Raw genomic sequence first — 288,358 nt, forward strand, 5'->3', positions numbered from 1 at the left:
AAAGATAGGAGATTAATAGAGAAGAGCTTCCAAAATGGTCCTATTTGTGTTTCAGACAGAAATCAGAGTATCTACCTTGGAGTAACTCAGCTCTTCTGTTTGTGATTTAAACAAACCCTTTTCACAAAGCTACACCTAAGGTGGCATAAACAGACCAGACCTACAGGATGTGGCAAAATTAGTGTGTGTATCTGCATAAGAGGAATGCATTAAACAGCCACAATTCAGGATACCACAGGAAAACACAGACCATTTAATAGTTAGGAATAATTTGCAGCAAGGGTCACTGATACTTATTTGCCTCTGTAGGGTCATGATCCAAAATTTTACTGCCAGTGCAAACCAGAACATTACACAAAATGATCTCTCCCTGCTGTGTTCCTGCACAGCATAACCTTTGTCACAGACAATTATTTTAATTATCTTACCAGAGACTTGGAAGAGCCTGCAGGTGTTCTTGCCCTAAAGAAATCTCCCTCCTAGGAAGAGAGAGCCATCACCTCTGGGTAGTTTGATTATTTTTCCCTACCAAATTTCTATAGCAATATAGAGCAGATTTCTCCAATATTTGTAACAAAAAAAATATTTTGCAATTGAAAAATTTTATTTTTAAACTTGCCTAAAGCTCTAATGGCAGATGCAAATCTTCCATTCATGTTTGAGACTCTACTCAACATACTCTCTTTTCTGGAGTATTTTCAGTAAAGCAAAATACAGAGTGTGGACCATAGCTTTTGGGTTTTTTTCAATCCATGCCAAACATGAAGCCATAAGTCTTAAACTGGCTGCTACAGTGGTGAAATGTCAGAAATTTTCTTCTTGAGAAGCCATGTGACAGAATGCAGCTGGTGTGTGCGACCACCAGGAAGCCTAACTTCATACAAGTGCCCTTATCAGAACACAAAAGAAACAGCTTTTACCTGAAGCAAATTTTTTTCTTGGAAAAAGATTATTGATTCTGAAGACACAGTATCAAATGCAGTATTATTTTCTCTTGAATTCTTCTTTAAAAATTTCCTTGCTCACAAACTCTATGATTAAATATCTCCCCAAAAGATTGTTCATCTCTATTTTAAGTGCTATTACTGTTCCTGAGAGTCATACTTGTCTTTCAGTGAGCTAGTTTGGAGAAGCATATTGTCCCAAAGTTGCATTTCAGTTTGAATTGGAAGTAGTGAAGCTGCCCTTCTGGGGGAGAAGTGAGTCATTTGTGTGCAGGAAGAAACAGGAGGCTTAGTTGGTCTGCAGCCCTAGGCACTGTGTTACCCAGGACACAGATTGCCACAGCAGCCCAATCAGGTCCTGGAAGCCGAATATGGCACCAGTATCACCAGGGGAAAGCACTGTGTCACCCTCCCCACTGCAGTAGTTAGATACTGCTGCAAGGTGGGATGGCTTGGTGTTTTCTGCATCTTACACATTCTGGGCAGAAAAAGTTTAACGGAAGAGTGCAAGAAGCCATATTTCAGAGGTCTTCCAGGGTCTGGGAATAAGTCCAGGTACATAAGCCTTGAAATCTTTCTAGACTTTCATTCAGTAATCCAGAAGTTTTCAACTGTGTGTATCTGTGCTGTAAATAATTGCTCATCTATGAAACAAAAGATGAACTCAGTGCTTTGCTTTTGTTACAAGGTGTCTCCATGTAACTTCCTTTCATCTACACTTGCATCAGAAGGGGACAAAGGCTTTTGCAGACCTCTATTTAGTTCTACCTTTGCAAACAGTGTACTGGAGATGAAATCGTACGGTTTGGCTAGGCCATTGGAAGCAGATACAGTATTTTTCTGTCTCAGTTACCCTGGAACACTTGTGTCAGTGACAGGCATTGACAGCCAGCAGTGTGGAGGAAGTTCATACTAAATTGGAGTTTATGCCATTTCTCTGACATGCAACACTCCTCTCTTTTGTACGTGCATATTCATTGCTACCCGTTTCTCCTGTTCTTTTCTAATCCTAGACCTTAAGAATAAAGCCCTCCCAAGTTTGAAAATGTCAGACTGCATCAGTTCCTTTTTATGTCTGAAGGTGGAAACCATGTTGTTGCTGCAAGAAGGTGTCCTGCCCTAGACCACACAACCCTGTTGACTCCTTTCTGTTAAAATTAATGATGCTGCTGCCGTGCAGTGAACTGGACCGCATCACTGATCTGGTTAAAAAAGACCTGGAGAGGAAAGCAACACTAAGACACCCAGTAATCCAAATGTGACATGGGGTTAGAAGTAAGGTCACAATTTTATCACCAAGATTATCAAGTTATTGCTGAATACCTGGGTGCAACTACGCTCCTTAATCATGTGTATGCTCCCGATACTCATTTGCCTTCAGGACTTGTAGCAAACCATGGTCTTTTTCAAAAGCACCTTGTTTAAATAAGGATGGCAATACCAGCTTCTCTGAAAGTGTTGAGGTGAGACCTTGAATCTGTTCAGCATAATAACATGTATTGAATTGCTACAAAAAGCCACTTTCAGAATTTAATGCTTTTCCTTTAATCTAAATTCACTTTTTTTTTAAAGGTAGAATTTTATAAATATAGGCATGGCAAAGATTTCATTTGAAAATGAACTAAACTGTAAAATAAATGCTTTGCAGAACTTTATGTCTCACTTATATTAATGTCTTGCCAAGGTGCCAAGTTTGTATTTTGGTTTCAGCCTACATTTATTTCAAGATATGTGTCATATTACACCAGATATGTGACTTTGGAGTAATTATTCATACTTTACATACACAATAGTGTCCAAGCTATTTATTGTTTTAGAGGTATTGTCAAAATTAGTTACTTTTTGATTATTGATGTTTCTAGTGGAATTATTCAGTCACCACATTAAATTGACAAGAATGTTCATTATTTGACAGAAAATAGGTGAGATCCCATATCACTGCTGTAGTTGTCCAGCACTGCCATAACCTTTCATGTAACCCATTCTATTTTTGGTCAAAACCTACTAGGAGAGAAGGATGCTAGTTGCAAGTTTTCCCAGTTTTTTATAATCAATTTTCCATATGTTTAAATTCCTTTTTCTGTCAAAGCACATGCCATTTTTTTTTACTTATTGCTTCCTTCAAAAGAAGGCTATAATTTATGCAACATCATCCTGTGTTCCTCAGATTTATTGGATGCAGAGGAATAGGGAAAGGCGTATTTCCTTTATGACCATGGGATTTGCAGACTGAAACAGGCCTCAGCATGACTCATTGTTTCTCTCCTAATGCCATATTCAAGTGCAATGTAAAGCCAGTTTGATCCCTGGTTAAACCCAGCTTTGAAAGGTTTGTTCCTCTGAATCAAGACTTGTTTCATTCGTTGTTACCTTCCACTTGATGTTTTTTGTTTTGGAAATGTGAGAGCACTTTAGATTGGGATCTGAGGCTGGGTTTAGGCTTTTGTGACGGAAGTGACCTGTTCCATCTGACTTGTATAACTAACAATTGCTCTTGAGATGCTGCCCTACCTTATGCTACCAATATCCACCCTTAGGTGTTTTTTCCTCACTAGTCCATAAGTATAATTAATATTTTTTCATGGGTTTCAAGGCATGTTCTCATCCATTTGCAAAGCCATAATATCTAGACGTGTTAAATCAGCTTGCAAACCTTGGATTATAGCAAAATAGCACATTAAACGCATAAGATCAGAGGCAGAGATATTTAGGTACCTAAATTGAACTCATGGGAATTCAGGTGTATAAAGCCTAAATATGTTAGATAATTAGGTTAAAAAAATTCTAAATTGATCATGGTACACTGAAATATGACCCTTTTTCTAGGCTATATAAGAAGCAACACTCTCCCAGTTCTCTTTCCACAAGAGATTTTTCTCCCAGTCTTCTTGTATGTCCTCTTTCTTCTATTCCCTTGTTCCTTCTTCAACAGTGCCTGCCTCAGATGCAACTCAAATTTCAAATGTCTATTATCTTTGAGATCCGATTTTGTCTTTAAATCTCTGAAAAGATATCTCCTGATTTCTCCTATGTCTTATTTCTTCTTTTATCTCTTCCAAAATAATTCCTCATCTGGCCTCATCGCACTCCTTCACCTTTCTTTCTTCCCTTCTACCTCCACCTTACCCTTCATTTGAATATCTCTTTCCATCAGAGGGGTAGAATTTGGGGTTGTCTACAAAGTTGAGCAGAGACAGAAGCCTGTTCTGCCCACGCTCTCAGCTGACTGAATAAAATGCAGCTCCTGAAAGCTGTACATCATGTTCGTTCATCACTGAGCCTGCACTAGTAATCTCAGCAGCTCTATGAGGTTCACTGGCTGAGAACAGCTGAGGCCATCTCAAAGCTTCCAGTAGGAGTGGGAAAATCAAATTTTGCTTCCTCAAGTATAAAAGGCTGGGGCCACCAATGGAAAGGAAGAATTATGGAAAAGAGGAAAGAGGACTCTCAGAAAGATGCAAGATAGACTAGAGAAAGTTAAGTTTTCTGCTTCTTGGAAGGGTAAAAATTGTAACAGCAGTAGCTGAGAGATACCATTTCTCACTGAACAGTGTCTGTTGCACATGTACCAAGTCACTTCTGTAACAAGCTATAGCTACACTCTAAGCAGCATCCAGCCCCAATCCCCAGAGCTCTGACAATTCAGATTAGCCTGTAAAGATGGCAAAAGCATTACAATCCATTGTCTCAAATGGCTTGCTTACCATGCTTTGCTTGGATACTTCACAAACACAAGGCAAACTGCAGTTTATGTGCTACAGTGACAGGAGAGCAATTAGACCATGCTCAAGCTGTGTTTTTGCCATAATCTGGTACAAGCCCTGTGCTGAGACATGATCCTGCAGCAGAGCAGAGGTAGCTACAGCAGACAAATAAATCAATGCTGGCAGCAGCATATTCCCTCTTTTGGCATTGCTGCTTCTTTAACAAACCTAACATACTGCCCTGCCTGACTAGAGGAAAGGTGCCCAGTTATTGCTGGTCTAAGTTGGCCCAACTCTTTTAGTTCCAGGGTTATTTCTGACCCTTCAACAACACAGAAATTAGGTCATGAAAGTCTCATAGATTTTTGTCACATTATCATCTCTCCCACTAAATCCTAAAGGAAGTTGGTAGAGGTAGTGAAGGCGTTTTTAAAGTAAAGAGATATGAAATAAATCAATTTAAAGACCGACACCTTTTGCAGCAGTTTCACTGAAGGAAGGTATACATTTCATGGTATCCCTGATTTAAAAAATCAGAAAAAAATAGAAACAATACATTTCAGCTAATGACATTGCTGTGAGATAAAATATAATAACTTTTTTTCATGAGTTAATGTTTTTTTGAAGTAATATGTTAACTGCCTCTGTTACCTGTTAGATTTTTTAGTCTCAAATTCATTTGGCTGAATAAAAGTATACTATCTTTTATCTCTAGATTTTAAATCCCTAAAACTTTGTTGGTGAAAAGCAATGAAAAACTCATACTAATACTAACAAATTACATTTCTGTTATCCCAGTCTGATCTCTCTTCAGCCACATTCGGCCAAGAATTCAGCCTCCTGGAAGTACTCCCACAGCATGCCTGGGGAAATCAAAGGAACTGAGAGCCACTAAGTGAAACATTTGGCAATTTGATGTGTGACTGGTGACTCCCACAACACCACAACTTCTTTCATACTTTGTTATTAAGCAGGTGTTTCTGAAGAAGGACTTCAGACCAACAGTTTATCTTTCTTACAGTTCATTCCGCTTCTGTGTCCGATGCTCACGAATGCCAGAAAATATTTTCTCAGGCACCTTTCTGCAATGTCACAGGATTCAAAAGCAGAAAAAGCCTCACAGGAAAACAACATTTCCTATTAGTCTGCACACTTCCGTATGATATATGTAACACTAAATGCTTTGCACATTTCATTTTGTGCAAAGAAGTGCACTCTGTGTGTCTGGTTTTTAGGAAAATCTTTCCAGACGTCACTTCTCTGGTCACCCAGTTCTTCTATTTTTTTCTAAAAGACTATTTGGATCTGAGTAGCCTTTTATACTCACTCTGCAGGGATGGCTTCACAAGGTGAAAAACCCACTAGAATTATACCTTTAAGGATATATATTTTCCAAAAAGCATGTGGCATTGCTTTGTTCCTTTTGAACTAGTTAGAAAGTGATGCATTTAGGGATGTCATGGAGGGATGGATAAGCAATTAGTTTAAATTGGGGTAATTACTTGGTTATAAAGTTGGAACCAAAGTTATGGTTAAAAGTTTTCTTTTCAAATAGGGAAATGTTTTTACAGCTTTCACTTCAACTTTATAATCCTCAAATAATGGTTATATGCATGCCTTGCAAACAAAATTTTAATATTAGCAAATAATTTCAATGTTTTTAGGCCACATTCCACTGCTGGTGTGGCAAGATTGCAAAAGCTCAATGCACCCTTCCTTTCCTTCAACCGTAAGCATCTTCACTTACCTTCTCTGTCCAAAAGACTGACATGGAGGCTTATCTGGCCCCCAAAGGGGAAGTTAAAAAATCTGTGGTAGAGACACTGTTCTGCAACCAAACCAGATTTTCAGCCTCTGTCTGTATTAATGAAACTGCTCCAGCTGTGGAAATTCTCCAGCTGGAATTTACTCTTGGTGGGTTTCACTTGTGTCCCAAGAACATGATTGAATAGTGGATATGGCTAGTGAAATAATGAGCCATCTTTCTCCTACCTACCAAGCCTATTTCTGACCTGCTTTTCTTTCCTCATTCGTGTCTTGACCCCAGAACTAGTTTTTTATACACTCTCCCTGTAGGTAGAGAGGCTCATATGGGCATTCATGGCCACTCACAACGAATTCCTTCCAGCTCAGTGTGTTCAGACATTAAGTTCCCAGACAAGAATTTCCTGAGACGCTGCTGTCTGGATTTTCATCTCTTGTTTCTCATGAGGGTATCGGCATCATCGTTCGTAACCTCAGTCATCTAACAATAGCACATACATAATGTATTATACTGCAAGATGGCTCTGTGGGGCTGTTTTTTGACCCATGTTTTTAGGAAAAAAAGCAGGCTGTAATACAGAAAGGTCAGCGTAAGCCCTAGACAGCTCTCAAAGCCCTCTCCTCTCAAGGGTTAGGCTGTGGTGTACAAAAAAAGGGAAACTCAGTTTGACAGTTCTGGAAGAAGTATGCAGAAACAAACACAAGGAGGCCTATGTTACCCAAAGCTTCTTTGTAACATAAGAGGTACTCTTAACATGACATGACTCAACATAAGGACGGGCAATTTAAACACATTTATGTATTTCCCTGAGAGTTTTGGAAAGTTACAAAGTGCTTTTTTTGCTGAAGCTGAAATATCTCCTTAGCTGCAGAGAGTGAATCAAATTAACTACAGCTTACCAACATTTAACTTTTAGAAAGCCATAGGGTAAAAGCAACTTACACATCATCTGCAGCAGTAGTATTTTATAACTCTTTCATTCTTCTGTCTAGTCCTGCATTCTAATGAATACTACAAACCAAGTGGTATTTTTAGGACTCAGCACATGGCTTCTCCAGTGGCACTTTTTCTCCCCCATTTAGACGGTATTTCAGGACATTTTCTTAACCTTCCTGTCATTTCAGGTCAGATTGCTCAGTCAGTCAGCTTGAGGTTCTGGACACATCTGCCATTCACACTCACGTCAGCTCCATTAGGCTTGTGCAGTAGGAGCTAAACTTTCTGGAAGCAACACAGGAATGCTCTGCCCACAGTGAGAATCAGTTGAGATAAACCCAAGGGTGTTATGAAGATCCTTCAACCAATAGCCTGGCAAATGTAACTTAACACATCCCAACAACATCAACATTGCAGGTGCTGCTTGTACAGGCCATAGGAGAGCACAGTGACATTTGGGAGATGGGGGATATTGGATAGAAATATGTGAATATCAGTAATGAAGGAAGGGAATAAAACCCTCCTATAGGCCTGGAGTAAAAAAGCAGAGTTCCCCATACTACTTTATAGTAATATTTCTTGGCAGTGAAGCTGTGGATGTGTTCTTACATTTTCTGTGACTGCCTCTCTCCATACTTGTGACTGGTGAGCTGTATCTGGGCACAGCTTCTAAAATGAAGGTAATAGAGGAAATGAATGCCCTTAATTTTCATTTCTCAGCTATGAATGCTAATTTCTATATGGAAACAGAACAGTATAAAATGTCTAATCTAATTCTCATGGTATTAGGAAGGAAGCTGTCTACCTTCACATGGAAGTCTCTATACAAAGAGACTAAGGCACAGCTCAGTGAAAGCACCACGGCCAAAGCAGAGGAAGACAAACATCTGATGGGTCTTAGGACTATGGCTTTATTCTGAATCTACACACATACATTCTCCTACCACATACAGGGAAACTTAAAGTGCAAAAAATTACACTAACCTGTAGCCACAATGTTACACAGAACCCTAACATAGAATGTGACATGCATTCTCCATTAAAAAACAAACAAACAAACAAGTCTTTGTATAGTTTAAGGGCCCAAAGTAAAGCAATCTTTATTTTTAAAGTAACATCAGTCCTTAAATGAAAAATTCAATAATTGTCAGTATAAGTCCGATATCCTCTTCCTCTATCCATATGAAATCTAGGTGCCTATTGAAGGTTTGCTATACAGGCTTTTGCACTATATTGTTGACATAAACAGGTGGGATATGTTGTTCTCTAGACATATATTTTAGGATGAAGTAAACTGCCCTTTGGAGATCCTTAGTTCAGCCACAAAGAACTAAAGAAGAGGTATTCAACTTTGACCAGATACCTAACTTCAAGATGTTTGGGGTTAGATGAGATATGCTCCTTTCTAAGTGTACACAAACTCTAACAAAGTACAAGAATTTTAAAACTCTTATCTACCTTTGTTTATAGTTCTGTGCTTTGTACTGTGTTCCTTGAATCCCACACTCTTATCTCTAAGAAATCACTTCTTTTCGTTCATACTTATTGAGACATGGAGAATTCATTTGCTGTGCATAAGAGGTAATCCCCTAAAACCAGAAAAAATTAAACCATTTTTAACATAATATACTGCAGCATTAAAGCACTGAAGACTCCACATCACTTCTAAAAATTGAAAATATTAGTTGCATTTCTTGGAGAAGGCCCAGGTGGACAAGAGGAGCAACTTTGTAACCTGAATGGTGAATTCTATAGCAACTCTTGTCCAGACTGTGTAAGCGCTCTAGTGAGTAGCTGGCAGAAGAGTAATAATCAACAGCAATGCACCATTGGGTGAATCAAGCTTGGGCTGTCTGGGGACCTGAATCATGACTGTACTAAGTTTTCTCTTCAGTAGAAAAACAGGTTAGCAACTGATAGATTTGGCATAATTCCACATCCACATGGAGCAGGGCAGGAAGTGGCACTCTGCTTCCAGTCCTCCAGATGCACAGCATAAGGTAGAGCATCAGGATCAGGAGTCCAGTGTTCAGGTGCTTTGGGTATGTACTGCTGCTCAGATCAGAGCCTTCATACAACAGGTAGAGGCGATTGCTTCTGGCAGTTACATTTGATTAAATACAATGTTTTTAGCTTATCTCCTTAAATATTGTCTTCAAAATAAATTCCATATTAAGAAAATCTTCTTTACATACAGACATGCAAAAATAGCATCATTATTTGCTTCTAGTACATGTAAATGCTTGTCTGGAAGAACAACCACAGATTTTTGTCACACAGGTGCATTTCAGAGCTTAGTTATTAAGGTTTAAACTCTTCATATATTCTGTTTTGAGTTGACAGATAAGATTTTAAGTAATGGATTTTTTCTCTCTGGTTGTCTGTGTTTGCTTTGTGAAAAGGACACTATCTATCCTGGGGACAAGGGATGATTAAAGCAAAACCTACTGCTGCATTATATGTATGACAAACACGGAGATTTGATAAGATCTGGTAAGATGTCGACCTGACAGCTACAGTAGCTGGCTCAGCTGTTGTGGAGCTATACATATTTACTAAAACCAGAAGGTGGCAACAAAGGCCTGAAAACACATGATAGAAAACCTTTATTTTTGCTAACAGTTATTAAAATAATGTAAGCATGGGGAGTCACTTTCCCTTAATTAGTCTTAGGAACTTGGGGTAGGCAGATTTCTGGTAATCTCTGCAGATAGCATCTTAAGTATTATTACTCCCTCAGCCCAGATAAATGATTTTTTAAGAATCATTATGAATAAATCAATTTGTCTGCGATTAGTAAATATATAATACTGTCCTAATATCAATAAATGTATTTATTATCCATAAGAGTTTAGTTAGTCATCTTGACAAATACAACAACATATACATTATCTATGTGCATGGTTTAGCTGGTGCTGTCCCATCTTGGCTATCAGTCACCTAATCTAGGTTTTATCCCTCCTCACTTGGACTTTCTTCTCACTCTGACTCCTGAACAGACCAGAAAGGAAAAGTGCCTTCTCTGTAGCAGTACCTAGTCAAACTAAGCCTAATCATGACAGGCTTCACTAGAAGTAAACTGAAAGGGTTGACAACCTAATTCATCTATGATAATCCTGAAGCACCATTCATCACATTATACCTTCTCTGAAAATCAAATCTTTGATTCTGCCCTACATTCAGTCTCATATCTCCATGCTATGTTCATCTGCTGCCTCATTTGCTATCTCTAATTTTTCAAATTTTACTTACATCACTTCATAAACTTAGAAAGCTGTGTGGGGTATAAGGTGTATGATAAATATTTTTTTACAATTTCCAAATTAATTTTATTTTTCTTTTTAGGAAATTTTAGTAACTAAAAAATTTATAAACTAAATAATATTTCTAAATGGTGCTTTTCCCTCTATTTTTGTGGCTTTTGAAGACTGAGGAAAGCCTGATCAAAACTTATTGACAAGAGTTCTGAAGCTGGCTGCCCACATGCTTCTTTACATAAATTCATCCTTTTACTTTCCGTTATCCTCTATTAACACTATACTAATCCTTCTACCTATAATATTAGTAACATTTAGATATTTTGAGTCACTTCACTTATCATGTCTTACTCCTAGTGATTCCTTAGCCAAACTATTCAAATTTCTCCTGGTGTTCCACCATAAACTGATTCTCTCTTTTCATAATTTTTATATTACTCTTCTGACCCACGTTCCGCTGCTCAATATCTTTCCAGCAATGTGGTGTTTAGAAACTGAGCCTCCCAATTCTAGGATTTTATGGTATTAACTGCATAGTTACTTAGGGCAGTGTACTTTGCCTGCTCTGTCTTGTGTGAATCCATGTAAAGAGCTGAAATGTAAGGATTAGAGAGCTGCAGACTGTCGAGGAGGAAGCAAAGAACCATCTACATTCCATTCTTCAGCAAGCACACAGAGAAATCTCATTCGGGCAAGTACCTGCTTACTCTGCATTAGGCACCGCACTTGCATGTCAGTTATTAAGTATATCATCAGATAATCTATATGGTAAAGTGTGCTTTTTGCAATTATTTCAGAACAAGCATGAAATGATGAGGTAGTGAAACATAATATTGGTTATGAAGTAATTACCTGGAAACTTTTCAAGAAAAAGTGAAGGAGTGGTATTGTCAATTTTAGTCCTAAAAGTCTGAGTTTGGTGACACGATCTAAACAAACATTCAGTTCAGCCAGTTCAGCTCTTGTATAACAGGTCTTCTTTGGGTTAACAACTTTCTCCAACTGTACTGTAGTTTTCTGAAATGACTTGACAGCAAAAATGCAACCCACTGACCTTACTGGACACTTTTTGAATTCTCCTTAGATTTCACTAAGAAGTAAGAGATGGCCCACTAAAAGCACAGGAGCAGCATCAGCAAAATAAAATAATTTCCCTCATCTTCAGAACTAAACTAGAATATCTGAAAGAATATTTATTCTCTGCATACATCTGTGAGAGCAGATACCAGTGTGTGTGACTACCAGAGATTAATGCTGGCTTAAATGCTGGTTCACTTATGATGGCCACTATCAGAGGAAAAATATCAACTGAGTTAATGTGGAGTGTTGACCTTGGCTGGCTGCCAGGCGCCCACCAAGGTGCTCTATCAGTTCCTCTCCATCAATAGAATGGAATAGAAAATAAGATTAAAAACTTGTAGGCTGAGATAAGTACAGGAAGATTAGAGAGCAATTACTGTCACAGGCAAAACAGACTCAATTCAGGGAAAATAACTCAGTTTAATGACAATTAATGACAAGTTGATAGTGAGAAATATGAACAAACTTAAAACACACCTTTCCCCACCCCTCCCTTCTTCCAGGCTCAGTTTCACTCCCAACTTGTCTACCTCTCCATCACAGCAGTACAGAGGGACAGGGAATGGGAGCTGCAGTCAGTTCATCACTCGTCTCTGGTGCTCCTTCCTCCTCACACTCTTCCCTGTTCCAGCAGGCAGTCCCACAGACTGGAAATAGTCCTTCATGAACTCCAGTGTGTGTCCCTCCCATGGGCTACAGTTCTTCCCAATCTGTTCCAGTATGGGTCCCTTACACAGAGTGGAAGAGTCCTTCGGGAACAGGCTGTTCCAGCATGGGTTCTCCATGGGGTCACAAGTCCTGCCAGCAAATGTGCTCCAGCACAGGCTCCACTCTCCACAGGGCTACAGGTTCTGCCAGGATCCTGCTCCAGCACAGCCTTCCCACTTCCTTTGGGGCATCCACCTGCTCAGAGTGGGGTCCTCCATGGGCTGCAGGTGGATCTCTGCTCCACCATGGACTCCCTTGGGCTGCAGGGGCACAGCTGCCTCACCATGGTCTGTACCACAGGCTGCTCCAGCACTGGGCACACCTCCTTCTCCTCTTTCTCACTGACCTTGGTGTCTGCAGGGCTGTTCCTCTCCCATTTTCTCACTCCTCTCTACTGCTGCTGTTTTGCAGCAGTTCTTTTCCCTTCACAGAAGCACTGCCCCTGTCACTGATGGGCTGGGCCTTGGCCAGTGGTGGGTCTGTCCTGGAGCTGGTTGGAGCTGGATCTGTCTGACGTGGGGGAGCTTCTGGTATCTTCTTACTGCAGCCATGCCTTCAGCACCCCTTCCCACTGCCAAAACCTTGCCATGTAAACCCAATACAGTCTCTAGAACTTTTTCTCTGAAAATGCCATAATGGATTTGAGTAAAGCCATCAAGTGTGCGAGAGGCAGGAGACAAAGAGACACAGAGGTAGATATTCTGTTATTTCTCTGAACTTCATCAACTGAAATAGCCATCTAGTCTAAACTGCTTGGTAAGTTAACCTCTGCAGTTAGAAGAGACTTAAATATCTATAGAGCCGTTTATCCTCTCTCAAGGTAAACATCGTAGATCAGTAGGACAACTCTTTCCAGCTGGTCTGTCTCTCTGTTGGCTTTTGGAAAATCATTTTAGACTAAGAACTTGACCTCTAGACAAACAAACTTAAGTCATTTGAATACCACCTGTACATATTTGAATATTTTTATTTTTAACAGAATACAGGTAGAAATGTCCTTATTTCTAGCATAAAGAACAGAAAGAGAGCAAAGACAGTGGTTCTCAAATTATTGACAAGGGAATAGTAGGACCACTTACATAATTTTTCAGACAGGTAGAATTACCTTTTTGGGTTTGATTAACCCATTTAAGTAGATTAACTTCATTAGTATTATTAAAACAAGTAGGAAGTACGGTTGTGTACTAGCAATTTGTACTGCTGGGACCTGTGCAACAAAAATCTGAGATCAATGCAAACAAACAGAGAGCTATAGGAAATAAGGAAAGGAAGGGAAAATCATCAGGGCAAGAAAGAAAGAAAGACAAGAAGATGACTAAAAAATGAATGTCGTCTTCTGAGTATGACATGTTATAAACCATCGTATATCAGACGCAGAAATATACCCACCTTTTGTTTTCAGTGGTTATGCTTTGAAACAACCACTTCAGACAATACAGGAACCTTTTAGATGGTTCATTTCTGTCTGTTGTTTGTTGATGTGATCATTACCTCTACAAAGTAAAGTGATGGCACCCCATTACAAGAAGAACTGAGACAAGAGCCATGGACTGATGAGAAAGTTTGAAACATGGATCATACAGCACATTAATTACTAGGGGTGAAAGAATCTGATTTGCCTGACGTGCAAATAATTGATTATAACAAAGCTATTAACACACATCCACTTGTTTTTTTCCCCAAGGCCTTGGAATTCCTCTCCCTCAAATTTGAGCAGTCTGAGGGAAAAGAATATTCTTATGTTTTCAGAGATTTCAGGGATGCTGAGATGAACCTTCTTTGCATCTGCAAAGCATGTTGGTATTTTCCTGGGTTGTATATAAATGTTGTTGTCTAATTCTGTCTGACTGAGCAGTGATGAATGGCTGATACCATCTGGCAGTTTTAGGGCTGTTATGTCAGCAACTTTCCCTGCTGAGATGTACAAAATAATCCCTTATTTTTGGAAAGTCCTTTAAATGAAGTCCCAAAATCTAGAGTAACATCCAATTAACCTTTGCACTGGGTTGACAAATTCACTGGAATTTGGTGTGATTATGGCCATTATCCTGAACAATTTAATACTACAACAAATATTACAATTCTGCCTTCATCTGCCTTTCATGAAAGCAGGATTGATCAGAGTCATCCATGTGCCAGTCACCTGGCAAACATGCAGGACATTGCTACAGAGTACAGAGCCCAGACAAATTATAGCACTGACAATTTTAGGAAAGATGCTTTTAAACAGGACTTTATAGTTGTTAAAAAGATTTAAGTTGGTATGATTTTTTCCCCTCTGGCAATCTACCACGACAAGCATTCTTTTGGTTAAATAATGTCGTTCGCATATCACCTTAGTGACTCAATACTTTGGTTAGCAAACATTCAGTAATTCCTTTAAGTTCACGTTACGGGAAACTGCACATACTTGCACACTCTGAGATTGCTTATCTGGAGTTCAGGTAAGGTCAAAATGTAAGCAGGTTCCATGGGATATTTTCCCCTGACCAAAAGAAAGGAGGTATCCCATTTGACACCTCTTGGCTCCAGAGATTAACTTTGTGATTGAAACCCATCATTTTTTTGAGTTAAGTAAGCAAAAAACCAACAAACATTTCTAAGCGTTTGTAAAAGATTTTACAGCCTTATCAGAGGCTACATAAGTCTCCTATTTTTTCATATACAAGGTTGAAGAAAATGATTCTTTGGAAGCTGTGGCATCCTTTTGCCTGATCGCATGCCAGGGGTGTTTTGGGATTTGAAAGAAGCATGGCAAACCTTTGTGGTGTCTTCATTTGTGTGTGAGCTGAAGAGAGTTCAGCTGTGCATTATCACAGTCCTGGTCTAGATCAGAGACCTGGACAAAACACATTGTCATTGACCCAGTTTTGTTAGGATTTCTTCTGGGTTTTGTGTTTATGCATAGATTTACTCATATCTTTATTTGACCGAGTTACACGGTCAAATAAATAAATAAAAACAAAAGCCTTACAGAATTTACATAGTCAATTCTAGTATTTAAAAATAATTTCTTCTGTAGTGTTTACAAAATGGAGAAAAATTGTAAACAATCTGGAAAAATCCTAAACCACCAAGAGTTAAATCTAGTTTCCCCTAAAAAGTTGCCAAGGTATAAAAAAAATTACAAAATTATGATAACATTACATTCCAGAAATTATTATTAAAGTGTAAATTGAACAATTTTTGACTGGAAAATAAAATCAATTATATGAAGTTTTGAACTGGTACATTGGTGTAATAAATGCACATTTTGTTGCACACTAATAATTTTAATTCCTTCTCAGCAGCTTCCTTCTTCAGACATCCCAGAAAATGTTAGCTGATGCTGTGTTTTATTTACACATATTATTTACATATTATTTACAGGTATTATTTACATTTATGCTATGGCATAAAAATCTCTGCCTACGAAGCTCATCTGTCACCCATCTTTTTAGTGGCCACAGGCTTTGCCACAGGGCAATGGAGTTCTCTATTGCTTGGCTGTTTGAGACACTGAGACAGAGGAGACACAGTTCCTTCCTAACTGTATGCATGGCAAAAAGGGAGAGCAATATGGATACACTTGGGCCTATGCTTTCTTACAAGACTGAACTTTTGGTACCTGATGAAAGAGACCATGTGAATTTTATTCTGTTACCTTATTCTGTTGCTCTACCAGAATTAAAAACTGCAGATTGAGTGTAGACAAAATGGAGTATATCAGGAAGGAAATTCTATATAATTCTGGTTTTCTCCTTTCCACTGTGTGTTAACTGTAATTGGCTCAGAACATGGTTCTTAGTTTGAAAGAATAATCCTGTTGTACCTTCATGTTCCATTAATTTTTGCTTTAGCTTCCACTATTACAAGGTGGTAGTTGTCACTGAGTGGCACCAGAAGGCTTGGATGAGTCTTTAAGCCAAAGGTGGCAGAACCTTTCATGTCACATGAAATGTCCTCTTCTGGCATGTAAACCAGATCTGACAAATGTGCCACCAGTTTGCCTTCCCTTTGCTCTCCGTGCTCTAAAACTGTGACAGGTTTAAATTAACTAGAAGAACAGAAAAAGGAAAGCTGAATTAGCTGATGAATGGAGGCAAGGCTTGTGTGTCAACTAGGAATATTTTACATGTATTCATACAGATTGGTTCCTGCTTCTCTGAATTTCTCCAATTATATAACACAAGCCAATGATTTTATTGTTCTAGAACCTTTCATTTTACAATCCAACAGCCAAGTAAAAAAAAAAAAAAAGGTGATAAATTTCAACAGTGTGAGAGAGAATACCCTAAAGGCCTCATAAACAGTAAAAAGATAATACAAATTTAAAATATTTTAATAAAAAGCTATTGAGTATTACCTTTATTTTTCATTTGAGGGTCTCCTTGAAGCCTTTTTTACTGCTCAGAGTTGCCAGTACAGTACAGGGTAGGTTTATGCTCAGCCTGCTAATTAATTGCACAGCCACTACAAAATGGTGGAGGTCAGAATCTAATTTGGTGTTGCAAAAGTGTCTGGATTGGCACAAGTTCCACTATCATCATATCCAAGTATCCACGTATCATCAACCTTATGAATTTGTCTCTCTGATTCATAGATAATTTAGGCAACCTAAGGCATTTTTTCGCTTTGGTTTCTAGAACTTCCATGTACATAGGAGGCTGGGCCCTGGGTTCTATGCTCTGCTGAAAACCATGGCATTAGGGAACAGACCTTGGGGAGTATCAGCACATGGAAACTGATAATATTTTTAGCCTTAAAGCATGGACACTCTTGGTCATGTCTCGAATGGAAAGGTGAAAGGGAAGAAAAGGGAAGGGAGAACAAATGTTGAATAGCTAAAGAATACAGCCACACTGACCCAATTGTCAGCTTCGAGAGAAAGCAGTGCCTTTGTCCTACCCTCAAATCCTGCCTAGGGAAGTCTGGCATACAAATGAAATGTTCTCTCTCTCTTCACACCTCATCATCAATGAGGCTTTAAGCCAAGGTCCATAAACCTACAATTGCCTTAAGCCAACAGGTTTTCCATAAATTCCCAGGAATCTGTATTTTTCTCTCTGTCTCAATTTCTGTTTTCTACTGTGTCTGCTTGAGGGAGGTAGAAGAGGATGCGGGCAGGACCTGTGTGAAAATGCAGTGGTTTTCTGGGAGTTTTTTACCTTTATGTAAATATATTACATTTAGTTTCCTCAAGTTCCACCAGTAATGACCAGCCAGTATGTAAGACACATAGTTAACACCTTATACATACAGTTCCTTACTGCTGTCCCTACAAGCATGGTCCCATATGCCATTCCACATCCCATAGCTCAGTGCACATCCTATGTAGTTAGGAGCTTCTTTTCTTTTTTTTTCAAATAGTAAGTATTTAACACAGTTCAGAGAGCTCTGTTCAAAACATATCCTAATAAATAGAAGTTTGGGGAGCAGAAAACCCATTTCTCTAAAATTTAATCTTTACATGAAGTGTCTGAAATAGACCTAATCAAGAGTGATTGTCACCTTCCTCACCTCTGTTTCTGTGTGAAGTCATAAACAAATATAAAATTTTACCAAAAGTAGCACTTGGATGGACAAAGGAAAAATTGTGCAAATGGATTTCTGGAGACAGGGAGATTTTTCTTGCTTTCTCTGTGGGTGCTGGAAAAGTAACATTTCTTAACTGTCCTTTTTTCCCTGAAACACTTCCTTTTATGAAACACTTCCTGAAATATTTTATTTGAGGAAAAATCATGAAAAAAAAGTAGCAATAAAGAAATTAATGAGAGAGCCTGCTTCAACACGTCTTCTCATTTATTCTCTCCACTTTAAACATGCTCTTTCCTTGCAGAAGAATTTTTTCAGGAGATTTATCTGTAAAGCCCAGCTACATGAATTATGTGATTAAAACTACTGATAGGTTTTGTTTGTGACTTGTCTGTGATTCTGTGGAATGTAGGTATTTTACTGAATAAAGATAATTATTACATTTACGTGCCAGCTCTCTGTAATGAATGCAATGCAAAGCTTTTCAATGGCAAACTGTAACTGAGTTGTCAGATGATAATAAAAACATTAAAGTATATTGAAAAACGGGGAGGAAAAGTCTCCTCTTTCTCACTTGACAAGTTCTGAAGTGCAGTTGTGGAAGTCATTCAGGTCTGAGCATTCATGCATGCACACTGAGCTCGAGATTCACAATTAATTCCTGTTTCCACCTCCCCCACAGCCTGGCCATCCCTTCTGTTTGTGCATTAGCTGAAAGCCCCCACACTGCCTGGTGCCCCAGGCTGCAGCAGCAGCTCTGTGGCGAGTCACCTGGCTGACCCACAGCCCTGCCTGGCAGGGTGCGTACGGAGAAGGGGAACGGCTGTTCCATGCTGTCCTGGAGCCAGCAGCTCTGAGGCATTGCTTAGCCCCGTGTCCAAAGGATCCCACCAGTTAAGGGCCTCCTGCTTTTCAAAACAGCACCCAGCCACAGCCCCCAAGGGCGACCACGTGTGCAGAATGAATCTGACTGGAAGGCCTTTGTGAGAGATCTGTGCCTTCCTCTGGTCACATCTTGTTTCACAGCAACTCTCTAACTGACCTATTTTATCTTTATTTGCTGCTATATCTATTCAAATGAAGAAATGTGCCCTGTGTTTTCTGACCCACAACCGTGCTTGCCTACTCCTCAGAAAGAAGGAGCTCTGTGTCTCATTCACATGATCTGACTGCTCAGATCTTCGGGAACCAATAAATGTATGGAAACACATTAATACAATCTATACAATGCTAAAGAAAATCCAATTTTGCCAAACATCCTAAACCAGTTTAGAGACATAAAATACACATTTATTTTAGCTCTTAGCAATTTTAGGAAGTTTACATTGACTTCAAATGATAACTTTTTTCCCAGTAAGAACATATCTTCTCCTGCGCTAGTAGAGTTTTTCTTGGGAAACAAACCAGGAAGCAGAGAAGTGTGTGATTTGCAAAGAAGACATAACACAATTTTATTTCCACTCTGAGCTGAGGAAAGTGTTGGGAATTATGCTACACAGGCTGAGAGTCAAATGCCCAAAGACAGAGCCGAAAATAATGTAGTTACAGCCATACCCTACACTGCTGAGTTTTTCCTTCAAACTATTCACAAAAATGCCCGCACAGATAAACCCTGAGCTTTGTGGAAGATTGGAAACTGGCTAATCATGATAATTACAGACCACACACCTTGTCTTAGCTCCCATTCAAAGGAGAGATTTATTAACAAAGCCATCACGTTTCAATAAAGACAGAAAGAAATCCATTTCATGTTTAATGTCCTTCTTGTTGTTTTATGGCCAAAGGTCCTGTGGGTCAGGAATTTTTCATCCGGAAAAGTAAAGCTGATGCAAGATAATTTGTCCTTCAAACAGACATACTCCTTTGGCCCTCTCTTAGAAACTTATCTGAGTTGCTGAGGCAACAAACACTTTGGTTTGCCATAGGTCACACACACAAACTGGGAATCTCATCCACAGTTGTTTGAAGCTAATAGGATTTCTTTTCTTCTGGATGTTTACTTAGGCCGTGTTATAGAAGACACTGAGTCGCCATGAGGGAAATTTATTAGAGGCTGGGAGAACTTGACTGGCCTTGCCATTTCTCATTCTGAGAAGTAAGGACACCATCCGGTGACCAGACAAGCGTCCCTCACTCCCAAACACACAGTGACAGCACAACTTAATAATTCATGGGTTCCACTCGAGTGAATCAGAGTAGCCTCACCCAAGTCAATGAACTCGCATGAGGAGATAGAGACTTGGTGCTTTTCTTCGTATGTTTTTATTAGTGCCATACAAGTGTCTGAGATGGGATTCACGTGGATGACTTTGGCCATCTGAAAGTGACAGCCTCTGTCACAGGATATGGAGGAGGAATCTGGAATAGGATATGTTAAGTGTCTGCAGAGGTTAATGTTTCCACACTCCTCTTATAGGTACAGGAGACATAGTGGTTATCATCAGTACAGCCTGGACAGAGATTCAGCTGAGCAGTCACTACTCCAGGGTGAATTTATATGTTCTCCTTGGCTTTTCATCTAGTAAATAGGTAAGTTCCTCTTGAGATTAATTCATTTTTTTCTTAATAGCAGGTCATTTAAAAACCAAACTAAACCAAACCAAACCAGGCGTACTCTATATACTGTACTTATAATCAGTAAAACTAGTGATTTAAAAGGAAACACAAGCGTGCTTTAGCCTAGACAACTGATTTCTTAAAAGCAACAGTTGGTTGAACTGACTCCTAACCCCAAATATTTGTGGAACTACTTTAACTACATGCTGAGAAGCATGTAGAACTAAGAAAATGATGTCTTAATGACAACAGCCCAGTAACTCAATGGGGCTGTTCTGTTACCAGCATAATTTCCACTGTCAGCTGTCACCTTGTCAGCTCATGTGAAGCCAAGTTTACTATGGCTCTGTCCCCTACAGTCAGTGAAGGCACAGGGCCATACAAAATGCTCTGGCATGAACCCAGCTGTTATGCAGGACAGCTGCTGAATTGACCCACCCAAAGCCCAGCATGGCACTTCTAATATTTTCTCACTTCGAAAGAGCCTGGTGTCCACTGCCTCCCTCTTGTACCCTGCCAGGCTTCTTCTTCCACACAGCTTTCAGAAGCAGCTGAGATTAGTGCTGTCAGCCAAGTACAGCACACACAAGCAGGGATCACCCAGGAAAAGCTGGCAGCCCTTGGGCATCCAGAAAACCAGTTACTGGCACACATTTTTTGTCACTGATTTATCTCTGGTATTTATCTGGACTCTTTATCATGTAAAACAGAAAAAAAAAAATCTATTTTCTATAATAGTGGAGCTTTCTTCTCCTCTGCTGCATACTGTAAAATAATACAACTGATTCACTACATTGTTATGCTATGATATTTCTGCCACTTCATACCAGTTTTGGAGATGTGATCTACAAGAAACAAAGGCAAGAAATATCTTTTGGGTTATATTTGACTTCATCAATAAATAATGTAACAAAGAGTTTATGGGACATATAAACCACATGGTAATATTTCTGATAGCAAAGAATTGCCTGGATGTAACTCACTGCCAGCAGTACAGAAATATCCAGCAGGTGAATCTTAGGCATGAGTGTTATGCTTGCTCTCAAGGTCTTCTTGAGGATTTTTAAAAACAGCAAGTGACTTTTAAAGCAAGTACAAAAGCCAGTCCTTATATTCATCTGCTCGATATCCCTCTCATGCCAACACTGCTAAAAACATGGTGCTCTAACTCTCTCCATCAGAGTGGTGAAGCTAATGTTGCAAAAGCAAACAGGACTTTGGCTTGCTAAATTTTACGCATATTGGAGAGGTTCTCAGTCTCTCTTATGTTAATACAAAAATCTATTGATTTCCTTTTATGACTAATATAAAATATGATATAATATATATATGATTTCTGACAAAAAAACTCAAAGAAATATACTTTCATAGCATAATGGGACCTTAGTAAACTTTCTTTTCATAGCTGCCTGTGAAAAGGCTGACGTTACACAAGTGACAATGAAAAATAAGGGCAAAGGAATTAAGACATTCGAATGTCTTAAAATTACTTGAGGAAGGGTTCATCTTTTTAAGTCAGTCCTTTTCATGAAATGTACAAATATTTCTTTTTGTCTTCTGAGCCATCCACAGGATTTAAGTTATCCATAGTTCTTTTGTATGGATCTTGTTAGAGACAGCTTCGCTAAACATTAATAATAGGACAACTTAAACCAAGAAGCCAAAATCATCACATTCCTATTCTATACAGCCAGGTTTCACTTGGATACCTCTGTCTGTTTTGCACTTTTGCTTTCATGCCTTTCCCACCACAGCTGATAATAATAGTAGGAGAACAACCATAGGCTTGGCACAAGGGGGTCCTGCTGCTTTATATGTGGAAATTATTTTACAGTTGCTGCCACCTATGGAGTATGAGATGTTCTCTTGGGGCATCAGTCCCTATACCAAAACACAGAGTTAGCTGAACATGGAAGACTGGGTGGTTGGCAGGAGTGAGGATGGTTACCACACATTGCAGTGAATGTTGCCCTCCAACACACCAATACATACCAAGGCACACAGAAGAACAGACAGATTATACACTGAACTGCTTTAGAAATGGTGGTTTGCAGGAGTCCAGCTGTCTAGTAAACTGAGTTTGTCCCTTTCCCCAGAACAGGCTTAGTGTTACACTTCCACACTCTCTGCCTCCCTGGGCAGAGGATGGGTGTCCAGATTTACCACTATTTCTTCTGCCCTTCCTGTGATTTCCCATTTCTGCTTCTGTCTCAGTAATAGGAATAAAAAGTCCCATGACATCTTTCACGATGTATGGCCAGTTCTGTGGGTGAGCCCAAGGGCCCCCACCCTTCCTAGCCTGAATATACCCTTTCTCTCCTGCTACTTCCAAGAACACAAGTATGATCTAGCCCATTCTACCCTGAGTATAGAAAAGCCTGTGAAATACTACTTGGTGTTGTATTCCGGTCGGATACACTTCAGATGTGAATGAATGCCATCTCTCTGTGGTGTGAAAAGTATTCTTCACGGGCTTGACAGGAATTGGCCTTTTACTGCCAAGTTTTCATTTACACTTTTCAGGGGCAATGTGCATAAATGCTACTACCCTTCACTAGGCAACTTGCAGCTGTAAGAAGGAAGAAAACTTCAGCAAAAGCTTGTATTTTTATTCAGCTGTTTTAAGGGGCATGAAGTCCTTGGAGCACAGGGAAAAGCAGTTTCCTATTGCAGATGGTAATGATAAGCCATTATTGCTGATGAGCTCAGTATGGAGCTGGAGCAAAAGGGTCTGGCTGCTCATCAGACTGAAGGTGCAAGGCATTAAAGGGGATTAAACCAGCACAGCTTCTGCCAGCCTAATCCACTTGGTACCAATGAACTGAAGGGAGGCCTGGAAGCTTTGTGCTTATGGCATGTAGAAGGAGGCTTAAAAAGAAAAGACATAGTAAGTTTAGTTGCCATGGAGGCTTTTTCTGGTAATTGACTTTTCTGATCCTTCCTTTTCTCCCTTCCCTTTTTTGTAATTGTTGATTAGAAACTATGCAGCACTCCGCTTTAATGCCCATGAAATAAAGGAAGTTGTTATTTCACAGTAAAAAATCAGAACTTAAGGGTAGTCCAAGGGCTTGTGAATATGTCACCTATGGTTAGAGCACTGCTGCAGCACTACCTTTGCTCTGACTCTGCTAAGGCAGGTCCAACTTCTTTTGAGGCAATAGAAACACTCTATGAAGTAATCAGAGAATGAGATTGGATCTCTGTACCCTTTTTAAGTGTCCAGAACACAGTATACCATAAACCCAGGAAGGAAGCTTTCAGTGGCGGTACGTGTCCTGTAAGGAGGTGGGAGCAGCAAGGGAAAATCAAATCTTCTATAGTGAATTTGATACTTATGGAGGCAATTTCTGTTCTGAAAGTGACTGATCCCCTTCAGATGGCTTCTGTTCCCAGAAACACATTGGTGACAATAATAAAAGGCTGTTTATGTCTGCAAAGAAAAAGAAAACATTATCCTTTATATTCTCGGGACAGAGATAATCTCATCTCAGAAAAGGTCAGAGGAGGAGCATAATGCCAGGTATTTGCACTTACCCAGGAAAGAACTATCCCTGTCCTTTGACTCTGAAACGAGTGTGGAGAGTTTATGTTTCAGCCACCAGTAAAGATTAATCTAGCAGCATCTCCAAAGAGAAATCAAAAAGCAGACTTTTTCATCTGCAGTCAGCAGTGAGGAATACATAATGTTGTAGCTATCTGCAAAGAAAATGATTTTTTCTTTTTTGAGCACTAGATGTTTGGTTGTCATTTTGTTCTCTCTTTATTACTTCAATGCATAAATTCAAAGGGTAACATAGTTCAGAGTGACTCCAGCAGGTACAACATGTGTGTTATTCCTTTAATTAAGCTGTTGGAAAGAACTGAAATTGCAGTGTAGGGACAGGTCTGGAGTAGTGCAGTATTTGCTAAAAGGTAATTTTTAGGGATTAATGTAACAATGGTTCTGAAGATCTTTCCTCTTTTCACTTTTACTTCTGACCTTTTCTGTCTAACAGAGTTTTCTGATTAAGTTTTTGAAGGATGTAATATAAAACCAGTGAATTACTCCTTTGGAACAAGAAACCTGTTAAAATAAAGCGCTGGGTATATTTATTTGTAAGATGAAGAGAAAGACAACACAAAAAAATCCACTAAACACACAAAAAAACCAGAGGCAGAAGTTTTTAGAGGAAAAGCTATTTGAAAGGCTTTCATTTTCTTTGCTTTTGGAGTAACCACCATGGATGTGAAGATAAGAGATCATTAGACCTACATCAGTATGTGGCATAAGGGCTGTTCTTCTGTAGCCCATCAAGCATGCAATAACCCAACTGAAATTCCCACAGAGGTTAAACAATAGCCTCCTGTTTGTAGCTGCCTCTGGTTCATTTAGTAGAAAATGTATAACCCAAGTTTTATCAGATTCAGCTATAAAGACAAGGTGCTCAATATTTCCTGTGCTAAGTAGAGTTCTTTGATCCATTGTCCTGCTAATTACCAACGGGGTTGACCTCTTCCTGGATTTAACTGCTCTTGCCCATTTTTTTCCGCTCCCTGTATTTGCTTAATTAGACACAGCCATGAATGCTCCCACAGTTCAAGCCATCTTGAAGCACTTTGACTTGTCTGTGTGGATCCGGCATGTTATGAGTTAAAGTCAGTCTTGCTCAAGGACTTGATGCAAAGTCCAGGGAAGTCAAGGGGAGACTCTGAGTCAAACAGCCAGATCCTGGTACAGTAAATGAAACCCAGTATGAGTCCATGAATGTAACTGGAACCAGGCCAATTTGTACAAGCAGAGGATTTGGTCCACAAGTTTACTTTCTAATTTTAAATTCACAGTAACATTGTTTACACGTTGGACATAAGACTGAATTAGGTGCTGTGGGAACTCTCTATGCACACCTCACTAAGAAAAATTTTTCACTGTCTTTAAAAATGTTCCATTGTCTTTGCGTGATTCAGGTGTGAAATGTGGTAAGGGAGCTTATTTTCCAGACTATTTATTGCTTATTTTTAGTTATTTGTAGACTTGTAGAAAGCTGATCTGGAAGACATGCTGAAATGTGTTACAGTCCCAGCCCCAAGGAACATGCCTGTGTCATTTCTGACATAAATTTATCTACTGTACTTTTAAAGCCATGATAGGAACTCCCTCCTTTAGTAATCTATTTTTGTGCTTCCAATATTGTGATAGCAATTTGATTTTTTCCCCTTTATATCTATTTCTCCACAGCTGCAATATAGGCCCATTTGCTGTTCTCCCATTGGATAGGAAACATTATTTACTCCTTTATTTTTGGTGATAGCCTGTTATATATTTGAAAATGGTTCCTATAGTCTTCTCTTCACAGACTAAACAAACTTCTCTAAGTCATCTTTGTTTCTATCTATCCTCGCAGTGTGGAGGACAAATTTGTAGGATCTTAGTTGAGCAGAGCTTGGGTTAGACCTTAATTTAATGTGAAGGCCCCATCATCTGTGGGAAGCACGCTCCTCTTCCTAAGGGTTGAATGTCGGCTAAAACCTATAGCCAGCCTCAAGAGAATGCCTGGACAGATGATTAGTTTGTGGAGGAGCCATATGTCTTTCTCCCACTATTTTCATTAGGAGCCTGGGAATCCTGAGGGGTGTAGGAATGCAGAATCCCTTGTAAAAATGTTATCAGTTTGCACACTCTATCACAAGATGCATTAATGGGGATAAGCCATATAGACAGTGACTATTTCAGTAATAATCCATGCTAATGGAGCAGACAGAGTTAGAATCAGGGTCTTTCTTCCATGAGGGATGAACCCACGCAGGTCACTCCTGTGAACAGGAATTGGATGCATTGGGTCATGTTTCACTTTCAAGATAGATCATGAGAAATTATTCTCAAATTACATTCTGGAAACAAAGATCTGATATAGACCTGGTTTGGCTGAATCTAAATTTTACAGGTATAGAGGAGGGAAGCAGAAGGGAGTGGAAAAGGGGAGTAGAAAAAGTTTTATTTTCTGTGTAGTTGTGTGCTAGATATATTTAAATAAGTTCGAATATTTTCCTTTGAGAATGAGGCACAGATTACGTATTATAGAATAGGTGGTCTTCCTTTAATTAAAGATGTTATTTTTTTCATTATCAGATTTTTTGGTGCCTGCAAAATTAGGTGTGAACATTCAGTTCATCTATAGTTTTGTGTGTGAGTTTATGCTAGAGAAGGACTTTTCTCAAAACTTAGGATATATCAAAGGCATTGCTTGAGATAGCCACATTGATGAAGGCTAAAAATGAAGTGTTTTAACAGCTTCAAAGTACTCCACTGGTTAATGCTGTCTCAACAATATCGCAAACCAGAAGCACAGAAAGTTAATAGCTGGTCTCAGTCAGGATCTGGGGTTTTTTTCTCTGACTACAGTGCACAGATGATTTCAAATATGTGTTATTCAATTTGTTTACATTTTAGGGAATCCATGTGGTTTCTCATATAGAGAAAACTGCATGTCCTTTTGTAAGCCTTCCAAAATCTGTAAAGAATTCTTGGAAAACAAAAAGCATGTGTATGATTTCTTGGTGTGACAATCAAATGCCCCAAAAGTCTTGTTAAGATGTGGGATTCAGAGGATGACTCACTTCTACAAGCAGTTCCTACACATATCATACAGGTTTCCTACACATATACATATAGGTTTCATCCCTAGATCCCAGTGCTTAAGACATTCCTTATAGTTCTTCCTGTTCATTTTTTTCCTTGATTTCCACTTCAGAAATGGAGTGTGTGTCATCATCCATGTGATACCAACAGACAGTCAAATACTAGGCAAATTCCAAAGCTACACAGCACAAAGGTAGGCATGACCTCTGTGTTCTCCTGTCTCCAGAAATATTCCGGTTCTAGGGAATTGTGAATCTCAGACACTGACAACCTTCAGAAGATTTCAGAGAGTGTAGCATATGCTTATCATCAAACTCCTAATTAAAGTGTGCTATGGCTCACAGAACAGCTACAGACATCCTCTGCGGGTCACAGGCACCCCATGAAAACACTGAGCCAGATAACATTTTCCTCTGCTACTCATGAGTTGTTGAAAACTGTTGCCTTTACTTCTTTTTCTTTTTTTTTTTTTTTTCTTCCTTTAAAAAAGAAGCTATTTTGCACTTTCAAAGCACAGTTCAACTGAGTGTATCATTAATGCTACAGCCAGCTTGGGGAAGAGGTGAGTTTCTTACATTTTCATGGTTAAGGAAATCAGTATGGAGAATTGAAAGGGATGATAACTGGATTGTTTACTATTACTGTGGACAATCTATACATAAAACATGCTGCAATTAAATTGTGCTCCTCCTAGGAGCATTATGAAGGTGTTAAAGCACACCAAATTCTAGAGCAACAGTTTCCAGTGAGAGAAAAACATCTTTTGACTGTAAAATTTATTTTCCATGTCTTCTGTCTGTCACACTTGTTTAAATGATGTCTAAATGTTTCAATGTTTACCTGCTGAGCCTTTCTTTGGCAGAGCACCTGTACAGTCAGCACATTAAGTGCTCACACTCTCAGCAGCAGAATGGCAGGAGGAACAGCATAACCCTTCCCTTCCCGATCCTGTGTGCTTTGCAGAGAGCCATACTGTTCCTAATCAGGGAAAATCAAAAATTTCAACTGACCATTCTTGAAGTGTTCATCCTCACAGATTAAGCTTTGCATTAGTTTCGGCTGAAGGATCTTAACATCTCTAAAACAAAATTAATGTTAGCAACTGGCAAACATCTGAATGGGATTTTTTCCCAGTTGGTAGAAATTTCTTTTGAAAATGGTAAATTATAGTTTTACTGCTACTGAGCTTCACAGAGATTGATAACAATACTAACAGACCTTAGGGACACATCTCATCAGGACTGACATTCCTGGCAGCACTGTCACACTTCTTGTATTTATCTTTTCATTTACTCTAGATTGTAATTCTCAAAATAGCATATGACAAAAACCACTCACCAGCTTCTCTATTTAGCTGAGACCATTTGGGCAGCTGGCTCACTATTCCTTTCCCAGACAGAATCTTCACTCTTCTGCAGAGTTCAGTGGGGGCATAACATGAAAACATATCCAAGGTAAGAGTTGGCATGCAGAGGGAGAATTTAAATTTAGGCCTAACTATTCCTGCCCTAAGCAAGCAAATGCCTAGAAACTAGCTATATTCAGATGCTAGAGAGCGCTGTACTTACACAGAGAACCCCATTGCTTCAATAAAGGTATACAAGCAAAAAGGTGGTTAAGTGTTCTGACAGGTCTCACTGGGGAAGGGGTGGCATAGGCAGATGTCATTGTGCTGTTGTGACAGCAGAGCCCACAGAACCTTGCCAAAATTCAGAAGGCAACTATTTTTTTTCCTCAGAAGATATACTGATAGTTTCTAATACTGGAAGAATTATTAAGATAAAACAACAATAAATTTAAAAAGTAATAATTAAAAAAAAAAGGATTCCCGTTTCCTGCTTGCTGGGGAATCTTGATGATGAAAAAGCAAAATTGAAGCAGCCAAGTTTTTTTTTTAAAAATAATCTTTTTAGTAATACTAGAACATGATGAGCCTTTCTGTTAAATAGAAGGTTACATTCAGTGTCCAAGATCTGTTTAGGAAAAGATCCAGTGATTAAAATGTGGGAACAGAGGTAGCACATCCTGAAAAAAAGTAGAACCGCCTTTCCTGAGGTAAAGATAACTGAGAACAAAGATATACCACATCTTTACAGACCACAGTTCTAACAAATGTGCAAATGTCTGTAGTCCCATCATGTGCATGCAAGTCAGACAGAACAATCCAACCAAATTTTTTGTTGTTTGTTTCTTGTGTGTTGGGGTTTTTTGCTTGCTTATTTTGTTTGGTGGTTTTAGCATCTATCTATCATGGCACTGTGAGGGACCTCAAACAGCAAGGAAACACTTGAAGGTCCTTATGCTGCTAATATTAAATCAGCCTTGGAATTTTCAAACTGTTGAGACAACACTCTCCTAATTCTAAAGTCCTATACCTGAGAAGGGCAAACACTGAATGAGAGCTCTTCACAAATGATCAGAGGTCACTGAGTTAACAGTCAGACAGTGAGAGTGAGCACTGCTGGGTTATTTTCAGCTCTGAAAACAAGAAAGCCACAATCACTACTCACAAAGCTAAGAATGATTGTGAAGTGAATGAATGAGGGGCGCATGCATGGGAAAAAATACTACTTGGAAAAAAAAGGCTTACCTTTTACTATTTATTTGGTATTCTTAAAATAAGATTTGGAAAAACAAGAAAAACACAATCCTGTTCTAAAGATTAAAAAGCCCTCACACAACAAACAGCCCCCTGCACAACTGCCATCCTCATGAAGAAAATGGAACACAGCTAAGAAAACAAAATGTAAATATAAAAGGAGGGGGAAAGAAAGTTGATAGGCATGACCATAAATTAGAATCTAGTCATTGTGGGACTGTGCCAATAGAAGCATAAACAGGTGAGTATAGAGAGTTAGTCAGTGTACTTATAAATAACAAGAAGGCTTGGAATTATTTCTAATTTTTTCTGGAATAAAAGGAACCCCAGTAGTAGGGAGGGGAGGTTCCTGCATTGAAAAGGGTGAATTTATCAGTAAGAAAGAAACAGCAGTTGTGCTCGGAATGCATGTTTATGTCATCTAAATAGATGTATTCCTGGACAGGATTTCTTAGATCTTTCCTTGGCCCTGAGATGAAAGAGTATTAATACTGATAGACTCTAATTCATCTAGCTAGTATGAATTGCATTAGTTTTTAAATTTTTAAATCAGAAAAGTGGTGTTTAGGACAGATAAATTACAAGACAAGCCAGCTTATCTACGTTTGCATTGTCAAACTATTTAAGGATGTCAACATTATTCCCAGATCAAATAGAGGTCTACAGTTAATACAAAAATAGTTTAAACAAAATAAAGCCTGAAAATGAGGTAAGGGGTTTTTTTTATTTCTTTACCAAAATTAGAGTTTTCCATTTCATTCTAAGACTTGCATAAAGCAGTGTCATTTTTCTTGATTTGTACAATCAATTGAAAAGACCTTTCTATCTTTGAAGACTAATAACTGAGCATTTAGGAGGGAGGAAATAAAATCAGTAATGTAATTATACAAGTTTACATCAAAAAAATTGAAGGAAAATATTTGTGCTCTAAATTCCTTCTGCAGGACTGCAGAACTACTTTATTCATTCTATTACACAAAAATAAGAAGAGAAAGCCCTGGGATCCCACTGCTTTTGCAGACAATGATTTAAGGGCAATCGATTTAATCGATTATTGGTACCTCTATGTGACATATTTAAGTTCCTAACACAATCAGTGAAGCTCTAACCATTGAAATGAGGTTCATTTCACCAAATGTAGGCTTCTGCTTTAAGACAAGATAAACCTCATGCTCAGCTTCACAAACTGGTTTAATGTGTGGCCACCAAAGGAACTTGCATAACTGGTTTGGATGTGCCTATTTGAGTTGCGGAAATCCACATTTGAACAGGACAAATCAAACCCTTCATGTGTTAATGCATTCTCTTTTGCTACTTATAAGAATGTATGCAATTGAGAACAGCATTTACTATATCATAAAAACATGTCATTTCTAACTACTGATTAGCTTTTTTTCAGATTTCCAGGTAATTTAATAATTTGTTGGTGAGAACGAGGAAAAAACGTCTGGGAGCAGATGGTCTCATTTTGGGATTAAAATAAGGAAATCCACAAAAGTAGTCAGTAAAAATAATTTATATCTTTATAGAAAAATAAAGAAAAAATCCCTCAAAATGTTAATTCCCACTTCTAAGGAGCTCATCACTTCCCACTCTGTTCAGTGAGGACTGCACGTGCTGAATGTTTCCCAGAAGACATTTAGCTTAAAAGCTTGTAGTCTGGACTGAAAGCATGAAGCTGCCCACACAGCAGTTATACCAAACTGCTAAATCAAATATGCTTCTATGATTTGGAAACTTTAGATAGGAGCAATGTCCTTCTGCCCAGGTAACAGGGCCCCACAATTTATGTCTTTGTGACTAAATATTTAGGCATGAATTAACAACACATAGTGCTACACTAAAACATTCCATTTGAGATCAGAGACCAGAAAGTTTATTTGAGCCTGCAGTCCTGCTTGACAAGATTTGTAGCATACACTTATAAAGCCAGTTGGTATATTCACAAAGGTACAAAAATGTTCCCCCTCACACATAGCTATGGATGCCATCCATCTTATGATGCATTTTAATTCTGATCTTTTCAGAAATACATAACCAGATGCCAAAACATGCTTAACATAATCTACTAGAAATCAGACATAAAGAAATTACAAGAGAAGGGGTTTTGTTTGCCATCACTTTCAGAAAGTGACTTGGGAGGGTTTGACCAGTATATTTTAAGTATTGAAACACATCTCTCAAAGAGCATAGCAGTACCCTTTGGAGTTATCATCCACGGATAATTCTGAGGTAAATGGAAAGAAAGAAGAAAAAGAGCTGAAGCTGAGAGATCACTGGAGCTGTAAATATTTTATTTATTTGCCCTTGTTTTCTTGAATGAATTCATGGATTACACAAGGATGTCGTCTGGGAGTAAGGGCAGATGTTCGACAAGGATCACACAGGGCTGGCCACAACTCTTTTGCAATGATTAGGGGTAAAAACAACCTAGCTGCCTTTGAGTACATGGGCAGGTGGCAACACCAGCAGAGGTTTCTTCTCCTGAAAAAGTAACATTCATCTTGGCATTTACATATTTGTGAATGTTTGACTTTGCAGATTTATTCATCTATTAATCTAGCAGGAGAAGGAGTAAAGGGAGGAGAGAGAGAATGTTAATGGAAAATCTTGGGATTTTTAAAAAAAGAAACTCACCCCCTCAGAAAATCCATTATGTAGCATTACAGTGACCCATGAGGTTCATCATCAGAATTTTGCTCTTTGGATCCTTTTTATTTAATAGTTGCACATTTGTCAACTTCTGCATAAATCAAGGAGAAGAGACACATTTTGCCAGCAGTGTTTAAAGCTGACAATAAAGGAGGCTCAGGAATCCTGAATCACTTCCAGGCTCCATTTACTAGAGATGCTTCTGACCACATCCAAATTTTGCTGCATTTCCTCCCTCGTTCAAACAGGAGTAATTCTCTTCTCTTTCCACAGTACCATTTTATTTTATCACCTTCAGGCAATACTCACTCACCTCTCAGTCCCTGCTGCTTTCTGCTTTAGTCACTTCAATGCTTCCTTTTCAGCTAAGAACAAAACAGAAACAATCTCTTCATGTGTCTGGTGCCACAGGGGCCATTAGCAGCCAGATGATGATTTGTAGAGCAAGCCTGGCTCACCTGATGGCCTTCCAGACAAATTCCTCCACCTCTTACCATCATGCCTCACATTGGACAATACAAGTTAAATGCTTTTTCAGGCAAACTTTAGAAAAGTTCTCTGTCAGCTTCTGTCAGGGGCTTGAGGGCACCAAAAGGTCTGACTCTCTGTCCAGCCTCATGTGGGACCTGCATCCCTGAACCTGCTGCTGTAGGAGCTCCACAGCAGTGCTGTTGGTGTGCCTGTCTCATGCCTTCTCTCATGGATGTACCTTGTGCTTGTCTTCTGAATGGACCCATCACAAGTATGTCTCATGTTAAATGAATGCGTGTAAATCACACTGCTCCAGGGTTAATACTTCTGAGTCTTATAATATAACTGACATACAAAGAAGTTACAAACACGTTACCAACATGAAAAGATGTGGAAGTTACAAAAGATTAATATATTTATCTAAAATAACAAGCTTCTCAAGTACTGAAGCTGTATTTCCTGAGATTATTAACTGAAGTATTTTAGAGTTTATAAAAAGGCTTGTAATGTCTACCAGGATCACAATTAGATGGCTTTCTGAAGGTCATCCCCTCTCCACATGGAAAAACTCTGAAAGTCTATCTGGGTTCACTGCTGTTACCGTCACTGGATACTTATGTGCATGCACATGAAAACATCAATATATTTAGGGCTGGCTGATGGGTGTGTGCATATGAGAAAGAACAGAGCTCCACTCTACTGTAAGGGCACTGCCAAGGTTATCAGGCCTTCCACTTGTTCTTGTACCTATAAATAGATCATAAATTTTAGTTACTGTAGATTCCTGACAATTTAAGAATTTCTGAGAAGAGAAGTCAGGAATAGCTGTGGGCAGGAACAGCCAAACCCTTTTGCTGAATTGGTATAAAGCACTAAACCATGCTACTAATGCTCACTCTGTCAAATTGCCTGTCAAAGTTAAGCTCTGTTATCTTTGCTTGGCCTGCACATAATAAAAGCAAGCACAAGCTTTCAGTTTTAATGACAAACTGTTTAATGACAACTGTAGTCATCCTTGCATTTAAAACCACAAACAAAAGATCCCACTCAAAACAGGCACAATGTAATTTTTCATTGCAACTGCTACTTTTGAGACCTCTGCTAGCAAAATAGACGTTTTTAATTTAACACCAGAAAGTATGGTAGAAACAACAAGAGTATACAAATGGTCAATAATGATTCAAATTGTTATCTCATGCTACCTTATCTTCTATAAGCTTACTTGCTCATTCTTAGCCACTTTTGGGGGTTTTTTCCCCACCTCTCTCTCCTTTCCAGCCCAATTCAAAGAACTTCCAATATTTCACAAACAAGAATAAAAGTACTGTGAGTTGTAAACATCTGCAGTGCCCAGCCCTGACCTTCCTTCATCCACCTGTCCTGCTGTTTATCCCTCGCCCTCCTTCCATCAGCTCTGCTCATGCAGACCTGAGGCCCTTGTTCCTTGAGAGCAGCAGCAGGAGGCAGGACATGCTCATCCCTACTGTGTAGCTTCTCCTCACTTCATGCTTGCCTTGGTGCAGCTCTGAAGAGATTACTTTGTTCAGACAATGCTCAGATCCATGTTTTACAGTCCTTGTTTGGCAGCCTACATAATCCCCATACATCTCCACTGATTATGCAACTGTGTGATTTATCAAGAGATCATGATCCAGTCAAATCTAAACAAGTTTTTTCAACTCTCTCCAGCTGCTTCTAATAAAGTGTCAGGCATATTTAGTCTTTCCTGGTATTACCAAATCATAGATTCTACTGAAAATACCTACAATGCTTTTGTACTATTTCTCTGATTTTCATCAGGCTCAAGCTGTCTTGTCCTGAAAATGCAGAATGAACTCCACATGATACCCTCAGGACTGCTTCCCATGAGGGGAGGACTCCTTTGTGTCCTCCTGGCATGATCTCTAATCCCAAGGAACATGTTCAGCTGGACCAAGGGTGGGAATGCTGTGCTGCTCCCTTCTCTGCTTCTCTCAGCTGACAATGCCTGCAGCTCTCATTTCGCACAGCAGAGTAGCTGCAGCCCATCATGGTGTTAGAGTGAAGGACAGGTTAAGACTGTGTGAGCAGCAAGTACTTGTCACAAGTCAGGGAAAGAAGAAGGAGCTGCAGGGTGAGGTGACAACTGAGCTGTGTTTTTGCTTTAACAGCGAAGAGGGGAGTCCATAGAGTGTTTCTTGGGTGTTTTTTAACAAACTGAGGCAGGAGGGATCAGGTAAACAGCAGGTGATGTTGCTGACTCCTGAATCTGACAGTAGCGAAGAAGCAGAGTTGAGTCCCTGGCCTGAGCTTTGCTAATGACTGTTCCCCACCTGAGAATTCTGACCTGTGTGTGTTTAGGAGGGAGCTGCTAACAGGTAACTTGACACAGGAAATGAGGATCTGAGACATATGAAGGGTGGGATTTAGGTCCCTAATCACACCCAGCAGCATTTTTTTTAGATGCCTTTGTGGTTTTTTTCTTTCCTCTGTACTTCATAAGACTGTAGCTGCTCTTCCATAGGTCCTATAACATATTTACTAGCCCAGTTTGATGTCTCAGGTACCATGTGGCACCTAAGAGAGCACTAGACACCTATGCTTAGGCATTTGAATACCTCTCAAGGCATCTAACCAAAAAATCTGGAGGAGAGTGGACATGGAGTGAAGACATGAAGACCTAAGAAGTCAAATTTCCCAGCATTATTACTTTATTGTTATTATTTTTTAAAGTAAACTAGATTTTATATCAACATTTACAGAGAGATCACATACTATCAGCATGGCTACACAAGTACTGCAAACATCTAACAGATAGACCACTCCCTGAGAGATTTCTGAGGGTGGACTGATCAGCCCTGGGTATCAGCAATTTTGTCTGTCTGACTGCTTGTTAGGGCAGTTTTCATTGTTTTAATCAAATTGACGGAGCAGGGGATGTTTCTATGTGGGTGCTTTTAGGTGGAAGGGAGTTTAATCCATTCTCTCCTGAGCCCTGTAGTCTATTGATCATGCTGGCTCTGGCTTATGAGAATCTTCTAGGAACATATATGGCATTTTGGACACATATTGGGCACATTTCAGATGCTTTAAAGGAAACTCAAGCATTACAGCCCTGGAAGGACTACAGGACAAGTCTATGACTCCTCCAGCCAGAAAATGGGATGACATTGTTTAGGTGGCCTTTAGTTTAGCATGAGTGCTAAGATATGCATCTAAGAGCCTTAGACAGCACTTCTGGAACACACCTTGAACCACATACTTGCACTGAATCTTAGCAAGATTAGGAAATCTTTGTTTACTCTTCCATCTCTAGGGTTGTTTTTTTAGTGGGAGACACTGATGCAGATAAATGTATTTAAAATCTGAAGGAAAAAATACAAAAACTCTGCTTGCCAATAAATCTAACTCCATGTGTGTAGTGGGTCCTGTACCTCTACTGCTTAAAAAAGTAATGTTTCATCTAAAGCAGGCTTCATTTCTTGTGCATTATATTCCTTTTTCATTTTAGATTCGATATTTTACTACTGGTTTGGGTTTTTTTCCTGTGAAAAAGCCCTTTTCTAATACAAAAGACCTGCTCAGAACCATGCAAGGAGTACACTTCTCAACAGAAACACAGATTCCTGTTAGTCCTGTTTGGAAAGCAGTGGGAGTAGGTATGAAATGTAGCAACTGGGAAACTACCAATAACTAGAAGCAGCAATTAAATAAAGACAGCAAAAAAGTTCAGCTACTGGTGACACAGAGGTATTCTCATTATTCCAATTAGAGTCCCTTGAGCACTGGTGCCAAAATACTTAAAAGAGAGGCCAAGTAAGACACCTTCGAGCAGAGTGTCGTCATTTCTGCAAAATACAGTAATAAAATTGCATTCTGTTTAAACAAGTCATAACAGAGCTACTAACACAAAGTGTTAGAGAGCAACATTGATCCCTCATGGATGCATACAAAGCCAGAACATTACAGAAGAAGCCACTCCCAAAGCAGCACATGTTCCATTAACACTCTTATTTTCAGATGGATTGACTATTTTAAAAGTGAGTGATGGAAAAGCACATTATTTTTGGTCTTTGTTTTGTTTCTTTTATGTAAATACATGTTCTTTAAGACTATGTCTTAAATGTTCTTTAGGACATGTATTAACTATTAATACATGTTTTGGCACAGGCAATCTTCTGAATTGCTGCAGCCTCTCCTATGCCATGGCAGGTGGATCTGTTCCCATCAAAGAGTTTAACTGACATCTCAGCCTTTAGACTGTATCATTAAAGATCTTCTGGGATTTAGCTTGTCCTTCCTTGAGTGCACCATGTGTGCATGGTTGCTCCAAGGCAAAGCAAGAGGTTTTGATCTGCACTGTCTCTATTTATGATTGACTAGCAGAGATTGCATGGCCTCCCCAGGCAATCTGCTTTGTTGGGTTAGACAAATAGGTATTTGGTCTAGGTTGAGTTAATCCCACCCTAGGGGAGGAAGGTGGACTACTTGACCACCTGACATCCTTTTTAGTCCTACTTTTTCCTACAATTTTCTGATTCTTTCCTGATAAGTAGGCTGCTGAGCTCTTCACAAGGTCAGACACTGGAAAAATATGGGGACAAAAGGCTGAATCCATGAATGTATATACAAGCTTAAACTTCCTTTATTTCTATGGGAACTGAGATCCTAAAGACTGCTCTAGATCACAGACCAAAACTATCACTGCATCCTGAATAAAAAAATAATAAATTATAAAAAAAGAGATGTCATAACTTGCAAATGGATGCAGAAAACTCAATTATCTGAGGTAAGGCTGGACCATAAATTGTGCAGAGACAGACAAGCTTTCCTAAACAGAACCTGCAGGCTTTGACCTCTGAATACTACAGCTTCATTTTCAGGTGTACATGATAATCTACCCAGCAGAGTTATGTCTGACAGCAAGCTCCCTGTATGATGATCTTCTTACAGAATACTATCAAAGGAGTTACAACCCACTGGGTTTCCTTAGCTGTTGATTAATAAATAGGGAAAGTTCCCTGAAGGACTGATGTCAGATTGAACACCATTATAACAATGAACTAAGCATACTTTGGACTGCTGCCAGACCTTGAACTGGGTGTTCCCAAGGTCACCTCACATCCACAGTCACCTTGCATGGGAAGAGACATACATCATAGGTTCTAAGCTTCAATGCTTTGTAAATAAAATCCTTACCAAAGAAACTATAATATTTAAAAAAAAAGGGGGTTTTTTTAATACAAAGATTTGACCCTTTAGAGAGATTCATGTAAATGTTCTACATAATATTTAAACTATTTAATTTCTCTAAGTTAGAAACTGTATTTCAAGTATTCAGAAAAGGTACAGTGCAATTTTATTGCATATTTACAAATAAATAAAACATTTTAAATGTCCATAACTGTACAATGTTGACAACTTTGAGCATTTTATCCAGTGAAATATTCATGCAGAATATAACAAGGCTTCCACTTAATTAAAAGTGTATATACACACAATATCCATATGTATAAATGTCTTGGGAAAGTATTTATTACAAGATCTGTGTTGGTGCAGTAGACTACCCCATTCCATACTGAACATAGTTTATAGGTGGCTGTGCTGTTGTGGTGCGTAATGGGCAAAAATTCAGATATGGTGGAGCACCTAATCATGAGTGCTGCAAGATACCCCAAAATTAGGAACAACATGAAATGCATTTTCACTGTATTTCATCAGTTACTGAAAAAAAAAAATTTGCTTCTCTTTAGAAATATACACTGCTGTAATTTCAGGGCATTTCAGAATTTCTAACATATTGTCCTCTTCAAATATTAAGTGCTATTATTGCCACTTTGTAGCATATAGGAGAAAATATTAATAACCACAGACATGTAAACATTAAGCCTCTGATATAAGCGATGTTTTCAGGTTCCCTGTTGTATATTGCTCAGTACTGACAAAGGGCAATTCAGCCTCATGTCTCCAATGTTCCCGTTTTCAGGATAGAAAGGATGCTCTTTTAGAAGTGTCTATTTTCATCCCTGTACTGCACCCGACCTACTCACCCAGGCTTTTCTTGTAGCAAATGGAGACAGAGATGCTTTCAGAGCATTATTCATCTTATTCTAAAGTAGAAACCCAAGGTAGGTCAGATGAATTGCAAATTAAAGCAGCTTTTCTTTCCACTGATAACAAAAGGAGCCTGGAGTGATGAGTACAGAAGTACCTTCACTGTAGGCATCTGCAGTCAGGTATAATGAGATGTTTCCATTCATCTGAATTCCCAGCTATCCTGGGGGAGTGCACTCACTTCAAGGGGATTGATGGTTTTTGTGAAGTACACAGTAAGAAAAGTTCCAAAGAATATTTCTTCTTTCTTTCCTGTGTCTTGTCTAATTTTCAGGGCTGAGCTGAAGGGAGTGGAGTCTTCAGTCATTAGATTGTACAGTAACCGGCCCTTCCTTTCTTTCCTCTGCTAGTCTAGCTTTACTGGGAAGGACAGAAGGCATCTCAAAACTGTTCTGTAGCTGGCAGTTCGGGTAAGTAGGAAGAACATTTTAAGTTCTCTTTGATAGTCAAAACTCTAAAATTGGCCTCCAGTACTTCCTGAGAAGGTGCTCTAATCACTAGTTTATTTCTACATACCAACTGGTTTACCTCTTCCTTAAAACAAACAGACCATAAAAACTCAAAATCTTCATGGCAAATCACTCACTATCTTATTCAGACATTTTACCTAAATCCAGTAACAACAATGAAATCATCGTGGATGATCTATCATCACTACCACTTTATTTTGTAGAGAGATCTGTAGGGATTCAGTTTTTTGTGTATACGTTTCGGATGATTTTTTTTTAGTAGCTATCATACACATATGCTTTTTCTTTATTTGCTTTCAGACCATTTATTAGAGTTATTGCTTTACAATATTCTCGGCTGCCTGGTTTCAGATCAAAGAAAGAAACATTTGCTTCTCACCAAAGTTTCTGAAAACTTCATCACTGAGAAGTCCTGTTGTAGTTACAGAAAAACAGATATATAAGAAAATTCTCAGTTACAGACTTGAGAAACTTAAGTGAAAGTGACAGAAGAAATTTAACTTCCACAAGTCCAAATTATTTTATTAAACAAAACAATGTAAACTTTCTGGGGCATTTAAATGGGTTCTCAACTAGGAATGATTTCTCAGGGCAACATTGTATTGTATTCATTACCGACCTCTTACCAGTCTACAGTAAGTGGAAGAAAAGCAAATCTAAATCTAGACATACTATGAAGGGTGTAACATTACAGTTATAAAGTTTTTTATATAAATGAATAGCCTGGACTATTGCACAGAGAAACAGGGACTTGCTCTGTGAGAATTTTGGTTAATTCAAATGCTTTCATAGATGAGAAATCCCAGGGAGGGAGAATTCTCCTATGGACACATATGATGTGCTTAGTGCTGATTTGGACCTTCAGTGTGGGATTTAATCCATAATGGGCACAGAACAGACGGGGAAAAAAAGTAGTTTCTTAAAGCCTATGTGCACAACACTAAAGACCTGGGCATTAAACAGTAACAGGGAAAACTTCCATGTCTGGAAATGGTGCAAAGATCCAAAGGTGCTTGTTTGGGTGCAGGACAATCACAGGCTGTATGTCAAGCACAACTCTCCCATAAAGTCCCAGCACTGTTTATAGAGATACAGTGAGCATAGAAGGCCTGATGGTGATGCAGCTCAATAAGTTCTGTGAACACCGGATCTAGAATGTACACCAACCACATACATCTCATCTTCTGGCTGAGAATTTTTCAAATAAAGTTGCCAATTTTACTTCCCTGAAAATAGTTGGAAATAGTCCAAACACTGCAAATACTAAGGTTATCTGACTGAAAATACTTATTTAGCTAGCTAAGGCAATTGGCAATGCTGTGGCGTAGCCCCCGATGGAGATCTTTGTTCACCTGCTTAGCTGCAGGTTTACATGCTACAGCAAGAGTAAAGTTTATGGTGGGTCAGATACTGGTGGCCTCTGACCCTCATTATTTGGTGAGTGTATATTTGGTAATGGAGCTTTTTTTAAAGAAAAGAAGTTTTATAACTAACTGCTTTTAAAACTAGTGAAGGTAGCTGCACATGTTGTGTGCTCAGTCATTAAGCACATCCAGAAACTCTAACTGCAAAATACTACTTGTTCTCCCTATTTTGTGCCATTTGGCTAAATATGTTCCCATTGAACTTGTCAGGGATTAATTTGGTTTACCAAGTTCTGCTATACAGAGACATCAGAATGGTGGACAATGTTTTGAAACTGTTAACTATTTTTGCTTTCTTGTAAACAAACCACTAAGAAATCTCAAAGGTCAGAGCATTAGCCTTTGAACATGCTAAAACACCTGGGCTTTGGATTCCGTTCCATATCAGAGCACTAAAGAGAGCTGTATCACAGGCAAGCCTGTGGATACTTCAGATTTGGCTTGTCCAGGAATATGAGTACATGTGAAGCGGCAGAACTTCTGGAAGTGCATCCAAAAAAATTTTTTTTAAAAATAATTTAAAAATAGAAGTCCTGGAGGCAACAGGCTTTGAGCTTTTGAATCTCTCATAATGTGGAGTGGCATTTATCACATTTAATTTTGCAAGTTTAGGACTTAAGCACCTAGTCTAAGCCAGAAATATAAGCTTTTCCACAGAAGGGATGGAAAGATATGAGCGCTTTTCAAGCGTCTTTCACAGGATGAGATGCCTCTAACCCTGACCTCCCTTCACTTATGATAGGAGGAGCAGTGTCTGTCTGACAGCTGTCAAAATTTCTTGATTTCTAATATCAAGGCAGCAACATGTGATTCAAATCTCTTCCTATCAGGGCTGATAGATCCTGGTTTAACACACTATCAGTGGAGGAAGTAAGGTGCAAGGTCTAAGTCAGACACCAAAAATGGCCTGAAAGTGGTCATTCTATGTCCAAAGGGGTGAGGAATGGCACATCTCATATACGCTTATTGAATGTATATTTGAAAGACTGTCTTACTAAAACGCTATACACTCATTTAACTATAAAATTTAACTTTAAAAAGGGGAATTGACCAAAGGATCATTCAGTTTAGGCAGCCATATTCTGCCTCTCACACTCAACACATACATAATTGAGATGGGAAATTTGAAACTGCCATGCCCAAGTTTTTGGGTTTTTAGGGTTCTGTTTAAGGGCAGCCAGCTGCATGTTCCCAGCTCTGTGGTGTGCACTTTCACTGAGAGATCTGTACTTTAGTGCTGCTGCAAATATCTTTCTCCAAACACAAATCCCAGCTGTTCTTTGGCTTCCAGTTAATGTCTATGTTGCTTGAAAGATGAAGTTAGGCACTAAGTACTTATCGATGCCTACAAAAATCTTTCATCTAAAATGCAATGTAAGCTAAAATTAGGATTCTCACTTGCTAACCACAGTCTTTTGTCTGTGATGAACACCTGCAATCCTAGCAAGGCAAAATCAGTTTGATCTAATGGTTCAATAGCTGTTGCTCCAGAATAGTTCATATTCTATAGTATATATTGACACTAATTGATGGTTCATTTGAAAGTTCTGGAGAACTGGTTTGAAACTATTTTACAGAAAAGTCTGGAAATCGACTTGCAACATTACAAAAATGCCTAATTTTAATAGGTATCCAGGCGAACAGACACCTACATCCATATGACTTGCACATTAATAAAATTATCATCTATCATATTTTAAACTGACTGTGATTCTTACCTTGGAAAAACTCACTGAAGACAATATGAGGTTTATCTGAATGGAAGTCACCGTATCAGACCCAAAAGGTTAAGATGTCTTTGTGTTTATTCCAGTTGTGTGTAAAATGGGAGTAAAGTTAACATCGGCTAACTTAGGGGAATCTCTATGGAGAAAGGAAGCATAGTAAGGGGTTGATATCACTACCTGGATATGAAGAGGGAGGGGGGAATGCTGGTTCTTGTCCTCTTCACAATCTTAAGGCTTAGTTGTCATTTACTTTCCAGCCTGTGGCTGTCTAACATAAAGGGCAGTAGTTTATAGTCACAGGAAAATGTAGGTATGGCAGTAATACTGTTTGAATTTTAATACAACGAAACTGCCTGTGTGGGGTGGTTTTGTTATGACAACCAAAGCTACAAAGATTAGGTAAAATTTCTGTTATAAAGCAGGACAGAAAAAATTACAGTGAAGGGAATCTTAAGTGATTAAACTGCAATTTCTTCAGCCTTTGATATGCAATTTTAATAGTTATCCAAGGTCAATGCAGAGATGGCAGGATCATTCTTCAAAAGAGAGTTTTGTTACATTTTATAACAAATACCACAGCATCCTGAATTATTAAAAGCATTCAGTTTGGGGATACCTGACAGTTTGTTTGACTGAAGTTCTGGTCCTAGTTTAACAGTCTTTGTGGTGGAACATGACTGCATACTATATAAAATATGCAGTATGTCATGTTTATAGTATAGGTGTGTATAAAAAATATTTAGTTGATTGAAAAGAGTTCTATTAATAGGCAAAAATCAACATCTTGGCTTAGATAAATTAAAATAATTCTAAATATTTTTACTAAATATAATCCTCTGTCAGCTGCAGAATTACTGCACTATTTTCATCAATTAACTCGCTCACAGACAAATATACCTCCCTCCATAAAAACAGCAGACATCCAAAATATATGTGAAAGATAGTAACATTCATCTAGATATTGCTGCAATTGTTTTGATAACATATCATGCTTATGTTATAAAAGCCTCACAACCACTGAGATCACTCCTCTAAAGAAAAACAGACTGACTCTTCGAATGAACCACCTTAACATGATGTGAGTACTTAGTACAATATGGTCTCTCCTCACCACTGATCTTTCAGCTAAACATGAAACACACAGAAAATTAACCACAGTAACCCATGACGGAGGAAGATCATCTCCTGAGTTAAATTTCAGAATGCACAGCTTCATTCTACAGGAACTGCCAAACTTCTCTCTCAAGCTACTTCATAGACTCATTGCAAGAAAGTTAATTTGGGGCAAATATTCTTAATGCTCTAAGGCAGGCCAGAAGATAAGTCAGGCTTGTGTGGACAAAGGCTTTTCTATTTCTTGCACAGCAACTTCTACTAAATCTATTAAAAGGTATTACTTTTTGTACAAGTCCTCCATTGCTTATTATAAGGGGGTAACCCTAAAATAATAAACTGAACACTAAACTGAATACTGCTATTAGATAGATATTGCCACAACAAAGACATTAAACTGTAGTCAGTTTATACTCTAAATTCACCTCAACTTCCTTTAACACCTGTGCTAGAATGTTTTACCAATAATTCCTTGTTGATACACAATTTCAGCTATAATTATAATTTATATAAATATATGTAACACCATACATAACCACGAAAAAGTACCTATTCTGGATTGTACATTGAGACTAAATTATCATTGTCACTCGTGACAGTACTTGGCCACTTCCTGTCAACAAAATTTCCAATCCCCCACCAATTTTATCCAAGAGCAACTTGAGAAAGACTCTAGGTCTTAAGGTCTTTAAATATTTTTTGGAAACAGCTATGCTGCTTATAGTGTTTTTTTTGTTGCCTTCATTACACATCGAAAAATGTGCATATGTGTGTCAGTATACATTTAAAAATAATGTTATAAATTCCATAATCACAGTAAAGAAACTTCAGAGTCCAAACAGAAGACATAAACCACAGGTAAAAAAGCTCGATGGAACAACTTGTTTAGTCTAGTAAATTACCAAGTCTTTTCCCTGTGTTAATAGATCAAGAAGCTGTATTTTGGCTTTGAAACAAAAAGAGTGAGAGCGATCAAAAGGCAGAGGAAAAAAAAAACATAAAGGAAATCACATTGCTTCTGATGAGATCTAAAGTTGGAAAGAGCTTGAAGAAAGTTGATTTGAAAAGGAGGTTTTCAAAGAGGCAAGGTTGAAGTAAAAATAGGAATATGGAGGGTGGGGAGAGTACCAGTGCCAGACAGGTGAAAACAATTACTGGGACAGCAGCAGAATAAACCTCATAAGCTAATACGACAAAAATCTCAGAAGAACTTTAGAAAGATGGAGGGTGACTTTGGATTGAGTTTTGGAGTGAATGTTGGTTAGGACATGTGGTCACATTTACTGTAGGTACATGCAATGTACAAACCAGCACTATATTCATCCCAGCAGCAACCCAAAACAGTTTTGAGAACAGACTGTGTAAGTTTCACCAATCAAGGAATGCAACTTTATTCTAACAGAAACCAGTTACATTTCTTCACACTACAAAGCAATGGGAAATAAACTATGGATGCCAGATTTAATGGTGTTGGACTTTTCACGAACATCTCTGCCTGCATGGCAACAGATATTTGGACTGAAACAGAAGTCATGAAAGAAATGGAGGACAGGTTCCAGACAATGACCCATTTACAGAGTGTGATGGTAAAGAAGACATTTCAGGGACAGCTTGTGAGGCAGCTATCTGCCTCTAGAGACACCTGGCAGAAAAGGATGACTGAAAGTTACAGCTCAGCAATATTCTTGCATATACCCAGGCAAAAACCTATGCCTAAGTTAATAAACCTATGATAATTTATAAATAGCCACTTGTGTAATAATTCATTAATGAAATAATGAACAAAAAGAGCATGGAAGCAACAGAAAGGTTGTTGGTTAAGTACAGCAACACACAGGCAACTGAAACACTCTCAGCTGGCTGACTTAAAATTTTCAAATTCTAACTTTGTTTCAGCAGACTATTTATACAGGATTGTTCTTTGGTTTTTGAACACCAAATGACTTGACATACTGTGAATGATAGACATTCACTCTGAGGCACAGTAGATACTGTACAGCTTGCTTCTACATGGCCTTCAAAGTTGAACTGTAATAGCAAAATTATCTACACAACCAATTAAGTATCCAAGTACTCCCATGAATCCCACTAGCCATTTCCATCCTCTTCCCCTGCTCTCCTAATTTCCTGGGCAAGATAGTAAATACACATTGGGAAGAGATGGGAAATCTTTTTGCCCTTGCAAGTTATGAAATACACTGTTGGAAAAGGTTAAAAACCCTTGACATTTGTATGTCATATTTAGCCTCCTTTACCAGCTTTTAACAACCAAAATTATTTCATTTTTACTAACTTGTTTGAAGAGCATATCTGGAATTATTTACATAATTTAGTACAAAACAGCTACGAAATGTAATAGCAAAAATCAGACATTGCTACTATTTAGAAGTTAAGATTATGCCATATCAACAGAGGGCAGTCTTTGATAACTATACATTTGAATGAAGACGGAGAGCAGTAAACTTCTGTTTGTTTTATACAGGACTGTAAGTTGTGTAGGTTTCAATAAGGAAAATACATCTGTGATTCATCATCAAAAGCAGAAGCCAAATGCCCTCAGGAAGAGTTGCATTTAAAACAAGAATATATTTGCATTCTTTTTTAAGTAAACCAATGCCTTAAAATACAGATTTACCCTGCTGAACCTCACAGGTAATTTATTTCAGAGGAAATATTCATCACTAGATTTCCAGACACATTTATTTATTAATGTTCTGTTAAATGAGGAGGTCTTCTGTGTCTTAAACCTTTCTGTTTCTATTTAGACTTGGAAATAAAGTTTAGTAGTACAGCAAAACTGCAAGCTTTCATGCAAAGATATGTTTTTTTCCCTCGTCAAATATTAGTTCCTTTATTCACTAAAAAACTTATTTTAAAAGATCAATGGACTTGTTATTGGGCCTAGATCTGATCTGTCACACTAACTCCAAGGACAATTGGTAGAAAAACAGTTTCGATTTACATCTATGTCATTAGATCAGAACTTAGCCAAGACGAATTTTCTTCAAGTGCAATTTGAACACAAGTGTTGGCACAAGCCAAGGAAAGTACTTTCAAAATCCTCATCAATTCTATAATCTGGAGCATTTTTGTTTATGTTGTCCTGTGAAAAGAAGAAGAAATAAAGCAAGTCATGCACTTTGTACTTGGACTGTGGCACAAGAGCTGACTGACTTGTTTGACAAGACAGCAACTCTTAAAAATAAAGAGGACTTCTGCTGTTTGTACATTGAGATTTACTACTTGGTGAGGGAGATAACAGAGGTCAAAGAACCAGACCCTGTATCCACTGAAAATAAGAAATTTCCATATGAGACATAGGGCAACTCTATCCCTTTACTATTTTTTTATTTCTTTTTTCTCCAAAGCAGTGTAATATCTCAAAAAATTTAATAGTTTGAATGCCTTGGTCATTGATGCCTGGGACTCAACAGAAGTATCTTCCTTTGAATCTTACCAATAAGACATTCACTGCTGAAATCCCAGGTGAATGTCTCATAAGGCTAGACAAATGGTATCAGTGTTGCTTAACTTGCTAGATATCTAACTACTAGAATTACTACCCCCTGCAGCAGCATCCAAGTCCATAAGACTATTGCATAGGCTTATTTAATTAAATAGCTTTCAGCAGTATTCCACAGGTATGTCAGTAAGAGAATATAAAAATATCTCACAAATTACAATAATCCAGTGTCGTAGAACTGGATGTAGATGTCTACTGACGTCCCCCTCACCCCAAACCAAGCTGAATTATTCATTAGAAAGAATACTTAAATGTGAGTGTAGCTGACTGTGCCCACACTTGCAAAATTCAAATTCCAAACTCGAGTTTTGCCATACAGAAACAAGATCACGTGCCATAATGCTGCTCCACCACGGAAGGATAGGGTAAAAGATCATTTAAAAAAAAAAAAAAGGAATAAAAAAATTACACAAATGTCGAAACAGCCTTCCGCTGTCTTGGAATCTGTCGCTTTGTCGTATTTTTCGCTTTCGCTAAGAAAGCTTTCTTAAACCAGAGTGTGGATCACATTTCATAAACAACAAAGAATGTTAGCAACGGTGAGACACGCTGACTCAAAACTCAAGAGCCTGCTATCAGGAGCTTGAAAAGGCAAGGAACCCCAAGTTCGGGCTCTCATTGATGTGCTTTTAACTGCAGGCACAAGGTGGCAGAAACACCGTGAGGCTTTCATCCACCCGCTGCTGTGACTCGCCGCCTCCGTGGAGCGACACGGGACACTAACTGGTACCGACCGATGTGTTTTGCGCCAGAGATATTTATATTTCTTTGTGGCTCACAGAACGGCGGTGCCGGCAGGCAGCTCCGCCGCAGCCCCGGGCCGCTTCCCATCGTGTGACCCATCCCGTTCCTCCTTGGGCACTTTTGTCGCCGCCCCCTTCCCAGACTCGGCTCTCGGGCAGCTCCGCGCCTGCCGCCGCCCCTCGCTCACCTGGCGCCCCGCACCCCGAGGGGGGCGGAAACCCCGAGCTCTGCCCGGCGGCGAGCCGGGAACAGCCCAGTTTTAGTTCTGCTCCCGGGCCAGGCGGGAGCGGGGAAGCTCAGTGCAGGGGCGGAGGTGCGCTCCCGTTGCTCCCGCAGCTGGCAGAGGTGCGCTCTTGCGCTGCGGGAAAGCAGCGCCGCCCTCCCCCCGATACAAGGGCTCCCTTCCCGCGGCGGCTGTCGCCAGCAGAGCGATCCGTGCCCACCAGCCCTCCGCTCCCGCACCGCTAAGGCTCATCCCACCGCTCTCCCAACACCTTCTCCATCGCAACCTGTTGGGCAACCGCGGGAAGGAGACACGGACGGAGGGAGAGAGGCGGAGCTCCGCCCCTCCCCGTACTTGCAGGATTGGCATGCAGTTCTGCCCAATCGCGTGTGGCGGCTTCTCCCCCCGCGGGTGCCCATTGGCCGCTCGGAGGCGCGGGGCGGGGCTTGCCGGGCTGCGGGGCTCCCCTCCGGAGCGGAGCGCGGCGCGCTCAGAGCGCAGCGTGGGCGCGGGGTGAGCGGCGCCGCGCCGGCGGCACAAGTGGGGCCGCGATTCGGCCGCTGCCGGGGGCTCTTAGCGCTTTGCTCCGCCAGCAAGGACGATGCAGCCTCTCCCCGCCAGACCGCGACGGCTGCTGGTCGGCTTGCTGCTGCTGCTGGTTGGCTGCGCCTGGGTTGGGGCGGCAGAGCCGCCGCCAGGCAGCAGCGCCGCGGTCTCCTCGCCGTGGTCGCCGGAGGCGGCCCCCGTGGTGGTGGCCAACCGTGGGCTGCGGGTGCCCCTGGGCCGCTCCGCCTGGCTGGACCCCGCGCGGGACCTGGTGCTGCAGGTGCAGCCGGGTGACCGGTGCCACCTCACCGTGCTGGACGAGGACCCGCTGTGGCAGCGCCCGGGCCGCCTGAGCCCCCGGCGCTTCCCCTGTGACTTTGGAGCCCGCGAAGTGCAGTACTCGCACCTGGGCGGCCGCAGCCCCGCCCGGGACCGCGTCCGCTTGCAGCTGCGCTACGACTCGCCGAGCCGTGCCCTGGTGCTGCCCCTGGTGCTGGAGGTGGAGGTGCTCTTCACCCAGCTGGAGATCGTCACCCGCAACCTGCCCCTCACCGTGGAGCGCCTGCGGGGCACCAGCAACCCGCTGGACGCTCGCAGCCTGGAGTTCGCCTTCGAGCCGGGCCGGCAGCGCTGCCGGGTGGGGCTGCTGCCGCTGCTGGCCGGGCTGCCCCGCTACGGAGAGATCCTCAACTACCCGCCGGCGGCGGCGGGCGGGGGCGGGGAAGCGGCGGGGGGCGGCCCCATGCCTTCCTCGATGTGGGACTGCGAGGAGTTCCTGCGCCTGGGGCTGCGCTACCGGCACACGGCCGCCGGCGGCTCCCCGAACCGCGACCTGGTGCCGCTGGTGGCCGAGCTGCGGGAGGCGGCGGGCGGCGGGGCACTGCTGAAGCGCGAGTACTTCCAGGTGCTGGTGCGGATCCGCGCCGGGACTGAGAACGTGGCCCCCAAACCCAGCTTCTTGGCCATGCTGATGATGGAGGTGGACCAGTTTGTGCTCACCGCTCTCACGCCTGACATGCTGTCAGCTGAGGATGCAGAGTCACCGCCCGATCTGCTGCTCTTCAACATCACCTCTCCCTTTGGCCCTGGCCAAGGCCACATGGTCAGCACAGACGACCGGAGCTTGCCTGTCACCTCTTTCAGCCAGCGGGATGTGCGGGAGCTGCGCATTGCCTATCAGCCACCCATGGAGGACTCTGATCGGGAGCGGCTCTTTGAGCTTGAACTGGAGGTGTTGGACCCAGAAGGTGCTGCCTCAGAGCCCTTCGCCTTCGTGATTGTGGTGAAGCCCATGAACACCCTTGCACCTGTGGTGACCCGCAACACTGGTCTCGTGCTCTATGAGGGGCAGTCAAGGCCTCTCTCGGGCCCAGGTCCCAGCCCCAACCTGGTGGTCAGTGATGAGGATGACCTTGAGCAGGTGCGGGTGAGTGTGGTGGCAGGGCTGAAACATGGCCACCTCACTCTCCTGGAGGACACCCCAGGATCTGGTGCCCCTCGTAAACACTTCACAGTGGCTGAGCTGGCAGCAGGCCGCATCATTTACCAGCACGATGGCAGCGAGTCTCCACTCAGTGACAACCTGGTGCTGCGGCTGGAAGATGGTGGCTCTCGCCACCGCGTTGAGTTCCTTTTCCCCATTACCCTGGTGCCCACTGATGACCAGCCACCCCTACTTAATGCTAACACAGGGCTTGCCATGGCTGAGGGTGAAACAGTGCCCATCACCACCCGTGCTCTTAGTGCCACTGACATTGACTCGCAGGATGCCATCCTACTTTTCACAGTGGAGTCTGGCCCCACAGCTGGGCAGCTGCTGCTCCGTCAAGCACAACCACCTCCTGGCTGGGAAGAGGAGGAAGAAGAGGAGGGCTTTTCTTGGAGGAGGGTGCCAGGTGTAGCAGGGAGCTCCATCATCTATGAAAAGCCAGTGAGAGAGTGGCTGCAACAGGACATTGTGGAAGGGCGTCTCTTTTACCACCACTTTGGGGCTCATAGCCCTGGCCCTGGGGTTGTGTTGGACCAGTTCATCTTTAGAGTCCAGGATGACAATGACCCACCCAACCGCTCTGGACCACAGACTTTTGTGATCAGGGTACATCCTGTAGACAGATTAGCCCCAAAGCTCCATAGTAGCAGCAGCCTGCACTTAATAGTTGCAGAGCAACAGGTGACCCCCCTGCGGAGGAAGCACTTGTGTTACACAGATCAGGACTCAGGAGACCGTGAACTTCGCTACACGGTAATTCAGCCCCCCATTGACACCGACTCCAACCACCCTCCCGAGGCATATGGAGCGCGCCTTGGATCCCTTGTGCTGACTGAGGATCACTCTGTGGAAGTTACGCATTTCACCCAAGCCCAGATCAATCATCACAAGATCTCGTACCGCCCCCCACAGGAAGAGCTGGGGGTGGCTCCTCATTTGATTCAGTTTCAGTATCAAGTGCAAGATGCGGCTGGCAATGCAGCCAAAGGGACTTTCACCATCTACCTGCAGCCTGTGGATAACCAGCCTCCTGAAATCACTAATACTGGCTTCACTTTGCCTGAGGGAGGCAGCCATGTCCTTAGTCCAACTGAGCTGGATGCCAGTGACACGGACACTGAACTTGCCCATCTCAGATTTATCCTGACCCAGGCTCCTCGGTATGGCCAGTTGCAGCTTTCTGGGTACAGTCTGGTTCCAGGAGGTATCTTTGGCCTAGAGGATATCAGGCAAGGGAGGGTGGTGTATGTGCACAGTGGAGCTGAGAGCAGCAGTGATACCTGCAGGCTTGATGTAAGTGATGGGGTTCATTTTGTGCCCATCACACTGAAAATGAGTGTGCACCCAGTTGATGATGAGGTTCCTACACTACGATTGCCCCCAGGCACTCTTGGTTCCTACCTAGATGTGCTGGAGAATGGTGCTGCTGAAATCACTGCTAATGTCATTCAGGGCACAGATGAGGATACAGATGACTTAATGCTGACCTTCATTGTAGAGGATCCTCCTCAGCATGGGAGCATCCTGGTTCAAGGGGTGCCTGCAGAGAGATTTTCCCAGAGAGATCTGCTGGATGGTGCTGTGGTATATGCTCACACTGGTGGTGAAATAGGCCTTCTGCCCAAGGAGGATGCCTTCAACCTTACCTTGTCTGACCTCTCTGAGAAGTGGCGTGTCAGGGGCAATGTTATTCAAGGAGTTTCAGTTTTGGTGACCATTCTTCCTGTTGACAGTCAAGCTCCAGAGATTTTTGTGGGGGAGCAGTTCGTGGTGACAGAAGGTGACAAACGAGTCATTACTCTTGCTCACCTCAGGGCTGAAGATGTGGATACTCCTAGTGATGATATACTATGCACAATTGTTGCTCAGCCCACATCTGGGTATGTAGAGAACATCTCTCCTGCCCCAGGATCTGAAAAATCCAGGGCAGGTGTAGCTATAAGTGCTTTTACCTTGAAGGACCTCCGTCAAGGGCATATTTTTTATGTCCAAAGTATACATAAGGGTGTAGAGCCTGTTGAAGACAGGTTTGCTTTGCGCTGTTCTGATGGCATTAACTTTTCCCAGAGGCACTTCTTCCCCATTGTTATTGTGCCGATCAATGACGAAGAGCCTGAAATCTTCATGCGAGAGTTTGTTGTGATGGAAGGCATGAGCCTGGTTATTGATACCCCTATCCTCAATGCAGTTGATGCAGATGTCCCTGCTGATGACTTAGTGTTCACAATCACCAGGCTTCCCAGGCATGGCCACATTGTAAACCAGCTGGTCAATGGAACTGTCCTAGTGGAGAGCTTCACCTTGGATCAGATAACAGAGAGCTCCAGCATTCTCTATGAACATGATGACTCTGAGACAAGGGCAGACAGTTTTGAGGTGCAACTCACAGATGGTAAACACACCATTAGGAAAATGGTACCCATCATGGTTATTCCTGTAGATGATGAGACACCCAGAATGGCCATCAATGATGGTTTGGAGATTGAAATAGGGGAAACTAGAACTATTAATAACAGGGTATTAAAGGCTACTGATCTCGACTCTGAAGACAAAACCTTGACATACATTATAAATTACGGGCCAGGACAAGGCCTCTTGCAGAGAATAAAGGCTTCAGGTGGAGTTGAAAATATCACCCTGGGAATGAACTTCACCCAAGATGAAGTGGATAGAAATTTGATTCGATATGTGCATTTTGGCCAACAAGGAGTTCGTGATCTTATCAAGTTTGATGTGACAGATGGAATAAATCCTTTAATTGACCGCTACTTTTATGTGACGATAGGCAGCATTGATATTGTCTTCCCAGATGTCATCAGCAAAGGAGTTTCTCTGAAGGAAGGAGGGAAGGTAACCCTTACTACTGATTTGCTTAGTACCAGTGACCTGAATAGTCCAGATGAGAACTTAGTTTTCACTATTACCAGACCACCCGTTCGTGGTCATCTTGAATGCACAGATCAGCCTGGGGTACCCATCTCCACTTTCACTCAACTCCTGTTAGCAGGCAATAAAGTCTATTATATTCATACTTCAGAAGATGAGGTGAAAATGGACAGCTTTGAGTTTGAGGTGACTGATGGCTATAACCCTGTGTTTCGTACTTTCAGAATTTCCATCAGTGATGTGGACAATAAGAAACCTGTTGTCACAATCCATAACCTCGTGGTGAGTGAAAATGAATACAAACTGATAACCCCATTTGAACTGACTGCAGAAGACAGAGATACACCTGATGCACTGCTAAAATTTATCATCACTCAAATACCAGTTCATGGCCAGATCATGTTCAATAACTCCAAACCAGTCACTACCTTCACTAAACAAGATCTGAATGAAAATCTAATCAGCTACAAACATGATGGCACAGAATCAGTTGAGGATAGTTTCTCTTTCACTGTTACAGATGGCACTCATACTGATTTCTATGTCTTCCCCAACACTGTGTTTGAAACAAGGAAACCTCAGACTATGAAGATTCGAATAATGGCTGTGGACAACAGTGTACCTCAAGTGGTAATAAATAAGGGTGCTCAGACTCTCCGTGTTCTGGCCACAGGTCACATAGGGTTCCTGATTACCAACAAAGTCCTCAAAGTGGAAGACAGGGACAGTTTACATGTTACTCTTAAGATCAGAATCACAGAGGGTCCACGCCATGGCTTCCTGATTCACCTGGGGAAAGGCAACCATAGCATCAGCCAGTTCACCCAAGGTACTGCAATACTTCATATGCTTTCTTTAGATCACTGGAGACATTATTTTTCATGCTAAACTCTATAATAATTGATGGGAGAAACTTTCCAACTATGAGCTTATTTATAATGGCTTCATAATTTTTTACATCTGTGTATTTTTTATTGCATCCATGACAGCTTTAAACAGGAAATGTGGTCTGCTGGATAAACAGCGAATAAAGGAGCTTTTTTTCTTTGGAGAGCTTAGTCCAAATAAGTGATGTGATTTGCACTATCAGTCATAGTGATAAAAGTTTGGGTAACAGAATTGGGCTGTACATCTTAAGAGACAGTGCTTTCTTTAACCAGTTTTATTTAGAAAATGGTATGGGAGTGGTCAAGCTATTATTAGCTACTGGTCATACCATGGCTAGGGTATCAGTTGCTGTACAGTCTGAGCACACCTAACTGTAAAAGCAAAATCATTTCCCCACCAGTGGGAAATAATATGAGTGCATTTGTTGCCTTAATTACACAAATCTTTACCACAAAGCGTTTGTGGTAAATTAAAAGGTAATGTAAACGTTTTAAAATTATGTCAGTGGTACTTACTTTTTACATGGAACTAAAATATTTGGTTGTATAAATAGGGCAAAAACCACATGTGTCATATATTCTGAAAGAAAGCCTCAACCCAAGGCTGTGAAGTAACTTCAATCGAAATGGGAGCATTAGCTATCTGAAGAATTTTCCATGTTACTTTGCAATTACTTAATGGCTAGTTAATTAACAATGAAATCAGGGGTTTTTTTTGCAGCCTTCTGCAGCTGTGGAATGAGCAGACATCACCAACAGTATGGAGACTCAAAGGGGACCAGCCAGGCTGGGTTGTGTAGGTGGAAAGGCTTGAGGTGAACACTTGCAGTTGGCTGTGTTTATTTCACAAAGCCCACACTGGTACATACTTATGTTACAATATCTTGGCTGTAGCAATGTTCTTGTTAGATATACCAAATCTTTCAAACAGGCCTGATGAACTTTCCAATGGTTGGAGTGTCTTAAGTTTTGCAGCACTAGTGCAAAAAAGAGGATGAGAAGAGACCAAACTGTGTCCAAGCTTTGGGAACCACCACAGCTCCTTAAAAGTTTCAGTAGTGAACTGTGAGTAATATTGAGAGTGTTGTCAGAATAAGTGAGAAACAAAAGAGAAAGGGAGTGAGCAAATAAACAGATTATCACTTATTTTAGTGGGTTTTCTCTTACACTGAAGAATGTAGAATTATTGAACAGGTGTTCCTTGAAAGCCGACCACTGCATAGCACAGTGATACCTCATTTGTTCTGAGGATGGGGAGCCCTTGGGAGAGGGATGTATTTCATTCTCTCTTGTGCTGTGTGGCCAGGCATACATTTGTCTGATGACCAAAATAAAGTTGTTGCTTAGCTTTGAATTGGCAGTCCAACCATGCGGCATGAAGGCTATCTTAATATCCTGGGGTTGCCCAATCTGGGTAAGAAGCATGCAACGCTTAGGAAAGATTGGTTTTAAAGCTAGTGAGGATCCCCAGAAAGTGGTGTAACTTCACAAGTTCTCTGGCAGTACTAGCACAAGCACTCTTAATTTGTGTTGGATTGAAGAGTGTTTTTAAGAAAAACACATTTCTTCAATAGTATTGGCCTTTGAGAAGGTGATGCTTATGCTATACTGAGACAAATAATTTTCTAATGTTCAGGGCAGTAATAAACAAGGCCCTTTTTTGTCATACTCATTATGACCCCAGTGTAAGTGCAGATTTTGCAATGGACTTTGGGAAGCCTCTGTATTGACTATGGGACCTGCTGTTACACACTTTCTTTTTATGTTTTGATCTTCCCCTCCTTTTAGGCCTCTTATCCTGCCATGTGCCACCTCTTTCAAAATGCTGAATAGTTCCAGTTTCATCAACATGTCTGGATTCTTACAGAGCTTGTAAAACTTGGTTAGAGTCTTCCAGTTTATGTTGGAAAGGACCCCTTGAGGTCATTTGGTCCTATCCGTACTCAAAACTGGGACAACTTTGAAGTCAAATGAGACTCTTCAGGGTGGCATGCAAAAATGTTTTGAAAGCTGCTTTCTAGTTAGTGAAGTCCATCCTCAAACTCCCATTTCTTGGATTTGTGCCTGTGGTTGTAGAACAGGGAGCCGGACCACTTTGAGTAGGGTTACAGGATTTATTGTGTGCAAGCAGCGTGAGCAGTCTGGTTTTTCAGATTGCCTGTAACTGAAAGAGAGGGTGGAGCAATTGTTTAGAACACAGCTTTCTGCCTTATGCTAGTGGAGATAATTATATTTTTTTAAGTAGAAAATTATATTGGATGTATTTCAAAATTATGTTGGAGAATTCCAACATAAAATTAATTTTAGCAGGCACTGTAGTTACATGGTTATGAATTGTGCTTACAACTAGGCAAGTTTTGATATAACTAGCACAACCTAATCAGCTGTGTAAGGAAAGCATAAACTTGCTCAAGTGACTCTGAACATGTTCTTAAGGAGCAGAAAAGAGGTCATTCTTTGCAGTTATTTTTACAAAATTAAGGTCTTTGGATGACAAGTGCCCTTTTTTCTTATAAGGTGGTCCTGGTCCTGCAAATACTGGTTCAAGTATGCTTATCTCTGTGTATGCTGGAACCATGGATTTTGATAAGGCTACCCACATGAGAAGAGCTGGGTACTTGTGTGTTTGCAGGATGAAAGATTTATTTGCTGCACTGGGATGAAAAAGCATTTGTTTGCATCCTCTTTACAGCCCCATGAATTTTTGATCTTTAACTTTCAAACATTTATGGAAGTGATTCTGCACTAGTTATTTGCTAATAATGCTCTTATCTTGTTTGCGCTCAAAGATATCTGGTTACTTTTGGAACTGAAGATTTTGTGAAGCTCTAACAGAAGTGCTTTTGACTTCTTTTTACTCATGCATCCACCCTAACATCAGAGGAGAACCTGAGTGATACTTGAGCCCCACTTTAATGCTATTAATGTCTAACACTTTTTTGGAAAAAGGTATCAGACCTGGTCCTTCAAAGAAAGTGACAAAAATTAGTTTTTATGTATTACATGTTTCTCATCGCTACTCAAGGAAACCAGAAAAAAAATATTAAATTTTTTTTTAATCTTTTACATACTTTATGGCAACTGATGGTTCAAAATTTTACATCAGGGTTTTTTTTTTCTACTGAAGTCTTGTCTGTTTACTTTGGTTGCATCTATTTGGGTTCTTAAAATAGTCAATCACTGTAACTGTCCTGTACAGTACTTTGCAGGTTAAAGAATGACAGAATCAATATCACAATCCTTGTGGAGATACTCCTCTGTTTAAGAAAATGGACCACTAAAAATATTAAATAGTTCTGACTGTCAAGCCCATGTTTTTAAATTTCATTTCAGTTCTTTTTGTAAATACAGCTTAAAAGAAAAAGAGCTCTGGGGAGGGGGAAGTAAAGGGAGGGAGAATGAATGATATCTGTAAAACTTCAACACTGTTAATACTGAAATTCCTCAGTTCTGCTGTAGAACCTTGACCTCTCTCTTGTTGAAGTTAAGCTATTTAATGTATGCCAAGTTTTTCTATAAAAATAGTTTCCTACCTTCATCATTTAAAATAAAATCTGTTTTTCCTGAACTCTTTCCAGCTGATATTGATGATATGAAGATATGCTATGTTTTACGAGGGGGTGACAATGCCACCAGTGACATTTTTCATTTTTTGGTTGAAGACGGTGGTGAGTACTCCTAAAATCTCAGTTTTTCTTGTTATTTAAAGACAAAGAATTTAAGTATGCTTTGGGAGTTGAAGAACATTGAATTTAATTGAGGGAAGGAAGTCTGTGTGATCTCCTGGAATGTGATTTTTTATGGCTTTCCTATATTGTGAGATATTTCTGATGATTACAAAGAGAGGTGTCAATGAAATGGTAATAGCACCTAATGAAAAAACCTCAACCTAATCTAGCAAGAAAGTGAAATTCTGTAAACCTACTCAGATACCTGGACTTTCTGTAGTTTTACCTTTGTATTCCCTGTGCAGGCTCTTTACACATAAATTCTCTTAAGTCTTTCTCTTGAGAAAATTTTCATTTATGGTTATTCTTGTCTACCTTTTTAAAGCTTCCAGTTCTAAGACTGTTCATATCAAAACATTATCTCTGATGTACCTGTTATGTAGAGTTTAAGTTTTGATTCTACCTACTTAACAGAATCCTCAATGTCTTGTCAAAGATCTTTGTCAAGTGACTGGTGTGAATTCTCCTGGCTAATATTATTTTCTGGGATTGTGGTGGACGCAGAAGAAAATTATAAAAACAGATTGAGAATACTGGCATGTACTCATTTGAGGAAAAAATATGTAGGGGTTTTCTCTTTGTTTTAAAAGCACAAAGAAAGAACAGTTGAAAGGGTAAACAAAGTGCATCAACAGGCTTTTTTTTTCCATCCAAAGTCTGACTTGATATGGATATTCCTAAATCTGGATATTCCTCTGTGTGGTAACAGGTGGCTAGATTATGTTACTTTAATGCCTTTTTAAATATGTGATACATAGTTTCATGAGTAATTTGCAATGAATTTTATTAGTTGATTTAATAATATACTTCTTAGAAAGAATGCTTCAAGTTAGCTGATTGTCAGCTCATGTACTCAGCTTGTGTTACAAGAAGCATAGCCAATTAAGGGTATTAAGATCAGTGGACAGGGATTTGTCCTGTCTGTCACAGACTGGACAGTTTTGTCATCATCTACCATTGCTGGAGTGGGATATTAAAGCATGTTGTACTGTTTATTGTGCTGGAAAAGCACAGAGGAAACACTGCCTTTCGAGACTTTTGGAAATGTCTTTGCGAATCTTCGTGACATTAGAAACCAGGTAGTGAGATAAGAGATGGCAACACTTGACCTACTTTCCATAAATGTGTTTTTTCACTGAGCTATAGGTTAGAGATGCTTAAAGGTATCTAGAATGGAACATGGGATGCTGTCTTTTCATAGTAATACTTTTTTATGACAGGTGTCACCATAAGGTGACATCGTTATGATTTTTGAGTTATTCTTTTAGTAGGTGAACAAATATCGAGTCTTGAGATAGTTTAAAGGTTTTGTGTGATGGGAGTAATTAAAGCTGATGAAAGTTTCCTCTCAGTGAGCTGTTTTAACATCAGTTCTTAAAACTGAGTTGCCCCTTGAGAGCCCAACATTTGTGGGACTTGTCTCCATGCCATTTAACATTTCATAGTGGCAAATATGTAGTTAAAGCGATTGCACTTAATATATTCCAACTCTATACCAAGAATTTTTCTTTCATTGGAAAGCTTACCTGCCACATCTGCTTCTATTTGGCAGAGTTGTAACAGCCTGTCAATTGTAACAGCATGCAATTTTCATAATACAAAGAATCATGATGATAACAAGGTGCTTGTTGATTTTTAGAGCCTTTGGAAGTTGTGGCATTATTGTCTTAGAGATTATGTAGCTAGATGGTAAGATGGTCTTTGCTTTCCTGAGGCTATTTGTTGACAGAAAAATGAGCTGTGTTGCATTTCTGAGTATTTCTGATTTTGAAGATGATAAAGATGCATTTAAAATTGATGAAGTTGTGATCAAAAAATTAGTAGTCATCTGTCTCAAATATCTCAAATTTATTGGCAGTGTCTTTAGAATCTGTAATGGATGAAAAATCCAGAAATTTAACTTACTTTTGTTTACACCCTCCTCAGAAAGACTTCAAAGCCAGTGTTTTGCAACTCAGATGTATTTTGGCAGACTTTCAGTGGTGGCAAGGCTATTGTTTAGGTTTTTTTGATTTTAAGCCAAATCATATTAAGAGACTCCACACAAGAGCTGAGTGAAAGATGGAGCACAGGTGATCAGCATCCTCTGTAGAAAGGCACACTTCAGAGTTCCATCTTCTGTATCAGGATTTTTGCAGTAGTAACAGGTTTGTGCTACCCTACAGTACCCAATGCTATAAATTAAATAAGTGGGACTTCATTTAAACTGAATTGTGTGGTAGTCCATAAGTGATCTGGTTCAAATCAAGAAGCATTTCAAAACATGATTCAATGAATGAATATGCATTCGTATAATTCAGCTAATGTTATTTCAAATAACTTAAAAACCCTAAAATAAGTCACATCTTGCAACCCAAGTATTTTATGTCTTCTAGGCTTTCATGCCTCAGCAATGGGAACATGCAACAGCAGTTCCTGCTCTTTTCATGTGATGTGAATTAGAAAGTTATTTTTGCCCCAGACCTGTAAAATACTTTTCTGCATGTCCTGTGATATTTGTTCATAGTCTCTGAACTGCAAATAGGAGAAGAGCATGACTTCCTCTAGGTCTGTTTTTTGGTGGCTGATCTGCCATACTCATTATACCATGTCTTAGGAGAATAAATGCAGAAGCTCTTTTGTTGGCCTCTTAAATGACAGTAGTCTGACTGGGGCCTGAGGCTGTTATTTCATGCAATTGCCTGGAGGCCGAGTACAACGAGTCATCAAACTGCTCTGGTGTGAACTTTTTTGTGAATTAGGAATTTTGTTTATCTTCTCACATGTAGTAGTATTTATGGTAAGCAAGTTAGGGCAACAGCAAACTAGGTGGGTAGGTGAGGGGAAGAGAGCCAAGTCAGCCCTCTGCCAGCTCTTGGCCCCTTGCCTGCTCCGTTTCTCACAGTGGGAGTAAGGTGAGTGCCATGCTGCATACCAAATCATGACCTGGGATCTGAAAGCATGAAATATGGTACTGGAACAAGGTTGTTTGCCTTGTGGCCAGGGGAGAAAACTGGAGTACAGAGAAATGAAGAGTAGCTTGGGGATTATGGCTATCTCATAATAAACTTTGCGATTATAACTAAAGAGAACAGAAATGAGCTCAATATGAAGAGAAAGGAGGGCCATTTAAAAGGAAAGCAAGCCCTTAGGACTATAATTAACAAGCAAGAGCATAGGCCTGCTTTATTCAAACCAAAATTAGAGGTTACATCAGGAAGAACTGGTTTAAAGCTCTGAAAGAGTCTTATTGTCAGCACCAATTACCTACAAATGTATGGCTCTAGAGATCTTCTGGCTTTAAATGGAATTTTTAATATGAGTAATTAAAAAGTAAAATATATTGAACACAATTCACCTATTTATCAACACTAGTGTTTTTAAAGGTAGAAAGTGGTTTTATTCTTCCTATATAGGGATTTAGCCTCAAGATGATCTGTTACTAGGTGGGTGAGCCCATGCATTTCTGTTGTACTTACACTACAGAGTCTTCTTTTCTATCAGATGCTGCTGAGTTAGCATTTGAAAGAGTTGACATTTTGAAAGAAACTACAGTGGTTCATATTAAGAATTTACTTTCCATTTTGTTTTGAATTCTAATCTTAAAATAATCATGTGGAGATCTTTTGAAACTGAAAAAGTGTTATGAGTCCATTTTCGCAAAACCTTGAAGAAAGTGTGGAATTTTCTTTTTCGTAAAGGTTGCAAAATAGTCTCAGTTGAATCACATTCCTCTAGAGTGGCCTCTACATTCCATTAATAAGGTGGAGACAAAACTCTTCTTATCAAGTGCAAGCATGTGACAGTGGTGAATCCTGATGTTTACATTATTAAGTTCTTAATTCAGTGATTAATAAAGGAATGAATGCTACCAGAAGGCAGGGAAAGCAGGATTTTTTTCTCGTGGGGAGGTAAAATGCAAATATAGACTGATAGTTGAACTCTTGGAAGTTTGAACACTATTGAAAGACTCACTAGATGAAAAAAAAAGATCCAGTTGAAAAAGATCCAGTTTGAGCCTTTTAATAAGTGAAAAACACACTTGCAGGCTAACTTGTATCTGATAATTTTAATGAGAAGCAGCAATTTCTGCAGCAAGTTCATATTACTGCAAGCTTGAGAAAATTATGTATGTACGGCACTGCATAGAGTCGGTGCTTCAGCTGTGCCAAATGGCACTATCTGCATGGAATGAAAGTTGACAGAGAAATTAGCTCCAGTGTGTTGAGCTCTTGTGCCTGTTTCGGAAAACTGCACACTAAATTTTACGCTGCATCCCTTATGAGTTGTCGGAGGCATTTTTGCTCCTTACGTGAACTGGGCATGGAAAATGCAGTTAAAACTGAAGTCTGTTGTTTACCTTCTCTTTATTCTTTGCTTGTCTGAGATTCCTTAATGTCACTGCAGTAAATCATAATAATTGACTAAGAATATGGATTTAATGCCCAGCTATCCATTCTGTAGAATAGAAGATATTTTCTCCTGAAATGTGCTGTTTCAAATAATCTGAAACTGGTTGAACTGGTTTAAGGCAATTTTTTCACCAGATTCTGCTGATTGTGTAGAGTAAAACAAACATACCCCAAAACTGGAACTAAACTCAAACCCCAGCACAACCTCCATGCCTCCAGAGGCAGTATCAAAGTGAAATACGTTCTCCTGCCCAGCAATGGGTGTCTGGGCTAGCAGTACTACTGCAGCAGTGTGCAGGTGCCTGTTAGAGAGCAGTTATTGTATTTTTGATTCACATAAGAAAAATTCTTTATTCTCTTTAGGTTTTGTAGATAAATCCGAAATGTTCAGGATCAGGTCATGTAAAGTCAATGAAGGAATGTTCATCTCTTTTAAACAGTAGTCTGCTCCCAGATATTTTTAAAAGAAGACTTTGTTCTTGGTCTGCTTGTTACTTGACTAGTGCTCTCATCACAGTAGTTTGCCATGTTTGTTCTCCCTCCTCCCCTGTCTGTTTTCTGGAGCTTGGGAAACTGTCAACCAGGATTGCAGCACCCATGGAAGAAATTCCTGTGTTGAGCCTCTAGCATTTTTTGTTGCAAGAGGCTAGAGCCACACTAATAATATTTTGCATTACAGTCAGTCCCGTTACATTTTCCTGTTTTGAGTAACAAAATGAGATAACCCTGATTTGGGCCTTTTAGGTCTGGAGCATTCTGAAGAAAAACCCCAGATCGTGTGAGGGGAAAACCCATTTCCTATTCAGCTTTAATCTGAACCATAATCTGCTTGTCCCTTACCTAACTTCTTTCTCTGCTCAATGCTTAAGTGGAGTCCTCCGAAGTGCTTCTTTATCACTGCTGTGATATCTTGCAACGCCTTGCCTCAAGGGTAGAATGGTTTCAAAGGGGAAGTAATGACAGATTCTCATAGCTGTTTTAGGAATGTGAGGATCACTAGGGAAACAAGAATTGTTTTATTTCAGGCTCTTTGGGCAGCTATTCTGACTTAAAGCCAAAGCATTGCAAAGCCAAGGCTCACTAAAACTGGTGATTTACATCATTAGCTAAATCTTACTTAAACTTTTCGTTACAGATCCCTAAATGCCTTAACACAGCACTGCATTTTGCTGTACTAACATTTGGCTAAATCCCCACTGAAGCAAGAATCTTTCAAAAACAATTCCCTGAAGTTAGCCTTTAAGCCCAGTTTATGGGAAAACTTCATAGACTTTTCCCAAATATGTTTATGCAAGAAATTCAGCTGAAGAATCACTGTTCCACTGCCTAGAGAAAGCTCTCCATTAAGGTTGTGAAATACAATTATTTCATCTGTCATCCTTTGTATTGATAAACAAACAGTATTTTTTTAGGAACTTCACCATCCTGGTATGCTTTATTAATTTGTGAGAGAATAATACTACACCCTTGACTTTAATTATTAAGCTGTAACAGTTGTCAGTGCTGTTCTCCAAAGCCAAAATGCTGATGTGTTTTGCTGGGCGAGCTGTAATAATAATGTTGGATCAGACCTTTTGGATTGAATATCTGATAGTTCTTAAAGCGGCAAACTGGTAAAATATGATTGGGAATTATTTGCAGCATCCTTGCTTGACCTTACTTGTAACATTTGGGCACACCAGTCTTGGCAAGACACATCAACTACATTTATCTTTGGCTTAAAAATGAGGGCATCACATGTTGGTGGTTTGCTTGCCATCATTTGTCAAGTACTGTATTGGATTCTGGTCCATTGCCAGGTTTGTTGCTGCTGTTTTAATATACTCTAGGATGGTGCCCAAACAATTTTCCACGTCACACTTCTTACTGTAAGTATTACCAGGGTATTTAAATAGTTAGTTTGACACTACAGTTTATATTAAAAAAATATGATCAAAATAAACTTTACTGTAAATAAAAAATGAGTTCATGGGGTCGTTATTGTGAATGTGGCAGCAAGGTCTCAGCAAAATGAAGTATCTGTGAAAATATACAGGAGTAAGAGATGCTTATATGGGGCACATAGAAAAACTGGCACAAACCTTACTAACCTCAGTGGAAAGACTTTCATTGTCTTCTATACTAGTTGTTATATTGGTCTTCTTGTCCTGGCATTTTAGATGGAATCATGGAACTTATTAAATTTTCCATTTCTGACTTGAATATCACCTTATCCTCCAAATAGATACATAGAAAAGGTCAGCTTTGTCTAGTTGAAACAAGATTTTTTTGAGAGGAATAAAGGTAGCTCTGTGATTTGGCAAGAGAATTTTTGTTTGTCTTTAATTATTTGGGTTCAATGGTGATTTTGTCCAAAAACAAAGCTTTCCCTCTGCTCCCCATCCTGGAGTTTTAATCATTTTTTTTTTAAAAAGCAAAGCAGTGTAATTGAAGGAGTGGGTTTAGATATTGCCTTGGATTAGTAAAGGAGAGTCAATTGTGGTTTTAATTGTCTTTTATACAGAACTTAGGGCACTTTGTCCAAACATGGAAGTCTCAGATGCAATTCCTTCCTTCATTTGAGCAGCTTTTTAACCCATACTCCCACTAATGTGCCTTCACTTACATTCTGAGCTATTTTGTATTAATTTTCTGTTTGCTGCCCAAGTATGTGATTTCTGAATTACTCTTTGGAACATTGCCTGCACTTGGATGTTCCACTTTCAACTAAGTATTGTTACTATGGGGCCAAAAAATTCTGTCTCATTTTTTTGCATTTGTTCCTCCTCTCTTTCCCCCCTGTATTTCTGCTTCGCTGCTAGTACCTGCTGTGTTCCACAGAATAAAATGGCTTAAACAGGCCAGTTAGGAGTAGTGTGTCTCTGAATAACCCTAAGTCTGGTTGTTTAGATCAGGGTTTAGAGCAGACAGATACTGAATCCATTCCAGTTCTCCTTGAATCAGGGCCAATGGTCTTGTCTTCCATATAGAATGAGCACCTGGACTGTTGGGCTGGTTGAATATAAAGGAAATGTCTCAAACACCAATACCTGTTGACAGTATTTTTCTAGTTTCCAGCTGAGATCACTTGCTGAGTAGTCACACTTTCAAAGAAGATATAGTTGCAACAAAGTTTACCAGTTTAGCACTTGGAGCTCAATCACACTTGTTTTGCTGAGCTGAATAGCACCATTGATTTCATTTGACCTGGTCAGATGAGAGACAAAGAAGGTATAAGGTAGCTGTATAAGTACCTAACAGGCTTTTTACTTAAAAATAATCCACAATTTAGCTTTTATATTCTTGTGATATAGAATAAGGCCTAGATAGCAGCAAAAGAAGCATGACAATGAGCAGTAAAATTAGGTCAAAATGCAAGAATTAAAGGGATTAAGGAGACACACTCGGCTTAAGTAGAAGAATTGAGAACTCTCAGCAGTAACACTGATTGCCAGTGACATGAGAACCTGCAGAAAGACGCTAATTCCTAAAGTGAACTATAATAAGCTTGTAAAATTATCTTGGTAGTCAGTTGGAAATATTTTTGATTTGGATGTTCTGAAGAGCTCTAGAGAAGGGACACTGGGTGCTGTCAAGAAACCCTGCTCACAGCAGCACAGCTTGTTTAATTTCCCAACTTGTTTTAATCAAGGGACTCTAAACAGCCCTCAGGATAAGTTAGCTTTTATCACTTCACTGGCCACTTAACTGTGTAGAGTCCCCTAGAGTTCCTGTAAAGGTTCATTTGAGTAGTAAAAAAAATGTATGCAGGAAGTTTCTGGATTTCTTTAAAAATTAGATTGATATTTATACAGAGAGTGATAAATATCTCTGAAACAAGCAACAGATGCATGAAAAACAGTATTCCAACAAGAAAAGTTAGTATTAATCTATGGAAATATGCTAAGACTCAAGTTAAATTAAAAATTGAGAAAATATAATGATGGCATACGTTGTTATCAAAGTTTTGCAATTTGTGCATCTTAATTTACAGCGTTCTCACTGTTGCAAGTCTCTGTTTGCCTTGCTAGATATTTAGGAACAATTCTTGCCTCGTCAACCTCTGTGCTTTTTCTGGAAAAATGAAGACAATTATTTTTGTTTCATAAGCCCAAATTTTGCTTGGATACGGTTCAAATTTTCCCTGAAATTACATTACCTGTTCCTTATAATTGGCATTGAAGTATGTTAGGGAGCGTTTTGGTTGACTAGAGCTTAATGGTGGTGGCAGTAAGGTGGAGTGTTTAGGGGTGAGAATCAAGGCCGACAAGATAGATATGCTGGTGAGAGTCTGTTACAGAGCACCCAACCAGGATGAAAAGGCAGATGAAATATTCTATAAGCAGCTGCGAGAAGTCTCACCCTCACCAGCACTTGTTCTCCTGGGGGACTTCAGCTTGCAGCATGTCTGCTGTAGATCCAGTACAGCACAGAGGAGGAAGTCAAAGGAGATTCCTGGAAGGTATGGAAGACAACTTCCTGACACAGCTGGTCAGTGAGTCAGCCAGGGGAGGTGCCCAGCTGGACCTCCTGTTTGTGAACAGGGAAGAACTGATGGGAGATGTGGTGGTTGGAGATTGTTTTGGGCACAGCTATCACAAAATTAATGAGTTTTAGATTCTCAGAGGGACAAGAAACAGGATCAGCAGAACTGCCACCTTGGATTTCTGAAGGGCCAGCCTTGGCCTGTTTAGGAGCCTGGTTGACAGAGTCTCTTGGGAGACAGTCCACAGAGGCAGAGGGGGCCAGTAAAGCCTCACATTCTACAAGAAGGAAATCTTAAAAGTGCAGAATCAGGATGTCCCCATGTGCCAAAAGATGAGTTGGTAGGGAAGAAGACCAGCCTGCCTGAACAGAGAGCTTTGGCTAGAACTTGGGGAACAAAAGAGTTTATCAGCTTTGGAAGAAGGGGCAGGCAACTCAGGAGGACTACAAGGATAGCATGAAGTTATGCAGGGAGAAAATTAGAAGGGCCAAAGCCCAAGTAGAGCTTAATCTAACTACTGCCGTGAAAGACAATAAAAAAAGTTTCTATAAATACATTAGCAAGAAAAAAAGGACTAAGGAGAATCTCTATCCTGCATTGGATGTGAGGAGAAGAATAATGACAAAGGATGAGGGAGCAAGTTCACCCTCAGTAAATTTGCTTATGACATCAAGTTGGGTGGGAGTATTGATCTTCTTGAGTGCAGGTAGGCTCTGTGGACGGATCTGGACAGGCTGGATCGATGGGCCAATGCTAACTGGAAGAAGTTGAACAAGGCAAAGTGTTGGCTCCCATCTTGGGTCAAAACAATCCCATGCAGCACTACCGGCTAACAGAAAAGGACCTGGGGGTTGACAGCAGCTGGACATGAGCCAGCAGTGTGCCCAGGTGGCCAAGAAGGCCAATGGCATCCTAGCCTGTATCAGCAATAGTGTGGCCAACAGGACCAGGGCAGTGACTGTCCCTCTGTACTTGGCACTGGTGAGGCCACGCCTCGAATCCTGTGGTCAGTTTTTGGGCCCCTCATTACAAGAAAGACATGGAGGTGTTGGAACGTGTCCAGAGAAGGGCAATGGAGCTGGGGAAGTGTCTGGAGCACAAGTCCTATGAGGAGCCTCTGAGGGAGTTGGGGGTTTTTATCCTGGAGAAAGGAGGCTCAGGGGAGACTCCACTTGCTCTCTACAACTGCCTGAAAGGAGCATGTAGTGAGGTGGGGGTCAGCCTCTTCTCCCAGGTGACAAGTGACAGGACAAGGGGAAATGGACTCAAGTTGCACTAGGGAGGATTTAGATCAGATACTAGAAAAAGTTTCTTCGTGGAAAATCTCATCAGGCATTGGAACAGGCTGCCTGGGAAAGTGGTTGAATACCCATCCCCGGTGGTATTTAAAAGACATGTGGATGTCATGATATAGTGGTGATTTGGCAGTGCTGGGTTAGTGGTTGGACTCAATGATCTTAAAGGTCTTTCCCAACCTAGATGATTATATGATTCTATGAAATTAAAAGCCAGGAGTGACACAAGCAGAGTGAAAATCCTGTTAGAGTAAATTAATTAATTTGATGAGTGTTGATTATTGTTTGGGTTTGGTCTAGATCAGGATATATTAGATTGGTATAGTGTGGCTCTCTAGGGTTCCCTTCAGTTAATTTTTCTTCTAACAGATTTAACTAAATAGATTTTGGTTTTATTACTAGAAAGGATTTCATTTAGCAGTAGGCCCTTAGGAAGCTCTTTGAAAAGACAAAAAAAAAAAATTTCCCCTCCCTGAAGAAGGATTTTGGCTTGTTAAAGTTCAAGTCATTAGTAAAACATTAATTCAGTCAGCTTGATACACCATTGCCCTGAATGTTTGCCAGGATTCCAATCTCAGTAACTCTTAAGTACCAGCATAGCACTTCTGTCACTGCTGTGTAATGCACATTTTCTTCAAGACTGTAGGAATGCTGTTACCACACACCTTGTTGCCTCTCTAAAGCTTTGTAGTTAGGGACTAACATAATAATTAGAGAGGGAATTGTAAGGACACCTTTAAAGAAATATTTGAGGCCTAATTCAAAGCCCAGTGCCTCCAGTGAGGCTCTTTGTGCCTCGAGGTTTGTGGTTTGATCTTCCATTACTGAAATCTGTGAGAATACTTTTTTCACTCACTACTGTGGTGTTCAAGAGCAGGTTGTGCAAGATAAGATTCTCATAACTAAAAGCATGCTGTTATTCAGTGTCCCTAAAACTATTTTGCCCTAGAAGTTTTTATTTTAGGGCCTTGGAAATATTTTATTTCTTATTCTGATGTCTGCTTTTTTAGGCAGAACTTTTGAGCTCAAGAGCCTGAGACATGTAGCCAGTTAAAAAAACCCACGGAAGTACTCTGTATATTATTTCAAGACTTTCCTGGGCTTTGTGCTGAATTCAGTCAATGTCTACACTGTTTAATCTCAGTAATGCCCTTCAAACTGGCTCATCATGACCTTGGAGGATTTGTAGTAGTGTGTGCTCAAATACATTCTTCCTGAGAGAATTGCACTGAGAGTGTTTTGCACAGAGATAAAAGATCCTGGTGAAAAGGAAACTAGTCAATACCTTTTTTTTTTTTTTTCTGACAGATGCAAAGTGCATCACACCCAGCTTCTTCTTTAGGAATAGATGATGCAGTGTTCTACATTTAAGATCCAAATTACAGAACTTCTCTAGTGGGCATTTTGGGTGGGATTTTGTCCTGGATTCATCCTAATCAAGTGGAACATTAAAGTGCTGGATTAATAGCCATAATAAATTTAGGTTTTGCTCATAACCTTGAGGATGAGCAGATTTAGATGTGGCATACTAACAATTGCCCTGAATTCTAATCCAATTTTGCCCGTAGTTTCCTTTTCATGTGTACTTAAAATAACATAAATCACGTTAAGTATTAAACAGAGCAGTGTTCTGCACTGGCAAGGTGTGCATTTTAATTGTGAAGCGGACATTTTCAAGCTTGTTGGCTGATTTGGGCATTACACTAAACGTAGGAAAGGACATGAGATTGCCAGTGTCTCTCTTTTGCTTATTAGATCGTTGTGTTTTGGATTTGTGGCAGATACTTGAGACCTGGGCTCAATTTTCTGTGCTGCCTGAGGAATCTTAGATAGATATTTCCTACAAAACTGCTGTTACCTTTAGGCTGTAGGAAATGTGAGTTAGCCTGTGCTCCTGCAGAATCCTGTTGTTTGTACACCAGTGGCAAGTGGGAATGAGACAAAGTAAAGCATTGCTTTTGTTACTGTTTTGCCACCACTGAAAAAACACAGGCAAAAAGAGGAAAGAGTAGCTGGAATAGGCAGACTTTATGCATTAAACTGAAGCTGTATGACTGCAGTGGTTGAAGGAACCTAAAAATGAGGGATTGTATTGGGATTGATCAGCCAGTCCATGAACTCAAATATTTTCATATAGCTCTCCTTTCCCCTCCCCCTGCCCCCCACTTAAAGATAGGCAGAAGGTAATTTAGTAGTATGTCCTGCAGATATGGTAGCAATAGCATAGCAGAGTCCTGTGTGTCATTTTAAGCTGCACAGTTACTATATGCTTGGTTCTTATTTTAAAATGTACTACTTCATATACCTGCTGAAGGATCACATCTGAGATAGATTCAAAAAAGCAGGACAATTTTCACCAGCGTTCTTCTGCCCTGAATCATATAATGCATAGTTCTTGGGTTTCAGATTATGAAGGATGGAGGAACAGATCACAACAGGGAAATGTTTTATTCAGTCATTTGTTTGTTTAAGGGAAAATAACTCTTTAAAAAAAAAAATTACTAATGCACTTTCAACATGTAAAGTATCTTATTTTATGTGTACCTGTTCCCCATGCAGCACACACATCTCTACACCAAGGTAGTGAGCTTGCAGTGACTCCTGTGTCATGTCTCCGCCACCCTGAATTATGCTGCTATTTGAACTCCTTTTCTGAGTTGTTAGGTTCGTAGCACAAGTAAATTCGAGATGATATGATTTATTTTGATCAGCTCATGAAAATATGTTTGCACCATGTTCCACTTAATGACCTGCAAATGTTTACTAAAGCTTTAGGAAAGAGGATGAGAAAGGAAGGAGAAATATTTTTTTATGAGGTCAGTTTTTTTTCTTTCTATTGAGTCTCCGCACTACAACCCCCAAAATAACCTGGATTTAACTAATTCCCTTCTTCTGTCATCCAAGAGAGCTGTTTCTGAGAAAATGCTCTTTGCTACTCTTAGTGTGCTTGAAAATTGAAAGAAGCCTCAAAAGAATCTACAGTTGAGAAATAAAAACCTATTGATCCAAATGTTAGTCTTAAAGTTGTAGTAACTTCAACATACTGAGTAATAAGCAAATGTAGTTTTAGACTATTAGTCTCTATGTAGTTACTGCTATTATTTAAAGTAGTTTGATAATCATCAGTCAGAGGAATTCTGCTTGAAATCATATGATAAAATTATTTCCTTCCCTTGTTTGCTACTGTTACCACCTATTAAAGCAAATAACTCTGAGGGTTTGCAACTTCTAATTTTTCATGGTTCTTTACACTTCCCTTAATTACATATGTAAACCAGGCCTTATTCATTGTTCCAAAGTCCCAGATTCATCTAAACCTGTGAGGAGGAGCCAGCCCTGTATCAATATCTGGTTACTGAATTATTGAGATGTCAAGTGACTGCCTTTCCATCTGAAGCTGTCTGCTTCTGGGGAAACTTCACTCAACTGGGGACCCTCAGAGATCGCTCTTGTGTGTGATGAATTTTCTCATTGTTGAACAGCCTTCCCTTGGCTTCCACAACTGAAAGAGAATAAATCTAGATCCTCTGTGGAGTTGACTTGCATTTTTAGTAAGACTGTCTGCAAAGTCTTTGGGATGAAGCTGCATTTTCTAGCCAGGACATACTTTTACAAATGCAGATGTACCTTGATTTGACCACTCATGGTTTTGCTTGATTAGCCACTCATCAATAGGCAATGTATTATTTAGGTAAAAAAATAGTGTCTGTACTGTTTTATCCCACAGTTCTTCAGTTTTGTTCTTTGCATGGAATATATGCACATTGGTGCAAAAATATGTTGTAAAACATCTATATACTGTTTGTTTAAATCTCATATTTTCGTACCTTTTGGGTACTTTTGAAACATAATAATTTTAGTGTACTTTTTCCTTCAAAGTATTAATTTTGACTTGTGATGATTTTACATGATGTTGTCCATGTGGCTTAGTTCATCAGATTCATTCAGTGATATAAGTTGCAAATACTTCCAGTTTAATTCCACCTCTCCTCTCCTTTTCTTTTTTTTTTTTTTTTTGTCCTGTTTGATGACTCCAGAAGGAGTATAGATATGGTAGGATTGAGTATTAGGTATGAAGATAACTATAAAGAGTTCATATAGGCTCTTTTTCCACAGCATTTGAAATAGCAATGCATTACAAAATTATCTTGAACATTTAGCAAACTCTGAGTTTCATAAAATTGACAGTTTGGATAGTTAATAATGTTTTGTTTGAAGGATTGTGGAACTTGACAAGTTTGCAAATGGTGGGAAGTGTAATTTCCTGAGAGGCCTTGTCTCAATGAAACTTAATAGTAATAGTGATTTTTGCTAAACAAAGACTCTAAGATGCTTCTGATTTGCTGGCAATTTTTGGATGCTTAGTTTCTATGTTTCACCCATGTTAGGAAGTGGCAAGACAAGGATCAGTGGCTGGAATTTGAATGCAGAACAACTCAGCTTGGAGATGGGAATGTAGTTTTTAAGAGAGGGTGGTCTTAACTGGTAACAGATTTTCAAGGCAAGTGGTGAATTCTGATGTCTTCAAGAACAGGTATTTTACTAACCCCCCCCCCCCCCCGCAGTGAAACTACATCCAACACAAAGTTACTGAATGGAATCCTATGCTCTCTTAATACAGAAGATAAAGCTAAATCATTACAAATGCCTCTTTTGGCCCTGAAATCTATAGAGCAGGAATTTGTAGAAACTCTTAACTATTACTTATTTTGCATACAACTAGAGACAGCAGCAAAGCTCTCCTGGAAACTTAGTGAGAAAAAACTGAAAAGAGAATGTATCATTTGCAGAAAATTCTTATCAGTGCTGTTCTTCCAAATTGTATATTTAAGAAACAATCCTTACTCCTCCATGACCCTCCTCCAAGATCCTTAAGGAAATTAAGAAGTGCTATTGTGAAAGTCATAGAAGGACCTTTAAATCACATAGCTGAGAAGCCAAGAATTCAAAGAAGACAAAATGAAACCTGAATGGTACAGAACTCAAAACCTGTGGATTGTTATAGCTTTTCATATAGTCACTAGTTATTATTTGTTTAGTATTTCAACATACAATCTTATCCCTCTCCCCCCTACACACATTCTTGTAAAGTATATCTTTCTAATCTTAATGTTATCTTAACATTTTTCACCTCAGGGAAGTTTTTACAAAGAATTCTGTAAGTAAGCAGCACTTGGAAAAAAAACAACCAAAAAGAACACAGAAACCTAACAAATTTGACAAATTGATTTTTAAAACCTTTTGTATTTAACAGTTTAAAAACCCTTAAATTTGCCAAATTTTATTTATTTTTTATGATCAAAACTTCGTAATGCACCAAATACTCTTTAAAATAATATGTCACCTACCTAAATGTAGATGACAATATTTTTATAGAATTCCATTCTTAGCTAGATCAGGGTTATTCTGACATAATCAAGTGAAATAACTCCATCCTTATATAACTGAAAGTAGAACCAGACTAGCCAGATTTCTACCCCCTTCTCAACAAAGTTATTCCCACAGAGGTTATCCAACATGTGTCCTGCCTGATTAGTGTCTTGCTTGGAAAAGTTCAGCAGATCAGAGAGAGATGTCATGTTCATCACACTGCTGGCTTCTCTCAGGATGTGCTGTCACATGATACCAAATGTGGGGATATGGGTGACTTTCTGCTCCGATTATGGATTGTCTTTCTTTCCTGCCTCACTCCTGGTTTTTTTCCCATATAATGCTGAGGTTGCTTTGGTGAGTAGCACGGCTCACGGTTAAGTCGTGACTTTTGGATTCTTGACATGCCTGAACTGGCTTTCCACCTGAAAAAAAGCAGGTATTCCTCCTTCAGTGCTTAGCTTTGCATAAATAGTTCTTTACCCTGACCATTGCTTATAGACACTGTTATCCTGTCAGCTACACTGAGGGGAGACAGGGCATACTGTTTCAAGCAGCAGTCAGTTTTAAAATATATAAAAAAGACACATTTCTTCTGCATCAGAAAGACTCCAATTTTTGATGAAAAATAATCATTTGGAAGGGAAAGATGATGAGATATTTTCACACTTCTACAGAACATTTTTTACGTCAACTTTTAGTTCTCACTGGTCACAGTATCTGAAACTGCAGCTCTCGGGCCCAACCCACCTTTCCAGTGTAGAACTGATAAGAGATTGTCAAGAAGGTGATAAACACAAGATTAAGGATTAAGTGTAAAATAAAGTATGTGGGGTGGGCTTTCAGTGCAAAGTGGTATCCATGAGTAAATGCAGATTTCCCTCCCTTTTTTTTATTTTAAGTATCTCTTTCTCTGGGCTTCTTTTAAAATCATTCACTTACTTACACAGTTGAGTAGTCCTTGCCTTATTTCTTCCTAAGATAAGAAAAAAAAATTTCTTTTCCTCTCCATAAATACATTACCTCCGAGAATTTCCCTTTGGGCAGTGTTGTTCAGCTTCATTCCAAAATACAAGGTCGTGTGCTAAGTGGCATAGAATAGGATACACAGGAGGAACAAAGGCATGATTAATTGCCTGTGCTAGCATATTTGTTTTACTTCAAGCTAGCTGCATATCTTAGAGTAGCAGAAGACACGGCATGAATTCTAACATATGTTCATCCAGGAACAAACTTTCTGTGCATGCTGGCTATACATGCTAAATAAATAACAAGCATTGCTAAAACCCACATTTCAATCCCTTAATTGCTAATGTTTGGGTGCTAGCTAGCTCAAACTAGTACAGATACACTGTCCTGTACTCTTACGAGTTTCTGAATTTTTCTCAAGATTTAACCAAATTTGGAGGGAACTTATAGCATACTTCCCTGGGCACTTTTAGGTTTTGGGGTTTTAGATGCACGAGCTAAAGAGCCATATGTTTTTGTCGTCTGCTCATTTGTTACGTTTTAACAAAAAAAAAAAATTCTCAACGTACATACAAATGTTGCTCTTACAAATTCAGAAGGAAAATAAAAAGGACGGGAGTCATATGTTTTAACAAAGATGTCCAAATGTGTGGTTGCAAATCTAATGGTAATTTTGGGATCCCTTTATAGTTAATGGAGTTGTTAAGCTGGTTAAGTAAGGGTGATTGATCTCAGTATAAGAAACAAGCTAATAGATTAGTTGATTTGCTCTCCTAAGGTGCTTGTTTCTCCATTTATGTCATGGTACATCGTGGCTATTAGTGGAAATTGGAAAAAAATATTGCATCTTCATACATAGTTCTGTAACTCCCACATATAGTTTTTATTTGCTGAAATTAATGTTGTGGAAAAATGTAATTGTGAATCATATTAAAAAATGTTTATGCAGTAATGTCAGTGCATTTGTTTAATGTTTACCTATGTATTGCTCAGGAAATCTAAATTCAAGTTCTGTATTTCACCTTTACTGGAGCCTGGAGATGGTTCACGGTTTTACTTTATTTCTTTACAAACTTAATTACTGCAAAATATGCAGTAGATACTGAGAACAGTTTTAATGAGTTAAGGAAATTAATAAAAGTAAGATTGTGTTATCTTTTTCTTCACTGTAAATTTGGCAAGGCCGTTTCATTTTGCAGTGGCCATTCCTTTTATCTAAATAGTTGGGAAAGAATACAGAGATAATTTTTGATGAAATGAAATACCAAGAAGTTGTGATTCAGATAAAAAAATGCTTAGAAGTGCAAGGAAAATTTTTATCTTACATATATATAATCCTTTAATGCATGAAATTATGAGAGCAAATAGGGAGTTGAGACTACAAAATAGAAAGCAAAATACTGCAAATGCTTCTTTATGAATGTTTATCTACATTTTTCTAAATACTTACGTGAGTATAGAGTGTCCTGATCATGTATGTTTATATGCATATGCATAAAAAAATGCAATGAATATATAAGCTGTGAAGTTAAAGAAAGATATATTTTAATAGAAAAGAATCTGGTACTTTCCAGTTCTGTTTATGTCTCTAAGTGGAGAAAGGATGGCTTTGAAATGAATTTGCTGAAATAGATTTTATTCCTAATTTTTCACACTTGGTGTGTGACTTCATGCGAGCCATAGAATCATGGGATAACAAAGGTTTGGACCCATCTCTGGATATCGTTTAGTCTGATATCCCTGTGCAGAGCAGAATCAATTAGAGCAGATTGTCCAGGAATGAGTCCAGTCAGGTTGCAAGTATCTCCAGGGCTGGAGACTTCCACACCCTCTCTGAACAATGTGATACAAAGCTTGGACACCCTTACAATAAAGAAGTGGTGGTGTCATGTTTGAATGCGTCTTGGAATTCGATTTGTCCCCATTGTTTCTTGTCCTGTCTCTGGGCACCTTCAAGAAGAGCCCAACTCCCTCTCATCACACCCTCCTCAGGTACTTACATGCATTGTTAAGTTTCCCACCTGAGCCTTCTCTTCCCCAGGCTGAACAGTAACAATTCTCTCAATCTCTCCTTTCAAGTTAGGTGCTCCAGGTCCTTAATCACCCTTGTGGCCTTTCTTGCTCTCATATATTGGTCTCAATACTGGGCCAAACACTGCATGTGTGTCTCTTCATGAGTAGAAAGGAAGGATCACATACTTCAACCTGCTGGAAAGTCACCCTAATGCAGCCCAGAATGCTGATTACATTCATACTATCATGTATCACACTAGATAAGTCCAGGGCTTGTATTGTGGCAGTAAGAAAAAAAATCTATTCCCTGTTACTTCATTCATCTGTGGGGAAGCAAAATTCTAGTATTCAAGTGTACAAACTACCACAAATGTGAGTGGCTTACAAATTTTATATGCAAGGAGCATTCTCAGTTTGAATCACTGATAGCTGAGATAGGTCTAGAGACCATTTGCCATGTTCCATGTGAAAATGAAGCATGGTTAGAAACAACCAGCTGTAAGTAGAATTTGTAAGTCCATCTCACAGTAGGATTCTGGGGAAATCACATAAAAGGCTGTGTCAGCAACTCACAAGATCTATTACTGTTTATTACCTTGGCTCATGGCAAAACAGCTGCAAGCTGTTGTTTTCTCTCATCCTTCTCTGCATGAGTATTACAGGCTGGAACATAGACATTCACATCCACAATGGCTGGTAAAATTAGAAGAGTCAGAGTTGAGAAGCAAACTCAAAAGTGTTAATTTTTCTTTCAATTTAACTATCTAAAATTGGGGGACTTTAAAAAAATCGTGTAAGAAGGAGGTCTGAAAGGATATTCTGAAAGTGCCTGAACTATGATAAAAGTGTACTGCTTTATAGCTGGAATTAATTCTATCCCTAATTTTTAATTTAGATTAATGAATGAGATGCTGTTTGGGTGAGAGGAGTAGGAGGCGAGAGGGAATCCAAAATCCTTGCCAACTGCTTCTTAACATTAAACATGATGCCTCCAGAGCTTTCTTGAGGAAATGTAGGTGCCTCTAGAGGACATTTTAGGTCTTATGCAGGCCAAATAGCCCTCTGGAGTTACTTAATTCTCTCCCATCTGTTTACAGAGTTTACAGTGGTTGGGTTCCTCCCTTAAAATGTTCAATGGTACAGTCAAATTTGACTTGATGACTTGCTGCTGCCTCTTCTCCCTCCCTCATCCTTTGCTATCTCATCTTACACCAGTTTATAGCATGCTAGGTTGATTCAGCTAACTGTTCTGGCAGGAAGCCAGTGGGGTTTTAGACTAAGTGAGTGGTATGGTGCTGAACTGGTTTACCAGGCAGGCAGGGATGAGCAGCAGGGAGAGCACACATCTAGGAATGCAGGGACTGGAGGAGGCGTGAGAGAAATGGAGTCTCCCCAATTGGGGGCTTGAGGTGCTGTATTGGTTCAGCTCAGTTGTCCAGCTATGCTGCTTCCCAGTCAGTTCAGATGGGGCTTCTCAGGCTGCTTGAGGCAACAGGAAACTGTGCTGCCTACCACAGGGGAAGTCCCACCTCCTCGTTTCATCTGGCTGTACCTGTTCTCTCTGTGCAAGCAGAATTGATGGTGCAGCCACATGCGAAAGCATGGATTCCCCCTATCTACAGCATCCCATAATTAATCACCCTAAAACCATTTTAGAATCACCTTCTTGGGCTCCTCAGGCTAAGAAGATTTAATCAATGAATGAACAAGCAGCTCTCTAGCCACTATTTTAAAACTATTAACACATATTTTGCTGACTAGTGGCATAACAATAGAGAAAAGACTGTTTATAAAAGGAGTCCATTTAATTTGTACAATGACATTCCAGCATGACATCTCCATTGGGAGCTTAGGCAAATTCTTCTTGGAGGCTTGAATATGCTGAAAGAGACTGTATATTTTGTAATAATAATCTAAATATTAAAAATAAGAAAAAAATGAATAAAAAAATAAGGTGAAACATACATACATACATATCTGTGCTATTTAGGAGAAAAAAATCTAAATCTGTACATGAGAAAAAAACAGGTATAGCATTACACACATAAAATAGAGAAAGTTTTATGTCTTCTAATCAACAATATTCTAATAATTTTTGTTAAATGTTTAAATAATTTTAATTATTCAGTAAGGGAAGCTCTCCTATTTCATTTAGAATGTTGCACCAATGTTGGTGATGGATTTAGCTTGGAATTGAGGTAACAAGTGATGAAAACATATCTTAATTGCTCTTATGGAAGGCACATTGTGCTGCAAGTTGATTATCTCTAGATCAAAAGTGTGTTAAACGTTTTAAGTACATTACACAAGATGGTGGTTTGCATGTTGTAGGAGATGTGCAGTTAGGTCATTGAAATCATGGGTTGTGCACCTATATATATTGGGATTATAATTCTATAAAATTTGTGTAGTAGAAAAATCCAGCTGGCTGCATTCCATTTTCTACCATAATGAATGGCATCCTTTCCATCAAATATTTGATTAACGAGCTAAATGTGGCATTCATACTATGAGTACATCATCAAAACAATCTTCTTTTAAGATGGCAAAGCATGCAAGGAATGGTGAACAAAGTCATTAGGCAAGTGCTTTACAGTGTTTCACAGAATCATAGAACCATCAAGGTTGGAAGAGAATTTTAAGATCATTAAGTATGTCCATCAACCCAGCAGTACCACTGAAACCCCTAAACCACTAAAACCTGTCACCCAGAATTGAGTAAAGGCTAATGGAGAACCACAGCATCACAGGATTTTTCAAAAGTAGGTTGGATTTGTTTCTTTTTAAAAAAGAAATTTTAATTTTAAGGGAAAAGGCCATGTGATTTCCAGAATTCCTACATGTTCTCTATTGCTTTGTGTCAGTAGTTATTGGTGGTTTGCACGTCAAGACAAGGTAATCTCCCACTTTGTACTGAGTCAGTGGCTTTGCAGTGCTGGGGATGAAGGCAGGAGCCCTTACTTGCAGGCCTGTAGCCAGGAGAGAAGGGCTTCTTCAGAAATCAGCTGAGAGTACTCAGCTTCTGCCTTGAGTTTGCACTGAAGAGGCCTTTCTCTCCTTGCAAGGGTTTCAGGGGGAGTTAGGGAGGCAGGTCCAGACAACAGCCAGAGATATTGCTATAATAAAACAAGAAATTGTGGCGTGTTTGTTCAGACATGCAGTGTCTGTAGAGATGCCAGCTATCGCCTTTGCGTAACAAAGGCAGTGTTGCCTCCGGAGATCTCTTTCTGGAGACGTCTCTGTTTAGAGACAGTGCATGCACGTGCATGCCAAATTTCATTTTTGTATTTGTGCTTGGCGTTGCACTTTTTTAAATCTAACATAATGTCATACTGAACAGAAAATCACTGTACTTTATATTTTCCTATGCAACTGTGATGAGGTGTTTTAAATTTTCCATGTCCTGTAATAATAAGCTATTTTATGGCTTAATAGAGATTATTTTGTTGAACAGAGTATCTGAAAATATTCAGTCAGTGTTGCAGATAACCAGGCTTGTTTTGCATGAAAATAAAATGTAATCTTTTTGTACTTCTAGAGAAGGTGATCTGGTAAGCTGACTTCTAAAACTATTTTGAATATTCGTAATGATTCTGGTCTGCATCAAAGCACATCAAAATCCTCTATTCTTGATGGATGCTGTGTGTCAATCACAGCAGACTAATTCTATGACAGAATAACGGCTGTAGAGAGGTACCTGAGCTGACTTTACCTTTTGGACAAGGTACCAATAACACTGTAGCTGCAACAGCTTGGGATTCAGCTTGATCTGCAAAACCACTCTACAGATGTTCGTACTGAGTTCTGTATTGCCAGTGCCAGACAAGTTTTTTTAACTAACTAGTTTAAAGCTAGGTGCCTTGTATCTGTATGTGCTGCAATTGATTATTTGGGTGCACAGTGCCAATGTGCGGTACCAAAAATTGGGAACTCTTGATGGTTAGATCTACCCTCACTTTCTCTGTGCTGAGGGTAAGGTATAATGTAGAAACTGCTGTTCCTCCACAGCATGGGAGCATTCTGCTCCAGTGTAGTGACTGGGACATTGGCAAGGCAAAGGAGCCTGTGTGAGGGCAAGGATCTGAACATACCCTCTTTTCTGGTGAAAAAGCATGACATTTTTTCTTTAAACAAACGTATCTGAGCTTGCTGACTCTGCTTGTCACAAGTTTTGTCCCTAAGCTCTTCTTGTAGATGGTAGTAATGTAGTAATGACCACATTTTAAAAAACAAGTTCTGACTGTCATTTACTGAGGAAACAGGTGTGGTGGTTTAATATGTTACTAAATCCCCTTTTGCCAGAGGTAGCTGCCTTTTTACAGAGTCAGCAGAGTGGTATGCATATGTTAGTAGCTCCAGAGTTAGTCCAGCTCTGTAGCAGTGCAAGATTAAGCTGCTGAACTATGAGTGTTTTGGGGCAGGGATACACACTGTGCTTCATTAATGCTACTAGATATCTGCCAGTAATATAGGAGGGGGTGAACAGTTGTGGAGGGTAATGTCTTAGAGGTGCTATGGCAAAATTTGCCAGGGCTTTCCTGTCCAATATGGTCACGAGATCAAGATTTGCATCAGAATGTACAGTATCATGCAGTTCATTAATAGCTTTTATTTACCACACATTTGCAGTATATGTTGGTTTGTCTGGCCTGTCCAAGTTAGTAGAAGCTGCCTAGAAACCTATCTTGACTGCGCACAGATTTAAAACACCACAGTCGAGTTATCACTGAATCCACCACCCTCTTAATTATACTGTTCTGTATTTTTCGTTGCAGTTATGGACATTTGCATGTTGGTATGATACAGGACATAAAAAACATGCTATGAGAAGTAGTCCTGTCTTTTAATGATCATAGACAGACAGCTTCAATTTTTAAATTTGATTTAATAATATGTAGTTTTAGCAATGTAAAATAAGCTCAGGTTCACCTATGAAGGGATAGTTTTCAAGTCAGCTTTCTTTGGTCTCTGGGCTTGACATAGATGCAGTCAGGTCAGATTTTCACACTTTAAAGAAATATTGATTATAAATAGTGCTTAATATTTAAAGAAATAGGATAATATTGTGAGCATTACAGTGCCAGCAGTTCTTTTTACTACAGAAATATTTGTATTACCTGTATCTGTCATATCAAATGAAGGCTATATTAAAATGTATTTATGTTTCATATGCTAGCATGTACTTAATGGTAGAATGCTTTGTTGAGAGGGAATTGAAGTTTGGACATAGTGGCTGCCAAGTGGAATTGTGAATATGAAGGGCAAGTAAAATAGGGAGTAACATGAAGCATAAAATAAGAATAAAAGTAAAAAAACTGTGGTTTGGAGGAGATCGGCAGATGTGTTGGTGTAGATGCAACTACATGAGAAAATGTTTGACTTTGAGATTTAAAAAGCTGTTGAAAAAGATCAAAGACAAGGATATTAACAGAGAAATACAGAGCGTCTGAAAACAAGTGCTATACATCCAGAAAGAATGTAGGAAAAAAAATGGAGGTTTAATTTGTTACAAAATTAATTTAAGTAATAGAAGGGATTTTCCCTTGAGTAATATGAAATTGCAGTGCGTTCTGTGGTACTGCAGGAGAAAAAGGTAATGATTTATGGAGCCTACAGAATTACAGTAATCAAAATGTGATTTCTATGTAATTTTTCTTTTTGTGCTGCCCATTCTTTGCCAGCTGGAGCTTTAAGCTATGCATACACATATCTCTCTCTTCCATAACTTACAATGTAAGCTAAACTGGGCATCTCTTTTTTTAAAAAATAGGCGCTTAGTTTGGAGTATCAAGGTTAAATGTCACTCTTTACGATTTGGTTACTTTTTACATGTCTTTTTATTTCTCCTTTATATGTTTTAATGAGAGACCTGTCATCCCAGGCAGTGTGTTCTTCACCCACCCATGTGTTCTTGACAGTTTTACTTTAAAAGGAAGAAGGTCTTTCTTTGGGATCTTTGAAGCAGATCTATCTAATGAGTGACTGAGAATATTCTTTGCCTTCTACTTTCGTCATCAGAAATATTTCACACTTCGTAAGACATATTACAAGAATCTAGGATTATGTGTGTGTTTGATTGTCAAGTCCTTTATTAGATGAAACTGGTGGGGTTTCCATGAAGTAGATTGGAAGATTTACCCGAGTGCAGACTGGCCATTAGAACTCCCTGAAGATGTGTTTCTCTGCACTGTGACCTGGGTCCTAGAGGAGATCTTGGCCTGCAAGTGATCCAGCTCCGCTTGTGAGTGTTCATGTTGCAGGGCTGGAGTCAACTCACAGCATGTAGCCATCCTTGCCAAGACTTCCAGTGCTGAGCTTGCTGAAGCACAAGAATGGGTTCTTACGGCCTCACTGAACTGAGCTGCTCTGGCATGGTTTTTTTTCCTAAGTTGTGCGAGTCTCTGGACAAACTGGTGTTGAAGTGGTGCTCTTGGCTTACACAGAAGTGTATTACTCTGTCTGTCCATTCCTTCTATACCAGTATCCAGTGCACTCCAGTGACTGCTTTAGCCAGAAAGACCTAGAAATTCAGTGGTACAGGAGCCTCAGACGGTGGGATAAGTTTTATCAAGATGATCGCATTGTTTGGGTGCAGATGCGGCAAAGTGGAGACAGACACTGGATGAAGCAATGGCTGCAGGTTCTCTACATGGGGAGCTGAGCTTCTAATGCAAATTGCAATATTAGTGTTCTGACCAATCTCACACTGCATCTGTTCATGACTATTCTTGTTCAGTCACATGCCTCTTTCTGAAGAGTTTTAACCTTTATAAATAATCAGATGGATGACTACTTAACCAGAGCAGTTCCCCCAGACTGTCCTTTTGTTTGTGTTCTACCAAGTGATTACAGTTTTAGGCATCCCAGGAACAAATGAAGCGTGATAATTAGAAATTGTACATATGAATGTAAAGCTCACTGAAGCTTTTTGAGAATCTGATGAATGGTAGCTTGTATTAGGCTGCCAAGAGCTGTGTCTGAGGCTGATCAGATTGTTATCATCAAGTAAAACAGAGATGTTCTGTGTGGAGTTGGAGGCTTGGAAGGTGTTTTCTCTTTTGGCTGCCATGTTCTTTGGCATATGCTGCAGGCACTGAGCATGAGGCCTAGAGCTTTTGTTAGGCAATTGCAAGGCGATTTCATACTGTTTTCTATGGCCATTACAGAGGGTTAGGAAAGTACTGTTATCATCACATAAACTGCTTCCAAGCAAGCAACCAAAATAAGGCATGGTTTGTGCTTTCACATGCCTGCATGGCAGGAGGAAGGGAAGCCATTGCAGTGGAAATTTGTGATGCTGTTAAACACTTGGTCATTTAGGTGCTTTTGGTTTTATGAGAAAAAATATGATAGTTCATGAAAATGTAGAATTAAATCTTCCTGTTTCCTTTCCCGTGTTCATATGGAGAACAATTCAAGGAAAAAAGTCACTCAACAAGTTTTGCTAGCAAATAAAGTGTTAAAATTAGAAATTATTAAATCAAGCAGGGGGAAAGTTAAATGAAAAAAAAACAAACAAACAAAAAAAAAAAAAACAACCTGAAAGCAGACCTAAAGCCTGAGAATAGTGCAACCCCTTGCAAGACATGTAGAGTTCTTCATTATCCTAGAAAGATAAATTATTTTATTGTCTTCATGCCACTTTAATTCTGCAACTGAAGCAGTCAGATATGCTGGGCTTTTCACCTCTGAGCCTCATGAAGTGGAATTGACACCTTACTATACAACTGGAGATCTTGGTGCTGTTTTACTAGTCCCTTTGTACTGGAGATGAATGTGAAGTTTCACCAAAAGTTCGTGGCTCCTGAGTTACTCAGATGTTTTGGAAAATTTTATCTGGTAATGTAAGACTTCAGAGAGGAATTCAGGATTAATTATATAAGCAAACTCACAGTTATTTGTGAGCTCAACTAATTGCTTCCACCCTGGGCTAAACTTGACCTGATGCCCTACAGAGTTGCTTGTCTATCTGCACATCATCCTCCCCAGCATGTCTCATAATTCCCTTGTTATTATTTTTTCCATTTTCTGGGTTTTCCCAGGCCCCTTAACCTTAACCTTGAATAATACAGAGTTAAGTGTAATTCTGTATTACTGGAACAGCAATTGAAAATTTACAAGAAAGAATAGAATGTTGGTTATACCCAGTTCTAAGTCTTAAAACTTTACACCATCTGATTTTTCTTGTGGTGAGAGAAATATCAGCAGACTGGTCTTTTGTCACAAGAGCATGTACAGTTACATGTGTCCTTTGTGTGATAGGATTTTTTCAGTGACCTGATTAAGGAGGCTTTTAAAAATGCATTTTTCATTTTAATAGAAAACTTATCCTACTTTAAATAATTGAAACAAAAATAACTCAAACTGAGTCCCTTCAGTGTGATCACAGAGACACATATACAAATATTTTTTTCTACACCTACCATCCCATCTCCCTCTGTCTTCACTTCAGATGATCTTTATCTGTTGTGTTTGAGGAGAAAATTAGGGGTTGGGGAAAGGCACCAGACCAGGCTGAGACTGAAATCTCTGTTCAGTTTTCCAGTCATGTTTTACCTGGCTGGTAACGTTGCATAGAACCCTTAGTCCCTCTGTTGCAGTTCCCATTGGTAGGAAATCTCCTTTTCATTGTCCTTGTTTAGCCTACAACATCTTTAAACTGTCTTTCAATGAGGGGATTTATTACATCTAACAGATTTAGTTTAGATATATGTTCTGAGATAAGATGATTCCCTCCTTTTCTCTCTGTTGACACCTTGAAGGAGCTGAAGTGTGATGTTTGTACTGACTGAACTGCTGTATTGTACCTTCAGTGTCATGGAATTTTGTTAAAAATTTGTATACATAAAAGCCATGGAGTTGCAAATACGGATATGGGCTATAGAAATAAAAACAGATGAGATCTGTTATGATGGGCTGCAGGCTGCAAAGCCTCAATTCGTTAGCTAGCAGGAGAAACAGCAGTGGCCACTGCAAAGAGATGAGCTACACAGAGGGGTGCAGAGAAGATAGCCTGAATGGGGTGAGCAGTGGGCAGGAAATCTGCAGAACAGTGGTTTTACTAGAGTACATGTGGTAGAGAGCCAGGGAAACCTCACCTTTGTACTCCTGCACAGGACTGTCCCAAGGAATTGTGTCGGAAATACGCTTTTGATGTGTTTAGTGGAACTCTTGAGAGCTGTGGTGAACACGTTTGTGCTGTTTATTATTGGCAGGGCTTGCTAAGGAATTCCCATTTTATTTGGAATCCAGGAGTGGTTTGGGGAACTGGCAGAGGGTTAGTATCTGCAAAGCTCCAAGGTATGTGAAGTGCTCAAGGTGCCTGCTCACAGCCTAATACACTGTTTGCAAATGGCTGTGTCATGTCACTTGATGGGATATGCCAAGCCCTATGATAAAAGCTGGGCTGTAACACTGAGCTGTTGCTGGAGAACATATATTTTAGCAGGACTCTGTTGATCATGGATCACTTGTACATTTTATCCTTGTAGCTATGAAGCATAACAACCTGTCTTTCTCTGACAAAATAAGCCAAGTTCTGGAACATGGGTGTTGTGAAGCAGGAAAAGAGCCAGTGTATGGTTCTGCAGGTGTTTTAAGGTACAGGCTCAGCCGTGGGCATCGTGGAATGGGATGTATCTGTGTTTTATTTCCTGCTCACTTGATGAGTTCTGTGCTCACAATTAACCAACCCCTCCATAAGTAGCTAAGAAGCTCTTAACAGCCTCCTGAAGTGAGGCTACATTATGAGACATTGCGTTCATTTTGCCCCAGATCTGGCACATTAACAATACACTTTTTTATTTTCTCTCCCTCTCCCCGTATTTTATTTTGTTTGGTGTGTTTATCTATGGCCACTGCAAAAGGGAACTTCCAGACAAACTGGGCTCTCTTCAGAATCAAGTATGGGATTATTAGTGTATTTGGGGCAGATTTTTAGGCAACTGTGTAAAATGAAGGAGATAATCACCTGATTTTAAAAAAACTGAGCATTGCCACCGTTTTTATTTCTGAGAGTTAAAAATGTCGAATAAATTTTGTAAAGTGTTGAAACAGAAATAGCTTGAAAGCTTTTGCCTTTTTAGAAAAAGTTATGCTTAAATCCTCTTATGAGCTATGTTAACATTAATAGTCTTTTTTTCCTAGGTGGTGGCATTAGCATGCACATCAGAAATATTTGTTAGCAAACTGACAGATATTTTGTGATTACTCCCATTTCATTTCACACACGTAACGTAGGTTACACATACAACAAGCAGGGGTTCAATTCACTCCTTTTTTTTTTTTTCCCTGCCCTTTCTAGCATAAAGTACATAAACCTTGGAAGATAATTTTTAACCTAGGAGTTACCCATTCATTAGAAGAGTTGAAAGCAGGATACATTAAGTAGTTGTTTCCTGACCTCGGCGAGAGCTGCCTGTGTGCTCTCAGATCTGTGTCCAATAATTGGTCCTACCTAGGGGGAAGAAAAGAAAAAAGAAACTACACAAACCGATTGAATGACCACTGAAGGGTGCTTCCAGAGTAATAGCTGGCTTCTGGCAATGCTCCTGTTCATGTGACATAGTTTGAAATACCTTTCATGTTACCCAGGGGTATCTTCTACCTTAAGCTTTTAAAAGGTCATTCTTGAAAATCAGGAATATTGATTAGTTAGTGGGCTGAATTTTTAATCTTAGTGTTTATGTTGTGATCCAAAAATGTTACAGGACTTTCAATAAATGAAAATGTGTGTGTGTGAGATTTAGTTTTCTGAACTTTATTATCTACAGGTGTGCCAGACTGCTAATAGCAAACTTTGCTCTTTACCTAAATTACTTAACTATTTTTTCTGCAAGTCAGGATTATAGATTTGTCTTTAGATTGTGTCATGCCTAAGTACAAAATCTGCTAAATCTGTCAGGTTAATGCTTTTGCCTTGAACTGGCTGCCATGGCCAGGCAGTCCATTTTAACTCTCCTTAGTGTATCTCCTCAAATACTTGCACAATACCTTTTGTCCTGGAGAATCATTCTGGAGTGCCTTCAGTTTTGCCCATTTTCGCTTAGCCTAAACTGACTTGAATACAATGAATGCAATTATAATGTGAATGCTATGTCAAAGGAGAAAATAATCTTACAACTGTAAGGAATTAAGCTTTTTGGAAGGTTTAGTATGTATTTTAAAAAGGAAGTTTGAGTCTTTGACATTTTTCTTCTGCTCTTCTGAAGTTAATAAACTCTAGGATAAGTAGAAATGAGAGCATTTGAAAAATCTTACTTTTTTCTTTTAGTTAATTTGTTTGCATTTTCACATACCTTTGCTCGTTGTACTGGTTTTGGCTGGAGTGGGGGTAATTTTCTTCACAGTGGCTGGTATGGGACCATGTTTTGTATTGGTGCTGAACACAGGGTTGATAATATGGAGTTGTTTTGTTACTGCTGAGCAGGGCTTACAGAGAGCCAAGGCCTTTTCTGCCTTTTGGCTGCCACACTGGCAAGGAAATTGAGGGCTGGGAGGAGACATAGCCAGGACAGGTGACCCAAATTGACCACAGGGATATTCTATGTGAAGTCACACTCAATATATGAAGAGGGGGAAGAAAGAGGAAGGGGGTATTTGTCTTCCCAAAACACTGTTACGTGATGGGGTCCTGCTCTCCTGGAGATGGCTGAGCACCTGCCTGTCCATGAGAAGCAGTCAATTAATTCCTTGTTTTCCTTGTGTGCATGGCTTTTCCTTTCCCTATTAAACAGTCTTTATCTCAACGCATGAATTCTCCAGATTTTACCTTTCTGATTTTCTCTCTGATCCAACTGGTGGGGGAGTGAGGGAGCAGCTGTGAGGGGCTTGGCTGCTGGGGTTAAACCACAACAGTCCTTTTTGCACCTAAAAAAGGGTCAAACCACAGAAACTTCAGGAAGTTCATGCTTACAGAAGGGAAAAAGGTAGGGCTTAAAAAAAGCAAAGCTGAAAAACTGCTACAGTAAGGGAAAATTTTTATGGACAAGGCATTCCAAATGCATATCATTACATGTCTATTTTGCATTTCTCTTCTATGGGAGCAGGTAAGATATGCAGTCACAATAGGAATCAACAGCAGAGTTAGAGTTTCTCAATGGGCCCTTATTTTCCTTTCAGTTTTAACCTGCCCTTTCTGAGGTTAGGTCATTTATCTAAAATGTTCAGGAATGGAAAATGTTGGAATGAGCTTCGCTACAGGTGGGCTAGTGCCTTTGAGGTTAGCCAGTAGATGTCATCACGAGACTGAGCATCTTTGTCCGGGAGCCGTGCAGCACCCTTCCTTAATCCTGGACACACTTGCCAGCTCATGACTGGCAGAAACCTCATTGCAGCACTTGAGTGCATATTTTCTGGCTGGCAGCACGTGTTGGCTAACAAAGTGGTTCAAAGTATAAGTCATCTACAGAGGAAATGCCCCTTGCTGAGATGCCTTTCCAACAAACTGATTCTCCTTGAGCTCTGCTGGTGATTTGTGAAAAGTCTAAAAGACATTTTTCAGCAGAGGCAGGTAACAGTGATGCCTGTGGGAATTAGGAAATAGCACTGATGGTAAACTCACTAACATAAGGGCTCACTGGTGTCTTACAGATAAGACCGTAGATATATTTACACCTACAGGTACAGAATCTCGCCTGTATACTGTGTTCCAGAATGGAAGGGTATGATCTGGAAAAGTGTCCAACATTAATCTTATTCTGTCCTTGCTGAATAATAATAGGAAATTTACCATTGATTTTGTGGGAGAAAAAGAAGGGTATTAAAAAAAAAATCCTGTCCTGAATTTTAATTTTAAAAATGCATTCCCAGTCCTTATAATCAAGCAAATTGTTTTAAGAATGAATTGCCTAAATATACATGTCTTGCAATAACCCAATTAGAGTAGAACCAAGAGGTAGCTTTCTGGTCTCTAGATGTCCCTTCACAACAATCCAGGTTTTCCATAGGTCCCAAAGCCAGCCTGCAGTTTGGTTTCCATAACCATATTAAATTGCACTAGTTGTCAGCACTTTGGCATCTAAATCACATCAATACAGTATTCTTTTTCTTCTGAAATCTGTAAGCATGCTGTAGCATTTAGCATATATATGACCTGCCCTGTGTATGCATGTCAGTAAGTTAACTCTGAGGCCCTCAGACAATCATCACAGAAGCAGCTGTGGTGGTTTAAGATGTCCTTGTCCTTCAGCTGTTCAGTACTAAACCTCTGCTGAAGGCTGCATCCTTACACAGGATGAGAGAAGACAACAGAACTCTGTCTTTCTCCATTTCAGCATAATGCAGTCAATTAATTCCTTTTAACTGTTAATGCAGTCAATTAATTCCAATTAATTGTTAAATGGAAACATGTGACACAGTAAAGCATCCATCTAATGCTACCTGAGTTACCTTAACTTGTTGATGAAGAGGCTTTAAGTTAAGCTGGTTAATTTGCTCTGGAGTAGATGAAAGAGGTTCACAAGATCTGTTTATTTATATTGCTAGAGGAAGCCTCCAGCAAAGGAGCAGAAACAAGTAGCCAGGGTATATCAGCTTCTAATACCACCTCATTCATTTCTTTAATGAATGTCTGGCTGCAGCCTAAAACTAAATATAACAATTTAAACAGCTGCAGCAATATAGCTAATCTTCTTCATATGCTCACTCACTGCAGTGTTTTACAGTATTGCCCCTATCCAAGACTAACTGGACACCAAAATCTCTGGCTTTCCATTTGCTCATCTCTCAGGATTCCCAGCTGCCCCTGTCCAATAAATATGTGTATACTGAAGTGTGACTTTAGTGCCCTGAAACCAGAAATGAAGATGCAACATTAAATGCTCTGCATTTTGCATCATAGCCTTACAAAACAGGAATTGTATTGATTCTCACGAGAGTTTACTTGAATCAAGAATCCTTTTAGACTTTGCGTAGCTGCATCCACTGTGGAATTTCCACCTGTCTGTAGTCATTCATGATCTGCCGATAGCATCTAAGTTCAGTTTTCCTTGGAGTGTGCAGCATTTTGTTTACTGCAATTTCTCCATGATAAGTCCCACAGAAAGCAGCAGAGCCCATGGAGAGCTTCCAGGGGGATTCTGGCTCAGAGAAAGAGAGAAGCCCCTCTGAAATTTTTCTGGCATGAATGCCTGTCTGGCCAGCTTTGCCAGTACTGGGGTGGGAAGCACCTTCTCCCCATCTTCATTTTGTATTCCTCTATTCCGTAGTGCCAGTCCTTCCCTTCATGAGAAGACATGGTCTTTAAGGGTATCCAGTCCACAATAGTGAGATGACTGCTTGTGTACTGATTTTGTTATCTGAGGCAATCTGAGAACAGGCTAATGCTAGTGTTGCACTAAGGATGACTTAGCAAAAAGAAGCAAAGTATCCTGGTGGGAGGAAAGCTCCAAAGGGGAACTCGTTATAGTAGTAGAGAGTACTGCTTGTACAAATGCTGCAATAAAACAAATTTACTGGTTACTTGCCATAAATTGCTTTCATGGTACTCCTTCTTTCAAATCTTTTTGCCTGATAATAACCGTCTCATGATAATTCTTGTTTAAAATGAAATATCTTGTGTTATGGTGTCTCTGTTATTTTTTGCAGGAACTTCATTTTTATTACTAGAGACCAATTTTGACATTTTTAAGTTTTGCAAATTTCACATTTATTTCAGTGCCTGAATTGATTATTTGGTGAAGACTTTAGTCCCAAATGGACAAGTAACACCAACAAATCTCTTTAAAATGCAGGTTATTGCTATTGAAACTGTCACTTCAAGAATTATGATAAGATTACAAGGTCAATCATGACAGAGGCTTTGTTAAATGAAAACATGTGTGACACAATAAAGCATCCAGCACAAAGTTTTATTGTCGGTTTGTTCAATTTGTAAAACTGCTTCATGACCATTTTGCAAGATACACTCTATTTGCATGCTGTCTTTAGTTTCACTTATCAATCAAATAAAGTCAACTGGTCTCTTTCCTTCCCCTGTGTTATGCCTGCAGTTGGATAAGGGGTACACAGATGTTGCTTGTGGTAAAATCATGCAACTGTCAGCACAAGGCAAGTTGGAATGGAGAATGGATTCTGCATTTTAGCAGAAGCTTTCTGGCAGAGGATTAATAATCTACTATTAAACAGAAATGGGTATCTGCAAGTTTTACAAATTACATGGTTTTGAAAACCCATCAAAAGGGCATTAAAAGGATTTACATATGAACAGATGTCCAATATGATATTCAGCTGTCTTGAAATAAGATTGGATAAACTAAAAAACTTCAGAAATGTTTTGGGAACTGGGAAATAGAGCTTGAAAACCATATTTGCTTAATAGCATATGCAGAAATTTATGGAACTTCCTGTTAGTGACTGAGTTTATTGGTAGCTCTCTGTGCTGTCAGTATTACTTTACATTCCACTTTTTTGTTTGTTGATAATCACAGTTAACATTTACAGGATTCACTGTAATGTTTTTAGGTTTAGTAATCTGGCTTGATGGATAAACTGTCAGTTTCATTTAAGATGTGAGCCAAAGAGAATTTGTTCCTGAAAAAGCACCGAGCATTGCACTGGGGCAGGGAAGCAGCCCTACAGAACACGTCGGGACATGACCGATGGTGTGGCTATTCTCTTCTGTGTTGGTTCTTACTGCACTCTCCCCGCCCCCTTCCTACAGTACCCAAACACCTTTCAGTAGTACATGAGCAAACAGGATTAGCATCTGTCACAAAATGTTCTTTCTTTCATCCTTTCCTTGGGGCAGAAATGTGTGTGCAGTGTTAACCTAGCACTTTTTTTTTTTTAAATGTATTTGTTACATTATTATATGTTTGTTAAAGAGAAGTCAAAGGTGTATACTCTGAGTCAGATTAGAAGATTTGTGATGGTTCTTTATTCCTGGGGGAGTTCATTTCACAAACTCAGACCAGCTCCCAAGTAAGCTGCGTTTCCTGCACAGACAGGCTTTACCTTCAGGAGAAAAAAAAAAAATATATATTATGCCTGAAGAGTATTGACTAGCCAGCTGAACTGGAGCTTTAAGCAGTGTTTTAAATATGCTCAGCCGAGAATAATGAACTCCTTGAAAGAATGGGTTTTTTTGTTTATACATAAGTCAAAGTTCACTGTGAAATCATCAAAAACTGTTTAACAAGAAGACTGGACACACCCTTTAAAGTTACTGTTGTTCAGATGAATGGGAGTGTTTGGTTATCATTTAGCATTCTCTGTTGACTGAAGGACACATGTTAAAGATATATCACATCACTGTGACCGTGAGAAGAGTGATAAAAACAAGTGTAGCCCTTTTTTTCTGTAATTAATAATAAAAGCAAAGCCTTGCCCTGTGACATAATCCTTCTTTTTGTCTTCAAACATAGAACAATCTGAGTCATTTCTGAAGAAACCTATTCTTGATACATTATTACAAACAACATTAAGCCTAAGTTACCATCATCAAAATCATAAATAGGCCAAATACACATTAATTTTTCAAAGTTAGTATCTTGGACACGATGAAATTTAATTTCAGTCCTTGCCTACCACAAAACCTGATTTAAAGCTTTCAGGCACAATACAGCTCTATGGTAAAAACACTTGCCCTCAGATGTTTAATCCAGTATGTGCTTCCTCACACTTTCTTTAGAGATGCCACCTCTCATGCAATGGTATCTACAAACAGTGCTTCCTTCCATCGGTTTGCTTGTAAATTTGCTCTCTTCCATTCCTTCAGCATAATAAACTATCACCCAATTAAGAGGAAGGTTCAAGACTGGTATGTTGTATCATAAACTAGATACACCTGTCTCCAAAGGGAAGTTGGTTAGTGTAGAGATTTTTTTAACTCTGAATCAGGTGAGGAAATTCCTATTTATGGTTTCACAGTTATAATATCAACTTTCATTTATTATTGCAAAGGGCCAAATTTTCAGGCTTGACTGATGTTGAAGAAGAAGACATGAGATTTCCTTCTACTCATTGATCATGGCTTTGAACGAGATATTAAATTCTTTTCATACTCTTCATGATCATTGTGCTAGAGAATATGGTGATTCTCTTGCATGCACTCTCAGGTACTGTTAAAACATCTCTGCATTTAAAACTAACTTGAATAAACATGAAATTATGAGAGAGTTTAATTGGTGCCAGAGGTTAATGTGAAATTTATTTTGTGTGTATGTGTGTCTTAGTTACCTTTACTGTAACACGATCAAGAAGAACAAAGAAAACTAAAGAACACATTGTTCAGGTTCATCTTACTCTCAGTGCATTTTCTTTCCTGCATTTGCCCTAGTGTCTGTCACAGTCAGGAAGATCTGTTTATTCTCTGATATAAAAGTAAATAATGAAAAAATGATTTTCCAGCAAATATCTGTTTCAGGGTCAATCATTCACATAACTTGTCTATATGAATACTTTAATATGCATAGGAGTACTGTACTGAAAAAGGTCCCTTGTGTGTTTGCAGGGGTGGTGTCATAGAATCACAGAGTTGTAGAATGATTTGGGTTGGAAGGAACCTTAAAGATCACCTAGTTCCAACCCCCCTGCCATGGGCAGGGACACCTTCCACTAGACCAGGTTGTTTAGAGCTCCATGCAACCTGGCCTTGAAAACTTCCAGGGATGGGGCATCCACAGCTTCTCTGGGCAACCTGTGCCAGTCTCACCACCCTCACAGTAGAGAATTTCTTCCTGATTTTTATATTTTAAAGCCATTCCCCCTTGTCTATCACTACATGCTCTTGTGAAAACTCCCTCTCCAGTGTTCATATTTGTATAGTAGGTATGGAAGGGGCACTCAACTGAAGCATTGCAGAAAGGAGAAATAATACACAGATCTTGATTTTCAGATGAGACCCATATTCTTTGTCCTTTATTCTTTTGTGAGTTCAAGATGTTAAATGGTTTAGTTAATATTGGATTAATTAATTAATTAATAATTATGGATACATTCAGAAGTGACTCCCTTAACACATTTCTCAAGACAAGGAAGTCTGTGAAAACAAAGTATGTTTTTAATTTCCTAATACTTATCTGGATTTTCATGTTTAACATATTGATAAAAGTGAAATCAAACAAAGCAGGCTTCTGTCCATTTAGTTCCTCCTTTAAAATTATACATTCACTCTAGAATTCATTCTTCTGGGTGCTTTATAAGCTACGTGTTTGTGTATTTTTAGGTAGGTAGCTGTCAGTGTGTATATAAAGCACAAGTTTAAGAGAATTTTTGTAGAGGGTTAGATTTTTTTATGTGTGCTTTTCCTGTTAGGACATCAAATCTTCGTTTTGTGGAGTGACTGCTTGCCTTTAAAGAGAGTAGCTGGTGGGCAGTTAGATGCAAGGTTGTGCCTCAAAACTGATCAAAATGAGCAAGTTGCAGTGTTTCAGGAAGCTCTGTCTTTCAGTCACATTAGTGTCCTGGCCTGTGGGTCTGATGGAAATGGGCCTTAACAGAAAGCCTGGTTACATGTAGGAATAACCTTGGGAAGCATTGTAAGGCAGGAACCTTTATGACCTCTTTAAATGGTTGCCACAACAACTCCTGGCTTGTATCAAGAATCATTTTTGTTGTTGTTAAAAGCGATGTGATTTGTGTCACCATCAAAGTGTGTGTTTCTTGATTTCACCGTACATTAGGTATCAGACATGGGGATGAAGTTGTTTCTTAGTGGAAATAACATGGAAAAGTCACTTTTCAGGTTAAGGGCCAGATTTACATTCTAGCACACTGATTTATGTTAGCATGAGGGCTTGCTTTTAGCATCAAGAGACAGCATTGCTGCCAAGCACAGCAGTCCCACTTTCTCTCCACCCCGGGTATTTATCATTCTGCTGATGTCTCCCTTACATTGGCACAAGCACTGTTACTGCTGTGCCATGAACTCTGGGTCAGGGAAAACACCCAGATTAAAATTAAACTGTTTCTCTCCGCATTTAGTTCTACGAGAGATCATTTCCCTAGAGCGGTTCCTTAAATGGCCATACAACCACTCATGCCAGCTCCAGGGAGGGGAGACAGAGCAGGAGCTGGGACTAAGAGCCTGTGGGGGAACAGGGAGTCCTTGATTTCTTTGGCAGCACTTCGTCTGTATGTGGATGTCCTGGATGCATACAGGAAGCTGTGGCTCAGGGATGCGTTTTCAGTCAGTTTAATCCAATCTGAGACCAACACTTAAATGAATACTGCCTCCATAACATGTCCTGCTCTGAGAGGTGTTCCTGTCCCACTCTGTTTGCCTATTGCTTCAGGCTGCCTGTTTGATGCAGACAAACATCCACACATTCATCTGAAAGATATGGTGCCAAGAGGTAGGGTTTGCAAATTTCCCTTTTAGCAACAGAGTCAGATGCCATGTAACATGTTTGTTTTTCAATCTGCATACTCCCTTCTCTGAGGAAAGTTTTACATGTAGTTTGTGCTAGATTGAAGACAGGTAAAGTCAGATGACTAAATGCAGGTTTCTGAATGTGTCTAGTTGTCAAAGGTCCCATTGTGGTCCATGAAAAACTAGATGGTACAGTTTGGAATTACAAAACTATTCAGCCAGTGCAAGTGACTTCTTTGTGATGAGTTGAATAGCTCTCCAGACACTGCTGGGCATGTTTCAGTTCCCTCAGCATAGACCCAAGTGTACTGTGAGGGCTCCAGCCAACCTGCCTGACCTCTGTCCAACCCCGCCGAAGGGCATGGGTTTCCTGTTAATCATGTGTTATACTTGCCAGCTGTCTGCAGATGTCTCAGATACCTTAAAGGATCTCAAATGACCCCAAATACCTATCTTTAGACATTAGGATACAAATCCACTGACTAGTCCTCCCTGGATATAATGGATGCTTAGGATAACTATCTTAGGATGCAGACATCTACCTCATCCAAAGTTAGGTGAAACAAATCTCAATAAATGCTTTTCAGAAAAACCTGTCTAACATAGCTGGTGTGTAATTTAATGCAGTAATGTCTCCCTACATAGAGAGTTCTGGAGAGAAAGTGGATGAAGGCTTCCAGCTGCTGCTGGCAAGAACAGTGAAGGAACCGAAGTTACTAGAACCAGCAGGTCTGCAGCCTGGATCACTCCTAAAACAGCAAGGATTTAGGTTGTGATTATAACTATGAGCTACATATAGCTCAGAGTTATAACCCTACTAAGACAGGGAGATGTAAGTGTTGTTATTCTGGTAAAGGGTAGCACGACTATCGAAGTTCAGTGGAGAGAATAGATAAATGAATTCCACAGACATCAAAAAGAGTTTTCTGCTCAGGATAGCCATCACTTTTTTTTTTTGCCAGAACACTGCTCTCCAGTCTCTTTAGTTACTGGAATATTTGTAGTGAGTCAGGCTGTGTGGAACCAGCAGTGCCCACAGTCACTGTAGTGTCCAGGCCAAAGGCTTGATGGACTGCTCGATGGTAAAAGTCTGGCTAATGGGAGAAGAAAGGTCAGTGAGTTAAACCAACTTACACTGCAGTATTGAAGGTAGGAGAAAATGCCTGTATTGTTTTCACAGAACATATTTTTCACTCCAGAGCAGGCTGCTTAGTCTTGGTTTACTGACAGAATGTGAAGTTTTAATTATGTGTCCTGGGAAAATGTATGAACTGATTTCTCTTTTCTGTGCTGTGGGAGCCTGCTGCACTCCTGGACAAGGTTCATGAAGAATTGCTCTTGGAATTGCTTCTTACAGGGATTGGAGTGTGAGTCAGGTAGAATGGAAGCATTAATACATAAAAAATACTCTGGAGATCTGCAGTATATTTCACCTTGCTTCATCTAGCAAAATACTATTACTGTCCACAATTGTAATATTATTGTTCATGTTACTGATTTATTTTAAACAGCCAAAGAGAATTAATCCTCAGCCTGTTACACAGGTTCTTCCAGCCCTGAATGAAGATTGAATTCTCTGTAAGATGAAAAATAAATCCCAATGCATAACTTCAACATTTAAGAAAAGGTAAATTTGTCTGGGTATGGTGCTGTGAGCACATTAATTCCCATTTATTTTGGTGATATGAAGTGAATATCACTGGTAAGCAGCTACTCCAGATTCTGTGATGGCAAAGCACAAAAACTGTGGACTGGGTCTTTATCTTAATGAGCAGTTGTTGCTTCATTTGCTTTGAGTGAGCTGCAGAATGAGACTGATTTTGCACACAGAGTGAAGGCACTGTACTCAATGAAGTTCAACTGAGCATTCGGGCTGGGTGCCTTCTTACATAAGTCTATGTGTATGTAGCTATAGGGACTCATGTATACATATATAATTCTTTTGCTTGAGATACATACAGAAAGAGAAGGAAAGAGACTTGCAGTGTAGGAACATATTAAAGAGTATTCCGTGAAAGCAGTGTGTGTCAGTTGTCTTTGTTAGTCTGTACAAAGAAAGCTGGCTTAAGTGCCTCAGGTGAAATACACATGGCTTCTTAAAAATATAGGATATATAGCTGCCAGGAAGAAATTCGTATTCTTCCCCAAACTTATATGAAAAATGTAAATCTCCATTGTCAAAAAATGTGGTGTCAATCATTTGAGCATATCAGGTATAAAATTCTTTAGCATTAACTATATTCTTCATACTCCACACCAGCTACCCATAATACATTGGTGTTAGCTCGTACTGTTAACTATGTTAACTAAAAATTAATATTCATACTGCATTGTTTGCTGATGATTGCACTTCACACTGGCTATTGGGCAGTTTCAAACCACAGAAATGAATGCTGGCCTTGAGTTCACTGCTGGTGTTTGCAGTATAGTGCTGAAATGCTAGGAATGGAGGGAATTGTGGAAATAATATTCTCTAAAACATGCATGTTTATCATTTTTCTTCTCCTGTATTAATAATAATATTCTGGCATAGGTTAGAATATATAAATATTATACTTACTGCAGTCAAGAGATTTATACCTTGTTGAGTATGTCTCAGAAGAACTCAAGCACTCTAAGCTATTTGCTTGACACACTATTTAGTTTTCATAGGAAAATAATGAAAGTTTTCACTGTTCTATTACTGACCCAAATAATGCAGATTTCTTGACTATTAATTGTCAGAACATTTTGTGTATTGACTCAAATATAGAATTGTACAATCATAGAATCATTAAGATTGGAAAAGACCTCCAATATTATAGTATCCAACTTTCGACTGAACATCACCATGTCAACTAAGTGCCATATCCAGTCATTTCTTGAACACTTCCAGGGATGGTGACTCCACCAGCACCTCAGGCAACCTATACCTGATACCCTTTCACTGAAAAAAATTTTCTGATGTCATACCTGAACCTCCTTTGGTACAGTTTTAGGTGATTTCCCCTTGTCTTGTCACTACTGCTTGAAAGAGGAGGCCAACCCCCACCTTGCTACAACCTCCTTTCAGGCAGTTGTAGAGAGTGATAAGGTCACCCCCGAGCCTCTTCCTCTTCAGACTAAGCACCCCCAGCTCTCTCAACCACTCCTTAGATGATTTACTCTCTAGACCCTTCACCAGCTCTGTTGCCCTTCTCTGGACTCGTTCCAACACCTCAACGTCTTTCCTGTAGCGAGTGGCCCAGAACTGCACATGGGATTTGAGGTGTGGCCTTTCCAGTGCTTAGTACAGGTGGACAGTCTGTCCCTGGTCCTGCTGGCCACACTATTCCTGATACAGGCCAGGATGCCATTGGCCTTCTCGGCCACCTGGGCACACCCTGGCTCACGTTCAGCTGCTGTTGACCAGCACCCCCAGGTCCTTTGCTGCTGGGTCACTTTGCAGCCACTCTTACCCCAGCCTGTAGCGCTGCAGGGGTTGTTGTGACCCAAGTGCAAAACCTGTAACTTGACCTTGTTGAAGCTCACAAAGTTGGCCTCAGCCCATCAATTCAGCCAATCCAAATCCCTCTGCAGAGCCTTCCTGTCTCAAGAAGATCTGCAGCAATCTGCTGCATCATATCGGACTTTATCAGTTCTCTTTCCATCATGCTACATTATGATTCTTTGAAACATTTTACAAAATTCCACAGAATACTTGGTTACTGCTGACTTTATATATATTTATAGGGGTTCACTTGTGTGTCAACCATAGACAAAAAAATTGTACAAAATATTAAATAGTAGATTTCAGAGAATGTTCAGGAATTCACAGGAATAATTTGCAGTAAGTTTTGCACTATTTGTATTAATATGGATTTGTGGGGATTTTTGGTTTTTTTATTTTGCAACCAGTGGGTGTGCAAGAACACTAAGTGACAAGGGCATATTTTATTATCAAATTTGATTTGGTGTAAGGAGAATTTTAGATGTTATAAAGCCAGCTTCACTCAGCACTGTACGATACAAGAAGAGACCGCATGTTTACTTTAAAGTTGAAATATACTATAGCCATAATGGGATATGGTCAAATTTCAGCTGTTAATCTGGAATGTTTTCATCATTATATATATATGTGAGTAAGTATACTTACATGTAGTACAAATCAATATACTTTTATGTCGAACTTCCATGTGCTTCTGCATAACATTTATTTTATTCAGATCTTGTTGCATACTTGGTAAGGGAGCAAAGAGTTAACCTAAAAGGTTATAGCTTTCCCATAGAGTGTACTGTCCAAATCTCATTCTCAAGATCTCTTAGGAAGAAAAAGTTTAACCATAGTCAGAATGAAAATCCAGGCCCACTTTCGTGCTATGAGTTTTGCCAGCCTGTTCTCTGGTAGATTTAAATAACTCTTCTGCTTATCAAAATGTGACTCAGAGAAAGCAGTGCCCTTTAAGGACACTGGTGTGAAAACTGGCTATGAAATTTGTCTGATACACATGGCTGGCACGTCTCTAGTTGTTGAATAATGTTAAAGGAAACCTCAAAAAAAAAAAGGTTGGAAGACTTGGCCTCTATTATATGTCTGTGTAAGCAGCTACTGTATTTACGTTGAAAAGGGCATGTGTTGACAGACTGGGGAGAAAATGGTTTCTGTGACCACACATGAGTAGGAAAGAGAGAGACAAGTGTGTCCAACAACATGTAGAGTGCACTGTCAAAAAACACTGAGAGAATCCGAGATCAAATGTACCCTTGTTTATTTCCCTATAGCCAAAACTAAACCTTTTCTGTCTATAGAGCAACATAGGCCCTTACTGAGCTACTCAAGGCAGAGCTTAATGAACTATCTCAGAAATCAGCAGGGTTGAGGAGGCTCAGCAGAGCATCAAACTGGTAAAGCTTTGCCTCTGGCGGGGCTGAGTCATGTGGCATTATCCTTTGTGCCATGAAGAGGTACCGGCTCAACTGGAGCTTGTTTGTGTGGCTCTAACAGGATGCACATACTGTGTCTTTCCCCCCTGTTCATGTGCAAAAGCACATTAAGATATCTTGGTGATTGTAGATTGAAATACCTGTTCAATAAAAGAACGACAGTGTAGGCCTCTTAATGTAAGCACATACTAGAGCAAATGTGTCTGCATTGAACAGGTAGCTTTTGAGACAGTACACACACATTTCATTTCACTTTTCATTCCAATGTTCTTTAACATAAGGACCTTTATCAAACTTATCCTGAAAGTTGCTCATTAACTAGGAAGTGAAAAGAAAGTGCTTTCCCATGGTTATGTTAGACTGTATTAGCCTCATTATCCTCCCAAGAACTTCTCAGTCGGTATGTGAAGAGGTGAAGAACAGAGGTATTGCTTATATCTCAGCAGCTAAGAAATCGAAAAGATATATTAATTTGTTAACATGAGGTAAGAATCATGTCCCAAGGATTAGAAATATGTTTGGACAAAGACATTTCAAGGTCACAATATGTTCTCTTGAGATATTTGAGATAAAGCGTGTAAGAAACCAACTTGTTGTGAGACCTCCTCTGGACTACAGCACCCAGTTTTAAAATCATAGAATGGTTTTGGGTGTGAAAGCACCTTAAAGTTCATCTAGTTTCAAACGGTTTGTTCCACTTAGTCAAAAACCATCTGGTTTCATCTGTTCAACAATTTTTGGAGTGTTCCATTGTAGGAGGTAGAGACAAGGGCAAGAAGGCTCTGCTTTTGTAGGTGAAGATTAGTGAGAATATCCCTTTGGTCACTTTGAATTAGCTGTCCTATTTGTGTCCCCTGCCAAGATCTTGCCACCCACAGCCTACTGAAGGACAGCAGAATGTTGGAGAGACAGTGCTGATGCTGAGCCAGCGCTGCTCAGCAGGAGCCAAAACACTGGTGTGTTATCAGCAGCAGTGCAAACCCAGCACTGTGAGGGCTGCTGTAGGGAAAATGAACTCCATCTCAGCCACACCCAGTGCAACCTTACAAATAACATTAGTAGTATTTTCCCTCCTTGAAAAGTCAGGAGACAGTGTCCTACTGTGTGATTTTTTTAAAATAGGCTGTGTAGTAGTCACTTCTTTGGAAACCTTAAGTCTAGAGCTCACCCTTCCAAGTGACAAGATAGGACTGATCAGTAAAGTTAAAGCAGGAAAGTTTCTCTAGCACAGAGAAACCTACAGCAGGTGGGAAGTCAAGGATCTGATTTAACAAGAGCATGGACACCTGTATGAGTAAAGTTACATGTGCAAATGTTAGAATGATTGAAACTTTATTATGTATCACATAACTTTTCAGATCTATGTCTAAATAAGGAGTCACTGCCATATTTTTCTTTAGAATGTGTACATCTTTCCACAGGTGTCAAACAGAGGTCCAGCAATCAGTGACATTTTATATATTGTACAGTTGTCTGTATGAAGATGAATACCTTTGCCATCCCATTTTCTGATGTTAACTCCATTCATATCCACAGCTGTTTGATCCTATAAAACTGAGAAAGAAATCCTGTGAATGTAATTTATGCATCTCTTATGCACCTCTCATTAATTGATCCTGCTAATTAAGACATTGATTTTCTTCTAGAATTAGGGTAAGAAGAGAAAGAAGTATCCTTAAAAGACATCCAGGGCAGAGGCTTTCACAGGTAGCTCTGTGGCAATCAGGAACTAGAAAGGTTTCTGTAACCATCTATACTTACACAGCCAGAGGGCTGCCCAGGCTGATTCCATCTGAGATGTTCTGTGAATCTCACTGAGCAGCCAGTGAGCTTTGTCATCTTCTCACCTCTGCCCTGTGCTCCATCCTTTGTCGTATCCTCTATTCTTCATGGCCCTATGGTCTGTGGGGCTTCTGTGGCATTCCTGGAATGGGCTTCCTGAGCCCATGGGCCTCAGTCTCCAGCATGTTGTTGCATCCTACAAGAAGCAGAAATTCTAACAGGTAGCAAGGGCACTGTCAGATTTAGTGGGGGAAAGAAAATAAATATTTTGAACAGCCGTGAAATCAGTTTAAAGTAACAAGTTTAACACCCCCAGCCAAAAGGAGGAGGTAGGTGATGACAGCTCAGCACTGTGTCATCAACATCATTCAGATTACTGCAGGCAAGAGTTTTCCCAGTGACTTCGCAAGTGCCCCCCATGGCACTGCAGCCCAGGGAACTGCCCTGGTTTGTGTCTCAGCAACCTCAGAGGCTACAGCAGGTGACATGTGGGAGGCTGAGGTCATGTCCCAACAGGTGAGTGCTATGCAGCTCCCTTTCAAGAAAGGGTGGGAGACAGCTTTCTCTAAAACCTGATAAGCATTTGTGCTGGCTGGCAAGTTCAAACTGCTGTGGTCACACCCCTGCACATTTCTGTATGAACACTAAGGCAAAAAATGTAAACTTGAGACCAGAGATACCCAGGCCTTCACCTGCCCATATTTGATAGCCAGCAGATTTGGTGGGAAATGGACTTGACTTAAAAAAAGCATTGCCTCCTTGGCCCTTGGGAAAAAGCTGGATGATTTTAATTTCTCAATACATGTGGGAGAGCAGTGGTGGGAATCTTCATCAGGGATATTTCAGAAGCTTGAGAGATGCCATATCAACTTAAATAGCTAAAACAGTAATCTCTTTTCAAGGTGAGTAAAATGAGAACCATACATAAATAAGTTGTTAAAATCTGTTGTATAATAAAAACAAATTTGATTTTAAAGATGCAATTATTCTACTGCTGATTTTAATTTAATTGCTACTTATCTCAAAGCATAAGTGAAGATCTTATACAGAGAGGAAGAGGGAGAAAGAAATTATGTGTTGGAAGCAACATACTATCAAGATTGAGTTGTCATAATTTCATGGTCACTTCTGTCCCCTGTCCCTCTGCTTCATGTCTGTTGAGTCTTTATGTCTCTTGGAAAACTCACAATGTTCATACTATTCTGGACTCTCTACTCTTCATTTCTGAAGTAATTTTGTGCACTTATTTTTTATATTTAAACAGTTTTCTGACATCTTGGCTTGAATCTTTTAAGGAATCTTTGGTTTCTTCTAGGTTTTTTTTTCCGCTCTTGCAACATACATTGTGACTGAAACATGGGAATTTCAGATAAAATAATACAGGAATGTGTTATAATTACTGCCTTAGGAATATACAGTTCTGCTCCTAAGGATAGACCTCAAGTAACACTAAAAAATTGGTCATGATATAAAAAACTTAAATATTAATGCAAAAGTGTTTCTTTCCTCAGCAGAACTAATATCTTTGACTACTTTACAAGGCTTGTCTTAAGTAAAGTTAGTGACTTCAAAAGGAATCCCTTTCTGTTCTTGTTTATATCAATAATTTTGTATGTTTTCTGGTTTTTAATCTGCCCTTGCTGAGCAGGACTAAATCACCTACAAAAGGTTGCAGGTTTGACATAGCTTAAAAAGGATGAAAGGCACCACAGAGGAGTTTCTCTGGTCAAATAATATTAAAAGTTAAATATTTGAGATTACCTGATACTTCAGAGAATTACTCTGAAGTGAATTAAAAATAAATGTTAAATTAACCTGCCTGACATTTGTTCTGCGCCAGTCAATCGGGCATTTTATTTGTAGTATTGCCAGAACAGAAAAGAAACCCAAATTCAAGTCTCTGGAAGTAAATTCTTATTAACAAAAAACAGTTCAATCACTTTGACACAGAGTTAAAAGAATGCTTTTTTAAATCAGTGCTTAGTGAGTTATAGCAAGTCAAGATGATAAAATGGAAACACTATTCCAACTTGTTTAGAGTAGGTTTTGCAAATAACAACAACCTCTTTAATCCCTCTCGCGTACATTTTCCTCTTAAGTCTGTAAAATTTAAGATTTATGAGTTTGGACTGGGATCTGAAATGGAGAGGAATTTTCTGCAAAGACCATGTTCAACAGCTAGAGTTGAAAAGTTCAGTTACTTCTTCTTCAAGGAAAATTTGCCAATTTGGAACAAAAAACCAATTTAAAATTCATTGTGAAAAATTAGAGGCCTCAGTTTCAGATGATACCCACTCATGCACCCTGATTTTAAGCATGAGAATGATTTTGCAAGCACTGAAATATTAGGCTTGTATGTAGGAGTTTGCAGTAGGGGGTTCTAAATGAAAATGTAATTTAGTGAAAGGGAAATTAGTCTATTCTTTTCCCAGAATAAAGGAATTTCTTAAAATAGTACAATATGAAGTGAGATAATATTTTGGTTGTAATTATATTTCTCCTGGCTCCTGTTCTATTGTAATGCCTTTCATTTGTGAGGTTGCAGTACACTTTTCTGTTACTACTCATAAGTTGACCAGGGCTTAGGATGTGTCAGATTTAACACTTTGTCTGAGTAGGCTTTAAATGAAAGTAGTTTTCCTATGGGCTGATACATGTGAAGCACTACTGTAAAGGTATAAACCAGAAGAAAAGTCCCCTGTGTGACAGTAACTAAGTTGGTTGAGCTAAGCCCGTTATTCTGTGAGCTGAAGAAATGAACCTTGCTTCAATCCAGCCAGAGCCTCTTGGGAGAAGTTGTCTGGCGCCACAAAACAAATTAGTAAGGAGAGACCTGAAAACTATTAAGTTTATTTTAAGAATGTGTTGTCAGAGATCTAATAAATTTACTTGTTGCTGCAGGCCATGCATGTATGGAGCCTTAACTAATCCAGGTGGTGTTTGTTTCCTTCAGAGGGAGGTGCAGGGTGTGGATCTTTAGGAAGAAGGTGTTGTGCTTTAGGTAATGTGGGCATTGTTTAATGATAGACGTGACAGCTTGAGTGGTATGTTTGGGTTTTCTCTGTTAATACTCCCAAGGCAATTTAAATTAATTTTCTCATGCAAAGTTAGTTAGTGACTACACAAAGTGCTAATTCATTTAATGACAGCATGGAAATAACTTTATAGTAAAAGAATAGTTCTTCTAAACTGAATAGATTTCTTTCATTGCTATGTTTGAATATTACAAAGATTACTTTTAAAGTGATTAAATTTACAAGTTTACCATATTGCAGTTCAGGACCAGTTGTGTCTTTGAGTTTTCTCAGGACCCTCCTTTATCAAGAAGACAACTCAACTGGGTTTTAGTTAGCCATATAGACTGGTGGGTTGAACACACTCCCGTTACATTCAATGGAGTGGGTCAGATCATTCCAGAGGGTGATCTAGCTGTTCATATCAGATGTACCTGCAGTTCCTGAAGGTGTAGTTCTTTCCATTCATTATGCCTAGACAGTTAGCTTAAATGAAACATACACTTTTATAGAATAACATTAGATTATATGAATCCTACCTTTAAAGGAGGATCTCTATGGCAGATCACTTGTCTTCATCTGCTGTGGAACAGGAGCCAGTTGGTTATGTTCCCATGCTCTGGGACCCAAGCAATTGTGTTTTGCCAGGAGTGGTTATTCACTGGAAATATTGAACTTGTCGACTCAGAGTTCTTTTCTGCTCAGAAGCAGTGGTTATACAGCACAGTATCTAAAACCAGCAAGTGGATCTTTTGGATTCCCTAGAACTCAGTTACAAACTAAGTACTTACTATCCGTAAAGGCTTTCAAACATACACAGTGCTCCAACATCTTTTTTGGTGATTCAGATTGGGTTGCTCGTTATCCACTTTGCTCTTTCCTTTGAAAACTCATAGTCTCTTGGTGCAGCCAATAGAGTGACAGTATCCTGACTCTTGGTGAACTAATTTGTACAGAGCTGATTTCTACTGAAATTATTTTAAGGCTATGAAATGAAGTGGCTGAAGAGCCAGTGCATATTTGCTTTCACAGTTTTTGTTAATGAAAATCAGGTTAATCTCTTAATCAGAATCCGGTTAATCTCCTGCGGGAGAACTGGGCATGAACTTGAATTGGGAATTCCTTAAATTAACCCAGCATGGATCCGCAGACTGCACTTGGAGACATCCTTAGGGACGCTTAGTTGAATTTTATGAGGATCCAGATTTAATACACACTAGCTAACCTTGACATTCATGTCTAGTCTCTCACTTCCCCTTCCTTTTTGTAACAAAGCAGCTACATGGTATTCCTCAGATACTTCTTCTGCTACGTGACTTCAGGAATTTGCTTATTCCGAGCCCTGGCAAATGTGGCCCTTCCAACTTGTTTCTTGGGGGTAGACATAAAACAGAAGAAAAAAAGAGTTACAGAAACTACTGAAAGATGGAAATTGTCTGCAGTTCACTGGATACCAGCAATTATACTCCAGGCAAGCTAAGTCCACAATGTTGGGAAATGTGTGTTTTCTCATGAGAAGTCAGAGAAAGCATTGTTTTAGTCCCTAATCACTAGGGGCTAGTTTAGGGGATTCTTTTTGGCTGTTCTGCAAATATATTGAGTTACAGTGGCAGATAGAGTGCAGGAGGGTACAGAGTTCAGCAAGCTATTTTTGTGATTGGGTCAATTTTAGTATACTTGAAAGACACTTACAAAGGTGAAGCATTTTAAAGATTTTCTAATGGAGTAAAATCATTAGGTTATCTTATGCATTGTTAAAGTCAATTCAAAACTTTCTAGTGGCATATGTTTTATGCTGGGTTTACTTAGGCATTTCACTTCTGCTATTTTCATATGAAGTAATGGCAGTTTTGCAGGATATTTGCTTTCTGATGGTCAAGCAGTTGACTGACCAGGTCCTCTTCCCCCTCCTCTTTTATTCATGTTGTGTAACCGAAACTGGTTTTCCCAGATGACTTGATTTTTTAGGAATTTCTTGTTTGATGACCTCTGCAAAAATAATATATCACTGTTTTCTAACAGGCAAACAGTTTCCAGGACTTCTATAAAGACCAGTTCCAGGTTACATCTATCTTTGACTTGTCATATGCGGGCAAACCTTTTCAGAGGGTTTTGTCCTCAAAAGTCTCAGTCAGTCATGAAGTCACTTTGTGATTCACCTTACTCTAGATCCTTACCTTCAGCTCCTTACAAAGTTTTTAAATGTGTCTCACAACTCTTGCCATCTCATTTCTCATTAATATCTCACTGCATCACATCCTTCCTAGCATCTTCTGATTTAGCACTGCTGCACTCAGATCTGTGGCAAGATTCAGGAAACAAGTTTTCATGCCTCACTTTAGCAGCATCTTGCCAACCACATCTCATTGACGCAAAGTTACTTTGGATCTACCTTGTTCTAACACTGCCCTCCTTCCTTTTGTGTAGTTTTAAAAGTAATGGCTTCCCTCTCCGGACTTCTGATGTATTTGTATTGCCAGTACTTATTTGGGAGAGGTATAAAAGCAAAACTGTCATTGGAGTATAGTAGCTTAATGATTTGCCCAGCAGCTAAATGTCTGACTGTGCCTGAGGGCAGTGCTTGGGAGCAGTGCACAGTCCATCTGCTGATAGAAGTATTATTGTAGGGCAGATACTTATTTTAATAGTGAACCAAATTAAAGTGGTGTGTACAATTTTATTTCTGCGATTTTATAATTTCTAAAAGCTATATTTTTAATATTCTTTACAGACGTTATGTTGTGTGATGCTTGGCTCTACTATGTTGTAGCAGTTTCACCCAGATCAGGCATGGGGGAATTCACCTTACCCAGCATTAGATGGCTGTCAAAAATGTGTACAATGTAAAGCATTACAACAGGAGTTTTTAAAAGCTGATGAGGAAAAATTCACATATTTTTGCATATTTTGGGGCAAAGCTAATCTCATTCAAAAATAGATGCCTAAATTAAGTCATAGCCTTACAAAATGCCTCTTTCCTGGGTTTGGCTATAAAGAAAGTTTAGGATTTCTATCCCCAGAATAAATTTCTGAAATTCGGCAAGGTGTATCATATGCCTCCTGCTCTGTTTTCTCAGAGGTCTGTAATAATAATAATAATAATAATAATAATAATAATAATAACAATAATAGTAGTAGTGGTAGTAGCTAATAATAAGAAGAACAGTGGTTTTATTCTTTGGGACAGTGGACTGTGAAATGGCTTGTATAAGTAAGAAATCATGTCTTCTGAACATGAAAAAAAAGCACAAAGTGAAGACAGATATTCTGAAATACCTATATTCTTTTCTTAAAATTTTAAATCTGATGGGTTTGGTATTGTGCATTCTAAAAGGTGAACATTATATATTTCAGGGACAGAAGTAATTCAGTAAAAATGGAGGCTTACTGTAACCCCCCTCTAATACTTTTTTGTTTGGTTGTTGGGGTTTTTTTATTCTACGAAAAAAAAATAGAAAGAAACAGCTGAAAGCAAGAAAAATAGGTGAAATGAAGACAATACTAAATCTTTTGTATTGTCTTTCTTGTGCTTTTTTTCTTCCTAAATTTCATTCATAAGATACCTGTATGTAAGATGTAGACTGTGTGCCTTTGCCCACAGCACATTTAACTTTAAGTTCTTTGGATAAAAGAACAAATTATGCCAGATTTTCTTTTGCTTTCTATCCTCTAGTTAGAATACTTTTGTCTAAAAGGATGCAAACTCTGCTAGAAATTTTCCTTTACCTGGGCAGTTTCAAATATCTGACATTGTCATTTCTAGTAAGCTCATGCAGCAGTATTTCTTCTCACTAGTGGTACTAATAGGTTCTCTCTCCTCTAATAGACAGTAAATTTCCATTCTTTTTATATCTCAGAAACTTTTATCCTTCTGTTAAATTATGGTCAAATTGGGCAGTGTGTTCAAAATGGCACATAAATGGCTTTTCTCACTGGATTAGAGAACAAGATGTATTCTGCTATGTTTGTCCCCAGAGCTAATGGGAAGACATAACATATGGCTTACCTAATGTGAGTGCTGTTGTAGTTACTGCTGTAACACTATAGCTGCTGGCTCTCTGCGATGCTCATTAGTTTTTGATATGTGTGTTTGTAGCCTTCCCCTTTGTCAGTAGCAATAGAGATCAAAAGAGCAGAAAGGAGCAGGGTGAGGAGTGCAGGGAGATACTCGAGTAACCATTTCCCTCCTTTTGTTTACACAGTACCTTTGCCTCCATGTGAGATTGCACAACTACAGTTCCTGGATTTTTCTAGTAGGCAGGTCAATAAAGAAACATAGAGGCTTATCTCTGAAGCAGAGTGAAAGCATATGGAGTGGCTGCCTCATTTTTCAAGAATGGAAGAAACTGGAAGGGATAAACCAGCCTTCATTTGTCTCTTCCTCTAGTAATTAAGCCATGAATTAATTTAAATACTTAGATATGTCTCTCTGCTGTTCAGAGGAATTACTTTATTCACTGACTTGTGTGCAGAAGTGTTGATTTCTAAAGGAAATTTCTTGCACCTTTAAGATAGCTGTTACCTGAACAAACCTTGTTCTGTAGCAGCACCTTGTGGGAAGGAAATCAGACTACAGTCTCCCACACAGGCCAGCATTCCCAGAAGACAGTTGCTGAGTGAGCATCTGCCATCAATGAGCTGAACAGCTTATTTTATTGTTGCTATAGAACTTAGAGGAGTCTAGAGTAATAAAAAACACATCCATTAGGATGATACACAGAAGGCATCCCAAATACATTCTTATTAATTCTTGATCTTCTTCTCTTGAGAAATAAGAAAATTAGGGTACTATGTCTGTATGCATCTAAGATAAAATTTGCTCCTATGTACAGCAAATGTATTATGGCTGAGTTCTTTACCTGTTATTTCTTAGTTTTAAATCTTTAAAACCTTTGGATTGTGATGTCCAGATAGATACACATCTTACCCAGGATACAAGATTGTATTAAGCTCAAAAGACAAAGTAATCTTTAACAAAAAAGAAAGGTTATAATTATGTCTTTATAACTTTGTTTTGCAGGAGGCAATAAGCTGAAGAATCAACATTTTCGCCTAAACTGGGCATGGATCTCCTTAGAAAAGGAGTATTACTTAGTAAATGAAGACTCCAAGTATCTTGATGTTGTTCTTAAACGGAGAGGTTACCTGGGAGAAACCTCTTTTATAAGTAAGTTCACTTCTAACCTTATCATTTGCTTCTATAAATCACTGCCCCACCAGTTGATATAATGTATCAATAGAACGGGATCGTATTATAGTTGTTTCATGCTAAGCAAACTATATTCAAAGGCATATGTTTGTTTATTAAAGAGTGTATCTTTTATTATGCTATGCGTATGATTTCTTCAGTTATATAGTGAAATCTTCCCTTTTGCGGTTCTTTTTTGTCCTCTGCAATTAATTTTTGAATAAACAACCCAAGACACCGTCCTTCTTTCTTTGATTTGATTGATACCACTGTTTATTTGTTTCACAGAATACAGTTCCTGCCCAGATCTTCTTTTCCCTGAATTGAAAAAATACAGTTGTAGCAACCAGAAGGACAACAATAAACATATATCATTTTCCAGGAAGGCTATTGTGAGCTGGTGTGACCAGCAGCCACAAGCATTAGGCTCGTTTTCTTCACTCAGTGTTGGCAGTCAACTGAGGCTGATACAGGAGGTGTTGAAAACTGTTTGCAGTGTCTGGGGAGTGAAACAGTGAAAAAAAGGTTGTGTTATCACATTCTGCAACCTCACACCTGTTTCTAGCTTCTGGATCTGTTCCCATCTTCTGATGCATTTGCACCAAGGAACATTATCCTTGTGCAATTTCACATTGAAACCCATGGTGAGCTTATACTGCTTAGATGAAACACTCAATTTAAAGCTATTTTTGCAGAGATATGTAAGCATTTGCCTGTCAAGTTTCTGGTTAGGGCTTTTTCTGATTAAAAGTCTGAGTTTCAGGTAGTGAGATGCAGTTGGGACATCTATTTTGGCATGAGATTTAGGGGATATAGACGTTAACAAACAGGATCTAACTGAAAAGACTCTGTTTTGAACAGTGAACTAACTTTGATAATATATTCCTTTTAAAGAAAGAAAACTAATGGAAGAGATAAATTAAATACATAGTTAAGGATGTATGGTTTAAATTAATTACTATACTGAATTACAGATACTGATGTGGCTTCTGATGCTTCAGATAAAGTGTTTACAAAATTTTCCACCTATGGATTCAAGGTCAGTTTCAGAATTGAGCTGACTGAAAATTCAGCAAAACCAGAATAACTTGCCTCCGATTACCTTAATCCTGCAAATGGAATTACAGAATTGGAAAGAGCATAAAAGATACTGGCCAAGATGATTACTGGCCTTTCTGGTCCATATGCAGTGCCAAAGTGGCTGAAGGTTTATAGGTTATATAAAATATTGGCTTTGACTTAGGATGAGGCTGAAAGACAGAAAAGCAAGGTTTGTAGGGAAAGGTGATGTGTTTCAATACATTAAATAGTGCAGCTGGAAGAAACAATCAGAGAAGGGAGAAGTTTTAAGTTTTTTTTCTGAAAACCTGAGAAAAGACTTTAAGACTTCAGTGGTACTGTGGGATTTAAACAAGGCCAAATGCATGAGTTGGAGACAGTTCTGAAATACTGTCTCATTTCCATGAGGGTTTGTCAGACAGCCTTAAACTGTGAGTGAAATGCCTGTGAAAACCTGTTTTAGAGCAGTCTGAATCTGAGGGTGGAAGGCCTGTGCCACCTCTGTGGATTGAGTTGTTTGAATTTTATCCCATGGACTTGCAGCTTCAACTTCACCTGAACTTAATGATTGTCATTATGCAAACACTGAAATAAGAAGTAATAGCTTTTTAAAATGCTTACAGCGATGGCAATGAGAGCAATGGTTCAGGTTTTGCATCTTCTTTCATTTTTATTCAGTACATTTTCCTTTGTGTCATTGTGTTTTCCTTAGCTTTCTCTTTCCAGGGGTGTTTTTATTTTTTCTAAGAAAAATATGTATTTTCTAGGGTTTTGAGCAGTTTACTTAGATGTTCTGGAAAAGAAGATAACCCAGAGGGCTAAAAGGAGAGAGAAAAGTCTGTTGTCCCTTTTGGACATCCATAATTGAATTATCGGGAAATGGAAACTTGATTGTAACTTAGGAGAATGTAGTATTTTTCCACCTCTGTGTGTGATACCCAATATAAAACTGATTTAGCTTGAATGTTCCCAGGCTGTGAAAAGTATATTTTTCTACATGTTTTTTAAAGATGACACAATGGGAGAAATATTACCAGTGATGTTTTTAATGACCTGAATTTCTGATTTTAACAGGTATTAGCACCAAAGATGGAACTGCCAAGAAAGATAAAGACTTTAGAGGAAAAGCCCAGAAGCAAGTGCAGTTTAATCCTGGTCAAACCTTAGCCACATGGCGAGTACGGATTTTGAGTGATGGTGAACATGAACATTCTGAGTCCTTTCAAATTGTTCTTTCTGAGCCCGTCATGGCAATTCTGGAATTTCCTGCTGCATCCACAGTGGAAATTATTGACCCAGGAGATGGTGAGAACCTTTCCAGAACTGTACTGGCGATATATGCTATACCAAAAGATAAACTGAAGGACAAATACTGTGAGTAACACTGGATACTAAAGGTTACCTGTCCTCAGAATATTTCTGAAGACAGATTTTGTCATCAGGTAGCCATTTTTCCTCTATCATTTTAAGTGCTTGATGAATAGCTAACTCAGGTAGCATGTTTTTATGAAATACCTGCATTTTTTTGTGATATGTTATTTCTAGGGGGTTGTTTGTTTTCATTTTAGGCATAACGTGTTATGTGTTTGCAAACAGGACATAGCTGCAGAGTTGGCTGGAGGCTGACTTGATTTACTCTGCCATGAAAATTCATGTGGGAGAGGATGGTACAGGAAAATCTAGGCTGCTTGCTCCCAACAAGTTTGGGTCTTGGAGCAAACTATTTGCATCAGTCAGGCCTTAATATCAAGCTGAGAAGCTCAGTAGGTGTAGTGGTCATTAGACCAAGTGTAGTTCACACTGTGTCAAGAACAAATAAAATTATGGGTGAATATAAACAAAGAAATAAACTGATTTTAAAAGATTTAAAAAAGAAGAGCTAGAGCATGCTCTGGTTGCTTTGTTTCTTTTCAGCTGCATCCAGACACTTGAACCCATGGGCTGTGGTCACACAGAACTGTCCTTAAGAAATCTTTTAAGTCCTGGATGACCGTAACAGCTTGAATTATATAGTCTTCCCTAATGAACTTTTGAAGAGTGTTGAGCATGGAAATTCTCAGAGGTGTCTTAGTTCCTAGTTACAAATACAAGTTAAACCAGAGCTTATCTCACATCCATATTTAGTCACTAAGAAAAATAGTGCTTAACTTTAAAAGCAGCATGTATGAGACACATAAATAACTTGAAAATGTGTTAATTCCTTTTTCTTTTCTATGATCAGTAAGATAGCAGAATTCAAGGTAATTAGCCAAGTCTTCTTTTTGCCAACAACAGGATTTTATATTTCTTACACTAAGATAAAATTTTTACAGTCCCAGAGAATTCGTAGTAATTATACATAAAGTGACATTGCATAGGAGAAAATCAAATACACGGCTGCAAATCAAAGGATATCTACAGGAAAACTAGAGAGAGAACTTTGAGGGGGAGGACTGTGTTTCCTAACAGTGTTTTGAAGCTGAGGGTTTACCAAGCTCACTGAATAGGAACCATCAAAAGTTTTATTCTGCTTCCAGTGAAAAATTCATTGATTTGAATGGTGTCATTTTAGGATCAAAATAGTAAGCTTGTTCAGAAGGCTGTACCAGCCTCTTGGTGTATGGGACATTAGTTAATGTTTTATTCCAAATAGAGATTGCATGGGGATGTGGTTTTTTTATACTAGCTGTGATGGTGTAGCTCATTCTCCTCCAAGCTTTTATGTTGTTCATAAGGTCTGTTAAACTTTTATAGTGCCATTTTACTCGTAGCTGAATAATTATGAGAGAGAAAGAGAGAGAGAGGAAACCGAATAAATCAGATTCCTGCATGTTTTGGAATATTAGAGTTTCTCATTTTGCCAACTAAATTCTAAAGGAAGAAATAGAAGGAAAGAAATGTTGGGGGGGGGGGGGGGGGGGTTAGGGCTGCCTTTTGCTTTACTTTAAAATGAGAAAGTAGGGATCTGATATTTTTCACATTGAATTTTTGTCTTGCCAGAATAGTGAGTAGTCTAGATCTTATCAAACCTGAATTACAGCATTTTTAAGGCAGGCTTTTGACCTTAAGTCATGCTAGTAGTAGTTGGAGAAATAAAACCTGGAACATGTTTTCAAAGAAGCCACCTGACAGTTTTCAGAACACTGTTTGCCAAAGTACTGTGAAGTGATGAAAAATTTGCTTTGTGCAGTCAGCTGATACCACTTAATTTGATATTACACGAAATTATATTCTGTTTAGGTTGCAGTCACTAATGAAACTGTGAAGGTGCTTTATAATTATGTGCATAGCCACCTTTTGTTCTTGAGTTTTTGAGAGAACAAGAACAAAATTGATCCTGAATCCCAGTAACAGCATAAAACCCATCAATCTGATTATATGAGTATAAAATAATGAAAGAGTTCAGAATACATCTTGGTCAGTTTTTCCCAGAAAAATGGTCTGATACTCCTTGGTATGATACATTTTAGTGTGAGATTGCTCCTCAGACTTCACTGGCTGTATTGGCTGGGTCTTCTTTGAGTAAAACAGGAGTGTAACCAACTCAAATCAAATGTTCAAGTCAGAGAAAGATGTCAAGAGCTCAGCCTTGCTCCTCAGTGCCAAATGATTTTCATGGTTATCTTGATGCAGTAAGTTAAAGAATGGCCTTGGTGAACCACAACCTGTGTGTGAGCTATGCTATTGATACTTCTGTAGTTAATAATTAAATACCATGGAAATAATAAAAAGATAGACTTTGTGAACAAATTCTCCAAACACTGTCTTGCACCATTAACCCTAGATAAACAAATCAGTCATGTTAGATACCACTTAATAAGGACTTCTGAATTCAGACCTAATGACCTGATTTTCTTTTCCATTTCTGAAATACTAAGAAACTCTACTTCTCTCACCCTCCAGGTTTTATGTAAAATTTAGTGGCATTGCCAATAAATGCAAGTTACTTGTTGCACTTTAGAATATTCAAAAATGCTCTTAGCTAATGTACAGGTGACTTTATGAGCTTCTTTTCTTTTCAGAATCAACAGTCTTTATTCCTCAGTCCACCTATAGTATTGAAGAAGATGTTGGTGAGTTATTTATACCAGTCAGAAGAAATGGAGATGTGAGTCAGGAACTGATGGTCATCTGCTACACACAACAAGGTAGTAGAATCTACTATAGAATAAAAAAATAGCAAGAGTAGAAAAGATACAGAAATTTTAAAATACTTACTCCATCTATTTTATAATAAAATTGTTTACAACTCTGTTAATTACCTTTTCATCTAAATATCTTCAGTCTCAACTGGAAATGTATACATCTCTGCAATCTGTCTAAGAGTATTACTGAACAGTTTAAAAATCATCATGGAGAGGTGAAGAGGATCTATGTTCTTTGTATGCAGCCCCATATATCTGAAAGTGATGAGAACTGAAAGCACTGCAGTGATTGTTTGATGATACAAACATCTTCACTTGTTTGTATCTTGAAAAAAATTATACAAAATAATATTGCTTAATTGCCATACTTCTCCTTCCTCTGCCTTTCAGTCTCTTACTAATTATATGTGTGCAGGGCATGGGGTTTCTACACCTGTGGTTGTATTGTTATTTTTCATCTGGAGGGCTGAAGCAATATTTTATGTAAAGTGATCTGGAATCCAAATAGTTTGTTCTCATGAAATTCTGTCTGTTCTTTCACTGGTATCTTCCATACGGGTAAAATATACTAAGGGAGTTAACTGGTAATCCTCACAGGGGCTATTTTGTCAGTCTGTCTCTTGTGGTAGACAGTATTCCTTCTGACTGAAAAGGTGCAAATTATTTGAAGAACCACACTCTTCCATTGTATCATATACAGAAGTAGCTTGTCCATGGATCTCAGAAGCGTGTCCATGGACCTCTGACCTTGTCCACAGCCCATCTTATCACCAAAAAGTAAATAGAAATTAAAAGACAATGAAAATAAAATCCGCCTCTGTGAGGAGATCCTTATAACCATGGTATGTATAGTAGCTGTTTTTCTTTTTTGGCACAGGAACAGCATCTGGCACTGCCCCAACCTCTGTACTTTCCTACTCTGACTACATATCCAGGCCAGAGGATCACAACAGCGTTCTACGTTTTGACAAAGACGAACGAGAAAAAATGTGTCGGATCGTCATCATAGATGATTCCTTGTATGAAGAGGCTGAGACCTTTGATGTGTTTCTGAGCATGCCCATGGGTGGAAGAATTGGTGCAGAATTCCCAAGCACTCGCATTACCATTGTGCCTGACAAGGATGACGGTAAAGTATCATATAATTGAAATGATATTCCCAGTTCAGGGCAGAAACTACAAATAACATCACAATCAAACCCACATGCAGAAAATGGGGTTTGTTTTCCTTCCTGGTGGTTAAAACACATGCTACTTCCATCTTGAGATTAGAAAATACTATTGGAAGGCTATGTAGGTTTTTGAAAGTGGTTAGTATTGCTATTTTGTTGTTTGAGGAAATCACATGAGCAGTGATTCAGAGCAAGGAGCTGCAACTTTCCCTTCTGTCACCTTAACAGACAAAATCCAAGATGTCACCTTGCATGGGCAGCCTTGTTTCTGTGATTCTGAGGCTGTGTCCACAAAGCCTTTGGGCCCACTCAGTCATGCTGCAGAGGGCCCCATTGGAAGCCCTCATGGAGCAGCAGCCATCTAGCAGCTCCTAAGAGGCAAGGCCTTGATTTGATGCTGCATTTAAATTTCTGCCTAGATGTGCCCATGTATGCTTTCTATGCCTTTTTAATAAAGTAAATATTCAAATGACTGTAATGTTGCTTTCAAAATAGCCTCAGTAAGGAAACGCTGACAGAATTATGGCATTTGTTCAACTGGTTAATAGCTCTGAGATACTGCTTTGAAAGGGACATGTCTGGTGGTGATTAGAAAAAGATGTGTGACTAAGGCTGAGTAGAATCAGCACACTGTATCACCAACTGCTTTCAAAACTACATGTATTATTGCTGCCTCAAGCCTCTCCTTTAATGCTTCAGCATTGGTGTGACAGCTCTTTTTCTAGGACAAGTAGCATAAAAGCTTCCTGGTACAATTGCCCTCATTTATGCATGGAGTTAGGAACTGACATCTCAACTGTAAATTCTGTGATAGGACTACTGATAAGCTATTTTAGTCTTCTCTGTGAGGCCATAAACCATCTATTGTGACACTGTCATATTTCCGAAAGACTAATGGGAGGAATTACATGGTACAGTATTCTTTGAAAGTCTGATGCCAAAACAGACCATTATTATCAGCACAGTGATTTCTCTCTAGGTAAGGATACAAAAGGCAGCTCTTAAAGGCAGGAAGTCCACACCTATCTAATTGCCTCATAAATACTCAGACTGCCTGAAACTTCTCACCTGTAATCCTGTGACAGAGGTGACTTTGTTTTCTCTGTGGAGCATTTGGGTAATCATATAGTGTTAATGACTACAACAGGTTGAAAAAACATGTCATGGAAGGTAAGAGAGCATATATTGAATGCAAGCCAGAATAGAAATCTTTAACTGACTTTGCTATTATAGCAAATAAAAATTTATTCATTTAGGGGCTTCTACAACAGTTTGATTTGTATGAATAATTTTGGTGAATTCATGAACTTCAAAGTTTGTACATAGCAGAGTATAGAATATTTGGAGAGTAGCTATTAAAAATATATATTCACTAAGAAGCTGATTACCCAAATTTTGAAGGTGTTCTGACTGCTTAAAATATATATGAAGAGTTTGGGATGGAGAGAATGATTCTCCAAGACATTATTAGTTAATATCAGAGATGAGCTGAAATTAGACCATCTAACTTCAATGGGGATCTCAGTGACTCCCAGTCACAACACAGTATAAAACTTACTATCTTATGAAACTTACACAAAATATTAGGAAAGTTAGTGAGAAATCTCCTTTAACACTGCCATTAGAAAGCAGAAGAAGTAATTTCGTTTGTGTACCACTGTTCAGTTTTAAGTTTCTGCGTTTATGAGCACAAATTGCCTCAGTGCTATGAACTTTTATACACAAATTATTTTTAACGAAGACTAATCTTATGGGATTTAGTAAAAAGCTGGGGAAGTGTTTGGGAAATTAAAACAGAATATTTTCATTATGTAGCAGCTGAAATAATCTATGTTGGTAGGAGTAAACAATATTTGGGATATTGAAAGATAAGAGATCTTTAAAGGATAGATTTAGAATAATTTTGCAAACATTCACTTGTCTTTCTACATCCAAAATGTTGCATATGGGATATTTGAAATGATGTAACAGAACTCCTTTTTAGCTTTCTGTATCAGTGGAAGAACTCCCACAAAGAATTCCAGAACATGCAAAAACTTACCAACAATTCACTTACCAGTAAAATTTCATACCACATTCTTTGTAGTCTGCGTAAAAATATAAAGCATGGCAACAGAAAAGTCTTACGTGTTTTGTTTCATCTGAGATCTGTTGCACTGTCTGTTCTATAAAAAGCAGAGTACAGACTACAGAGTAGATAAATTGTAAGTTACACCTTGCATGTTTATTTATGCATTCACACACACATACGAATATATATATATACATGCACATGTTTATGTAACGTGTGAACAATTTAGCACCCTGGCAGTCATGATTGAAATTCTGCATAAATAAGCAAAGGATTTTAAGCAGCATTGGTTATTGTTGTTTGCAGTGTACAAAATTAATTTTAATAAGTTCAAACAGTGTGGTATGTGAAAGAAAAAGAATATTCTTTAGCTTTTAACAGTAAAATTTAATTAATAAAATGTCTAAGATAAGAGGTTGGTAGAAGCTTTAGCACAGATAAATAATAGCCTATCAGCTGTAGTAATGCTATAATGCTAAATTCTCTGGTCCACTTTATCCTCTACTTCACATCTACTGATACATTTTTTTCATTGTTTGTTTAAATTCATCTTCTACGTAGCAGAGTTTCTTTGGACAAATGTCACAGTATGTCATTAAGTGATGTCTCCAAGTACTGTGACTGGATTAACGTTATGCTTTGACTTCTTCAGGTCAAACAATAGAAATAGCAAAGGTCAAAGTTTAATAATACTACGTGAGACCTTTCCTATGGAACTCAAGTCAGCACTAGCAACATCACCTTATCTCCTCTGGCATTCAATGCAAGTTAATTAGGAAACACTCACCTTCAGTACCTACCATCTAACTCTTTTATTTCTAGAGAATGCCCTTAGGGTCTAACTAAAATGTCATAGTTGCTGCATAATCATGACAATAAAAAAAAGTAAGAGGCATGCTCAACTTTCTAGTGAGCTACAGTGTATTCACTAAATTCCAGGCCACTGAAAAGTTTAATTGGGGATTATACAGATTTTGCTGCCAAAGCAAAATCTGGGAAAAAAATTGTAGTGTGCAGAACATGCGCTGGTATATATTTATATCTTGTGAATGGTGATTTTCAAATTGGTGCTGCTATTGGGACATTTCCTAATTTGAAAGGTACTTTTCCTGATAGGTACTGCAGTTAGATAGAAAAGAAGAAAAGGATTAGGTTAATGAAGTAAGCAGCAGAATAAGCTTCACATGGAAATCTTGTATTCGAAGTTACACATGCCACTACAGTTAAGGCACTAAAAGTAAAAACATGATTTGTTTGAGTCAGATGTGATAGTTACTAATGGCAAACTAACGGAAGAAAAGCATGCTGGGGAAAGACCTATGCAAATCATCCACTTCTGGGGTGGCACTAATCTCACTTGGTAGTAGCCTCTATAACTTTAGACATCTGATTCAAAGAGGCTACACCAGGATTCTTCTATGGTTATTGAAAAGAGAGGTGTACTCCCAGGAAACATCCCATCCTAGGACAAGTATCTAAACTCTTGAGGTCATCACCAGGGGTACCTGGTGCATCTGAATACACTGATTTATGAAAGTAGATATAAACCCTACCTCAGAAATTTAATTTGCCAGTCAATACAAAGTTGTAAGCACTACTGGGCATGAAGGAAGGATTTTTTTCCAATTTTGTTTTAAAACCATATATACTATGAAATGCCATAAAACAACAAATGGATATATAGCTATCCTGCTTCATAAAACAATTATGGTTTCTACAGAAAAATATGAAATAATCTGTTTGAAATCTAAAAAAAAAAAATGCTGAAGAGTGTTTCAATAGGTATTTAGAAACTCAAGCATTTTCCATACTGATGTGAACTTAAGTTACCAAATCTAGCCAGAATTGATGGCATGAACTACTTTATGCATCCCAGGGATTTCGAGGATGAAGAGAAAGGCCTGAAGAATTTGAGGTTGGTTGGTTCAGGACATATCTGTCCTGCATGGAGAGCACAGAGTTCAGCATAAAGCTCATTTGAAGGGGGTACTGTATATAATAGATAAATATTATTCACCTAGGAAAAGGAAGATGAGGTTAATGTGCACTTTTCATTCCCCTTGGAGAGAGGAATCCTGGAATTTAGTTTAAGACTCATGAAAACACTCAGGCCCCGGTCTTCCATGGAAATGCCTTAATCCTCAGGCACTTAGCAACTAAGCTAGATCAGCCTGGAAGTGCCTTCTGTTTTTCCAACTGTGGTGACTCTGAAATCATTTCATAGAGAGAGAGAAAAAATGAGATCTAAGTCTTTTGTTAGTATTCATCTGGGAATGAAGAGCCTGTAATTTGGTTCCATCACTAACAGTGTTGCTGTGTTGTGTGCAACAAGTCTGATACAAAATGCTTTAACAAGGTTTGAGTCAAAGCTCTGCTTTTTCGTAATCCCAATATTTTGACTGCTGCCCTAATTTAGATTCTTTTTTAGTTACTTGGGTTTTTTTGTTGTGGGCAAATTTAAAACTCTTGGTTTGTAATCACATTTGGAAACCTGAAGAGAAGAGGTGTGGTGAATGCAGAGCTGGAAGTTTGCACCTAAGGGGAAAATACAATTATTTTGTTTGCTGCACATTTTTTGTAAGAGGCTGTCTCCCCATGTGATTTTATTTCCATGCTACTGTATTTAGTGTTGCCATGAGAGCACACAGCCTTGCATCCAGGCTGACAAACAGTCATCCTGCCTTAGTGGAATTGTTGAAGCCTCATGCTGATCACAGCAGGAAGTACATTAAATACATTTGTTCCACTTCATTCGCATTAGATGGGCAAGAAGCTGCTCAAACTTCTTCTTGACATTTTTACATCAAGGCTGGGAAAGCAAAGGACTCAGGCGTATCTCAGAGGTTTGCTGACCATTATCCTTACACCTGCTCAACAGAATCACTCATACCAGCCACGTGATAGAGGGTAGCACTATCTGGGAATATTTTACAGACAAGTAAACTGGATGATGGTATCCTAATGCACAAAGGCAATGTTAGAGGTCAAACAAAACAGATTAATTATTTAGTCTTCTGGAGATTTCTTAAAACACTTGCTGTCACTTTTCTTACACTTAATTAAATTTTGAAAATCCTTAGACCGTGTTCTGGAAATTGGTAGCCACTAACACTTGTCCAGCTTCCTCGGAGTAGCAAAGTACATATTAATATTTACTATCAATTGCCTGGAAAGTCAATGCTGCAATGTTACATTATAAATATACACTTTGCATTGGCTCCTAGCAGGCAGACAGTTTGAACTAACTCTCAGTGTGTGTACTGAGCCAGATTTACAGCTTATGATAAATAATTATTTTATTAGTAACAAAGTTTATCAGGGGAACATCCTTATCTCACAAGGCTAGTTGGAATCTCCTTATTTCCATTGGTCTCCAAGGCAGGCAGTCAGATGTGCCGTTCTTTCTTTGCCAGACCTTAAACTGAATGGGTGGTTGATTGATCTTGGTTGTCAACATCTGCTGCTCTATTTGTCCAATTTTAATTACAATCTGAGCACTACAAGCAGAGCATGCGCACTGTTATGTTATGGACTGGAGTCATGGTTTGGCCAACTATCCATCACCACTCTCTGGAGATGGCTAAAATAGCGAACTAGTTCTTTTTTCCTCTGTACATCCATCTCTGATTACTTTCTCCCTTTTATGTTTTACATTGCTTGTGAGTCTGATGCCTCTGGCACTTCTGTGTAGCTTTTAACTTCTTTTGTCCTCTCATTAAGTAAAATCTCTCTATATGACCCCTCCCCTTTCCCCAGTCCGTGGCAGGTGGCCAGGTTGGCAACTAATCAAGGGAAAGAGTGGATGACAGCCAGCTTATGATACATATTATACTCCCAGTTTTCTTTACTAATAGCTTCTTATTATCACCAGTTCAACAGAGTGAAAAATGTTCAATTTATGATGATAGCCTTAAAGATATGGGAAATTGCCTGTTTGCTGCCTATCACAGAAATAAATTAATGTCATACCTTGCAGTAGGACATTCTGTAGGGTAACCAGGCACATTTGTTACTTGCTCTCTTAGCATTATTTGTTCCTTCCAGTTTATTATGTGTGTGTGTGTCCCATTTTATAAGTGTGTGTGTATATATATGTGTGTGTGAACTACAGATGTTGGATTAATCTCATCTTTATTTAATAACTAGATATATAGTCCTACCTTATGATCTAGGCTCCTTTGATAGGTGAGGAGGCCAGAAAATGACCTCCAGATCATACTTTGTTGCATCTATTTCAGATGGCTCTGTTACAGGAGGGGACGCAGCTGGTGGAGCACAAAGCTCTTCGGCCTTCACTGCTGCATGTTTTTAAATGGGTTGCTTACACATGCATTATTACACTTGTATGTGAATTGCAGTAATATTTCAAGGAGAGTGTTGAAATAGAGAAAACATTCAGTTTTATACTCAATGCACACAAAATAGCCGATAAGTAGGAGGCACAAGATTACATGAACTGTAGAAAAAATTATACCTTCTGTTAAATTTAGAATGAGTTTAATGAAGTGGTGTTCTTATGTGAACTGGTATTGCATCCCAGAGCCTAATGCATTATTGGTTTATGATAGTTCACTAAAGACTACATTGAACTGCTTTCTCTCTCCATACAATAGCATATTGTATTTTTATGGCATTGGTCTTTGTACTGTAGATCTTGCATTTGTTATACACTGCTTAGAAATGTAATGAATGCCTAGCAAACCATTCTAAATTAATCATTTGTTCATTGTTGGATATGGTTGTAGGAGTGACCTAGTGAGTGCTTTGTATGTTTTAAGATTTGGATAATCAAGTTGAGTAGAATGTCTTGGTGCATTCAGTTTTCCTAAGGCTTCTTCAATCCTCTTCCTTCCTCTGAATCTCCTCATACTGAGACTTTGCCATTTTGCTCATAGTCTTTAGAGACCCAAGAGATACTGAACACTGTAACCACTGTAGCCCATTGGGCTTTAATGCCATTGATTCTTCTTTTGAACATGTAAATGCTCAAAAGACTAACTCAGTTACTGTCTCACTTCACTGTCAGGACGCTCTTTTCTCTCTCACACAAATGGCATCAAAAGTCCAAGAGACAGAATTCAAGAAGTTTTAATGTACAGCAGAGCATATTTTCTTTTGTTAGAGCTCTGCTTTTGTGGTCTGACAAGTCTGGCTGTTGCTCTGTTTTCACTTCTGCTCTGTCTTCTCTGCCAACTCCTATCCTCAACAGTAGCTCTGGTAAAGGGTCTCTTGCATACTTTTCTTCTACAGCCTTGGTAAGCTAAATATGTTCTGATGGTATGTGGGCAGAAAAGCCTGTAAGAAATTGTTTCCATTGGTTAAGCACACTCAACATAACTAGCATTGTCACTGAATAGTAAAAGTGCAAAAATCAAAAGTTGGATCAGCCAGAAATGGCTACATACTGATCTTTACCTAGCCTGATTTCTGAAATCTTGCTGAACTTCTCATACCATTTCTGTTTGTAGCCCTCATTTTTTATCAGATGTGTGTGAATCACTGACTGTAAGCTCCTTCAAGCTTGGTGTCCTTGTGAAAAACCTTGTGTGCGGTATATTTAAATGCTACTGCCAAGCCTTCCCATTTATCTGTCTGCCTGTGTTTCATCAGTTTGTTGAGAATTTGTTACCGATCCCATTTCCCAGGCCTGTTATATAAAAATAATCTAATTCATTTTAAAAATAGAGCATGTAGAAGATTCTGAGTTGGTTTCATGCTCTGTGGGAGGTATAGGCAGTAGGAAAAAGGTATGTGAAATTCAGATGGTTGCTGCAGGCAATACAATGATGTTTGGGTGTGTCCCCAAATTCCAGTGTTTGTTTCTTCATCTGTTAGTCTTTATATTTTTATTTCCATTGGTAAATGAGGCAATTACTTGATTATGGAATGGTTTAGGCAGATTATTGGAGCTTGACGTACTTACAGCAGAAAAAATATTCTGGCCCTGTCCTCAGACTTCACACAGGAAAAACTCCTCCAACACCCGTAATAGTTCCAGCGATATCAAGGTCTGTAGGTTATATCCTGAGGGTGCGTGGAAGAATCATAAAAATACTACTCTACTAATAAATGTTTTCATGTATGTGTTAGTTCACCAATATATGAATTTGATGTTTTGGAAAGGTAGCAATGTTTCTTAGCAAACTAACAAAGGTAAATTAATTGCTTCAGGGGAAGGCCACTTAGGAGAATCAAACTCATAGATTAGTCTTTTTGCTAACATGCTATTTGTAGCTGGGAAACAATTTAAGACTGCTCATTACTATCTTATACATAATAATTAACTAATTGTTGAAAAATTCACTTTGATTTTAAAGGCACACATCTTCAATGAGTTGAGCTACAGTTTGGCCTCGTACACTCAGATCTCTTTATTCTCCATTGTTCAGGAATACTCTGTAGCTCATCGAACTGCTACAGGACCATTTATGATCGGCAGCCTGATGTTAGGCAGAATCAGAATTAGCTCTGTTCTCCAGGCTACAAAGAACACTGCAGGCTGTCAAGAAGGAAAGAGCAAGTGACCAGAGATGGGGTGTCACTGTAGCCATCTCACTGCCATCCTCAGTCTTGCAGCTAGAGCTGTAGTCTGCTTCCTTTAGTGTGCTACTTTGCTCACATTTGAGTTTTGCTTATTGATGTAGCAGGGAGTGTAGATAAGGACTCCAAGCCTGCCAGGCAGGTGCTGCTTGTGATGGTACTGTGTCTAGAGGAACTGAAGCAAGGGTGAGTTAAAATGTAAAGTGTTATGCTAAATTAGTGTGTATCATAAATTAATTAAACGTGAATCATATATAATGTTGTTCATAGCAGTTGCTGCTTCACACCATACTACACCATACTCTACCGAAATTACTGGGTTAAGTTGCATAAAATGAGAGTAATTAAGTGATGAGCCAGTCCAATCAATGTATGGCACTGCCATTGTGGATTTAAAAAGAAACTGCTATTTCCTTACAAAATCGAACTGTGTTTGGTGAAGATTGCATTAATTTGAATCTGTCCTATTACCTGTTATAGTGTTTGCAATATTGTTTAAAAAACCTTTTTAAGTCAATAGACAGAAGTGGGCTGTTGAGACAAATGGAAAAGCAGACGTTATTTGCTTAAGATAATGTCTGTGGCAATTTGGCTGAAACTAGCCATTTTGATTCTGAGGGGAATTTCCTTTTTGATTGCAAAAGTTATGACAACACTGCTAAGAAGATGAAAGCTGTTAAGATTGCAACATATGAATTTGTAAAGTAATCTGTTTTGACCACATCAAATAAAAAGCTATTGGCGTTTGCACAGTAGGTATCTGCTACAGAACTGAGCTTTGACTGTAATCTTGACCCCTGCTTCTACAACATTCAGTGAAAATAAATTACTTGGCAAATTAAATTCATTGTGCTAAATGCAAGCTCAGTTGCTTGCAAAGTTTCAAGTGTGTGCAAATAGCTGCAGAATGGTGCTATCTAGTTTCAGATTTTAAAGTCCTCTTTGATACTGTCTTAATAATAAAGTTTTTGTAATGGAAGGTTTCTCTGAACTTTTCTTTTGCTGCTATTAACACGTATATATGAGAGAGAGATTTCAGAAGTTCACCTTTACTGCTATTAAACAGTAAATGCTCATGCCTTCTTACATTTAATGGAACTCTCATTCTTAACTGATCTACCTACAACACACACAATTCATGTTTGTAACATTGGAATCTGTTATGTTACAGACTCAGCAGATCAGTCCTTTGACACCAGCTGTGATCCTGAAATGCAAGTAGGCATTGTGTAGGGATGTATATGTTGCCTGAGTATGAGCCAGATCAGGTCCAGCCAAATCTGGCTGTGTTTGTCTGGTTTTATGTCCAAGTTAATGAGCTGTGCCAGCCATCAGGGCTCATTACTTCGGACTCAGCATGGCCCTAGCATGTCCAGACTGTACCAGAACAGGCTTGTAGGCTTGCAAAGAACTGGTTTGCACCCTCTGCATTACCACAACAGACTTCTGCTACTGGCAGCAGTAGCAGTAGCTCTGGCAACTCATAATGTTCACATCATAGCCTTTTTTGTGCTGCTTGTGGAAAGAAGGAAGGCAAAAGCTTTTAGGAATAGACAGTTTAACACTAGAAAAGATGAGCCATAAGTTCATTTGTAAAGATTGCCTCTCCAGTGTCTGAATATGTCAGAGTGGCATGCCTGTTTTCTTCTATTATTTGTTTCCTCCTGAGAATATATATATGTGTATGTGTGCATCACTGCCAGCATATATCACTGAAATTCACTTAAATTTTAAGCCTTATCAAGGTGCCAGCACGGAAGAGTCTGTTCTTTTGTGTTTGTCCTAAATATTCTGCCAACAGGATTTTTTAAAAACAATCTACTCTTTTGCAATGTCTCCTTAAAGCAGTTTATAAGGATATAATTTTAAAATGTAAAGCTTCTTTGGAAATAAACATTTTTGTGCTATCCCACTGATTTGACGATGTACCTTCAAAGTTAGACATGATCCTAACAACATGAGAAGTGTGTTTGTTTTCCTGATTGATGACTGACTAGTGCTGTAGTTGAGACACGGCTCTGACTCTCTAAGTACAAGGACAAGGCAAAGTTTTCATTTCTGTGCCAAGAAACCTGGGACTAAAGCTCCTAACCTTTCTCCTCTGATTATTGTAACTTCATGCCAGTGAAACCTGTGGGTCTGAACAAAAAAAAACCCTTAGAAAACTTCCTCTTATTTCTCTAAGAGGGACCATTAAATTTGCAGTAGTCTCTCTTCAGAGTGATTACTAGATTAAAGGTCTGCTGTAAGTGAGCCTGCAGTCATTGAGCAGTGTTTTCCAGACATGACCTGAAACAGACAATGCTTCCCCTGTTAGGAGCTTGGCTTTGCTACTGCCCCTGGGGAGCTACTAACACAGCTTACAGGAAATGAATTTAGAAAACATTTGTAAGGATTTGTTTCCTAGGATGGGTAACCATGCAGAATGTGTCTTTCATTGAATATACATACCTCAGAAAGTGTGAAAAACTCACTGTGAAGAACAAGGCATGCTAGCTGAGGGTTTAGATATTTTTTTGTTTGGCTGTGAAAACAGGAATGAACACTGTGTGAGGGTTCTTCTTCAGCAGCAGTAAAGCAAGCATTAGGATAATGCTATAAGAAATAAACAATATTTTATTTTATGCTTTCCATCTAGTTTAAGGCAGATCATCTAAGTTCCCTGTGTAGCCAGTAAGTAGAAGGGAATGCTTCCACACCTCCTCAGATTTTCCTGATTGCAGTGAGTGAGCCATTCCACCTGTCGTCCTGTATGCTCATTGTGCTGGGAAACCTGGAATGGCCTATCTTTGTCCTTGCAAACTGAGAGCAGGCAGGGTCCATGTGAGTATCTCTCACTTAAGTGTTTAAAATGAGGTGCAGCCAAGTCCAGATCAAGGTCTGGAACCACTGGGACATAAGAACAAGGTTAGACTTGCGAAAGTGTGCTGAACTCTAAGTGTACTTGTTTAAGAAATGACATGTATTAGAATTGATAATTTTTTTAACTGCCATTATCTAACTATTGGCACATTAGTAACCATTTGGTCTTAGTAGGCATTCTGTATTTTTATTGTCTAGAGGCTGGGAAAGTCTTTGTCCATCTTAAAAATTTAGAAGAACATTGTATGTCTGAAATGGTACATTGCTTTGCAGAGCTAATATCCAATGCTTCAGTATCCCTGTAAGTGGAACTCTCATCAAAGTTAGTAGTAGTTACACAAAAGGTACAGAGGGTGTATCCTGTTCACCTATTAAAAATGTTTCAGATAAGAGCTCCACAGTCCAAGTATAAAAACAACTACTGACAAGCCAGCCTCTATGGGCAAATAAAGTAAGATCCATGTGTGTCTGTCTGTGCACATAAATACACACATGTTTAAATACACATACTCCTGAATTTTAAAAAAAAAATTAAATTGGAACTGACAAGGTTTTCATCTACCAAAGTTAGACTTCTTCCAGGTTTGTCTTTCATCCTGCAAAGGCTGATGGCCTTAATAATGCTCAAACAGATCTATGAATCTGCACTATTTTTCAGTTCCATCAATTTTTTGCATGATTTCAGTTTTAGCAGAAAAGTAGAGAGGCAGCTGCAGTTGTTTCACTGATGAGGAATATAAAGGAGTACATTTGGGTTTTTTTATTTTATTAGTTGCGAAATACAGAAAAATCTTCAATGCAGAAGAGAAAATTCTTTTCTCCAAACTTGCAGTTTCACTCTTGAATACAGTTCCAAAATGCTTATTAACCTCTGCTTTCTCAGATGAAGTTTTTGCTTAGTAATAACTAAGTAAAAATTTTATATTATTTCTGGTTAATTTTAATTAAGTTGCTATTTTACATTGTTCAGCAATCTACCAGAGGAGATTGTTGCCATGCACTGTGGTGGTTCTTCAATTCCAAAACATTTATTCCATTGTCATAGATGTCATAGCTTTTGCATCAGACATATAATCTTATAAAAATCTGACCTATGGAAATGATGGTCCCAACTTCCATTTACCATTAAAAAGGATTTAGGTCTCCTCCTTTGGGTAAGTTGTACCTTTTCTGTGTGGAAGGCATAGCTCTTTAGAGCCATAAACTTTTCCAGTCATTTCCTTTGAATTTTTTGCTTTTTTCCATGCTTGGTGAAGGGGAAGTACCCATGGTGCTACTCAGAGCACTGAGCAATTGCCGTGATCTTTTTCAACTGAATTCAAGTTGACCGTATGCTGCATGGTATTTCAAACACATTTGTGATACTGTAGCCTCATAATTATAATAAATTTTCACAAGACAGCATAAGAAAATTGTGAGGAAGCTCAAGGAGAACTTGTGTAGGTCTTTTTACACTTGTGGGAGGTAGCTGTGATTTGTGCTGTGCACTGGGAAATCTGAGGCACTGGCTGTGCATGATTAATCTTGCATGTTTGAAACAGGAATGGAAAGGATAGAAAAGGGGAGATGATAATACATCCAGAATGAAGCTGGGATATGTTTTTAAGGCTGTTTACTTTGTGAAATTACTGTGGATAGGAAAACTGGAAAAGGGAGGAAAAACGAAGGTAAACAATGTGTCTGTTAAGTGGAGTAGCTCTTAACCTACTTTGCTTTTTGCTCTTCGTTCTTATGAACTGTGGAACTTCAGTATTAAGATAAAGACTGTTCACATTTCAGTTTAGATGAAATAAGATTGATTTTGTTTTAAATGCTAGATGTGGGGGAACTAAAATTAAGTATTCGCTCCTTTAGTTAGCTGGAAAACATTACCAAGAGTAGCTCCAGTTATATGTCATGTTCCAGTCTGGTTTTAGAAACAGGAATCTGTGAGAACATTCAAGTTAAAGTTTCATTATCTGTATTCACCTTTGTATGTTTGCACCAAAGTGAGAAATGCAAAGAATTTTCTGGCTTGTGCACAGGACTCAACTGAAACAAGTTTAATGAGATAACACATTTCATTTTGCACACAGCTTCACACATGCTGACACAAGTAGTTGAAAATGTAGGAGGCAAGAAAAAGAGCACAGTGCTGATATAACAATTGCTATCTAAAACCATACAAACTGATACTTGGAAAAAAAGCCAAGTATAGCTAGAAGAATTCTAAATCTTAGGAAAAAAAGCTTTATTTCACTTACTGAGATGAGCAAAGTGCTCTCCATTAATGGGGATTTTATCGTCTCTTGTTAACTTCAGTGTAAGGTAAAGAAGCATTTATGGACATTATTCCTCTTTCACCAGAGCCAGCATTCTACTTTGGAAATGATGAATATTATGTTGATGAGAGTGCTGGCTACATTGAGGTGCGTGTCTGGAGGACTGGAACCGATCTGTCCAAAGCTGCCTCTGTTACAGTGAGGTCTCGCAAATCTGAACCAGTAACTGCAGAGGGTGAGTTGCTGTTTTGCTCTAGTTTCAGACTGCTGCTACACTGCACATGCTGGTACACATTGCTGGCACGTGCTGCTACTTTCACAAGTGCTAGTTCAGTGGGCCTTGGTACAGTTTCAACCACATAAGATGAAAATTGTATGTCTCTTGCTCTTAGCAGACCTTTTCTTCTGAGAAAACAATCAGGTGGTTACAGAATTTCAAAGAAACAGGAGTAGGAGCAGCTATGAAGTACAGCACTAAGAGAAATGCCTTTAAATCCTCATACAAAGACTGCTGCAAAGACAGTTGATTGCTGCCTCAAGAGCATACTCTGGGCACAGTTAGGATGACTGGCAGCATGCTGAGTTTGCTTCTCTCATTTTTACTGTAGGCAATGAGAAATTATTACCTAGTATCCTATTCAGGAACAGGATTGCTTCAGCTGTGTGGTTCTTGGATGCTTTGACAGAACCTTTGTCTGCAGAATCAAGTGTTAGCATACTCTTTTTTTTTTCACAAAACATATCATAATGTTTAAACTAAGATGTTCATATAGAGGCAGCATAAAAATTATCTTCTTTAGATGCTTATCCTGAGTGTAACTTTACTGTTATTTCAGGAATATCTAAACATAATATATATGCATCATATATACGTAATACAAATAACATATATGTATTTTTCTCATGAAAAAGAAAATTTTCAAGTCTGAAAAAATACATGATTGCTCCATTTCTGAACTTGCTTTTATGATCGGATGTATTTATCTAACCTTGAATATTTAAGTTATATTATTTCTGGTAAAAAATGTCTGTCCTTACAGTAACAATCTTCATTCATTGTGCCAGGACCTCTAGGATTAAGAACAGGGAATGGCTCAGCTCTTGGGCTCTCTAGTCTGTTGGTCACAGCATGAAAGCTCTGACATGGCTGGCTGCCTGTTAAACCATAAACCTGGTTCTTGGCCTTACACAGTGCAGCAATGGATCTGCTGCTCTGAGCTGTCAGTCCTGGAATCCTGCTTTAGAGGCTTAGCTCTAGGGGAGTACAGCAGTAGGGCCTTCAGGCAAATGCCCGTCTGATGATGGCCTTTAATCTGGCCAAATTTTGTCAAATTCACAGAATTCCAAACCTGATTTCAATTTCAATTGCAGTGTTTCCCCCAAAACTTTGTTTCAACACCTCTGCAGTTTGTTCTCCCCAAAACTTAATGTTAAAACTTGAGTCCTTCCCTAAAGTCCTAGATACCCTTAATGCCTTGGTTCCAAGACGGTGTCATGTTGTAGTCAGTTTCTTGTTTTGTTTGCCTTCTTCTCATTGGCATGTTATGGATTGGTTTGCTTTGCTTAAAAGAAAACTAAACCAGATCAATCTTCCTTTAAGAGAAAGGTACCAGACCTCACCTGATATGGTCTGAGCAGAATTTTATTTGTTTTCCATTCGTTCTGTCTGTCACCTCCTCTGAATAGCAGTTCTCCCTTATAATCAGCTCACTGGCCTTATCTCCTTTCCTTTTTACATTAATCTCAAAAATTCCATCTTTGTTACAGAATAATATGAAATTTCTTTCCAAAACACTTTGCTTTGTCTCCAGAGTGTCTCTCAAAGCTTTTTGCTTACTTTCATTTCTCACTTCAAGCAAATTTCATTAGTTTTTCTGGAATAGCTGTTGATTTACAACAGAACAGAATCAGCCTCATTTTGTGACTCAAATCATCATTAAACAAAAAATTAATTAATATTGACTTATTTTATTGTATAGTCCAACTTAAATGACCAAAAGATCATTTTGCTTTTCATGAATGCCAGAATTTGGCAAATACTAAATTTATAAAGGAAAAATATTTACCTACAATTAACTGCCTAATGATAGATATTTTTATTTTTAATTACACGTAATGGTATTTTTCTCTCTTTTCCATTGGTAGCTGGAGTAGATTATGTAGGCATCAGTCGTAATTTGGATTTTTCCCCTGGAGTCAATATGCAGACATTTCGTGTGATAATTCTGGATGATCTTGGACAGCCAGTGTTAGAAGGAACTGAGAAGTTTGAGCTTGTGCTAAGGATGCCCATGAATGCTGCCCTTGGAGAACCCAGCAAGACCACCATCTTCATTAATGACTCAGTGTCTGATTGTGAGTGATTTTTTTTTTTTTAAAAAACTTTTTTCATGTTTTGGAGATGATGTGTTAAGTCATTTGCTGTCTGGCTGCTTATGTTCTGCATCTGGTGCAATGTAGCATAAATAAATGTGGAATAGTGGAGAGAAGATATGATAACTTCTGCAGGTATACTTTACTTGTGCTTTCTATGTTTTTCTGCCCAGTGCCAAAGATGCAGTTTAAAGAACCTGTGTATGTAGCCAATGAAAATGATGGGCAGATTTCTGCCATGATATTCAGGAGCGGGGATATCCGATACACATCCACCGTGCGATGCTATACAAGGCAAGGTTCAGCTCAGGTAATGATGGACTTCGAAGAACGTCCTAATACTGACAGTTCCATCGTCACATTCCTTCCTGGTAAGTTCTTGATCTTATTTTAGAAGCCTTTACTATACCATGTTTTCTTTTGGTTTGCTTTGCTTTCCTTTGCTTTCCTTTGCTTTGTTTATTTTGTTTTGTTGTGTTTTAATTGTGTCTTCTCATAAAGTCATGCCAAAAAGATCCCTCTGGAAAATAAAGCTTTTGTTTTTTTTTTCATACACAAGGGGATGATGTTGCCTCTATTTTCTTCACTTCCTACTTAGAGGGATAATCAATAAGAACCAAAGGAGTATATCTTCATTTAGGTTCAGCCTGAGTGCCGGGATCTTTTTGATAGCAGAAACAAGTTCAGCATAACACAGTAGAAGCACAGATCTCCTGTACGAAAGGAAACTTCAGAAGTTCTGCTCTTTGTTAAGCAGATTTCTGGTAAATACATTTGGCTTGCACTGAAATGAGTAATAGGTCTTTCAACAGGTATAAAGCTCTCTAATTCCTGGTTGAATTTTTTCTCCCACCAAGGCTTTCCTAAGACCACCCACCAGTATCAGGTACTTAATTTCTCACATCAGAGATGAAATGCAAATAAATCAAATGTTACTATGTAGAAAGAATATTGCCTAATTATTTCTACTTGTGCAGAAGGCAGTTTGGTCTTCTAGTCTTTGAAGTTTAAACACATGTGGTATTTTTTACAAGCCTTAAACAAGTTCTGTCATCCGCATCAAATCCTTGGTATGCCCATATCACAGAAATTACAATCTTCATATTTCTGTAGACATGTATCATAGTTCTCTTGAGAAAGTGAGTTGTTCACTCTTTCTTTATTTAGGGCTGGCCTCAGCTTTTAGTACTGTCATGTACTCTACACCTTTGCTATTGCTTCTGTGCAATCAGGAAAGAGTCCAACTAGTAAGAATTAAGGGATCTGGTCCACTTAGGAAGTGACTTTTCTCTTATTTTGAGTGTTGCCCTACCATTTCTCTGCAAAGATAAGTAGCAAAGAAGTCTGCTAGAATTATATTTTGTCTCCATAAGCTTCTTAGGCATGTTTAATATGCAGCAGTTTCATTTCAGTTTTCACATTTCCCATGTAACAATAAACAGGATGAGTGTTTTCCATTTTTTTCTCCTCATAAGGGACAATTTATTTTCTATAGCGGGGGAAAAAGGCAACCTCAGAAAATGAATACAGCATTCTGGTCTGGTTCTTCATCTTGAAGAGTCTTGATCATATTTGCTTGTGTAATGATGAAATAATACAGTAAATTGACCTCATATCTCTGCTGCTGTGCTGTTCCTTCCATCTGGGGTGTAGGAGTCAGTCTCATGATGAAGGTCACGCTGGGTGCCAGACACTGCACACAACTCAGAGGTCTTGCAGCTTGTGTAGAAGGCCTAAGACAAGGTGTTCAAGTTTCTGAACATCTAGTAAGTCAGGGGACATTCATTTGTGAGTGCAAAAATTGAGTTAGGTTTGCTACTCCAAAGTGGTTTTAAGGCAATATTCATTGCCAGTTGGAATCGGTGGGAGTTCAAAAGGCTTTAAAGTCAAATGGAATAATATAAGTGAAGGTCCACACAGTTGGACACTGTCCAATCAAAAGAGACTTGAAATGTAAAACTTCAGGACAAAATTACCATTAGTATTAGTGAAAGGTTTTATTGCTCTGCTTCCTTGTGCAAGTATTTATTTTTTAATTGCGCTCTGTAGAAGAGGTCACTGAGAAGGAGCATTTTCTTCTTAGGTAAAACAAAAGGAATGTACATGTAAAGTGGATATACCAAATAGAAACTTGTCTTACAGAAGTCCCAAAATTGGGGATTCCACTTTAACGAGTTTCCATAGAAAGGTAATGATTGCTAATTCTGCTTTCACTACTGTCGTTGCTCATTAACTTGTGTGGTGTCAAGGTGGATGCCTTGGCCCACAGGAGCAGCCTGTGGTGCCTTGGGCTTGGAGAGAAGTGCTGTATTAGAGCAAAGCACACCTAAGTTCTGCCTGATACTACCTTCAGAATGATTGCAGGTGAAACTGAGAAGCCTTGCACACTGGTGCTTATGGATGATACTTTCCATGAGGAGGAGGAAGAACTACGCCTGGTTCTTGGCACTCCAAGAAGTGATTCTTCCTTTGGTGCCTCTATTGGCGAGCAAAATGAGACACTGATAAAGATTCGGGATGATGCAGACAGTAAGAGAGTATTTTGTTGTTACTGGCTTTTGGAAGCCTATTTGCATGCTCTAAAACCTTTTTTTTTTTCCTTCGATTTACAGAGGCTATTATTAAGTTTGGTGAGACCAAATTTAGTGTGAGTGAACCGAAGGACACAAGGCAAGTAGCAGTTGTGAAAATCCCAGTGCTTCGTCTGGGAGACACTTCCAAAGTTTCTGTTGTGAGAGTTCATACAAAGGATGGATCTGCTACTTCTGGAGAGGACTATCACCCTATATCAGAAGGTAGGATCATACTTATCACATTCAACTATTTATTTTCATTCATGACTGTAACATAATATTTGAAAAATGAAATAACTTTGTGATTAGAATACTTTGCAACCACATCCCAAAATGCATTTTGTAATTCAAATTCAGTGTGGACAGATTCCCTGTGGTATACAACAGTCAATTGCTCCTGGAATACTAGTTATCAGTGAAGATATTTACAAAAGAATTGTGACTCCTTTGAAAACATCTGTAGCTCAAGTAATTGTGGAAGATGTGTGAGTTAAACCTTAGTTCTATTTGCAGAGTGTAATAATATTACTCTGAAGAAACATCTACTTATAGGATATGATTGTGTGGTTGTTTCTTGAGTAGTTCATTAAGATAATGGCTTTTTCTCTATGTAAGAATTAATGTATATTTCTTTTTATTTTTCTATGTTCATAATAATAAAACTTTCCTTCTGTATTTCTGAATTCACTGCCTGCTGCTTCACACTACTAATGAATGAGAAGTTGTGCAATAGAATGAGAAATTTCTTAGCCGATAAACTTCTTTCCATTAATAGCCCACCTACATGGCTTAGGCAATGACTAATGGAGTTTGTAACGTTAATTTTTTTTTTTTTTTCCCTTAAAGTTTATGATAATACATGATACTACTCTGTGTTTTAAGATTAATCATTCATTGCTGGAGTGTTTTGGATAAACTATTTTAGCATACAGTCCAGCTGGAAGATATGACTTACTTTTGAACATCCAGCAACAACATTGGGTTATCTTCAAATTCCATAGGAGTGGTATTTGCTGCTAGTGATGTCTGAGGCAATTTGTTAGCCACAAGAAAATCACCAAGCCAGAGCTTGCTAATTTCAGTCGCTTTGCTCCTGCATTTTAGAGTTTCGCTCTTTCCCCACAGGAACTTCAAGTGTCAGCTGGTACTTAGCTGATGCACATTACCTGTAGGCATTGTCGTGCTTACATTCTCCCTGCTGTGCACCAACAGCACATGGGAGCAAAGTTTTCAAGGGAAACATGCTACTACAGAACAAGAGGCTCTCAGCTTCTGCCCAGAAGCCTTTGAGGAAGGTCTGTGGTGTGCAGAATTTCCCCACAGGTTTCAGAATACCTGTGAGTTTAGGGAACCTGCCTATTCAGCCATGGGTACAAAACTCGCATCCTTAATTGAGTTTTCTGAAGGAAGTGTGACAAACTGAAAATCAATAAAATTCTTAGCTATCACACAACTAAGAGTTTATATGTTTATTACCACAAAGAGTACTTCCCTGGCTTAATAACACTTAGGATTGGAAGGATCATTAGATCACTTAATCAGACTCACTGTGGATTGCAAGATTCTCCCAGTTTTCCCAAATTACTTCTGTATTGAACCAAAAAGGTTTGGTTAGAGAAAATATATCTTTAGAAAGAACATCCAGTCCTGGTTTGAAGGCATTGGAGACAAAGAGTGCTTCTTAGCATGTTGCTTCGCTGATCAGTGTCTATCACGTAACTGTGCCTTATTTCCCATATACACTTCAGCTTTAATGCACTACTGCTTTTTGTGTCTGTCCCTTTGGAGTGCATAGCTCTTTATCACCTGGTATATATTGATTATGGTGGTGTTTCAATATACCAATGAGAACATCACTCTCTGCAAGTTCTTCTGGTCCTAAGTTTCTGTTGGTTATTTCTGTACCATCTTCAAAGTGAATTTGATGTTCTTTAAAAATAAAAATATTAGAAATGGATCTATTATTTTAGTTATTATCACTCTCACCCTTTCCAGACACGAAGTTCAAATAGTTTCTCTACTTTCTGTTTCTTTAGTAGTTAATTCAATCAGGAATTGTAGTACTCTCTTACTCAGTCAGTGTAAGAGTTGGTCTTAGCTGGACAGCAAATGCCCACCAAAGCTGCTCTATGACTCCCCCTCCTAAGCTACAGAGGAGAGAGAAAATATGATGGAAGAGTCATGGGATGAGATAAGAACAGGGAGAGATCACTCACCAATTATCAGCACAGGGAAAACAGACTCAGCTTGGGAAAATTAGTTTAATTTATTACCAATCAAACCATAGCACAGTGATGGGAAATAAGACTAGATCTTAGAACACATTCCTCCCACCCCTCCCTTCTTCCTGGGTTTAGCTTTACTCCCAAATTCCTTACCTCTGACTGGCTCAAGGAAATGGGGGTTGCAATCTGTTTATCACACGTTATTTCTGATGCTTCTTCCTCCTCACACTCTTACCTGCTCCAGCATGAGATCCCACCCACAGGAAACAGTCCTTCCCTATGGGTTCTTCATTAACTGCTCTTGTATGGCTCCCTCATGGGGTCACAAGTCCTGCCAGCAAACCAGCTCCACTGTGGCCTCCTCTCTCCATGGGGTCACAGGTCCTGCCAGGAGCCTGCTCCAGTGCAGGCTTCCCCCAGAGTCACAGCCTCCTTTGAGCATCCACCTGCTTGATCATGAGTCCTCCCTGGCTGCAGGTGGATCTCTGCTCCACCGTGGACCTCCATGGGCTGCAGGGGCTGCATCACCAGGGTCTGCACCAGGGGCTGCAGGAGAATCTCTGCTCTGGTGCCTGGAGCACCTCCTGCCCCTCCTTCTCCACTGGCCTTGGTGTCTGCAGAGGCCATGTTCTCACTCCTCTTTCCCAGCTGCTGTGGTGCGATCTGGCTTTTGTCGAGGTGGACATAACAGCACACTCTTGTAGTAATCCAAAATCGAGAGAGATTTTTTATTTTCGCTACTGCTTTTCCTAGACCTCTTCGCTGTTGCTGTGACCTATTAAGATTGGCTGCTTAGCAAATAATGACAAGGCTGTCTAACAAACAATGACCACTCAAGGAGTAAAACAATTAGCTATACAAGCAAAGGTATAGTTGCTACATATTATCCACAAGTTCTTCCTTGTACACTCTTAATGTCTCATAGCAAGAACATTCTCTCCTTGTGTCCAGAACATCTTCTCTCATTGATTATCTTCTTGGCCTTCTCTGTGGGTTTCACTGAAGCTGCAAAATTTCCACTGTAAAATTCTCACGGGTAAATTCTGACCAATTTCAGGTCTGACTCTGTGAGGCCCCCAGACCAGCTGTCAGCCTCATCAGTGCAGCAGTTTTTTCCCTTCTTTAATCTGTTATCCCAGAGGCACAATCATTGTCACTCCTGGGCTTGGCCTTGACCAGCCATGGGTCCATCTCGGAGCCAGCTGGCATTGCCTCTGTCAGATATGGGGGAAGCTTCTGGCAGCTGCTCGCAGAATTCCCCCCTGTATACCCCCGCTACCAAAGCCTTGCCACGCAGACCAAATAGACTCCATTAAGATTGAACTTTTTATCACCATGACCTATGAGGTTTTTTCACAATGATTTTCAAAATACAGTACTCTTGTGTAGTACAGCTTTGTTCCTTATTTTTTGTATATACCATTGTATTTATTACATTTTGTTGGAAAAAGACCTGACAATACTATTTATTTAGAATTCTTCAGTCTTTTGGTCATTCACATATGTTACCAACATTTACGTAATTAGTCACAGATAATTTTCAAAACATTAAGTTCCATTAGACTAAATCTTGATCTTTGCAAATCTCTTGATGTTAATGTCTTATTTTCAGTGATTTCCACGTGTGTCCACTGCTATTCATTATTATTATTTGTAGCATCAAATAGGTTAAACTAAATTTCCAAACATCTCTAATTCAAAAAGGTTGAGTGTTAACCGCCATCTCTCATGTCTGGACCTAGAATCACAGCTTGTTGTGAACAATAGATTTAAGTGTCATTATTTTTCAGAAATTGAGTTTAAGGAGGGTGAAACACAGCACTTTGTGGAGATCGAAGTTCTCTTCGATGGAGTAAGGGAGATGAGAGAAGCCTTCACTGTTCACCTGAAGCCTGATGAGAACATGGTTGCAGAAATACAGGTAACAAGCTCATGCATAGTCCTGAACAACAAAATCTGATAAACAGACTTCTTATTTACTTTCTGGTTCATCGTTTTACTCTTCTGTTAAGATTTATTCACACCATCTCGGCTTGTATATTGAAAGACAGAAAGGGTCATCCCAGCTGTCACAGTAACACCTACACAAAACAGTTTGTCATTAAGGCAATAATGTTGATGGGGCCATAAAGTCAATGAAAGACTGAAGCCTTCAGGATATCGTTCTAGACATATTCTCCTCATATAATCAGTCTTAGAAACTGATGTCCTCTTGGAAACACTCTCTGGCAATACAATATAATCCCTATGCTGTAAAAAGAGTAATTTCGGGTGAGATACGACTTCTGCTGTCAAAACCATGTTAACATTATTCTTATTGTGTAAGATGAAATAGCCACACATTCTTGTTATTTAGCATTATATTTTAATTTAAACAGTATATTCCTCTCATTTGGCATAAAATGTTCTTGAAACTCCCTGTCTGTATCATCAGTGTCACACCATATATCATCTGACTCCAGACAGCCAGACAGAAGAGACACAGCCTTTGCAGATGACAAACACCCCATTTCCACCAGACATTAAAGCATACAGTGCTCTTAGAGGGTTCTACCAGAATACTGAAGTGATAACAAAAAAGCTGGGAGACAAGGTTAAAGGTCTGGGATCTTCACTGTTCTGAAAAGAAAAATTTCATTTTAGCTGTCCCTTTTGCACTCTGCAGTGTACTTTTGGTGCCTCAACCCTTTCTCAATAGCTCATCCAGTTGAGGTTTTAGAACTTCTTTTGGAATGATGTTTCAAAGGCTAGACCTATTCTGATCAAGGTCCAGCTTGAATCCCCTTGTTTATTTAAATTTTCACAGGGAGCTGTTTCTGTCCTTTTCATTGCCAGGCAGCCAAGGCCATTGTTTACATCGAAGAAATGAACAGCATGGCAGATGTCACCTTTCCCTCTGTCCCTCAAGTTGCATCTCTGTTAATATATGATGATACTTCTAAAGCCAAAGACAGAACCAGTCCCATTGCTGGCTATCCTGTCATCTGTATCACAGTGAGTATCTCTGTGGAAAAATGGAACAAAATCAGTATATGGGTTTTGTTCAGTGGATTTTAGGCACCCAGTATCAATCCATATGGTGGTGAGTCACACGTATTAGTCACACATATTAGTTCAAGCTAGAATTATCCTTAGAGCTAATCTAATTTGTCTGCATAATGAATCCATTTTCAGGAAGACAAAAAGCATAGGAAGATGTTTCACTTGTTCCTCACTAAGAACAGTTTGATATTGATACTCACACTGTGTTTGTGATTGCATGACCTTACTATTTCCTGCATTATCCTGCCTTAATTTGCAGAGTTTAAATCACTGGAGATAACAGATGAGCCATTGTTTTCAATGAGTGCCGCAGACTGAAAAATGAGTGCTGAAGGAATACAGGCTTCTTTCTTTTTTTTTTCACTAGTAGTTTTGCAACTGAAAAGTTTACATAAATATTCATATACCTTGAAGAATGTTTTTGTCCATCTTCAATTTGTTTTTCACACATTCCTTTTTCACAGGAATGTCACAAGTTGAATGGTTCTTCTAAATCAAAAAAAAAAGATCAAAGAAAATAAATCTTGAAACGCAGAGTATATTTGCAGAATTAGATCAAAGGGAGAAGTTCAAATTAAAGTAGTACATGGGAGTGTAGTTTGTGTCTTCATAACTATTCCATGCTTTCACCTATAAATCAATTTAAAATAATTTTTTTTTATTTCAATAAGCGTAATTAGATACACCTTTTAATCCACCCTAACAGTGCTAAAAACATCACTGTCAAAATAGGGTGATTTCTTATGAGATTTACTGGGATTGTCAGTTCCATGTTGTTGAGTTTTGTGACTCTTGATGACTTAGAATTCCTTTGCCTTGAATCAAATAAATTCTTAACACATCTGCCTTGTTCTGCAGGCTTGTAATCCTAAGTATGAAGACTTTGACAAGACTGGCTCTATATGTGCCAGTGAGAACATCAATAATACTCTGACACAGTACAGGTGGCTTGTGAGTGCCCCCACTGGCCCCGATGGTGTGACCAGCCCCATGAAGGAGGTTGACTTTGACACCTTCTTCACTTCCTCTAAGATGATTACACTTGACTCCATTTACTTTCAAGCCGGTTCTCGTGTCCAGTGTGCAGCTCGTGCTGTGAATTCAGATGGGAATGAGGGTCTTGAGCTTATGAGCCCTATTGTGACTATAAGCACGTCAGAAGGTAAGGCATCATCACCTACTGCGAAATTCACAGGTCTCTTTTGGATCCCAAATTCAGTCCTAACAAAAGCTGGTTACATGGTCAGGCATTTTAACATTACAGTCTCAGCTTTTCTTCTGTTGTTCGTAGAGGTGATGCAAAACTTAACACAGCAAAGCATTGTATAAAGAAAATGTTTTTCCTCTCTCCTGCTTCTCCACATCTTTAAATAATCCACATGGCAAACTTGTATGTTCATGAGAACAATATATAACATGCAATGGAATTAGTGAAACCTGGCTTCTGCTGGCTTTTGAATTTAACTGTAGAAATGATGCAGTACAGTCTCAGCTCTACTGGACATTGGAGAATCCACATGGGAGTGACATATGAAAGCCTAGCCAGAAGAAAAACCTCATTTGGCATTCAGGCCTCTCTGAATGCCTTTGAATTGTTGTCCTCCTTGACTAAAGACTAAAGCAACTGGTGTCCAATAACAGAGCATGGACAAAATTTTTCCCTGGTCAAAGCAGTTATAATTATTCATCCTTCTTCTGTCTCTGATACTTCCTTTGTATCCCCTCTGATCCTTTGGCACCTAACCAATGCTGAACTGGTGCTGCATTCTCTCAGCCAGCAGAGTTAATGTAGTCTACCTCCTTTGCCCAGCCAGCTCCTGAAACTTACACTGAATATCATTATGAAGCAGAGGTGAAGCACTGACATGCACACAAGTACAGTCTGACAGCACAGGCTATTTTGTTAGAGAAATCACAGATACTTTTGTTTATTGTATAATATGGAGAATGTGTAATTATCAGCAAACAAGGTCAATTGCAAAACACGGTCTTTTATTACCCTTCTGCAGCCTTTTGGCTCTTTGTGTCATTTTTGCTGCTTTTGTAGCTACACTAACTCTTGAAGTTTGTGTGAGATAAATGCCATGATTTTTCATTTGCAATATTATTTTCATTTTCTAGGCCTTTTCAAATAAATATTTTGGTTAAAACATATTTTCGACTAATTTGGGCTTTAAGAACTTTGAGGAATGGAATTTCTCTTTACCCCTGTCCTTTATTCCACATTTTGACTGTAGACTCAAGTCATCTTTGCACTAATCAGGAATCCTACACCCTAAAGAGGACTCTGCCTAAGGGTGTTGTCTATGAGGTGCTCTGTAGTGTGTGTTAAAGACAGACAAACTTGTGCTGTGTGAGCTGGTTTTGTTATATGAAACAGACTGGCTTTGTTCGTGTTATAATGAATTATTTGGATTACACTTGACAAATTAGCAGAGCTAATTAGCCCAGGCTCAGGACTGAGTTATCATGCATAAATTACTTCCAGTACCTGAGCTAACTTCTGATGTGGAAGGAAAAAAGTGCAATGAACAAAGCAACCTGCCAAAATCCTGATTATTTTCCACTTTGAGGATGCCTGACCTCCAGTGCATAGACCAAATTCTCCAAAGGAAGACAGATTGTGAAAAAAATTGCATTTAGCCTCTTTAGCAATGTTATTTGCATTTGAGGAAAAAAAACCTGAAATCACCAACCAAACCAACCAACCAACCAACCAAAAAAAAGCTATCATGTGCAGAAAAGACATTTTGTTCCCTCTTGACAGAAGTTTCCCACTTGGAGATACTGAGCAAGATGAGGTCCACCAGAACCAATAAGCACTCCAAGAGGAAGGCCCTGTGTCCTGTTTTCTTGAAATCCCTCAGGAATGGGCAAAGAGTATAGTTTTGATTTTCCATATCTGCTTGTTTCTTACTTAGACTACCTTGTGATCCTTTGGCCATCACATGACAAAGTGGCCAGAATCCACACACTTCTGCATTGAACTATGCAACTAGAATTTGATCATATGATTACAAACCTAATTTTCTGGTCCTACAAACTGGGACTAATACTGGAACACATTGAACTAACACTGGAAAGGATTACCAAAATAAGTTGTGCATTCTCCTTGGAGAAACTCAAAATTCAAATTAGCAAGGCCTTAAGCAACTTGATCCAGCTTTGAAGCTGGCTCTATTCTAAGCACAGTATTTCTACATTTCCTTTGACACAATTTTTCTAACTACATTTTTGTTACTAATGGATCAGGAGGCTCATAAAGTTCTGTGAAGGCATATCACAGAATGCCAATCCAGTGCCAAAACCAACTGAACACTGGCCAGGTATCTTCCATAAAACTTAGGGTGGTGGAAGGAGTTAAAACACATGCCTCTGAAGACCTCTGTAAGAACGTATGGAACTTGGCACTGACTTTGCAAGTAAGGTTGACACATACAACTGGAAAGGCACCGATGCAATATCATCACCGTGTTCTGAAAATGTGATCCTGTTGATCAAGGAATGATTTTTGTTTGAATCCTCTTTTGCATAAACTCCTGTCAAAACCTCTGGAAAATGCTTCTCAAAGTGTTTACTATTCATTCAAGGAAATTCTCGTTGTTCTGGATACCTGTACAGTGGAAGAAAAGTACATCTAAAGTAGTGCAAGGAAAAAAGTATAGATTGTTTCCTGTGGACTTAAAGTAAGGTTGCTTTCTCTTTTTTCCATTAGGTCTTTGTCAGCCTCGTATATCAGGAGTAGTTGGAGCAGAACCATTCTCTGCCAAACTGCGCTACACTGGCCCAGAAGATCCTGACTATGCCAATCTCATCAAACTGACAGTCACAATGCCACATATTGATGGTATGAGAAAATCAGCTGTGGAGTTAAGAAAACTTATACAGTATGCTGTTATTTGAGCTACTTTATTGGTCATATTATTTTAAATAGACAAAATAATAATATAATCTTTTAATGGTGGGACCAAAGAAAAATGTTATGAATAAAAAAGTGCAGTTTGCAACAAGGTGCATGAGTTACTGTACTGATACAGAGTCTCTGATGTGAAGAAAAGCGCTTTCAGATTAATTGCATAAATTACATAAGTTGGGCTAGACCTAAGCTTTGCAAAACTCCTTTGAAGTGCTTAGAAATACACCATTTAATTACTAGGTGCTTGTGAAAAAATCACACAATTTTTTCATTTAATAATATTTTGTAATATTAATATGCTGTGTATTAATATATTAATATGTTTGGAAATATTTTATTTGTCTTTTCATATTGTGGGTAAAATTCTCATACGTACTTAACATATCAACTTTCTTTGAATTCTAAAGTACAGGAACTGTTGTAAGTACAAAATACAAAAGCACTGTATAACAGGCTTAATGTCTGACAAATTTTGGCTAAATTAAGCAGTTCTGACAACTGACATTTAGTGATAGTGCTATAAATTAATGTTTTAGGCATGCTGCCTGTTATTTCTACAAGAGAGCTCTCCAACTTTGAGCTGACACTTAGCCCTGATGGAACTAGAGTTGGAAACCATAAATGCTCCAACCTGTTGGATTACACAGAAGTGAAGACCCACCATGGTTTTTTAACTGATGCTACCAAGAATCCAGATGTGATTGGAGAGACCATTCCCTACCAGTACAGCCCAACAATTAGAGGCTTCAATACCTTGCGCTTCTACCGCAACCTGAATCTGGAAGCCTGTTTGTGGGAGTTTATTAGCTACTATGACATGTCTGAGCTCCTCACAGATTGTGGAGGCACCATTGGGACAGATGGACAGGTATGAAACTGGTTCTTGGTTTGGTAGTGTGTTCTTATATTATTTCCCTTATAATTAATCTGTGGTAGTAGAAATAAGAGAATAATTTGGTTTGAATTAAATTTGCTATGATTTTCTCCCACCACAGGGGTATTTTGGGACAAACCAATCCCACTTTTACTGTATAGTGAACCAGCTTAGTCTTTTCTTAAAATGAAAGCCTTCTGAAGAATTGCTTTTAGCACATAGGTAGCCCTGGGTTCTTTAATATTAGTTGTGGTATGTCTTAAAAAGCAGTTTTAAAACATTGTGGAAAGACTTCTTACTAATAGCAGTGGACTGCAGTCCTACCAGCAGCTTGGCTTTGCTGATCTCTTGTTCACTGGGTAACATGACCCATCAGTGCAGACAGCACAGTGGTCTTGCATTACCCAGCAGAAAATAACTTGTTCAGAAAGCAAAAGAAGCTGCCAGTATGGAATGGCTAAAGAACAGAGCTGTGAAACTGGTTGGGGAGTTAAAAGCAAGAGATTGGAGAGACCTTCAGGTGTAGTTTGGAAAATGATTTCTAGAAATCCATAGTCATGTGGAAGGAAAAGGGTACAGCATTTCTTCTGGAGCAGTGACAGTGAAATTAATCCCTGTCTCTTCCCTGTATAATAACTGTATAAACCTGTCTGATCCCGCTCAGGCTCTGGTGTACAGTGGCTGTAACTGTTTATGTAGTTTATGAACATAAAAGTTTATGTACATAAAAATATATTTGGGGAATAATGCTGCAGGCTGGAAGAAGGACTCAGAGAAGTCTATCCACAGCTAACTCACTTTCCTACACTAGAAATACACAAGCATTCCTTGTTGAACCACTGTGAAAAGAATGAGCCTGCTTTGTGAAATGGCCTTAATTTCTCTGCTCTTTTGACATTTTGCCAGGGATCCATCTTCTGTGAGACCTCAGTAGACTTATTTGCACAAATTCTTATTTTGTTAGTCCCAAATGGCATAAAGGTGATGTGGTAAGTTCGTCGTTGCCCACAGAAACATATAGGCATGTGCAATGAAAGACCTAATTTACTACTAAAAGTGTAGTCACCAATGGACACAGATGTCTAATCAGATAAACTGATTTTTTTTGTTGTTTTGATTTTGTTACAATTACATGCCTAAAGTCCACCTTACTCTGTGGGTGTTCACAGGTAATCACACAGTCAGTTTGCTTGACAGGAAATTGTACCAGGAGCTCTTCAGCACTTGGCTAACTTCCCAGAATTCTGCCCCTCTTAACTAGAGATCACATGCTCTAAATCAGAAGATGAGAACAAAACGAAGCTACTGCCCTTCTCAGATACAGAGGCCTTGATGGATATGTCATTTCAGTGCTTTGTCATCAGTTCTGGTTCCTTGTCTGTTCCAGAGACCAGTTCAAGCTCTCTGCCTTGATGTTGGAAGCTCACTGTCCAGGATCTGCTTAGGCTTGGCCTCTTCTGAAAGCAGATCCTCCTACAGGTGCATTCCACTAGATCTATGAACCTGTCAGAGGGAAAGGGCCGGCATCCAAGCGTGGGATGTAAACCTTACACATTCCCACAAGATAAAACTGACAGCAGTCTTCACTGTTCTTAGAATGATTTAATTTCTTCATTTCTTTGACTCGTCATTCCTTTGACTATCTCCTTATGCCCAGGCAATATGCTTATTGCATATATTCTTATTTCCCTTGCAAAACAGCCATAAGCACATAAGCACACAGAACTTAAAGCATCTGTAACTATGCAAGCCACTTCCCCCTCGGTGAAAAGGAAGGAAGACCTGGTATGCATCTTTTCCATTTTAAATACTTCTGTGTCCTTTAGAGAAAAGGCTGAATAGCTGCACTAGACAAATTTGTATCTAAATAAAAACTATTTATGTCTGTGTGAATATAAACAGAGGAGGAAAAAAGTACCATTACAATATTTCAGTAAATTGGAAGAAGCTGTATATTCAGTTTTGGAGGACATGCATAAGTGGCAATTTGGCCAGAGAAGAGAGCTGTACTTTCCTTAGGCTTCAGAAGTATTATGTACTTTTTGTTAGCTCTCTCGTTTACAAGGAGAGAGGGATGAACATGAGCTGTGAGAGCCATGAAACTGCAGCTGAAGTCATCCTTTAGTGCCTTCTGGGTTATGGATAAAAGGTTACAGTGTGTTCAGTGAAATATCAAGCTGAATTACTTCTAGCGGTGAAGCATTGCCCCACAGCTGGTATGCGCTTCACTGCCCTCCCTGTTTTCCCCACCTCCATTTAATTCTTCTCCAGGTTTGGTCTTTATCTTCACATGACCCCTCCAGCTGAGAGGGGAGGCAGTCAGTGCCCTATCTCTGTGGTTGTCACCATTGTTGTTTTTTTCTCCTTCAGTGAACAATTAATAATCCTCTCCTGTGAGAGGAAAGCTGGCAGCTATGGTTTTCACCATTTTTTTTAGCAGACAAAGGAAGCTTAAATTCTATTATACAGACAGAACAGATAAATAACAAAAACACTCTTACCACATCCTGCTACCACTGCAAATTTAATATCTTGAATTTACCAGATACTTTGGCTAGATCTTTAGGTTCATACTTTTGTTTCTTGATTCTAGTTCTCCAGTACCTGTATGGTCAAACAAAGACAGCCATGTTGATTCAGACAGAGAAATTTCACAAAAAGAACTGGCAATGTCTTAAATGATGTGGACCTTCACTTTATGGGAGCTCCTGCTATGGTAGGGGAAGAAGATGAACTTTAGTAAGCAAGAAGTGAGGTGGGAGACCTCCAGCTGGTGTAGTTCTTCTGGCACAGCTCCTAGTGTTTGCTGAAGGCTGCAGCTGTCTTAGCCAGTTCCCATGAACTCATGAACTGTCATAATACATACAGAGAAGGTCTTCGTTTTCTTTTTTTTTTTTTTTTTTCCCTTTGAGGCCTTTTGATTGTGACCCACTCTCTTTCTCAATTATTCTGTGCATGAGCAAACCCTGTGTGAGCTAGATGCAGCTTTCCTTTCAGTGTACAGCTTGACGGTTTGTTCCTGGGGTCTGCCCATAGCTGAGAAACCAGGCATTTATGTATCTAAACATGGACTTAGATGTGCAGTTTAAAGAACTTCTATTTAAAAATAAAAAGAAAGACCTGTTCCTCTAAATTTAGCTAATTAATTTGGATTAGAGATCTGTCCTTGTTAAAGTTAAGGTCAGCTTTGATGATTAGCAGTTTTCTTCAGGTCAACCTGCAGTCAAAGTTTGAAATTCAATGTCTGCATTTGGATATGTCTAGGCCTTAAAAAGGGGGAACTCACCTACTTGAGGGCAGTCTTCCGGTATTTTCAAGTAGCTAATAAAGGCTGGACTTTACTTCATGGGGACATTGTGAGAGTCAAGTACTACAGACATCTCACATTCTTGAAACACAGGTTCTAAAACAATGACAGATATTCATGAAAGGAAGTGCAAAAAATGAGACAGTGAAAACCAAGCCAGTGACTGTACTTCAATAAAGTATATATTGAAGTGTTGGCCTACACTTATTTGATAGAGTGTGAAGTATCATTTCATCTCATTTCCTACTGTTATAACAGTTTGCTATATCCAGGCCGTTTGGCATATGAAGGCTTCTGTGTGGTTCTGGCCAAGTATTTTTATATGGATGTTGCTTTCCATAGTTACAGTCCGTTTCCAGACTTGGAATAGGGAAGCAAGGAAATTACCATTCACGCTAATTTTATTAACAACAGCTTGTTAATCAAGTCTTTTACAGGAATAAGAAGTTGAAGAACATATATTAAAATACTTGAATGTGTAGATTTATACCTTGAAACTATGGTAATTGAGTATAGCTGAGCAGTTCACATTTTTCTCTTCAAAAACTAGGTTTTTTTGGCCCAAACTGAAAATGTCTTTCTTCCAAAATGTTCAGTTCACATTTATGCTACACATGTTTTGGCACTGAGCATTTCAAAATCCCATCTGCAGATTTTAAAATCACTAATGTACTGCTGCACCTTATACGAGGCAGCATGCAGAAGGTTTTTATTACACAGAAACAGTATATTTCCAGCTTTACTGGATCTAGTTTTACCAAAATCATACTTTAAGATGAAAACTCACCTATTCTGAAAATCTCACTGGATATTGTAAAATGCAAACAGACAGAAATGTCTGTTTTCAGATTTTTGTATTCACTTTAGCCACCCAGTCAGGTTTAAGAAAACTCTACAACTCATGTTCCCTTGATATGGAACCTCACTAAAAGACAAACATTTTTTCTCTAGCTACAAACATGTGCTTTTAGTAAGCTGTGAAGAAAAAAAATACTATAAAGTGAATGCACCAGCTGCGTAATAAGGTCAGAGGTTAAATTTTTTCAAGGGACTGGCGTTTCAAGGCTGTATTGCATTCTCTTCTCCATTCAGACTTCTTTAAACAAACCTGCTTTGCATTTCACCTGTGACCTACCTGTCTGGGTGTCTTCTTGGGGCCAAATCTTAGTTTTGCCATACTGACATTGTGTAAACAGTTAATTGATAACATTGTTAAGCTCGTGTGACTCAAATTCACAGACATAGCAAGTAAATGAAATAGAAAATGAGACATAGGGTAATTTGGAAAATAAAAAGACAATTTTGACATAAAGTCTGTTTCATTGAGATACACAAAATAAAACATGAACATGTGTTATTTCTAATGTCTGATTCTGATTTTATCAGTACTATCACTGTACACACACACTCTGACTAGTTCTGCCCTCTGGAAATGTAAGGCAGCTAAATAAAGCACACTATAAATGTAGAACAGAGTCCATGCCCCAAACCCTTTACTGAAAATATTTTTTATTGTAGATATTCTAAATTGTTATGTGACGGATGCTCAAAATAATTGTGTTTTTTACTTAATGAAGTTTGACAGATTGCATCTGAAAGGGGAAGAAAAGAAAAACACTTACAGAAAGTCCCTTTAATACTTTCTAAGTCTTAAATGGGAATTGTCAGTATTCTAAAACAGACCTTATGCTCTGTGATAATTTATCTTACCAAAAAAAAAAAAAAGTATGAAGCTCTACTTCTTAGACCAATGTCCAGTATAAATCATGTTCTTCTCTCACACACGTGAATTTTGAGGTACACTGATGATTTTTTTTCTAAATTTTTCCAGATATCATCTGTAAGAGTCTGTTCACTGCTTGGAACAATTTCTGTCTTCTGTCTTCTCAGGTTCTCCAGACCTGGCATTGTTATGGAGTATTAGACACGATTTCCCCAGTTCGTCTGGGGTATAGCTGTAGTCTGTATTTCTCTCCTGGTATCAGAAGACTAAAATTCACACCCACTTATTATTGTTTAAAATCAGTGTTACCAAATGTAATTTTGTCAGTGCAATTGGTAAAATCTCCTGTGCATAGGATGCATGGATACATAATGCACCTGTCCTGTCCCTCCACAGCAGCTAAGCTGATCCTACACTTACACAGCTCTAAGTTACCCTTTTGGTTTCATCAGTGTCACACTGAGATATAAAATGAACAGCTGGCTACTCTCAATAGGCTTTGCATGCAGTGCTGGAAAAGAAAGATAACTCAATGGAAAGAATGTTTTCTCGTGTTTGTCTAAACAGCATTATTAGGAGGGCTGGAGAAGTCAGACTCCTCCATCTGTGTAACACATTCCATCTATTCATTTGGGGGGCGGGGAGGTGTCTGCTCACTTTGCTTTCCTCTGCAGTTGACTTCCTCTATTTTATTTTCACTCTATCAAAAAGATCCTTTCATACAGCATGTCTTCAGATTTTTCTCTTCTGCCTACAGAAGAGTAGATTCCCCCTTGTAGGAATGAGAGGCTCTTAAAAGTTTTCATTTACTGTTAGAGAGAATTATTTATTCAGTAATTCTCTGACTATCAGTGTTGTAGGTTTACCTCCACACCTGCAAATCCATGAGTGCCTGGAGAAGGGTTTGTGTGCATAAAAACTCAATGAGCTTTTAGAAAGAACTCCTGCCTCCCCCTCCATGCCATGAATCACATGTAAGGGCAGCAATACTGATGGAAGCACATGAGTACACAAATAAATTCCCAGGCTGAGGCAAGCAACCCTGCTGCCCAGACACCTCTTGCAGGTTTTACTAAAAGGGAAGAACCTTTAAATTCTACAGTCCTAGAAACTGAGAGTCTTGGATTTCCACACAGAGCAGTGGTAATCTCAAAGGAGCAGTGTGCCTGGCAGATTTGCCCCAGAAGGGATCTTGCTACTAGATTTCCACCAGGACAAAGATGAGCTCTCTAACACTATTGTCCCATTGAATGGTGGCAAGAAACCCCTAAAATGTGACTTACAAACCTCATTAATGGATTGTTTTTTATACAGTACACCTGAAGAGCCAATGATACATTGAAAGTCAAGAAAAGCCTTGGAAGGAGGAGTGTTTTTTTAGCTTGATATGTCATAAGGTACTGAGCTAGAAGGAGTTTTGTGCATCACTCTATCCAGGCCACTGTCTTAAGTCTATATGGTATCACTCCAACACTAGTAAACCTAATCTAAAACTTAACAGGATTTAATGGCCTCACTAATCTCGTCATATGCCACCACACTGAGGGCTGGAAACTCTTCTGATTTCTAGGCTGTGTTTGTCATGGCCATCTTAGGCCCGTTTGTTCCCGTGTCAGCATTATCTTTCATCATCAGTGGCCCTTCTCTGCACTCAGTCCTCTGATGTATATAGACAGCATTCTCAGTCCCTCTCAGCCTTTGTCCTACTGGGCTCAACAACATGGCTATTTTAGACTCTTCTCATCAGATAGTTTTGCCATTCCTCTGATTATGTTGATTTCTTTTTCTGCGGTCTACAATGCAAATAAGACTTTTTCAAGCATGGATGATCAAAGCTGTTCCAGATAAGCTCTCACTAGTGCTCAGTATAATGGCATGCATGCTTCTAATTTCCACCCCATTCCTCTGTTTATCTTAGGATCATAGCACATGGAGAGGGGTAGGAAGGTCATAGTTATGATGTGATCAACTCACCTAACAAAATTTCTTTCCCCTCAGTTGTGTCTAATGAATGTCTTTCATTTCTATCAGAAATCCTTGTGACTGGTTTCTATTACCTTGTACTTCAAGCGATAAGATTTCATCTCACTACTATTATTCTAATTCTCAAGGTCATTAAATTCTCACTTTGATATTCTAGTCTCTATCATTAAGCATTATGTATGCTTATATTTAAGAAAATAATGGATATATATTAAATCCTCTTCCACATACTTCTGTCTCTTCCTTGTAAGCAAACTAAATTTCAGATCTCTGACTTCAGTGTCTCATTCTTACTGTACAGCATGCCGATGTAGAACAAAAAGGCAGAGAGAAAAGCCAACACAGTTTGTCTGGTATGACCTTACAATAGTAATGCATTTTTTATACAATCGAATGTATTCATTCAGTTCTTGATACTGCTCCAGGAAATGACAAATTTTGGAGGTTACCCCTGAATCAAAGGAAAATCATAAGACACTCGAGAGCTGCATCATTGCTATGTATTTTTTTGTAGAAGTGAGAATATCCTGTTGTTATTTGGAACAATTTAGTAAATCTGTGTCCAAAATAACTGCTCAGATACTCATGCAGGTATCCCAAAGATAAACTTGCAAATTAAATGGTACTAAATAATAATATTTTTGTCTGACTTCAATTGGTCATCCAATATATAGAGAGAACCAAACTCTTTTTTTTTTCTGTTCCAAATAGAAGCTCTTGGTTGTGTTTATGTAAAACCATCAAGGAAGCGTTAATATAATTGACAACTGCAGCATCTGCAGTTGACAACTGCAGTGATAGTGTTTTACTTTTCAATGGTGCCAGACTGTTTTCAGTGGTTCCCAGTGACAACACGGTGAGGAGCAATGGCCGTAAACTAAAACACAGAAAGTTCCACCACAACATGAGAAAGAACACAGAGGGTGGCAGAGCACTGGAACAGGCTACCCAGTGAGATCATGGAGTCTCCCTTTCTGGAGACATTCAAAACCCACCTGGTCATGTTCCTGTGTAACCTGCTCTAGGTGACCCTGCCTTGGCAGGGGGGTTGGACTGGGTGATCACTGGATGGTTCCTTCCACCCGTAACAATTCTTTGATTCTATGATACTGTGTGTTTCCAAATGACTACTGTCTAAATGCTAGCACATATTATGGAATGAGTCAAACTATACAAGTTGAGAGGGGTTTGGTAGCGTAGTGTGTAGTTCAAGGAGTGTCACATGTGAAAGTGGGTTGTGGCAGCTATGAACATTTGCCTTAATGAAGTCCTTAATTAGGTCAGAGTTTTTAGTCAGTGCAAGCAGTAAATTTGTAGTTACATTATATTAGTAAAAGTTCTGTCAGTCATTTCAAATTGTAAAGCAGCTGTAAGGTGATGGGCATTCAGCCCCTTGACATGCTGCTGGTTGAACTCAGAAACAGTTTGACTTTTACACAGCTTGTAAACATCTCTGAATGCTGGGGATTTTTGATAGTGCAAAACACTCTTTTGAATGTGAGGTAATCAGGGAAATGTTCAGATGTGCAAATTTATATATGGAATTTCTATTGGAACTAAATGAAAATTAAACCACTTTTATGACTTTGAAAAGTTTCCCACTGGGAGATGATCTCAATGCCTTTTTCACATGTATTTCTAAGAAAATCCAGAATGGTCTAAAAGGATCTGGGATTCCACATTTTGAGTCAGAGATATGAGAGTGACAAAGTATTTGTAACCAAACATAAATGCGAAGTCTCTTCAGAGAAGTTCAGATCGGTGTATCCATGTAAGACCTATCTTAAGAGGTGACAGCTTACAGAAACTATTATTCTTGCCCTTTTTTCATAAAAATATACATGAAAAATACTTAATTCTTTGATAATTCCAGTGCAATTGTTTGGTACAATAAATACAGAAAGGCTCTATTTTTAAATCCATATCAACTTGCTTATTATTTTTAGTTCTTCCAGACAGTGAGGAACTGTATGATTTGTGTATTTGCATGCAGTGTTTGCATGCACAAAGGAACAAAGAGTTCCAGAGATGACTTAGTAGAGTCCAAGGACTCAGTCTTGCAATGACATCTGAGCAATTTCAGCATCTTGCAGAAGTGTTTCTTAGTTGATAGTAACAAGAATGTAAGCAAAAGAGTTGGTTAAGGCATAACCATAGAGCAAATGAAAAAGGATATTTGAAAAATTTCTAGTGCCTTCATTAGTAGTTATGTTGTATATTGACTAAAAAAACCTGAGCAAAAATCGTGAGTCAAAATTGAGGGAATTATGTTTTATCAGTTTGAAGTACAAAGATGAAGCTTGAAGGGATGTAAGCTCTGAAACGTGGTTTTGCACTTCATCTATAATTTGCAAAAAGAGAGAATTAGATTCAGTCACAGTATTTATTTCAAGTTGTCTTCCCTTTCTCTTGCATTCAGCTTACCTGTGCGATGCTGCCATTCACGATCGTTAACCTTAATATACAATCCTGGTTTTTGTAGGTTCTCAACCTAGTGCAGTCCTATGTCACGCTGAGAGTCCCTTTGTACGTCTCTTACGTTTTCCACTCTCCTGTGGGCGTCGGAGGCTGGCAGCATTTCGACCTGCAGTCAGAGCTCCGGCTGACTTTCGTGTATGACACTGCCATCCTGTGGAAGGATGGGATCGGCAGCCCACCTGAAGCAGAGCTCCAAGGTCGGTGTTGGGCTTCTTGGCATAGAACTCATGCTCTGTTACTAAGATTATAATTTGCACACAGTAGAATGGTTTTTCAATCATTCCAATACTAACAAAAACCTAAAATTATCGGTTATTATCAGTTGCAGTCTGTCATTTCCTTGCACTCACAGGTCTCTGCTGGAGTTTTTATGAAAATCATGTAATGTTGTCATCAGCTCTTTTACTGCAAAGAAAGACAATTGCATTGTTATATTTGAAGTACACATGCAAAAATTAAAACATTTCTATCTACTCAGAACTTCAGAGTACATTATGTAACCAAATTCTGGTAGCACACAAGATGTTTGCTCTTTAATGAAAATAATTGAAGTTTTTCTGTGATACATTTTTTTCTTACTTTGAATGGCCAGTTTCAGAAACTAGTGATATTTTGAAAATGTTGTTGAACATTCAAAAGAATTCAACAGAACTACATAATGGAGGCCTGTCCTCCGTGTGAGAGTAGTAAACTGTGAGACATTCTGTAAATGTGTTAGATAATGTCAGTAAATGTTGGTGAGTATAACTAGTCAACAAGTCCAACTCTATCATTGCAGAAATTATCTTTTAAAAAAGTTAATTTATTTTTTTAAATAGTGACATACAGATTTATGTGCAGGATTTAAATATATACATACATATACATGTATATTAAAATATACACCTCTGTGCTTCATTGTTCTTTTTAAGCAAATTTACTTAATATCTCCCAGCATTAAGCTTCAGGTGTTTCCTATCTCTCTCAACCTAAAGTAGAATACAGGCATCAGCTGTAATTATGTACATAGACTTACACAATTTCAGGACTCCTAGGAACCTAAAATCACTTTTTGTTTCTACTAACTGTATATGAACTACAGAAATCATTGCTATGCCATTTCTGTCCTTATGGTAAGAGCAGGAAATGAGGAGCAGCAAGGGGAATCTACAGTGCATGAAGAATGAAGCACATGTCATGCCATCCCTAAAGAATAAGCCACATGCCACAAATCATGTGGTGTGCTAGTCACCAGATAACAACCAGATCTAATCCTCTGTCTCAGCAGTTACGTGGTGTATATATGCATTTTCCGTCTTTGATGCTTTAATTTTTTTATTTCTGTTTAAGAAGCTGATGGCCACATCTTTGGAGGTGCTGAACATTGTCAGTTCCCTCTGAAAACAACCAGAGCAAAAAAAACCCCAACATATCCCAGTCTCATTTGGGTAGTATTTTTTGAGAAGTTGTTTTTCTGGGCAGGGAGGGGTTAACTAATTTCCATATTTTTTCCATAACTGTCAGTTCATATAGTAGTCCTACATAAATTCTAAGTAACATGTAAAGCAGTCAAGGTCTTCTAAAGCCCTAATTCATGCATGGAGATACAGATATTTCTATAAATATGATTGGTACAGATGATTTTGTACAGGTGTTATACATTCACATTGGTGTGTTAGGTTTCCAGCAAATTCATGGGGGAACATTCTTCTTTCCTTCTTTTTCCTGGCAAGCAGAATGGTGGTACATCACTGGCTGTTTGTAAGGGAGCGCTGAAGGAAATACCTGAGCTCTAAAGCTTTGCAGAACTCCAGAGAGAAAGGGTCTTGTCTTCAAGCTACAGCAGTAAACCACTTCTGACATGTAAACAAGATCTTGTAATCTGAAATTAGAATACCTAAGGCCTGTGTTTTGTGCCAAATTCATGCCAAAAATTGCCAACATGGCATACAAAGCCTGTCAGAAGGAGTTTCACAGATTGCAGCACCCTAGAGTAGATTACTGTGGAAGTCACAACCAGCTGCTGTAACTAATGCTGGTGGTTGCTGCCTTGGCACAGTAGGCAGGGAGGCACTGATAAAGGGTATCTCTGAAGCAGCTTTCATTGGTAGAATTCAGCTTGAATACTTGGTGAAAACAAAAGTCTTCCTTCTGCAGACCTCCTCTGGTAGCTGACCATGCTGTTGCCTGAACCCAAGCCCAGACTGTGATGTGTGGATTTTCCTCAGCCTACTACATCAGCTGTGGGGGTCCATGGTAACATGTGGAAGCATGACTTTGGAGGGAAGTTCCCTATATGCTTTGGAAGCTGTGTCATGTCGTGAAAACTCAAGGCCTTGCTGTGTAAATTCTTGTTTGAGGAGAATCTGGAGTCAACCCAAAAAGTACCAGTGGGCCCCCCCCAAACATGTGACATGGCAAGGTCTGGTGTTTCACAGGAGTGTGATTCCTCTGTCCCCTGCAAGTGGATCACTCTTGTTAATTGGTTTGTGGTGGCAGGTTCCCTGTTCCCAACCAGCATGCGCATCAGTGAAGAGGGGCGCTTGGTCGTCAACTTCAAGACCGAAGCCCGGTTTCATGGTCTGTTTGTTATGTCCCATCCTGGTAAGTGTAACCTACCTTTTAGCAGTACTACAGAAATACACACCTTTCCCAAGTTTGTTACTATTCATTTTTTGTCTATTTCTGGTTCTGATAGCTGATTTTTTTTTTTTTAATATACTATGCTCTTCAGATACAGATTTTTCCTCTGCTTGAGATTCCTTACTTGTCATTGATGACTGTACTCACGTTGTCAAACTTGTTGAAATATGCATGAACCTGATGGAAGGCAAATAGTTGCACTTGATCAAGAGCCTGAGTGATGAAGGATGAAGATCTAGGCCATTGTGTGCATTAGGGATTTATAGACACATGTTTTTAACCCCATTGTTATAATTGCTATTTACATGTATTGCCCTAAGAACTTGGATAACATTAAAATTTCTTTTCTAACTTGAAGCTTTTCTAGGATATTTAGACCTTTTTCAGAGAGCAAGAAAAAGTCTTGTATGGACACTGTATGACTCTGTTAATATAACACTCTCACTGACTTTCAATTAGTCATTGCTGAGGACCTGTTCCTGCAATTTAATCTGTTTAAACCCCACTGCCTTTATTCAGAATAATTGCAGGTGTAAGACTCTGTCTACAGACATAAATCTGAGCATGAATGCCAGCCATGGAAAAGATTATCTAACTAAATTAAATCTGCTGAAGAACAGTGAGAAGAGAAAAAAAAATAGGAAATCTCTTTTAGTTTAACTCAGGTGTTTTTAACCCATAAAACTCCTTCATGGTGCTTCTACTTTTCTTCAGCTGTCCTCTAGTGTGTCTGGTTTTCCTATCAGGCAGAGACAAAAGTGTTAAATTACTAAGAGAAATTATGTTGTGTTTCCCTGGGTTGACATTCCAAGTTTAAAACAGGAGGGATTATAGATCTCTGCCATTCCACTCTCGCTGTTTTGACTGTCTGTTAAATTTATTCTTCATACAGTTCTCGTTGTGTAGCCCAAAAGCAGCTGCTTAATAGACACCTGAATGAGAATCAAGGAGGCCCAGCTGAGCTGATTCTAATTGATTTTAATTTCAGTTAATAAAACCCAGTGCCCTGTGAAGGTATTAACATTGGCTATGGCATTATGGTTTATGAATTATTGGGAATGTTTTTCAGGCTCTGAGAGTTTGCAATGAAACACTAAAGGTGAGAAATCTGTCTCTTTGGCATGTTTCTAGCTTCATCTCTAACTTCCATGGTTCTGTCAGCTGATCACCCTGGCCTCACGTTCAGCCTCAGCCTCATCCGAAGTGAGCCAACCTACAACCAGCCAGTCCAGCAGTGGAGCTTTGTTTCAGACTTCGCGGTAAAACCTCAGCCGTCACTACGGCTTCTTCTGTCCCGGCTTGTTAGCTGGGATGGTGGTGGTACAGGTTCCTCTCTCTCTGTGTCCAGGTTCGAGACTATTCTGGAATGTACACAGTGAAGCTGATAGCCTGTACCACTGCCCCACATCAGGAGTACAGTTTGCCAGTGATCTGCAATCCTAGAGAGCCCATCACTTTTGATCTGGACATCCGATTCCAGCAGGTACCATTCCAATGACTTCTTTATCATGTTTTCTTTCTAATTTGATTCCCATTTGTTGGTCTTGTAATAATAGTACTAGAAACTGAATTTACTTGCTTATCAACAAAGCATTCCTAAATTGGTGGGACAACACATACTCCTCTCCTGATAAATAACCAGTTTTACCCAACTGGGGAAGACTGAAGTAGGAGCACAAATGGTTTTTTGTCCTCAATTCATGTCCAGTCTTTGATAGCCAAGAGGAAGCTCATTGACATTGGTTTAGGGGAGAGTTACTGTGATGTGATGGTAACATCTGGGAATTCTTTTTTTGTCTTTTAGCTTTGATAGTAAATAGTTTTATCAGGTAATTAGGAAAATATAAAACTATTATCAGAAGGGTTTAATCTGACACAAAATCAGAGTTAGGTCTCTGGTATTAAGAGGGAACATCCAGAGGAAAATTCATTCAGTCCTAAAGTAGAACTTCCTTCACTGACTGTAGAGGAAAGTGTAGGTAGGCAACACTGGTAAAATGCTTAGCTTTAAAACTCACAAAAGTGACTGAAACAAATCCAGTCCATAGCAATATGGATCATTTGGGAACATATGGGAACAGACAAACAGCATACCTTTCACAAAGCCCAGCTGTGAAGCTCTGTAGCTGGGAACAAACTGTGGAGAAATTTCTGCTGTAGAAAACATTGGTTTAAAATAAAACTGGGGGTCACGTTGGATGGCTAAGAGAACTTAGGCTGCCAGTGTTCCAGGTTATCAAAAGGGCTAGTGTGACTTGGCATGTGTAAGGAGGAAGTTGTATCATTTCTGTTATTTGGAGCCAATACAGTTAATACTGGAACAGTGTGGCTGTGGTTTCATGCTCATTAATAGCATAGATTATGCTATTAAATCATCTTACAGAATAAATCCATATCAGTCAGGGGTACACAATCACTTTTCTGTTGACTTAGCCAGAGTACACAAGGGAATGTATGCAGTCTTTATGCTTTATTTTGGCATTATGCCACCTGTGGGAGAACAGATGATTCCCGATAGGGCATTAAGTCCTGGCAAAGAAGAGAGATGATACATGATCTGATGTGAAACCTGCCTTCTCAGAGTTAACCACATTTCAACATTTTGAAGAAGTTTGAATGGAATGGGGGAGGGGAATTTATACTAGTTCAGCACTTCAGCCTTTGTCTGGCATTTCTAATCTACTTCTAGGGACTCCTAAGCAGCTCATAGCAATGCTAAACCACAACTTGTTCCTGATACTAGTATAAACAATAAGATGTTGATATTTCAAAGAAAGGTCAAAAAACCTGCAAAAATCATTGCAAAATGGTCAAAGTAGCTTAGGAATAAACCTAAATCTTATCCAGAAGTAGCCTACAAGTAAAAGATATGGCTAAGAATTATAAATAAATAAATGGATACTGTAGGAGTTATTGTATCAGATAAGGCTTCAATAATACAATATATGGAAGTTTCATGTACATCAGTTCAAAATAGGCATAAGGTGCAAAATTGCAAAAGTGTCATTGACTGTGGCTAGCTAAACCCCCATCAACAACAATTTTCAAACCAAGACCAGCTCTTTTTCTTGAGATACTCATAGTAAAAGGGACTTGGGAAGTTCTGTGGCCTATGATAATTTTTAGATCTGATCACATCAAAATACTATGTGGACTTCAAGAAGGTCCCAAAATAGCAGCAGTACAAAAGCACAAATTCAGTAGGCAGTATCTGGCACTTTACCTCTAAGATTTTCTAGTCATTCTGCAAAACTGAATAATCATTGGTGTCCACTCTTTACAAGTAAGAAACAGAAGGCTGAAGGATCAGACTGAAGGATGCAGGGAACACCTGATACCTTGCACAGGCCCACTGCATCCAGTCCTCTGGTGCCCAAGTGCTAGAAAGACATGGACCTGTTAGAGGGGGTCAGAGGAGGACCAGAACAAAGGTCAAAGGGCTGCAGCACCTCCCCTGTGAAGAAAGGCTGAGAGATTTGGGGTTGTTCAGCCTGAAGAAGAGAATGAGCTAAGGAGGCCTTATTGTGGCCTTCCAATATATAAATGGGACTTAGAAGAAAGACACAGACTTTTTACCAAGGGGCTGCAGTGACAGGAAGAGGGGTAGGTTTAGCAATCCTGAAAGAGGGTAGGTTTAGATTGGATATAAAGTAACTTTTTACAATGAGAGTGGTGAGGCACTGACACAGGCTGCCTGGAGAAATTGTGGATCCTCCATCCATGAAAATGCTCAAAGCCAGGTTGGATGGGGCTCTGAGCAACCTTGTCTAATGGAAGATGTCCTTGCCCATGGCAGAGAGGTTGGGTGACATGATCTTTAAATGTGCTCTTCACCCCAAATCACTTTGTGACTCTCTGAAATAAGTGAGTGTAGGTGTCACAACTGGACCAAAATTACTTTTGACTGTAAAGTCTGATGATAAAATGATGAGGCAGGACAAGAGTTGTTTCCCCCAGTTCTTAGTCTAATGCTCCAGCTCCCATACTGAATTACCTTCTTGGGCTTTTTAGTATGAGGCTTTTCATTTCCTTGGAAACTTTTTCTTCTGATTTCCTTCACAATTGTTTTCACTGGTCACAGGTGAGGAACCATTTTAAGAATCAAGAAGAAAGTGTATTTGTTATTTCCGTACTGGAGATTTTGGTTCAACATTTCCTTTCTTAACATTTTTCATCTTTTTCCTCTCTCTATGGCACCTGATTGAAGCAGGTAGCCTGGAACACTGTTGAGGATTGTATTACCACTGTCTCACTCTGGAATTCCCTGAATATGAACAGCATTCCATCTCCAAGCTTTGCTTTATCCCAATCCTTTCAGCATCTCCTTTCTTTCAATGTGTATGACTATTTCCTGAAGGAAGTCCTTCCATAGTCAGGATACTTGTTGCCCTGGGATGGACCAGTCTCAGGAGTGCTCTGTTCCTTGAGGTACCAAGTATCACATGGGCTTTGATCCCCTGGGTGATCTGCATTGTCCCCACATCATCTATATGCACAGTTTGATGGACATGGCAGATAGGCAGAATAAATTGACAGTTACTCTTCTCACCCAGCAGATCCTCACAGATTAGGTTTTTTATGAACTCTTACATAAAATGTCTCAAATGCCCATGAAAATAATTACACTTAAAGTACTGTCATAAATAACACAGCTGGAAACCAGTTGTGCTCATCAAGTATTTGTGAAACTACAACCCAACAGCCTGTTTTCCAGGCATTTAGAAAGAAGCATTCCAAGAGAATGGAATTATTTTTTTCTGTGCACAGGCTCCGGTGGTATGGTTCCTTTTTCTGAAGAGTAGCACTCCATTTATAAAAAGGTTTGAGCTGTACATTTTTCTTGCCAGATCCTGTTGCTTTGATAGTTTTGGGACTCTGTTGTGAAATCAACCCTTGCCCATGAGCCAGCAAGAATGTTTTCTTTGTTGATTTCTTTCCTTCCTGTCCGCACACTTATACATATATATACATATATATACATATATATGTTAGCATTTTTTTATTTGGTTAGTGGCTTCTTGTTATTCTTCCTTTTTTGGGGGGGGGGTTTTGAGATATGTGTGTTTTCCACATTGTTTCCTCAGGTACTTTCATCCTTTTGAACTTTAGGCTCCCCCCAGTTCTTCTATTCTTTGTATTATTTCCCTTTTATTATGCCGTGTCCCTTTATAGTTTGCTTTCTATGTTATGTTTTATGATCCCATGAGAAACCACTGCTGACAGCATTGATTTATTTTATTCTTTTAATGTAATCAAGGAAGAACCACAGATAGCTGTGTCAAATATATAAAGATAAATACTAGCATAAAAAGATAAAAATACTAGCATAAAAAGATGTTCAAATGGTTTGGCACATTTTCACATGCATGATCTGAGATATCCTGCAGCACATTAGAAGAACTGATACTTGCAAATAAATCCTCAGCAATAAGTGCTTTCAAATATTGACAGAGGATCAGAAGCAGGGGTGGGACTTGTGTGTGAGAATGAAAACGGGATCAAGAAACAGGCTGTGATGAGTCAGAGACAAGTTTTGAGGGAAACATTTTCCTCATGTTACCCCCACACATAAGTTTCCTTTGACACCTCCTTAGCTAGGATTTGGGAAAATGTGGTGGGAAGAAACTAACGTAGAATACTATCAAATATCACAGATGCAGATATTCCAAAAGTTGTTTGCATATAAAATACATAGGAATATATGTCTAGTACCAAGAAATCTTTTTGTTAAACTGTATTATTGCATGTGGATATGCAGAGCTGATCAGTAATGTACACTGAGAGAAGATCTTGCTATGCTTTAAGAGTTTAAGAGTTTAAGATCATGCTATGTTTTTTTCATTAAAAAGTACTTGTTGAAGAGCCTTATGCTTTTGTGGTTTTAGGTCAGTGACCCAGTGGCTGCTGAGTTCAGCTTGAACACCCAGATGTTCCTCCTCTCCAAAAAGACACTGTGGCTGTCTGATGGATCGATGGGCTTTGGGCAAGAAAGTGATGTTGCTTTCTCAGAAGGTATAACTGTGCATAGATCATGCACATTTAATTTGTGTTCCACACCATCAGGATCCTGTTGCTGTCAAAACAAGATAGGCATAAGTGTTTGTGCTTGTTGCATTAAGCTTCTTGACAAGGCTTTAATAGCTTAGCCTCAGAGCTGTGCTAAATGTTCCAGTCTAACAGGATGTGAACTGTGTGCACTGTTCACAGGCGATGTCATATATGGTCGGGTGATGGTGGATCCAGTGCAGAATTTGGGTGATTCCTTCTACTGTAGCATCGAGAAGGTTTTCCTGTGCACAGGAGCTGATGGATATGTACCCAAATATAATCCATCCAACACTGAATATGGGTGCCTTGCTGATTCTCCATCCCTTCTGTACAGGTTTAAGATTGTGGTAAGTGTTCTAATTCTGGGAGGATGCATAAATATATTTTAATTTTTTTTCCAACTCGTCTTTTATCCAAAACCCAACTGTTCTTTAAAATGTTCTCCACAGCACCAAATTTTTGACTCAAGCTCCAGGCTAACATGAACTGATGGAGGCAGTATCTCGCCATTTTCCCTCCTGGTTCTATTCGTTATCTTTTTGGGAACTGCCTTCACTAAGAGTTTGACCTAAGTTGGAATCTCAAGATGGGCTTTTTCTCTGCTTTGTCTATATCCACGGACCATAGAGAGAGTCTTAGGTGACATGCAAGTGAAGGATTGGAATTTGTTTCATATTTAGCCATCCAAAATTTAGTGTATAGTGTGAAGTTAGTCATCCAGGTTGCCTCTGTAGTCCATAGGGAAAGAGAGATACTTCTAAAGTTGGCTTAGATGATCTGATTTCCTTTCTGAAAATAACTATAGAATAATCCCAGGTAACTACAGACCTGATGCCCAACTTTTAGAGTTAACTTTAAGTAAGATGATTATATCATTAGCTAAACCCTAGCCCTAACCCTAAACAAATTTATGTGATTGTCTGTTACGAAATGAAATGAAATGAAATGAAATGAAATGAAATGAAATGAAATGAAATGAAATGAAATGTAGCTTCTTTAGACTGGGAAATAGACTTCTTACTTTAATTTCAGACTACATTTATGTATCTTTCTTATTTTAGAAGTATAGGTGTTGTTGTTCTCTAGTGTCTCCTCCTTTTATTACAGAAAGGCAAGTGATTAAATAGAAGTTAATACAAGTCAGATGGGACCACAACTGCTTCTCATGTCTTTTCTCTTGTAGTAGTATTTCCCAAGATTGCATGAAATAGCATGTGTAAACTACACAATTTATACATTGCAAGTAAATACTGAAACAGTTTTTCCTAGAATAAATAAATAAATATTTTACAAACTTTTTTTCCCCTCCATGCAGGACAAAGCTCAGCCAGAGACACAAGCCACAAGCTTTGGAAATGTACTTTTTAATGCAAAACTTGCAATAGATGATCCTGAAGCAATTCCATTAGTTAAACAGCCAGGCTCTGATGGATTTAAAGTAGACTCGACTCCTCTATTTCAGGTATGATTTCTGTAACTTTTTAACAAGAGTACTGAACCAAGAAAGACTTGTACAAGTACTGTTGTTAACTGTAAGTCAAATTAATGTCAATAGAAAGATTTATTCTGATTCCAGTGACAGTCAAACACAATTATAAATGCTTAGAAACTTCTAGATATAAAATCTAGAACACTTATTAAAGTGTTTCTGTAGGGATACTCTTGCTTTTCTCTTGTATAATTCCACAGGTTAATCAGAAATTATGCAAATTGGTCTTAGTTCTTTTAAGAATAAGATTCTTGTTGCACAGCATTGTTTTATTGCTTCCCATCTCACTTCTCAAAGTCAAAAACTTAAAAATCATAAGCATTTATAGTATACTTCATCAAAATCAAGTTGATACTCAGTATTTTCTGTACAGTTCTTTCCTTGCAAACTTGCACAGTGTGAAGCACTGGAAAGCCTAAAAACTGACAACTAAAAGGTGCAACTACTAATTAATTATATATAATCCTTCAGCTGTGTGCATTCAGCCCTTTGATCTATATAACCCAGCCAAGAGTTGTCTCTTCACTACTTGTCTCTAGTATTTGCAAAACTGCATGCACAACTCAGGTATATAAATTAGTCGGAAAAATATGGAGGAGACTTTGATCCTACTTCTGGCCATGTCAATATTAAAGATCCCATTGTAAGAACTAGAATATTTAACAAAACTTAAAACTGTAACATAACTTAAAACTATAAAAAGAGTTTCAAAATCTGCCCCCAGGAAAATGAAATCTCATTTTTTATAGGAAGAATCCATTCCCATGGATTCCAGTGCCACGATTTTTGGTCCTCTTTCTGTCAAAAAAATGAGAATATGTAGAAACAAAAGTATATCCTGAAAAATACTTGGAAAAACAAGAGTAAAAGAGAACATGTGTTATTTCTCAAAATAACAAAACTGGGCTGCAGCCATTCAAATTATCAGGCAGTAGCTTTAAGACAGTGTTCAGACAAGCCTACTGGACCTTGTAGAGGCCAAGTGTGGTATGTATCCAGGAAAGACGAGAGAAATTCAAGGAAGGTAGTATCATCTCACACAGACTGAAGGGACCCATGCAACCACTGAGTGGATGAAGTTTTCAGGGACCTGTGGAAAGTGACTGTTCCCACCTAGAGCAGGTTGCGCCGGACCATGACCAGTTGTCTTTTGAACATCTCTGAGGAAGGAGACTCTGCAGGCTCCCTGTTCCAATGTTCAACCATCCTTGCAATGAAAAATTGCTTTCTTATGTTTAGACAGAATTAGGGCCATGGCCTAATCACTTGGTAGGTTGGGCCTGGAAGGTCCTTTCCTGTGGCCCGTCCACAGCTAAAGATACTTTGTACGGCCTTTGGTACTAATAGTACCAAAACCATGCTAAGGCCACAGCTTTCTTCATCTGCACCTGGTAGCCACAGAGTCTGACCATGAAGAGGAATGGAGACTAAACCCTCTGAAAATTTTGGTAGAAAACACGACTCCTCTGGTGCACGTTGGCACGTAGTCAGGGGTTATCTGTGCATGATTTTGAAAGTACTTGTCGAGAAAAGAGACTGATTTCCTCTGCATTTAGCACTGCCCAGATTGTGTATTTGTGTGTCTAAATAATACAAAAAATGTTTCTTCCCAGGTGTCTTTGGGTAGGGAGTGGTACGTCCATACAATCTACACTGTGCGCTCCAAGGAGAACTCTAACCGCGGAATTGGCAAAAGAAGCGTGGAGCACCAGTACCACTCGCTCCTCAGCGCTGGGAGCCCAGGAGGCTCCGCACAGAGACGGCAGAAGAGGGGAGTTGAGCAGGCACCAGAACTTGCGAGAGACATTGGAGTAGAGAACAACCGAGGAACGAACATACAGCACATAGCCCTGGATCGCACCAGCAGGAAACAGGTGCCTCAAAGGGAGGTTGCGGTCAGTGGTGTTCTCCCCAGGGAACTGAGTAACCAAAGTGCAGGAATCAGCATAGTCACAATCATAGGTGGAGCTGCTGCCGTTTTCCTTGCCATCTGCTTAATTGCAATTATCGTTTTGCTGCTAAAATGGAAACAAAATTCTGACAAGAAGGAAAGCACAAATGAGTCGGGCAGCAACGAGCCAATGATGCTACCACATAATTACAGCAACGACAGCTCTGAGGTTTGATTCCAAGACCACAGGATTCAAGTCAGACCCTGCAGAGTGCCTCAAAAAAACCCTTGAACTGCACATTTCTAGCAGCAGATAATGGTGACTCATGAGGAGTTCATGTATTTCTAGGTGTACTTGAAATTTATTATCCTGAGCTCTTATTGCCGTTATCAACATTAGAAGAAGCTGAACCGAACCTCCCACTTTGCACGAAAGGAAACGCTGATATCCCTATACCGTGAACTAATCTTCAGCAGCTAATCAAGGGACTGCATTGTAAGGGAGAGATTATTGTTGTGGTTTTGTATTTTCTGACATTTCAAAATAAAATAAGCTAATACAGAGGTGCTATATATCCTGTCTGCAATAAGAGAGGACATCTATTTCTTCAGAAACACGTAATACTTGAGAGGAGGAATCCTTACACTCTTCTGTTAAATTTTGTACTGTTTCTCACAAAAAACAAAATGTCTACAAATAGTTTGAAAGGTGATGGAATGCCTTCAGCATGGATCCTCCGTCCTATAAGTTTTTGACTTCACTTAATCTGTACCAGTGATTTATTTTTATTTCTTTTTACTTATATGTAACTGAACTTTTTCAAAAGACAGCTAGATTATACAGCATAGCATTATAAACAGTTGCATGTCACAGGATCCAATACGTACTCCTCCCTGCAAATTCCTATTCATCTATTTAATCTGAGACTTTTTTTTTCTTATTTATGTTTATATAGAGCCAAAGAATGCAACAAATCCAGAAAAAAATTTTGGTTTTTATTGGCACTGGATGCTTATGTCCTCTTAAGTTTATAATGGATCATGGAAGTGTTGTAAGGTAAATTTTATTTCTTAGTGCATGTCCACTGCTGAGAAATGCAAGCATTAGTATTTCAGTACCTAGAGAAAATGATAGTTAGATTCAAAATGCAGAGGACAAGGTTCTGCTGAACTGGGCCTAGGAATCATGATATTGAATCCAGCATAGATAGTTGCTATACTAAATAGCAAAATGTGAAGAAAAAATTAACATTTTATTGAATCAAGTAGTATTTATTGCTGTATAATCATAGCACATTTTGACAAACATGCTGGGTCATTGTTGGGCATTTTTTAACAAGTGATTACTTCTGCAAGAGTAATTCTACTTTTCTCTCAGCATTCTTGATTTAGGTAACATGACAAGTTTGGATCAGCAGTGTCCTGTGTCAGTTTTTATCCAGACGGGACCTGTTCTGTCCAAAAGATGTTTTTATCCAGACAGGACCTGTTCTGCCCCTGTCAAATCCTTGGCTACGAAAGCTGTGTAACCTTCAGGAAATGTCCCTTTTGTCACACTAGCATTTTGTGTAAGCCCTTTAAGTCATACAATCCAAGAATGGCCTGGGTTGGAAGGACCTTCAAGATCATCATGGTTCAACCCCACAGCCATGGGCAGGGACACCTTCCACCACACCAGGTTACTCAAAACCCCATCCAGCCTGCCCTTGAACACTTCTAGGGATGAGGCATCCAGAACTTCCCTGGGCAACCTGTGCCAGTGTCTCACCACCCTCATAATAAATTTCTTCCTAATATGTAAACCTACCTTCTTTCAGCATGAAGTCATTACTTCTTGTCCTGTTGCTACATCCCCTTGTGAAATGTCCCTCCACAGCTCTCTTGTAGGCCCCCTTCAGGTACTGGAAGGTGCCCTAAGCTCTCCCCAGAGTCTTTTCTTGGCCAGACTAAACAATCCCAACCCTCAGCCTGTCTTCATAGGGGAGGTGCCGCAGTCCTCTGACCATCTTTGTGGCACTCCTTGGGACTCGCCTCATCAGGCTGACGTCCTTCCTATGCTGTAGGCCCCAGAGCTGTATGCAGCAGTTCAGGTGGGGTCTCACAAGAGTGGAGGAGAGGGGCAGAACCATCTCCCTTGCCCTGCTGGCCACACTGCTTTGGATGCAGCCCAGGATATGTTTGACTTTTGGGCCTGAAAGTGCACATTGCCGTGTCATGTCCAGCCTCTCCTCCACCAGCACTCCCAAGTCCTTCTCAGCAGGGCTGCTCCTAATCCATTCTCCACTCAGCCTGTATTTGTGCTTGGGATTACCCTCACCCAGGTGCAGGACCTTGCACGTGGCCTTGTTGAACTTCATGAGGTCTGCACGGGCCCACCTCCCAAGCATGCCCAGGTCCCTCTGGATGGCTTCCCTTCCCTCCAGCATGTCAAACACATCACACCACAGCTGGGTGTCACCTACAAACTTGTCGAAGGTGCACTTGGTCCCACTGTCCATGAGATTGTCAAACAGCACTGGAGTCAGTGGAGTTCTCAATAGGGTTGAACTATATAAACTATATAAAATCTGAATTAGGATGTTGAGACTTTGCTAAAATGCCTCTTCCACCATCTTGTGGTTGTGTGTACAGGCAGTCCCCAATACACTTGGCATTTGGTGTTCTGGGGATCATGCTGCAGAGATCTGAGTTAGCTGAGCAGGATTCTATTTGAAAGCAGCCTGTAAGCACATAATGCTGCCTCTGAGCTCAAAAAAAAAAAAAAAAAAATCATCCAGAAGGCTTCCTGGCCTGGCTGTGGGGATCAGTAAACAAAGATAGACCTGACCTAGTAATTCCTAGTTGTCCTCTGAACCATAAAGACTCAGGAACATGGAGTTCTACTAGGTTAGGAATATCTGTGCTATGATTCATGGTAGAGTATGAATATGCCCACAGAGAGACTCATGCTAATATCTCTTGCTCTGGATTTGTGTTGCTATGACTTCACTTATTTAATAGGATTTCATCAGCTTTTCACAAAATGAATCAGGTCAGACTCTGTCCTACATTTTCTAGGTTTCCTGAAGATGGTGATTAGACAGGTTAATTGAAGGATGTTTGCAGCACCCGAAGGGTCAACTCCATTACTAAACTCTTGCAGTTGTCTTTTATTTTAATTAATCCGAGTTCTAGCCTGAAACAATTATCCATAAGCCATGCCCAGTGCTTTAGACCTTTCCCCCAGTCACCTGACATCGATTTGCTGTTGTAATGAAGTTCCTGGTTTTGTGATCCATGTATTATGTGTGCAAGATTGATCAAAGACTTAACCCACAGATACTTTTCGTATTTAGTAAGTTCACCACTAAGTTGCAAATGTACACTAAGATCAAATTTGCCTTTGTGCCTATGTGTGACATCACTATGAGAAAAGCAGATTTTCTCTCCTAGAACCTACATGTTTGGATCATAACAGCCAGTGATTCTACAGTAGAATGGGACACATGTAAATAATAGAACATTTTAATATTTATGAAATGCCTGTTTTGTATAAGCAGAGAACTCTTTTAAAAATATATATATAAAATACAGAAATTAGGTGTTTATCAGTAGAGCTATTTTTCTGCTTTTGAATTTTACCAGGCCAAAATATCATTAAAGGTGCTTGCAGGCAAAATCGTTTTATAATTATTATTTGTTTTTATAAAATCACATCAAAACCCATGTGTTCTACAAGCCAAATATTTAGCCCGGTAAACAACCTGATCACTGCTTTGAATAGCGTCTGATTACAACTTTGTAAAATATTTAGGTTGATGGGGATAATCAGACTAATGTTTTTCTAAGAACGTATAAAATAATAGTGCAAACTGGTGATAACAAGAAAAGGACAAAGCAAACACTGAAAAATTGGACAAGCATGAGTGAGATTTATGAGTCAGATACCAAAGTCCTCTTCCTGGGAAAAAATCCCAATGTTTTCAGTAAGGCGTGCTGGATTTGTCCCATTCTTAAGAAATTGGATTTTTTACAATTCAGTGAACTATAAATACATCTGTAACAGCATGCCTTTTTTTTTTTTTTTTTTTTCTTTTTTTGGCTTCAAGGTTTCAGATTTCAGCAAGATGTTTTGGAGGCTTATTAACATTTTTCCTTTTACTTAACAAGTGGCCTTGTTTATACTAACCTGAATAAGTGCCTCGTTCCCAGTGATGTGCACAAATATTTTAATATTTATCTATCCAAGCAATAAACTGAGTATATTATATATATATATTTAATCTATTTCCAGATTATGTATTCAATCCTCTTTTCCCTGGAGATGCTTATTCTGCTAGCAATAATACCATTTGTTAAACCATTTATACAATAATTACTGTGTTTTAATTTGTTACCAAGCTGTCATATTTATTTGGAACAATTTTTTGCTTATGTCTATGGCTGTGATATTTGGCATTTGTATCAGGAAAAAATAAAACTACTGTTTGGTTACTGATCTAAAGTTTGTGTATGATTATCATGCTCTGGAGAGAGGTCAGTAATGCAGTGTTAAGAAAAAGTTAATTTGTCACATCAATTGAAGAACACAAAGTTCTTGTGTTTGCAGCAAATCTCGCTGCTTTGTTCCCAAATTGATTGTTTTCTGGTCATGAAGGTTTCAGCACAGGGGTTGTTTTTTAATCTTTGTGGTTGCACTCATGGCTCAGCGAGGGATTTCTCTTTCAATTCCAGAACATCAGAAATCTTTAGACACCTGCAAGTCCTTTGTAGGCTGGATTGCCGTGTTCCTGTGTGCTGCTGCCAGGCTTTGTTTTACTCGTCTCACAGACAAGTGAAAGTGACTCTGCAGGAGGAGTTCCCTTGTTCCTGCAGGGCTGATGTTGCTTCTTGTGCCAGGTCATCAGCTTTTTGCTTTTCCTAGTGGCAAATGTATTACTGGTAGATGTAGACACTTATAAGGAACTATGATGCAGAAAGAAAAAGCTGCTCTGAACTTTTCCCTTCTCACCCCACCCTTTGTAAACCAGCCAGCAGCGACCTCTGACTTCTGTGTGAATTTAAGCAATCACTTACCTCCTTCACCGTGAAAGGCCGTATTTCATGGCTAGTTACACGAGTGACACTATGTACTTACCAACTTACCTTGCAATGAGGAAGGATAAGCTAGCAGGCAGTGATTCCTGATTTGCTATGTCTATTCCCTTCTGCTACCTAAACTTGCTCATGTGGATCATGCTCAGCAGTTACTTAGTCTGAGCTGAGAAGCCCCATGTCATATCTGTGATCTCTGTGTTGTGATATCTGCCGGAGCAAATCAGACTGAAAGAGTTTCTGTCCTGCTCCAATATAAATAGCTATATATGATGTAAATGAGTAATGAGTCTGGTCCCAGAAGTATGGCATTATCAATAAATCAAAGGGCAGTAATTTCCCACTCCAAGATCATCCACAGCAATCAAGTCATGTCCACACACATTCATGTCCACGCTCATTTTGGCACTTAGTGGAATTTTGGTACTCCTAAGGTGTTCAAGCGTGTCTCAACAGGTCCTGGATGACTTTCATTTCAAAGCCCAAGTGTAGTCCCATGTCAGCATCTCTGTGAGTCAGGGGCTTTTAATGCATCCTCACTGTCTTTTGAAAGAATGACTCAACTCCCACCCTGAAGGAATTCAGCTCATCCCATTGACTGCTTTAGCTTTGAATGCTGTTCAGTAAGTTACTGTTGTAAGTCAGGAGGTTGGCTGTTTGAGTTTGGGGGGGTTTATTATTTACCTCAAGAGGTAATTCATTCAGAATTTACCTTGCACTACTTTGCTTTGGTAAGTGACCATTGACTTCCATGAAAAATGAAGCAAACAACTGGAAGATTCTTAAATGATATATCTTGGTTCATTTCCTGGCCAATACTCGAGCATGTGCTGGATTCCTCCTTTTGCCTCTTACCTGCAGTTTCATGATACAAGTTTTCCTGAGTGTAAGTTTATATTTAGAGCATAAATCTGTAGCTGTCCAAGTTAAAGTGCTCAGATTAAACCAGTACAACCAGAAGATCATGTGTAACAATTGTCATCTCAAGTGTCTTTTTGACCATTTTTGTAGCAAAAGTTCAGACTCAGGATGGAAGGCAAGAGGAGGCAGTCTGGGTAAGAGTGTGTTGTGCCCCCCTCTTTGATAATATATTACTTTCTGCTTTTGTCCCATTTGCATTCCCTTTGCCCCCCATGAAACCATACAATGGAACTAAATGACACAGGGAATGGCAAACAGGATGATAAAAGGTAAGGAATGTCTTCACCATGAGGAGAGATTAAATAGATTAAACTCTCTTCCACTCTTCAGCCTTGGAGGGAATTACCCAAGGAAGAGTATGATAGAGGTACATTAAATCCTCAATGTTACAGTGAGTAGTGAACAATGATTCACTGTTTCTTGTAATAGTCAATACCAAACCATACAGACTACAGTTGAACTTGCAAGACTCATTTCTGAAGGATGAGGTGCATGCCAAACTAAAAAGAAGAAAAAAAAAAAAAAAGAAGGGAAAATCATGGAAGAAAGGTCCACTGCAATCAGCTCTTTGTATCAACAGCTAGTTCAGAAAGCCTGGACGAGGAAAAGCCAGTAGGATTCAGGAGAAGGATCAAGCTATTCATCTTCTCTTTCCTTTCTGTTCCCTACAGCTCCACTCCTGGGCACTGTCAGAGGCAGATGAACAGACCCAGTAGAGCCACTCTTAGGCCCTAACAGTTGTACAAAGAGCCACCAGCCCCAGACTTGGAATTGGTAATTTAAATACCATAATGTGCCTTACTGGATTTTGTTTTTCTTGAAGTAAAAGAGGAATGAAAGTTGTCATTTTTCAGCACCCTAGGCCTCTAGCAGCTGGTTTACCTGCACCTCACATCTGCCTAAACCTCCTGCTGAGGACTACTTGAAATGGTAGCAAGATCCAATAGCCTTTTCCTGGTCCATATCCTGTGAAGGCGTATGATCTGAGCAGAATGAGGTAAAGCATCTGGAGCAAGGAACTTGGGGGCCCAAGTAAAAGATACTGTTGATGATTTTATTTACCTTATAAACATATTCCATTTACTCTCTGCTGTTTGTACCAAAAGGTTAAAATAGTATTTCTTGGGCTCTCAAGTGTCTCTTTCACTGATGTGTTTTTTTCTTATGTTTCTAATGGCACCAAAATGATTGTGTCAAGGAAGAAACATAAATACAAAATTCTTTATAAGTAATAGCTCATGGGAATGTGGCTGTGCCTCTCTTCTATTTCTTGGCAAGACACCTGGATTTCAGCACAGCAAGCTGCATTATGCCCCACAGGGACTGGTCCCCTGTATTGTCAAGTCTGTGAAACCAAGGGAGGAGTACAGTCTGGCTAATTGTTCAGAATAACAAAAGCCTCTGTGGACAAAATTATGTTGCTATATCAGGAGGTTGGCTTCCTAGATGTGCTCCTATGCCCACATCTCACGACACAGCTGTGCCACAGACCACCTCATCAGTGGTGTGCCTTCCGCAGTCTTCTGGAGACAGGATTCCTGGCCTCCTGTTGTCAGGGTTTTGAAACACTCTCTCCCAGCAGGAGGAAAGATTTGGATCCACCCTCAAAGAGCATCGTCTGGAGAGACTTGTAATGGCTTTATGGACATCAGCAGCTGCCCATGCATCACACAATCAGTAACTTTCATCTGCCCAGGATTTAGCAGAGGTGCCACATGATGCCCTTAATACCCCAGGCAACCCTAATGCATCAGGGTGTGCAATACAGCACAGGGACTCTGAGGGCTCCTTTGCACCCCGGGAGACTTCTTCCATCACACGTTGTAATGTTAAACACAAAATTGCCATGCTGCACAGGAGACGTGCTCGTGTATATCACATCTTCCAGGACACCAGCAAGAAAAGGCTTAGCAGAGCACGTTCACTTCACCTAAACTCCTCTCAGATCCTAACTCAGGTGAACTTCAGTAACAAGGTCCCAAAAAAGCCCCTTTATGGACAGTATCATGTTGGTCACAGATACCTAAGATTTGCTGAACACAAGTGCAACAGAGAAGTGCAATTCTTGCTGCTGATTAAGGGTCTACATGCTGTGCTTGGTTATAGGAAAAGCTTGGTTTGTCAGCAGTGATTCTCAACACAGCAGGCTAAGACCTAACCCAGCTGCAGGAAGTACCCCAGAGGGGTGCATGCCTCAAGCTGTTTTGTTGCTAACTTAATTGTTTTTAACCAGGCTGGCACCTCATGAGTCTCAGAGGCACCCACTACTTGCTTTTATGTAGCCAGGCTACATGGGAGCAGTTCAATACCTGCTTTGTCTTGCTGAGGGCTTTTTCTTGAACTAGTTGTGCAGTTGGACAGCTTTTTTGAGCAGCTCATATTCTGTTCTCAGACGTTAGACTGAAAAGGTTTGTGTGCACACCACCTGCAACTGTTGGGGCACACATTTATTACTCTTTCCTTAGCTGTGGTGATTTCTCTACCCTGCAACACTACCCTCAGAAAAGGACCATCCATAATGGCTTCTGTCCAAGCTATTTGACTTGGTAAACTGCTGCTTGGATTTTCCTTTCCAATTTGGCTCTCAAAATGAAGGTGCCAGGGAAATATTTCTCCCCCAGGAAACTTCAGTTTCCTCTGGAACTGCATTTGACATCTGTAACATCACTCTGAATGGTAAATGTGAGGCCAACAACTCAAAAAAATTCTTGCATCATTTTGGCATTGCCTGTAGTTCCCATCTGGGACTGTCAGCTGTGGTAGTGTGCATTTTCCCAGCCTTCTCAAGAAGTGCTGGGGAGTTCTGTTCTCTAGCAAAATGTTTGTTTTCAAAGCGTGGTTGTAACAAGTGTACATGTGCACACAAACGCACAAAGACACACAATATATTTTTATTAATATATAAATCTTATATAGATTTTATTATGTATTTTAAATATACCTGTATAACATAGAGGTGTATCTGTGCATTTTATACAGTATGTAATAGATATTGATAGGTGTAAATTTTATGTGTATGTCTATATTTTTGTATTATATTATACGCAGATTTTTATTGATATATAATTCCTCAGATAAGATCACAACGATGAAGTATTACAAAGTGGGAAGCAGAATTCAGGGTGTATTTGCCTGGAAGGAATCACAGCAGCCAGACCCACTGTCAAAACCTGAGAATGCAACTCCCAGAGCTTTGGGGTCAGGGAGACTGATTTGATACACTCTGCTGTAGTCCAAAATAAGCAAACAGATGGCATTCAGGACTGTCTCCCAGATGGGGACCAGCAGTTGTAGCTCCTGAGACCAGCAGCTGCAATCAGTACCTGCAGCTCTGAGCTGCTTCTTTTGGTCTGCTGCAGGATGCCAAGAAGCACAACCATTTCTTCAAAATACCTCATGTTTGGAGATCAGCAAGTAAATGCATTGAGAAAAAGAGAAGTCAAATGATAGAAGTTGTCCAAAGTCCATCCTTCCTCTATTTACTTTATGTCAAAATGCTGCAGCATCAGTATTTCCCCATCCCAAGAACCTGCAGCCTGGGGCTGGAAACCTATAAGCCATGGCAGCAGCTTCTCCTTGTGCCCCTCTGCTGAGCTGTGGGCTGTTGGCTCCCCTTCTGCAACTGCTGTGAGCTGGTTTTGGTCCCCTATTAGCAGAGTGGCCTGGAAGTGCTCCCAAAGAGGGGGAAGGCAGCAGGCTCCCTCGGTGAGCATGTGTCTCCAGGGGCCCGTGGCAGGGGATGCTGCCAGCCTCTGGGCCACCTGAGACGTCTCTCCCTGGTCTCCAGACATTCTGAGGGAGTCTTTTTCATCTGGCGAAGGTATGAAGTTAAAAGCTAATCAACTGCCCAGGGAATGAGGGTGTTTGGCTGCTAAACAAAGAAAGGCTGTCTGCTGTCAGACACTGTCCAAGATTTCTCAATGGAGCAACAGCAGTGCCATTTTATTCCCACAGGATGTGAACCTCAGCTCTTTGGTGGCTCCTGGCAACCCCGGCTGGGGCAGGAGAGGTGGTTTTGGTCTTGCTCAGACCAGCCCTCTCCACCCCTCTGGAGCAGTCTGCTTCTTGTTAAATGAGCTGTGGCAGTAAGTCCTAGAAGAAAGTGAGAAGCAAAGCTCAAGAAGAGGAGCTTCCTACCTGGTGAGTCACCAACACTGGCTGTAAGCAGGGCTTTTTCTGCTGCTGTCACTCAGGGTGTGAGTGGGAACCTGCTGCTTATCACAGATTGGTGGGCCAGAAAAGGAGTTCAGTGCGTGCCTTAAAGAAAGCAGGCAGGCCAAGAGGGTGCCCCTGAGCACTAAAAAGCACCTGCTTATGGTAACAGTTGCACAAAGCCTGATTAAATGGTCGGAAAGGTCTTAAGTTAATGACCTGAGAACACACAGTTCTGTAATTTCTAGGTTATTTCTTTTGGGGTTTTGCTCCATAACGTTTTGGCAAATGTAAATTAATTCTCCTTTTTGCCTGGTGCTGTCTCTCGTGTCTGCATTTTAAAGGGGAACTGTCAGGGCTACTTTTATCTTCTTTATATGGTTCTTGATTAACTGGTCATACTGTGTGAATTTTATCATTAAAAAAACCCCAAGCCAAGCAAAAAACCAAACAATTATGAGAACGCCCCGGAAAAAAAACCTCACACATGCATTTTACAATTTTTATTAGAAAATTACTATATTTTCAAAAGTCTAGTAAAATCAGCCCTTATGGCATCAGTGATTTACACTGCAAAAATGAGGAAAATAAATAGTCTCCAGCATCAGTGAAATAATTAACAGCAGAGATTTGTCAAAGTGGATGTGGTCCGAGCTTAGCAGTCTTCTTTCTCCTTCTGTATCCTTTTCCCCTTTACTGTAACTCCTGCTTTCATTTCCTTTACTGCACTTTCTCTGGATGCAAATGTTTCAAACATGCCACCTTCTGTCTTTTCCAGCTACTGCACAGCCCAAAGAAAATTTACATCCTCTGGAAACATGTAAAATGTGTGTGTGTCCGTGCACAGATACAGGCAGCCACACACACATGCATGTAAACCTACATATGCACACACCTCCTAAATCCCTCCAAACTAGCTAAATCTCTTTGCTCACAGGCTTTTCTTTAGTTACAAGATTTGCACTCCAGCTGTTAGAATAAATGTGCTCACCACCGGGTTTTCAAGGAAACCAGAAATTAGGCCAATTCTGACCACTGTCACTGGAAAGTAAAGGGAAATGAGGAAGGTAGTACTTCATCCAGTCTCTCTTTAATGACTGCCCTGAATGAAGATCTGTGTGTGCTCTTTTAAATTCTTATCTCCTTTACCTCTGGGTATACACCCACATATATGCATTTGCCCTCAGAGCTGCTCTGGGAAAATCTCCCTCCTCTCATTTCACTGATGCAGGAATGCTGAGGAGCTTCTGCTAGGGCAGATCCTGGGTATCCTCACTTGCACACCACAACAGAAAACAGAGTTGTGGGGAGATGGAAACACAGCTCCAGCCCCACAGTTTTGCTTTACCTCTTCTTGACTTTTAACACAAATTTTTGTATGGTTGATTATTCCTTTTCCAAAAAAAAACCCAAAAAAAACAAAAAACAAAAAAAAAAAAAAAAACCAAAACAAAAAACAACCCATCAAGAAAACCCCAACGAAAAACACCACAAGGGAATTCCTTATGCCACAACTCTCCCACAAGTTTATCCCAGTATCTTAGTCTTCTGTTATTCCAAATACAGCTCAGCACTATGGGTATGAGCAGATTCCTCTGCAGAGATTTTTCTACCCATGTTTTCTCTATTGCCATTTAAGGAATCTCCATAACTAAAGATAAACTTGGACTTTGGCAAGGCCAGGCTGGCTCTCCAAACTCCAAGGTATGAGAAATGCTTTTTTTTCTTTTCTCTAACCACTAACAAGGAGCATGCCTCTTTCTAAGCAGCTGGGGCTGTGTTCTGAGGTCCTTAGATTCTTTTCACTGAGGACTTTGATAAGCAGGAGATAGTTCTGTGTTAGGTGACAGAGGTGAAGAGTAGCCCCCAAGGGTGAGGGCAGGGGGATGTACAGCATCACATAAATGGTGTTTGTGGGTCTCCTTTGCAGGCAGATGCAGAGGTAGTCAGGCTACCTCTCTCAAGGCTGCAGAAAAGGGAGGAATGTCTTTTGCTTTATCTAAATTTGCATGAGGGGTTTTTTCTTAAGTGCATAGCTGCATTCTTCTGTACCTACCTTATACATAATTATCTTGCTTTCGGATGGTGTTGCACTGCTCTGTGTAGTGGATTCTGCCTGTTGGACTCCTTAGAGAGGGCACTTTCAGATATCTCAGTTACAGATAGGGTTATTTATTCTTTAAGAGCATGGTAAATATAACTAACACTGTCTTTATTTCTACTGTAACTCCCACATCAGAAGGGCTATCTGCAGACTGTAAAGAGGAATAAGTAGTAAAATAAATATCCTCAGAAAGTACATCTTTTCTCTGTTTTCTTAACCTCAGAGATACATGCTATGACAGAGAAGCCAAAGACCCTCTCTGCCTATTCCTCTTTGCCAGAAATGTGTTAGCATTCCTAAACAGCTGGCCTTTTACCTTAAGGCACTTTAATTCCTATTAGAAGTAAAGTTAGTCCTCTGCCTACTGTGAAATAGAGGGAGCTTAAAGATGGTTTAAAGTAATCTTGTACCCTCCCTTCCAGTTATAAGTGGAATTTAGCTGGAACAGAGAATAGAGGCCCCACACTTTCAAGGCATCTGTTTTCCCAGATAAGCTCTTGACTCTTGGGGAGTGGGAAGAGTGTACTGCAGTAAATCAGAAAGTCCATAAGACGTGCAGTGGGGTCAAAGTTCTGAGTGCAATAATCACCCCAGAAGGGACTCAAATGAGATAAGCCTTGTACTTGGCATTAAGGTTTGGTGGTCAGCACAAACATTTTCATCTTGCCTTGCAGGGTCTCATGTCATGAGGCTGATGCACCTGGGCAGAGGGGGGTGTTCATGGCTGGCCCTGAACTCTGCTGCCACCTCAGGGCACTGATTTTATAAAAAACTTGCCCTGAAAATTTGGTTTGAACAGCACTGCTTTTGCTGGTTCGTTTTCTTGCAAAATGATAAATTAGGGAAGCTGGATAAAATCCTGGACTTGTATCTAGACAAGCTGGTTTTGGAGACAGGTGAGTAAAGGCTGTGATGCCAAGACGTAGGCAATTCTCAGTATTCCAAAGCGAGTCTTACCAGAGGTCTCTCAAAAAACAACATTTGATTCTGAACTGCCAGTGGGTTCCCTCGGACTTGTTTGAGGAGTATTACTCTATTTATTTCTTCTTTTCTTTTTTTTATATGCAAGTGTTTAAGCACTTCTTGGAACAAACCAGGATGGAGGGCCTCCTTTCAGTAACCCAAACTGCTTTTTAAAACCTACTTATCTGTATTGACTGTCACAGAGCTCGGACTCACAGGTCATGTAAAAGCATCCCGCGCTTTGGAGAACCACCTGAAGGCACGGGAATCCGGAGCTGACTCCCTGTTGCTCCACGTACCAGTCGGGGAGGCGGAAGCCTGGGGTCTCAGAAAGCAGGGCTGGCAATTGCACAGTCCTTCACGAAAGCTGCTCCACGGTGCAGAGAACAGCTGCCACTGGATGGCACCAGGACTCCGTTCGTGTTTGCATGCTCCCCTCCTGAGCCTCCCCTCCTGAGCCGTCCCATCCATCACTGGAAAAACTGATGCTTTGCAGACAGGCACAGCGAGATTCTGGAAGCAAAATGATAGGGGGAAATTACAGATGTGAAAGCTGTGCAGGATGCTGTCATGGCTAATATTTTTAAAGGGGGAAATAATCTTTTATGGTGTATTACTGAGATGGCAATGTTCTGCAGAGTGCTTTACATTCCTGTCCATACAAGCTGCTATTTCCAAATAATCACATGGAGAATAATAACAGGTGTGGAATACACCTCTAACCATAGGATAGAGGGAAAAGCATAATTTTTTTAACTGTGATGTTACAAATCTTCCTTCTTGCTGCTCCAGGCTACAGTAACAGCAGTATAGAAATGCTGCAGACTGTGCAGATTGTGGCTGCAAGATTCCATATCCTAAAGTATATTAACATCCCACATGTGACCCAGGTCAGAGGCATTAATGCTGCCACAGTGAGTCAACACTTTTTGATCCCTCAGTGGAGAATGCATGCAGCAAACTTATGGCATATATTTATAGAATAATGTGCAAGTTAATGCTCTTCTCCACAGCTACTGCAGCTGGGATTGCTGCCTAAATGTACATCTGCAGTGTACTTACTGAAGCCAAGAACCTTTACAGAAGTCATCAAAGAACAGGGAGCTGTTTGGAAATTTAGCAATCCATTACATTATGTTGTAATTCTTAATGATCTCTGATGACTGCGTCTTTATTTATTTATCACTGCTCAGGCAGAAGTGTAAAAGCCCATGAAATAGGAGCTAGCCCCAGATATAAAGAAGCTGCTGCTGCTGGTGATGCTCTGCTGATTTTTTCCTTTTTCTTTTGTATATTCTCTGTATTCTTTACACATATATTTGTAGCCTATTGTATTAGTGGCTGGTTTTCCCAGTAGTTTTCCATCCCCTTTCCCTAGGCAGAAAGACAAAACACATTCCAAGGGCCCCATCCTATCTAGGTTCTCCCTGGGAACCAAGGCTGAAAAACAACTCTTCAAGGCACATTTTCATCAGCAAAGTACAGCTGGTACCAAGGGGGGCCTCCAGAAAAGGGTTGAACCAGAAGGGGGAATGGATGAAAAAGGCATCACTGGTGGCAGCAAGGAGTGAGAAAAGCCTGCAAGGCAGAACACTGCACCCCGAGGCTGAGGTGCTCAGTAAGGGCCAGCCTTGGCAGCCCCAGGCTGTGTGTAACCTTGAGGAGGAACCTGCTTCACCATTTAGGTGACAGAGGCCAGTGGGCTCCAGGTGCAGGACTAGATGGTGTCCAAGCCCAGGAACAGCACAAGCAGCAAGGGAATTAGATCACAGATCTGGGCTTCTGCCTGAGTCCTAGAGCGCCACAGGCACCGGCTCTCTCAAACCTGCCCTTTATTTCTTCTACCCCACCGATCCAAAGACAGAGCCCACAATCACACCCAGTGCAGGGAGAAGAAGGAAAGCAAAGAGAGATGCCAGATGTGGATGGCAACAGCTGCCAAACCTCTCTGTCCCACCCCACCCAAAGAGGGGTGAGCAGAGGTACAGCCCCAGCCTTGCTTTCACAGCAGCGCTGCAGGCTGCCCTGCTGTCAGAGGTAGCAGCAGTGGGATCTTGCTGGGACCACAAGCTGAACCAGAACAGTGCCAATATGTTTTTAGACCACATCCTGATGTGGCTGAAAATTCATCTTCCTCATTCAGAAGTCAGGTCAAAATCAAGGATGAATGGTCTGGAAATATGTCCCAGGTCACAAAACTATTTATGTGTTTTTTAACCCCAGGTAACAACCAAGCGCCAGAAAACTGCTCACTCATTCCCCTTGCATCAGGATGGGGAAAGAATTGGAAGAGTAAAAATGGGACTGTGGGAAGACAAAGGCCATCATTCCATATGCCCCCCCCCTTCCTTCCTTCTTCCCTCAGCTTTATATGCTGGGCATGACACCATATGGTATGGTATGGAATATCCCTCTGCTCACTTGGAGTCAGCTGTCCTGGTGTGTCCCCTCCCAACTCCTTGTGCACCCACAGCTCCCTGTGCGTGAGAACCAGAAAAGGCCTTGGCTCTGTGTCAGCACTGCTCAGCAGGAACGAAAACACCCCTGTTATCAACCCTGCATTCAGCTCAAGTCCAAAACACAGCCCCACACCAGCTACTCTGAAAAAATTAACTCTACCCCAGCCAAAACCAGCACAAAGTAGCAAGACATAGTCACATATTAGAAAAGGCAGATCCATGTGCCTTCCAAGATGTGTGGACTAAGTACATGAAAAAATATTTTTTGTTCACATCTTTTATAGCTTCACCTTTTTTTCTGTAGGTGCAATGTAATGCTAGCTGTATAATCTGGGCAGGGCGTGTCTGACCCAAGTACCATCAGCAGGGCTTTGGGGACATCCAGTCAGTCCCCTTTTGAAGGCATCAATATTCCCCTCTGCATCTAAGCCACTGAGGGGGCAGCTGAGCTGACTTCTTTTGCATTATTTTGCTGGAGGTGATTTTCTGTAAAACTGGGTTAGCGAGGGAAGATTCCTCCTATGATTGCCATGTCCTGGCAGGGTACAGTACCTGTGCCTCACAGGACAGAGGCACATTGTTTATCCAAAGAGCTGCCTAAAAAGCTGAGTGTCACAAAGAGCCAGAGCTTCATGGCTAAATTTCTGCAGAAAGAAGAGATCAGAATACATTACCTGAACAACTGTCTCACTGAGCTGCTACAAAAGCCATCCAGACTCTTCCCTCTTTACCAGGATAGCAGATGCCCTGCCTGCCATATGGGAAGGTGCTGCACTTCTTGACACTGAAACTGTTGTGACTGAGCAGCTTCTCCTTTATAATAAAAATAAAATTCTCCTGAGCCTTATATCCTGTCTCCTTTCCTCCTTTCTCTTTGTAGTTCTTCCTTGAAAATTAAAACCAAGGCATGAAAAAGTGGGACAGCTTCTGATCTGTCAGTGGAGCTGACCTAAACTTGCTTGAGTGTGATGGATGTGGGAGCTGAGCCTTTTCCCAGCTTGGGAGAGGAGATGCTTTCTGGTGTCCCATGTTCCTCTGAGTTACCGGGTGAAGTGGATGCTTTAGATTTAATTTGCAGATCAGAGCAGGGCAGGCTGCCAGTGGCAGGTAGGCACAAGGCTTTCTGTGGTTGTACATGGTATGGGATTTCTTTTCTCCTTTGCTCTGCCTGTAAAACATTTTCTAGTACAGTTGTGCAATCGTGTGAAACCTTAGAGTGCTCCCATGCAGCAAGTCAGGAAATCCTAGGAATGAGGGTCAGTAATAGTTATAAATTACTTCTCTAAAATTTCCCTGCAAAAGACTGGTTTTACTTGATTTCACAATATGCCTCCAAATCCACAGAACTGGATATGTCACCTTTGTTCTTACTCAGCTGCTTAAAATTTTAGCCTTTGCCACTGATAAGTTCAATATGCCTTTTGCTTTTTTAAACTTATTCTTACCTTTTACTCCCAAGAAAAGGAGAAGAAAAGAATTTCCTAAGGAGACAATTGTGCTCATTACAGTCCAGAAGAATGGAGAAGTTGGGAAAAATCAAATTATTTGAAATACATTAATTTTTGTAGGTAATTTTTATTTGTTACAGCTGGTAACAAGGAAGAATTGGGGTTTCTTTGGGTTTGTCATGAAATTGAAAGAAAAAAAAAAAAGAAAACCACAAAGGATTTGAGAACAAAAGAGCAAGCCTCTAGATGAATATCAGGATATTTGAGTACAAGGTCAGTACTCCAAATATCCTATCTTATTTAGGCGAAGTTGTTTTATTCCTCATTTCCAACAGCTCTGTGCTTTCACCTGGGGTGAGAGGGTCACTTGCATGCTCAGGTATCTCCTCTCCTCCTGGCCATGACCAGTTCAATGACTTCTCAAAGGTGCCAAAAGCACTGAGATTCTGAAAAACATAGTTTACTGAAAAAACAAGGTGCATGATTACAATATGGTGAAATATTATGTCAGTAGTGTTATGCAATTATTGACCTAAAAGAATCCCTCCATCTTGCAACATATTAATTTTACAGAAGCAGTGCTGGTTTTGTGTGTTTTTTCACAAATCCTTTTTTTTTTTTTTTTAATTTTTTAACATGACATTCAGAAAATCACAGAATTTAGAGAATGAGGGAGAAAGAAGGGAGAAACCCATGAGAAAAATCTAAGGCTGGTTGCTTAACCCCACTGAAATGCAGACTCCTCAGTGAGAGCAGAAAATGCCTGGGTTTCCTCCTTTAAATTGGTTTTCCTCCTTTAAAAATATAATTTTTTTTTTTCAGTAGATACACTTAGAAGCACTAAATGCAGAACATTTAAAGAATTTTTTTTTATGGCAAAAGCATCTACAGCATTTTCATTTCATTACCTCAATTATGGTAAGAAAAAAAGTATAGTTTTAATTTACAATTCCAATTTATATTGACACTAAAGAGCAGCTATCCTGCTGTTAAGAGGAACTTTTCAAATTAGACCCACACTTCATGGTCTGCTGTTGAAAAAAGGATTTCAAAACCTAATTTTCTGAAATGTCAGAAGTGAAATATTGCCTTTTGTGTTTGTCACAACTCCCTGTAACTTGGCAAAGAGGATGTCACTGCAGTACTTATTCGTGAAATGGTCTTTGTGAAGCTGTCCTTTGGACCATTCTGCCAGGCAGAGGTGAAAGAGCGCAGGACGAAAGTGAAAGAAGAGTTTGGTCTCGTTAATATTTAGGCTGATTAAGGGGAAAAAGGCTTTGGGAAGCTCTTCAAGCCAAAGAACAAAAACTGCTGCTGGTGCTCAAAACACTGTGAAATCCCACAAAGTTCAAACGAAGGAACTGAAAGGAGAGACAGCATATACTCAAAATAAAGCAATTCTGTCTCCCCAAGCCTGGGGTTCACTCACATCAATCCCAGGCTGTGCTTTCCACAGCTGGACTGTGGGCCAGCTGAAGGATCAATAGGTGAAAAGTGGCTGAAGAGTAAATAGGAAAGGACTTTGCTTTTAGAAAAAGAACAGGCATATAAGTTATTTTAGAGGGAATTTTCTGTGTTCTCTCTTGCATGCATATGCTGGAAACCTTCAACCAAGATTGTTTTGTTTTATTTTATTTTGTTTCATTTTGTTATATTTTAGTGTGGCTTTGGGCTGGAATGTTCTACATTATATTACAAATCACAGTGTGAAGAATTTGTGATACTAGAAAACTGATGCAATGGTTATTTTATACCAGCCCAGAGACAGAACAATTAAGCATAAGGAAATTTAATTCTCATTATATGACTGCTCTGTAAACTTGCTCTTTTGTGTTTGCAAGAGACAGTGAGAAAAAATTCTATTCAATTGAAGTCACTGGTTTATATTTTAGTGAAAAAAAAACCTTTATAAGAGTCAGAATGCCTCTTTAAATTCAAGTATAAAATAGTTATGCAGCATATTGCTATGGCTAGCTGTTATGCATTCACATATATTTATTATTACTTCAGTTAAGGAAGAAAAGTGTACTAATCCAATTAAAATCAAGTGAAAGCAAAATAATAGCTTTTCCAAGGTCCCCTTTGGAAAGTGATCTGTGCAAATGTCTAGCTGTGAGTGCATACATGGCTATTTGTATAGCTGTGCAAACAGACCTCAGTCCCTGACAAACAAGCCAGCCTGGACAATGGAAATCCCATCTCCTCCCCTCTGATAAAGATGGGCACAGAGCAAGATTTTGGTGTGACTTCACACTGCAGAGGTGCCTTTCCTGTGACTTCAGGAGTAGGAAATCCCTGCAGGTTGTGTTGTGGTCTTCTGGAAACTGTTGACTTTTCAGTTGGGAGAACTCCCCTATGTCTTTCTCAAGGAATAGACACTGACCTTGCAGATGTTATTTCTTTTCCTATTCTATATTTGTCTGGAGAAAAGCAAAGGACCCTCTCACAGTTGTTTCTTGTCCTGTTTTAGTGACTAGGATTGCTCAGTGGTTGAATCAGCTCCAGCTCTGGATGGCAGTAGTGCAAGATGGAGCAGCAGAACTGCCTCCGAAGAGGGCAGGAGCCTTAGCATGCTCCGCAGCCACTGCTGCTCTCAATTAACTCTCCCCATTATCTCTGCAAGAGTGAGAATCCTTATTTTACCAGCTGCAGGTTTAACAAGACTCTTCTGCACCCAAGGGAGAACATGAGCCCTGTTCCCAAGAGGACTTTTTCTTCCACATCATTGTCCTGAACACAGACCAGCTTTATGGTGGAAATCTCTACTCTTCCTCACCACTTCTCTTGGGTTTGGGAGGCCAGAAGCCCTGAGGAAAATTATTCTGGCATGGAAATAAATCAGTTTTGTGAGTGTATGTATAACTGCAGAGGGAATTAGCAGGTGGGGAGGGAGGGCAGAGAGAAAATAACTTTGCTCTTAATGGTTCCTGAGTCTGGATTTCTGTAAACGTCTTTCAAAGAGCATGGGTTTGGACCCTGAGGATCCACAGATACCTTTCCTCAAGTTTTTCCTCCTTCCTGATGCCTGAAGTGAGAGTGAAAACCAGAAGAGGTGAAGGAAACTGACTGTCTCTTGGAGAACAAAAAAAACCCAACCAACCAACCAAAAGACACAAACAACTATGCCTAGGGCAGGCAAAATGTAGCTTTTCCTGACATGAGTTTGAAGTCAGCTACTGCTGCCTACCCTTTCTGTGACTACCAGTGGACAGAGAGTACTTTCTGTCTGTTGTCAGACCTCTGGTCTCAGAGGCAGCTACCACACTTGTAGCACACTAAGTGTAAAATAGTGAACTGGTTTGTAGTCAGCTTCTTCTCTTTCCCTACCTCCTTGCCGTGAAAAGCAAGGCAAGAGATGTCACCATTTGCCCAAGCAAATGGTGGGGTGAGGGGAAGGTCCCATGACTGTGGGCAATGAGCCCTTGCTGTGAGTATGAATTCACCTTGCAAATAAGGGAGTGCTGATTTAAGGCATCCATTGCTAATAATTAAAGACATAGACTTATCCATGGTGTATTAAAGGGCACTTTATCACCAGAGCCTGGGATTAGCCATGTGATCATTTCTGGGATTTGACCTGCCTGTAAATCAGATGAGCATGCTTCCATTTTCATGGGTCAACAAAATTATGTTTGGGAGACAGCAATCCAGTAAAAGTTTGCAAAAATGAGACCTGATGAGGGTTTCAGTTCTTTCATTTACCTTTGATCAAAACTGGTTCCTGTACAATTATTCCTTGGATGGGCTTTTTCCCCCTGTTTATCAGTATCCTACGTTTTAAGACATTGTGTCCCATGCCGTCTGGAATGCCTTCAGCTGATGATTTATCTTACATGTTTATGCTGACACTAATTAGCCTCTGGAAAAGCCCAGTGTCTTGAGCATAAAGGAAAATTGAGCTGAGTAGCTCAAGGAGAAGCATCAATTTAATTTTTGATGACGTTAAAGCAGATTAATGCCTCCAAGCACCACAGACTAAGACTGCAGGTAGATTTCCAGCACAGTTCCTTTGGTACTGTCTAAACCAGAAGGAACTTTCTCTCATCTTTGCTGGACTGCAGAGATGTTTGGGGTTAAATAAAGGCATAGAGAAGGTATCAGTCACCTCCATTTGTCCTCGTTTAGAAATAATCTACAGGCACTCCTTTAGTCACAGTGTCTTGTTTGACAGGGGTGTTAATATGTGCACCACCAGCATGTCCATCACTATCGCTTGCACAGTTTTGCAAGTTATTAATAAATAACCAGGCTAGGCAACATTATTTGCTGCAATGTGCTGTCAGCCCATTTCCTACAGCCAGCACCTGGATTGATGGTGGCTCTTTGGTGCTTCTGTTCCACAGATGTTGTAGAGTTTTCCAATGGAAAGGCTGGTATTGTTGGTGAGCTTTTGTTTGCTGCTGTCAAATACGCAACAAGCACCATCGTAAGTATATTTTATTACAAATTCTTCAATCCTAACAAATCCCTTGAAAGAGAAGGTCAGAAATATTCTCTCTCTCTTGACAGAGAATCAACAAAGCCAGTTTCTTGGACCACTGAAAATTTGTGTAACCTTCATTTGTGTAAGAAGTAAAAAGCTTAAAACCACCCTTTTAAGGCAGTTTTAAGGGAGAAATCTCTTAGGAACAAATAATTTAAAATGTCCTACTAAAGCATGTTGTTCACTCTTATCACTGTTTTCTCATCTATTGTTTGTGACATTCACTGGATTGAAAAATCTTAGGGGAAAGAAACCTCTTTAATTGATTTATACATTGCAGAAAGCAAACGCTTAACTTTTGGGAGACCTTCAGTATTCTTCTGTACTTATCCTCTATTTTAGTGGAGATTTACATGTAAGTCAGGCCTTGTGTCACCTTTTGCTAGGACCAACAGACTCTGAGTGTATGGAATTAACTATCAGCTTTATTCCCTGATTTCTATACCACACCTTTCATTTTATGCATTTAAGAAAGAAGAAACTTTTTTTATTTCAAAAAGTAAAAAAGAGAGTTCAGCCAACCCATTCTGGTAATAGCAAAATCATTTACCTTTCATTTTAGAAGTCTTCTGCAGAATAATTATTTTCCAAAAGAACCTGTCTTGAGCTCAGAACTGTTCTTTGTCTATGTGACATCATACATGGTGATACTTGGCTTTTCACACAGTTCTCTGATTCTTGTGTGTAAAATATACTTGGAAAAAAATGAGAGCGAGGATAATGATCTACATTTTAAAGGTCATGAAATCAAGTACTAAGAAGCACCAGTGTAGAGTTGAATGAAGGAAAGTAATAAAGAGGAAAAAAAAGAAAATCCCAACCAGTTTAGCCTCCAACACAGCCCTTCCCAGGGCTGTGGTCTTACCTTCTGTGGTCTCCCATTTCCAACATTGCACAGTGATATTGCAATGAAGATCAGGTCCTTGTAGCCCCATACATATGGTTACATAGAGAATTGAGATCTCCTGACGTACTAAAGCATAAACTGGCATAATGTGGGTGCTACTACATGAAGATACATAACTTTGTAGCATTAATACCATATTTATGAATATGTATTCATTGTCTTCCAATGTCTTTTGTTTTGTTTCACAAAACCGAGTTTATAGAGTTTTCTCTAAGCATTGCATTGGTAGTCTCTGGAACATATTACAGGGTTTTTTCTCTCCTGTGTATAGGGACTGATGCTTTGTAGAACTTAAATGGAACAGTTCAGAATCTAGAGATCAGAGAAAATTATTTTCTTTTAACCTCTACTCTTGCTAACAAGGGCGATCTCCACAAGTCCCAAACTCAGCTATTCTGTGAGAGTCTGTTTTACCTTTAAAATTCATATTGTTTGGACATTCATTGAACATACTGGACAATCTATTTCTCTGTTGTTTTAGATTTCTTATTACTGCCCCAAATGTGGTGCATTTGGGCACACATGAGACAATAACAGTTCAAGTCCACGGGGCACAGAGCCCCGTGCAAGTTACTGCATACTTCAAAGATGAGATGAAAAATCAGCTCGTATCAGAGAGGATCTACTTTAACCTTAATCAAAATAATGGCTACCAAGAGATGAAAAAAATAATGGTGAGTCTGTCATCATAGTGATTAAAATTTTTTCGTTTGGTGATGAAAAGCACATAATCTCAACTTGGAATAGGCTGGAACCGAGACAACACTGATCTCGAGAGACACATGACAAAACCAATTCCAGTGACAGCAGCACCCTATTCACCCAACCAGCTAATAAAACAATGCCTAATGTAATTTCAGTGGTAATTGTGAATGTTCTTTTGTGCCCATATAACAAGACCAAGATTTTGTCACATGGTGATAAAGGAAATTTAATTTAAACACATTTTCTTGTTTTATCACTGTTGGGTTTTCTGCCTCATTTAAACTACGACTGCATTCATGCCTTTGGCTTACTACTGGCCATTTTACAGTACAGGATAAACCTTTAAATATGTGCAGTCTCTCAGACCAAAGCCTGAGTTTTTTCTGCATATTCTTAAGCTGATTGATTCTTTACATCCTGTGTTGCATCATTAGCTCCTGGTACAATTCTTTGAAGTCTGGCAGGATTTAGTCCAGTAGTACTAGTCTGGGCTATTTGGTTGGAAAAAATCACACAGCAAGATTCAGTTTAGCTCCAGTTGGTCACTCCCAAAGCTAACAGCTGAGCTTTCAAATCGGGTTCCTGTTGAGGGTGATGTTTAGAAGCATCATATTGTATATATGTTTAGAAGCATATAGACTGCATGAAGTAAAGCAGCAATCTCATAACCAAGATTTTAGCATAAATAGGGATTACAGGATACACGGAAAATGGAAATCAACAGGCATGTAGACCGAAGTCTCCCTCCTTGAATTATTGACATTAGACAGAAGAAAGTGTATTTCTGTGGTGGGAAATGGAGGATTAGATAGTATTTCTACTTTAAAAGAAATATTCACCTAGCAAGAAAGATGTAACACCCAATAAGAAGGATATAATTGAGAATTTTCTGTTGAACGGTGCTAATGAGATTATTTAAGTGTTTCAGCTGTTGTGAGGCCTCAGCTATGTGGTCCCAAAGTTACCAGGCTCATCTCTGACTCTGTGGGGTTTCCCTTGTGTTCTCAGGTCAAGCCAGAGGCTCTGCAACAGAACCTGTTCAAGAAGAGTAATGTGCCCCATGTTCTGCTGGTCACTGAGAGCAAGGAGCTTTATACGACTGTCAAGAGCACTCGCATCCTCCTGTCCTCCAAGAAAGGCTACATTTTTATCCAGACAGATAAGCCCATATACACACCAAGTTCCCAAGGTTAAAATACAAATGCTGCTCTTCAGGTGTTGAATATGGATGTTACAAGGGCAGGATTAGAAAAAGTAATAATGACCCAGTTATTTCTGCAGCCAGAGCTTCTGCAGGGTCTGCTCTGCACATTGCAGCAACTCCTGTGGAAATGCCTCCAGAGCCAGAGTCATTTTAAAGGGAGACAGACAAAATTTGGTCCTTTTTGTTCAAAAAGGTTAATGACAACTTACCTTTGGAAAAAAAATTCATGAGAAATCTGCCAAAAAACGAACCCCTATTGCTTCTGCTTGCAACACTAGCAATACGTAACCTTTGCTCTTTAAGACCACTACTGCTTTGTTACTCATTAATTTAATTAATTAACAAAAGAGGAAAGTAAAAAGAGGTTTTGAGTTTGGTTTCAGGCCTCAAATGCAGAAAGAATACAAAAGTGAATTAATTTCCCTGAGTAATTTTCAGAATTTGCTTCAAAAAGTCATGTAACATTCAAAGCCTGAGGAAGAATGCAATTATTTTTTTAATTCCTCAGACTTATTTTCACTAAAAGAAAATGTTTTATCTTAAATTCAGTAACTCAATTTACAGATTGCAATGATTAGTATCTAAAAAGGACAGAAAAATATACGTGAACATGTTTATTCTTCTGTTAAACAGTCAGATACAGGATCTTCATTCTGGACAATGCTATGAGACCGGCACATGACACACTTACAGTTGCTGTGCTGGTAAGTATGCAGAAACACTGCTGATGAGTGCTTCTTCAGCACAGGAGCCACGGAAAACTTGCACAAAACATCCAAGAGCAGAACTAAAGCTATGACTCCTGTCCAGAAATCTGTATTTGTACATAGTGAGATATCTGTAGTTATTTTTGGCCCATATCAGGAACATGGAGGAAAACGTGATGTGGGAATATTAAAGTAGGAGAGTAAGCAAAGCATTTTCTCTTCCACAGGACTAGTATATAAACTTGAGCTTTTGGATGTAAATGTTTGACACCTGGTGCATTATCTTGATGTTTGCTTTCTCTGTCTTAACAGAATTCCAAAGGAATGGTCGTCAAAAAGTTGGACCGGAAAATAAACACAGTGGCTGGTGATCACTTTGATATACCTGACATTGCTGAGTATGTAACTGTTGTGCCTTCTGCATTAAAACCTGTAGATTAAGATTTTTAACTGCTGAGTTTCTTGAATTACCTTTCAAAATTGTCTTTCTTTCACCATGGGGCAGATACTGAGCCTATGACTAATATCTTTTTACCTTTAAGCACATCATCTTGGAGAGATGAGTCCAGAATTTACTGTTAATATGCTGCAATTAGCAACATGTATCCTGGTAAAGAACAATTTAACAAACTGCTTAAATATCTGCTCAAACATATGGCTGCCTTCAAGAAAGGGCTAGTTTGCAAAGTGTCATTAATTATCTCTGATTTCAAACAGTCAAGCTTTTACTTAATATTCCATGTCTTCTGGCATGCTAGGTTGATTTTGATATCTCAATGAAGATAAGGCATAGGAAATATTTCATGAGCTCTCTATTTCTGAGGACTTTTCAAAGGTAGTGGTTTGCAAATATGTTATCTTGCACTTCCTCATAGAGTGTTTCCTAGGACATTTGGAAATATGTTGCTGGCTCCTCCCAGCAAAGAGAAATCCATTAATTAATTAGTTTGGGATGACATCAAAGCAAGGAAAATATTATAATTTAGTGATAATTTATACATTGGCATCATAAAATATCTGAGGAATTGTGATTAACTATTTTCTGCTGAATCTGGACTTTAGGCCTGGAACTTGGAAAATCAAAGCCTGGTTTCATCAACATGAAATGTCTAATGTTTCCGCTGAATTTGAAGTTAAAAGATACGGTAAGATATTAAATTTGTATTATAAATACAAATGCTATGTGTTAAAAGATATACTGAAGTGATTAAATCTGGCTATAGTTAGGCACTAAGGACAACTTTCATGGTGTTTCAGCACATCATCGTTATCTCTGATGCACAGAAGAAAAACTCTGGGTTTGTGTGGCTTCCATGTATATTTAAAAAAAGAAACACCTTTGTTTTTATACAGATTTAGTAACTTTTTTAAGCACTTTTTTAACATTTTGTCACAAAACATTGGAAGAGCTTTCCTACTGTAGAAAAACAAATAAATGAGATGAGCTCCATTTTGAAGCCATTGCAATTCTGGCTAAAGTTTGCAGTGAAGACTGGGATGACAAAAAAAAAGCTGCTCATTTTCTCTCAGCAGAATTCGGTCTATTAGAGAATTCAGCTTATTAGAGTTATTCCTATACTCAAAGAATGTTTCTTTAAGGAAAATAAGGGCCCTGTGGATAAAGTAAAAATGTAAAAATTTAACAATTTGGCTTAAGAAGTGGCTTGATTTATTTACACTGAAATTATTGTTTCTTGTAAAATTAACATTGGTTTGTTGTTTCATACCTTTTTTTTTCCCTGAAGACAATAGAAAATGTTGAGATTGTATCAAAATCTCAGTTTAACAGTTTAGCCAGTGGAGGTAGCAGAATAGTGGAGATTACTGCCTCCTCTCCAAACACCTGCAAGCAGGGGCAAATCACCCTGATATATCTTCAGGAGCAAATAGTTTGGCTTTACAGGAGCAAATTCAGTGTGACACAGCTGATGCTGAGGAGCTCGTATCCACACTCAACCCATTTCAGGTTGGGCTTAGTTCAGCCTGCTCCTAGTCCAGGGCACTTCATGCCTATGAGCAGTTAGAGTTTATCTTCTGGCTTATTTTCACTGTAAATAAATAAATTTTGTGTGCTTGAAGATTGCTCCAGTATGTGAAGCAATGCAGAGTAAGGGAAAATGATCAGGAGATTTGCTTCAGAAGTGCACTGCTGATTCAAACTAGAACATCCCCCCAGTACAACTGCATCATCTCAGTGTGCATTGCCACATTTCAGGAGTTTAAGGTATGTTTGAAACTCAAATGTCATGACCTTTTGTCTTCTTTCTTTTCCTGCAGAACTTCCAAGTTTTGAAGTCAAGCTCATCCCACTTCATCCATACTACCACATCTGGAATGAAAGCTTTGTGTTTGATATCGAGGCAAAGTAGGTGTGCTCAGAGGCATGCTGTTTTAGGAGGCAGATAAGCAGATACGAGTTTTGTAACTTCTTCCTTTTTCTTGTCATTAATAGTTAACTAGTTCTGGCTTGACTTGGATCTGACTAATCTTATACACCCTCTGTTTCCACCACTGACTTGAGCCATTAGTGCCAAGTGCTACCTGGGCTCAATGGAAAATTAATTACACGTGGTCCCATACCAAGTTAGAATGGCATCAAACACAGAGTAACTTAGGAAGGCAGACAACGAAATAGTAACCCATCAAAATATTTTTAATATAAATAATTTTTGGCTGTTGAATTTTCAAGTTTCAGAAGAGTGGAAATGCTAAGAAACTGCCTGTTAGGAGAATGACTAAATCAGAACTTGATACCTTTGGGTTTTTTTCTTTTTCTAAAGAGGAATAAATGTTATGAAATGAGAACAGGCAGGTGGAAACAGCTGGCCTTCTTTCATAATTGGGAGAAATCTATTCTGTTTCGGAGGAGTGAGGGCTGTTGAACTTCTGCCTGCTGTCCTTGATTGTGTTGGTCCTTCTGTTCCCCAGCACACCTGAGAGAGCAGACAGAACTGGTATCCACCTCCTTTTGCTTGGCTGAACAAACTCAACTCTTCTAATCTCCTCTTGATCACCTTCAATTCTTTATTTGGTTCTATTGAATAATTACTAGCTTTAGTCATGATCACTTGATATTGTGATATGATTTCAAATCACTGGCTTTTGTATTTTAATCTTTCTAAAGTTTTCTCTGTGCTATTGCAGCACTCTATTTTGAGGGCATGAATTTCATATGTATTTTATTCCTCATTAACATCATCATTATTTAAGAAGAAAAACTGAGGTTCTATAAATGGATACCATTCCTTCCTCTATTGGAAAATAGTGCTACATGGGGCTGTGTGACTTTCATCAAAATTGGTATATGGAATTCCTGATAATTGAACTTATTTCTCTGAACTGGCCATGCATGTAATGAAGTTACTTGGTGTATTGACAATTGTTCCCTATTTATTAGCTCAGGCATTTAATGTAGTTTTCATAAGAGCCGCCTCTCCGTTGGCTTTATTGGTATAGATCAGTGCTGCTGACCAGGTCAATTTGAAAGAGGCTTTGTTTACAGAAAAAAAAGCCATTAAAGGACTGAGGTGGAGCAGGATTTCCACAAGCAAAAGAAAAGAGCGTGGCCGTGACAGGTCTCATGTATCACATTGCACACTGTGCTGCTGGAGGATGACTGCCAGGGCTTCCTTGAGTAAGGAACCAGGTGCAACAACATGCCCTATCCTCTCTCCCCATGACCTGTATGGAATGTTCAGGGGTGTTCTGGCCATGTGCTGCTCTGGAAAATATTTCACTCACAAGAAGACTCTATGCTATGCCGCCTAAATCTGTAGGAGTGCGTGGGGCAGAGGGTGTCCACTCTACCCCATGCAGGTGTTAGAATATCAGCAGGTCTTTAGATGTACCAAATATTTCATATCAGTCCCTGAAATTATTTTCCCATCCCTTATTTTTTATGCTCTGCTCATGAGGTGTCTCATACAAAGGAATTAGCTGTTCATCCAAGCTAAATAAAGTGGACACCTCCCTTGCTCCCTCCGAACGGGATGAGTTGTGTAAGACCTCCCTGTGCAACTCAAGTTCTCATTCATTTGTTAAAAAAAAAAAATTACTCTAGTGCGAATTTTATCAGATGACATCTCCCCATGTGATTCTGCCAATGTGATTTACTCTGTATGTATCTTTGCATTTGATATCACCACTTGCTACACAGATCAGTAAAAGTTTTCATGTTTGCATTACAGGTGAGTGGGACTAATTTTTTGTTTTCAAGCTGCTAGTTAGAAATGGGATATTTTTTCAGCACAAAATGATTAGTCTGAATTATGTTTGCTTTTTCTTAAGATAATGATTCCTCTCCTCACTTTCCTTCCTTCCAAAGACACTCTTATGGGAAAGAGATTCAAGGTGCTGCATATGTGCGATTTGGCATAATCGATGAAAATGAGAACAAAATATTTATTCCAGGCCTGGAGCAACAGCTATCAGTAAGTACTCAGTAGAACAACTCTGATTTCTTCTACCAAAGCTTTCAGGTTATTGTGAGAAATTCTGGAAACTTGGAAGTCCATCATACTGTAGTCATGACATAAACAACACTTTATTTCTAATGGCAACAAACCAGTAAGTGCTGTCTCTTTTCTTTTTTTTTCCCCACCACTTTTGTTTTAGATCCAAAATGGAAAAGGAAGAGTTTCTTTAAATACACCTCTTTTGGAAGAGAAATTGAGAAAAAGTATTTCCACACTAGAAGGGTTTCATTTATATGTTGCTGTTACCACCGTAGAAACTGCAAGTGAGTCCAGTATGGCTTAGCTGATACGATCTGTAAGATTCACACTGATCTTTCTCTGATGTAATCTGTTATGTGGGGAATCTGGTCTCACTGGATCCATCTTTGCTGCAAAGCTTGCTCATGCTGTAGGGCATGACAGTCTCTCTCATCTGACCTCCTTCTGTACAAAAACTTCACCTCGAGTGGGTTACACTTTTCTGAACCCAAATGTCCAGTACTGCTTTAAATGCCTTATGTGCTCCTGTGTGATCTTCCAGTGCTGCTCCAGAAGTGCTCAGGCAGGCTGCCTTCCCAATGGTGCACTTCCTGGGCTTGGTACTAATTATATGCATGACAGGGCAAAGGGGGTGGGCCTACCTCTCAACCTTGGAGTGTTAAAGTGGAAAATCAGGATGTTAACATATATTTCTGAGTGCATTTAATTTAAAGCAAGCCATGTAACAAGTTTCTTTAGATGTAGTTATGTGTAGTGGTGTCACTAGATATTAACTAGAGAAATTATTATTTTAACTAGAAGAATCTTAGATGGAAAGAAGCTGCTCAAGCTCCAAGTTGCAGACGATGACATTAGGTAACATTAACTTTCACCAGTAGCCGAAAATGTAAACAAAATCTTTCATAAAATTAGATATCTAAGGTATACAAGTCCATAGCAGCACACACTGTTTGATATTAACAGGTGGTGAGATGAGAGAAGACGAACTCAGCAGCGTGAAGTTTGTGAGATCCCCTTATGCTGTTGATCTGTCTAACACCAAAAAGTATTTTGTGCCTGGAGCCCCCTTCTCTGTTGTGGTATGTAGTGTTCTGGCTGTATGTGTCTGCCTCCATAGCAATGCATTCATATCTGCCCTCTTTCCTTCTCTGGTCCAGTGGCAGCTCTCTGGGACAGAGACCTTCAAGAACAGGTCCAACACAGAGCTACTGTTCGTGTGTCTGGTTTGTCTCATTTCTGTATACTCAGAGCCTGAACAGCCAGAGAATGCTGGTTTCCTGCTCTAGAAGCCGATGTGCACTGTTGCCCTTCAAGGTTTTATAAAACACAACAATCTCTTCCTCACTTCCACATCAAAAAAGATTGAAAGAAGAATATTGTAATAAATTAATCCCACATCAAATTAAAATTCTGGAATCTAAAACAGGGTATTGTCTTTTTAAAAAATGCATTTGAGTTTTTGTGGCTTGAAACTTCACACCTTGAAGTTTTTCTAGAGTTTTCTAAGAAGAGTTAAAGTCATAAATTCACCTTATTATAGTTAATGACAAATATCTCTGGGATCTGCTTACACCAAACAGAGGCTTACTGAAAGTCTGGGGCATCTTGTAATCTGTACTCACAGATTTTTACCTTCACTGAAGTCCAGACTGAGTCAGTTGAGCTTTTCTCAAAGCTCAAGTTTTTGAATGCTGGTGTGTACAGTTTTATATTTCTTCTCAATTTATAAAAATTATAAATTATCATTGCTTCTTTTTTGTGGGCATTTTTTAAAAATAGGATTTCCTTTAAATAACAGAACTTTTTTCTTTTTCTTTCTAATAGGCATCTGCCACATTGGTTGATGGCACTCCTGCTGCCTTCCTATTTATCACTGCCACTGTTACCTTGCCTGGAAAACCCCCAATGAAGAAGACTGCCTTCTGTAATAGAGAGGGTTTGGCCTCCATTACATTTGATATCCCCAAAGATGCTCAAAAGCTTGAAATAAAGGTAAAGAAAATGCAAACATCCATGTTTTAAATTATCCCACTGAGAATTGCTCATAAAACAATTATAAATGACTGTGAAGATGATCATTTTTCATCAAATTAGCACCAAGTGTGGAACATGATTTCTTACACCACCTGCAGAGCTTTGTCCAGATTGTGTAAAATATGTTAGAGAGACCAGGGGCCTGAGGGATGTTTCAAGTGAAGGACACTCTGGTACGTCAGAGCCTTGGGAGTACATGCAATGGTCATAGTGGTGCATTTTTGTGTTTTGGGTGTGCATTTACCTGGCATAAGGAAAGAAATGGGACTGTAAGGAATATCACCATGCAAAGGGACAGAAAATTATGGGAAGAAAGTGAGGGAAAATGTCCTGAGCAATGCAGAGAGTAGGCTACATCTGCCCACTCAGAGGGTTCAATTACGTGCACAATATAAAGTGGGAAAAAACTTGTCTGAGTACAAAACACTTTGTGATTTTTGACCCATTGGTTCTCATTTAGAAAGAGTCAAGGGTGAAAAATACCAAATGCAAACACAGCAAGAGGCAAAATAGGGTGAGAGAATAAAATAATTAAAATCCTGGGGTTTGGTGCCAGGTTCTGCTAATGAGGTGTTAGCAATGATTCCTCTCTCTTCACAGCATTTTCCAAATAACCTGGCACACTACGAATTATTGGTGACACTATACACTGTCTCCTGTGGACACTTTACTCACTCTGTCCTTTTCTTCTCTGACAGGTAAAGGCTGAAGAGGGTAAAGAAAGGTTGGAATCACCTGAAGCCAGTATCAGAGCTGAAAGGTACCAGTCTGCTTCCCCAAACTACCTCAGCATCAGCATCCCACACACCGTTGTGGCACCTGGAGATACCTTACCCATCACCTTGAATGATATTCATCAGTCTGGCAGTGGAAACATTGGCTATTTCTATTACATGGTAAACAGAATAGTATCATATCAGTAATTTAGTTTAGAAATTATACAACCTGGAACATTTACCTAGTTATTAATACAAGGGAAAACAGAGGGGCCCAGCAAAGGGCAAGTGGGATGATCAGTGTTCTGCCACACCCGACCCACCAAGACAGGCTGAGGGAACTGGGCTTGTTCAGTTTGGTGAAGAGCCCAAGAGTGAGTTGATAACAACCTAAAAGTACTTGAATAGGACTTAAGATATAATGGAGACAAGATTTCCTGTGTGGTGCCACGCAATATAACAAGGGACCGAGGTCAAAAATTATGGCCTGGAAGATTCATTTTGGAAAAATATTCATTAGTGATGAATGCAATATTGGAAGAGGTTGCCCAGAGAGTTGTGGGATTTTCCAGCCTCAGAAAAATTCAACAATCAACAAGAGAGAACCACATCTCACCTAATCTTACTCTGGTGATGTCTCAGAGCAAGCAGCTGGGCTAAAGATCTCTATAGGTCCCTCCCAGAATTTATTTATATGATTCTGTTATTTTTTATACATTTGCATATATTTTTAGAGCATGTAAAGTGCACAGTATTTATCCTTCTGAATGAGACAAAGGTGTTCATGGGTACATTCCAGGAGTGACTCTGTTGTGTGTGAAAAATATTTAATCTCCTTCTCCCTCTCGGTCCCAATTTCCCTTGGCAGCCTAAATTTCACAGGATGATAAGTGCAAAGATATCAGTTCCCATTTATTTTTAATAGGACTCTGATATCTTGGAATAATTGTATCCCTAGGAGTTAAGTTTAGGCTTGGGGATTTGTTTTCATTGGATGATTTCTCACAGCGTTGGAGTTCGTGCTGCCAGGCTCTGGGAAGGCATAGTGCTGGGCAGGCAGGATGTGTGGGAGGGATGGTAGCAGACACTGCTGGAGCTCAGCAGTGAGTATCTCTCCCAAACTTTGGTCACCTAAACAAAGCAGTGAGGATTTCAGGCCAGGCTGTAGCATGCCTTTGTTTCTTCCTGAAACCTGTTCATGATGTGCTTAGGAAAGCTTCATGCATTTTGTTCAGGGAAGAGCCCTATCAGTCCTGTCACTGGGTCTGTTTTCCATTCCTCTGACAACCCATGAATACAGATAACATAATGTAGGAAGGAAGGAGTTAAATAGTGAAAGATGGGCTGAAATAAATTAAAGACCAGTCTGTGATACTTCATCCTGAAACCTCCTGCTCCAACCCTTTCACACCATCTGAAAGATTCAGTACTGATTATATGTTAAATAATGTTGCTATCATCCTGGGTGTGATGACCAGTCATTGTAGAAGACAAAATTTAGATGACTACTATCTGGGTACCCCTTCTCAAGCTGTAAAGTTGAGTGAAGGGTGACAGATTTGTGTTCAAACCTGGGCCACAAGACCAGTGTAGCAGAGATTCACCACCACAGTATGCAGGTCTCCTCCAGGCTACTGGTATACAGCTTGGGAATCAAAACTGTTAGTGCCATTAGAAGAGAACATATGTTGAACAGAAATTGCCTCAGGGAAAAAAAAAGAAAAATTATGCAACGTAATGCCCTTTCTGGAGTATAGTCACAACATTTGATTTCTTTTTGTCTCTGCCTTGCAGGTTGTGGCAAAGGGACAAGCTGAGGTTTTGGGAAGGGTCCCAGCCTCAAGCAAAGTAATAAACCTTAGAATCACTGAGAAGATGGTGCCTGCCTTTCGCTTTTTAGCCTACTACTTCATTGGGAACGAGGGCCAGCAAGAGATCATCGCCGATTCTGTGTGGGTGGATGTCATGGATGTCTGCGAAGGAAAGGTGCTTTCAAAGCTCGTGGCTTCTGCTGTTGCATTCCAAAATTAAAGAAAAAAAGCATGGGGTACTGGCAGAGCAAGTGCAGGCCTGGGATTATAAAGTGAAAGACATGTAGTTATCAGGAGTTGTGCCAAAAGGCTCCCGGGTTGTGCCTCAAAGAGATGAAAGCTACAGTTTTGTACAGAAAACATCTCCCCCTGTGAGCGTCTATATATTAGAAATCCACCAAAAAATGCTGATAGAATTGTTGAGGGGGCAGAATCTCTTTATAACTGTCTTTTGGTAGTGATTTATATCATATGAAAGAAAGTGAAGCCATTTATTGGAGAAAAAATATGAATTTGAAGTAATTTTTTAATCTTTTCAATTTCTGTTAAAAGTAATTTTCTGAGATTTGTTAGCATTTTAAAAGCATTTTAAAATAATAGTTTAAGTTAGAAAATAAAGTGTGGATAAAATAGGAGGCCCTCTAAGCCTTTCTTTCATCTTCCTCCTCTTCTTCCTCCTACTTTTTGGGACCATAAGGTAAAATGAAAAAAATAAGACACAGGAAATTTTTCCAATAGCATGAAACACAACTGCTGAAAAGTATCAGCTGTCTAAAATTACTTTTTCCACTGAAAGTGTTTGTTTTGAAAAAATAATGGCACAGTACATTAGGCAAAAAAAAAAAAAAAATTAAAGAAAAAATTTTCCATCTCTATCACACAAACCAATTTATACGAAGACAAAACTCAGTTATGTTCACGGGCATTTCTAGTAATAATTCCCTATAATTTCATAATCAGCTGGGCTACTTCCTCTTAAACCACAGAAGTCTGTGCATCAGAACCAAATCTGTGTTTACTCAGTCATGCTAAAAAATTCAAGTGTGTTATAGAAAGCAGGCAATATTATTACAGACTGGTTTAATTCGGTTAGTTTTGTACATTAATTAGATCTTCTGCTGTCTTTCATGGTAATTTTGTTTCCACTGGAAAATGACAAAATTATATTGAAGACCCCAGTTCCACAAACCCCTTACACATACTTTTAATTTCCTTTGGTGCTTAAATGTCGTTGGAAGCCACCATCCAGTATTCTGGTAGACACACCTTTCAGTTCCCCGTGATTTCCTTCAGTGTGAAATATCTGCACCTACATGTTCCAAAACACAGGATCACAGGCAGAAACTCCACAAAACAGGAACTTCTCCCAGCCTCTGACTGCTGAAAGTCACAGCTGACAGTATTCCTGGCCCAAAGAATCTTCACTTTTTATTAACAAGTATGATATTTTTGTTTCAATCTTTTCTATTTAGATTAAAGTGAAAACAGAACAAGAGATATATGAACCAACAGACCACGTCAACTTAGAGATTGAAATGGACCACGCAGGAAAAGTTGCCTTAGCTGTGGTTGATAAAGCAGTTTTTATTCTGAATAAGAAAAATAAGCTTACAGCCAAAAAAGTAAGATATTTGTAAGAAGAAAATACCACATGTACTAGTCAAACAAAATTTTCCATGACTAGTGAGAGGATCAAAATGTAATTAACGGCTATTAATTGCTTAAACAGCGCTTTGCTAAACTTGAAAATGTTTTTTATTTTGCAGTTTAGGATCTATTTAAGATGAATGGCACGTTTCAGATGAGTGGTATATTTAAGATGGGGATTCCCATTCTATGGCAGACAAGTTTGTAAATTAAATAAAGCGTTGCTTGAAAGCACTCCCTAACTAGAACATCCCTCAGCTTTAATCTGCTTCTAAATGCAGCTTGCACCACCAGTTTGTCTTGCTTCTGCAAATTAAAGGCTACAAGAATTTTTCTGATATGTGTATAAACCCTTTTCGAGCATGTGCAGCCATCTGTACTATTTTATTTGGCAGGTATTTAATGCCATGAATTCGTATGATCTCGGATGTTCTGCGGGTGGTGGCGCAAATAGCATTCAAGTTTTTACTGATGTTGGTCTGGCGTTTATATCAGACACGATTCAATCCAGCATTCGGGAAGGTAAGTGCAATCTGCCCTTTAGGAGTTTGTGTAAGACCACAGTAGATCTGGGGAGGCTGATTGCTTAATAATCAGACATTTTTACGACCATGTTGTAAAATCTTCTTTGCCTTTGGATTTTTCTTCTGCTCTTCCACTGGATGCTGGCAGCTCAGATATCCCAGATGGTTGGTGCTGGTCCTTTGGTGACCACCTCAGCTGGGGCAGGCAGCAGTTGGCTAGGGCTGGAAGATTTGTGGGTCTCTCTTTCAAATTGTGGGCCTTTTGTCAGTGAGATGGGTCCTAAGACAGGTCTTCATGAATGATGTGAATGATCAGGCTGTTCCTGTTGTATCATCATGACCAAGTGCCTCTCTTCTGCCTTCCCAGGATATAAATGCCTCCAGGGTACCAGAAGGCAGAAGAGATCTTTGGATTTTCAGAAAAAAATGTCTGGAATTGGTATGTCTGGTCATCTGGATGGCCTGAAGGTCTAAACTGGGGGAGGGATCCCTAGGCAAAGGGATCTGTCTGAGATCTAGGGAGCAAGAAGTGATGGCATAGTGAGAGATGCCATGATATTCTTAGTCCCAGTTCTTGCATCAAGTGACATAACCCAGCACAAGTGTGTGTACTATGCTGTGTGACCTGACACATCATTCATCAAAACAGTTCAAAAAACAAAACCAAATTATGTCTGTAAATGGAAAGTAGTTCACCACATTATAATCCCAAATGTGAAGCACTTCTACTGGATAACATGTCATGTCATCAGTCATGACTAAGAGGCTTTTCAAAATTATTTGTATGGTTAGAAAATGTTTTAAAACCTTTCTTTTTTTACATTCTGCTTTGAAGCTATGACAACTTTAGTACTTTGTGCTTCAATTAAAAGAACAGTTAGTATAGTATTTGGTATAAATTGGAAAAAAGAAAAATTTTATGCAAATTGACATTTCCTTCCCAGAAGACATGAAGGCTTGAAGCTGGACTCTTCCTTACTTTTGAAACCACACTCTTTATTCAAGGAGAACACTGATATTGCTACTTCTATTAAGAATTCCAGCCTGCAAGGCAGCATTGTTAATTCAGTCTGACTGTGAAGAGAAGGCTTAGAACAGAATGTCTAGGATGCCATAGAGCCTAGGCTTTCCTCCTGTGTTTGTGGACTGTTCTTAGGATGGACTCTTTTCAGGGTCTCAGGCTGAAGCTTGACTGTTGCAATAAAAACTAATGTTAATGGCAAGGAATGACAGAAGTGAGCACAATAAACACCTTTACACTGATTTCTACTTACACAGCACTAATTCTGGGCTTTAATTCTATTGCAGCCAACACATACCAAAACACTGATCTACGAAAATGCTGCCAAGATGGAATGAAATTAAATCCCATGAGGTTTTCATGTGTGAAAAGGCTGGCAAAGGTGTCTGGCTCCCACGAATGTAGGAAGGCATTCCAGGACTGCTGTGACAAAGCCACAGCCCTCAGGAAGCAGGCGAAGCAGAGGAACAGAGTGGGCTTGGCACGACGTAAAGAGCAGTGGCATAGAACTCTGCCATTTTTACCCTTCTTGTGGTGGCAGGGGAGGGTCAAGGGGCATTTTAGTGCTGTGGGGCTGGGGAGGAAGTTTTCACATCAGTGTGTCAGAGAGCCCCAGTACAGTATGCAGCAGCCATGCGGCATTGCATCTTCACACCTGGACACTGGGAAGGTGGGAGTGGGATGGGATAACGTCTTGGGGTGAGAAAAGGCAGGAATCACTTTAGCCAGTGCTGGCCCCTACAGTCTTACAGAGGATCTGATGGCTCTGCCCACACCCCAGAGAGGCCACAGCCAGCAGAGCAGGGGAGGGGGTGGTTGTTTGCATTCAGGGCTGTAAGTGGTCTCAGATTTACAGCTCTTTTTTTAGTGGTACTACTGTTGTAACACCTTCACCTTCAAAATGATGTCTTGAGAAAAGTCCACTTTAGCCAGGAATAATTTTTTCTCTTTCTTCTTTTCCTCTCCCCAAAGTCTATCACTCACCACACATTACCTGTCCCCTCATGTTACCAAAAAAATAATTACTTTGCATCTAAAATGATCCTATTCAGAGTGTAATTTCTGCTACCATTTCTCACAGATTTTCCCTTTCATCCTCTGTCTGTCACAAGTGTGGGACAGTGGGAACATCTTTGCTAGCCTTACTACAGGGAACTGATTTCTCGTTTGGTACCATGTAGTTTTGAAGCTGTCAAGAGGAACTATCTTTTTGTTCAGTGACAAGCTATGGTCATTGCTTCTCTTTTTGCAACATTTTCTTTAATGTACAAGATGGAACACAGACGAAATCTTTTCATTCAGAGCATTTTTTGTGCTCTGACAAGCTGACTCTCTACAAGACAGTGTAAGGTCAGCAACCAAAGACTTCCAAAAAGAAACCTCACTCCTGTTTTGCAGAATACAACGAACATGAAGAATTGTTTGATGAAACCTCTGTCAGCTTGCGCAGTTATTTTCCTGAGAGTTGGTGGTGGAGTTTTGAAGAAGTGGAAAGCCCTGGAAAGCACAGGTACTGTGTTGCCTGAATATGTTTAAATTTGTACTGTCAAATGTATAAAAATATCAGCTTTATGTAGTATCTGATGCAGAGGACTTCATAATATTTGCAAGTACTTTGTCTCCACAACTGAGGGAATATGTTTTTCCCTTACAATACTCAAACTTCATCCAATGACAACGTTTACATTTTATATATGCCTTTTAATAAATCTTATTTTTTGTTTTTTAGTGTAAAAAACTTTGCTCCTGACTCTATAACCACCTGGGAAGTTCAGGCAATAAGTATATCTCCTGAAAAAGGTATAAGTATTGGGTATTTTTGTTTGTTTGTTTCTTTGTATGGATAAAGAGAGAAGGTATATCCTTTAAAAGAGAGATAAGTTATGTTGATAGAATAAAAAAGTCTGTACTGAAAAAACACAAAGTGATTTGATCATGATATTTACTTCTCTCTTTTATGCCATGTTAAAGCCCAACTATAAGTTAAGGTATAGATTTATATTTATAAAAGCAACATGAAGGAGGGTCTTGAAGACGATGGATTGTGCAATCAAAACTGTCTCTTATTCTTTCCACTCTATAAAACACCCCATTTTAGCTTCCACATGGCCAGGAAGCCACAAGAAAGGTAGCAGTAGTAACGCCACTTTTCTTTGAATAATTCTGGGACCAAATTCTGGCCATCTCAAAGCATGAAAGTCTGTGGCCTCTAAGGCAGAGAAGAGCACCAGGAAACCAGCAAAAGACCAGCAAGGTCTGGGCACCAGAGAGCCCAGGTTCTCAGGTGCTGCTCTCTGGGAGCTTCTAGATGATGAGGATCATGCAGGATGGACAAAGAGTCTATCTTGTACTGCCCACTCCCCTTTGGAAGGGGAGGATCATCCAGGGGTGCAGGGATGGGCACGGAGTTTATTTTCAGAAAGCAAGGAAAGGTCATTGTGTTTTAAACATGAAACAAAACAAAAAAAAAAAAAAAAAAAAGGAAAACTGGGCCACATTTCACTCATGAAACATACAAACACTCCTGCCAAAAAACCATGGCAGTGACTTCAGGGGGCACACAAGAAACAGGTCTCTAGAGCAGATGAGTTTAAATTAGCTCTGAGTATGCCTGTTCTCCTCTCCTGCTCATGACTTCAGGGGAGCCCAGGTGCTGAGTTTTGATTAGACATTGAACTTCCTATCAGCTGATGTTAAGTATGGAATTCCCAATTCTAGTTGTTTTTTTCTTTTTCTCACCCCAGGGTTCTGTGTAGCTGATCCCCACACCTTTGCAGTTTTCAAAGACTTTTTTGTGTCCCTGAGATTACCATACTCAGTCAGACGAAACGAGCAACTGGAAATAAAAGCAGTGGTTTACAACTACCTGCCCAACGATCTCCAGGTAGCGTTATCAACAGCTGCTGTGCCATGCATGCCTAGCTAGCTAGTTCTATAGTTTTGTAAAATTTAATGTGAATGACCCTTCAGTGCCCTCCTACAGCCCAGACATAATGCTCCCATCTTGAAAGCTATCCCAAGGCCAGGATCCAATTCTACTTGCTAATCAAACTTACTTGCATAAAGCAGATCATGCTATATAGCCATATCCTTTGTCTTTCGGTATGTCTTCTTCCCCTCCATTGAAGCAGTCAGTTCCTTTCTTGATGCCTGCTTGTCTGGGCAGCACCCAGCTCCTGACACTGACACTTGCTGACACTTCACAAGCACAGAGGTATATTGTGAGCACACCATCCAATATGTTAGCCACAAAACTCATTGTGCCTGCAACGTGAAGCCACTTTTTGTCTTCATGTGACTCCTGTGCAGTCCTGCATATGGTCACAGCTGTCACTGGGCTCAAGGCCTCCATTGTCCTAAGGCCGATACTCCTTTTTTCGCTTCTTCCCATCTCCCAGCCAGCTGTTTGACCAGCATCTTCTGAACTGCACTGAATTGTGTAGAGCTGGGATGTATGAAAATGCACTATCCTTACTTCACTGTGGTTTGGGTGTAGGCCAAAACTCTGTTGCAAATTCAGTGTAAAGAAGAAACGATAGTTGATTTAACTTCAGAGCGCTAATCAATGTAGGTGAATGTTAACAGACCATAGGGTCACAGAACAATTTACATTGGAAGGGACCTCCAGAGGTATTTTCCCTGTGCAGTGATGCACTAAGACTGATCTTGGGCGTTGCCTTGTCCCCGCAGGTGGTAGTGAAGATGGATGCAGTGACGGGGCTGTGCACTGCAGAGACGACGGAGAAGGCTGTGCAGCTGCCACTGCTGGCTAAGGGGAACTCAGCAACACCAGCCTTCTTCTCAGTTGTCCCTCTGACTGTGGGAGAAATTCCAATTACCATTATTGCTTTCGACCAGGATTCTGGGCACAGTGATAGCATTAGGAAGAATCTCAAAGTTGTGGTAGGTATAACTAATTGAGGGCAGGCACTTCACAAACATGTGCTTGTCCTCAGATACAACATTCACAGGCAAACAAAGACGTTGCATTGATTATTTAATACCTTAGCTCTCTTTCAAAATTATAAAAAGGAGGAGCCTTTAAGAAAAAAATGATGTTTCAAGCACCAACACAGACTCATTACAGTATCCAAGCCATCCATTGAGGGCTTTTTTCCATCCACACAAAAAGTGCAAAATATGAATCCTTGCACCCCTGATATCAGGGGATAGCCATGTAGGTAAGGATATAAGGCATGGGATGCTGGGAACCTGCTGTTGTCAAAGGCCATAACTTTGGTAGGTATAAACACAGCCTCAGAGTTCAATGCTACACCAAAACATGAAAAGTAACTGTAAAATTAGCTTTATTAAAACTGGAAGTGTAGGAAGACAAATGTGAGCAATCAGAAGGAAAAAAGTTTAAGTCTTACACCAAAGACATACTCAGAATTTCATGGATCTCATACATGAGGGTTTTACAAATACGAGTCCCTCTGTGAACGTGACTCGATGGGTCACAAAGCTGAGAATAAATTTTGAAGTTTAATTTTGGGGGGTTCGATTTGGTTAAAGGAATGTCATCCAGGGAAGTGTTTCAATAGTAGCACAAAACATTCAGGAAAGTTTATTAGTATTTCAACTGGGAAACTGAAATTCTGATTTGAAGGTTGAGTTTTACCTAGAGAGAAATCTCCCTTCAAAATCACTTATTTGTGCCACCTGCTGGCCTAGTGCTTGTATGGAGCTCACGGGTTTCCTGCATCTTAATTTCAGACATGAGTGCTTGCAAATGTTTTGATTTTTCTTTCCTTAATTGTGCAGGCTGAAGGTGTTTTACAGAGAGAAGAAGAGACCATTTGCATTAACAGTGGCTGTAAGTTACCCAAAAGGGTTAGACACAGATGTGGTTTGCTGTAGGAATGAGGGGTGAATGATGGGCGCAGTGAAATATTTCTTAATGCACAGATGTTCCTTTGGTTAACCAGAACTTGTCAGAAATCTCTCCATCTAATAAATAGCAAAAGACTCATGAAAGAAAAAAGTAAAAGAATTCTAAATTTTTAGAGTTGACTTATTTTACTTTTGTTTTTCAAGGTATCATTCTTTATATATTAACTGGCCATCTATTTAATTCACTAATGGGTCTTAAAAGGTGTTAAAAACAAGTTTTGTTTCAAGTATAAAATATTGCTAAAGACTGAAAATTAAATCAATTTAAGAAAGATAAGTATATTTTTTCTAAAATTACATAGTATGTTGTTTATTTTTTTTAAAGTCTGGATGTAAATATCTATTTATTATTTATTTACAGTGAAGTCCCATACTGTGGACCTGAACAGACCATCTAACATGGTACCGGGTTCTGATAGCCACGTGTTAGTTAGCCTGAAAGGTAAATGCCATTTTTTCATCAACAGCTTCTCCATAGGTGACAAGGAACAGGCCCCTCTGTGCTGCTCATTCCTGCATGGCAAGTCTCCATTCTCTCCTAGTTTTCCTGTTATGATTCAAGTGGTCTGTGCTACATGACGAGGTCATAAAATAAAACATTCCCAAGGTTGATCCAGTACCTTTTCCTCTTTCTAATTACTCCTTCTTACTTGCAGTGGGTGTAATAGCTTTATGAGATCCATCCTTCCTCACTGTGCTCGGGTCAACGTTATGGGAAGGCCAGAGGTGAAGGGAAGAATTCATCTTCTCTAATAACCCCACACTGCATGTAGGGCTGTAGAAATCTGCTTTAGATTTCAGAAATAAGGATGCCAGACTCTGATGTATAGGTTCTGAAGAGTTCTGTTTTTCTGAAGAGGAGATATGTGCAACCGTATATTCATTTAATGAAATATAACAGTATGCATATATATACACTCATGCATACGTATTTTAAAAGCATCCATTAGCAAGCACTTTTATTAGTGATAAGTACTTTTTCTCCCCCCGAGGAAATGTAAAAGAATGCATTTGTGACACAAAAGGTATTAATTTCCATTTCAAATCCCTGTTCTAAAGTAAAGGGATCTTTGAATTCATCAAGTTATAAACTTGCAGAGGAGAAAAATAGACAAACACAAAATGTTTGGCACAATTAATGCACAATCTTTTTATCCCTCTGTGGGAGGATCAGGGCTGGTTTGACAAGACTTTCCCAGCCCAAACCTGATACACCAGTCTTTCCCCCTTTCCTTGCTTCCCTGCCTCCAGTAGCCTCAGGGCTCTTTCTCCTTCATATTCCTTCACTGGGCCAGCCTCCTTTCTCCAGCTTTCCCAGGGCCTGGCACCTCATCCTTGCCCTTCTTCAAAGAGCTTTATGAAGTAGCTAAAACCAGTGTTTAATAGTGAGGAGTATCAGGCCATGCTGGAATGTCAGCCTACAGTTATTATCACCTTTATTCATATTACACCGATCAGTTTTACATAAGGTAACTATTACAGCTTGTGTTTTTTACAACAGGAAACATTATGGACGAGTCTGTTGAAAACTGTCTGAGTCTCAGTGGAGTTGAGAAGCTGATTCAGGTGCCCACAGGCTGTGCAGAGCAAACGATGGTGAAAATGGCCCCTGCAGTCTATGCTATAGAGTACCTGGATGCCAGCGAGCAGTGGGTGAACTTTAACCCTGAACGGAAGCAGGAAGCCATTGGTATGATTGAAAAAGGTAGGCAGAAAGAAAAACAGAAACAAAACAAAAACACCCAAACCAACCAGAAGCCAAAGGATGGGATCTTTGATATCTGTTTCCACTGTGCACTGGCTGAGGCTGCTTCCTGAAGGAATGCCCAATGTCTTACCCAGCCACACAGAAATGCCCCTGACTGTCTGCAGACAGACATGAGAAACAGAACTTGTGAAGAGGGCTTAGGAGACTAATTGCCAGCATCTGACACTGGGTGGTATTGACATTGATAGCCCATCCTCTCTCTTGCCTAATTTAGAAGTAGAACATAAAATCTGAGCCGATCAATGAAAACTCTTCTCAGAGTAAATTAACAAAGGCCAGTTATTCTTTGCCTCCCAATGTTCAAAATCAACCAAGGTAAACCGCATCCTAAAAAATGCTTATTTCTCCCCATGGATCACAGACACTGCTTAGGATAGCCAGCTGGGATGTAGACATCTCTGCCAGTGGCTATCAAGAGGAATATGACAAAAGAAATTCCCAGTGCTAATCATGATATTGACACCTTCCCTTCCCCACTCCTGTATTCATCATTACATAAGCTAGAATGAATTCAGCAGCCTTGGACCGAGCCAGGGAGGGAGTTTGCTTAGGGAGAGGACACCTGCAAGTCTGCTTCTGGAAGACTCCACTCCAAGATGAGATCCAAAGCTGGTATTAAACATACAGCAAAGCCAGGACCACAGTATGTGGAAATGTCACTAACACAAGGAGTTGTCAGTATTGGAGCAGGTACAGCTGATCTGTCTAACTGTAGTGATGTGCTTATGGCATAAAGCAATACAATGCACCTGTCATTATGATCTTCAGATGTGAGACACACATTTTATATGTGATAAATAAGTGTATAGATATTAAAAGCATGCTAGCAGTTGCTGCGTGGAGATCTTTGCCTATTTATCCAAGTCAAATGTGGCATGAGATCCTGCTAATTAAGTATTTGGTATTATCATCATTCTTTAGTCCCTATATTATGCTTTTATTGATTCTTATTGAAGTTCATCAGAGTAGAAAATGAATTGTGCGGCTATGATACAAACTTCATCAAGATAACAGCAGTCAAGATCACAGGCCACAAATCATGATTTCTAAGCCTGTGTCTGACCCAATAGATGATGTTTTGTGTACTTTTTGATTCAATGTACCATAAAATCAACAGCTTGAAAAGTTGTCAATAATGGGAAATAATTTCCCTTTATTCACAACACATAAAATGTTTTGTAACCATAGGTATCTGCAGTTTTCAGGTTATTTTCAAGGCTCAGTTAAGCCAAACAAGACAGAGGACCTTCTAAGCCTGATCATTTTTTTGTGAATTTCTGCTGAACCAGTCATTTCCTCCTTACACACCAGTGAACACCTCCATGAGCTCTTCCACCAGTCAATACAGAATGTGTCCATTATAATACAAGTGATGAAAGAAAATGCCCAGTAAACATGGGTGTTCTCTGAACAGTTATGTGCTCTCCTGTTCATGCAGGTTACACTAGACTGCTTGAGTTTCAGAAGGAGGATGGCTCCTATGGAGCATTTAAAGAAACCCCCAGTAGTGTATGGTAAGAGATTTTTTTTTCCCTGGGGTTTTATTTTTGGGATTTTATTTTTGTTTATTTGGTTGGGGTTTTTTTCAATTTACCTCTAGTATAATTTGATGCATCAGAAGCTTTTCTTTGGCAATGGACTTTGAAAATCTGGTGGTTGCCTAGGTACTTTTGTTATGAATAATCAGCCACAAAATTCTCTGAGCATGTTCAGCCTTTGGTGAAAGAGATTTCTACTGAGCCACTGATTATTTTGCATTTGCCACAGAGTAGAAATATTCATGCTGATGTTGAGTAATAACTCACTAGGTTCCAATGAATGCACTATACTGAATATGAGTCTGTGCATAAAATTAGTATGTTTATCTTTCTGTCAATATAGTCAGCACATATAAATTCTATAAATACTTGTCAGCACAAGTTTGGAAAATTTTCCTTTGTGCAGGTTAACTGCATTCATTGTTAAAGTACTCACAAGGAGCAGAGAATACTTCAGTATCCAAGACAGTCACATAATCAACTCCATTTCCTACTTGGTTAATCAACAGCAGGCAGATGGTTCATTCCATGACCACCACCCTGTAATGGACAGGTCGATGCAGGTAGGTTATCCATATTTAGAAGAATTTGTAGTGCATTTAGGGCTATGAGGTATTGAAAGGAATATTCTGAGTTGTTGAGTAATAAGAAATGTATGTAAAGAAAATAAATCTGTAGTGTAAGTACAAAATCTGTAATGTAAAATGATTTTGTTTACAGGTCTGTTATGTCAGATGCATAGCTAGCACTTCATCACCTTTATCTTTTTATCCAGTCTTAGCTACTTATTTCACCTATGCCTATAGAGCACTTAGAAAATTAATTTTGAGGGTCATGTTTGGTGAAAAAGTATGTCTTTTATTGCCAAAGGAAATAGAGTGTAGAATTGTAACTTCATTTTGAAGGGGTGTCCAGAAGATCAGATAGTACAGGACCATGTCCAGCTGGGTCTCAAGTACCTCCCAGTCTGTCTGGGTAAACAGCTTCAGTATTTCACCACTCCCATGGTGAAAAAAGAAAATTATAACACTTAGTCAGAATTTCTAATTGCATATCTTGGTCTATACGTCCTCTATAACTGTATAGAAACACAAAGTTTTAATACTGCCCGTGAACTTAGTCTAGGAAAGTAATGTGCATCTTCCAAAACTCATTGGAAACGCAGTGTAGTGACCATATATAAAAAAATCATGCATTAATATTATTAATGATCTGTGTCAAATAGCTAGTGAGGCTTTCACCCTCAAAGCCAGTTTCACAGCTGATGTAACACTATTGGGGAAAAAGAAACAAGTAGCTCAAGGATTGGTCAAAGGGTTTTTTTGACCTGTGTTCAAGCTGACATAATCTTACATATACTTCAAGAACTTTCAGGGGAAAAAAGCTAATGAGGTCACTGTGCTTACTTTACCAAGAAGAGGGATAAGAAATGATCTGGTATTGGTGTATAAATACCTCTATAGGAGAAAATTTCTGTCTGCAAGGTAGAGGGCTCTTTAGTGTGTAGAGAGTAGCACAGAAATGAAAAAAGACCTCACCTCCCTAGTGATTGGAAATTGAAACCATGAATGTTTCAATGAGGAATTGTAAATTGTTAGCTGCAAGATAAATAATTAAATTTTTGATTATCAACTGAAGAACGTGGCAGTTTCCTTATCTCTTACACTGTTTAATGCAAACTGGCTGCCACCGTAGAAGACATACCTTAGAGGGACACATATTATTGAGAAAAATGTAAGGCTACAGATACATGGTACATGATCAGAGGGTTTGCATAGAAGATTCTTACCTTCATGGAAAGTGACTTTCTAGATTTAATCACAAGCATGTCCATGCACTTCTAACTTTTCCTTTCCATGTTTCATCTTTCAGGGTGGCATTAAGTCAGCAGAAGAGGATTTGGCTATGACAGCCTTTGTAACCATAGCATTGCAACAGACCCTGCATGTCTACCAGTCACCTGATGTGGTAGGAAGCCTGACTCTTTAAGTCTGCAGGCTCTTGCACAGGGGCATATCCACCCTACTGTCTCTTGGAGAACTGCGAATGAGGAGTTTAAAATCTGCTCACATCTGTGGTGGATAGGAAAAGATGCCATGGCCTAATATACAACAAGGTGTTTTGAGCTACACGCTCCATCATCAGTGGCTTTAATCACTAAGCAAATGTTATTATAATTGTCTTAAAAAATACTACAGTGAAGTATTCCAATTTCCTGGTATTTTTGCCAGAAGTTACAGTAGGTCTCAGTGATCTTTACAAATGGATCCATTCTGTTTCCACAGGCACGAGTGATTACAGGAACAGTGGCTTACATGAAAAATCAATTTTCAAGAAATACTGACTGCTATTCTACAGTAATCACTGCTTATGCTCTGACACTTGTGCAGTCTGATAGTGAAGATGCTCAGTTTGTGAAAGAAAAATTAAGGGACTGTTCTTCTTTTGATGGAGGTACTGGTAACCATTCTTAACAATAACTTTTGGAAAGCACTTTTCTTAATTGAAACACTCTGAGCACACTTACATAAACAAAACAAATTGAAGTAAATTAAGAACAATTAATTTTATACAACTGTATGTATGTACATACAGACAACTGTATGTACATGTGTACTTAATTATTTAAATTGTATAATTAAATATTTCAACGTTTGAAATTTTAATATGTAATTTTTGTAATTAATAGCACTATAAAGTGACAGCATAATGAAGCTTGGATCATGACCTTCTCTGATTCTGGAATTGGAACAAAACAACAGTAACTATTCATTTATATTTTCTGCTTCCCTGAGAAGAAAAAAATGTCCAAGCCAAATGAGAAAGAAGAAACTTCATATGAGAAAATAGTAACATACAGGAGTAGTCCAGACTGGATTTGTGGTCAAGAGGGAGGTGTCTCTTCCAGCCCACCTGCCTTCAAAGCCCCCCATGAGTTCTGAGTGCTTTGTCCCAGCTCCCCATGGATGTCACCACTTACCCCACAGGGTGACTGCTGAGTCAGTCGGCTGCGCGGCTGCACGGCCGTCCTTGTAATTCCTCCCAATGTGTTTGGTAAATACACTGCAGTTTAACAGCCCCAGTTTGAGCATAGGGAATATGGTTCCCTATGGAACCTAAGGAAGGCTGGATTTGTGGCCATAATTAATACTAATATTAATAATTATGCCTGAGGGACCACCAGACACAATGCTACCTCTCCATCAGATGGACATCTCTGTACAATGGGATCATTAGACTGTGATGGTTGGAGAAGTCAAAATCAAAAATTGTGGGTTTCCTTTTCCATTTTCTTTGCTTGCCAAGTGATTTGTTGCTCTCACAACAGCACCCGTGTCTTGTGGTGATGCCTTATCCTGGTCTTAAAATCAAGAGTCAAACACAGTTAGAAGGGAAAAGGGATTTTACCTTGGTATTTATTTTAAGTATCCTTAGGTGCACACGTCCAGGTCAAATGCACCAAAATGCACCCTGCAATTCCCCCAAAAGATCTGGTATAACATTATAGGTTTTACTGATTAGCATATCTATCAAAAATTCCCCAATGAGAGGCTTGAATGAGCCCCCCTCCCCAAGGAGCCTTCCCCTGCATGGCTCTATCTTAGTTTACAGCATGTGTTCTGGAGAGGACCTTGGGGTCTGGGGCACACTATCCTCTGCCTACAAAGCTTCTAAAATGTTGAGTCTCTCAGCTTGACAAACAAGTCCAAGAATGCAGGTAAAAAGCACTAGGAATACAGAAGCTGTAAAAAAGGTAAAACAGGGGTATAAAAGAAAAGGCAAAAAGTCTTCATGGCATCAGTGGTTCCGCAGTGCCATGACATGAAATATCCACTGTGTAGAACAATAGCAATTTTTGGCAAATGTCTCTGCCAATGGCATTCAAGACTGAATTATTCTTGCAGCAAAGCAGCAGCGCTACTGGGGAAATGGCAACAACGCAGTCTCGGTGGAAACCACTGCCTATGCCCTGCTTCAAACCTTGCTCCTGGAAGACAGGGAATATGCCAGGCCTATTGCTGCATGGCTGACAGAAAGAAGGAACTACGGTGGAGGGTACTGCTCTACACAGGTGCCTGACCACCAGTTCAGGGGGAGTCTTAAGGGGAGGGAAGGAAATAAAAGTCCCATAAAAACTTTTTCATTTATATTTGAAAGCATCATAACAGTTTATTTTCAACTTCTTCGGTGTATAAAGCACTTAAGATTTTGGATAGTTAATTAGCAATGGGCCCAAGTAAAATAGTTAAAAGCCAGCAAAGAAAATTCTTTGTCTTCATGAAGACATATGACAATCTAAGGTCAGGACTCCAATTTGTTTATAATTTTAGTGCTATAAGAAGAAGCTGGGAAATTAAATGAATAGTCTGTGCAAGTAAGAACAGACAAATACAGGAGCACTCAAAGCAGCAAAAAGCATAAAACTGAATTCAAGGTGACTGATAATGTCATCTCACATGTTGTTGAAATAACCTGGCATAACTGCTAGGTTTTTTTGCTTTTCTTTCTCACCTAGGACACAGTGGTGGCCTTAGAAGCTCTGTCAGCATACAGCATACAGACACTGAATACTGTTTCCACCAACCTGACTGTCAGACTGGGAACACCTGGAAGGCAAAATTACTACAGCATTGTTCTGACTGATGCCCATGAAGAATTTCAGAAGCAGTTAGAGGTACAGAACCACAATTTTTTTTAACATTTTTGCCTCAAACAGGAGAAATTGGATCATCTGGCCTGACTTTTGTCATGTTAAGCAACCATGAGGTAGCTGGTTTATAACACCTTGAAATAATTTAATCTCTAAAACAACAGAATCTTTTTTAAGTTAAAAAAAAAAAAAAACAAAGAAAAAAAACCAAAAACCACCACCCAGCAGGTGCTTAGCAGCACACTTGAGAGGTGCTTTCCTGCCTCTTTGAGGACTTTGGTGATGTGAATCTTTCCCAAAAGTGAAGAGCAGCCAGGAACCCAAGGGAGCCAGGATTCCCTTTTTCAAGGGAATGAGGAAGAAGGGGAATATTCTGATCTTCAGTGTGCTGAGAACTGTGAAAATGGGAAATCCAGGATACAAAGGAGAGAGTGAAGTTGCTAAAATATATCTACTGGGCCCTAAAACAGCACAGTAAGATGCAGTAACACAGCACACTTAAAATCTCATGAGACTTGAGGTATCATAATTCCTTCCATAGCTAAAAGTTTTCCCCACCCAGGTTTAGGGGGTAAAGGCATAGAAGACTGTCAAGATGTCAGGAAAACAATAGATCAAATGCTGAGCACAGACTAATAATCTTTTTTTTCCCCTTGGTTTGCAGTTTGAACTTGGGAGAAAACTTGAAGTATCTGTAAACGGCAAAGGAAATGGGACAATGAGTGTAAGCTGTAAATTCATAGTCCAGAGTCCAACTGGACTTCTTTTAATCCCTTTTTGAAAACAAAGTGAAAACTTACTTGTCATGGCCTCAACCTTTGTGTTCCTACCTCCAGAATTCTAAAATTTGTGGCCTAAAGCCTGGCCTTATGAACAGTCAATTTTTCCTGTCTTTAACTTTATTAAATGTATAAAATGTCAGGGGTGATAGAGGTGGCTGGAGTTTGAAAGACCTCTTTGTGGTTGGGAGAGTGGTTATCTCAAAAGAGTCCCACATCATTTGTGAATTGCACATGGGACCTGCTTATATCCATGAGAGTCCTCTGTGACCAGTTTGTGCTACTGGGGGACTGGTCTTTCTCTCCACACTCCCATGTCCCATCACCATGTGTAGAAGTCCTGGATGAGTAAATTCCATGTCATTTAAATGATATTTTTAGTGGCTTGCTGTTTATGTGTTCATCTTAGATATTAAAAATGTACTGGTCGCCTGAGCTGAAGAACAACACCTGCAATGATTTGATTTTGACAGTGGAAGTGGAAGGGAGCCTGAAGTACTCTGGTGAGCAAAAGGTGCAGGGGTTGGGTCTCAAAGGTGACACATTTGGCCAGCTGCTAATAATATTTCATAGCTTTCCAGCCTTGGAAAGTGGGAACAAATGAATGAAACAAGGAAAAGGAGAAGCCCCTGAACTCTGCCTAGCTATTGTTGCATGTACCTTATTATTCTTATTCTTATTTTAAATAGTATAATAACTATCTGAGTGACTGTAGGTGCAGCAGGTACTTAACAGTTACACAGTTACAGTCAGACACTCTCAAGAAACAGGAGGTGAGCTCCCTTCACAGAGGGGAAAGCCCAGCTCAGTTCCCTGCCTAATAAGGGACCTACCGTGTGGGCTTAAACTCTTTGAGGCTGATCTGTCATAGGTCTTTCATATGAGCAAGGATGTGCTTTCCATCCCCTGAAGTGTGTATTCATCATCATCTCTGTCTATGTCTGCATTTTTTTTCTGTTTGAATTGTTAACTTTTGGAGGGGGGGATTGTCCTTTACATATTTATGCATAGCCTAAACCCCATTCTTAGCTAGATTTGTTAGTTTTTCTTACTATAGTTACCCCTGAAATTCTAACTCTGAATGAATTGGAAACACTGACACAGTGAACTGTTATAAAACTCACAGTGATGGCATGACTGCCCAATGGTATTTATCATTATACCAAAAGGAGCCAAGTTGCAGGCAAATTTGTGCATGGCTGACCGTGTCTCTCACCTCCAGAAGCTGAATACTCTGATGAAGACGATGATTATGAGGACTTGACTACTTCAGGAAACAACACATCTGAGACGCTGTCTAAAATTGATTGGTTTGATATCCGCAGCAGAAGAAAAAGGGATGTGACTACTCCCAGCAGAACAGAATCCTTGCAATATAAAGTCTGTGTCAGGTAGGTCTGCAAGATCAGCTCTCCTTTTGTTTTTCTCCTTTGTCACATTCTTCATAACCACAAGCTCAGCATCCAACCTAGTGACCTTCTGTGAGTGTGCATACACTGTGAATGTGTGTCCTCCCTCCCATGGCAGGAGAAAAGGTTTCCACACAATGGATGAGGTTTATTTACATGGCTTACATAGATTTCAAATGTCCACTGCAGATTCTGTCCCATCAGATTCTGGGGAGACTCTAAAGCACCTGGCAGGCTAATAATTTGAAAGAAATCTTTTATTAAAAAAGGTAAATACAGCTAGAATGCAGTAGTAACACATTTACAGAGTTTCATCGCTTTCTGGAGAGATACTGTTGCTTCCTTTGTGGTCACACTCTGGCCTCATAAAAAAAGAAAGTATGTCTAATACTATCTAGGAGAGCAGAGGGGAGTAGATGGGGTTTCTGTTGTGACAAGAAGTTGGCAAGGGCAGAGGTAGTAAAAAAGAAACCCTCCCATGCAGCATAATACTGAAACACCTGTCTTTGTTCCCATTTACAGTCTGGCATTGGTCTCAGAAGCACAAATTTGTGGCTATCCTGGGTTCCTCTTCTAGAAAGGAGCAGGATGACAGAAGCAGGTTTTGCTCCCCAGTAGAATTCTGGTTTTCTACTGGCTTTGGCAAAGCCCTGAAGACAGTGGTTTTATCCCCCCTTCCAGACAGTGTCATGAACAATGGCAGGGAAGAACTGAAGTTATCCTCATTCCCAAGTTTCACTCTCCCTCATTAAGCACATATCCAGTGAATCATGTACTGGCCAAAGCATCATCTTCCCTGTAAATTGCTATGCACCATTTATCACTCCCACATCCACTGTTGTGCTGAGTGTTATGCCGAGGCTTAGACAATAGTGTGAAACTCCTTGTAGTTAAGACTGGGAGAAAAACTGAAGGCATGAGTTACATCACCATTCTTCTTCCCCACACTGTGGTGCACCCCTTATGGGAAAAGGACAGTGCCAAAATAAAAAGTTCTGAAGTACCACTAAGTGTATGTAAAATATCTCATGTCAAGGCACCCTGTGTGAGCACAGAACAACTTCGCTTCCCAGCAATGACACAACTACCCAATATTAGAGAAGGTGAAAGCAGAAAGATTGGAAATCCAATACATGTATTTAGTGGATAATTACAGCAATGAGGATTTTTGCCTCAGACAGCAAAGGTCATGTAAATTTGACTTAGTCTGTGAAAACTTTGGATACATTTATTTCCTATCTCCACTTTGTAGGCAATAGAAAACAAAGACTTTGTCAGTATTATTTCCCTGTCTTCAAAAATGCTTTTAAGGTGGAATCAACTGTTGTTTACAGGTGATTTTTTTCTGCCTCTAAGGCAAGGCACCTGGGTTTTTGATGACCATTTGACTAGTTTAGATGACTCATTTTACCTCGTGACTCTTAGTGAATTAGGCAGCTAATTTTCAAATTAAAATCTACTTGGGAAAGTTAAATGGAGCGGAATGTTTTGCTTCACCTTTAGCAAGCCTGAAGATCCAAACTCTTCAAAGCAACCTGGCTGTTCAGTGCAAGTGTTCACTGCTGACCATCTCCCTTATAAAGGTCCACAGGTTCCAAAGCACCAAAGATGTCCCTGGTTGATCTCACTCTGCTGAGTGGGTTGGAGCCTGACACAAAGGAACTCGAACAGGTTAGAAACACATTTTTCTGTGCAACATTTTATAGACCCTTTAGAAAATTTTTCTTTCAAAATATTCCAAAAAATCCATAGAATAAACATGGGAAAACAAACAGATGATGGATGGATGGATGGATGGATGGATGGATGGATGGATGGATAGATAGATAGATTGGTTTTCACTATTCTCATTCTAATACAAATATTTGCTGAATTTATACAAGAAATGCAAAGCTTGTGGTGAACAGAGTTCAGCCTTCTTAGTCCCTTGTAAAAGAAATAGGGGCAGGGCTCAGCAGGGCACTAATGTGCCTCTCCTTATCACACACATATTGCTGTCCTGTGACACACCAGGACAGTGCATCCTGTGCTTGCAGAGCAGAAGGCAAGTAGTCTTTTAGAGGTGATTGGTGGCAGGGCACAGTGACAAAGAGATTGGGCACAGTGCTCTGAAAATGTGGCTAGGGAGTTTTGGGTTCTGGAGCCTGCTTGGTTGAGGGAGCTTTGCTCAGTTTCATGCTCTCAGGGACTGTCTCCTTTAGGGAGGAAGGAAGAGGGCTGAACAAAGTAAGCAGCTGAACAAAGCAAACTAGAATATGGAGGATGGTAGCAAAGGTGTTCCTGTTCTGCCAGGGGTTTGTTCTGATTTGTTTCTTTCTTTTCCTGCAGCTGGTGACAGCTTCAGACAGGTACATTCAGCACTACGAGTACAAGGAAGGGAAGGTTTTGCTCTACTTTGGTGAGGTAAGCAAACCCAATGATTTTCTAATCCCTGACATTTCAGATAGCTTATAGACTTCTTAAAAATCTAATCATTGTGGTTTTCACTCTCCATTACCTTTCTGTAATTTTTGTCATTTATTATTATTGAACAGCTCATTGGAAAGAACAATGAGGAAGGGAAGAAGGGAAATACACACCTTCATCTTTCACCTTTCTATGTCCCAGGCAATGTAGTTCATATTCAAGATTTGGCCTTTGACTCAAGAATAAAGAGAAATCCTCTCCCTCTGTAGCCAGAAGGGATGCTTACCATCCACAGTAACAAAAGTGTTAACTGGCAGTCCTGTAAACTCCACATGGACATCTTGCATGTCAAGACCAAGATCCATATAGTGACAAACAAATGTAAACATCAGGATCCCTAGTTTCTATGTCTATTTCCCAATAATTTGGATAATGACTCCACCCTACACCCACTTGTTGCTTCCCCTCCACAGTAAAGCAGGTATCAGTATTGGCTCAGCTATGCCGTCAGAAACAAGTGTTCAACAACTAGCACAGGCACAAACATTAAGGAATTGATTGAGGAGAGAGAGTTAGTTTTCTCATCAAAACTGTTTCTCCTTTTTCCTCCAGCTCCCAAGTGGACCGGACCCAGACTGTATATCATTTGGGGCAAAGCAAATCAATCCCATGGGCTTGGTTCAGCCAGCAAATGCCATCCTTTATGATTTTTACAACCCTGGTAAGGACACAGAAAAATGATGCATAACTGCTTAGAGGAGAGACCCTCAAAAAAACCCTCCAGTCTATAGAAAGTTGATTTTGATGTGGTGCGTAAAACCATGTAATTTTGTCAAGTGATAAAATAACCTGCTTTGCATAACTGTCTTCCACTTACTTCAGATTATCTAAACAGAGATCTTCTCAGGAATGGTCCAGTATTGCAAATGGACTGAAAATATGAATTTTTGCACTTATGGATTTTTAAATCAGATTTCCTGACTTCCTGTTTCTCAAGGTGCTTTTAAGCATGTTTCACTCACATTTTGTTTTGTCAGGCTGTGTCTTTATACATCTAAAATAGGCAATCTTAGAGGTTTGACTTTTGTAGTGTGCTTGCCAGGGAAACCAGTCTTGTTCCTCATTCAAAGAATGTTAAATGCAAATCATCCCCTTTTGCCAAAGTTATGTAAACAATATTCGAAAATTAGATCAAATCTCTACTTTGCCTTAACTGAGGAATTCAAGACAGTTTACACTGGGTTTAACCCATTAACTATTGGTTGATCCTATCTTCTTGTGAAACAGTGTACTGTTCACTGTTGATCTATGGGCTAAAGATGCTTTTAAGATGAATAGTTTCCAGAGTGAACAAAAAAAACAGGGTGGGGGGAGCGAAGACTACAACTTAAAAAAACAAACCAAAAGAAACAAAACACCACAACAACAATAACAACAGAATGGCCTAACAAAAATTATCCAAACTGAACAAAAATGACCCCAAACTGTTGCCCAGCTGAAAGGAAATGCTGTACTCTAGGTGCCTAAGCTATAGGTCTTTGTGAACTGCCGATGCGCATCTGATCCCTCAGTGCTCTGCTTTCTCTGGACCAGGGAAAAGCTGGGCTGCAAATGTATGTACTGCAAATGCAAATGTTTGTACTGTACAGGCTTTTCTACCTGAGCTCTCCCAGACAAGCTGTTTTGTTCCTTGTCCACAGACAGGAAGTGCAGTGTGTTCTACAGTGCTCCCAAGCACAGTGCCATGCTTTCAAAGCTGTGCCACGCCAACGTGTGCCAGTGTGCAGAAGGTAAGGAATGACTACACAGGCTGGTCTAAAAGAAGATAGTTACTTCTAGGAACATTTAACATGGGAATTGTTAAGCCCACAAAGGACCAGGACCATTAGAATTATCCTGATGTTTAATACAGGACACATTCATCCTCTAGGATGTTCAGTATCAAATTGTCTTTTTTCTAAGACAGCCAGGATCTTTTGATAGCTAAATGCAATATATATACACAGTGCGTGTGTATGTAAAAACCCTGTATGATACCACTAAGAAAGTTGTTCTGCCATTACATTCTCTGTTATATTGATGTGTGAATGTGTGCAAACTACATCTGTCTACATACCCATGCCTATGGAGGTGTATCGCTTGTTGTCTCCCCTCCAGGTCCCTGCCCGAAACAAAAATCAACTTTCAGTAAAGCATTAACACCAACCACACGTGTTAGTTTTGTCTGCTACCAACCTACTGCAGATTATGGTAAGGCATGAAAGACAACTGTCAATTTCAGCATTGTTCATTTTAATAAGTATAAACTTGTGGGTTTACATGCCCAGACCTCTCCTGAATTGAGTAGGGTTTCTGTATGTGACCGAGCTGCTGAGGAGATGAAACTAAGGCATGTGCAGTCCTAGTCATCAGGGCAGTGAATTGGGAAGTAAAGGCCTTGGAAAGATGCAGCAGGATGCTGGGGGAAGGAAGGATGGCATTATGTTACAGGGTTTGGAAAAAACCCATGGTGCAGTACCCCAATCCCGTACATCCCTCATGTTACAGGATGTAAATAGAGAGTAGGTTTTCCATGTCATGCCACGGTGCAGTAGCTTCTTCTGCAGAGCTAGATGAATATTTTTCCCTTTGTTAATTTGCCTTTCTGGGCTCTTCTTTGAATAAAAAATTGGATAAACTACTGAAGGAAAACTGGTTGGTCACTATTGGTAAGTTTGATGCTAACAGAAGAACAGGAAAAACAGTGAAAACCTCACCACAGAGGAGCTTCCTTGAAAAAAAACCAGAGAAAGGAATACAAATCTAGAGTCTCTTGATTAATAACTCCATGGTTTGTGAATAGAAGCTACACTGGTCTCTGTTCAGACACTTGGTAAAAGCACACCTATTAATCAGTCTTTGGATGCAATTTCGTATTGCCATGTGGCATCACAGAGTTGTTGTCTGTTGCAGCATATGAGGTGGAGATCCTCAACAGTACAAAGAAGAATGTTTTTGATTATTATGAGGCCAAAATCCACAAAATCCTTAAAGCAGGTAAGTATTAAAAAGTTTGGCTCCTTTCATTCACCTGTAGGAAATCTAGGCTGACTAAATATTACCCAGCATGAGCCACGCCAGATGCCTTCTTCTGCCGTGGAAAAGTAGGGTCAGATATATTTCTACACTAGGCTTGCAAGAAGGTATATTTATTGCAGGGCTTACTTGTGCTTACTTGTATTTACTTACAGATGCAGCTGCCTCACTGTTCAGTTCAGCCAAGGGGTAGATTTTTGTTCACATTGTGCAATCCCAGAGCACACAAACTTCAATCATTTCAGATGAAACTAAACCAGAGGACACGCTCCAGCTGCATTGAGTCCCTGGCTATAAACTGGAGCTAGTCTGAGATAAACCCTTCAAAAAACATGCATAGTGTGTATATTATGTCTTCTGCATCAGCTAGTTCATTTTATAGACTGTTGACAGATCCTTATTTTTTCTAGTGTAGATATATCCACTGACATCTGTTCTGATACAGGATGAAGATTTGAAGTGCTTATTACTCAACTAATTATTAAGCAATTGCAACCCTTGTGGAGAGTTGTCCACAGTGACTTGCCTGAGGTCAATGAAGACAGGAAATCTTCTGGAACTTCAATTTAATAACTGTGATAAAGAAATAGGTTTCTTTGTTGTTAGGTGCAGTGTAAAGATTTGCCCAGCTCTGAGACAACGTCCTTTTGCAGGCCTGCCATCCCAGCTGCCCCCATGTGAACATAATCAGCAGCATCAGAGAGCACTGATACTCATCAAAGTAATTTCTGGGGAAGCTGTCAGATGTTGTGCTAGACCTCAGCTGCTGGAGTATCATGTTGGTCACCAGTTTTGAGTTTGGCAGCCAGAGATTGCATTTAAAAAGCAACTTCAAAGGCTTTGAAATCTTCCCTCTTAGGAACAGAATAATTAACTCACTCCATCAGTCTTTGCCCAGGGGACTGGCAATGTCACACAGCACTTCATGGCACACAACTTGTGATCTGTGCCCAATGTTCAGTTCCTGTAGGAAAATAAGGTCCATGCTTCCTGAGCCCAGAGAGAGCATCTGACATACCCAGGGCTTTCCATATGGAGGGAAATGATAATGTACCTAGTGATCAAAATACTGACTAGAAGATTATGGTATCCTGATGGAAAGTTTTATTAATCCCTTCAGAATACCTACAAGATTTAAAGGCTTTAGGGCTCTGGGTCCAAATGCATTTGTACTCACAACTTGCAGGCAAGCACTGGAAAGATTTTGGGTTTTGGTAGCCGAGAGAAACATCCTTTAAATGTGAAGTTGGAGGGAAAAGATGTCATCTATTCCCATATACTTGAAAATTCTTCTTGGTTTGTGCCATCAGATGTAGCTTCTGAGCATCAGTAAGTTTTCAGCAGGCGTGGGAAAGGCTGGCAGGAGGCATGAAGCCATATGAGGATGAAGAAAAAGCGAGGTGTTGCACCCAAATCAGCCTGTGACTGAACTAGAGTTGTTATCTCTTGTACTCTCTGTGGCTCTTTTGAGTGAGGTTGGCCTCTGTTGCTATCACCAAGTGTAGGTGAGAATTAGTAGGGTAAAATCTCACTCTCTGGACCCTGGCACTATTTCCTTAACAGTCTTTGAAGTAAAGGGTTGGTTCAGAAGACAGATGGAAACACTTATTTGTGTTTGGGAGTCAGCAAAAGAGAATTTTGCAGGTGTATGCTTCTCAGATTACTTTGATTATTGCTGGGATTAATGTATATGTTTTAGATAGCTAATATTTCTGTCATCCTAAGAGCCCTTCAGGAGTCCTTTAGGGGAAGAGTATAGCCCATACAAAGTTGAATCTTTTTTTTCTGCTTCTTTTTTTCCCCCCATTTTTAAAAAGTATTTCCCACTATAGATTCTAAAACTTGAAATAATTGTTTTCCTTAAATTCTGCTTGGATGCTTTGAAACATTAAATTTCAACTTTTTTTTAAATTGGAAATTTAAAATTAAAAGTTACGTAATAACCACTTAAGGTAGCGACTCAAATGTTTATGATCTCACTGTCTAAACTGTATTATGAAGCATATGAACCGAGAAACACCTTGGTAATTTAAGCTCAATGAGGCATAACATCATCATTTTCTCAAGTAGTCCTGATCCATCTCTGCATTCTATGAACAAAATGAAAATTCAGGACACAATATAGCAGAGGAACAGCAAAAAGGTCTTAGGTTATATGAGAAAACATACAGGACTTACTATTCTCTCTAAAAATGCAGATGTATAAGTACAATACATAAAACCAATGTAAGTTTTAACTAGGTGGGAGATAAGGTTCTTAAAGCTAGGTTTCACAGATCACAGTCTATGCAAAATTCTCTGAAATCTGATTAAAGTTAGAATATTCTACTTCAGGTTTTTATTCTACCTTTAGGGTTTTGGTTACTTGTAGTATAATATTCTCTATTACAGCAGAAGCTGCACAAGTTTCTGTTAACTGATAAAAAGACTGTGGTGTAATTTACCTATAATTTAAACTGGTTTAATATTGAATTTGTGCAGGAAATTTCAATTTATAGTTAGAATAAGAAACTAGAATATTGCTGTTATTTGCTTTTTACCCTCAAATGGACTTTGATAACTGTTTTAGTTAAGCAACATAATGTCCTCATGACCTGAGATTGGACCAATGAATAACCATCTTGTCAACTCTCACGTCATTGCAGTATCTGAGCAGCCATCTCATCTGCTTTGGATGCCCTCTTCTGTAGTGGGCGGATTATTCTGAATAAATAATCTTCTGAGCCAGAATCCAGAGCAGAAGCTTCTAAGTTATTTTAATGTGGAGATCAGTAGGACTGTGTCCTGTGTATCAGATCCTGAGGGACTAGCATAAAGACTGCATCAGTAAGCTTCAGGTCAGGTGTACGAAGGAGAGTGAGATTTTAATACTGTTTGCTGCATTGTTGACCCTCAAAACATTTGAATTTAGTTTGCTAGCTTTTAAGACCACCCTGAACCTGAGCATTCTGAAATAGATGATAGCATGTTGTCCCAGCTTGAGACAAATTATGAGAAAACGTCCAAAATGAACAGGTCCTCTAATAGAAGGCAGGTTTCAGCAGTGCCTCCCCCACCAGGTTTGGAAAGAGATTTCCTGGAGGAAAGTGAAAAAATGCTGTTTATTTAACAAGCAGGGTGCACGCAGGCAAGAGAGAATGAATAATATTAAATAATAAAACCTCTTGTTGTGGAGAAGACCTGGGTAGATTCAGAGTCCTTTCTGTGGGTGCAGCTGCGCTCTCTCCAGAGCTGGGGTGAGGCCTGGGCCCCTCCAGGCTGCAGCGTGGGACCTCCCAGTAATGGTGTTCCAGACCTGAGCTGAACAGTTCCAGGAGAAGAAGCCACAGTCCCAGGAAAAGTTCTTTCCTTGGCCAGCAGGCTAGCTAAAAAGCAAAGAATTCTGACTCTCTGTCTCTGTCCTGAGAAAAAGGAGCCAAGAGCTGGGGAAAAGAATGAGGGTGCTTCCTTGGCTCTGCAGCAGTGAGAGTGCAGGGGAGTCCATGTTTTTGAACACAGGCTGCTAAAAGAATTCCACCAGCTTTTCCCCTCCTCTCCTGGACCTAGCTTTAAAGGCACAGAACTCATGTCTGGCATAGGGCAGACAATAAGGGATACAGCATCATAAAGTCACCCCAAGACACATTTTCTGTTTTCCTTGGCTTTTCCTTCAGTGTCTGAGATTTAAGCAAACTCCATAAAGTCTGTAAAGTCCTAAGGTTTATAGGAAAACACCTTCTTCAATAACTAATGCAAAGGCCAAGACAGCCAGCTAAGGCAAAAGTGACCTTTTTGTCAGGTCATAAGGGAAATGTATCCTACCATAGCTTGGCCATTTATTCCCATGTCTGCAATTACCAAGTGAAATATCAGCTTGGCTTAGCAGTGGGGCAAATGACCACAGGGGGTCGTGTCCTGTGGGCTACAGTTCTTCTCTTTAATAGAAAAGTTCATGTGGTTTTCCCTTCTTGCCCCACAGCTGCTGATGAAAGCATCCAAGTGGGTGACCACCGACAGTTCCTAACACGCTCCATGTGCAAGTTAAACATTGTGCCTGGCAAACGCTACCTCCTCATGGGGAGAGATGGAGAAACGGTTGATTGCAACAACAAGTAAGTGCAAAATGGTCTCTGGGCAGCAGCAGCTGCTATTGTAGACCATAAACGCAGAGGATACTCTGGGTTTTAGAATACCTCCAGAAAGCTAAGGCAGCACCAAATTTCTCAGGGACTGATTCTGCTGAATTTACTAAAATGCAAATAGTTCCACTCCATAAGCAAAAGGGGCACTGTGGGGAGAGCTGAACCACCCAAATCTATTGGGTCATGGACCTGTGGTTCCCAGACTTCTGATTCCCAGACTTCTCAGAATCAAATCTGGCCCTGGTTCCACTGGGTTAAAAACTCACAGGTAGGAAAGGAGAATGGGAAAAGCTACCCAGTCCATCTACTGCAGATGCCTTAAACAGCTCCTGTGTTTGCAGAAGAAATATGTGGGACTGTGATTTAAGAGCGGCTCCCAAGGGTGTTGCTACATCATGCATGCAAGTAGCATATTCTTCTCATTTCTCATGGTCACACTTCAACGAAAAAAGGGAATTTATCTGAGTAGGAATTTAGTATGACACTATCAAATATTCAGGAAGGAAGAGATCTTAAATGTTTCATTTCCCTGCACAGAACTGGACAAAGGTAGTGCCTCTGAAAGCTTCTAGGGAGGACATCACCATCAAGCTGTGAGCACCACTTCCTAAAACCTTGAAAGTCCCATCCCTGTCTCTTTATGACACTAAAGTGAGTGCCTAAGTCAGTGGCCTTTTTCAAAAGAAGCCTGATAGAGACTGGGGTCTCCTAGCAGAGGTTTAACCTCCAAAGTCTTCTCCAGTTCAGTCATGAAATACTGGAAGTTACATGGCTTCTCATCACAGAAAATTAGGAAACATTCTGGAATACTCTGTTGGAACTAAACTCCCCCTCACCGTCCCTCTGGTGTGCACTTGGGCCTTTTGTGCCATTCTGGAAAGCTCTAACAAAATCTTAGCCCAAGCTTACCTGACACACTCAAAACACAAGTACAGCAAGGTCTGTCCCAGCTTGGCACTGAGACTTCCCAGACTTTATTCAGTGCTCAGTTAACCTGCTGGTGAAAGTAAGTTTCAGGAAAGTTTCTTGGCTAGTGTAACTCTTGATCTCAGAGGTGCCTCTGTGGAGGGATGCAGGAGCTCAGTGATCATGCTCTCCCATTGCTCCATGTCAGAAATAATGACTAACCTTGCTTACCTGTCCCATCTTCACTCAGGATGCAGTACTTACTTGATGCACAAGCCTGGGTGGAGAAAATTCCAGAGGCCAGTGAGTGCCGCAGCACCTTGCGCCGGCAGAGCTGTGCTCACCTGCAGGAATTCCTGAGCACCACTGACAGCCTGTGCCACATCTGAACGATGGCTCAGACCCTCACATCTCTCTGTGGGACTGCAGCTCACCTTCTGCCAGAATTCTTCCTGCAAAGCCTGTGCGTCCCAGTGGCACCTGAAACATTGCAGGGCTGCTTCCATTGCTGTTTTGCTGATTGTGGTATCCTCTTGTGGATGCGTGTATGGGTAATACAACAAAAAATGCAGCTAATCTACTAGTTATTGTGTTCATTGTACCTGACACTGAGGAAGAGAGAGCAGGAATTTCTGTCTCCTTGAGCCATTATACAGCAGTGCAATTGCCCTGCAGAGTCAAAAGAAAAACTTGTGCTTGCAGAGCTGATTAATTCCTGCAGTCCTTGGCAAGAAAAAAATAATTCAAAAAAGGCCAAGACATTTTCATGGGTCAAAAAGAAAACTGGGCATTCATGGGCTTACCTGTGTTACACTGCTGCTGAAAGACAAGAGATACCAGCACTCATGCGTCAACACATCAGCTAGTTTCTGGCTGTGAGTCCTGCTGACTCCATGGCTGGATTCCATACACTTCTGAAACTGGAACTGAAAGTGGCACACTGGACATGTCCTGTGTTGGACTCGGAAGTCTTGCACAGGCTTGCTAGGGTGGTAGCTCACTGAGGGCACAGAACTGCTTTTAACTGCACTCTCTAGCCACATGTGTTTCAAGCTTTTCTTTTTTTAGAGTTCAACTCAAAACTGCTCTTTTTTTAGGATAAGAAAAAGTCTGTAGAAAATGTTTTGGTATCACTGATAAGCAGATGACTTTCAACTACAGGTTTTGCTTCTTTAGTTTGCCAGCAAAATACCATTTGGTAGTCATGTCTGAAGCAGAGAAGAGTTGGGTAGGCCACCATCTACAGATGCTCATATCACTCTGTGCCAGCAGCTACTGAGCACAAACATTTACCACCCGGACTGCTGGTGATACATTGCAGTAAAAATAGAAGGGCCAGCTTCAGTGATATGATAATTACTAGGTCCATCCTGAGGTGGTTAATTTGGAGTCAAATGACCCTACTGATAGAAGGGGCAGCAGTGATGCTCATGTGAACAAGACATGGCACTGCAGCAGCACCTACCAGAAGAGCTCCATCACAAGAAATTTCAGATTCACAGAAGACAGTTCATTGCTGTGTGCCTGAACTGTGAACTGACCAGCTATTTTTTAAAGGCTACAAATTCAAATTTAGCATCAGCTGAACCTGGATATCAGCAACATCTTCTCAGCTGCCAAGCATTGCATGGATGGAGGGTAGGGAAGGCTCATTTTAAGAAAACCTGCATGACTGCTTCATGACATATGCAAAGGAAGATAAGAAACCTACTGAAGGTGTAAGACAGACACTTAAATTGACAGAGGACCTCGAGGTTTGCCCCAGCTTTCACATTTAGGAAATGTGATTGTAATGCCTGGTCATATATTCCCTTTATTTTATTACAGAGCTCATATAAATGTCAGTGATGAGGCAAAATACAGCTGAGGTCAGTAAAGCAAGTATTAATTTCTATTAATATAAGATAAAGAATAGGCTGTTCCACTGACATACCAATTATACAGTAATTTTGCCAATATTTATGAAAGAATACCTCTAAGGTTAAGAGCCAAATCCTTCCTTTCCACTCCACAGGAATTGAGTTAAATACCAATGTCTGACCCTTCTGCTGTGTGGAATACATCAGCACCTCAGAGGTTCTTGCCTAGCAGACAAATCACCAAATAATTGCAACACTCAAGACTCTGTAAAGTGTGGTGAAATCATCATTAAAATTTTATATTAGGTCTAACATACATTTTACATATTTTCTTCCGTTTTACTTGGAGGTGAGTCTAAGCTGGAACTGCTTAGTGTCTGAACTTTACAAATGCAGTCTCAATGTGGGAGCTGTGTGTGATTATTAAACTAATTTTGCTCTTATTTTTGGGACAGAGGACCCAAACATGCTTCTACTTTAATTCTACCAATCGGGACCCCCTTGCTTCCTGGGAAAACCTTCAAATATCTCTGGCCTAGGAGCTAGCTAGAACAGCCTCTATCCCCCTGTACTTTTCTGCCCCAAACTCCCAAACATATTTAGAGGGAGAGGGAAGACAATGGTGGAATTATTCTGTGCTGCCACAGTTGTTAGTATTTGCAGGTAACGCAGCTGCAGACCTGCTGGAGACTCGGCCAGCACCATGGAGGCCTGCTGGAGAGCTTTGGAAGCATTCATTTCTCCTTCTGCTGCCACAACCTGCAAAGGAACAGAAATGGAAAGGGCATGGAAATGCTGCCCATCCAGCTTTACAATGAGGAGGAAACAAACTAGCTTGGATTCCTGGTACCATAGGACAAGAGGAAATGGCCTTTTAAGTTGCCCCAGGGGAAGTTTAGATTGGATATTAGGAAAAAAATTAGGTTGTCAAGCATTGGAAGAGGATGCCCAGGGATGCGGTGGAGTCACTAACGGTGGAGGTCATTTACAGGGTAGGTAGATGTGGTGCTTAGGGTCATGGTTTAGTGGTGGACCTGGCAGTGCTGAGTTAATGGTTGGACTTGGTGATCTGAGAGATCTTTTCCAACACAGAAGATTCTGTGGTTCTATGAGAAGGAAATGAGAGCTGGTGGTTGACGCTGTCATGGGTCTCACCTTAGCTCTTGTCTCTCGAGCAGCCTCTGCTTCAGCTGCCATTGCCCTCTGCATGGCCATGGGAATCCGGATGTCTTTGATCTCCACATGGGTCACTTTGACTCCCCACTGCTCCGTGGCACTGCCCAGGGCAGCCTTAGGGACAAACACACAACACGCCAGGAAGGGCACAGTGCTGGCAGAGAGAAAGCCATGGGATGGACCGGCTTGGACAGAAGGACAGGGCAAATCCACACAGCAGAAAGAGGGACGCGCCAGGGGCACCGGCACCCAGCATGGTGTGTGCACAGTGGGTACCACAGCCTCATGAAACACTTGCTGGTCAACACCAGTGTCTCCTGTGCAGATTCTCTCCTGCCTCCTAAGTTATGATCCTCATCCTTTCCTTATGTGGCACTTAGTAAACTTCTCCCTTTTACAAAGAAGTACTATAGCAACTTCCTTAAACAGCACAACACTGTAGAAGTACACTGTGGGTGAGACACAGCACAGCCCTGCAGCACTGGCACACTCGTCTGTGCTCTGGCTCCTGGATGCTCTGGCAATCCACACCACCCCTGTAACCCTGGCTCTACCCATGGCCACTCTCCTGGCTCCAGGGGGTACAGTCTCTCTTTGGTCTGACTATGCCTCATCTCTGACTGAAATTAATAAATCAGGTGCTTGCCTGCCAAATCAAAAAATAAACCAGATGGTGTTTTAAAGCATACAACAACTCCATTTTGTACTCTTAGTTGTAATGACAGGAGATATAAGTCAAGGGTGTGCCCAAGATAGAGCTTCCCACAAGCAGCAAACCTCTTTCTCCATGTTTGCAGCTGCCTCTCTGCAAGGACTAAACTGATTTATTTAAGACACTGGATAATTTCAGAATTTTAATTGCTTTTTGATACAGATAACTCTGCTACAAGAACCTGGGGAAATACCTATAGAATAACTCTTTTTGACTCCAAGCAATGAGATGTATAATTGAAAAAAACCATAAAGGGAGATTTTTTTATCATTGTTGAAGAAAGACAGAGAGGTTATTACTAATTTGCTACTCCCCAGATGACATCTCCATGCTTGTCAGTGAATTTTGAGAGCCAGATTTACCTGGATATTGTGTGCAATCTCCTCACGACCTGCCAGCAGCTGAGCCAAGCTCTGTGTACCCAGGACATTTCTCAGGGTTGTCTGTGCCAGAAGCAAGGTCGCAGAATGGACATCAGTGACATTGGCAACAGCACTGACAGCACTGTGGATCTTGTAGTGCACCACCCCATCCACCTGGGCAGTAACAGCATCTCTCGTGAGAAGCTGCATTGAGAAATGCACACAGTCACAGAAAGATCCAACAACACATCCTTTGCCTAGAAAGGAGAATTTTTTTTTTACCCCCTTAGTGAGTAAAAGGCACTGATAATTCAAAGAAACTAAGAATTTCTTTTGATTTCTTTGTCATTCTCCCAAGAAATTACTTCAAGAGAGCTGTCTAGCAGCAACAAAGTTTAAACTGGGGGGAAATGCTTTACATATCCTTTAAATAACTTCTTCAATAGTAAGTGAATCTCATAATTTGAATTAGTTTCTTTTGCAATAATAAATTATGAATATCCTCTTCTTTTAGTGTAAAAAGGTCCATTAATGATTTTATAAATTTCATGCAGCTTGGAAGATCTGTGCTACTTCCCCTAAACAATGTGTTTGTAAGAAACACCAGCAAATTACATCCTGCTTGGAGGTATCTTGCTTCTTCCATCTATTCCTGCTTGGACCTGAATTTTGTAGTTGGTTATCTGCTAATTCCTGTTAATTTAATGAGATTTGTTACCCATGGGTAGTTTGCCTTTTCAGACACATGTAGAAGGGTTTTTTGAATGGTGAGCTCCATGTCAGATCCAGTTTTATTAGGACATTAATTTACAATTGGGAATTTTGTAGCCACTCCTCTATTGTCCTTTGTCTCTCATTCATACTTGTAACTCCCTTCCCTTATTTTTGACATCACAGTTCTGAACACCAGCCTGACCTGCAATGATGCATGTGCAGATTTTCATTAGGAGAATCACAGAATGGTTCAGGTTGGAAGGGACCTTAAAGATCACCCAGGTGCAACCCCCCTCCCACACACAGGGACACCTTCCCTTAGACCAGATTGCTCAGAGCCCCATCCAGCCTGGCCTTGAACACTTCCAGGGATGGGGCATCCAGAACTTCTTTGGGCAAGAAGCTGTTTTGTAAGCAGCTTGAAATCCAGAAGATACAGCAAAGAAGCTAAATTCTATATGGCAGGTCAGCATGAAAAAATTATATAACATGCATTATTTTTGATCATGCCATGAATCCACTGCATCTTTTGTTCCTGTCTTAGATGGCTGCTAGAAAAGTTACCTCTTGTGGAGGAATCTTACAGGTAACCGTCCTAAGATCAACCTTGATAAATGTATCTGTACATGGAAGTACAAGGATCATTCCTGAAAAATAAAAATAATTAGATGAAACACCTCTGAAACTGAAGTCCAGAAACAGGTATCCTAGAAGAAATAAACAGATGGATATACCCAAAGGATGGGGAATGACACCCTACCTTATCACTGCAGCTGTCCTTTCTGCTTACAAGACATGACAAGAGTGATGTTTTGCATTTTCAAATAACAGAGGGAAATGCAGATATCTGCAAATAATGTGAACTCATTAAAGCTTAATGACCTAGGACTCTGGTCTGGAAATGGGAAACTTGAAGCTCTGGTCTGAAGTCTGCCATGAGACTTCTGGCAAAAATTCCTTCCATGCCTTTAATTTTCCATGTTTAAATCACAAGCCATGTATGGTTTAGTATGTGTCCTCAGGAGAGACATCACCCAGGTCCAGATTCCTGCACCACATGAGGAACATTGTCCCAAGATGTGACAAACCCTGTGAAGGAGTCCCCGCTCTCCTTCACTGGAAAGGGAGACTGGACACAACTTCTAATCTTCTATTCTTGTAATCTCAGCACCTTGCTTTGGTGTCCAGAGCAACACAGAAGAGCACTGTACCAGGCCTGGCTGCTCTTTGGACCACATGACTATTATTCAAGAGGGAGGATAGTACCTGAAAAGGACTTTTTCTTCTTATTTCCTGTTATTTCAACTTCCAGTTTGCCCATTTCATTGCCCAGAGGTGGTAACTGCACCAATGCAAACACCTGATGTAGATGGGTTTGGTTTCTGATTTGTAACCTGAACCTAGGGGACTGTAACAAACTTGGTGTAGCTGCTGAGTGTCCCTGCCCCGACACATTTACCATTTTCAGAGCAGAGAACAGCTAAGGAGCTGGCACAGCAAGCACTGTCGGAAGCGAGTGCAGGGAAAGAGGCCACAGTTGCTCAAAAAAGACCATGGCAGACCTGAACACTGCATTTAAATCTGCCTGCAGTCCCCTGACAGTGTCTGCAGTATGAACTCATCCTTCTGTTGTCCAAATCACTCAGCAGCAAAGTCATACCTGATATCAAGGTACTCAAACTTCTGTGCTGTGACAGGAGGGTGTCTTTATCTTCTCTCAGAAGAGTAAACAATCTGCAGGTAAAGGAACTGCAGTAGAGGGGACCTTCTCATTCCCCTCTATGCTATGAAGGATTTCATGGAACCTCTGCAATTCTCTGTGTGGTTAGACTGCATTGCAATAACATAAACAAACCCAGAGGACTTTAACAGAATAAAACTGCATGTATTCACCTGGTCCCTTTGCTTTCTTAGACAGTATTCGTCCCAGACGAAATACAACAGCACGTTCATATTCTCTGACAACCTAGGAAAATATTTTAAATTTAGAATTGTATAAGTAATTCTATTCTCACTCCCTGGTCCCCTAATCTTTGGCACCCATATTAAATGTGAAGAAAGTACAAATAATATAGGGAGCAACAAAGCTGCAAATCACTTTCTTTACATCTTCTACCTGACTCATGATTTGCTGGAAAAACTCAGCCCCTGGCCTTGGAAACAGGTTACAAAACAGATCACGTAGGAAAGAATTAGCACCTATCAACAGAGGGTACCCCAGAGCTCTCCCAGTATCAGCACTACACTCAGAGGAGCTGCAGGCAAAGGGGGTCTCACCTCAGGCAATCCTAAACTACTTCACTTAGTGCATCACGACTACTGTAGGCCTGGGATTCAACCGATGTTTAACTGGAAGTTTAACTGGTGATGGAAGTTGAGACTGGAAGAAATTAAGTGAGGAAATTGTGGTGATACAGAAAATTTGTGAAAGAATCTGTGTGGATCTTGTTTCCAGAGCACATCTTTGCTACAAACCCTCATGATTCCCAAAATGTGAATATGAAGTGCCTTGTCTTAATTGAATCAGTAAAAAAGTACCAGCAGTGATAATGGAGCATTCTTTGTGTACCTCAAATCCTGCTGGCTTACCTTTATACATGCCCAGATGGAAATAGGAAAGGTAATAAGCACCATGAGGAATGAAAGGGAAACCAGGATCCAGCCACAGACACCAATTCCTTCCTGCCTGTCAGCTATAAAAAGATATAAGGAAGAAGAGCAGTGAATGCAAACTTTGAGGAGTTATCCCAGGGATGTACACCTAGCCCAGTGCAATCATACTGGACCACAAAGTCCACAGAGACTCACTCCCTCTTCCTCCCTCCCATCACTCAAAGAAAGCCATAAAAGACCTAACCATACATACAACCTTATTGGCCTTCTGATCAGAAGGTTTAAAAGGGTTCAGAAAATACATTTTGCAACAGGAAAAAAGAGAAAAATTAAAGATATTACCAAAGCTGGGGGCTATGAAGGAGAGACAAATCATTCAGTGGAGAATCCACGAGTATGAATCTGTCAGGGTGCTATGGCTGGGGCGAAGGGTTTAGTTTGTGTGAAACAGGTAACAAGGTAAATGAGAGGAACTCCTGCTTTCTTCAGATGAACATTTTGAGGAATCATGGTTGACCAGTCCATCCACTGGACCATAAACTTCAAAATTAGGGCTTGTCAAAATGCATGCTCATGCAGTTGTCTCGGAGCGTTGAGCTCATCCCAAAATTCCATTCTAATTTAACAAAAAATATATAAAACTAATTTCATTGGTTTAGTGCCTGAAGGGAAGGCAGTAGTAAGGTAAGTTGTTTCAAAGGTGTAGGGAAGCACTGGGAATTTCTGACATCAAACAAAATTCACATGCAGACAGAAACTGATAAATAGGAAACAGTTCATTTTATACTGTGTCAGAAAAAAGAGACTTGTCACCACCGTGAAACAGCATGAGACTCCCTGATCTGTAAGGCACAAGCTGGCAGACCAGCAGAGCAGGACTGACAGGTTTGTCAGAACACTCCCAGCAACCCCGGGGTAGGAGGAAACAGCACAGCTCTCCTGAAACCCCTGCCCCTCCTGGGTCCCTGTGCCTGGCTGGGCTGTGCCTGCATACCTGAGGGTTACATCCAGCCCTTTGCTGCTCACAGCTTTGCCACTCCTATCCTGAGGCAGATTTAATTACTCACATGGAAACACATTTGCATTCAGGAGGGCCTGGTTTCAGGTCTCCCCGAGAGCTGGGCACAGAATTGGTGCACTGGCAGCCCAGCTTTCCTCCTCACCCTTCCCAAAACCCTGGTTGTTTCATGAGGTATGATGAGGGACTCTACAATCAGTGGTAAATTTGAGGAGCTTCCCTAAGCAAATTATTGTGCAAACCATAAGGCCATGTAGATAAAACCAGAATTTTTAGGATTTAGTGTGAATAGCTTTAACCCTTTCACTGCTGTTAGTGCTACTTCACATTACACCACTGGTGTGTCAGGCTACATAAAGTACCAGCAGTCAAGTGTCTTTTAATCAGTGGAAAGAGATCAAGGAAACTCATGGAATAGGCATCATTCATATTTCTTAATCTGAAACTGGGGGAAATTAATCATGAAGGGATGCTTTTTTCAGCAGAACTCAACATTTTTACTTTAACTCTTCATTTCACCTAAATGACCACCTTACAGAAAATGTCTGAAGATCTTCTTCTCCAGTGACAAAACTGGTTATGAAGAACCTCCTCAAAAGCAATTTTAGATTGTAACATCATCTACCACCATCCACCTGAGCCCTCTGTGAAGACACCTGGTGGGAATGACACAACCCACGGACAGGGGAAATAGCTGGGAAAAAATGCCAGCACTCAGCACATTCATACCCAAGCAGCTGAGAAGAGTTAGGGGTCAAGATACCAGCCTTCACCACCATGGGCAAAAAGCATGCATCCAAATCTTGGCAAAGTACAATTGAATCCTTCTGAAACTGAATGTCCTAGAGATCTTGATGCCAGCTAATACTGTAGGTTCCAATTAGAAAAGGAGAACATGAAAATATGCCTTTGAATGAAACTCGTAGCTCCCCAAAACCACCACAGATCTTCTCTGATTACTCCAAAGTTTCAAACCATTTAACCACACAACAAATGAAAGACTCTAGAAAAAACAATAGTGAAGAGCCAGTCACAACCCAATATATCATTGACCTGGGGTTGCCATCCCTGTATATGGATTATAATAGTCATAACCACCAAAAAAACTTCCCTTGGGTCTTTAGTCCAGACCAAAACAGGAGCTGTAATTCACCACAAACTGTGAGCGCTCATTACTCAGCAGTTGTGGAAAAACTCCAGGACACTGGAATAAGATTCACTTTATTTTTTCTTGATACACTCATTAGGGAACATCACGAACACACTTGGCAAACAAACTCATGATGTGGGTTTCACAATTGGAAAGCAAATGAAAAACTCAGTGTGGGCAGAAATCTCCTACTGCAGAAGTCTCCTACTGCAACAAAAAGATGGAGTAGACTCATGGAGCAGACTTTAATCACCATGTACCTTCCTGCTTTCTACTAGGAGCTGAAAAATTCTGTCTTCCCTAACTAGATCCTATTTTCCTCTCTCCAGCCCATCCCTCCATACACAAGTGTATCAATTTCATCCATGGGGTCATGTTGGCAGAAGGTAGATGCTGATGCATGCTGGTAGGGCAGCATGAGGCAATTTGCTCTGTCATTCACAGTGGCAGATTCTGAGTTTTCATCTCCACTCTGTTAGACATCAAATGTACTTTTTTTGTTTGGTTAGTTCTGCTCCTTTTTAATATTATTGAGAAAAAACCCACTCACACACACAAAACAATGCTTACCAATTAGATGTTCTGTGTTCACTTTCTTGGGTCTCTCTCTCTGGGGATCCATCCCCTTAGAGGCAAGCTCTGATCCCCTCAGAGATGAGACATCAGTGTACCTTGAAACTGCAGTGCTCGTCCAAAATGCTGAAGAGGGAGGCAGGATGAGAGAAGGAGAAATCCCCTGTATGAGAGTCTTCTGGGAATTAGTTACCCTGGTGAGGACAGAATGTTTACAAACACAAAGTCTTGTGTCTTGGATGTAACTTGATGGTATTCTGTGGCCTTCCTCTGTCTGAGGTGCACTTGGCCCAGCTGGTCTTATACAATATAAGCAAAATACAAGCTGGAAATAATTTCTATGAATCCATCACCAGAGATTAAAAAAAAACAACAAACCACGAAAAAGACAGAAAGATAAGATAAAAAGAAAACAAGTCCTGTGAGGAGCAGCTCAGGTTTGGCCTGAAGAAAACGAGGCTCAGGCGAGACCTTAACACTCTCTACACCTGCCTGAAAAGAGGTTGTAGCAAAGTGAGGATTGGTCTCTTCTATCAATAAACAAGAATTAGTATAAGAATAAACGGGCTCATGTTGTGCTAGGGGAGGCTTAGATTAGATATTAGGAAAAACTTACTTCACAAAAAGAGTTATCAAACACTGGAACAGTCTACCCAGAGAAGTGGTAGAGTTGCCCTCCCTGGTGGTATTCGAAGAACATGAAGATGTGGCACCTAAGGATGTGGTTTAGTGGTGGACTTCGCAGTGTTGGGTTAATGGTTGGACTCGATCTTAAGAGGTTTTTCCAACCTATGGTGCTATAAAGCCAGAAGGTAGAGATTGAGTACTGCTCCTCTGCTGTTCTGGGGCTCAGTAATTTTTCAAATTACTCAAACACCAGCATAATAAATAAACAAACCTCCAGATGAGGTCTCCAAGATGTGTAGAATAGCTCACCACACCCTCCTTCATACTGTCCATCAATATAGGCTAAGCCCTGTTCAGCTGGGTAACCTCAAAGCCACAGCAGAACATTTCAGCTCCCAAGTCTTAAAATTGTCCCTCAAATAAGAGTATTTTTCACAAAATATTTTGACAATCAAACTAAGCACAGCATTTCAGACTAAGCCATTTCTGAAGGCTTTAGCAGCAGAGGGCAACCCTCTCAAAGGACAAGGCTGCTGCTTGTTATGTGAATAAAATTCATAAGAGAGGTTTGACATAAAGCTGCATTCATTACAGGGCTGTTTTCAGTGGGAATTTGTTGTCTAGAATACCTGAAGATCTGGCTTCAGCTTCATTTTGCCCAAGTCTTCCTCCCTGCCAGTAATCACACTAGCCCCAGATGGGTCATTCAAAGCTGATTGTTCCCCAGAGAATCCTTTTTCAGTCTCACAGAGAGGAAACTACTACTCTGAACTGACATTTTAAATCCCACTGAAAGCCATAAGCATAGCTTGAAAAATCAGGATTGACATGTTTATTACAATATGCTCCCTAAGTGTGACAATATTCGTTTTAAGCCATTTGTAGAATTTTCCTCACTATTTGACTTCTGTACACTGAGCTGATCAAACCTCTTCAGGACAGATGCTTACTAGCAGGGTAGGAAGCATGAACAGTGACAAGAGAAATGTGGTTTAATTATTTCAGAAGCAAAAGCATAGTATGCAAAACTATCCCAACAAATTTTTTTTCATTTTAGAGAAAAAAAAAGTTATTGAAAATAGCTTAATTCTGAGCCATTTGAATGCCACAGTTTACACTGCTGTTTATAGCATCAGATAAATGAGCAACATATACTAAAAGTTAACAGACATAATTGCTCCCTGTTTATTGACAACTCCCTGAGGTGACTGTAAATATAGGTGAGTAAAGCAGATGATACTTTTTGTTTGTGTTCAGAACATCACAGTATTAGTTCCTTCATTTTAACTTCAGTTGCACTTTTATTCCCTTCTCAAAATTTTGAAATCAAAGTCAGGGCGTTGCTAACACTTTCTCCTTGGGCCTATACTGGGGCATGGGTCCCAGAGTACTGTAAAACACTCAGAGAACAAAACACATGAAAGCTCTAGGGCAGAGCAGTTTACAAGCTGCGGATTCACTGGTGCTGAACACTGGGGCACTCCTGTGACACACGGCACAGCCACAAAGACTGAGTTCAAAGCTGCTTCAGCAGAACCTACTGACTTAGAAGCAACATCAGATGACTGTGGTTCAGACTGCTCACGGTTCTGCTATTTCTGCAGTTTTATATATGTGATATAGCTAAAGCCTTCAACTTCTATTCCAACAGCAGCATGAGGGCTCAGGTGAGACATGACCAGGTGCTTACCTGTAAGCACACCATTCTCCAACATTTCTCTGCACCGCTACATTTACAAACGGAACCAGTCCTTTGTAGTGCCTCTAAAACATCCACTTGCTCCCACTTACCTCATGATCCAGTTGTAGAGACTTAATCCACAGCCATTTCTAAACAGTGCTAATCCCAAAGGTGTGAAAAAGAATCGTAAGGCAGTCCCCACATGAGATTTGCAAACAAAGTTGTAGGTTTGTCTTTTTCTGACCTTTTTAGGCCTATACTACTTTCCTTCCCATGCACTGGGCTTTGGCCAGTCTCTATAGATTTCTCATCTTAGTCCTTTCCTGGCCCTGAGTTCTGCCTACTTGCTTCAGGCTCAGCATTCCTTTCGCCCAGGTCAACGTTAAGAAGACAGGACAGGACAGAGAGCAGATTAACAGTACTGTCCTGTTGCTTGTAGGAACATCCCCATATTGCTGCTCCTCATGAAAATGGCATCAGCTTTCAATAGCTGCAGATCTGGAGATGACAGAAAGCCCCCCTTTGGCCACTAGAGCATGAGTAAATATGAAAGAGCCAAAGGTATTGCTCCTCTCTCAATACAGAAAGGAAGGCAATTCGCAAGAAAGTAAGAACATTCATACCATGACAAGTTTTCAGGCCCAGCTAAACTGGGCACTCATTCGCAAACCACAGGAAAAGGATAGAAAATTACTCTGTTTCTCTCCTATTCACTGTATCTGCAGTTAAAGCACTTGAAAGAAACATTGAAACTTGTGTTTGCAAACACAATCCCTGTATGTTCTTAGTTGTTGCAAAAGAGATTTTATTTCGGAACACTTCACTACACCTTATCTTTTGCAGTCTGTCAATACATATGAAATAGAGCAGTAATAGGCAACTTGAACAGTGAAAAAAGCCATATTTAGTCCAAAATTAAAGTCATTCAGCAAGAGTCCTTTCCCGGAACAGGCTCAGTTTAAGGTGGTTTGCCTCAGGAGCAGATGTTTCCTTGGCTGTCTAAAAATGGTGCTCAAGTAAGCATGAAAGAGCTCAGGACAAATCGTTTCCTTCAGAAATTCCAAGGCTGGGTCACAGCAGTTCGCTGCAATGCAGAACACAGACTTTATTCCTGAAGAGGGAAAACATTAATAAAAAACAATTTTACATCAGGAGAAATATTTTAAAAACTGAACTTTAATCCTAACCACTGGAGAGTTCCATTTACAAAATCCTTCAATATGATTCAATAGAAACCAGAAAACCCATTCCAGACATAAAAACTTCACAAATGAACACTTCTTAACCCGTTCACTTGCCTAACACTGATGGGAGCATCAAATTCTCTCCTCTGGTAAAGTGTGTGGACACCACCCTGTAACTACACTGTTTCAGAAGAGCATTTAATATAGTGCATTTCACTACTTCTCACCTGTTTTCATTTGGAGAAACAAAGTTTGAGTCTCTTTGGCATCTGAGGTGTCCAATGCTCAGACAGGAACCCCCATACCCCATGGCTATTCAACAGGTATTTTTAGAAACAGAGGTATGAAATGCTTACTTTCTGACAAAACAGTACTACTTGCTTTTGACTACAGGGTGACGTGAATTAGTTCAAACTTTGATTGCTTGATGGGGAAACTAGGATTAAAATAGGATGCCAAACTCAGCATCTCAGTAAGGTTAGAAAACTCTTACTGACTTGGAACTACTTTACATTCACATCTAGGGGAGAAAAGCCAATTTGCTCTTGATAAGATACCTGTATCTTTATTTTCTCCAATAGATCTACAAAGAACATGTTATGGATAGAATGAGAAGCAGAGTAAAATGAAAGATGGTAGAGATCTCTTCCACAGATTTCTTAAGTCAAGATAGAAGGCACCAATTTTAAGAGAAGTTCAGAGTGGAGAATCATCAGAATTTAACAGGTTTCACAAACTAAAAAAATGTAAGGACACTATGTTTTTTAGCTGTAACATAACATGTAAGTTTGATTATTAAAACGTCAAAAGATTTAAATTTTTCATCTAAAAACTTAATAGGATATTTCTAATGTCACTCTTTAGGAAGTCAATTTTATAATTTTGGACAGAATTCTGCATCATAAAGAAACAGCATAAGCAAGATCAAGCAGTAGAAGTATCTTAGTAAAAACAAGTTTATTCATTTGTATTTTAGGTAAATATGCAAATAGTCAGCAAAGACTTTTTGCCATGACTGTAAACTTTTTATTTAAAAAAATTATGTTAAAAACCAATACAGTAATTTCCATTAACGTTCTAAAAAAGTTTGTTCACATCTTGAAAGAAAATACATTAGCAACATCTCCCAGCAGAATCAATCTTTAAAAAAGTAAAACTCTAGGTGCAGAACATTTCTACAGTGTAGTATCCTCTACATTTTAATTTAATCACATGATTGAATATCATTCATCTCTATTGTCTCTAAACCATGATCAAGAGCATATCTTAAATAGATGATATTCAATGATGTGTTACACATTGCCACAGGTACTAACATTATTAGAAGAGTGCACAACTCAGTTTCACTACCAGAGCAAGACCTTTCTATATGCTGCATCGTAACAGTTAATTTAGCTATATGCCTTTAAAATCATGTACGTTTTCCAAGGAAAAATACTAAAAAAATCCATGGTCCAAATTCTGCTCCCACTTATACTCACAGGATAACGTAAGCACCATCAAGTTGTAGTTTATAGCTGAAAAGCATTTAGAGAACCAGTTTGTTTGTGAGTATAAGGGAGAGAAGAACTTGCCCCATGTCTGTAAACATTCACGTAAGTCTGCAGTCAAAAGTGCCAGATAGGCAGCCTATCTGCAGTACAGTTATTTCATTCAGAGGGGTGCTGGGGGCAAGGAGAATATTACAGAACGTTATTTTAGAGGCAAGTTAAAATGTTTTTATGTACTTTGGAAAGACATATTCTCAGCTAGCTAAACCATACTCCAATAAAACATAATCCACTTCTACCCAAATACAGTACAGCATCATTTCCTAGCTTTCATGTTCAGACAAAGGAGTACTCAATTCAGCAGCAAGCCCATGACAATATTTCAAAGCATAAGAAAATCCCCACACACCTCTGACCTACCCTCCCCTCAACATACTGCTGATGCTAACAGGAGATCCTCATACATAGGAAGAAAACATCTGAAAAGCCATAAACTGACCTTGATTTGTGCACACACAAGAAGTGTGTCTACACAAAAGGTCGTCTACAGCTTTATTTGTCTAGTTTCAGTCTAGATCTCAGTCTATATTAACCACGTATACCATACAAAACATAACAAAAGCATAGGTGCTTATACACACTATTAAGTATACTTGGTCTCCCTATTCAGTTTGACAGTCAATTGCCCTATTTACATAAATATCTGTTTGAATGTTCCTGATCCTGTAAGACACCAAACACTGAACTTTTAAAATTAAAGGAGAGTCAAGGATGCTCAGCAATTCACAGGATCAGACCCTGAATCAAATTGAATGCAATCACAAATTAAGTTTGACATCTGACACACCTTCCTGGAAACATTTTACCCTCATGTTTTCCCTTTCTTTCCTCAACTCAGACCATGCTCCCACTATCGAAGAGACAGCCTTCAAAGTGAATAGGATCAGGCTCTGTCAAGCAAACACTGCAGTCTTTAGAAATGCCTGGTATTTACTGCCATCCACTCTGGGGCAGACTTGTCTGCAATGAAAATGGTGTTCCTGGTGTTGATGGATAGTTAGCAAAACCTTCAGGCTGAGCTGTATAGTTCTCCAGAGCAGAAGCAGAATGCGCCTTAAAGGAAGATAAGAAGTTAGGAAACAGCACTGATAAAAACAAGGAAACAAAAATCTAAATTAAGCAAAATTTCAGCCACAGTACCAGTCCTACTCAAGCCATAACAAATGGATTATAATCTGAAGTGTGCAAAGAATAGAGATGAGCAATGCATCTATACACAGACGTTAAACTCTAGTGCAACTATTGCTCTGAAATACCAGAGAATGAAAAAAGCAGTTGGATTAAGGGGGAAAACAAAGAAGTGTTAATGGCATTTGCTTTCCAGTGGAGTAAGCACCAGCTGATTTGGAAGGCATAGCTTAATCAGGAGCTATAATATTTTAGTGACTTTGAACTTTCCTTCTCTTCATTGCTCAAGCAAGTAAGTGTTAATTTTAGTGACTGGATCTTATAAATAAGAAAAATTGTATTCCCTGAATGCAATCTGCATACATTTCTACAGAACAAATAGATTCCTGAGCTGCAAAAGCAGCATGGCCTAGACGAAGTAACTTACTTCTTCCAATCCCCTGATATTTAAAAGACATCTGACAATATGCTGCACTCTGAACAGTACTTAGACACGTGCTCCATTTCAACAACTGATGTGTCACAGAAGAAAGAAAACATTAAGTCAAGACACTCAGCTCTCTCCTTTAGTATTTTGTAGAGAAGGAAAAGTTTTTTACAAGAATCCTTAATCTGTACAGAGGCTGCTTTTAACAAAGGACAAACTATACACATAAACACGAAGTCTGATTATAGTCTCAGTTAACTTATATAGGTTGATGGGTGAAACAAGCTGTTTCATGGACAATTGACAATGAAACTACGCATTACCCAAAGCCACTTCAAGATTATATTATAATTCTATTTGTGGGAACTATCAAGAGAAAGGCAAAACCACAACAGACACAAATTCAAGACAATCTGATTACATGTGAAGAGGCACATAACTCACAACAAAGGGTCCAGAGAAATCTCTAAGTTACTCAAATGTAAGACTGGAACTGAGCACAAATTTTGCAATGGTATGGTCAGCTCATTAGATTTAACAGAAGCCCAGGAAAAAAAAATAATTTCCATTACCTTTTCTTTTACTTCTCCCCATTTAACAAAGTTTTAGATAAGGTTTAGTCTCATTTATGAAGCATTGTACACTGGCCTTGAGTAAGAAGGTAATACAAGTAGGTTTTTATCATCATCCTTACAATCAATTCTCACACAGGTTAGGGGTTTTTCGTCATTTACTGACTTAAACTAATCCCAAGGAGTTAACAGGCAAATACACGCTCAAGAGGTCACTGGAAGAAGAACAGTATTAACAAATAGGCACGTTACCTGTAGTAGTGCTGACTGTGCAGCTGCACTGTGCTGCAATTCCTGTAAGGAAGATTGTGCGGCACTTTGGGGAAAGCCAGGGATACCAGGGAGAGATAAAAGACCAGGAAAAACTGCATTTCCTGGTGTCTGTAGTCCAGAAGTCAACCTGAAAGAATGTCAAAATGAGGCTATTATTAGGAACATCTTCACCATGTCTTATTCTGTTTCACTCTCTATAAGCTTATGTCTGTATAAAATACAAAAGCACTTCTTTTTCTAAATCTCATGAAGGCCAGAATTTCTAAACCAAAGTACAGTCTTTACCCACCTAAAAATTATTCATAAACACACAAGATTGTCTGGAACACACCTAAGGGGAATCAGAATTTCTGTTTTGTACCTAATAATAACCTTACAGACAAGAATTTATGCTGAGTACTTCCTTAAAACATCTGCGATATTGTCTGCTGTTACTTGTATGTGTTAATGGATGCCCACGTGGAATCTATTCTTGTAAAAGCCTAGGAGGTGCCAAGTATCCTCATCTGAGAAATAAAATCACTCTGCACCTCACTGGATTAGACTGTTGTAACAAGGACTATTGAGGCCAACCTATTTAGTCACTACCCTATCAGCTTCTAAAGACAAGTGGAAATCTAGTAGTGAACTAACTTTAAAAACAGTAACATACCCAGCCTGTGCAACAAGTGCAGAGTTGAAGTTTGAGCTAAAGGCCGAGGCAAACCCTGGCAGGACTGGAGCTGGAGATGGGGCTGTGGCAGCTGCTGGCAACGGTGCAACTGCTGCTACTGCAGAAGATGCCTGGAGGCCAGGGAAAGAAGGGAGAGCAGGAGTGACAGAGGGTGTGTTAGAGACAGGAAAACCAGGGAAGGATGGGTTTGATGATCCCAGAGGTCCCTGGGCAACGGAAAAAAGGGAAGGGACAGCACTGGACAAGTTAAGCGAGAAGGGTGGAGCGGAGACTGCTGCGGAGGCGGCGAGTCCTGAGAGTACGGCGGCGGTGGAACTCACATGGGGGGCGGACACGGCTGAAGCGGTTGTAGCCGGAGTGGCCAACAGAGACCCTGGGAGAGTGACGGGTGGGGTCAGTGCTGGGTTACCAGTAAAAGCAAAGTTACTGGTTAGAGACGTGAAAGGAGGGAGGCCATTGAACACAGGGGCAATGGGAGCAGAGGAGCCATGGGGGGCAAGGGAAATGGAAGCCAGAGAACTGGAGTTGTTCAGAGGAGCACTCAAAGAGGAGAGCCCTGACAGCGCTGGGTTCAGGGAACTGGGTAAGCTGACTGGCACTGAAGCTGCTGAGGTGTAAGCACGCCCAAGCCCTGACAGTCCTAGAGTGCCATGAGAAGGGCTGGCTGAATGAGAAGGACCTTTGAAGGCTGACAAGGTAGGACTCATGGGTTCTGTTTTGACCAGAACTGGGATACTGGTGGCAGCTGGGGCTGATGAAAGCTGCTGGTCAGGATTAGTAGGACTTGTGCCATGCAAGAGGGAGGCTGATGAGCCACAGTTGACTGGCATAATTGATGGTGAAGTGGTTAAAGGTGACTGTGCAGGCAATGTTGGAGGAGTGGAACTAGAATTGGCTACAGATGGGGATGGAAGACCTGGAAAAATAGCCAGCCCAGGTGTGGAGGAGCGCTGTGGGTTGGGGGTGGCTGATGGAGTGTAAGATTTGTTGACAGAGGAAGTGGGTGGGTCAGAGCTTTGATTAGCAAGAGCAGATAAAGAAGCAAGCTCACTTGTCACAGCAGAAGGTAAAGCAGATGAATTGATTAATGAAGTGTCATTTGATGTCAGAAATCCCTTTAAGACAGACAAAATTGGGTTAGGCAAGCTTAGTGAGCCAGGAATGGTAGTGGCAGGAGAATTAGCAATTGTAGATGGAACAGGACTAGAAATCCCTTGGGCATTGGGCGGCAAGGACAAAGGGAGGCCAGCAAAAACTGATGACAATGGAGCAGGATTATTAGCAGAAGCAACTGAGGAGGTTGCAGAGAACGGGAGGCCAGCAAATGGTGTAGCAGCAGATGCGAAAGCTTCAGTAGGCGCAGGTGTGGCACATGGGGTGGAGGAACCTTGCGGAGCGGGCATAGCAGCGGGGATAGAAGCCAGCCCAGAGAAAACTGCGGGGATAGGGGTAGAGGTTGCACTCTGAACAGATGTGACAGGAACACCAGGCAATGAAAGGGATTTGATGACAGTAGGGGTTGGGGTAGATGGCTGAGATGTATGGATGGAAGAGGAGACCTGTCCTGGGAAAACAGGAAGGACAGGGGTAGACATGTTCATCCCAGAGATGAGTGGAGTTGCAGGTGCTAATGGATGGCTTATTGCCTTGACAGGTGATGGGGTAGGGACTGGAGTAGCAGCAGGTGTTGAAGGATTAGAACCATGAGGAGTAAAGAGCTGATTCGCTTGTGCAGAGAAAGCTGCAAAGAAACAAAACCAGTAAGAATACTTGAAACTGTCAGAAATGTTTGAAATCAACACAAAAACATTTTATACAGCATTTTAAAATATGATATACAGGCAATAGCTAACACACAATGTTTACATATAAACAATGAACAGCGGGGCCTATGAAAACAAACCAGAAAGGTACACACAAACACATCACACAAATCGTACACCATGTGGGCTAACACTCCTTTATAAAACACTCTGTGACATCTGCTACCTCTTCATGATCTCATGCAAAACAGTTAGAAACTCAAATATACTCTGTAACAACATCTAAGCAATACAGGTGAACACCCTCCCTCTGGTCCCTAACATTTGGCAGTACCCAAACCAGATCTAATATTCCATCAGCATCAGATCACCTGGGCTCCTCTGCATCCATTCTCACTGAAGGTCAGAATTTCCTTCAGAACCAGTTAATTCAATGTATCATGATTTCAGAGAAGTTTAGTCAACAACTGAAGAAAGCTGATTTCAGGTGCTGGTAGTTTTCTTTCCTTCAAAATCAGGTCATTCTCTTCACTGTGCTTCCTTCAGATTTTGATTCTAAGAAGGTACACTTTTAAATTCATGTATCACACTACAGTATTAAACTAACATTGGCACTTGACTTTATCAACAAGTATTTCTAGGAGTCTTTAGTCAGGTGTCTGTAATAAAGGCAATCACCTGCCACTAAAAGTATCAGCTTGTGTCAATCCTACAAAGTAAGTTAGAGACATCAGTCAAGCTGCAGGAAAACAGGCAGGCACGCTGTGAATGGGGAGGTGGAGATTAATGGAAAGGAGCTGCATTTATGAACATGGGCATGTCAAGAGTCCCGATATGCCTGCCTCTAGTTTCCTGTGGAACATGAATATGTTAATAAATCATCCCTCTCAAGCAAACCTTGTGCTTTATTTTACTTTCAGAATATTCTGTTCAACTGTAAGCAAGACACTGATCCAACCAGTCAAACTCATCACCCATAACTCTCTAACAGCCTAAATGTCTCTCTTGCCTGAATTCTACATATAATTCTACACATAAATCCAAAAAAGTAATCTTTAAAATCTTGGACCTAAGGTGGGAGGACAAACTCCCATTCTGCATATGTTGAAACTCTAAAACTAGCAAGTCTGCAAACAAACTATTTCCTTTGACATATTTTTTTCAAAAAAACCCAGACTGCCCAGCTCTGGATTCTGTTCTTTCCTCTTTCTGTTTCCAAGCTGAAGACTCTCCTAAAGATCACAGTTATTTAATCCTGACAGCCAAGATAATCACCAATGAAATACAGCTGCAATAGAACTCAGAGTTGTTGCTGAATTTGTGTTCCTAAGAGAATATTTCATTCCTTACACTGTATTCATTTAGCTGCATTAACTACTTTGTAAAATACATGCACACTTAAAGAGGGGTACATAAGAATGAAGTGATTCTCAAAACATTTCTGTAGAACCACCCCTGGACACAGAGAAGGAAAGACAAAACATAACTTTTTTTTTTGGCCCCTAGGAATATTTACAGTAGATAAACTTATCACAGTCATTTTATCTATTTGCAGTATTTGTTAAAATGTCTGACTTAATGGCCAGTAAATTCTCTGTTTGGATTTGTCAAATCTAACAAAGTATTATCAAAGCCTGTTTATAAGTAGTTCCTAATGGGATTTATTATTATGCTTTGTACTAATTGTACAAAGCACCACACAAATAAAAACAATAAAAAATGCACAAGTGTCTTTGTAAAGGGAACAGAGGATCTTACAGGGTAAGACAAAAGTGGAGGTAGACATAGTTGGATCTAACACTCTGGGATAAGACATTCAAAAATATCTAAATCTCTCTTGTATTACTACCTTCTTATTGCAACTGATCTATGAAATTAAAATGTCAATGGCTTTTCCAACAGACGTCCAGAGTTTTAAAAATTGCAAAGATTTACTGAAGTATTTAAGTGCATGACATTGCAAAGGGTATTTTGATTTCGTTTTTAACATGATTTCTCACATACTTATATAATGAAGAATATAAAAAACTTTGATAAGCTAACACAAAAGAATTGCAATGCTTCCGTGCTTCTAAGTGACAAATTTCAGACGATTTTTTTTCTCCACTCTCAAGAGATCCTATTCCACATACTTAGCAGCTACATACGTAGAAGCTTATGAAGATCCCACTAAACAAATTGTTAACATTTTCTGAACAAATAACAAAGATACAATCAACACAAAAACCCCCCTGTGGATTTGCAATTTACCTTGATTTTGTGAAGGTTTTGCCTGGCTGGAAAGGTCTTCATTTTCTAAACAGAGAACAGCAACTTGTTATTGAAAAGCAAATGACACTCCAGCAGTGAATGAATGATCCACTCCCAACAACGAATCAGGAAAATCAGCATGAATATTTTTAAAGATATGCATGCTTTACCTGATGCCACTTGATTAGTAGTGTATGGTGGAGGAGCTGGTAAGCCTGGAGCTATGACATTGGCCATTGGAACTAAGCCAGCATTGTTGTAAGCACCTAAAATAACAAAGGCAATACACATCCCCATTGTCAGAAGAATCTGTATCTAGATGAACCAGTAAGCATCGTCTCCTTTAAAAGAACATTTTCAAGACTGTAAGACATTCCTTCATCAAAAAGCTAGACCAGTTAATCATTCAGACTGGATGTTGGCTTTTGCCAATGTCTGCCTGAATGGCATGCATTGTGATCCAAATTTTACTAAGGGCAATTCTCTTGAGAGAGCCTGAAAAAGTCAGGTTTCAATTCCTTTCAGTTCCATTTTGCCTGAAAAAACTCAAAGGAGAGGAGTGATACAGTGTCTGCAGCATCACTGGTTCCATTCCTATTCCTAATTTAAAGGCTGTTGCAACACCTTCTTCAACATTAAAGCTGGACAAACAAAGGAGCCAAACACAGATCAGTAACCATGACCCTTTAACACTAGCCAGAAAATACAGAGAAAAATGTCCCATCTCAAATACTTAATCTAGTATTCTTCAATAATCCTTTCAATGCTAAGAAATTCAAGTGGGTTAACAAACTATTTCAATATAAAATTCTTACAGCAATTAATGTATTAAAAATACCTTTTTTCCTCCCTTATTTTTTTGAGCAACTTAAACTGTTGTATTGCTGTGGTATACAGTTCTGATGAAACACATATGAATTTAAATTGCAGGAACACAAACACACTTCATAGTGGCCCTGAATTAATAGTTTAAGAGCATAAGAACTTAGTCTTCATGGGCAAAGGTAGCACTTGAACAATACTGAAAGTGCAGTAATTTGTCATATACAACTCCTTTCTGATTTCACACTTTCACAGCAATTCCACCTGATGTTAAGATTTCTTGCACGACCTGAAAATCAGAAAAGCCACTAACAATCACTTCATCACCCAGGAATGAAATGTTCAAGAGGCAGAAAACAATTCATCATTCTGACCACTGACTGAAAACAATCACATTCAATAGTTTCAGGTCAGCATCTGCAATCTCATTAAACACACACACACATGTATATCATTTTACCAGTTATGAGTTCTGTTGTCACAAGAGCTTTCTTACAAAATATGTTGCAGCCTAATAAGGCCCAGAAACCTCAAAAGCTGTTTCATATCCTAAACCTGTACTAATATTTATATCCTTTCACAAGCCAAATTTTGTGCTTTAAGATACTTTGGACAGGATTTATTTAATATAAATTTGAGCTAGTCCGCAAGTTTGCCGTACAGTTTCTTGGCAACAAGTAATTTCCTGGGCATAAATAATCAATCAGTCTTAGTTTAGCCACTAGTAGTGCCCATTTTTCTAAAATGGCTCTAAAAAGTCTTGCAGACATCAAGTTGATTAGATGACTCAGCCTTCAGCAAGCTAGGAATTCTGCTTCACTTTCTTATCAACTACCTGAAAAACTCCCTGAAATCCCCAACATCAGTGAAAAGCAAGCGTCCTAACCAGAGCACTCCTTGTTTTGCAGTACAGAATTTCAAGATTAGAAAAGGCTTTCAGCTGCCAGATCCAAATCTGACTACTTTACGTATTCTAAGCTTTCTTCCAAAGAAAGGGCAATTGCCTTGCTCCCTTCCAAAGAAGTCTGGAATCAAACAATTGATGCAGCAGAGCAAAGAGAGAGGAGCTTACGAATAAAGGCTCAATCTTACCTAAGGCACAAGGACAGAAACAGACCAATAGCTGGAAAAGGCAATCACTATTTCCCTTCTGAGACTGAAATCTACTTTTCTTTTAGGAAACTGTTTGCTCTCCATTATGATGGAGAGAAGGTAAAGCTGAAGGCAACTGAGAAACAGATTATAGCCCTTCAGCAAGTTCCTACACAGTTCCACCCAATTCAGGGCTGTGGCTGGCCATATCCCAAGTTGGGTTCTATAGTAACAAGCCAGACTTGTCAAGCCAAAGCCCAAACCTTGGTCAAACGTTACAACAAAACCAAAGCCCTAGTCTTGTCTAACACGCACAATGCCTCCCATAAATTAAATACTTTGTCATCAGAAAAGGATTGTGAATTTTTCTTATGGATGTTGGAAAAATAAGTCAATATAGTCCTCTTTTAATCAATTCTGCTGTCATGATAAGAAAAGGTAGAAACCAGTACCCAGAGCATGCTTGGAGAGCAGAAGCCAATTTCAGAGATGACCATGGTCAGAGAAACTGACACTTGACACATTACTTAAAAGGCAAATGCATGAAACAATAGCATCAAGCTAGAACACAGAAACCTTACTTGGTGCAATAGTTGCATGTGGCCGACATGGTGGGATGGGGTATGGAACTGGTTTGTGTGGATTGTACGTTGATGGAGCCTACATAAACAAAAAACAAATGGGAAAAGCAATAGTGAAAGCATTACCTAATATTTCTCAGACAAAAAGCTAACTTTCAGATACTACTACAGACAGGCATTCTTCACTACAAATATATGTGACACAAAATTTCGTCATAATATCCATAGTGACTGCAACTATTTCGCTCTTTCTGAAAAGAGTGAAGCAAACATCACTAGTATACCTTTGGATTTTCATATAAAACTGAGCACAGGAGGGAAAGGGAACTCCTTTCTGCCTTGCAATTCTCACACTCTGCAGTCTTGGACTGACTTCTCATTTTAAATGTTTAGCACATTTAAAACTACCAAATATTTCTGAAAGTACCTATGCCTTTAAAATTTAATTTGAAATGTTTTAATTTAAAATGTTTGTGGGAAACATCTCATAATAAAAGTGGTAATAAAACATTTGGACAATACTTCAAAGTAGTAACAGGTGCAACTGAAAGTTTGTCCCACATGCTTAAAATTTTGAAATACACATCAGCTGTGTTGTCAAGAAACATGAACCTCTAAGGCACTGCTGTAATTCAAGTTTCAAAGATGGAAACATTTTCTGTGTTCATGTGAGAAACCCTCAGAGAGGAGCTCATGATGGACTACTAAAAATGCTTTTAGTTTTCTCTTCTGCTACCACAATTTAAATTCTGTCTTCAAATGCACATAGATTGCATCCAGTAGAGGATTCTCCCCCCCTACAGATAAAAACTAGAGCTCATTTTCAAGTTAAATAAAAAAATACTAGGTCATATTCATTACAGAAGTTTAGCTTCAATTAAATTGCTGCTCTACAGTCTTCTGGCAACATAACAGAATTTTATAACAAAGCCTCGGTCAATTGGCTGGTGGTTGTTTTGGGGTTTTTTCAAAGTTTCATTTATTTATGAATTTATTAGACATACTGGTTTGGATGGTCCAAGTATACGGGCTGCTATTCCCTTTCCTTCATTAGTACACTCTTCTGTGTCCTTTTTGATAGGGGTTCCCTGAAACAAAAGAAAATTAAGCCAAGCATTAATTTAGAACCAAATCTTGCTGTACAATTTCTGCCACATTGTTTTTTCCTGAACTACATCTGAGTTTTTGAACATTCTGAATGTAACCATGTTTGTCAGGAAAAAAAAAACAAAACAACAACCAACTGTTTTAGGCTTGTAAAGTAATGAGTAAGAACATTCCAATAGCTTGGTTTGTAACACTGAGCTTTTTTAAAGAGAGGCATTTTAAACAGTCCATGTTGATGATGAAATTCTGCATTTTGACTTGTGGACATGATGACACTAATTTTGCTGTCCCTTAAGTGCTCACATGAAATGCTTAACATGCTTGTTTAGGAGCCACACTAGGATTAGCAGTAGTATAGCAGTGACCCTATTAGGTCACTTTATCAACATACCAGTAAAGCTCTTGACACCTCTCCTGATTCTGCCAAACATTGCTAGAGTTTACAATGTTTTCCTGATATGAATAATGTTTTATTCATGAAGTAATCTTTACCTGAAGCAGCATAGAAAGAATAGGCAAATAAAAATAATGCAAGTTCCCTATAAATGTGGAATGGGGTAAAGCAAACCCAACAAACGCACTTTGGTTTTGATTCCAGTCCTCCTTCCATGTATGTGAATTCTGGGTTTGGTTATACTACAATGAACCTTAAATCAAGGGTTCATTTGTGAAAAGCAAAAGCATAGGATTGTGCTTACTGGAAAAATTCCGTTTATGCGGCTTGGTTTGCCCTTGGGATAAGGATTGCCAGGAATCATGCCACAGGATGATATCATAGCATGAGGAGCCTTACAACCTGTTTTTGAAGCCTGCAAAATAATCAAGAAAGAACATCATTTGCTATCAAATTCAATGTTCTAAAGCAACTAGTTACTACTTTATGACATTTAGACTGCATGAATCAACCTACATGGAACAATTGGAGTCTGTGTCTCAAGTGTTATTCCAAATAATCCAAATAGTATAAACTTCTGCCAAAGTCCACCTCTGCTTATACTGAACTTGGGCTTAAGCACTTGGTGTTCTCTAAAACAAACAGTTTCCTCCAGCACCGGTTGTAATTCTGCGCCCCTTTTTCCATATGTTCCTAACGCCTGACAGAAACTTCCCCTTTTGTTGCACGTGCATCACACAGCTCTTATCTTTTTGCAGTTGCTTGTTTCAGTTTGTCTCCCACCAACAGCTCCCAGAAGTCCTCATGCTAAGCCCTGGCCCCTCAGTGACCATAAGGATGTAAACAGAATCCTAATAGAACCAAGGATAGTAGTTTATCTTGATTACCTGTTCGAGAATTCTTCTGCATCTTTTCTTCTCTGACATATTAATTCTGAACAGATCTTCAATAAGGCGATAATTCTGAGCATCAACAATGTTGCTGTAAAGGTATTGACAGACAATTACTGCCATTGCCTTTGCATAAGCTGAAACAATGCACCATTGAAAAGTGGCCCACACTCACTGAGCCACTACCCAACAGTACATTAAAAAAACATAATTAGTTCAAATTATAATATTACTATTGAAGTAAAAACCCCTGGCTTAAATATGGTAATTTTTTTTTCTGATATCCAGTCTAAACCTACTCTCAGTGTGAAGCAATTCCCCTTGTCCTGTCACAACACTCCAGCTCTCTTGCAGGCCTCCTTCAGGTACTGGGAGGCTGCAATTAGGTCACCCCAACTTGTTCCAGGCCGAACAAACCAAATTCTCTCAGCCTTATGTCTACTTCTACAATGTCTACTTCTAATTACTCTATTGAACAGCCCCATCAGTAATGGACATGTGCTTTACCTTAACCAGACACAGTGCTTCCTTCTAGGAGTATCTGAAGTTTATATCCCCAAACACGAGATAAACCAATATAAGTTAAGGAAATAAAGCACAAGAGATACTTACGAAGCTAAGATTTCAAGGGCAATAAGTTTATCTTTACTGAATGTGAAGCAGTTGAGAATATTAACCATTTTTGATGCTGGAACTGCCACTATTTTCTGATAAGAAAGAAAAAATGTGTGTATAAAATAAGGCAGTACAACTATTTTAAACTCAGAATACAACTCAGTAACATATACATATGGTGTATTTCAGTGAAATTTTAATAGCCTCTCCCTCCCATTGGGAAGGAGACTCTACAGGCTAAATTACAAACAAGCAGCTCCAAAAAGCACTCACCCAAAGCAAAGAAATCAGGAGAGTTAACAATAGTTACAAAGGGTTACATCTATTACTGAGATACACAGGAAAGTAAAAGTCACTTTAGTCAGAAAAGATACCCTAATTTTAAGTATGAAGTTTCATAGCTTGAAACCACTGAAGAAGGAGATGAAGAAGAAACTTTGAAGATTTTAAAGGATAGATTGACTCATCAGTTGAAAAGTAGGTGTCATAAAATTAAAATGACATTAGCAGAGCAAATTTATTCCAAAAGATTATGTCACAAGAACTTACATGTTGTAAAGCCTTTATTGCCTTGAGCTGTGGTTCTGCCCAGGAGAAGTATCTCAGTAATTCAACAACCTGCAACAGTAAGGCCTTCAATTAATCTTTTAGATATATTAAAAATGTATGCTAATAGCATCAACATGACCTTTCCACTTTTCTAGCACAGTGGTATATTGCTAAAAAATATCTGTATGTCTGTGGATTTGATTGTTGGTGCCTACCAGCATCTAACCTTTTTATTTCTAAGTAGGCACCTAAAATTCTATTTTATGAGATGAAGATTTTCTATGGAAAAATTTCAAATACTTACTTTTCTACATATATTTGCATATATACATAACAATGCCACTGTTTTAGAATAAGTAAAAAAAAAAATCAAGTATCTCTGAAAAACCTTATCAACAATCAGTATCCCAAACAGCATATTCCCAAACATACACCAAAAAAAGCCAGCAGGAAAAGAAACAGGAAAAAGAAAATCTCTGTATTATCATATTATACATTATTACTACATCTCTATTTAGACAATACATGAAAAATAATCCTAAATTCCATTAAGATAAATTTCCACCATTTTCCTGACACAATAAAAATAAAAATGTAGTGATTTTGATAACAAAGCAACTTGGAGCTCTTTTTAATAGTATCATGCTGATATAATAGTAAGGAATTAAATCTCCTCAGTTAATAAATATGAAAAGCTAATATGATCAGCCTCAGTATGACTGGCAACAATCTGTTTGTATTACTGAATACCCAAAAACAAAAGCTCCCATTAAACCCATGACAGTGTTGACTTTACCTGTTCACTGGAAAAGTATCCATGAACATATTCAATAGCTTTTAATTTGTACTCAGTCAATACAGCCTAAAAGATATAGAATAAAAAAGATGCATGATTAGTGACTCAAAATTATAATTATAGCACAACCATCTGCTAATCTATTAATCTAAAATCTGCCCCTACAAAGTGACACTTGTATCAACTGCACTGCAGCACTTTGAAGTAAAAGTACATTCCTTAGGTAATTGAGAACAGGGAAGAGCAGAAACACTTGATTAAATTCTTCTGTTAAAAAAATACTCATTTTTTAATTTACTTGCTTTTGCTTTTTTGTTGTTGCTTATAACTGAGAGAACATCATCACTCTCTTTTTGCTCCAATGATTTACGTCAACTTTCAGTTAAACAAGATAACACAGTTGATTATTCAGGCAAGCTTTTTGCACGGCCCCTGTAAACTAAGTAGCAAAGTATTTTACCTCAGCGAATTTATGAAGAAATTGGATAATGAGTGTATACAGACAGAATTAAATATACAACAAAGCTTGCACCAGAGATGGATGCTGTCTTACCATCATCCTTACACATTTCAAATTTTAACATGCAGTCATACAAAACAAACAAGGCACAGTACTTTAATGCAGCACTGGCCTTTTGACTTTGTGGCAAGACAGTTTTGTTGATAACCACGTGAGCTGTCTAAGAGCCAGGACTTCCTCCCTCTCCTGTACCCAGCTCTCTGTGACAGGTACAAGACGTAAAGAAGACAGCTAACAGCTGAATTCCTGCCCCAGGCTGCTGAAAACACCTTTCTTCCACAGTTTCCAAGTTCCCCCTCTGATGCTAGATCTTGTGTATTCTCAAACCACCTTTAGCTTTATCCCCATACCCACTTCTATCCTTCTCCCAACAGCCCTAAAATCTACCCTCACCCTTGCTTTTTTGTTCCTGTCCCTCCACATTGACAGACATGGTCTCCAGCACCGCAGCTTCACTGTGAGTGAGTAGCAAAGGTGCACAGAAATCCACTTAGATACTGTTTGAGGCAACCTTCTTCCCTTCCATACCCCATTAACAGACAAACACAGACACACTGCAGTCACAGGGGAGAAAGAATTTCTCCCTTCATGCTCATTTTTTCTTCTGTCCTTTCCTCCTTTTCATGTATTTTGAAAAAAAAGCAGGGTATGTCATATTTTTTACCAAAACAAATGTTACTTTTCCTTCTTAAATCAACAACTGAATGACTTTGTAACAAGAGCACAAACAAAAAGCACTGCTATGCATATTTATGGAAGGAACAAACAAACAAAACCCCCAAAGTTTATTTTGCTAGTAATTGTAAATACATATAGTGAAAAACAGAAGTAAGCTAAGCATGAAGACATTTAAATAATTGTTCCTGCTAAATGTGGGACTGAAAATGGAACATGCCAACACAACAAACTTGCAAATCACATAATAAAGAAGGTTCTACCACAGAGGTAGAAATGAAGCTTAAACAAAAACATAGCAACAAAGACACAAAATCAGCATTTGGACCATGAATGTTACACTGCAACAGCACAACTATTATTAACACAGCACAGCACTGACCCTTAGATCAACAGCAAGGTGGAATACAGGAATAGAGGCAGATAACATAGAGGAAACATAATTGCCTAAAATCACATGTCTAAACCCTTTTGTCTGAAGTCTTTAGTAATCACAGAGCGTATTCTGAAGGACTGCACTGCAGTCATATAATTGAAGCACTACTCCCTCCCACCATCAATTATCAGAGAAAGCATTCATGTGCAAGTCGTTCCTTGATTTTTTTTTTGTTCCCAGATTTTGCACTCAAATTCATAAGTCGGGAGGGAAGTCCTCATCCTGAAATATCTTAGACTGTCATGTTTTCAGCTGTTTTATAAAGGAGACTTTATAACCATGACCTTATGCAAAAATGTAGTTGTGATAACAAAGACTCACCCCTGGGGCTTCTGTTGAACAGTTCTATACCACAATATGGTTTTATACCTCAATATGTTGCAAAACAATAATACTGCAATTGCAGCTGTCACTGCCTCATGCCGAAGAGAAACTGAACTGAATCTCAGCTCCAGTACCCGAGTCCAAATAAAGGAAATTTACCTCTCCTAGAGATACCAACATAACAAAAACCCCCACTTATTACAAAAAAGCTATGGATCGCTCTTCTGCCACGAGTAATCTCATCTAAAACAAGCCCCTCATCGTCACACCAAGACAGCTTCAGCAGGTTAACTGCTCTACTACGACTCTTAAAAAACCTCTGCTTAACTGCAACAAAATACATCCTCACAGGTTTCTGCTTCCTAAGCAAAACAAGAAACATTAACCTCAAAGATTTTTTTCTCTCTCCTTTTCTCCTTCTAGCATTTGGGGACGTGTGCCAACAAATAACTTCGAGCTTTCCTGTTAAAAGCAGGCCTCTTGTGCAGAGAGAAACCAGAGCCCCGCCAGACACGAGGAAGCCCAGGTTTGTATCTCTGCTCCCCACAACTAGCAGTATTTGGCTCGGTGAGGTTTTAAACAGGAGATGCAGAAGCACAGCTTAGAGCTCACATCAAAATGCAGACTTAACATCCCAGAGGAAGAAGGTGGGCACACACTCCTGAGCTGTGGGAGAACTGACTTCCACAAGGACAACAGAGTGCAGCTTAGAAATCAGCATTCTCACGTCCTATTTGTGCACTGTACCTCCTAAATCAGTGTATAAAAGGTGCGTACTACACACTGACACCGCTCGGGCCAAGCAAACGCAGCCCTTCCCTCGCAAATAAGAGATGCTTGGCTACTTTGTTTTCATTCCTCATCTTCCTTGGAAGCGAAAATGCTGCAGTAACCTTATCCAAGTGCTAATTTCAAATGACGACTCAAGATCATCCAGTCCCGACACCCTCTGCCATGGGCAGGGACACCTCCCACTAGACCGGGTTGCCCAAGGCCTTGTCCAACCTGGCCTTGAACATTGCCAGGATTGGAGCATCCACCACCTTCCTGGGCAACCTGTTCCAGTGTCTCACCACCCTCATAGTACAGAATTTCTTCTTAATATCTGATCGAAATGTTTCCCCCTTTCAATTTGTAGCTATTAGTCCTTGTCCGATAGTCCATCACCAAATGATTAAACACACAAAACGAGAGGTTACCTTCCTAATTTCATCCAGCACGGTTTCAAATGATTTCTTATCCATCTCGATTATTTCATTCAATGCCGACACTTAAACGTGGAGGAAATAATACTAGTAATAAAAAAAAAATCCTAAGTGTCTTTAAGCATACTGGAAAAAAGGATTTAAAAAAAAAATAAAAATGCCGGGCACGGAAGGCGGCCCGGGCTGTGGTCGGCCCCGGGGATGGAGCGCTGCCGCTTCTGCAGTGCCGGACACAGAGACAAAGGCGCCCGCCGGGAGCCGCCCGGCGCGCCCGCTCCCCGCGCGTCCCGCGGGCGCTCCGGCGGGAGAGGGCGGCGCGGGGCGCAGGGGCCGCGGCAGCGGCAGGAAGGGCGGCAGCGGCGGCCGCCCCGCTCAGCACGCGGCGCCGAGGCCCGGCCGGCCCGGGGCGCCCCCGCAGCGCATCGTTCGCGGCGGCGCCGCCCTGCGATCCCGGCGGGCAGAGCCCGGGCGGACCCCGGGGCAGGCGAGGAAGGCGGCCCGGGAACGGCGTGAACCCCAAGACAGCGCACCCCCTCCGCCGGTCCCGCCTCCCCGCCGTCGCGCCCCTATGGCATCACAGCGCCGAGAGAAGGCCCTTTACTACGCTGGGCGACGACAGCGATGCCTGCGCAGAAGCGGCGAGAACTCCGGGCGGACTCGCCCCTCACCCAGCTCCCGGCGCCGCGCCGAAGCGCTGAGCGCTCCCTCGGAGCACCACGGCGCCCGCCCCGCGCCGTGCCCGCGCTGCCGCCCCTAGTCCCGGGCCCGGCACGGCGCGGGGAGCAGCGGCCACCGGGGCGACGTGGGGGGGGCGGTGGCTACGTGGCTGCCGTGGCAACCGGCCCCGCCCCCGGGAGGCGGGAGCGGCCGGGGGCCCGGGGCTGCCATGGCCGGGACGTTTCTGGCCCTGCTGGCCCTGCTCGGCGGCTCTCAGGTGCGCGCCGGCCGGCCGGGGCTTTGTGCCACGGCCTCCGGTTAGGGCGGTCAGCGGGGAGGGCTCGGCTGCGAAGGGCGCGCCCGGGGCGGCGGGACCGGAGCCGGCTGGGCGGGGGGTGCGGGCGGCGCCCCGGGACCCGGTCGCGCTCGGTGCCTCCCGCGCCGCTTGTGGCTGATGGGGTTCCAGGCGGAGGCTGCGGCACTGCGCGGCTTCGCAGCCCCGCTGAGATAATGCCTGCGCGGGGCGGCCCCTTCCAGGGGGCTCCAGGCGGTGTGCTGCGCCCAAGCGAGGAAAAATGAGTCTGTGGGTGAATAACTTCCCACTTGATACTGACAGGTTTTCTCCTTGCTTGATTGCTCTCGGTTTTCCTTCATGATAGCCCAGCCTGTCTGTCCGCAGCTCTGTGTCCCCTGGTCCCGGCAGGGCGAGGAACAGAAATGTCAGGTGGCCGTGGGCCGTCAGAGTCACCGCGTTACTTCTTAGCTCTGTGCTGAGTGCTCTTTTCAATGCTTACCTTACAGCATTGCTTAGCTTCCACTCTTTTGCTGGAAAAACAGAACAAGAAAGTGGAAGATTATTTTTCTCCGTTTTCGTTTAAAATGTATACGTTGACCCGAGTCTGACTGTTTGTGGCATTTTACACTTCCCTATTTCCAAGGTGTAGTTTTCTTTCTTGACCTCTACTTTTTTTCATTTTCTTATTTTCCACATCTTGAAGTGGCTACTGAATCTGGTGCATTTGGCACCTTCTCTACTATTTCCCTTCTTCTGGAGTGTGACTTATAGATAGCAACAGCAACTCTAGTGTAAGAAATTTCGGGGTGTGTGTTTTGCTTTCTAATTCCAGACCTGCCCAATCCAAAGGACTTGATTAGCTTGATCAGTTTGTTGAAGTTTTCCCACTTGCAGTCCAAACCCCTGGCTACAAGCCTGCTTCTGTTAATCTGTCTTGTTAATTTAAATTGAATAAATGAATTTATGATGCTTCAGCACACAGTTACTTTCAACCGTTGTTTCCTTTGATCCCACCCTCATGGAATTTCACTACTATATATTTATTTTGCATTTTCAGGTTTTAAAAGCAGAGTACTACTCTCCTTGGAGGGGAGAGCAACAGATGTACAAGCTGGACATAGGCTGGCCTAAAACTCCAGAACAGTTCACTGGCCAAACATTTTGTGTTGCTGTTGACTCTCTGCATGGTTTGGTCTATGTAGGACAAGTGAGTGGGAATACTGTATTTCTCTCTGTTGTTCTTGTGTATTTTTGCCTTCAAAGCATCTGTTTAAGATTAGGATATATATGTGTACGTTTATTTTTATATATTTACATTTTTATATACATGTGTGAATAATTATTGTATCAAACTCAGAGAAAATATAAGCAGAGATGTCTCTGCTACATCTCTTTTTAAAAGGAGTTCTGGTACATTTGTTCATGGGGGGTTTTTTTTGAAGCATTAAATTTCTGTGGTATGAATGCATGATCCAACTTAACTGAGTTACAGCAGCTTCTTCCCTTAGCTGTAAGATAAAATGTGATTCTGGGGCAACTGAATCTTCCATTCTTTGAGGCCTTGTCCCATGAAATCAAAACCACACAGCTTTTTCAACCAGATAGAGTAACTGGAGGCAAATTATTTCCTCTACCCAGTTCCCTGTGTGACTGTCTCTAGGCCATGGATAAGACATTCTCTCCATGGGACGTGGTAGGAATTTCTTGTACCGTACAGTATGAGTACTTGAGTGCCATGCAGCTAATAAGCACTGTTGCAGTTTTTCATGTCCATGTTCCACTGGGCATGCTTTTCAGCAGGAGCACAAAATCACAGTTCAAACCGAAGACCAAGATAGCTGCAGGCACCTGGCTGCTCTGAAAGCTGGACTCTGTGATGTAAGATTAAAGTCTAGACTGACTGGAAGGTTTCTAATGCTAAATTTAGACTCTTAACTCTTTTTCCTCTTCTAGCTGGAAAAAGAGTTCTGGTGGACAATGACATCAGGAGATTCTTACGGTTCAGGAAACATTGCAAAAACTTCACAAAGAGGAATTTTAAATGATAAGATTACTTACTTAATGTGTTTTCTTTAGAACTTTTTTTGCCTTTTCAGCGGGGAGACAATGTGCCTAAGGTACTTGTATTCTCAGAAGAAGGCTATTTTCTTCACGCCTGGAATGATACAGTTGAAATGCCTCATGGTATCTTTGTATGGAACACTGCAACTGGAAGTTCAGTATGGATCACAGATGTTGGAACAGGTATGCATGGTGGTGATATGAGAAATATTAGGTGGGGAAGAAAATGTAGTACTGCAGATTTTGCTTTAAACAACTCACTTATTTAGGTCTTTCACGCAATTCTGAGACAGATTTGTGCTTTTCTTGCCAGGAACAAACTTCTCGGGTGCTGCACAAAATAGTCTGAAGTTTCTTGAGTTGTGCTGTGTGTTTGCTTACAGCTGCTGAGCTCAGTCAGCACTCTCTCTGCTGCCCAGAAGTATCAGGGAAAAAAGCCTTCTGGCTAGACCTAGGTTTAGTGGTCCTGATACAATGGATGAATATTGTTGTAGCCTGTGGATTTACTAACCCACTGTTGTAATCTCATTATAGAGTTTTGTCTGTTAGATGTATTAATACCACTTCTGAGTATCATATTTTCTTTTTCAATCTCTCCAGTCAGTTTTAATACTTACATTTTGTTTTGTTGAGACATTGTTGCATTTTTTTTTTTCCTTGATTCAGGGAAATACGGACACACAGTGAAACAGTATAGTCCTTTGGGTAAACTTATGCAGGTCTTGGGCACACCGGGTAATGCTGGTTCAAGTTTGATTCCCCTGCAATTTGATCAGCCAGCAGAGATCTTTGTGGAGGAAACTGGAGAAATCTATGTTGTTGATGGAGATGGAGGAATGAACAACAGATTGCTCAAACTATCAGATGGTATGGACAAATGAACTGTTGCAGTAGTTGACCACTGAAAACTGCATTTGAAATAACGCGGCTTGGGAAAACTTTTAAGCAAATACTAGGCAGAACTGTCATTTAACTTTAGTTTCAAGACCTTAATGAATCAGATCCTGTTTTATTGCTTGTCACTTCAGGAGAAATCTTCTAGTCATTTGTTAGAAGAGGCTGAGAGTGTGACTTTGTTCAGTCTCCAAGAAAGAAAGCTAAGGGGGATTCTTATTGCTGTCTTCAAGTCAGTAAAAGGAGGCTATAGAGAACACAGAACCACATGTTTCTTGGAGATACACAGTGAAGAATGAGGAACACTGAGCAAAAGATTCAAGAGGGGTGAATTTCAATTTAATTTTTGTTAGAAAACATTCAGAGTAAGAGTGGTCAGACAGTTAATGACACGGTGGCCCAAAGATGGTTTGCACTCTCCATTCCTTTAGATGTGGTGAAAAGCTGATGAGTTATGAGCAACCTGATCTAACTTCAGAGTTGGATATTTTTATCAAGGCTCGTCCTGCTTTGAGGAGCAGGTTGGACTAGGCAGTGTCTGGAGGACTTTTATACTTAAATAGTTCTGTGATTCTAATTAGCTCGCTCATACTCCTCATTTAGGGCAGTGACTAAGGAGTCTGCATATGTCACAGCTGGAATAAGTGGAGGAGCTCCTGTTTCTCTGTTGTGCTATCATAAAGCAGATAGTTTCCTAATACATAGTTTGCAAAATGGTAAATTGTTAAAAGTAAAAACTTCAGGTAACAAATGTTAAAAATCAATTTAGGAAACAATAGCATAATCAGCCATCCTATTTTTTTCCTTTTTTTTTTATTTTAAATTCAGTGCTTAACAAAACCTTGGGTTATGGCCCTTGTGTATTAGTTGCTACATTTCTGTAACCATAATCCTGAAACCACTAATAACAATCCAGTAGTCACTGTAATAGTCATGTCTTTTCTCAGATTTATGTATTGGGAGTACCGTGTTTAAACAGTTTGGAAATTTCCCCTTTTACAAATTACACAAAGTTGCTTTGCAAGAGAATGACTTAAAAGCTGGTTTATTTGTTGTTTTCTCACAGTTTGGTTTTTTTTTTTTACATTTATTTTTCATGGTGCTCACTGTTTAGACTACAAAGAGATATGGCTGACTGGAACAAATGGGAGCGGCATTGGTCAGTTCAAGATTCCTCACAGTGTAACACTGGATGCATTTGGACGGGTAAAGAGTAAAGGAATTTTTTTAATTTCATCTTTCAACAGACTTATTTATATGTATTTGGACAAAACAAAATGTATTTCTTTTTTATTTAAGCTGTTGCGATCTGTGTCGCTTTATGGGTTACAGTTTTTGGTGTGATAGTCATGAGCTGAAGTTTCATACTGCAGGTTCTATGGAAGCAGCTGACTCCAAGGTTAACACAAGGATCCTGACCACTTACACTGTCAATGTCCATGCAACAACAGACTGCTTCTCCTGCAGTTTGTAACAGGTTGCCATTGTGAGACTACAGGAGAACTGTGTTCTCTAATAAATAAAAGCACTTCTGTTTCTTCATGTAGAAGCAGCGGCCTGCTTGGGCCATCCGGACCTTGACTAACAGCCCTTCTCCCATGGGAAAGAGCATACCAAAGGATCAAGTCCAGCTGTAAATACCTATGCTTTGACGTACAGCCCAGAAAACTGGGCTGTGAATGTGTGTGGGATGAATGATAAGAACTAGAAACATTGGCTCTACTCTTCTTGTTTTTGTGTGGTTACTTTCTCTCTCCTACTGGCTGCCTGTGTAGTTGATCCTAAAACTTGTACACAGAAGAAACATATAAAGACGATCCTGCTAGATGACAAAGTGGTGGTCTGTTATCCTCAATCGGTACACTTCAGGGGGCTTTAATTTCATACTTGGAAATTCCAAGTAAGCTTTAGGTGATAGTAAGGCTCTAGCTAGGTTATGAACATTACTGTCTTTTACATGCAGCTCAAGGCATTCCAAGAGTCTGCTTCTGCCAGGTGTTAATTGTAGCCTGGCTTTTGCTCTGGCAGTCCTAGAGAAGAATTATGCAGTTGCTTCTTAATCTGTTTCAGGGCAAATAAGATTGCTTCACTAAAACTCCACTGGTTGAAGCTAATTCTGCTGATGCTGTCTGAATCAAAATAAGAAGTGTATATAAAAATCAATTCTCTGCCAAAACTGGCAGAGTGGGAGAAAAAACAGGAGGAATATGGTCACTTTCTGCTGCAGGGTAACTGTGAGTTTATTCATTCAAAGACAGCAACTGGGATGAGCTGTGATTTTACTGCCAACATAGTGTTGATCATCAGTTCAGGTTGAGAAATAATTGTTAATTCATAAGAAAGCTAAGAGAATGCTGTAGTAGTGTTTCATTTAACAATAGTGATGAAAGATCTAAGGTTATGTTTATTGCTTCCTTTTTGGTGATACCCCAGAAAAGTTACGAAGTTTACATACCAGGCTGATGAGTTGTCAACAGCTAAAACTTCAGTGATTGTTGTACAAAAAATGCCTTCACTAGAACTGTCTAGTGGTATTCCTAGCTTGCAAAGTTTGTGAACCCAGTTAACACAGGGTGGGAGAGAAACAAAACTGGTTAGACAAAACCAGCTAAACACGCTCTTAAGTGTTTAAATTGCTCAGTATTTGCAGTAGTATTAGGCATATCAAGAGTGTTTGCAGATCATGATCATGAAATGAGACTACCACTGGAAAAACAAATGCAGGTGACAGACCTTTAGACAGATCTTCAGAATTTAATAGGTGGAAATATGTCTTCATTGTGGGGATAAAAATCCTATAAAATATATCCATATAGCCACAAAAAATGAAGAGAAGGCACTGATTTCTCTGTTAAAGTAGTATAAAATAATTTGTGTATGCTAGCTACAGGCCAGTTTTGGTTTATATCTGGAAGTCACATTTTCTAATTTAGTTTTGAGTGGGAAGGTATACATTTTTCCAGGTACATTCTTCCATTTTACTACAGGGAACTTTGCTCTTGTAAGAAACAAATGCATTTAATTTGTTCTATTTGTTGACAGCTATGAGTTTTGTTTTTAACAGGTATGGGTTGCAGACAGAGACAACAAGAGAATCCAAGTTTTTGATAAAGTCACAGGAGAATGGCTTGGGTCTTGGAGTGGCTGTTTTTCAGAAGATGGACCGTATTCTGTCAGGTATTGTTGAACAGTTCTAGAAGTATGCAGTTGCATAAATAAGGTGTACTCTTACTGATGAATTAAAATGTTGATATTTAATGCCTGCTGGCAAGGAGTTAACTAACCAGTGTAGTAAGGTGCTGGGTGTCCTAACATATGCAAAGATCTGCACAGTTGCACCTTGACCAGGAAATTCTGGCTTTTAACAAGCCCTGTGGATTCGAGTGCAGGCTTGGGAGCTTGACTTCAAAGTTGTTATGATATTAACCTTACTGTTACACCTTCTACAGGAATAAAGATTTTCTTGAACGAGTTTTCTGTAGCATAATGTGTCTCAATTAGCAGCCATATGAAGAGCAAGGCTTACAAGTTAATTCTCAATGTCACATTGCATTTTTCACTCAGTCCTCAAAACTGATTTTAAAGAGGTTTTGTTTGTGTTAAAATGAGATGTCATATGGAGTTCATTGTTCAAAAATATGTTTGTCTTTCACAGGTTTACTGCTGATTACAAATACCTGATTGTAGCTCAGCTGAACATCAACCGGTTGGCAATCTTGGCAGCACCTCCAGTTGGCTCCATTGGGGACTGTGTCATGGTCCACAGCGTCCAGCTGGCTGATGAAACCAAACCACACCTTGTGGATGTAGACATGAGGTCTGGAGCAGTCTATGTTGCAGAGATTGGAGCCCAGCAAGTACAAAAATACGTACCCTTAAGCTGATGGTTTCCCACAACTGCCATGGCACAAGCTGTGTGTCATACAAAACCTATGACCACATTTCCATGAGTTCTTTATAGCTGGTGTTTCCTTAGACAAGCACAGAACTACACAAGTGCTCCCAGAACTCTAGAGCTAAGACTCTGTCCTAGCTGTTCTGGAGAAATACTTGATCTTGAGCTGTTACTTGTTTAAGTAATGATAATGGTGGCTTTTACTTTCGTTGCACCTGTAAAATGATAAGCATTTTCATTTTATTATTATTTTTACAAACATTTATTATTTTTACAAACACAACTGTTGATCTTAAATGCATGGAGTCAACTTGGGGCTCCTCTGCATAGACTCTGTTGTTAAATGATCAGAAATGTCTGAAAGAAGTTTTATAAATTATTTCCTGGGAGAAGAGCACTTCATTTCAATGTTTCTTCACTTTTCTTTTTTTACTGTTCAACACAGAATATAAGGATGTGTCACAATGTTAAATTAGATGCTGCTGGATATTGGTGTCAGTACTGATACTGGCATCTGCCTTAGGTGGTTAATGACGTAAGTATTGAAATCTGTTTTCAGCTCTAGCTAAAGCCATAAAGTCTGTAATAAGCTTGAGCTAAATTGATATTAGACACTTCAAACTAAATTAAAAGTATGTGCACAGCAGCCAAGTACTGATTCTTAACTAAATCAATTCTTAACCTTATTTGATTTATATCAGCATGAGTTTTCTGTTCCGTAAGGTTTCATAGGGGAACATATTGAGGTTCAAGTCATGTAAGTTCCTCAAGAAAAACAAATTGCAATTTGCTAGGAAAGTCTTAATAAGCAGTAGGGACTGGGAGACATACGATTTTCTTCTGGCTTAATTGAAGCTCTGTCACTTAACAGCAAAGCATCTGTTTTAATTTATTTCCAGAACTCAGACTTCATCAACTCCACTAATGCCTAGAGTTAAGTTTCTTACACTATATTATAGCAGATGTCTCTAAGCTCTGTCCTAAAAAATCCTGCCTCTCCATTCCCAGAGCAGAAGGATTCTGCTTTCTTTACATGTTGCTACAAGATTTTAAGTTCACTTTATAGCATAGAGGGAGCCAAGTATGGGAAAATGGGATGGGGAAGATGGCATGGCAGAAATGAGACAGTGGATAACTGATCACCATGGTAAAACTGTGGATCCACATTCCAATCCACATTCCATATTTTCTAGCTCTTCAAAACACTTGAGATGATTTTTGCTGTTTCCACACACTTATTCTGCTGTGTGGATTATTTTAATGCTAATTGCCAGCTAAGAGAGGCAATTTTTTTTCTACTTTCTTAGAAAGGGAATATGGGAAATAGAATTGTACTGATGGGAAATACCCATTTCAGTGAATGTTACCAAAAGCAAATGCTACTTAATTTGGTAGGTGCCAACCTATGATCACAATTTGTGAGTCAGCAGATGGAAAATCTGTCCAGAAAAGTCAGATTCATACCTTCTCTGAAAAGTAACTCAGCTGTGGAACCTGACTGCCTGATTTCAGTGCTGTTTGAGATTAATGCACTAAGTGTGAATGCTTTGTTGTTGGCTATATCCACAACAATAAAACCAGATCCCACCTGGAGCTGTCCTCACTCAAGCCTTAGAAGCAGAACTTCAAGGTTATCCACTAGCAAATATGGTCCATCACTTGTGTGGTCTTGAATGGGAGCTAGTAAGCAATATTTATTTGCTGAAAAAGTAGCAGTACTTCCTCTAGACCATGTGGATATGTCCACACAGTGTGTTGTCTGGCTCTTCTAACAAGTTTTTGACTAGCTCAGGGATCTCTGCTCTCTGTGCAATTTAGCTATTTCTTGTCTACACAAGGTGGATTTATTTTATAAAATTTTACTGTGATGATATGATATTTGAACATATCTTGATGGTATAGGGGGTCCAGGCATACCCATCTCTCTTCACTACATCCTCTCCTTATTTATTTTCCCTTTGTCACATCCATTTGAAAGTAGAACTACAAGCTCTCTGGGAATATGTTTTTGTGTTGAATAAAGCAATATAGTGCACTTTTGGATGTTGACAAATAACTTACATGTACAAGTTTCCGTTTGCTGCATGGATCTGCTCTCAACTCTTTTTCATGAGCCTGTGTAGCCTCAAGAAATTGGGAACATCCATCCAGTTTTGTCTGGCTTTACTGAAATAGGCCAAGGTGCCAAAATGTGCCTTGCCACCAGGCATTAGGGTATCCGTGATAACAAGGGACAAGGGATGCTTATTATTAATTATTATAAGATGCTTAGACTCTGGTTTATCTCTGTATCTATGACCAGACTGAGAAAATGATTTTGTGCACTAACTTGCTATTCCTCTGAATGTTTTCTTATGTATCACCTTGATACCAATCTCTGAAAAAATGCATAGTAGGAGAATTTGTTAAAATAAATTGAGAATTTCCCATTATTAAAGTCTTGGGTGCTTTATTTCTGTTCTAATATAATTACATTCCACTGTAATGGATTACTCTTTAAGTGCCCTAGGCACTTAAATAAGGTATTAATTAATTTCTGATAATTTAAATTACATTTAAATGTAATCTAAAATTCCATGTTATCTTTATGCATCACTATTTCTGTGGCCAGTCTCTTTTGCATTCTAATTTATGTATCAACACAGACACTTAAATATCTCTCATGTTTCCCTCTGAGTAATTAGTAAAATGGAATAATGAGTTACATAAGTGCCAAGTTTAAAAAAAATATTTAAACTGTATATACTCTTATGATGCTAGTAGGGAAATTAAAAAGAAACAAACAAAACACTTCTTATACCAAATCAAGTTTTACTTTCAGAAAGGATTTACTGAGCAATCCATCTAGTTTTTAGAAGACCAAGAAGGGTTCTCTATGGATTAGAAATACTTGCACAAGAAAAAAAGTAACATACTGCAGTGTTAACTAGACAAGAGAGAAATCTAAGGTGATTGCTATAAGTGCCCAGAAATGTAATTTTAGGTATTAAATGCCAGCTTTAAAGTGTGAGCAGTAATCACTGGAGTATTCAAGTAATGGAAATAGAATTACCCTCTATTTTGTTGTCTCCAATTCTGCAGGCCTTTTTTTTTTAATACTTTTCTCTGAGTAAGTACCTAGATGTTAACTGGATGATGTTTCCAGGATGTAAGACCAGATCACACAGTCCTCTCTCTTCAAAGAATCATAGAATGATTTGGGTTGGAAAAGACCTTTAAGATCATCTGGTTCCAACCCCCCTGGCATGGGCAGGGAACTTGCCACTGGATCACGTTGCTCAGATCATCCAACCACACCTTGAGCACTTCCAGGGATGGGGCATCCACAACTTCATTGGGGAACTTGTGCCAGTGCCTCATTATTCATGATTTTTTTGTGATGCTCAACAGCCTTTTTCTGTGTGTGTGTTTGTGCTCTCATTATCATCAGAAACAATATTTGGCCAAACCAAAAAAAGCCTGAGTCAGGTTTGTGCTGTGCAAGATCAGTTTAGTGAGGCTGAACGCCTCAGTAAAACCTGAAGGGAATGGTACAAAAGTATGTCCGTGGCTCTGTTCGTTGCTTGAAGTTCACTGCCTCTGTAAGTTCGCTTCCTTACAGTGGTTATTAACCTTTTTGAAGCATTAAGTAGTCAGTTATCTTAGCTGGCACTTACTTTCTTAACAATTTGTATCCTGAGAAGCCTTCTCAAGCCATGCATCACCCAGCAGTTTGCAATCACTCAAGTTGCCTGTATCCAACGTAAGAGGGCACCAAACCCCTGCTGATGCTGGGGGGACTCCGTGTGAAGACAGACAGACCTAACAGCTGGTGCTTCCTAAATGTTTTAATAAGTCAACAAAGATAATGAATTGCTCCAGACTTCCTTTCTCTTTTCAAAATAGACTGCTTTAAGCATAAGCTGATCACAGAATCATAGTAATTTTGGCTTATTATTGCTGGATTTATGTCCATCTTTTATTTCCATGTTTTTCGTAGGAAGAAAAAAATCAGTAATTCAGTGTCCAGAGACAACTGGATATCGTGAATTGATTCTTGTAGTCCTTACATCCTTGGTTTCAGTGGAATTACTACTGATATGTTGCTTTGGAAACATAATAATTTATAATAGTATAACTGTAGCAGCATAATTATACCATGAGAGCAATGCCAGTATATTTCCCTACAGAGGTGACCCTGAGCAAGATTAGAGCTAAGCTTACTTAATCTCATTCACCAATTTTATTCTACCCCTCCTTTCTCAGCCTATGTTTAAAAAAAACCTTGCTCTGGTTTTGTATTACTGTTTTATTCTACTCCTTTGGGAGATTGCATCTGCAAAACTTGTATTTTCCAGCAGTTGCCATAAAAAGGTTAGAACAAAGACTTTTCTTCAGGTAAATGATTCAATATATTTGAGTCTTTCAGTGTTCATAAAACATCAAAGTCATGTTGCTTATATGAAATTTTAAAGTAGGAACATATTAATTTATGCACACAGGATGATTTGTTACTACATTAAAGCCAAAGTAACACTGATACAAATGAGATATGGGATAGACATACTTTATCATAGTATCACATTTTGAGTCTGAGGAAACTACATGTAATTGTGTCACTGGATCTGCAAAACAGAGGTGAAGAATACTGCCCAGTTACAGCAAGAACAAGCCTGGTAATTCACTCTCAGCTATGGTGGGATCTCTTACAAACAAATTAAGACATGAGAAATCTCCTGAATAACTAAAGTCTATGTATTTAAATTCTTCCTAGTAGTCAATAAACATCATTATGAAGGGGAGGCTTTATTCTGGATTAATTTGTCTTCAACATCCTGTGTTCTGTTTTCAGGTAGCTTAGAGATTTAATATGGCAGGGTTTTTTTCTTATCACCCATAGAGTCATTTACAGATGATGACAGAGTCATCTCTTGCTCTGCTCCTTATCTAAACTGTGTAGATTGGAAAACTTGACTTGCAATGGAAAACTGATAATACTTTAATTTCAAAATGTTTTCATAGCACTTTTTAATGAAAAAAAAAACAATCCAGAAGAATGTTTCCTGTGCGACAGGAAGTCTGGATATTAGAACTGCCAGCACTAAACCTATCTGTGTGCTGTATGGGAGTAATACTATCTCCCCATGATTTGATGAGGCTGAATTTGTTCCTGCTACTAGCTCTCGGTATAGTACTGTCTCTGACAGTTGTCAAAGAACTTGGGTGACTGTGTGGTCAAGGTGTAAATGTGGAAGAATAGACCAGAATGGATACAGAGATTTTTATCTCTATTTGCTGTTGACATGCTTAGCAAACTTTTCATGCTGTTAACAATTTTTGACAGGATCTTAATCAGAAGATCTGGCTGAATTTAAGTGTTAGTAAATGGCTTATTGAAACACTCTGATAAGTTACTAGCAGGTGGTCAGTTCATTAAGGTCATTAAGTATTTTCATGAGATTTCTGAAATACTAACTTGTGCTTAGAAGTGCATAAGTATCAGAGGAGAGAAAAAATGGCAAATATGGTTCAAGGAAAGAAAAAAATTCTACCACACACACACAAACAAACAAAAAAAACCCCACCACACCTGTGTGTGAGATTTCTGTAGAGGTTCAAAAGAATTGATGACTGTACCTTGCCAATTGACATAAACCATAATGAAATAGTAGATGTATTGGATACACAACCATGAAATCTATTACAGGTCTTTGGAAGAATCTCTGAGCATGTATGTCAGAATGATCTGGCTAATAAAGTTTGCTTAAATCTTAAAAGGGCTTTTAGCAACATCTCATGCCTAGTGTCCAATTGTGTGAAATGAGAAAGAAGGGATAATTATGGAAGACTAATTAAAATATTATAAATGAAGTTAAAAACTAGTTCTGTGCTGGTCAATGTATTGATTAATGTTCTGGAAATGAATTTGGGAAGTCAGGGACAGAATTTACTGACAATACTAAGCTACTCAGGCTTGAGAGTAAAGACAAAAGCTGCAAAGAGTTGCAGAAGGATACCATGAGATTGAATGACTGGGCAATAAAATAGCAAAAGAAATGTAACACTGATAAATATAAAATCAGGTACAATTAGTAAAAAGAAGTCCAATTTTATACATTGTGATAGCTTTAATATATACTGCCATTCAGGAAATTATTCCAGCTCATAAAAGATGATTCTTTGAAAATATCAGCTTCTGGACTCAGCAGCAGTCAGGAAACAAAGAGAATAATGGACGGTACTAGGAAAGTACCAGCTGATCAAACAGAAAGCTTTGCAATGCAATGTGAATTCCTACTGCATGCTCATTTGGAATAGTACAGGCAATTCTGCCTCTTCTTCCCCCTTCTAATCTCAGGAAGGCTAAAGCAGAATTAGAAATAGTAGAGCAGGGGTAGAAAAGTCTGTTAAAAATCCTTGGCTGGATGCAGTTACTGTGTGGGGCATCGTTGGCATTTCACCACGTAAGGCCTCTGTGTGAACTTGCCTTTTCCCTATAGCTGCTGCTGTGAACTGGTTTGGCTTCAGAACTCAGTGAGGATGTACAGACTCCTGGCATGCCACAGTGGGGTGGAGGATACAGATGGGCAGAGACACGTGGTGTCTGTTATGCAGGAGAAGTAGGTACCTAGGTAGGTACTCTTACCTTGAAAGGAAGGTAAGAGTTTGCAAATATCTAAGATTTTAGTGGTGAAGGTACTTTATGAAGAGGACATACAGTCACAAACTCAGTTCATTTCTCTTACTGAAAATCAAAAGTTGCAGCAAAGAGACCAGAGTTGCCCTCATTCCAGTCTGATCACCTTTAATGTTCCTCCCAAGGGTCATGCTCTCGCTGCCTGTGCCACCTGTCCACTGTCCCAAAGATGAAAAGCATTATACTCTCTGAATCAGGTACTAAAATATAAAAAAATAATAAATTTTTTGGTAACACATCATTACCCATTGTCTGACACAAACACAAAGTAGCACAAGCTAATTTTCGTTCAAAGACTGGAACCCTTGAAAAATGTTTGAATTCAAATGAAGGTGCTCTTTAAATGTTTTAATGATTTCCAGCCAAGACACAATGCTGATGGTTGTGCTGGTTTATCTCATGTGCATTGGTGTAGCTGGAACAAGCAGGCAGAAGATGACTCTTGCCTCCCAAATGGGGTCTCCCACTGCAATGTTCATGGCAGTGGGTAACTGGTCTACAAGCAAATAACCATAATTGTCACTACAGGGATGCTGTAAAAGAGAAAGGAATCAGAGGCATGTGCTTCAACATGTCTATAAATCTTATAGTGGAAATATGCCTTTAATCAATTAAGGAGGAGACCTGGAGGTCAGGGGGGAGGAGAGGGGAGGGATTCTACTTAGCAGAGGGGAGGAGAGAGGAGTGATTGTACCTAGCAGAATCTACACTAGCTCTGTAATAAGGCTTGCCCCATCTTACTTAATGCCCACTCTAATTTCAGAGCTTTTAGTAATGAAAACTAGAAAGTTGTTACAAGAGCAGGAGATTTTACTATAAGTAAAGATTGCCATGATGTGCCTCCAAGCTGTTGCTTTAACAGGGCTTTGTGATGGATGATGCTACTGGATGAAAACAGAAAGAAAGTACGTTTGAATCATCTGTAAGACAGATAATGAGCTGGAAAAGGTAAAAATATTTGGGATGACTTTAAAGGTGGAACCTTTCAATTGATTTGAAAATGCTTGCCAGTGTTCTAACAGGGATGCACGGGGCAGCAGAGAGCTCCTGATTTTCATTTTGCCCAATCTCCTTGTCATAAATGTCCTTCTTTCTCACAGACAGGTGAGTCAGGAGGAAATACAGGCCACAAAACAATATTTATCAAATATCTTTTATGAATTAAACTGTTGATATTAATAGAGTCAAGTTAATATTTTCCTTATAGTTATGTCTGATGGTGTTTCCCCAGCTGACCCATGTTGATCTACCGCCAGAGCTCACCCAGCGGCAAAGGGCTGCCACAGACAGCTCCCACCATGTACTTACCTTCTCTCTGGCCTGCTGCTGTCAGTCACAGTTTCTCCATCCTCACACAGGCTTTGGCAGTGCACAAGTCTTCTTCCTTGCACACAGCTCCCCAGCAGTGCACAGGAGAGGAGGACAGACTGCACATCAGGAAGCCCTGACAGCACTGGAGGGGCTTATGTTAAAAAAGCTGGGGTTTTTTTTTTAACCAGGCACTGCAAAGAAAGACACAGCTTATCTAAAAAGGCAGATTTGCTGGCAGTCTAGGAGAGGCCACCTCTAAAGCACAGCTGGCCACCAGGCAGTCCTAGGAAGGTTGCCAGGTGCTGTGAAACCCATGCACCTCTGCAGAGCAGTCAGTCATGCAAGGCATGGTGTGTCACATAGGCTTCTCCCTGCGCCCCTCCTGCTCCACATGGAACCAGAGGGTCCTTCTGTCATGATGGCTGCTCTCTGAGCAGCACCTTCCTTCTCCAATAGAGAAAGCAATCACGCTCCTGATGTAAAACCTATCATGATCTGCAGACACAACTTTTGCAAGAAGAAATATTATCTCTTGTTAGCCCATCTGAGGCAGTTTAAAGCAGGGGGCAAACATTTGGGTACGCAAAGCCTTATGTAATTTTTTTTTTTTTAGATCAACTTTCTCATTAGGTATAATAAAGGTTATCACCTTCCCCAGCAAATTTCAACTTGCTCAAGATGATGTAACAAATTTCAGATTGTATGGATTGCATATTGTATGTATCCTAAACACAAAGACACACACACTCAGGTCTACATATAATATATCAGGAGAGGTGTGCAGCAGATGCAGATACATTCATACATATGTATGTTATTTTAATTTAATTTTTATTGATCTAGTCTGGGTCTAAGGCATGCTGGGAGAGGAGAATAGTAGCAAATGCTTCTATAATGAAACTGCCTAAGCCACCCAGCATCAGCAATAGCTCCCTGCTGTGTTTGCTCTGTACAGAGACAGCCCTGGAGGCCTTCCCCAAGGAAATGGGCTGGTGTTAAAGAAAAGCAATATATAATTCAGTAAGACAATCTGAAACCCCCATGCTTGCAAAAAGAGGTCTGGTTTGGTGTGAGGGATCCATTAGACCAGCTCAGGTGTCCCAAGGAATGCTATTTCACCAGTGTAACTCACTGTAATAATTACACTGTATGAGTTTTAATGGATTTTATGACATCCTTAGTTCTCACTCTTCTGCTTGGGAGAAATTTCAGCTGAGATAATAAAGGAATAATAGCTGCTTGACCCAAAATTTTTATCAGAGAAGAAACACTTGCATCTTGATCTAAAAATTCAAACCCTATGTTATTTCAAAAGAAAAAAAACAGCACTTGGCACTACACAATACATGAGATAAAAGCCTGCACATTGCCAAGAGAGCTTGACATAAGCACGTTGCAGATAATGAAACAGTGGGAAAATTAATAGAGAGGAAATTATGAGCACCTTCTAAAAAGTTTTACTATAAACATACTTGTTAGCCCTTGGAAGAATTTCTTTTTCACTGCAATGTGGTTAGAGGTGAATCCAAGTAAACAAAACATTCAAAAATTAAGTGGAACACAGTGGCATTTAATGGAAGTACAAGTCCATGACACAGGCTGGAAATTCATCCTTTTCATTCAGCAAAGATTTATGCAAGCCTAGTCAAATTGAATGTGGTTCCTGGTGCACACACTTAAAGAGCTAGTACCAGCATGGATCCATCCCTAGGATAGCAGTCTTGAATCTGAAGTGTAAATTAGGCTCCAAATCAGGAGTGGCAATTGGTAATGTCTAAATAAACACCAGCAGGCCAAGTGACTGATAATCCCACTGCTCATCCCTTGCTAGCCTGTGCCTCCTTGGTGAGGGTGAGTGACAAAACCGGGTACATCCTCTGAAGCGTAATAATTAAATGGGCTGGATCCTGCACGGCTGGGTGTTCAAAATGCAAATAATGCTACTTTTTAAAATTCAGCAGAGAATTTATTAGCCTTTTATGCAGATAATCAGATGCAGTGGGGGAGAGATGAATGGCAAAATTGAAGCAATACTGGCAACCCAGAAACGGTGGGACAAATGGGATTGGGTGGCTTCATTCCTGTTCTGGGACAAGACTATTTTAGCTGCTGCAGTTGGTTTAATTGCCTGGCCTTAGTTTTTTAAGTGGGTGAAAGCAAACCTGGAGCCTTTTGTTGGTCACTTATTTTTTGCTGTCTTGCTTGCTCCACAAAGGAAGGGAATGAAACCAAAAGGGAAGCTGACTACTCCTCCTCCAGGTCTCCAGGTGCCCAACAATGGTGGCTTTTGCTTCGCAGCAACACCCTCACCCACAGACCACGCTGAGGGGATAGAAGGGACAAGAGAACAGAACCAGCCCTGGACACTTCTCCTCCCATTTTTTTTGCAGCTGTTTTACTTGGAGCCCAGACCTAGACCCCAGCCTCTGGTGTCCTGTTCCTCTTCTTCAACAAGGCTCTTGAGGAAACTCCCAGGACTGCAGTGGGCTTATCAAAATACAAACCGAGTGATCGATAAAGCCAGTCATGTCACCCAGCCAGAACCTTCCAACATTCACCTTTATTAGACATTGGGTTTGTTTACTTTTCACCTCTGAAGTTAACTATCCAGGCTGAAGTCATCCATGCAATGGATTTGCTTTATCTTCTGCTTAAATCAGTGACTCCTAAGAAAGTATATTGTTTTCCACTTATTTAGAAGAATTTTAAAACAAGCAGAAGCTCTAATGCCTTCCTACTAAATATGGCTTTAAATTCAGCAAAGGTCACGTACTCTGCATGAGGTAATTTCCACTTGTTATTCCTGTGGAAAATATGTGGATGTTTGGTTGTGCAGTGAGCGTGGAGATCTCCAAGGAACAGGAAGCTGAAGGAGGACCACCCAGCAGAGGACACTAAATGAGACAGGAGCCCCTGGGGAGAAAATAAATTGGTGATCATGTCATTAAAGATTGCAGCCATGATGCATGTGGGGAAAGGGCAGATTTAGAGTTGCACAGATGGCATTACCTCTGACACTTCCTAGGCTTTTGCCTGCTTGAGTTAATAGATTTTATAAGGTATTAAATGTGCATATATGCATGTACAGTATTGTTTTCTGACAATGTCCCTTTAACCTGAAAAACCAGTTTGCAATTCACAATACCTTGACACGCAATGCCACTCAATGAAAACAACTGTTGTGTAAAGTGATCCCTAAGACATAGCTGAGGAGAAAGTAAAATTACAGTGCAAAGTGGGCTTCCAGAGTTACTGAGAAAGAAAATAATCCATGTCACCAGAGGTGGGCTGCTGCTTTGGAGCTTATTCTCTCTTTACAGTTTTCCTTACAGCTATGTCCAATGGTGTTTACAGTGTATCTGTTTAAGTGGAGGGGAGAAAACTGCTCACCAGAAGCCTCAAGAATCCACAACAAAAACATTCTTCTTGGTTTGTCAGTTACTTGTTTTCGTTACTTCTGTAATCAGCTCTTTTACTCCTTTTTAGCTTTTAATTTTATTTAGCTGACCTTGCCTGTACACAGATCCACAAATAGAACAAGCCAGTCTCCCCTCTCACAGTGTAAGATTCAAAAATTAGTTTTTAATGAAAGATGCTTCCAGTCTTTTTAAAAGAAATAGTAATTTGAGTCACAACAAGGACTATTAGACAATTTCCTGTACTGAGCTACAATAGGTGTTTTCATCTCTACACCTCTTCTAATTATTCACTATTATTCTTACTGCTTATATATCCTGATGGGTTTTAATATGCTTAAGATGCTTCTCCAAAGTATTTTCCTATATTATAGTGAGCAGAGTTATTATATGGTTGGTCCTTTCATCTTCTGAGCATCTTATTACCTTATCAATTAAGATTTTATGAGTAGTCCTATCTTGCTAAAATTTGCAAATCAAATAACTTTTAACTTAAAGGATAATGATTTGATGGTAGTGTCTGCTGGGTTTTAGCTCAAGTAAATCAAAACATACTCAATGTAGCTGAAATTGTCTTGAAAGCAGAAAGGCAGTTGCACTGTGAATCTGTGGGGGTGGAGGTGATGAATTACACTGTGAAAGAAAATGAAAACCAGATGGCACTTGCCAAACACCAACACAGTGCAGTTATGCATAGTGGAGGCACAGCCACATAGCACTTACACAAACCTGTTACCTAGATCTTCACCAGGCTGCTGAGCAGAGTGAAGCCTGAGTTTTGCTGAGGTGTCTGGTGACATCGGGGTTTTGTGAGATGAAGACAAAGCAGCAGCTTGGGCTGAATGAGCCCAGGCTTCAGACAAGATGATGGACGGGCAGTTCGCCAGGACCTCCCCAGCACGAGTGGCTTTGCCCAGAGCTGCTGCACTGTTTGGAACCCCCACCAGCACCTGCAGGGCAGGGAGCTGCTGGCTGCTCTGATAACAGGGCACGAGGGGGGGTTGAAGTCTGAGCTTGAACAGCATGGTTTTTTCTATTTTACAACAGCTCAGGCATCGCTTTGGTGGCCACAAATAGTTTTAAACTCACAACTTCAGTTGCATTATGAATCTAAGCTTGGTGTAGGAGGAATCCAGACTTTATATAGGAGGAGACAAAACTTGTAGGAAAGGTTAAAACACTGACTGCACTGCAACCAGGAATAAAATTGTCACTGACAGCTACAGCAAAAACAGCATTTCCCCCTATGCAAATACATCACATATTTTGTTATTGCTAATATGACCCCACTCACTAGGACCATAGCAAACACAAGAAGATGCAAACTCGTGATGAGGGACTGACATCAGAGTTGGGTTGGTTCTGCTGCTCCAGAGCATCCACAGTTTACAAGCTGGGGAGTGCAGCTGTAAGTGAACAGAAGCTTTTTGCTCAGCAAGTTATTGCTTATTAAATGTTGTTGCTTGAATTTCTTTGCAACTTTAAAGTAGATTTTCCAATCAACAGATGAGTCATTCCCCTAATCCTCTTTATTTTGCCAAGTAAGAAGACTCAGCTGATACACACCTTGGCATACTGCCATTTTATGATTCAGTCTACTATCATAATTGTTTGTTGTTCTGCTTTGTTTCAGTGAAAATGATGGATTATAATAATTGTTTTGCATATTGTACTTCTCTTTTAGTCCTTAGATCTAGAAAGGGATTTGGACCCATTTTCCTGCAGGTGAACCACAGCAGAGGCATGCCATTTTTATTTAGAGATACCTAGGTTAATCTTTATTATCAACATCTCTTATTAGCAGCATTAAAGAGGAAAATCAATTCCCAAGAAAATCCTTCTGGGCACTTTCCCATCAGCAAAAGGTCATGGCACTGCAGAGTTAAAGCCTCATCATCTCCACATGACTATTCTTGCTGGGTTTGTTCCAGTTAAAATATCTTGTGAAATGGTCATATGAGTGCTTTATGATTTAATTCAGCAATTTATAGAAGAATCCCTTTGGCTAGAATTTTCCACCCTGCAGCTGAGATGCAGTAACTGACAATATGCCTGGAGCAAAGGAAGGGACAAATTTTAACTGGAGATGCTAAAAGCTTGTGTAGGTATGCATTTTTAGGGGTTCTTCCGTGCTGTGGCACCATGCATGGTGCTAAAGGGGAAAAAGTTTTGATCCATTAACATTGCAAAACTGACCCCTCCTTCAGCTAGGGTGAATGTTGAATCTGACAACATAGAAAAAACTTCTCTGTGGGAGAGTTTCCAGATGAGATCTCTCATCCACCACGTTGTGAAGGCAAGGGTCTAATTAGATCTATTAGCTGTGTTTTCCTTGCAAAACCCACCTGTGAGCTGGTGCTGAGATGAGATGTGCAGCTTCTGGCCACAGCCCTGATTTACACCTGCCTGATGCTCTCGATGGGAAAAAGTGTTTGTTCTTTTCCCTGGGTAGCTGGAGGAGGGTATGAACTCCAGGATCTCCGGTTGAAAGATTGGATGGCAAAGACTATGTCCATTCTATTAAAACTAACAAAACAGAGGGTTTGGTTCCTATCCCTGAGTGACATGGACTGTCTCACATCCACACAGCCCAGGACACGCTCCTCGTGTAGCACTCCCACCCTATCCTCTCTCTGGATGTCCTCTGGCACCCAGTTGGTGCCCCTTCAGCAACAAAATTATGATTTAGAGGGCTGGGGAATTTTACCTTGTTTTCTTTTTCTGAAATAATCTAGGGTTTGCTCTGCAACTCTGAACTTCAAGAACCTGTAAGTGGATGTTTTATTCACACCAGTGTGTGGCACGAGCACATACACCAATGATGGAGGGTCAGGTTCATTCATGGTGCCTTCTGGCAGGAGCTGCTGAGAAAAGACTCTCCCCAGAAGCACTCCTGGGCTCTCTCTTGGAAAACATTCATTGGAGTGGTCAGGTCAGCCCTTGAGCAAACTAAAAATTCAGCAGAGATGAGTTGGGGACCAGTGCTCAGCCCCACCCCCTGCCCCACATTTGTTTAGCAGTACTAACATACCAGGAGTCAGCACCTTATTTTTGCCAAAACAGTATTACCAAATGAGCAGAGAAGGAATTAAATGAGTCGAATTCAACATTGCACATACCCACTCCCTGCCAGGAAGCAAACATTCCCATCAAACAGTTTAATCCAGATTAGAAATATATATATATACATCTGGCAGAGAAGGAATCTTAAGTCTCTCAAGTCAAATTGCCTCCTGCAACTTCTCCTGAGAAAGTCAGCTCATGCCCCACCTCCCACTCAAGGTCCTATCCAGAATTATGGTTTCATCTTATGCAAAATACCCAAAGTTTTTGGCAGAATATTTGAAAATTAATACTGCAGCACAGTCATGGAAATTCCTCTCTTTTTAATGGGATTTTCTGCCTGGCTAATAAGCAAATTGTCTTTTAAATGAAAGCTGCCTCTGAGATTGTTCTCCTGCTGGATTCCAGCCCAGTTGACAGAGAAGGAAACTCCAGAGAATTTCTGTTCTCTCTGACAGTGATCATGCTGTTAAGTGATGTGTAATGGTTATTTATTTATTTATTTGTTTGCTTGCTTACTGACTTGCCATAGTTAATCTCTGTTGCCTTGCTGCCTGCTGTCTCTCCCCATTGGTTTAAAATGAGCATTGCACCCTGGGTTGTTTTTTCCCTCACAGTACTTTAGCCACCCAATCTCTTGGTGGCAGTTGTCTCCTCTCTTCTAGCCCTGGGGATACTTTTCTGCCATAATCATCCTTTATCTGTCTTAGGGTTAACTCTTGCAGTCCTTTTTCCCTAGAGGTGAGGGAATGGGCAGAAATGGAGACAACAATGAATGAAAGCAGCAGGGCTGCATACCCTAGCAGGGTAAAATGCTGACTTAACCAGCACTGCTTTGGACGATCACAGTTTCTTCCCAGTTACCTTACTGGTCACAATCTCTACAGGTCATCACTGTGCTCTGTAGTCACAAGCTTCTCAGATGAAGAGTTATACATTTTAATTTATCTGTGAGGCAACCAGCACAGCAGCAGCGCTTCTGAACGTAGATGATAATTCATTCTGGCACTGTGCTGTGCTGAGTTAATATGAAAAAGCAGTGCTGATTTTGTTTATTTGTTTTGTGTAAGGAGATTGATGCTAAATTTCCCCCTGCAAATCCAACAGGATCATTGTGGTTTAAGATAATTGCATAGCTTAGCATAGTTGTAAAACTGCAGTTGAGTCTGGCACTGGGAGCCTGCCTTTGATGTGTCTCAGGTTCATCTCCTGGAATGGAGTGCCAGTTTGTCCCACGATCCATCATTTATTTATTTAAATCTAAAAAATCAAGATCGGTTCCCAAGGCCCTATGGAATTGCCATAATAAATTATGCAAAAATACTGTCAAGTTAAGCCTCAGCAGTTCAGCCAACTATCTACCTCCACTGTCAGCTGGAATGCACATCTCTGCCTCCTCTGAAAACCCTCTTAAATAAATGCCTTTTGCAGTGTGCCTGGAAAGTCAGCAACTTTGGTATCTTTAAAAGAAACAGTGGAAAAACCTCCAGAACCATCAAATGTAACACTTTGCAAGTGCTGTGCTTTTTCCAGTTACTGGGAGCTTCTGAGGAAAGGCCATTTCTTGGTGCTGCAGGCCCAATCCACAGAGGAATTTACAGAGCACAAAAAAACTGAGTGTGTGACAGGACAAGACACTCTTAATCCAAACACAGAGAGTAAGGAAAACTGCAAGGGATGAACAGAGATATATTCTTTCTGCTTTCCCAGGAAAACACCATAAACTCCAAGAAGCACTAAACACAGCTCTGAAGCACTGAACACAGCTCCTGAGACATCAATATCTTATCTCTGTACTGGGTCTGTGTGGCAAGGTTTTGGTGGTGGGGGGTGCTACACAGGTGGCAACTGTGAGAAGCTGCCAGAAGCTTCCCCATATTCAACAGAGCCGAGGCCAGCTGGCTCCAAGGCCAGCTGCTGGCCAAGGCCAAGGCCATCAGATAGTGCCTCTGGAAAAACAGAGTTAAGAAGGAGGAAAAAACACGGCAACTGCGGCTGGAGAGAGGAGTGAGAATATGGGAGAGAAACAGCCCTGCAGACACCAAGGTCAGTGGAGAAGGAGGGGGAAAAGGTGCTCCAGGTGCCAGAGCAGATTCCCCTGCAGCCCGTGATGAAGACCATGGTGAGGTAGCTGTGGCCCTGCAACCCACAGAGGTCCACAGGAGCAGGTATCCCCCTGCAGCCCATAGAGATGTGTGATGAACTGTCTGCAACCACCATTCCCTGTCTTCCTGCACTGCTGGGGGGGAGACAGTAGAGAATTCAGGAGGGAAATTAAACCCAGAAAGAAGGGAGGGGTGGGGGGAAGTTGTTGTAAGATTTGGTTCTATTTCTCATTGTCATACGTGGATTTAATTGTCAATAAACTGAACGAATTCCCCCAAGTCGAGTCGTTTTCGCCCACTATGGTAATTGGTAACTCTCTCTGCCCTTATCTCGACCCACAAGCCTTTTTTTTTAGTTTCTCTCCCCTGCCCAGCTCAGTAGGGGAGTGACTGAGCAGTTTTGGTGAGCACCTGGCACCCAGCCAGGGTTAGCCCACCATATACTCCCAAATATTCTGCCTGGATTTCTATTGTTGAGCTGCATAAGACATGTTTACCAGCATCTAACCCTGAGGTAGCCATCATGCGGATCATGTTGTCAGTGTTTGTGCCCAAGAGGGAAGGCTGTGTGTGTCTCATGAGACACATATTATGAAAACTGGCTAAGAAGAATGCTAGCAAAGGAAGAAGAAAATGATAAATAAAGTAGGCTTAAAATAGTGAAATTATTTAAACTATTACTTTCAGTGTAGAAGCTCTAAACTCTGCACTTTTTTTCCCCTAAAGCCTATGTCCCTGGTATCTCCTGAATAACTTCCCAGTATATCCTATTTCTTCCTACTCTTGTCAGTACTGTGGCAAAAAAGGTCACAAAATGCTATTAAATTCCTTTAGCCTTCAAAACGCTTGGCTGTGTCTTGTCTGCCTGTTGGCACTGCTCTTTGTTATGCAGGAACTCCTGTGCTCATGAATTGTCTGGAAAAATGCTTGTGGGCCTGTTCCAAAACCATGCCAATGACTTTTTGCAAAAATGAAAAACAATTCTGGCAATTTCGGTTGCATGATGCACCTTTGGCAATCAACAGAGGTCAACAAACTGTGTGCAGCCAAGGATGCTGCCCATCCAAAAAAGCTCTTGACTCAGGGGACTCGAGATCTGCAGCTGAGTCTCAGCCTGTTGTCCACATGTATCTCTGGTCTGCACAATGCCTGTGCCTTGGAATGGATTCTAAGAAAAGTTCAGGCTGACTATGGGCCCAATACTAAGTGGAAATAAAGCACCTTTTCTGAAATCTGGTTCCTAAACACAAAAAAGGGAAGTGTAATGGAAACTTGAGTGAATGGAGGCTAGACTTTAGCTAGATCACTAAGTCCAATTTTTCCAGATCTCATCTCTAGACCTTAGAATACCAAATAGAGCCAAGAACAAGCCAAGTAGAAACATTTTCAATTGCAAAAGAGTAATACTCTCTTTGCAAATCATCCTTAGCCAAGGCCACACCCCAAATGGGTTCTGTTTTTCAGTGTTTCAGTAAAGAAGCAGCCTCATGGGAAGGCTAAACACCCTGGGACCAATATTAAATATTGTGTGATAATGGAAGGTCACTTACCCTCTTCAGTATTTTCTGAATGAAAGACTCCTTAGAACGGGGAAAAGTAAAAGGCTGTAGGATCACTTGTAGACATCCTATTAACTGAGGCTGTATCTTGAGATTTCTAACATGGCATTGCTGAAGTTTCTAAAACAGCTTTCAAAACTTGCAAGACCACTAAAAGATTATTCAAGGATCAGGAAGCACAATCCAGGAACTGAAGTGGAAGAGTCTGTAACTGGTTTTGATGCAATTACCAGCATGCACAGTTAAA

The 288,358-nt window shown here is 39.8% G+C and overlaps 5 protein-coding genes across 10 annotated transcripts; 3 read left to right on the top strand and 2 right to left on the bottom strand.

Moving 5' to 3' along the window:
• Nucleotides 1-48,720: 48,720 nt before the first annotated feature.
• Nucleotides 48,721-167,224, top strand: FREM2 (FRAS1 related extracellular matrix 2; the record flags this gene model as incomplete). Its single annotated transcript, XM_082279061.1, has 24 exons — nucleotides 48,721-53,869; nucleotides 57,506-57,595; nucleotides 110,189-110,335; nucleotides 112,490-112,720; nucleotides 115,417-115,542; nucleotides 116,417-116,668; nucleotides 130,531-130,680; nucleotides 132,591-132,800; nucleotides 132,992-133,189; nucleotides 135,183-135,347; nucleotides 135,431-135,613; nucleotides 139,407-139,537; nucleotides 140,452-140,610; nucleotides 141,517-141,820; nucleotides 144,374-144,505; nucleotides 145,111-145,442; nucleotides 154,944-155,136; nucleotides 157,418-157,522; nucleotides 158,693-158,820; nucleotides 158,910-159,044; nucleotides 163,447-163,573; nucleotides 163,769-163,956; nucleotides 164,925-165,071; nucleotides 166,712-167,224. The coding sequence occupies 24 exons, from the start codon at nucleotides 48,721-48,723 to the stop codon at nucleotides 167,222-167,224; spliced, it is 9,495 nt and encodes a 3,164-aa protein (XP_082135187.1).
• A 21,237-nt stretch (nucleotides 167,225-188,461) lies between these two features.
• Nucleotides 188,462-230,257, top strand: LOC309570804 (complement C4-A-like; the record flags this gene model as incomplete). The annotated part of the gene is made up of 41 exons (XM_082277816.1): nucleotides 188,462-188,535; nucleotides 189,981-190,173; nucleotides 191,213-191,393; nucleotides 192,042-192,112; nucleotides 192,428-192,513; nucleotides 193,178-193,260; nucleotides 194,393-194,480; nucleotides 196,440-196,545; nucleotides 196,730-196,853; nucleotides 197,533-197,648; nucleotides 198,394-198,561; nucleotides 199,302-199,499; nucleotides 201,114-201,305; nucleotides 202,603-202,752; nucleotides 203,173-203,299; nucleotides 203,669-203,740; nucleotides 204,610-204,810; nucleotides 205,721-205,832; nucleotides 206,052-206,122; nucleotides 207,067-207,206; nucleotides 208,013-208,225; nucleotides 209,087-209,138; nucleotides 209,577-209,657; nucleotides 210,717-210,920; nucleotides 212,422-212,497; nucleotides 212,928-213,084; nucleotides 214,394-214,489; nucleotides 214,807-214,975; nucleotides 216,427-216,593; nucleotides 217,038-217,196; nucleotides 217,837-217,896; nucleotides 218,361-218,454; nucleotides 219,174-219,342; nucleotides 220,944-221,031; nucleotides 221,689-221,763; nucleotides 222,379-222,487; nucleotides 223,467-223,556; nucleotides 223,924-224,016; nucleotides 224,719-224,802; nucleotides 228,800-228,932; nucleotides 230,119-230,257. Exons 1-41 carry the CDS (start codon nucleotides 188,471-188,473, stop codon nucleotides 230,255-230,257), a joined length of 5,052 nt encoding a protein of 1,683 aa, XP_082133942.1. The 5' UTR covers nucleotides 188,462-188,470.
• A 2,028-nt stretch (nucleotides 230,258-232,285) lies between these two features.
• Nucleotides 232,286-240,094, bottom strand: STOML3 (stomatin like 3; the record flags this gene model as incomplete). The annotated part of the gene is made up of 7 exons (XM_082279216.1): nucleotides 232,286-232,486; nucleotides 232,883-233,017; nucleotides 233,978-234,181; nucleotides 235,256-235,338; nucleotides 236,585-236,657; nucleotides 237,281-237,384; nucleotides 240,043-240,094. 7 exons carry the CDS (start codon nucleotides 240,092-240,094, stop codon nucleotides 232,286-232,288), a joined length of 852 nt encoding a protein of 283 aa, XP_082135342.1.
• Nucleotides 240,095-243,134: 3,040 nt separating this feature from the next.
• PROSER1 (proline and serine rich 1) lies at nucleotides 243,135-262,645 on the bottom strand. Of its 6 annotated transcripts, none has more exons than XR_014226292.1 (14): nucleotides 262,174-262,645; nucleotides 259,020-259,085; nucleotides 258,224-258,292; nucleotides 257,672-257,766; nucleotides 257,057-257,150; nucleotides 256,474-256,584; nucleotides 255,673-255,756; nucleotides 254,669-254,747; nucleotides 252,344-252,439; nucleotides 252,174-252,218; nucleotides 248,140-249,901; nucleotides 247,467-247,614; nucleotides 245,875-246,140; nucleotides 243,135-243,437 (listed from the first exon to the last, which is right to left on the bottom strand). XR_014226292.1 is itself a non-coding variant. In XM_082278541.1 (14 exons), exons 1-14 carry the CDS (start codon nucleotides 262,216-262,218, stop codon nucleotides 246,018-246,020), a joined length of 1,368 nt encoding a protein of 455 aa, XP_082134667.1. In that variant the 5' UTR covers nucleotides 262,219-262,645; the 3' UTR covers nucleotides 243,135-246,017. The 6 variants fall into 6 exon arrangements, 5 of the variants coding, with proteins under 5 accessions (XP_082134667.1, XP_082134664.1, XP_082134666.1 ...); XM_082278541.1 differs by having other exon boundaries at nucleotides 243,135-246,140; nucleotides 248,140-248,270; nucleotides 249,720-249,901; XM_082278538.1 differs by lacking the exon at nucleotides 245,875-246,140.
• Nucleotides 262,646-263,048: 403 nt separating this feature from the next.
• On the top strand, nucleotides 263,049-272,403 carry NHLRC3 (NHL repeat containing 3). The gene is made up of 7 exons (XM_082278736.1): nucleotides 263,049-263,113; nucleotides 264,189-264,338; nucleotides 265,228-265,375; nucleotides 265,859-266,059; nucleotides 267,201-267,292; nucleotides 269,151-269,263; nucleotides 269,742-272,403. The coding sequence occupies exons 1-7, from the start codon at nucleotides 263,066-263,068 to the stop codon at nucleotides 269,968-269,970; spliced, it is 981 nt and encodes a 326-aa protein (XP_082134862.1). The 5' UTR covers nucleotides 263,049-263,065; the 3' UTR covers nucleotides 269,971-272,403.
• The last annotated feature ends 15,955 nt before the right edge of the window (nucleotides 272,404-288,358 follow it).

Source organism: Coloeus monedula (assembly GCF_965178545.1).
Source record: "Coloeus monedula genome assembly, chromosome: 3".
In the NCBI taxonomy this organism is placed as follows: Eukaryota; Metazoa; Chordata; class Aves; order Passeriformes; family Corvidae; genus Coloeus; species Coloeus monedula.

What these genes read in the sequence shown, in the direction of transcription:
- NHLRC3 (XM_082278736.1), top strand. Translation starts at nt 263,066, where the DNA reads ATGGCCGGGACGTTTCTGGCCCTGCTGGCCCTGCTCGGCGGCTCTCAG. An exon ending in GTTTGGTCTATGTAGGACAA is followed by an intron (nt 264,339 to 265,227) that starts GTGAGTGGGAAT and finishes TTGCCTTTTCAG; the next exon opens with CGGGGAGACAATGTGCCTAA. An exon ending in GATGGACCGTATTCTGTCAG is followed by an intron (nt 269,264 to 269,741) that starts GTATTGTTGAAC and finishes TGTCTTTCACAG; the next exon opens with GTTTACTGCTGATTACAAAT.
- PROSER1 (XM_082278537.1), bottom strand. Translation starts at nt 262,218, where the DNA reads ATGGATAAGAAATCATTTGAAACCGTGCTGGATGAAATTAGGAAG. An exon ending in CAATAAAGGCTTTACAACAT is followed by an intron (nt 257,767 to 258,223) that starts GTAAGTTCTTGT and finishes CTTTCTTATCAG; the next exon opens with AAAATAGTGGCAGTTCCAGC. An exon ending in AAAACCTTCACAAAATCAAG is followed by an intron (nt 249,902 to 252,173) that starts GTAAATTGCAAA and finishes GTTTCTTTGCAG; the next exon opens with CTTTCTCTGCACAAGCGAAT.